The sequence below is a fragment of the Eumetopias jubatus genome, unplaced genomic scaffold (genome assembly GCF_037043125.1).
Source record: "Eumetopias jubatus isolate StellerSeaLion01/CBP00866 unplaced genomic scaffold, mEumJub1_p1.0 scaffold_3, whole genome shotgun sequence".
Classification (NCBI taxonomy): domain Eukaryota; kingdom Metazoa; phylum Chordata; class Mammalia; order Carnivora; family Otariidae; genus Eumetopias; species Eumetopias jubatus.
The window spans coordinates 57813740-58102097 of NW_028274809.1; the positions used below are offsets into that span (position 1 = coordinate 57813740).

Here is a 288358-nt window from a genome sequence, read left to right on the forward strand (position 1 = left end):
TATAGTTAGGGCGTGGGTGGGTTGTTGCCCGAAGATGGTGAGGGAAGGCCTGCCAGGCAGAGGTAAACAGAGTGACCTGTAGAAAAGGGAGGGCTTTGGCTGCAAGCGACCTAGGCCTATTCTGGTACCTTGAAGATAAAAGAAATGTATTAGAAGGCATAGGGTGGTATTTAGAATCGTAAAATCAGCTGAAGAACCCAAGTCACCAGGATCAATAACTAAGGCAGCTTGAGGGAACCCAAGTGGCATGAGATGAACTGACAGTCATCTTTCCTGAAATGAATCCGCACCAGTCTTTCCACCCTCCCCCTTCATGTCTCGTCACTCAAAATTAGTAAGCTACCTCTGCACACCTATTAGAATGGCTAAAATGAAAAATACTGATCATACCAAGTGTTGACGAGCATGTGGAGAAATAGGAGCTCTCCTACGTTGTTGGTGGGAATGTAGAATTGCACAAACTCTTTCCAAAACAGTTTAGTTATTTCTCAAAGAGCTAAACATGCATTTATCATCCAACCCAACCATTCTCCTTCGAGGTATTTACCTAGGAGAAATGGAAGCCTGTGTGTATACTAAGACCTGTACACAAATGTCCATAGCACTTTGTTCATTATAGCCCCCCAGGGGGAAACAACCCAGATGCCCATCAAAAGGGGAACAGATAGACAAACTGCTATATCCATACCTTGGAATACTACTCAGCAATAAAAAAGAACGAGTAATTGATGCACACAATGACATGGATGAATCTAAAATAATTATGCCGAATGAAAGAAGCCAGTCAAAACAGGCTACACATATCTGATTCGATTTAAATAAAATTCTAAAAAAAGGCAAACATTTATAGTGACAGAAAGGAGATCAGTGGTTTTCTGTGGAGAGCGGCTAGAAGAAGAAATTAGAAAGGAGAACAAGCAAACTTTTTGAGGTGACGGATGTGTTTACTATCTTGACTGTGATATGGTCTCATGGGTATATGTCTCATCGTATCTGAGCGTATAAATACATACAGTTTGTCACATGTCAGTTATACCTCAAAAAAGCTATTAAAAATGTTCTCTACAAAGTCTACACTAAAGATTTAAAGAAAGAGATGATAATTTTCCTCTCCCAGTCACCACTATTGGAGAAATTATTAAACGTATGCTAATTTCTTAACGTGTCATTGGTAGGTTAGTCTTTGGAGTGTTGGCTTTACTGAGTGTGTAATGCCTTGGGCGAAGACCGCATTTCTCTAATGGTTTCATACAGCCCCACACACTTCTACACAGAAAACTAGTAAATTAGTAAATCAGGATTTTTATGTTTGTAGAAACGTTAGAAATCATCTAGTTCAATTGTGACATTTAACAAGTGAAAAAATTGAGAATCAAAGAAGTAATTTGCTGACACTTATTTGGCCAGTAAAAAAAAAAAATCATGGTATAATTACTTAATTAAAAAATGATCTTACTGAGCAAATGACAAAATAATTACTAACAACAATCTTGACAGATTTTTGTTTGTTTGGTCAGTTTCTGCCTCTTCAGTAATCTCTGTGACTTATCTAGTCTAGAGGTGCTCCTTCCCCCGGGGGAATAGGGCTGGAAAAGATGTGGAAGTCACTTGACTGATAATGCCTTTCTGAATTCAGCTGTTTCTCCACCAAGGTCTGGACAAAGCTTCCTCAAACATGGTGGCCTGATGGTGGCTCCCATCTTCCTTGTGTCAATGAACCATAAGGTAGAGTAATCACGTTTCCTGATTCCATTGTTTTTAAAAAAATGTTTCTTTATCTGAGTATAGTGGACTCACATTGTTACATTAGTTTCAGATGTACAACATAGTGATTCAACTTCTCTATACGTTATGCTATGCTCTCCACAGGTGTAGCCACCATCTATCACCATATGACAGTAGCACAATGTCACCGACTATAATCCCCAGGCTGTGCCTTTTATTCCCCTGACTTATTTATTCCATTCCTGGAAGCCTGTATCTCCCACTGGCCTTTACTCCTTATGGCCACCCCCCCATTCCCTTCCCTCTGGCAACCATGAATTTGTCCTCTGTATTTTTAGGTCTGAATCTGCTGTTTGTTTATTTGTTTGTTTTTTGTTTTTTTAAATTCCACATTTAAGTGGAATCGTATGGTATTTGTCTTTCTCAGTCTGGCTTACTTCGCTTAGCATAATACCCATCAGGTCCATCCATGTTGTCACGAATGGTAAGGTCTCATCCTTTCTTATGGCTAATATTCTATTGTGTGTATAAATATATATATATATATATCTCACATCTTCTTTATCCATTCATCTATTCATGGACACTAGTTTGCTTCCATATCTTTGTCCTTGTAAATAATGGGCTGCAGTAAACACAGGGATGCATATATATTTCCAAAATAGTGTTTTCATTTTCTTTGGGTGAATTTCTAGTAGTAGAATCACTGGATCATAGGGTAACTCTATTTTTCATTTTCTGAGGAACCTCCATACTGTTTTCCTCAGTAGCTGCACCAGCTTGCATTCCCACCAACAGTGCACGAGGGTTCCTTTTTCTCCACATCCTCGCCAACACTTATTTCTTGTCTTTTTTATTTTAGCTCCATTCTGACAGGTGTAAGGTGATATCTCGTTGTTATTTTGAATTGTATTTCCCTGACGATCAGTGATATTGAACATCTTTTCATGTGTCTGTTTGCCATCTGTATGTCTTCTTTAGAAAATGTCTATTCAGTTCCTCTGCCCATTTTTAAATCAGATTGTTTTGTGTGTGTGTGTGTTCCTTTGGCATGTTTTTTAATTAGTAAAGAACAACAATAATGACAAAACATATAACCGAGAGGAGTTTCCCACAGTTAGATCAACATTATTTAAATAGTGGTACTCATCAAATACTTTAAACAATCTGAGATATAAGACATCTGGTTCATTTCAATAGCAATTTTGGCACAAGTTCAACCTTTTTTCTTTCATATTTTGGGGACAAGTAACTAACCTTTTGCAATATAAAATAAGACAAAATGATACTTCTAAAGCATACCTTACACAAAAATTGCTTTCAAAAGTATGGAAAATTTAAAGCCATAGAAGTATTAGAATAAAATATTGATGAATGTGGATTATACTTCTTTTATGGTATATGCTCAGCGCATGTTCCCTATTCCCAATGAGAACTGCCCGTTCTCCACATGCCCCTCTCAAGATGAGCCCCTTAGAGTTTGTGACTCCAACACTCCCTGGACACAATTTATGTTTTTGGATTGGAGGGAGGTCGCAGAATAGGCCAATCTACTGGGTGGACTGTGTAATTCGCTTCTCTTTCCCATGTGTTAAAATTGAGGTGAAGAGATGCTTAGTCTGCTCATCAGTCGTGCCAGAACGGAGGTAGCCACAATATGGATGAACAGAGTATCACAGAAGAAGAGGGAAGAGTGACATGGACGCTCAGAGAGAAGCAGAGAGGAGAAGTGAAGAGAGTGAAGCAGGTAAACTCAGACAAATGGGAAAGATGCTTTGGTTCCAGGTAAGGTTTTTAGTTCCGAGTTCCAGAATCTTATGTGGCCTGGTTGAATCTCTTATCTCCAGGTTCCAGTTTAGATCCCAAGTATTAAGACATATTTCCCTTTAGTTAAGCCAGCTTCTATGGCTTGCAAATAAAAAAGCCTAAACTGAAGCAATGGTCTTGGCAAAATTCTAAGTATGCTATCACAAGCAGTATCTGTAACAGAAAATTTCTTTGAAAAAAATCTGTCCTCATAAAAATTAAAAATCTCTCTACCTAAAAAAAAATAACACACAGGATTAAATTAGAAGAGCAGTTGGGAACAGAGAACTACATATATGACTAAGAGCTACATTCTTACTATCACTGAAAATCCACAGCGAAAGGTAAATATGCTAATGGCAACATCAACAAAGACCTCAAAATAGGCCATTTCCCATAGGAGAAATACAAACAACCGATTTATATATAAAAAATTCAAGTGCAACAAACAAACAAACAATGATGAAATACTATTTTTGGTGTATCGGAGTAGGTAAGCAGTCTCCTAACGGGCCTCCCACTTCCAATTTTGCGTTCACTGTGGTTTTTTAAAACACGGCAGCCCAAGGGCACCTCTTGAATCATAAGCGAGAACAAGTCACACCTTTATTCCAATCCCGCGTCTGGTTCCCGTCTTGTCTGGAGAAATCCATCACCCCAGGACCACATGGCAGCCCCCATTACCTCACTAACCACATCTCCCACTCTCGCCCTCGCCCCCTCCACTCCAGCTTCCTGCCTTCCTTCCTGTTGCTGTTTGAACACATGAGGTGTGATTCAGCCTCTAGAACCTGCTGTTCCCTCTGACCAAAATGCTCTTCCCCTGGATATCCTCATGCCCCGTTCCTTTCTCTCTCTTTCAAGTCTTTGCTGAAAAGTCACCATCTCAGTGAGGGGTTCCCTGTCCCCTGTACTTACAATGGACACCCCTCCCCCCGTGCACTCCCGCCTCCGTCCCCTGTTTGATATGTCTCTGTAGCACTTACCACCTTCTGGTACACCACATAACTTACTCACCTATTTCATTAATTGCCTATCTCCTCATACCTAGAATGCAAGCTCCGCGAGGGCAGGGATTTACCCCAACCCTTAGCACACAGCCAAGCACATAGCAGGCACTCAAAAAACATTTGCAGAATGAACGAATGAATTTTAAAAGCATAGTATCAGTGTTCTGCCAAGTCTGGGAAGTGGTTACTTTCACACACTGTGGATAAGAATGTGAATTGGTGGGATGTCTCTGAAGGATGATGTGGCAAGAGGGATCAAAAGTCTTAAAGATGTGTATCTCTTGTAGAACATTAATTTTACTTCTAGAAATTTATCATAAGGAAATAATATATTAGAACCTCTCTGGGGGGCGCCTGGATGGCTCAGTCATTAAGTGTCTGCCTTCAGCTCAGGTCATGATCCCGGGGTCCTGGGATCAAGCCCCACATCGGCCTCCCTTCTCAGCTGGGAGTCTGCTTCTCCGTCTGCCCCTCACCCTGCTTGTGCTCTCTCTCTTTCTCTCTTTGTGTCTCTCAGCTGATTTATTTATTTATAAATAAAATCTTAAAAAGAACCTTTTTGGTTACAAAAAACAAGAAGCCACTTGGGCTAGTTTAAGTAATAATTGTGAAGTGATTTATTTCACAGGATTTATTACATTATAAGCCATGTTACAAAGAAAGAAAGGGAGAATGCAAAATGTGGGAACTTTAGTCATCTCTGCCACACCCACAGGCTTAGGTGAGGCTCCCCAGGAAACATTCAGAGATGGAGATTTGCACGCAGAAAGTTTAGTGGGCAGTGTTCTTTGAATCAATACTTGTAAGCGAGTGGGGAAAGGAGGACTGGCAGAGGGCAAAGCCCAACTGTGATTCCGTCATGATCAATGCCACAGTCAGTGGCACGGGGAGCTCTGGAGTTGTCCCATATTGAGGCAAGGAGCCAGGCTTTTATACCCACATATCAAACAATCTTTGGATGTAGGTTGCCCCTACAGAGGATGTGTGACCTTGGTCCAAGCAACTCTTTCAGCCCAAGGGCAAGTCCTGGGAAGAGACTCAGCTGTGAGCCATCAGCAAATAGACATTCCTGGTATCTGGGAGAACGGATACCTCCATCCTGGTGGGAGGATCTGGACAGTACACCACAGCATGTACTCTACCTACAGAACTTATAGAAAGTTTACATTCTTCCAAGCCTTAGAATAATTGGAACCAGACACTTGGATGCCAACAGGGCTCTCTCTCATCTTTGTTTTTGATGCATCTCTTTCACTCTGGACTGTTTTCTCTTTCTTATTGCACATAGTCAAAGATTGCTTCCAGCAGCCCCCAATTTCAACATTACAGCTTCATCCTCAGAGGGTGAGTAATCCAGAATGGGCCAGCTTGGGTCGGTGTCCATTCACTGACCTACCAATGACTACAGTAGAGGGGAAAGGCACACGGTACAAACATGTTGTAACCATTTGGACTTGAGGAGGCAGAAAAATGGACAAATCCATGCCTGCATGTGCCATATCTATAGAGTCAGAAAAAAACTCTCAAAGGATATAAACTAAAATATAAACAGTGGTTATTTTTTAACTGTGGTAGTGGAATTAACAATGGTTTCTCTTTCCGCTTTTTCTTTCTGGGTGGATGTCTTTGTAACTGTTATATGTAGAGAAATAATATTCTTGTAATTGAAAATAGTTTTGGGGGCTTCCTGGGCGCATTCACTCAGTTAAGTATCTGACTCTGTTTTCAGCTCAGGTCGTGATCTCAGTGTCCTGGGATGGAGCCCCACATCAGGCTCCACACTCAGTGTAGAGTCTGCTTGTCCCTCCCCCTCTGCTCCTCCCTGCAGGGTTCTCTCTTTCAAATAACCAAATAAAAAAACATTTAAAAAGAAGAAAAGTAGTTTTTAAAAGGAAGAAGTCAGCACCTGTCTCTGGCCCTTTGCATAAAAAGGGCCACTAGTCATAGGGTATAGAAAGACTATTCATATAAAGTAAGATTTTCTGGGAACTGGTGTGAAAAAAAAATCTGGCTTGACTTTGCAAAGCTTATTCCGCTGAACTGCAAACAAACTAAGCATGGAAAAGCCAAATACTTAGCCGTTATAATTAACCTTCTTAACATCTCAGTGCTCCTTAATCCTCTATCATGTGACCACACTGTAAGCACCAGTTTTAAAACCTTCCATTTGCTTTTGCCAGAATGTAAACCATTGATGAGAATGTTATCAATATCCTAGCATGCTGCCCCCTAGGAGGTCCAGCACATAGACAGCCTATTTGGAATCACTGTATTAGCTTTTATATTTACATTAATGTATTCAGCTGATGTTTGCTGAGTATCTGTGTGCTGCAAAATATAAAGAAAAGCACAGGGCACCTGAGCTGAGTGGCTCAGTTGGTTAAGCGCCTGACTCTTGGTTTCAGCTCAGGTCATGATCTTGGGGTAATGAGACTGAGCCCCACATTGAGCTCCGTGCTCGGTGTAGTCTGCTTGTCTCTCTCTCTCTCTCTCTCTCAAATAAATAAATAAATAAAATCTTTAAAAAAAAGAAAAACCCAATAGAACCCTACTCTTAATCAGCTAAGGATCCAATAGGTAGAAAGGTAGAAAGCATGTGCATGTATGTGTTATTCATAAGTATATATTCACAAATATATATGTTATATATGGGTGTATATATATACTCAGATAATTATAATAAAATGTAAAATGTAAAAATGTATTGAGATCCGTACCTGGACTTGAAGGACAGAGTTCTCTGGGAATTAAAAGGATTGGTTACTTCCGGGTGGGGGGCTTGGAGAATTTCAGTTTAAATGATTGTTTGGGGATCTCAGCTGAACAATATCATTATACATTGTTTGTTTGGATGGTTTTCTTTGTTTTAAACAAACATCTATATTAGCATATCCCTCTACTGCCATGGTCTCTGCACAGGCTTGCAAACTAAAAGGAGGCCATACGCCCAGGCGGAACGATACGGCAGCGCCTTGGAGCCTCGGTTGGCCTCGGAGCCTCGGTTGGCCTCGGATGGCCTCGGATGGCCTCGGATGGCCTCGGTTGGCCTCGGAGCCTCGGTTGGCCTCGGATGGCCTCGGATAGCCGGTCCCCCGCCGTCCCCGCCGGCGGGCCGCTGCGCGCGCCCCGCGTGGCGTGGCGTGCCCCGCCGTGCGTCGGGACCGGGGTCCGGTGCGGAGAGCCCCTCGTCCCGGGAAACGGGGCGCGGCCGGAAAGGGGGCCGCCCCCTCGCCCGTCACGCAACGCACGTTCGTGGGGAACCTGGTGCTAAACCATTCGTAGACGACCTGCTTCTGGGTCAGGGTTTCGCACGTAGCAGAGCAGCTCCCTCGCTGTGATCTATTGAAAGTCAGCCCTCGACACAAGGGTTTGTAAAAAAAATAATAATAATAAAAAATAATAAAAATAAAAATAAAAGGAGGCCATAAAGAAGAACTGGCATTAAATATTTCCAGTTAAATGAAACTCTAACTCCAGTTTTAGGAGAGGGAAAAGAAGGTGGCGTTTTAAGGCCCCAGGTGTGTGTGTGGGGAGGGTGGGGGGTCTGAGAGTGTGGAAAGGACTGTGAAATGTGGATGCTGTCAAGCCTGACTTTCTCACTCTGAGAGATGCCTGGAGCTGACCCTGACTACTGTAAGAGAGGCAAACACCAGTTCTTCCCTGAAGGAGATTGTACTGTTTAAAAAAAAAAAAAAAAAGGGCTGGAGAAATGAATTAACTGTTTTATTCCATTAAGTAATGGGATAAAAATGCATGTTGAATGGTAGAAAGCCTAATGTTTCCCATCATAGTTGGGGAGGGGGGAAAAAGGCTTTTAGGGTTAAAAGGAGACTTTGCTTCAGTTTGCAGGGACAAACTAAATGCACTAATGCGCTGGGGATGGAAGAGGTGGGGGGCAACGGGCATGGCCACGCTGAGTGAGGACCGGATAGGAGAGCAGTTTCACATTCTGGATGTTTTCTCCTTTTTGTTAGGACTCGAGCTCTACTTCACCCCGTCTGTCTCTAGAGGTTATCTTTCTCCACTTCGCATTGTTCTTCAGAAGAAACACAGGAAACACAGGAAGACATACCCTAAGACAGCTGGTTTCCCTTCACAGCTCCAGAGCTACTAGGTGTTTATAGCGTTTTTAAAGCTTAGGAATCAGACTGAGTAACCCAGAAAATAAGGAGCATTAATGAAGTCACTCATGGATACAATAAACACTGAACAGGGAGTTATTTACTCTACCTCAGATTAAAAATTTGAAATCATACTTGTCAGGAAAATAAATTTCATCCTGACACTCATCTGCTCCAGAACCTTTCCTCTTTTGACTGCTTGTAATTCCGGGGTGAGCAATGTCTGGGCTTTGTGGTGGCCATTTTCCTTCTTCCTCTTCTTTCTACCGCTTAGCCAGCTGCCTCCCACCGGTCACCATCATCCAGAGAGATTTCTGGGCAGGCTAGCCCTCTCCCAGCATTTTAAAAATTTAACTCCCCTCCGATTATATGATGTTTCTTTCATTTGGTCTGCCCAAAACATATATGAAAAATTTCTCTCAGAGCACTTTGCAAAATATTGAGTTCATAAGAGGTGCTTTGGATATACACGTGTTTTGCCTTATTAATTGGACTCTGTCTCTTTGGATATCTGACCTCCTGGCACATTATCATCATCAATAAATGAAGACAGGTGTAATTCCTAAACTGGATTAAAATTGGAACATCAACTCTAAACTCAATTTTTTAAATAGCAAAATATTTGTTTATGGTATTAGACTAACTTTTATAATATAGGGTCCTCAACGAGCAAACTAATACTAAAGTAAATGAATATGTTAATGGTAAAAATTTATCTGTGGCTAGACCTTTTTATAGAGAATGGTGGTGTGCTCTAGTTAACCAAGCTTTGGAGCTCGGAGGTGGAAATCCTGGACTCTGAGATCCCCCTGACCCCTCAAGGTTGCTGTGAGGTTCAAAGGAGAAAATGTGGGCACCTGGGTGGCTCAGTTAGTTAAGCGACTGCCTTCAGCTCAGGTCATGATCCTGGAGTCCCGGGATCGAGTCCCGCATCAGGACTCCCTGCTCGGCAGGGAGTCTGCTTCTCCCTCTGACCCTCTTCCCTCTCGTGCTCTCTCTCTCTCATTCTCTCTCTCAAATAAATAGATAAAACCTTTAAAAAAAAAAACAATGAGAAAATGTATGCAAAGCATTTCACACAGTTGCCCACACTCATTTTAGGCTGGGGACAAAAGAGTTTTGTCTTGGTGGTCTTTCTTACCATCTCACTTTCTAATGGAAAGGCCAGATTTCTCAGCTTTTTTTTTTTTTTTTTTTGGTTCAGAATCAAGGTTAGTGGACAGAGAAAGACTAGAACTGAGAGGCAGGAGGACAGGGAGCAAGATTCTTGCTTGCTGGGCTAGTTCCTGCATCTTCCAAAGAGTGAGGAATTTAGGTACCAGGTGGAGGTTCAGGAGAGTAAACAGAAACCCAGAGACCAGTGTGCACAAAGGGAATAGTGAAGAGGGAGAGGGCAGGGAGGCCATAGACTGAGAGGGCTGGGAGAGAATTTCGGAGGCTCAAGAGTGCTCTGCTCCAAAACAGGTACAGGGTATGATGATAAAAGAGGAAAGGGGGTTTCAAGAAGTGTTCCTGAGAGGTTTGCAGTGGATACCCTATAATCTTCTTCGTGAAATGCAAATAAAGACTATAGCTCCTTTTTAGTTACTTTTGCCATACAGAGTCTTGCTCAGAATGCAGCTGAGGCCATTTGGGGTCCAGGAGTAGATTCATCTTATGATTAGCTCTATAGTTTTTAGCCAATTATTAACAGAAATGAATACTTACCCATCCCTAAATATTGTTTATATAAATATAAAGCCTGCTGGTTCATCACATACGACCAGACTTGGAATCCCAGCTGAGGGTCAGCTGGAAATCCTAAAACATACAGAAAATAGTTTTCCTGATGTTGAACAATTGTGTATTTTGAAAGAGATTGAAATTATTTTAAAACTGGAAAATTAGTGACAAAACAAGTGACCAATTTTATGAAAAAGAAATCCAACTATTTAGTTGGCAGTACCTAATAGATAAGCACATTTTGCAAAATAATCGAATACAATTTTTGTTTCCTACAGGTTGTGTTGGTGATGCCACCACGACTATAAATAGTCTGGGAAGCAGATATATATGAGGTTCAAGAATTGGGCATTGCTTTTATATGTGGGAAAAGATGGCTTAGTGAGGAGAGGATTGGTTTGCCCAAGACTTGGGTGCTTACTTTCAGAGAAAATCGGGCTTTTACTAAACATTGAGGAAGATAATCCTCGTAGAGAGAGGAAAAGGGGTGCCTGGGTGGCTCAGTCGTTAAGCGTCTGCCTTCGGCTCAGGTGATGATCTCAGGGTCCTGGGATTGAGCCCCACATCGGGCTCCCTGCTCAGCGGGAAGCCTGCTTCTCCCTCTCCCACTCCCCCCGATTGTGTTCCCTCTCTCGCTGTGTCTCTCTCTGTCAAATAAATAAATAAAATCTTTAAAAAAAAGAGAGAGAGAGGAAGAAAAACCATATTTATTACATGTCCACTCTGTGCTTTATTTAATCCCCAGAATGACCCTAAAAGGCAGACATGTGTGAGTCGCCTGCCCAGCCCCTTCTCTTTCCTCCAAGCTCTGTACTGGGTTTTCTTTAAGGAATTCACTTCAGCCATGAGGTTTGGAAGGGTTAATGCACTTGGTTTGGGGTAACCTGTGATTGGCCTGCACTCACCCCTTCTCCCTGGCCACAGCAGTGACTCATGGATGGGCACATATTCCAACTCAAGCCAACAAGAGTGAGATATTCCAGGACTTTCTCTTCCCTTGGATGGAGAGGTAGGACTCTGTAATGTCTAGAACCTCTGAAGCCATTTTGCTACCACAAGGGGAGATTCTGGGAGATGCCATGAGCAGGGGGGACTCTGTGTTATATAAAGACTAGGAATAGAGAGACTAAGTCCTTGGGGATATTTTTTGCGCTACTGAATCAGCCTTCCCTGCAACTCACCCTGACTCTGGGTTGGTTCATGTCAGGGCCAGTAAATTTCCTTTGTTTATTTAAGCCAATTTGAATTAAGTTTTCTGTCAATTGCAATCAAAAGGTTGCAAACCAGGTGATACAGTGAGTACCTCTATTTTGCAGAGGAGGAAATTGAAGTCCTGAAAGATTTCAATCTGCCTCCAGTCACATAGTGAGAGGAGAAGCCAACATTTGAAGCCAGATCTTCCTTTTTTTTTTTAAGATTTTTAAAATTTATTTATTTGAGAGAGAGAGAGAGAGAGGGAACGCAAGCAGGAGGAGGGGCACAGGGAGAGAGAGAGTGAGGATCCCAAGCAGACTCTGTGCTCAGCACAGAGCCTGATGCGGGCTTGATCTCATGACCCTGAGATCATGACCTGAGCCGAGATCAAGAGTCAGATGTTTAGGGGCGCCTGGGTGGCTCAGTTGGTTAAGTGACTGCCTTCGGCTCAGGTCATGATCCTGGAGTCCCGGGATCGAGTCCTGCATCGGGCTCCCTGCTTAGCAGGGAGTCAGCTTCTCCCTCTGACCCTCTTCCCTCTCGTGCTTTCTATCTCTCATTCTCTCTCTCTCAAATAAATAAATAAAATCTTTAAAAAAAAAATCTTAAAAAAAAAAAAAGAGTCAGATGTTTAACCACCTGAGCCACCCAGGCGCCCAGGAAGCCAGATCTTTCTGACCAGTGTTTTTCAAGATGTACTGTGGCATTGGAGAAGTCTAGGGAGGTAGCAGATAACAACTCCCCACTCTCACCCCTAGATTCCATCAAATCCAGTGTTTTATAAGTTATGTGTTTTATAGGTTGTTTCCACTCAGTATTAAGAAGAAACAAAATGTTCAGAAAACTTCTTTCATCATGCCTGGTTTCTGAGTTGTAGAAAGGTCCACTCTAGTGCTCAGCCTTTCTTCTCTTTATGGCTAGTATTCTTTATTCCTAACTCTCTAAAAGTTAGCCTCATTTTCCCAGGATATCAGAGGTGTTGGGTGACATTTCCTGTAACTGTTTAAAGGCTAGGCTCTCTGAAAGTTCAGACAGAATTCTTAGTACTTGGGAACAATTGCAATAATAGGTGGGTAGGGCTTGAAGTAAGAGCCACGGTCATTGTTTTTCTTCCTTTACAGAGATAATCAGATTCACCTTTCGGAAGGTCAGCTCTGACCATACCACTTTACAAATACTTGCCCTGGTTTCCTGTCCATACCAGCAACCTCCAAAGCAGAGTGTACACACCGCCAAGACTTTCATTGTTTTATGGAAAGAAAAAGTAAGACTTCTATGTATAGTTATTACTTTTATAAGTGAGAAGAAAATTAAGCTTTATTAGTATTTCATGTACAGATTGACAGATTCGCTTCCTCACTTTGTATGTTGGAAAATCCCGCATCCCATACAACGTGTGCAAGTTATCCTGGGGCAAGAAAGGGAGTTTTCCTCTAGGGTGGGGTTGACAGTACCGTTGACTCATCTTTTCCCATTTGGCTCATTGCAACTTAGTGAAATTTACATAGCCAAGTTAGTTGGATTTATGGGTTATAGTATATGCTTTTTAACTAAACTGAATCCTCCCAAATGAACAGATGCCTTTAAAAGATCCTTTCAAAGAAATCCGGCATTGAAAATCATCCTAATAATACAAGCACAAGTAACTGTAGAAGAAATGGCAGAACTGACATGAGTCCTACATTTGGTGCCACAGCGCTCTGTCAGTCAAGTTGTGAAGTAAAGAGATGATGATATAAGATCTGACTAGAAGCTGACTAAAAATCCAGAAATTATCAGGGAGCCTTTAAAATGTGGGTTTATGTTATTAATGATAAACTTCACCTTCAGGGTGTATTGTGCCTCGAGTTATTAGCTTATAACACTAGCACGTGTGTGTTTGTGTGCGTGTGTATGTATATTCATATATTTTCATATATTGGTGGGTAGTAGAAAATTTGTTACTGGAAAATAGGGCTTAAAAATTTTGAGACCAGACCTTTGCAAAACGAATCCAAATTCCCAGTTGCCTCAAGTACTTGTAGAAAGCCAGCAGGGTTCCGATAACATAATAAGTTTTGAGGCAACAGGTTGGCCTTCTATATATGTCCCTGACCTACATGTCTAGCCTCTCCTCCCATAAGTCCTTGCTACAGCCAAATTGTCCTGCCTGTGATTCTTCTGTCATGATTTCCCACCTCTTTCCCCAAGAGTTTTGTCATGCTCTTTTCTCTTACCTAAGCCCTACTTTTCCCTGTCTCTATTCTGTTTGCCTAATTTCTGTCCATACCTCAAAGCCTAGCTTCATCCTCAAGGAAGACTTCATCCATTTTATCAGCTGGGAATAATTTTTCTCTGCTCTGAACTTCCACAGTATTTAATCTGTATCCGTCTTATGGCCTTGTCATTGTCCCATTTATAAGGATTATCCCCAAGGACTGCAAATTTTTAAAGATCTGAATACATGTTTGGTTCATCTTTGACTCCTTTGCTAGATTCTAGCACAATGCCTGGTATATATCATAGGTCCTTAGTAAATATTTGTTGAGTGAATGAAGGATGGATGGATGGTTTCCAATGGTGCATTGTCCTAAATGTCTGACGTAAGTTCTCTTTTACGACAGTATACAAAGGAGTTTTATGAAAAATCCATCACAGGAGTAGACAAGATTTGAGCCCAGATTGTGGTTTTAATCATGGAAATACACTTCTCTTTTTTTTTTTTAGCTCTGTTATTTAATTAGAGATTGTGTAATTCTCACCCAGAGTTCACAGCTATTTAGCTGATTTATAACTCACAATGTAATCAACTTGAATAAGTCATCTTATTGTGGACACCCACATTAACCAGAAGAGCCATGGCCATATTAGGGATATTTGATTTGCAGCCAAATCTCCTTATACCCTCTTGAAAACAAAATCTGGCAGAAATCCAACTGCTCAAGTCAAATAGACATTTAGCTTACACTGTGCATTAGATATGCCTGGTGACCTCAGAAAAACACACACAAATGGAAATGCTGGCTTAAAGTACTATAATATGATTAGAGTTCAGACAAGAACTTTTACTTGAGGGCAGCCATAATTGCTGCACTTTTAGCTAATGTGCACTTGAAAATGTATTTGCTTTTAAGCCTATAAAAAATTCCAAAAGATCTCCTATACTATTTACCAGGAAATAAGTATTCTCTTAAACGTGTCTTGAAAACAGCCCGCTTTTACCCTTTCTTTTTCCCTGGCCACTCCAAACCTGTGGTCATTTTGACATTTCAAAAAAAATCCCATCACAAAGTTAAAAAAAAAAAAAAGGACCTGTGGCATTTAGAAGGTTCAAACCTAGGACTCATAGTAATACCTATGGTCCCATCACCTATTGGACTAAAATTTCCTCTTCAAGCTGAGTAGTTAACAAGAAATCAATTATCTTGGGTCAGGGATAGAAGACCTCTATGGCCTGATTTTGAATTTCAATTTCCCTTCCCTTCATACCTACACACACACACACACACACACACACACACACACACACACACACAGCCTTTCTACAAATACTTTCACTTTGGAAGTGATATAATAAGGGCTGAACAAACACTGCTCAGTAATATACAATTCCAAATCTGTGCCTAATGAGCCAAAAGCCACCTCCTGTTTTAGCGTAATTTTGGTGGGATTATTTTCTGCTACTTCATAAGGAACACTGCAGGGGAATGGAGAAAGTTTTCAATTCTTAAGGATTCTTATGTATTTTTCAAATGTTACTTCATTTCTAAGATCCACAATTGCTCCTATGGATATAATTTAGGCACCCTCTGGTGGTCACTAGAACACAACTAACTCTCCTAAACATTACTTTGAATTGCTTAAGCTGAAAGGCCAAATTTATCGTTTATGACCTAAATTTTTTTTCTTGAGTAGTTTTGTCAACTAAATCTTCACATTCAAAGCAAATATTGCTTCCATTACTTGTATGTAGATGCCTTGCCCTATGAAAGTGCTATTTATCAGTCATGAAATGCCATACAAATATTAGGTAAGATATTAATTCAGAAAGATAAAGATTACTTTATCTTCAGAAAGATAAAAGCAGGGGACTCATCCGGATTAGGGGAAATACTACTAAAACATTATTAGAAACATTAAGGAAAACCATATTAGGAAAACATTATTAAAAACAGACCAAATCCACTCTAAGCACATTCACACTATGGCAATAAATACTCCGGTAACATAAATATAGGTCAGAGAGAATGTTATAATTGTGATTATTTTAAATAAATAATTTAAACCTTAATCAGTCTGAAGATTGTTTCTATCACATTAGCAGAAATATGCTCTGTGAGTTTTTCACCACCAGCAAACTTCGGCACTATTTTGGGAACAGTGCTAATAGCACTGGTATTCCTAGTGTTTAAAGCTGTGTTGACATGATAAAGTGCTATAATTTCAACTTGTTATCGTGAAGCAGAAACCGCCTCATTAATTTCTGCTTCATTCAAAACTGAGGAACAAATCAATGTTTACCAGTGGGAACAAAGCTAAATGAGTAACAAAAAGAAAACCCAAAACACTTGCAATATGTCATTAGTTTAAAATGTAGAAAAGAATTTTAAAGGGCTGCCTAAATTCTGTTTAGTCCACAAAACTTACATAAAAATAAGAAACTGTTTTCGTAAATTTGACATAGATCGTTCAGTACATACTTTAAATTTTAATCCTGTTAAACCTGAGAAGAGAATATAATAATTATAACATCAGTGTAACATACTGCAGATTAAATCACAGTATTGATATCTTAATAAAATATGACTTCTTTACGGTACTAGGTCTTTATGAAAATGTAACCTATGACTCAGACTTACCAGATATACCAGCACCTTAAATATACTGAATACATAAATGATATATTGAATATTCAAATAAAAATATCTTCTGTTTTATCCATAATCCAGTTAATTTAAATATTTTAAAATATCGCAGAATGACAGCTAAACCTAAAAAGGACATTAGAGATAACTTAGTCCCATCCCTTCATTTTACCAATGAGGAAGAACCAGAAAGAGTAAAACATTCGTCTAAAAATCTAACAAATAAGTAACAGAGCAAACAAATCCAGTCATTCTAGGTGTTTCTTGTTAAGCACAAAATTAAATCTTTGAATGAAAACATAAATGTTTTAAAAGTCAACTCATTCTTCACCCTTTTAAATAAACAGTCTAAGGTACCACCCATAATAATCATCCCTAATTGGTTAACGCCCTTCCTTACATTGAGTCTGTGGCTGAAAAGGCTTTTGCTTTATTTCCAGCTAGGTGAGAAAAGCAACACTCTCTATTTCTCATTAGATAATACAATAATATAAAAATCAATATTATTTTCAAGACATAGCACTTTGCTCAAGTAAGTATAGAAAGCATTTTGTTATTAGGAAGTCAGTTGAATCACTTGTGGAGAAAGCTAGATGTTTAAAAAGGGAAACATAGTAACATTGAGCTGTATTGTTTCAAATAGTATCCTAAAAAACTCTCTTGGGAGAGGTGTGTGTCTGTGTGTTTTGGGGTAGGAGGGCCCAGACTTGTATAGAAAAGAGAAACGGAGGGAAGAATGTCCCCACCTGAGCCTAAGTTGGATCTATCACTAAGATTCAGCTGTGTGAAGCCACAACTAGTGGGTGCAAACCTGGTCTGATAACCAAAGCTTGGCTGTATAATGGGAGTGTGAGTCTGACCACAGGATTGTTAATTTCCCTCTGCTGCGCAGGATAAGCCCCCAGGGGGCAGCGAGAATTACCAGCATACTGAGCTGTACCAGCAAAACATTGATGCTCTGGTACCTCTCTAAAGAGAGTTTCACAAAGAGAAGAGAAAAGCACTTTTTCTCTCAACCTGATTGGACACATAGTTCTAAGTTGAAGAGCATGTGAATAAAGACCCTTTGAGACAAAATTCAGCTTCCCAAAATGCAAGAAGACCCAAACATGCAAAATGACTGAGGACAAAATGCTCCCCTTGCCACTCTGCTTCTAATACTAAACAGATTTTTCTTTTTAAATTCAAACCATGTATTCTCTAAATTGGTGGGGGATGGAGAGTGGGGGAGGTGGTCAGGGAGAACACCAGATGCCTCAGATTTTTCTATTAGTTCTGCCACCAAAAGGTGTACACATTTGGGAAAATCTTTTGACCACTGGGCCCTCAATTTCCTTATCTTTAAATTAGGGGAGTTTGGTACCTTCCTGTTCCAAAATTCCATGCTTCCATGTGAAAAGTAAAAAATTTTAATTATAAATGTAAAACTTTCTGAAATTACAAAGGGCATCTGGGTCCCTGAATAGGCCATAAACCCCCTGACATTTGGTGAGTGTATATATTTATGTAAGCATTTTCCAGGAAGAGGGACAGAGTATCTTTATCAGAGCCTTAAAGGGAAATTAAGTTGCAAAAAAGGTTGAAGATCACTGGTTGAGGCAGCAAATGCTGTCTTTAGTTTTGGACTTATCTGATTGCATAGCAGATCAGCAGCAATCTTTACACGGTTGTAAAATCTGTCCCACAAAGCCTTCTCAAGGATCTCATTTATCTTCATGAGCTGTGTGTTTCTAATTTTTCACCAGCAGAAAGGCCATTCAAAATCAAGAGTCCTTTTCATTAAAGATTTAAAATTGTGGGGATTTCAAGATTTATTTTGATATTAGTAGCTAAAGGAGAACCATTTTAGTACATCGGAAAATTTCAAGCATTCAGCATCTTACACATTTGCCTGTTCATATTGAATTATTTTACTATTTCTTTTTTCTTGAGTTAACTGGCATGAAACAAAAGGCTTGGCTCCTCCTTCCAACGGGCTTTTCTTTTTCTTCTTGATGTTAGAGTCTGTTGTGAAATGATGATGAATTAACTGTTGGTTCTATTGGTAGTGGTAATTTTCATTTTTGTAACGATTTGATCCTCAAGATACATTAAATAGAAGATATTTATATAATAATCTAAAAAGAATTAGTTGAAAATTAGAGAGAAGCAGAAAATGACATTAGGGAGTCTGAGGAACTGTAAGAGGAAAGATGCACGCGGGAAGACATGAGAACCAAAGAGAAAATCTACATGATTAGATGCTGCAACAGTATCCAATCCCTAAGCGAAAGAAGAAAGAGGGGGAATTTTTTTTTTCCAAGGGAACAAACATAGCAACTAGAGAAAACTGAATTTTTGAATACACTAAATGAAAACGACACAAAAACATCATAACCGAGCTTTTCAAGAACATCTTTCGGCTGATAATCTCAAGGAGTTATACGGCTTTTCGTTAATTAAGGCAAAGACAGAGGCGAGCAAAGAACATCACAAAAAGAAGGATGTTGCCAGTGATTATCAGATAAATGCAGAAAGCTCAGGGGAACAATCTTTTGTGGTATAGAAGTGCCAATCAGTGCGAAACGTTAATTTTTCCTGAGACGGTATCAAGGAGGTGTAAAGTAAAAGGAAGAAAATTAGGTTTAAGCATTGGCCTGGTATCAAATTATTTTTAGGTAATCCCTGATGCTTTTTAAACGACTCCTGGATTCCTCAGATGTGACAATCTGATCAGTACTCCCAGGGGCTCCCAAGTCCGAGTGTAAGGGAAGGCAACAGTCAGGGTCTCTGTTCGACTCCAGGCTCCCTTTCCGAGTCCCGGAGCTTCAGGTCACCGGCTCCAGACTCTCCGTTAACCCCGAGGGCGCCGGGCGGGAGATTTATCCTCAAACGAACCCGATCCCCGGATGACCCTGCTTGGGAGACTTGGATTCATGGAGCATCCTCCTGTGACTCTTCCTCTTTCGAGTAACAGCTCCGTTTTTCTCCTCTCCGCGCCTCCTCAAATCCCATTCAAGAAAAATCCCAGGGATTTCAGCTAAAACGCACACCAACCCCGCCCCCCGCCGGGCTCCCGGAGGCCGCCTCCCCAGCGGCTGGGGCGGCTCCTCCCGGCCCGCGGCAGGAGGGGCGCGCGCCCCCGGCCCCCGCGCGCGCCCGTTGCTATGGGAACGCACTGAGTTCGGCCGCCCGAGGGGGAGGCACGAGGAGGCGCAGGGGCAGATCCAGTGGGAGACGCTATCGCAAGATGGCGTCTGCGAGGCCGCGGGATGCGGAGTGAGCGCGCCCCGCCGAGGGCCCTGCGAAGCTGCTCCTCTCCCCGCCGCCGCCGCCGCCGCCACTGCGGCGCCGCCTCTCCGCCTGCCATTGCACCGCGGCCAAGCCTCCCGCCTCGCAGGTACTGCCGCCCGCGCGCGCGCTCCGCGTCGTGCACAGATGGCAGCGACAAGTGCCGGCTTGCCTAGGGCTAGCGGGTCTCCCCCGGTGCGGGTGCGCCTGACAATAACGCATAAATAACTTTTTCTTGCAGCGGCACCCTGCGCCCTGGCCTGCACCCTCCCCGGGCTCCCGCGCCCCACCACGCCCCTCCGACTCCCCGCTCCCTCCGAGGTGTGAGCGCTTCGGGCCGATGCGGTGATCTCTGGCCCGCCCGGGAGGAGCGCGTGGACCTGCGGGCGGCGGCGAGCAGTTGGCGAGCGCCTTTACAATGGCCCTGACCCTGTTTGGTGAGTACAGCCCTTTGCCCGCGCCCCTGCAGGTGGGCCGCGCCCCGGGGGCGGGGGCCCGGAACGCCCGGGGAGGGGATGCGGCGCGCGGTGTCGGGCGCGGGCCCGAGCCGGGGAGCTGGGGCGCCCCGGGCGCCGGGCTTGCTCCCTCGCGCCTCTCCCATTGTTTCCTCTCCAAGCAGGGCCGATGGGCGTGTGCTCCCTGGCCAATTCTGGGCTGGGAGTCTGTGAGGTACTGGGTGTTTTGTAAACGCAGGATTCTTTAAGATGCCAACTTGGGAGCGAAGTTAGCTGGTTGTTTCCAAACCTACGTTTCTCAAGTCAGTAAATAAAGATCCTGGAAAGTTTATTTATTTTGAACAAGATGTCTGTGCATCCCAGTCTCCCCGGAATTGCCAAATGTATGTGTTGAGTCTTGTCGGATTTTGGGGCGGATTTTTTGGAGACGGTGTATTTCGTTGGAAACAAGAATAAGTGGTGAACTGAATATTTGTTAAGATGGAAAATGTTTGCTCTAACAAACACGAGAGCAGACAGAAGAAAGTTCGTTCCTGGAAGATAAGTGATCTTGGGAGAATAACTTTGAGTATTTTAGGAAAGAAATGTTATTTCTGTGATGTAATTACTGCAACACTATTGTTTCAGTGGTTAAGACTTCAAGGTGTTTTTTGGTTTTTTCCCCCTGGAAGCTATAATGACAATGGGTTGGGAAGAAGGGCTGAAAAGATAAATTGTGTCCTATTACCCAAATAGACTATGGTACACATGTACCTCCCTTTAAGAAAACTCAGTATGTGAAAATGTGGATGTTCAAAGTAGTATGGTATGTACTAATGTGAAACTGATAGCTACACCGACGGTCTTAGTAAGTTACTCACAGTATCAAGTTTCCAGTTATGTTTTAATTATGTCATTTGATCAAGCAAGTTATAGGCATCACATACCACAAATGCTTTTTCATATAAATTAGAGTGAATTAATCTTCTGGAATCAAAGAGTTACATTTATTTAATCATCTTATTTTATAAATTAAATTCAGATGCAGGGAGACTATTTTCCAAGGTCACATGGCCCTTTTGTGGCAAAACTGAGCCTAGAACACAATTTGCCAGTCTGCAGTGAGGGGTATGTTTACTTTGCCAGAATACCCACAGTCCTAGAAATGACATTTCTTATTTGGTGTTGGTTCTTCATAGGTGCTTTAAAAAAATGTTTCTTCTTTCTCTGAAAGAAATAAAAATCTCACTGTTGTTTTTCAATAATTTGTGTCTAATCTGCATCATCTAGTAGAGCATTTTTTCTTAAGTGTGGATTTTTCTTTTGTACCAAAGTTAAAAATGGTGGAAGACTTGGTTGGTATTTTCTCTACAGGCAAATTTCCCCTTAAACTAGTTTTATTTATTTATTTATTTATTTATTTTGCTAAATTCATTTTCCTTTCTAAAGAGAGTATGTATTTCTAGGTTTGTTTTCAAAGGTAAGGTTTACGAAACAGCCACTTTTCGAATGCTGACATTCTCAGTGATTAAACAGATAAATTGGAGAGAGACGGAGTGAGGGATAAGATACTTTCAAAAGGATTCCTAAATTATTAAATCTTTAACTACTGAAGTAGAGATGAGGAAAGGGAGGGCACGGATTTGACCTCTACTAGATAAGCCAGTCCCACCTCTCAGAATGAATAAAGTGTCTTTAGCATTTTAAAGTCAACATGTGGGAAAATAGAATTTAATTTACAAAATCAAATTTGGTTACAATTTTTAAAAATATTTCCCTGTTATAAAGGAAAGTACAGCTGTGTGCAGAGGCTATTTTTCAGTAATGATAGAGCAGTAGCTGTCATTGAACACCACTCATCAGGCCTCTCTGTTCAAAATGTAGATTCCTATGCCCCTAGACCCACAGAATCTGCACTTCTAGGAGAAGGGGATTATAAAGGGACTCCCCTGTGATTCTGTCATCCTCACATTTGAGAACCATTGTATTAAAGATAAAAATATGAGATTGCTCAAATTTGCCCAATTCAAAATGACCTTTGTATCTATTAGGAGCAGTCCCCGATGGTTAGAAGAAATGGATTTCATTTTAGATATAACAGTTGACCCATCAACAACATGAGGATTAAGGGTGCTGATCCGCCATGCAGTCCAACATCTGAGTTTTAACTATTCACTCCCCAAAAACCTAACTAATAGCCTGCTGTTGATCAGAAGCCTTACTATAAACAGTTGATTACTACGTATTTTTTATGTTATATGTATTATATACTGTATTCTTATGATAAGGTAAGCTAGTGAAAAGAAAATGGTATTAAGAAAGTCATAAGAGAAAATACATTTATAAGTACTGTACTGGTTTTATCGAGAAAAATCCACATATAAGTAGACCCATGCAGTTCCAATCTGTTTTTCGAGAGTCAGCTACCTTTTTTTTTTAAGATTTATTTATTATTTGAGAAAGAACTCACGGGGGTGCGGGGGAGGGTGGCAGGAGAGGGGCAAAGGGAGAGAGAGAATCTTGAGCAGAGTCTCTCCTGAGCTTGGAGCCCCATACGGGGCTCCATCTCATGATCCTGGGCCGAAATCAAGAGTCAGATGCTTAACTAACTGAGCCACTCAGGAGCCCCAACTGTACTACTTTTTAACTGGGTTAGTCAGAATTATCTCATATCCCTTTATATTTCCTCTTAATAGCCAACTTAGAGCAGAGGAGCACTGAGATAATAAGGTTTTGTGTGGTGGTAGTTAAGAGCGGGTAGGACAAACCTAACCAAATAGCCGTCAGAGTCAGAGCTCAGGAGAGTTTCTACCAAAGCCTTCCCAGCGCAACCACTGCCAGGACCCTACTTTGTGTATCATGGGTGTGTTAGTCGGTGAGGCTAGTGTCTTAAGTCTGCTTGGACTCCTGTAGTGAAATACCATAAACTGGGTGGCCTACACAACAAACATCTATTTTCCTGAAGTTTTGGAGGCTGGGAATTCTAAGACTAGCGAGCCAGCAGATTCACTTCCTGATGAGGGCCCTCTTTCTGGATTGTGGACATCCATCTTTTTGCTGTGTGGAGAGATGGGAAAGGAAGGTCTTTGGTCTCTTCTATGGGCACTAATCTCATCATGAGGACCCTGCCTTCAAGACATCATTTAAACTCATTTCCCCTCCAAGGCCTCATCTCCACAGATACCATCACATTGGGGATTAGGGCTTCAACATAAGAGTTCATTGGAGGACACAGTTCAGTACATAGCAGCCAGCAGTAGTCTAGGGCTTTTGTTTATTTTAAATTTATTTTATTTAGAAAGAGAGACGCAAGTGTGGGTAGGGGGAGATGGGGCAGAGAGAGAGAATCCTAAGCAAGCTCCATGTACAGCACGGAGCCCGACTCGGGGCTTGATCTCACAACCCCTGAGATCATGACCAGAGCCGCAATCAAGAGGGGGGTGCTCAACGGATGGAGCCACCCAGACACCCCTACGTTTTTTTTTTTTATGTTTTATGCTTCCATCCAGGTTTTGTTTTTATCATTGTAAAGAATGTTCTTTTTATAGGATGTTAGTGAAAGTTAGCTTCGTTTTAAAAAAATGAGGGGCGCCTGGGTGGCTCAGTCGTTAAGCGTCTGCCTTTGGCGCAGGTCATGATCCCGGGATGCCGGGATCGAGCCCTGCGTCGGGCTCCCTGCTCAGTGGGAAGCCTGCTTCTCCCTCTCCCACTCCCCCTGCTTGTGTCCCCTCTCTTGCTCTCTCTCTCTCTCTCTCTGTCAAATAAATAAATAAAATATTAAAAAAATAAAGTGAGAGCCACTAAAATTACCCAGTACAATTTTACATTGATAGACTTTTAACTTTTTTTCACCTAAGTATGGTGTAGCAACTCAAAATATTTGTCAAATTAAGCTGAAGAGTGAAAACTGTCTTATGTCTTATCTTTACTATTAATCACCTTTGCTGCTTCAAAAGATATTTTTAAGGCAAATTTCTCTTTTATCTGTGATAGGAGAACTAGACTCCAATTTTTCCTGATTTTACAGTCCCACTTGGGAGTTGAAAATATGCATTTTTGAAGGTTCAGGACTTTGCCAGCATTTTTTTCCAGCTTGCAGATGAATACACCTCTCAATCATCTGCATCAATACAAATAATTTTTAAATCCTCAAATCCTAAAAATTATCCAAATGTAATTCATACTCTGCTCACTCAGCTTGCTCATCTGTTCAACATACATCTATAGCAGTGTGCAAGAGACATGGCCCTGTCTTCTTAGAGCTTACCTTCCAAAACTATAGTGTATGTCCCTAACTACTTATTTCCAATAGGGTTTGTTACAACTTCCCTGACAGAGAAACACATGTTCTCTAATAATTGCTGGGCTAGACAGAAAGTCTCAGGTCATGATTTAGGACGTTTTAGCCTGTGTACCTAGCAGAACGCCCTGACTGGCCACACCGATAAAGCCCTATTTGACAGAGCTGGGTGAAAAAGCATCCTGCCAGGTTATCCTTTGGCAAGAATGTCTGTCATTTATAGCTAAATGGGCCTGTGATTTACAGCTCAGATACTGAGATTGGGAACTCCATTACAGCTAGGCTCGCTGAATCCTGAGTAACTCTCTATCTGGGTAGAACCAGCTCTGGCAGGGCCCCCTCTCCCATTTTTTTTCCTTTTTCCTTTCATTTACCAGTCACTATCTTCACTACCACTGATCTATGATCCAATACCTAGGATTTCGCTGTAATTTCTTTCTTTCTTTTTTTGGTGAAAAAAATTTAGCCAGCTGGACTCAGGTTAGATGATTCCAATTTTGTTGGCAACATCCAAAGCATCATAGTCAGGAGCCAGTCGAACATACGCCTTCTTCTCTCCATCAGGCCTGAACAAGGTGTTGACCTTGGCCATGTCAATGTCATAGAGCTTCTTCACAGCCTGTTTAATCTGGTGCTTACTGGCCTTGACATCCACAGTGAACACAAGTGTGTTGTTGTCTTCTATTTTCTTCATGGCTGACTCAGTAGTCAGGGGGAACTTGATGATGGCATAGTGATCAAGCTTGTTTCTCCTGGGGGCGCTCTTTCGAGGATATTTGGGCTGCCTCTGCAGATGCAGTGTCTTGGGTCGTCGGAATGTAGGTGACGTGCGGATTTTCTTTTTTTTTTTTTGTGACCGTGGATGCCTTTCAGCACCGCTTTCTTGGCCTTCAAAGCCTTTGCTTTGGCTTCGGCTTTGGGAGGGGCAGGGGCTTCCTTCTTAGCCTTCAGCGCCATCTTCGTAAAAGGGATTTCCAAGGCCTCGCTGTAATTTCTGACCTTTCCGTAGACTCTGGTACTGCCCTGGAAACCTTTTCATTATGCTGCCCAACGCACCTACCTTTGGGCATCTTTATAGAGATCCTTTGGAGCAGTTAAATGGTAATGGTGCATTCTTTGTGATGTAGTTAGGAAACTTTCTGATTTCCTACGACTGTCTTAGCATTAAAATTTGTTTTTCTTTTTTAAAGTAATCTCTGCACCCAACATGGGGCACGAACTCACAACCCCGAGATCACGAGTTGCATGCTCCACTGACTGAGCCAGCCAGGTGCCCCTAAAATTTGTTTTTAAAAAGACAACTGCATTTTCAGTATGATTTATTTGACCAAAAGCCAATTTTATAGGAAACTACTTGACTAGTCTCTGCTCACATTTTTTTTTTCAGATGTTGCTCATCAAAGAATATGAGAAGGACTTACCTAAGCAGCAGGGTGGTCCAGTAGTGAGAGCCCAGTTACTTTTCTGAGAATGTTTCATCTTTTCAGCTGTCATTAAAGTCACCATCCCTATTTAAATACTTGTGCATATTCTCTTACTGGTATCAAAAACTTAGTATCTCAGCTTTAAAATTTTTCTTTTAATGTGTGGAGATTTGGTACTATGTAAGAGAGAGAAAAGAGTTCTAGTTGCTGTAACTGATGGTTACCATCTGTGTACAGTGTAAAAGGAATATTGGTGATGCAGTCTTTTGAGTGACATCTGTCCCTGCAAGTAACAATCCTATTAGCATCCTAATCTTTGAGGATAGAGTGACATGTATAATTATAAAAATTTGACACATCTGTCATAAGAGCTTCAATTTCTTTATATCTGTAATTGTCTACCTTTTTAAAAATCACCCTTCATGAGACTTTTAGGCATTTTTTCTTATTTTTTTAAAGATTTTTAAAATTTATTCATTTGAGAGAGAGACACACCACACACACACACACACACACACACACGACGAGTCGGGGTGGGACAGAGGGAGAGGGAGAGAGACAGCAGACTCCCTGATGAGCGGCGAGGACCCCCAGGTCAAGACCTGAGCCAAAGTCAGAAACTTAGCTTAACCCAACTGAGCCACACAGGCGCCCCTAGGCATTTTTTCTTAGTTGTTTTCTCCATGAAACTTTAATAACAGAGATATACTGTCTCTCTGTTTACACACTGTGTGTATATCTGCTTTATGCACAAAAGTAAGTGTTTTGATCCCCATAAACTAGTTTTTGCTCCCTTGAAGGCACTATTACCTTCATTGAGAATAATGTGTTTTAGACTAAAACAATCATAAGAAAAATAGGCAGAAAAATACTGTTTGGTCATGCTTTGTATGTCGGATAATAATAGTTTTGAAGGAATGACATTAGTAGAAGTTGTACATTTTTTATCAGATTGGATTAACCTAAGAATTAGCAGTTTGCTATCATCTTGAACGGCCATAATGGCGATTTCCTTGCCAGGTTAGGGTTTGTGTAGCTTTTCTCAAAGTCCCTCTAGTAATAATAATATACTTTGATATGGGTAATTGATGTTTTCTCAGTCTTATATAAAGTATTGGTAACAGCACCTTTAAAAAAATTTATTGTTTATCTGCAATATATAAACTAAATGAAGTCACTGAACTTTTCTGTGCAAACCCAACTCAAGACAAGTCATTGAGCCTGATCTTACCAGTCATAAGTCATTCTTACATAGAAAATGATTCCCATAAGCTTTGTTTTTTATTTATTATTTTTTTAAGATTTTACTTATTTATTTGACAGAGAGATACACACAGAGAGAGAACACAAGCAGGGGACCTGGGATCATGACCTGAGCCGAAGGCAGATGCTTAATGACTGAGCCACCCAGGCGCCCCCAGAAATTACTATTTTTTTTTTTTTAAAGATTTTATTTATTTATTTGAGAGAGAGAGAGAATGAGAGACAGAGAGCACGAGAGGGAAGAGGGCCAGAGGGAGAAGCAGACTCCCTGCCGAGCAGGGAGTCCGATGCGGGACTCGATCCCGGGACTCCAGGATCATGACCTGAGCCGAAGGCAGTCGCTTAACCAACTGAGCCACCCAGGCGTCCCGAAATTACTATTTTTTAAAATAATGGTTTTATATCCAGGAACCTTTTGGAGCTTTCACATTTTTAGAAAGTTTTTTTTTTCCTTTTATTCTCCAAGAAACAAAAAACAAAATAAAAAATTGATAGCTTAAAAATGCCCAAGCCTGTTTTGAATAGTTGTTTTAAATTTAGAAAAGTAAGCACTTCTTGGAAAGAATTAATGCAGACTAGTTGGGTTAGTGGGAGAAGGGAAGATGAGTCAGCCCCCCCCGCCCCCCCCCCCGCCCCGCCCCGTGTGGCTGGCTGCTTAGTAGCCTGGCAGGGGGCCACCTCATTGTGTTTCTTCTAGCTGCACTGAAGGTTGTCCTTTCCCTTTCCACTCTGACTTTTTAACCTTTGGATTTCATTGGACCCTATCTATTTCATGGTGTAAAACAAGTAGAAGAAAAGATGTAGTCCAAGAAACATATCTCTGCATGAATAGATTTTCATGACCACAGACCTGACATTTCAAAAACAGCTGTTTCTTTTCTTTAAGCTGCTAATCTCTTTTTTTTTAAAAGGTCTGTTTATTTATTAGAGAGAGAGAGTACGTGCCTGAGCATGTGCACGCTGGTGGCGGGGGGGGGGGGGGGGGCGAGGAGGGACAGAGGGAGAGAAACCCAAGCTGACTCTGCACTGAGCACAGAGCCTGCTATGGGGCTCGAACTCACGTCCCCGAGAGGAGGGCCTGAGCCCAGTAGGTAAGTGGTGTAGGTATCCGTTTGAGCAATATGTAAATAACTGCCTGACTGAAGTATTTCGCCTGCAGACCTTCCATAGTGAATGAATTTAATACCATTGTACTACAATTGAAGCATGGATTCTTAGCATGTTACCTATGAGGAATGACATGCTAGATACAGATACTTATCTTCATATAGCAAGAGAGAATGATTTTAATTTGTGGACCGAAGATCTTAAAGTAGAGCAAGCATTTTGACTGAGAGAGCTGCACTGTAAGAGAAAAGAAAGTGGCGGGTTTTATGTAGAGTGTGAGACACTACTAAGAAGGACCTGAAGGGGGCTGGTGTATTAAGAATAAGAACAGTGTAAAAGCCCAGGGCATTTGGGATTAGGGGCAGGAATGGATAGTACCATAGAGTGAGAGAAGGAAGCAGGAACAAGAGGTGTACTATTTCCTAATTCTTTTCTAAGGATAGCTCTGAGGCTTAGGATGGGTCATCTTTTGTGATTTGTTTACTCATCTGTTCAATGAATTGAGGACCTAAAATGTGCCACATATGTCTTAGTTTCTGCCCTCAAAGAATTTATGTTTGCAGTTGAGGGAGACAGGACAATAAAAAATGTATTGTGTGGGGTGCCTGGATGGTACAGTTGGTTAAGTGTCCCATTCTTGGTTTCGGCTCAGGTCATGATCTCAGGGTCATGAAATGGAGCCCCGAATTGGCTCCATGCTCAGCGTGGGGTCTGTTTGAGATTCTCTATTTCCCTCTCCCTCTGCCCCTCCCCTCTGCACGCTCACGCATGTGCATTCTCTCTCTTTTCCTCTCTCTCTAAAATAAATAAATCTTGAAAAAAATGTATAGTGTGCCAGGTGGCTAGTGCTATGAAGAAGTATAAAACAGGGTGAGGAGATGGGGCTAGCTACATGGCAGCATGGTCAGGGAAGACCTCACAGTCGAGGTGGATTTTGAGCAGAGACTTGAAGGACGTGAGGGAGTGAGTCATGTGAAGTGGGGGCATTGCCTAGGTTATTTTTTAGAGGGAGAGGGAGAGTGAGAATCTCAAGCCGACTCCCTGCTAAATGCAGGGCCTGATGTGGGGCTTGATCCTACGACCCTGAGATCATGACCTGAGCCGAAATCAAGAGTTGGACACTTAACCAACTGGGCCACTGAGGTGCCCCACCTTGAATCCGTTTAAACATTTGCTTTCATTTATCTTTTTTCTTCCTTTATTATTTTGAATTATTCTTAATATGTTAGAGTCCATAATTGGAAATTTAAACCTGCCTCTTAGAATTTGGTTAGTCTAACAGTTTACTTTTCCACTCCTCCAGTGGGTCCCCATCACCATTAAGATTAAGTCCAAATTCCCTAGTTTGCATATAAGGCTTTTAGGATAGGACCCCTGCTTACCTGTCTCTTACTGTCTCCTCCTCAGGGGCTGCTCTTCAGCTATACTGAACTACTTGAAGTTTCCAGAAGGGATTGCACTCAGTGTGCCTTTGGCACAGTCATTTCCCAAGTCCTTCTTTGCACTCACTCACCTCTACACATCTTGCAAAACTCAACTTGAATAGTCTTCTCTTCTAAGTAGTCTTCCTTTATGAGTTAGTAACACCTTTTCTGCATCCATTGTGCCCCGCACACATCTCTGTCCTACCACTTATCATGTGGTGATATAGTGGTTAGATGTATTCTCTTGTCTTCCCTGTTAGATGAAGTTCCCTAATGCGAAAGCTATGGATTTCTTGTTTGTGTCCTTAACAACCACCACAGTGTCTAATGCATTCCAACTACTCAATAAATACTTGAATGAATTTTGGATTTTACATTAGGCTGCTATGTTTCTTAAATTTGGGAGTTAATATTAAGGTCTAAATCTATATGATACACACCCTCTACTGTTCATTTCTTTGTTCATTTGTTAATTTTTTTTTAATGCAGTAAATGTGCCATTATGTCATCCTTTGGTTCCATACTCTAATATGGATTTCCCAAGTGGAAGCTCGCAAGGGCTTGAATAAAATGGAAATCTCTGTGGGAGCAGATTCTTTGAGGTTTAACTATAGTATTACTAACCATCGGCAGATGTTTCTAAATTATTTGGCATAATTAGATAACAAATTCCACTTCATTAAACTATTGTTCCTTTTCATTTCAGTAGTACAAAGGAATTGCACATAAATTAGCTTGGTTTGTTCACGTTTTACCCTCACGGTAGGGAACATAATCAAATTGAATAGGAATTCAGTATGAAAATGGCTAACTTAACCTTTTAGAGGTCTGAAAATGAAAACATACAGTCTTTCTCCCATAATAATAATAAATCTGGGTGCTACATAAGCATTCCTATTAGTTGTCATAAGTTTATTAGAAGAGCAGATACAAACAACAGTTCAAACATTCATGTTTTTAATGGATAAAAGAAAATTTTTATTTGTTAGTCATTAACACCTCTCATTACTCCAGAAAGAAATGGGGTGATTTACAAAAAAAGTATAATGCAAGAGGACTGAAAACAATAAGCGTAGGAATTCGTTTTTCTCTGTCTTGTCTCATTTCCTTGTCTTATTTCCTGCTCTCCCCTGGATCGTCTCCCTTACATCACAGCCATGCTTTCCTACTCAGTGTGAGAAAGCCTTTCCTCAGCTTTGGGACCCACTTACGTACCAGCATGAGAATTGTGCTCCACCTCTTAGCGGAGGGTTATGGAAGGAGCATTCTCTATGCCCCACTGCCTCTTCCTGCATGGCCTGTCTACACCATCGCTTCTCAGCCACTGTTTGATTGTAATAGTTTGGTGTTTGGGAATTTCATTCAGCACGGAGAAAAGAAAGGTGGGCAGCTCTGAAGGAAAAAAAAATTTCTGACACTTGTTTAAAGAACAAGGAAGACTTTACTCAGGACTGTCGTGACAGGTGTCAAGAGATGGGGCTTAACTCTGAATCTGAGAACAGGGGAAGATTTATAGCCAAGATGTTAGGGGATGGAAAATTATTAAGAGGAGACAAGGTAGGGGGAATTCTTGCCAAACTGACCCAACAGGATTCTTGGTGAGGGCAGACGAGGCTGATGAGATATCAAGGGTCGGGGGTGAGGAATTTGATCAGATATCAAAGGTCGGAGGATTCTCTCTAAAGCCACTTAGCGGATTTCTTGCTCAAATGGCTTTGCAGGCCTGGTGAGGCCTCGGGGTCAAGGCCGAGGCTAGTCAAGAAGAGGGCTTGGAGGAGCCTGACTCGGGTTTGGTCAAGGAGAGCCTCCTGCCACAGCTACCACCTCATGTTCGGCTTCTGTTTGGCCGGAAGTACTTTCTCAGTGAGTAGCCCCTGATCAGTGGCTTCCCCTCAGTCCCCATATTTGATCTTGCTGCAGTCTCTGCTATCTTTGACTGCCTCTTTCTTCTTGAAACTTTTTTCTCTTGTCTTTCAAGACACTGTGTCCCCTGATACTCCTTTTCTTCCCTTTGTTCCTCGGTTTCTTCTCTTTGCCGCCTGAAATGTCTGCTTTTCAAGAACCGGCCTCCCTTTCTCGCTAGGGAGTCTTCAGGCTTCAGCAGTGCGCACCGGGCGGGTGATTCCTGAGTCTCCATCTCCAGCCCTGCCCTGGCACCCCGCTCCAAATCTCCGGCAGGATTTCTTGCGCACTCCAGACGGCACGTTCCCAGTGCCAGATCCTTAGCTCTCCTTCTTCCGTCCTCCCTCCCTTGTCTCTGTACCCAGTGAGCTGTCAGCTCGTGCCCATTCTGCTTTGCTCCGGCTTCCATGTCTGTGCCCTTGTCTGCATTTCTGGCGCTCGCTCTGCCCTTCCTTCAGTGCTGCAGTCGGTACCCCCCGCCCCCGCCCCCCATTCCAAAGGAAGCCCCGGCCTTCCGCATTCTTTATCATTTTATCTACAAATCTCTTGTGACATTTGCTGGTGGGTTCCTTTCACAGTAGTTATGTATCCTTATATCTTTCTAGGCGGATGATGTCTGTAAGGTAAGACTCATTCTTTCTCACTTTGTACTCACAGTGCTTAGCACAGTGCTTCACACATGGTAGGTGCTCAAAAAATATTTAAGTGAATAAAGTAGTTCTTAAACCATGGTACTCATGTAGTTTATTTTTTATCTTTTTAGAAGATTTTATTTTTAAGTAATCTCTACACCCAATGTGGGGCTTGAAGTTACAACCCGGACGGAGATCAAGAGTCGCCGTGTTCTACCCAGTGAGCCAGCCAGGTGCCCCGGTACCTCTGTAGTTTAACAATTTCCAGGGTAGAAACATAGAGCACTTGTTAATTTTTCCTATGACTTTACAATGTGTTAATCAAGTTAGCAGTAGTAAACATCTCAAAATCTCTCTTATATTGTTTTTGTTGTCTAATTATCTTCAGTCTTTAAAGGAAGAAATATGTGTATAAATATGTATTCCTGCAATATTGCACGTTGAGGACAGGACACATCATTTACTTAGGGATTGGTTGCTTTTGTCAGCTTGACTTTTTTGAAAAGTTTTTGGTGAAATTCTGGTTGAATTTATACTGCTTTATATCCTGTAAAAAAAAAAGTTTCTTCATCCTTTTTCCAACTTTCGAAGCGGAGGAGAAGAAACACTAAACAGGATCTGCAAACACAGGACTTGTTAATCCAGGTTCATTGGTTGGTCCTTTTAATGTTGTTGGGGGTCCAGTATTCAACTGGAAACCAAAACCTCCTTCTGGACAGACCAGACTAAATGTAAGGGGAATGTTGGGTACTTCTGGTTTGATCGCTCTTCTCTGTTCTTTTAGATCTTTTCAGGCTATGAGCAAGGAGGTGGTGAAGGGATGCCCTTCTTTGTTCCAGCCTCCCTTTTAGACCTTGATGGCTTAGCCAGATTCACAGGACGTTTGGATATTAGTCCTCTATTTATTTAAAGATTCTATTTATTTATTTGACAGAGCGAGTTCACAAGCAGGGGGAGTGGGAGAGGGAGAAGCAGCCTCCCCACTGAGCAGGGAGCCCCACATGGGGCTCGATCCTAAGACCCTGGGGTCACGACCCGAGCCCAAGGCAGATGCCCAACGAACTGAGCCACCCAGGTGCTCCAGTCCTCTGTTTGAAAAATGGCTCATTAAGTGTCTTTAAAGTTGCTGAATAGAAGGCACAAAACAATGGAGTAAAAAGCTAACGCTAGTGATAGTTTTTCAGAATGAGCTGAAACCCAAAAAGAGGAAGTCAGTGGTTTATGGAACATTTCACATATTGCTGATAATATTTAATTGTGGAAAAAAAAGTTGGTGAAATTGACTTTGCCACTCCTATAAGTTTTTTTTGGTGATACAGCCTGTTTAAGTCTTTGAATGGCATTTGTTAATATTCTTAGGTTTGGATGTTGTAAGGATGCTCATTATTTATGTGTGCAAAATACGTAGTTAAACATAAGAGCCAAAAAAAAAAAACAATTCCTTTTTTTTCACCCCATCACAATATTTAGAAATTGACCAGACACTTTCAGTTATTTTCCTTGAATGAGAAATGATTCTCAACTTGTCTGTTCCCTCTTTTAGTCGAAATTAATAAGTTATTTCAAAAGAACAAGAAAAAGAAACAAGAGGGATTAATAATACAGTAATAGAAAGAAGGAAACAGACATCGCTATACAGGAGAGACTTGTAGAATACTTAGAGGCCTGTCGTCCTGAATTTCTCAGACAGATGGCTCTGCAGCTCTCTGGAGGGACCCAAGCCTCTTTCTTGCACCACCCCTCCCCTGCTGTTCTCGGTCTCTCCGGATGGAGGAGCTCTTGCTCTCTCTCTGTTACTGTCCCCCAGTTCCCCCCCCCGCCCCCTCCTTTCTCTCTCTCTCTCTCTCTCTCTCTCTCTCTCTCTCTCTCTCTCGACGGGGCAAACAGGTCTCAGGACTTATTCCTTTGGGGCAAGACCTCATTCGGCTCCAGGTGCCTTTGGATTTCACTCTTCTAATCAAAACTTTTCTCCTTTCATCTTGTTTTTCAAGTATAATAATTGATGTTAAGAAAACGGAGGCACTTGAAAATTGAAAAACAATTTTTAGAAATAATTTTGACTTAATTAAAAATTAATGAAAGTCTCAGTAGAAAACATCCAATATTTTCAGCTTAAAATAAGCTATTTTCTGTTGCCAAGGGAAGAAGGAAAATTAAGGTATGTTAAGTGTATTAATATTAGTTTGCAAAAGAACATTCCAAGGTAGTTTTTTCACTGATAAAATTACATTTAAAATAAGTATGGAGTTTTAATATGTTGCCTACCATGTATTTTCAGCTGCTATAATTAGATGGCAAGGTATAATTTTTAAAAGTTGACATATTTATTTGTTTTAAAATTTAAACAGAAGGCTTATGGAAATATAATTAAACTGCATTTAAGTAACAATTCCTAGATTAAGAGACTAAGAATTTATAGTAGGTGAATTTCATCTAAATTTTTTTAATTGAGAAAAGGCAGCAGCTTTTAATAATAAATATCATCAAGTAGCGCTTTTTAAAAACTTTGATTTTAAGGCAGACTTAGAAATGGTAATATAAACTGAAATGAATGAAGTCTGCCACTTTAAACTCTTGTGTTCTGTATTTCAAATCTATTTCCTTAGGTTACATCTATCACAGACTTTTCCTAATTACAAAATAATCTCAAATTTTTCCTAATTACTAAAAATACAAAAAAACCCCCACGAACCTTGTATGAACTGGTATATTTAACAGTGTATTTGTTATCACTTTACATACTTTCTCTTTTCTAAAGAACTCAAACCAGAGAGTAAGTTTAATAAGCTTCACATTTTTTTTCTAGTGCCTTATTATAAAAAGATTCACAGCCCCTGAGAAAGCCTCTATAGAAATATTATCTATCATATTGTCACAAGGCAACTAAAAGTATTATGGTGGTTATGTTGTAAATAATCACTTATAAAACTCAAATAAGAAAAAAATCATTAGCAACACTAGCAAAATGGTATGCCCTGAGCTAATTTTATTAAAAGAGATGTGTGAGGCTACAGAAATTAAAAATGCTATGAAATAAATCAGCCTAGACTTTACCAAAGTAATATTCTCCCCTATCTCCCCCAAGTATTTAGTCTTTTCCCTCCTCCCATAAAGAAAATGTCGAACCATAACGCATATCTCCCTAGTTCTTCCCACCGTTAGTAGGCTTGGGTTTCCCTTTGCAAAGCAGAAAGCTCTCACAAAGCTTTGCATCTCAGAATGTCGTTAAAAAAAGATGAGTATTCTATAGACCTCCAGGCATTGCTGCATCATCAGCCAATAGCGGAACTGGAATTAAGCATCTTTCACCTAGGAAACTGGGGGAGAATCCTCAAGCAGATAGCATTGCTCCATAGCATGAGCTTGGATATCATTATGCCCCCCCCACCCCCCCGCCAAAAAAGAGTACCAGGAAAAAGAACCCTGAAGGAAAAATTAAGGAAGTCAGAAAGAAAAAATGTAAACCAAGGCCCACAACTCAGATGCCTGCAGTGGGCATAGGTAGCAGACAATAGGAGATATTGAGGAATTTCCTGATTTTAAATGTTGGTATTTAACTTGGGCCTTTAAAAAAAAAAAACACCGTGAGGCAAAGAAGACACATCTTTGGACGGGTGGTGAGGCAACTCCAGACTACTTGAAAATGTAGAGTATTAATATTTCTTCTTTAATAATATATAAAATAATAAAATCATACTGTTTCTAAAGTCTAAAGAGAATCATGTAAACATGACTTTGGGGGCATTTCCTTTCCTATTTGTCTTTCATTTTTTTTGTTTGTTTTTGTTTTTTTTAACATACTCCTAACTCAATTTGTAAACTTTTACTTTTAAGGCACATGTACATGCATGCACACACACACACACACACACACACACACAGTAAATTCCACTGAATTTTCGAATTGCTAACTTTTTTGATTTAGCTTTTATCAACAACAAAAGGCCTCAAAACTCATTCCAACTTCTCCTTTGCCTACATGCTTTTTTAATTCCTTTGGTATATAGATTCTCAAGCTTCATTATTGTGTAATATATCTCTGCAGCCTTAACTCCTGAGGATGTTGTAAAGATAAAATGTGACGATTTGGCTATAAATATATCAAGTGCTTTAGAAGAAAGCTCTTACCCCAAATCCGCAAATACAATTTATATTAGTATTTGGACCCTGGAAAATTAACCGTTAGTGAATACTTTGATTTAAATTAAAGTAACATTTTGAACATAGAGAATATGGTATTGAATAAGTATAAAAATTTGCTTCTCGAACTGTACTGATGTATATAGTAAAAATATTTCCTAGGAAGCCCACGAGATGGCGCTTGCCAACCTGTCCTCTGTTTTTCTTTAACCTAAGGAAATTCGGCAATAATGTAAGAAGAAACATCTAACTATTTATTTTAAATGTTAGAGTTTAGGTTTACAGAAAGCTTGACTCCTTAAAATTGATGAGCTTCAATTTAACATTTTGAAAGGTGTTCATTTCTATTACAGGAGTTAAGAGTCTTTGTTGAAGATTTTAAGGCTATTTTGAAAACGCTGGGATCTGTGTAATACAAAGGACTGCCTTCTAAACACTTATTTTTAAAGAATATATATGATTGGGGCGCCTGGGTGGCTCAGTTGGTTACACATCTACCTTCAGCTCGGGTCATGATCCCAGAGACCTGGGATCAAGCCCCACATCAAGCATCCCACAGGAGCCTGCTTCTCCCTCTCCCCCTCCTCTCCTCTGGTGCGCTCTCTCTCTCTCTCTCTCTCCCTCAAATAAATAAAATCTTTAAAAAAAGAATATATATGATTTAGGAGATGTAGTTTATATGTGTAGCCCCTAAACATTTAAAATATTGACATTTATAAGGACCTGGCCATTTAGTAATTGTTCTAAAATAATTGTTCTGTTGTTTGTTTAAAATCAGGAGGGTATACTTGGAATATAGTTTAGAATTTCTAATCAAGAATGAGATTTAATAAGGAACAGTAATGAAGGGCAACAGGAATCCATGCAGTCATATGTGGATTACATTAGGCTTCCTTTCTACCCCTGTATATTTAGCATTTAATTAACACTATTTTCATGGTTCTGTTTACTTTAACATCGTTGTTAGGGAAGGGAATTATATTGAAATTATGTTGAGGTTGCTAAGGGAAGTTTTATTTATTTATTTTTGCTAAGGGAAGTTTTATATTTTTTTATTGTTTTCTGAAATCCTAATCATAATTTCAATGAACAGAGCTATGTTCATAAAAGAATAAGACAGGAAAATATATCCAGTAAAATTTAGAGCTAATTAGGTTTAGGTCTGTAGCATTCTATAGGCCTGATTTTTCTCAGGCTCATCATAAAAATGGTCAAGCAATAGAGTCCAAGGCATATTATGGAATACGAACAGTAAAAGGAACTTTCTGTTGAAAATGAAGTCAGACTTTTTGAAAAATTAAATTGAAGCTTATAACCAAATATTTTAGATGGTTGTGAAAGTAGTCATTTCTTTCACCATTCTTATGAAGGTTTTGGGAAGAAGGAATCTATTATATACGAAGAAAGAATCACTAAAGTTTTCTTTTTTTAAGCAATTATTGTATGTGCTGGCTGCTAAGCTTGCATAATAAATATGTTCTGTGGGGAGGCTGCACATTGAACCCGTTCCTTTGTGAGCTTGCCCTTTTCTGTATCAAGGGTGTAGTGTTCAGTTTCATATTGTCATCATTTCCATCATGCTGTTTGGCACAGGATCTGCTTTAAATGGGCTTATAAAACACCATCTCTTTAAAGTCAATAATTTTCATTGAATTTATGTGAACATTGAATTGAAGCTAATTTAGTTTCTGAGCTAAGGAACTTAAAGAGAAACATCGGTCAGAGAAGTGTAATAGAGGAGCTGATAAAGCGGATGCACACACAGTGCATAGTGCTGATTCATCCACTGGCATCTTTGAATACTGAGATCTTAAGATTTTATTTTTAAAGTGCTTTGATTTTCCATTGATAAAATGAAGATTGCACTTTCAAATGTGCCCCTTTCCAGTCTTAAGAAAACAAAATTCAGCTGAGTAAATATGAAGATCTACTTGGTTTTATTCAAAGAGTCATGAATCAGTATCCCATCTAGGAGCTCCAAAGGACTGCAGGAGAGGAAAGATTTTTAAAGACAGAAAGGGATAGGACCAGGAAGTCATAAATGGGGGTGGGGGGGGAAGGATTATTTTGGGCAAGGTTACCTCTTGTAAAGAGGAAAGAAGAAGAAATAACTAAAATGTATCTAAGGGGCTATCAGGTGGATTACCTCACTAGTGCTGACCAGGGAAATTCCAGACTGATAACCCATCAAGATTTCATTCCTGGGGAAGGTTGAAACTGCAGTTAGGTTAGGCATTAAGCCTCGGGTTGGTGATGTGGACTCAGCACAAGCCACTCCATTTTGGGCCTGTTGGGTTTTTTTTTTTTTTTTAAACACCTGGTTTTGGGGCGCCTGGGTGGCTCAGTCATTAAGCGTCTGCCTTCGGCTCAGGTCATGATCTCAGGGTCCTGAGATCGAGCCCCGCATCGGGATCCCTGCTCAGCGGGAAGCCTGCTTCTCCCTCTCCCACTCCCCCTGCTTGTGTTCCCTCTCTCGCTGTCTCTCTCTGTCAAATAAATAAATAAAGTCTTTAAAAGAAAATAAACACCAGGTTTTTTCCTAGAATTAAATTCTAAAAAATTCTGAAAATGAAAAAAAAAAAAGAAACCACAATAGAATTCTTTTCTTCTGTCTTTACATTCATACTATATGTTTGAGAACAAAGGAAATTTAAAGAGCTTAAACTGAAAGGTGTTCTTTGTGGGTCTTTTCCATCATTTTTAGAAATTGTAGACATGTATGTAAATGTCAAGGAAAGGATTCCCCTTTTCGGTTGGTCAACTGATTGACTTGTTTCTTCTGAATCCATGAGTTCTAAAGCTTGATTCTAGACTTAGATACATTTTAGTTATTTCTTCTTCTTTCCTCAAACTATGGAATGCTAACTTTACATTTGAAACCTCCCTGAGATTTTTGGCCTATAACAAGCACTATTTGAGATAATTATTGCACCCTCCTCAGACGTGGTCAGTAGAACTACTGATGTTATAGTAAGAACAATGGAATTTTAAGGAGCTGTATTTATTTATTCCTCAAGGAATTTTTTTTTCATTTTTAAAGTGTAACATACGGAGAGAAAAATACAAGATACACAGGCATATTTAAGTAAAATACACAAATAAGTAAACAAATAAGTGAAACACAGGAGTCCTAAGCTTGATAATTTGCCACAAAATGAACACACCTATGTAACTAGTACACTAGGTCAAGCATCCTAGATAGGACCCCTCCCCCCCCTTGGAGCTCCTCCCAGACTGACTTGTCCTGCCTCCCCAGAGTTGATCACTTTCCTGACATCTAACAGTAGAGACTAGCTTTGCCCATTTTTTGAAAACAGGTTTTGTTTTGTTTTTTACCCTCTTTCTGGTGGTGATGATGAAATGCTTTTTTATACTGAAGTCTTTAGTTGAATCCAATTAACCAAGTAAAACACTTCTGAATCTCATGGGAGGGGATTTGTATATGTAAGAGAACCTTGTATTTTTAAAATATGTGTTTAATGATAACTTAAGACAATTTCCTCGTATAAAACTATTTTAAACTCCTGAGAGATCACAGTAACAGGTGAAGGTATGTGCTGTTGCCTATAGGAAAAGTGACTTACAGCAGGGAACATAACCTTATGCTTGCTTATTTTCCCACCTGCCACCAGGGACAGAGGAAAATAAATGCATGGGGCTAGAGATTGCTGGGGGACATTTCTGTGTCATAAGCTGATATAACTATAAATATGATATTTCTTTGAACTCAATGTTATCTTAAAAATTAGGGAATTTTTATATTCTCCATAATTTGTCCATTTTTATTGTTCTTCCATATTAGAAAAGAAGTATTAATTGCTTTCCTTAATTAATGGACAAAATGCTGATGAATTGACCCTTTTGGAAAACTGCATTGAATTAAAGAGTGTTCAGATTCATATACATGTGTTCAAATGGGATGAATTTTTTTTTTAAGATTTTTATTTTTATTTATTTATTTATTTTTAAAGATTTTATTTTTATTTACTTGACAGAGAGACACAGCGAGAGAGGGAACACAGGCAGGGGGAGTGGGAGAGGGAGAAGCAGGCTCTCCACCGAGCAGAGAGCCCGAGGCGGGGCTCGATCCCAGGACTCCGGGATCATGACCCGAGCCGAAGGCAGACGCCCAACGACTGAGCCACCCAGGTGCCCCAGGGATGAATTTTTTTATTGCTTTGTGAGATGTGTTCAGGCAGTCGTTAGGAGGGATGCTGAATAGCTTGGGCATTGTTTTTGTGCTTCAGTTAGTGGGAGTTTCAATAGGTGTGTCATCTGAGAAGCTAAACTGCTTTGTTGTATGGGAAACTGAAAGTCACTTATTCATGAGTTAACATCTTTTGTTCTCTCAAAAATAGTCGTTAAAGGAATACTTTGTGACGAAAGATAATGGCTCTGTGAAAGATACAGTGGCTTCTGGGGTGCTTGGTGGCCTTGCTGCTGACAACCGTCCACAGTGTTGCCTGTCTTCCTTTTAGCTCAATTTCTGGATATATGCCCATGAATTTTTCAGTTCATCTCAAAACTCTTGCTCTATCATCAAGCATTTTGCAAAATGACATGGCTACATAGATGTTATTATTAAAAGTAAATGAACAAAGACCAAATTATTAAAATTCTTTTCTAACGTGAAGTTAAAGAGCCAGACTAGCTTCCTCAATCAACTGCTTAAGTAGATAGTTGAGCACATTAAAGGATATAATTTGATGAGGGCGCCTTTCTCTAATTTGGTCTCCTCCTTTTGCCACATATGGATTCAACTATATACCCAAAACAAAATTTGGCCAAATTCTTCATTCAAGGTGATTCTTAAACTGACCTTTATGAAAGCTTTAAGTAGTTTTAAAATTGGCAAATTAGCTTGAGGTCGAGCTTCTTACTTTATTGTTCCTTGCTAAAATGTATTTACTGTTTAGTTGCAAAATATCTTTGCGGTTTTTCCTTCCAAATTTACATGATTGCAAACCACCGCATGAGTGATAATTGCATTGCAGGTATTTCTTATCCAGATCTTCCTTGACTTAAGATGAGATTATGTTCCCAGTAAACCCATCACAAGTTGAAAATATATTTAATACACCTAACCTACTTAACCTTAAATGTGTTCAGAACACTTAGACTCGCTTATAGCTGGGTAGAATCCTCTAACACAAAGCCTGTTCTATAATAAAGTATTGAGCATCTCATGTACTTTATTGAATACTGTACTGAAAGTGAGAGACAGAATGGCTGTGAGCATATCGATTCTTTGCCCTTCATGATCGCTGGCTGCCCGGAGCTGTGGCTGCCATTGCCCAGCATCACGGGACAGGGTCCTACCACACAGGGCTGGCCCAGGAAAAGATCCAAATTCAAAACTGAAGAGTATGGTTCTACTCAATGCATATTGAGTAGAACGATGCCCATTGTCATAAAGCTGGCAAATTGTAAGTTGAACCATCTTAAGTCAAGGAGTGTCTGTATATAAAAAATATAAAGGTTCGGGTTAATTTGTTCACAACAATTTGTCTATTTTAAAAATTATTTTTTAGTGCATCTTATGCCTTTTGGATGATGACTGCAGACTATGGCTGATTCATTAGATGCGGTTGAGGAAAAACATAGCATCCTAATCAGCATAATAAAACTAGGTGTATACCTCATCTGAATTTCTTTTTTTCTAATCATTTGTACTTCAAAATGTACTGTAAGCTTAATTATGCATCTTTTTTTTTTTAAAAATCATGCTCCCATTTGAAAACAGTCTTAAAATCATAATAAATACTGTAAAATTTCACCTGCAGAAACAGAATTTCAGGTATTTTTATGTTCTGGGAACTCGAAATGCCAGAGAAGTGGGACTAAATGCAGTGTTTATAAACCTGACCGTGTGCAGTTGCAGCAGGAAATTGAACTGATGTGTGGGAGTTCCTGAGGGTTTTCGTTTGTTTGTTTCAAGTAAATAAGCAAGCAAAACAAACATGGATTCCTAGGGTGAAAGCTTTTTTTTTCCCCCTAAATCTTGCTGTTGGGTCCTCCTGCTCTCTTGGTGGACTGAAGATAGCAGAGATGATGTTGCTCAGTGTTACTAGCCTTTTTCTGAGAGCACTAGCTTTTGTTGTTCACTTAGACTTGACAGCAAGAATAATACTCTAATAACATAAAAGTGCCAATGGTCCCAGTTACATTTTTGTACAGAAGCATTTCTATTCTTAGGGCTTTTGTAACCTCCCTTTTCCCCAGGGAAGAACAAGAATCCTCTGGGAATAGAAAAATTCCAAAATTATAAATCTTGGCGTAAAATTGCTTTAAAAAAAGGTGCTATGTCAATCCTGTGTACAGCCTAAATATTGCTTTGTACCCGGTGGGGTACAGGTGACCAGAGCCTGCCAGTTTCCTGGGCTGGCTGTAGAGAAAGAAGAATGGAGAGGACTGTGATTTTAGGTCGAGTGACATTAAGTTGGTCTTCTTTTAAAATAAATATTTATTTATTTATTTTTAAAGATTTTATTTATTTGAGAGAGAGAGAATGAGAGAGAGCATGAGAGGGAAGAAGGTCAGAGGGAGAAGCAGACTCCCTGCTGAGCAGGGAGCCCGAGGTGGGACTCGATCCCGGGACTCCAGGATCATGACCTGAGCCGAAGGCAGTCGCTCAACCAACTGAGCCACCCAGGCGCCCTAAAATAAATATTTAGCATATTATCCAGAACACCTCCCATTGCTCATGAGTGTTTCATCAAATGAGGTAATTACTCTGTGTATCAAGAACAAGTTATTGGGGCACCTGGGTGCCTCAGTCTGTTAAGCGTCTGCCTTCGGCTCATGATCTCAGGGTGCTGGCATCGGGTCCTGCGTTGGTCTCTGCTGTGTGGGGAGTCCACTTCTCCCTCTGCCTCTCCCTTCACTCATTCTCTCTCTCTCTCTATCAAATGAATAAAGTCTTAAAAAAAAAAAAAAGAACACGTTATTTTGGTTGATAATGATAATACCTCTCACAATTTTGTTTCTCTTCCTCTTTCATTGTAGACCCACTGAATCCTATGTAAAATATACCGAGTGTTCGTAAAATTTAGTAAATGGCAAAGTGGGCTTGAAATTGGCTCTCTTGGTTTCCATTAGCAACTCTATGGTAACATTTCTCACACTGCATTGTGATTATTTAATGTCTTTTTTCAGGCCTTAACTATGGAATTCTCAAGTAACGGACTGTGTTCTATTCACATTCATTTCTAATTTAGCCCTAGGTCTCATCCGTAGTGTACTTGGTACATGTTTGATGGGTGGATGAATGAGATTTTATCTGATTGCAAGTAATGGAGATTTTCTTCTTTTGAGTCATTGAAAGTTTGGCTATCATTTTGATTTCCTGGATATTTTGAAACCATTTTGTTATATTTTATGAATTTATTATTATTCTAGTCAGTATGGAGAGTAAGGGATAGTATACTGAGAACAATTTAAAATTATTGTGTATCATTAACTACATTTCACACTAGCTAGAATTTATCAGATGTATTTGAAATCTAGAATCTTTATTGCATTTTAACAAATGCCAGTGTAAGAAAAAGAACCAGAAGTAATGATAAACTAGAACTGATTAGAGATGTATTTGAAGCCTGGAAATAATATTTACAAAATGGCTGTATCTCCTAATGTGATGCAGTGGGGAGTATAAATCATCATCTCTGCAGTAGTAGGCTTGCAGAAATGCTTACCCTGAATCCAGGCTGCCTTCGTGGGTATGTTGCACCTGTGCAGTCGCACGTGGCTCCGCACTCACAAGAACCTTGCTTTTAGTTTAATGCTCTGCTGTTGCCATCATGAAATTCTTAATAATTTTTGAACAAGGCACTTGGAAATTAGGTAATAGGGCCTGCTGTGACTCATGGGGAAATAATCACAGAAATACAGACTGTGGACATTCTCCAAGACAAGGGGTACAAGTTTTTTACAAATGTCATTGTCATGAAATATTCTTTAAAAAGATAGCAAGAAATGCTCTTGCCTAAAGAGCGCTAAGAAGACATGGCAACCAAATGTGATGGGTGAACCCTGATTGGATCTTGTATCAAAAAAACAAAAAACAAAAAAGACATTTTTCATGTACTTGGGTATATTTGATATGTTTAAATCTTGATATACCACCAGGGTCCTTTTTATTCAGTATTAATTTTTGAGTTTCTTTTTTCAGAAGATCTAACTATTTGCTAGGGGTTTTCTAAAGAACAAAGGAAATTTTACCTTAGAAGAAAAATAGAACAGTATCTTGCAATTACCATGTGGGGTTTCTCTATAAGTCTCAGATACATTAAGGGGTTTTTATGATCTTATTTGTCCTGCATCTGGAAACATTTTGCCACTTTATCATTCTAGGAATTATTTCATCATTACTTACCAGTTATTCTCAATTATGCTGGAAATACCCCCTAAAATAATAAGAAAACAGAAGAGCACTGTGGTTGTGGAATACATGCTCACTATTTTGTCCTTGTCCAGTTTTCTTATGTTGCTGCCCAAAGTATTGCATCATCTTTTAAGAAGATACAAAAGAAGCTTGGAGACACTATCTTTGTAGTTGTGTTTTGTTAAAATTTCATTGAACACACTTCACTGAACACAATTAGAAATTTAGAACTTTTTATTTCCTGCCCATAATGGCAAAGGAAAATATTTTGACAGAGGAAGACATTTCACAATAGATAAATCAGAAGGAAGATGAAGAGAATAACAGCACTCTAGACTGTAATGATAATGGTAAAATTTATCATACAGAAGAAATCTCAGAATATCAAGTATCAAGTGATGATATCCAAGGTCCACGATCAGTAAGCCAGCTTACCACCTGTTTTCATAAGTACATTTTTATTGGGAAAGCCTTGCCCATTTGCCTACATATTGTCTAGGGCTACTTTCCTACTCTACAGGCAGAGTTACATAGCTGAGACAGAGGTGGTTTGGCTTGCAAAGCTGAAAACATTTGGCTCCTTACTTGGCTCCTTATAGCCTTATGGAAGAAAACTGCCAGCGAATATGTTAGGTGATTTTTCTCAAACTCAGGAATTGATGATGAACAATATATGTGTCTAAGGAAAAAGGAAATAAGGTATTCATAACCAGTTAGTCATTCAACAGGAAGAATTTCATTGCATATTTTGTAGCAAGAATCCGGCCTGTCCCATTTTGCTAATAGGACAGTGGACATTATTTTTTCATCTTTCCTGAGGCTTGTTTACCAAAATATACCTGATACAATTCTTAAGTGGACAAATGCCCAAGACAGGTGTGTGTGCAGAAGTGACAGGAAGGAAATAGATGATGTAGAAATGACAGACTTATTTGGATTGGTCATTTTAATTAGTTTTTATAAATCTTTTTTTTTTAAAGATTTTATTTGAGAGAGAGAGAATGAGAGATAGCATGAGAGGGAAGAGGGTCAGAGGGAGAAGCAGACTCCCTGCCGAGCAGGGAGCCCGACGCGGGACTCGATCCTGGGACTCCAGGATCATGACCTGAGCCGAAGGCAGTCGCTTAACCAACTGAGCCACCCAGGAGCCCTAGTTTTTATAAATCTAACAAGTTTTGCAGTTATGGAGCAAAGTAGATGACTCTCCTCTCTTCGACAAAATTCTGAGCCATCTGAGTTTTCAAAAAGTGTTATGTTTTGAAGATGTACGTGCAAGAGGAAAAACCAGAAATAGTTATAAGCTAGAACATTAAGATGTTCTTAGAATATGAAATATTGCATTTTGACAATGCAAGTGCAGGAAAAAGAACCAGCGCAAAATAAGCCAAATTCTATTAAAGATGTACTTGAGACCCGGACTCTGTATTTATAACATGGATATGTAAGTTCATGAATGACTGTTGGTGAGCAGTTAGTTGCATTCAACAGTGATGTCTGTTTGAGGTGTGTTCAAAACAGAAAATACAGAATAAAATTTGGGTTTGTGGGTTTCAATTTTCATTAAATTTCTAATATGTTGTTTTTCACTATCCTTTTAATCTTGAATCAGTAAATTATTCATAAATGACTTACATATACAAAAATAAAAAAGTTTCATGGACCAGATAGTAAATAGTGATGATTATTTTTCCTGGCTTACAGAGGGTTAATTTCTTGTGTGTGATAACAGTATTGTGTGTGTGTGTGTGTGTGTGTAGGAGAATATTTTTATTTTCAGGATATACATGCTGAACTATTTATGAGTGAAGTTTTACTCTAAAATTATTTTGGGGATATATAGAGAGAAGAGGGAGGAAGTAACAAATGGGCAAATGGGTTAGCAATTAGTGAATTTAGATGAAAGATGCACCAAAGAAGGTACTATTCTTTCAGTTTTTTGTAGGTTTGGATATTTTCAAAATAAAAAAAAATTGAGAAAAAAATACACAGAAATTAAAATTGGGTTCTCAGATAGATGAAAAAAGAACCATTTCCCTTGCCTCCCCACCCTTTTCTTTTAGGGGAAAGACTTGTATTTATACTATAAACATATATATATATTTTTAATAGTTTAGCTTGCTTCTGATTGTATCAACATTTTAACTGCTGAGGAGTAGAGGAATAAAATGGTGAGGTTAATAATATGCTTTTGTTTGCCACTAGGAGTTTTCTTAGAATTTCTTGTGCTTTCAGAAAATATTACATTTACCAGTAAAATGCAGAAATTATCTTCCTTATCTATGATGCAAGTTTGTTAGAACAGTTAATGCCCAGTGGGCAGGTCAGCTTGTGTCAATATGTTACCTGTCACTTTTATCATTTTTTATGGCCTGTTTACATAGAAAATCAAGAGAATTTTCCTTAAAATTACAGGCACATGTTTTATACTGAGAACTCAAATTTTCTGAAATGGTTTGTTTCATATATATATACGTATGTATATATATAATATGCATGAAAGAATCTAGTCTCACGTATGTGTATGTATTAATGATATGAATGAAATTATATTACTTTACCTTTATTTTTGAGCATTTTGTGCTTGCTTCGGCAGCACATATACTGAAATATTTTCGAGCATTTCATTGTTGTTGGGAAAACATTTACTACCAGTGTTTTTGCATTGACTTTCAAAGGTACACCAAACATTTTAAAATTATGAGAAAACAATTTGATCTAAGTGTCATTTGTGAACTGTAAAAATTCGTTTATTTTTGTTATGATATATTACAAGAATTTTAAGTCTTATTAAAGATAAATAATTCTCCCTTACAGACTGAAAAAGGCACATGAAAAGGTTTTTCCGTGGCTGTCATTTCTCTGTGCTTGATGTTGGCTTGAATCAGATAAGTCTTTTTTCATTTTCCAGTGACAGTGACCTTTTGTTTTCCAATCCATAGTATTCAGCATCCTTGAGGGCATTCTAACAATGTTAGTGCAGTAAAGCATGCAGACCGTATTTCAAACAAAATGCTTGTTCACAGCTGCAGGACATAAATCATTCAGTCTGCTTTTTGAGTAACAAATACTATTGCTTATTAGAAAGCTGCCTCAGGTCTGGGGTTAAACAAAGGAAGACTATTTAGATATTTTAAAATAAACTGATTATCTGGCTTTTCATTTTGGTATAACTATCGGGCTGTAACATTTCATGTGTGAAGTGTGTTGGGCATTGGCACGGTATTCTTTCTGAGTCCTGAGGGAGAAGTGAGGAGAAAAACCAAATGATTTTTTTTTTTTTACATAAGGACGGTTAAAGTATGGTACCTTGAGAGATTTCCAGGTATTCTGTGGACGCGGTCACAGCCCTCACCTATCAGAGCTGGTAGGAATTCACTGAGTTCTAGCTGTGTTTATGTAAAGCCCTCGACTGCTTTAACTCAGACGTTTGTCCGTACAGCTTTAACCAGGCCCTGGTGTTCCCCTGTGCCCCATGCTTGATTTTATATACTTGCCTATTATCATCCTTATGAACAGGTATATCGGCATATATGTCATATATCGTGATATATGTAATTGTCATGTGCATGGGGGTTGACATCTTATCAGATAAATGTTGGCTGGAATTGAATTAGACAACTTTGACTCCAAATCAGATAGTCACTTTTTGTTAAACTCTTTGCCACTCATGCTACGGAAGGTGCTCAGTAGCTTCGGAAATGCTCATGGCAGAGTGACAGAAAGGAGTATTGTTGTGTAGTGGCTTACGTTATGGCATCTCACATGTTCTGAAGACCGTCTGTGAAAGTCTTACTAGTGACATCCACATTTCTTTCCCTAGAAATGTCTTTAATATCAGTTACCTTGGGAATCAGGTTGAAAGTTTATTGCTAATAATAACAGCTAGTATTCATCTGCCCAGGGTGAGACCCACAATTAGTGAGCGCTAGTAGAAGAGGTGGGTTTCTAAGCGCCCAGAGCCCACACCTGTAACCAGTACTGCCAAAGCTAGTAGCACAGGTGAGGCTGGTCCTCACCGTCCCTTCTGAAACCTGACACCTGCCTGGCCGACCACGCATCAGTTCCTCTTCTTCCTGATTCCCCAAGGGTGAAGAGCCCAGCCATCCTGGTTCTTTTGAGTGTTTGAGATATTTTAGAGGAATATCCTGCAACTTTGTTTCAGTCATCAATTTTCCAGACACTGGTGGCTATATTGTCAACTTCTCCTGGTTTCTGCCCTTCCTAAGAAAATTAGTTTCTTTGGGACCGGGCTTTGAGCGGCCTAAGTTGGCCCATTGCTGTCATGCAGCAAGACCGCAGTGCTCTGTGGAATCTAAAATACTAATAACTGTGTTTCATATACATGTTTTCTGTTTTATGATCCAGCAAAATGTTGAATCACTACAGTTCTGTACACCATCTGTTGAAGCATAGGCTGTGGTAGAAGGAGGCATGATCATTGGACAGCATCCCACTCAACTCTGGAAAATACCAGTGAGCATAATCACTGTTTTCCAGTATTCTCTTTCTGACCTTAGACTTTTAGTCTGATGGTCCCACGTACAAGAATTTGTGATTGAGGAACTGAAGGGTTCTAGTGTTAGGATAATCCTAGATCACTAGTGAAGCTGTAGAAGCCCTCTTAATGTTCTTATAGTCACTGAAATAAAATGAAGATAGAAGACTAGAGAAAGAGAATATCAGTGATTATTATATCCTTATATCCTAGGAACATTTTAGGATCTCCCCAAATTTTGAGAATTTGCTCGCAAGTTCATTTTTTCCCATTGTTGTACATATTGTGCATACTAAGAGGTTCTGTGTTTCTATGTCAGGTCTTCCATATGCATAGCCGAGTCAAAATTTTTCAAACCTTCTCTCTGTTAGGGCTCTGTACCTTAATTCCTCACGGTCTCAACACTGAACACATTAACACATAGACGAACACTCTAACCTGACTTTGTGACCTTCCTCCCAATAGAGTGAGGAGAAGAGTTTCAAGATTTCCCTCTATTTTCTTTGACCTAACTCCCACTATTGATCTGAATGTTGCACTGCTAAACCATGCCTACTGCTCTACCACCACCCACTTCATCTTCTGTTTTCCAGCCCAATCCTAGGTCGCTCATCTTTTAATCATCCCGAGCAAAAGTGATTCATGGTTTAAATATTACAGGAAGTAGAAATTTCAAAATTGTAGAAAGTATATATGCATATTCTAGCAGGAATTTTTAGCTTAGGAAAATTCGAAGCTGGGGAAGGATTACTGTTCTTGACCTTATAGGACTCCTTCATAAAATACAGACATTAGATGCCCTTTTTGTCACTAATCCAATCAAGATAACAGAACTTTAGGATATCACCCTACTGTAGGCCTGAGAGGAGGTACTTCTTGGAGTTGACAGATTTAACTCTTCTTTTTTTCTTTTTTTTAAGATTTTATTTTTAAGTAATCTCTACACCCAACAAGGGGCTTGAACCTACAACCCTGAGATCAAGAGTCCCATGCTGTACCTACTGAGCTAGCCAGGTGCCCTGATTTAACTCTGATAGGTGGAAACCAAAGTTGATAGATGGAAACTCTTCTTTGGATGTGGCAACCAAAGAACATCTTTAACATTTCAGTGAAGATTATACTCAAGCTTGAGCTACAGGGAAGCCAACAGCGGGAAGAGGACTTGAATAGCGTCAGGAATGAAGCTGACCATAAGGGATTTATTATCCTTGGAAGCTGCTCTTAAAGCAAAGTAGACATCTCAGCATTTTTATTGTTGATTCCTCAGCTTGTGATAGCTGTCGTACCCTTGTAGGCTACACTTGAAATATTTCCTGAAACATTTGCATTCTGCCTCTGAGAAATTGTCCTGGCTTTTCTTCTGCCCACATGAATCTCCTGAGATTGTCTCCCTTCAATCCCCAATGCACTTCACTTTTTTTTGGCTCCTTCTTAGTGCCTTGATATTTTTAAGCACAGTGACCCGGGTTTGCGCTGTTGGTCTCCTTTCTAACATAGCATGCCTTTATTATAGTATCAGCAGTGGCTAGAAGCATACAGTGCGGAGTCATAAAATCCCAGCACAAGTGCTGGTTCCACCGCTTGCAACTTTAAGCAGATGCCCTCATCTCTCTCAGGTACTGGTTTTCTTACCTATAAAATGGTGATAGTAACAATATTTTATAAAGTTGTTGTTGAGGCATAAGCAAAACAAGTGTCAAAGCATTTTACAAGAGCCGAGCACATTGTAAGTGGTCAGCGCAACAAAATTTATGCTATCTAGTAGTTATTGTCTTAGGCCAGCGGTTCTCAAACTTTTTTAAGCTCAAGAACCATTTGCCCTACTAACCATTATTGAGGAACCTAAAAAAGCATTTGTTTATGTGGGTTATATGTGTTGCTTTTTACTGTATTTGAAAACAAAACTGAGAAACTAAAAAAAATTATCAATTGATTTAAAACTGATAATAAGCCTATTACGTGTTAGCATAAGTAACATATTTTATGAAAATAATTATTTTTAAAGTAGAAGAGTGGCATTCTTTTACATTTTTACAAACTCTTTGATGTCTAGCTTAAAAGACGAAAACTCGGGGCACTTGGGTGGCTCAGTTGTTGGGTGTCTGCCTTTGGGTCGGGTCATGTTACCAGGGTCCTGGGATTGAGCCCCGCATCGGGCTCCCTGCTCGGTGGGGAGCCTACTTCTCCCTCTCCCACTCCCCTGCTTGTGTTCCTGCTCTCACTGTGTCTCTCTCTGTCAAATAAATAAATAAAATCTTAAAAAATGAGGAAGAAAACCGAGGAAAGCTCCTATCTGGAATCATTTGCTGTAATGTATTGTTTTGATTGGAGTCTATGAAGAAAATCTGGCCTTATACAAGTATGTAGTTGGAAAAGAGGGAAGAATTTTAGTGATCTTTTAAGATAGTTGTGATTATTCTTTGATACTACACTAAAACTTGACAAGTGGTATTTCAAGGTCAGTTGCAATGTAGTCTCTGAAACCGTATCAGTGAACATTTCATGCTGTTACGTTAAAATCCATTGGTTTACCTTGTACTCTGACTGGATCTTTGACCCATGCACGATTTTATACTATAATGCCTTTGTCATTTCAAAAAATATTAGCTCATTGAGTTACGCAGATCTTACAGACGTGAGCACATTTCACTATACAGTGTATTAATAAATTACATTCTTTAATATCACTATCAATCTTATCAGGAAAGTCTTTGAATATTAACAAACTGTCAAGCTCATGATAGTGGATACAGTTTTCTCCAAATTCTAATGTTCACTTGAAAGCTTGAATTTATGGCTGGCAATAAATATTGTCAGTTATTGTCCTTGAAGTGACAAGGTAACTTTGTTCATTTTCAGGAAAATATCTACCAGATACCCAACTCTGAATAGACAGTTTGTCAGTCATTCTTTCCAGTGAAACTGTGTTTATGAAAATTGCAGCTAGTCCAGCTCACAACTTGAATAATCGCACATATTTTTTTCCCCAAGATAACATCATACTGTAGATATGTGTTATGCACACTTACCATTTTATCACATAGAATATTAAAAAGCACATACTGGGGCACCTGGGTGGCTCAGTCAGTTGATCGTCTGCCTTCGGCTCGGGTCATGATCCCAGGGTCCTGGGACTGAGCCCCGCAACGGGCTCCCTGCTCCTCGGGGAGTCTGTTTCTCCCTCTCCCTCTGCCCTCTGCTCATGCGTGCGCGCTCTCTATCTCAAATAAATAAAATCTTTAAAAAAAAAAGTCATACTCAAGGGTCAAGATTTAATAAAATTAATGGTTTTTAAAATGCTTCATCAAGGACATTTTTAAATGAAACTGAATTTGTTTTTAAGCCATGAGCGTGTGTGGCAATGAAGAATACAGTGACAACTGAAACAGTTTGGTGCCCCTGTATGGTTTTGTGCTGAAGCCCAGCAGTTTTACCCACCACACCTTTTGCACGGATGGTGAGAAAAATAAATAACTTCTTAATATAATTATGAAAATAGTTTTGATCTTGTGCATCCCCTGCAGGGGTCCACAGACCACACTGAGAATTGCTGTTCCAGGCAGTGTGAAAAACAGACAAGAATCTTTGCCCTCATGAGGCTTCCATCTCACGGGAAGAGACGAACAAAGACCAACAAAATTTAGTAAAATGTTCGTATTTTAGATGGTGATAGGTACTAAAGAAAAAAACGATGACAACTAATGAAAACAGAAGAATATGAATTGCCAGGGGATTTTAAACATTTTAGATAGGGTGACAGAGGAGACCTCATTTAGAAGATGATTTTTTTTTTTTTTTTAAAGATTTTATTTATTTATTCATGAAAGACAGAGAGAGAGAGAGAGGCAGAGGGAGAAGCAGGCTCCCAAGGAGCAGGGAGCCCGATGCGGGACTCGATCCCAGGACCCTGGGATCATGACCTGAGCCGAAGGCAGACGCTTAACCATCTGAGCCACCCAGGCGCCCTAGAAGATGATTTTTGAGTAAAGAACCGGAACAGGTGAAGGAGCAAGTCAGGAGAGATACCTGCGGGGAGAGCGTGCCAGTCTGAGGAAGCAGCTAGCTGGAGGTGTTTCTTGTGTGTTTGATAAATGGCAAGGACACCAGAGACTGGAGAGGAGTGGGGGAGGGGAGAGAAGTAGGAGGTGAACCCCTCAAGGTAAGGACAAGTCCTCTAGGATCTTGGGGGGTCATTGCTTCCGAATCAAGGGCATGCACAACAGCCAGGGGGCTTGTGACAATGCAGTTTCTGATTCATAGGGAATCGGGTCCTGCGGTTCTGCATTTCTAAGAAATTACCAGCTGATGTCAATGTTGTGGTTCTCTTTGTAGCAGTCTTGTAGGCAGTTGTAAAGAGTTCGGCTTTAGTCTGAGTGACCCAAGAAGCCATTGGAGAGAATCTAGCAGAACAGTGTCATGTTCCGACTTGTGCTTTCCCATGGTCAGCTATAAATATTACAGTAGTGGATTTGGAATGCCTTATCCAAAACCTCTGGTTATAGATGTGCGTTAGAATGTAGAATTTTGCAGATTTTAGAAAGGTAATACATTTTCTATATATGTAATCTATTTTATAACACCCCAGCATTGTCTGAAATTGCAATCTGTAATCATACATTGATAGTTCTGCAATGAAACAAATGAACAGTCACACTCAATGGAATAAGTAAGGACTGTAAATGTTCTTATAGCCATTCAGGTGAGGCTTTTTTTTTTTTTTTGGCCATCAAATGAGTTATAAGGAATTATGAAAATACTTTTAGGTTCAGGTCAGACCAGTGTGTGTTGCCAAATGAGTAATAAAAATACTTTTACTTTTCAAAGCATTTGGACTTTAGGATTGAGAAAAGGTGGGCCTTTGTTGCTATTATACTTTCAGGTAGTTGCTTTTCCTATCCCCACACTGCAGGAACTTTTAAGACAAATAAGTCCATTACATTTTCATTTTAGGCCTCGTTAGATGCAGCTGTCCACAAGAGAGAGCTTTCATACCCTGGGTCCTGCTCTCAAAAGAAGAAAAATAGGTACCTATCAATTTGGAACACAAGTTCTCATTTCCAAACAGTTTTTTTACATCCTGGCAGCCTTTACTGTCATGTGTGCAGTCAAAGCACATTTAATTAAAACGTGCTGAGCATTTTATTATACCTTGGGACAGTTAACATGTGCTTAGAATGATCCAGCTCTGCTCATTTTTGCTTAACACAATATTACTTCCATATCTCACTCTGCTTTCTTTCCCACAGCTTTAAGCTGCCTTATTCCATATTTGGCTCCACATCTTGTAATCTAAAGCAAACTTCTCTGTGTTCTTCACAATCCACTTTTTTTTTAAGTGACTGTTTTTTCCAGAGAAGTCCAGTTTAAAAGAAGTGCATTAGGAAATTATCAGTGATAAGATGAGACATGTTGTGATCCTTTCCCATCTCAGTTATCTGTGATGTTAAAGTATTAATAATGGAAGCATTCTCTCTCTTTTCCCCATAGATGTCATTTAAGGTTTAATATATCCATTATTCTGAGTACCTGTCCTCTTGATGAAGCTTGGAAACACTGATGTAAAGCGAGACTTTGAAAAGTTGCTGTTTTAGTGCTTGCTGGCAAAATGAGATGTTGACTCTCATCATTGGAGAATCCTAACTATTATAGGAATCTGTGTTAAAAAAAATAATGCACATTTTAATAAACACATTCTAGTGCAACTCCTAAGCCTGAGAATATGGCGATAGATTCCGTTTGCTACAAAACAATGTTGGTTTATGGGAAAGGTGTGGGTTAGGAATAATTGTCTCAAAGGATGAATAACAACAAAGGGAAAAATACTGTCTACAAGTTTTCCTGTGAGACAAGAGCAAGGAGGATATACAGTGGACTCTCAGACATTGCGGGGGCAGGGGTGCCCACCTCCCCACATGGGTGATAATCCGAGTGTAACTTTTGACTCCCCCAAAATTTAACTACAAAGCCTTACTAATAACATAGTCGACTGACAAATATTTTGCATGTTAAATGCATTATATATTGTATTCTTACAAGAAAGTCAGCTAGAGAAAATGAAATGTTATTGAGAAAATCATAAGGAAGAGAAAATACATTTACAGTACTCTACTGTGTGTATCCAAAGAAAATCCACAAATACGTGGACCTGCGCTGCTCACGGGTCAGCTGTATACTGTTTCTACTGAAGGAAGTGAGGGCATTTGAGACGAGAGTTATTGGTTCTTAGATGACTATCTAGGAAGCTCCCCACTAAAAGCAGAGTTTTAGTTGATGGTTTTCCAGAACTTATATTTATAAAAAGCAAAAATCCTGCCAAGAGTTTTCATGTGGTTACATTTTTAACATCTGTAACTTTAAGTGCTCTGGATGGTTAAAAGTCTAAGTTGTTGGATTTGGACGAGTGTTAATCAGGTATGTTCTTCTTGTGTGTGTGGTGAAATGTCTATACCACATGGTAGGATGAATTACAAGGACTTCATAAAGAATTAACTCACTGCAGTCTGATTTTAGAAATGTGAGCTATAGAAAAATCAAGTAGAAGGATATACTTTTTTTGCTATTGTTGAGTATTGTGTGTTCTGTTTTTTGGGGGGAGAGGGTTTTAGGAAATGTGTCATGTTATTAGAAGTGAATTTTTTTACTTACCTAATAAAATCCAAATGAAAGCCATCTGAGAATGTTTAGATGTTATTGGATGGCTTGGCAGGAGTTAAATCTCCTCTTGAAGTTCTCTGTCAGAAACCTTGTGGTTAAGTGGGCCTATCTGAGGACTTTCTGTTAATGTGCCAACATGCTAGGATAAACAGTATCAGAAATGATCAGATTTTTAAAGAGAACCTCAGAGAGATAGGACTTGCTGTCTAGAAGAAAAAATAGTAGGTTGGAAAATGACAACCCTTACCTTTGAATTGAGTTGAATGACCCAGTTCCTGTGTATAGCTTTTTGTTTCCTAGTGTATAGTTTCAGTCAGCAGAAAGACTTTGTGTAGTCTGTTTGCTAGGTCTGCCAAGTTGGTTAGAGGAAACATTGCTTAGGTCTTTAATAAAAAGCCAAATTTGAATTGTAAAAAGGAGAGGTTTCCACGTTTGGTTCACATTTCATTCAGGAGGCTTTGTTGGCCCAAGCTACGGGTCCATGGTGAAGAGATGAACACTGCATTGACAAAATGTTTGTGTTTGGAGATCTTTGGTGAAGCTGCATGTGAGCACTGTGGTTGTAGTCAGAAATTTTCTCCCATGTATTAGTGGTTCTGGGTCATTATTCTCTGAAGAATTGAAAACAATTATCTTTGGTTTTAAAAATAGTTTATTTCTGGGGCGCCTGAGTGGCTCAGTCCTTACGCGTCTGCCTTCGGCTCAGGTCATGGTCCCAGGGTCCTGGGATTGAGCCCTGCCCGGCGGGAAGCCTGCTTCTCCCTCTCCCATTCCCCCTCCTTGTGTTCCCTCTCTTGCTGTGTCTCTCTCTGTCAAATAAATAAATAAAAATCTTTAAAAAAAAATAGTTTATTTCTGTCAGAATTGTATCATGACACATCAGTTTTCAACTTGGAACAGTTTTGAATGACTTTCTTCTAAGGGTGAATTTAACTGACCTGATTTGACCATGACTTTGCAGAGTGAATTTTAATTATCTTAGTTGAAATGCTTACTTCCCACGTTTTGAAGCATTTTCTAGGAAAGAAGTTTAGTCAGGATATGAGATACCTAGAAACATAGTGAAGCACTTTTTTGTTTCCTCATTTGTTTAAAATTGTATATGTTATTATGAGCCTTTTAATTTTTACTCTGAATTTTTGTATTCCAAGAAATATATTTCTTTTATTTATTTTTATTCCCCCCCAGAATATATTTCTTTTAGAGTAAGAAGTTTCACTGTTTTCTTTTGTGACTCTCTCAAATATTAACAATAAGAATTATTTGTTATTTATTGTGAATTTTATGCCTTGTTCTTTTAAAAAGATCACTTTATAGTAAAATAGAGTTTTGTGATCACAAGCATCTCATTATTTTAGTATGCCAAAATTTGCTACAGAAACAGAATAGCAACATGTCATTAATGCCTTTCATTTTCTGATTAAAGCAGGACAGGGAATTTCTTGCCAGTTGGTTGAAAGGTGAGTCTTCATTTGAAGGGAAGAAGAGCTCTTTTTCTTGTCAATAAATGTCATTCTTTTTACAGAAATCAAAATTGTTAATTTTCAAACCAAAGGCAATCTGAAACAAATTGCTTTAAAACATTAATCACAGTTTTTGAGGGTTCATGCCTCATTAGTCTAAACCTCATTTAAAATGCAACATAGTCCTTTTTGAGAAAAATCCATCATATTGTTAAAAAGTTGCAAAAGCCTTTTTGGTTTGAGCCTAAAACAATAAACAGTTTAAATTTAACATTCTAGTCTGTTCTACAATGAACTCTTTATTTTTTTAAATAAGCCAAGCAGATTTAAACTTAACCACAAGAATGTTGTTCTAAACCAAAGAATTCATATAACTATATAATAATACACAACCTATGTGATAAAAAGAATGAAATAATTTTTTTTTGTTCTCTAAAGTCAATCATTGTCAACAACATCCATAGATATATTGGATGTAAATAGGATCCAACCGGAGAGAGCATAAAGATTTACTCAATCACACAATGTTTTAGGTTTAGTATAAAAACAGAATACTAGGGTATTTATAAATAAATTTAATCTTGTCAATAAATGCACACTTTGAGTACCTCCCAAATAGCCCTAATATTATAAGTTATAATATATCCTATCAAAGATATTATCCTAAGTATATTTTACTAAGATTTTGAAATCATTGCTTAAAGATACAGATGAGCATTTTGAAATTTTTAATATTAAAGGAAAAAATGAATATCCTGAAAATATTAATATTTAGAGAAAAAGGCAGCACAGAAGAAAATTATAGGCAAAAGCAATTTTAACACTAGAACTTGTTTAAATCTGAATCTTTGAGTTTTGAAAGTGAGAAAAAATTGGAATAATTTTTCATAGACATGATAAAATATGTAAAAGTAAGATCTCTTTGACTCACAATTCTAGCAATTAACCAAAAGTAAAAGAAAATTCCATTATGAAACTGTTCTCTTTTCCTTAATGAATGCCTGCCGTTCAGAAGATTCAGTTAGAACAGGGAGAAGAGGTAAATGAAGACCTGCATAGAGATTCTGAGGGGAATTCAAAGACTCTGTAGGAGGATGGGACCTTATGATGTCTAAAGTTGCCACAAAACTTGTATCTGATTTCCAGGCCTCTCAGACTGGGAATAAGATTTCTCAGGTAGTATATTCATTTCAAGAGCCCACTCAAAAAATTAGCCAGTGGGGTTTGTTAAATGGGACTTTTCTCTATCTGAATCAGTTTCCCCGTTTTCTGTCCTACAGATAGTTAACTTATACTTTTTGTTTTAATAGTTTTTTCCTTCCTTACAAATGTAATATATTCAGAGCGCCTGGGTGGCTCAGTCGGTTAAGCGTCTGCCTTCGTTCGGCTCAGGTCATGATCCCAGGGTCCTGGGATTGAGCCCCGCATCGGGCTCCTTGCTCAGCAGAGAGCCTGCTTCTCCCTCTCCCACTCCCCCTGCTTGTGTTCCCTCTCTCGCTGTGTCTCTTTCTGTCAAATAAATAAAATCTTTAAAAAAACACCAAAAACAAATGTAATATATTCATTGTATAATTTTTTTTAAGACCACATAGACGTATAAGGCACGTAAAGTCACCATCTAGAGAAGGCTTACTCCTCCTGGTTCTGGGGAAAAAAAAATTGCCCAAAGGCCTAGGGGATCCATTGTATGTATTAAGTTAACTTCTCTCCTGTGCTTCTAGAGAGACACCTGTCCAGGGGAGAACTGAGAAAAGAGTCACTCACAACATTTTCTGTGCTCTGTGGGTCGGATGAGGAACCTGGGTGAGAAAGGCTGATCTAGAGAGCACGACTGTTATTTAAATGAGTGTATGCTGTTCTGTATCTTTCATATTCTCTCTCATTGGCCCTCTGCCCCCATATATACACAGACATACATCTTTTCTTTCATTTCTTAAAAGTGCGATCAGGGGCGCCTGGGTGGCTCAGTCGTTAAGCGTCTGCCTTGGGCTCAGGTCATGATCCCAGGGTCCTGAGATGGAGCCCCGCATCGGGCTCCCTGCTCAGCGGGGAGCCTGCTTCTCCCTCTGCCACTCCCCCTGCTTGTGTTCCCTCTCTCGCTGTGTCTCTCTCTGGCAAATAAATAAAATCTTTAAAAAAAATAATAAAAGTGCGATCGGACTGTACATACTAATCAACTTGGCCTTCATTTTCCATACAGTTCACTGGTCTCTTTTTTTCCTTTGTTTTCCTGCATGTATTTGTTTAGAATTTGCTTTCAGTCATAGAGGAGAAGGTCTCCAACAGAACCTGTCTTTTTACTTTCCCACTTGCTTAGACACAGTGCAGTCTGTCTCAGACCTCACCCACCACCTGTGACTTCTGAGCTCATTACTCCACACCTCCTCTGAGTCTTTGCCCCATCTGTTTTACTGGCTCTTTCTTCTACCTTTGGCCTTCCTGCTGCTTGGCTCCTTTTCTCTAACTCATGAGAATTGGTCTGGGCCTGACTACAGTACTCCTCTCTCTGTAGACATCAGAGTATTTAGTGGGAAGTAAGTAGCAAGCAGAAGAAAACACATTTCATTACTTCTAGATGCTTCCTGGACAACTCAGCCTAGGACCCCTCCAGTGCCTGAGTCTCAAGCTTTCCTCCACATGTCTTTTATTTCAACCAGTCTGCATTATTTGCAGTTCCTCAAACACTTCCTGAACTTTCTTGTTTCTGTGCCTTTATTCACTGTGTTCCTCTGTTCAGAATGCTGTTCTCCCTCTTACTTCCAGTCTTACTCCCTTAGCCCCTTGACTTTAAAAATCATCTGTCTTTCAAAGCCGTCATCAGAGGATACCACCTCTGTTTTTCCTTTTTTGGAACTCTGGATAAAAGTGATTCCTTCTTGGGGCGCCTAGGTGGCTCAGTTAAATGTCTGCCTTCGGCTCAGGTCATGTTCCCAGGGTCCTGGGATCGAGCCCCGCATCAGGCTCCCTGCTTCGCAGGAAGCCTGCTTCTCCCTCTCCCACTCCCCCTGCTTGTGTTCCCTCTCTCGCTGTCTCTCTCTTTCTCTGTCAAATAAATAAATAAAATCTTTTAAAAAAGTAAAAAATAAAAAAATAACAAGTTATTCTCAAAGTGTGGTTGGGGAAACCGCTGGGGTCCCCAAGTTTTTTCTGAGTTTCTAAAAGTCAAAACAGACGAATAAGAAGACAACATTATGTGCCTTTTTCACTCTTGTTCTCTCACAAGTGTCTAGTTGAATCTTCCAGAACGTACATGGCAAGTGATATCACAATAGATTAAATACAGAGGCAGGTATGAGAATCTGTCTTCAATTAGAGCAAACATTAAAGAGACTTGCAAAATGTAAAACTAATTTTCTGTTTTGAAAAATAAAGTTATCTTTTATAAAAGTGTTAAAATATAATTTTATATTTAACAAATTAACAAAAATTTAACAAAAATTTAAAACAAATGAAAACAAATTATGTCACTTTTAATTTCTAATATGGTTAATATCAGTAGATATTAAAAGCTCCTTAGAATGCAGATTTTTGAAACCAAAAGTTTGAGAACCACTGGTTTAAAAGATGTAAAATATTTAAAAGAACAGGCTTTTAACAGAGTACAAGATGAAGTCCTTTTGATGTAGTCAAGGTATCTTCATACTGGAATATGTAATAATTGATCATATTGGTTTCCAGTTGTTGGGTGTTTAGGTTGAATACAGTTTTTTGTCTTTTTTGTTTTTTTAAGATTTATTCATTTATTTTGAGAGAGAGAGAGAGAGTGAGCATGAGCAGGAGGGACAAAGGGAGAGGAAGAGAGAATCTCAAGCAGACTCTGTGCCAAGCAGCCCAATGCAGAGCTGGATCTCATGACCCTGAGATCACGACCTGAGCCGAAACCAAGAGTTGGATGCTTAACAGACTGTGCCCCCCCAGATGCCCCCCAGGTTTTTAGTCTTAAAAGTAATATTACAGGGACACCTGGGTGGTGCAGTCCATTAAGTGGCAACTCTTGATTTTGGCTCAGGTCATGATGTCAGGGTCATGAGATCGAACCCCATCTCAGGCTCTGCCCTCAGCGTGGAGTCTGCTTGGGATTCTCTCTCTGCCTCTCCCTCTGCTTGCACTCTCTCTCAAAGAATAAATAAAATCTTAAAAGTAATATTGCAGTGATATTCTTCTATATTGCTATTTTCCAAACATACTTAATTGTTTTACAATAAATTCCTAGAAAGAGAACAGAACTGCTGGGTCAAAAGGTATCCAGAAGGAATTGGCCTGACTTGTTATATAAATTCAGGGGCCAGATTTGCTCCCCTGTTTGTTGTTGTTAATCAGTGCCCAGTTAGCAGGAAGTTAAGTGTCTTCCTCTTTAGGCAGCCTCCTCCTCTTGCACGTTTGAGCTCCAGGAGTCTTACTCAGCCCCACAGTGGCCCCACCCTCTTCCAAATGCCGGAAAGAGAGCTGCACGGTAATAGTACGCCGTCTGTCTTCCTTATCTTTATCACACTCTGTCAGTGTTAAAGACCAGCCCCATATTGTTTGTTCACAGTTGCTTGTCTAACTGCTGCTAGGATGCTGTTTCTGGTCAGACTTGGCCCAGGTCACGGTAGTGACCCCACTTGGGAGGTCCAGATTGCAACTAGTTCATTTTCTTATACTCAACGATTCAATGCCAGGGAGGTTGAGGACACTTCTCTCATCAGCCCCATACTGGGTCAGAATCTGTCTTCCCTAATAAACCCATAAGACCTTTGGGTGGCCCTACATCACCAGTTTCAGTTAACCCATTTTCAAGGTCATTTTATTTCAGGAGTGTCCTTGTCTTTTCTTGCCAGCGTACTTGGTTTGGGCTATGAGTCTTCTGTAACAGAACTCTTTGAGTCTGAGCAATCAAAGATTAGGGTATTGTTTCTTCCCTTCCAGAAGAACTTAGGGTCCTGGCAAATCAGTCTCCCCAACTCTAGCAACTAATTCTGCTCACCAAGAGGCTGGGGCATGTTTTTCTAAACCATCTAACCATGCTCCCTCCATGGGCTCCTTTCCCCTGAGTTCTGAGGACAGTGGTGCGCTTACCCATTGCCTAACTTGGTCAACAAAAAGACCAAGGTGACCTAAGGTCACTACCCTTAAACATAAGAAAGACTGTCATAATTTTTAAGTTTTCCTTTAAAGAGAATCTTATTTGAACTCTGCCGCAACAGATGCCCATTAAACACTTTTAAAGGCTTAGGATTTGTATAGCTAATTGCACTCCAGAGAAGTTGTGCCAGTCTACACTCCCATCAGCAAAAAATAGATTGCTAGGAAAAGACATTTATTTATTTATTTTAAAGATTTTATTTATTTATTTGACAGAGAGATAGAGCACAAGTAGGCAGAGCAGCAGGCAGAGGGAGAGGGAGAAGCAGGCTCTCCACTGAGGAGGGAGCCTGACGTGGGGCTCTATCCCAGGACCCTGGGATCATGACCTGAGCTAAAGGCAGACGCTTAATGACTGAGCCACCCAGGCACCCTGGAAAAGACTTTTAAAACCCAAATTTCACTCTTAAAAGTCCCTAATCATTAGAATTGTTTTAATATTAAGGGAAACTTAAACTTTTCTCCCACTATTTCTTGGTTACTTGCTAAATGTTTATTTTATTTGGTCACAAAATTATGATCTGTAGCATCTTGAATAATGCTTTCTATAATACAGTAGGTATACAGGGAAGAACAAATTATAAGAAGAGAATGCACAGCTGAAATCATTGACAATGGCCTGAGGCTAATATGGTAACATCACTGTGTTTTTAAATTCACTTTTGGTGAGGGCAGGCCATTTACTAAAGGCCTCCTAATTGCAGGGTGCTTTACGTATGACACCTAGTTTGATCCTCACAAGAAACCTGTGTTGTTACTATTCCCATTTTAGATGAAGTTACTCTATAGATAAAGAATAAGATTCAGAGAGGTAGTAAATTTCCTGAAGTCACACACCTTTAAGTAAAAGTTGATGCTCCCTAAGAAAGCCCTATCTAGGACTAGATACACAATTCCCCAGAGGCAGGATTTTGAGAATTAGCCTCTTTCTCACCTTCTCCAACGTCAAAGCAATCTACATAAGGCTCTCACTGCTTCCATCCAGGCTCTACACAGGGTTTGTGAGGAATTAGGGCCAATTACCAAGTTAGAGGGCGCAGTCCCAAAGGCTTCCCTTAATTCTGACACCACCTGCAAGTTGGAGGGGGGTTCCCTCACACTCCCCTCAGGCTCGATAATTCACTGGGAGGACTCATAGAACCCTCTAATCGCTGTTAATACAATCATGATTTATTACAGGGAAAGGTGCAAATTGAAATTTGCCAAGGGAAGAAGCCCATAAGTTAGGGTCCACGAGAAGTATAAAATGTGGAGCTTCCCTTGTCCTCTCTGTTTAAAACGGGCCCCCCACATAGTACTGAAGTGATGTCTGGGTTTGCTAAGCTCAAGAAGGCTGTGATGTATCTTATGGAGAAAGATATATGTGTTAGATGAGCTTCCCTGAGACATGAGTTATAAGTGCTGTTGACTGTGAGTTCGGTGTTAATGAATCACACTGTTTATTATAACTAAGATGTCTTTAAACAGAAACACAAATAAAACAAGGTTATGTATTGATCGGCTGATGAGAATGTTGTGACCAGAGGCATCCAGGAACCTAATCTTGTGTTTTTCCTTAGGAGCAATGGTTCAGTGTTCACTTAGTGTTCAAGGTGCCTCTGTAGAATATAACTACGACAAATAATGAGAGTCAACTGTATTTGTTGCATTACTTCATTACTCATTTATTCATGTAATCTTTTATTCATTAAAAAACATATTTGAGCCCTCCTACTGAGGGCCAAGCAATTTCTACATGACTTAGAATTTCCTTTTTTTATTCTTATGCCTATTATTAGTAGTCTTGCGGCTCCAAATATTTGTGTGGTTTATAAGTGAACTGTTAGTGTTTTAAAGGTTGAGGGGAATGATGAGTCTATTATCATTTTTACTTAATCTACATATGCTAAATTCAGCCTTCTCAATAAACTTTCCAGAAATTTTCTTGCCTCCTTGGAGACAAGGATTTTTTTGGACCAGATTCCTTAATGGGTTTATGTGGGGTACCAGCAGAACGAGGTGATGCAGCTGGCCACATATTCCCACACCAAGTTGCTGTGTCTGCCAATTTAGCTACGTGGTCTTGTAGGCAGCGCTTTTGAGCAGCAGAATTATTACTGAGCTGCACTTTACTGATGAGATGCCAGACCACACCGGTGCCTCTCCTTTTTCTATTCTCCCCATCTCCCTCATGTGTTTGTATTTCCAGCTCTTTCCACCTCCTCTTTACACTGTCTCCTATGTCCTCTTTCAAGCAGTGAGGGCAAATGGACTGAAGAGCAGAAGTTCACCTCATGTCCTTTATGGCTCCCTGGATGCACTGTCTTCCAATGGAATGTTTCTCATTTCTTGGTTTTGATTGTCCATGACGTATGAAGAAGTACCTTGCTTCTCTTCTCTCCTGATGTTAATAAAACCATTTACACTGGAATCCCCCAAATGTGATGGGGGAGGTACATTTCTGAGGATTAAAAGTGTTATCTGGTCAATATTACTGAAAAAGAAAAATTCCAATGATTTCAGGGGTCTTTCAGTGAAATAGTTATAGAGTTATGCCCAAAGATATAAAGACTTATTGACTGTTAGTGACTGTGAGAAATGAGTGCCTGTTGTAAAAATTAACCTTGGTATTTTTATGTGATAACCAGTTGAATAAATATAGTAACTTTCTTTGAACATCTTTGTGAAACTGTACTCCACAAAGTAAGGACCAAGAGCAAAAAACCTCCGAATGCCCTTTAGAGTCTAACACAATGCCTAGGACACATAGACCTCAACAAATATATATTAAGATATGATTAAATATATATTAATTTAACTTAATTATATTAAATATGTGTGATTAAAATATAAATATCAATAATGTTAATTTGGTATTTATTCTTCCAGATACAGATGAATATAGACCTCCTGTTTGGAAATCTTACTGTAAGTATACAAATAATTTTAAATTGTGTGGGTTATAGTGCTTTATAAGTGATAGAGAAATAATAAGATCATTAGATAGGAAGATTCATTTCATTTTATACACATTATTGAAAAGTTAATTTACAGCAGGATTTGGGAATAGCATAGATTTGGGAAAACAGGCGTGTTTCCGTAAGGTCTATGGTTTGCATGTCTGGAATGCATCTCATCCCTCTGAGTTTACGTGGAATTCCATATTGAACTTGAGAACACTTGTTGACATTGGCTGATAAAAACTAATGGGAGGAGAAGCTAACTAAGAATTCAGGCAATGCAATTATTCTCACATCCTAATTCTTTGTATGCAAAAGGATTATGTAAGTGGTAAGTCAGGAGGCTATCTTGATAGAATGTGTGGGTGAAAAGAGTGGGTTTTTGTGTGTGTTTGGTTTTTTAGGAATTGCTTTCCCGAATACAAAAGAGAGACATTTGAATTCTATATTTCTCTTTATTTTTTTTAAAAAAATTTTATTGTTATGTTAATCACCATACATTACATCATTAGTTTTTGATGTAGTGTTTCATGATTGTTTGTGCATAACACCCAGTGCTCCATGCAGAACGTGCCCTCTTTAATACCCATCACCAGGCTAACCCATTTTCTGTATTGCTCTTTAAACTTTGCGTTAGAATAAAAATCTTTTCCAAAGAGTCTAGGTTCTTAGCCCTTTATTTCCCCTTCCTTGCTTCCTAGAGAATATTATTTTTTCAAGTAAAAGATATTTCAGATTTTTAAAAAGTGGAAATAGGATTAGTATAATGAGAGTAGCTTTGAGAGGCAATCCATGAATGCACTACTGCAGACACCCGTACTGGAAGTTTTTGTTTATCTCTGGACTTGGATAAGCAACCTAAGAAACCTGTACTTTAAATATACATTTTTAACATCTTTGTAAATGTTGAGTTATCCTAAATTTGGTATTTGTAAGTTGCTGCAATTTGCTGACTGAAGGAGCAGCAATTCAGATTCTTGGCTTTATGTTCCCAGAACAACAGATAGTTTTATTTTAATAGGTTGCTACTTTGGGCTAATTATAGTAAGCAAAATATGAACAGTCTCTAAAAATATTGCCATAGAGGCTTTTTCCCCCATCCCTGCTGGTGCCTTTTTATTTCTGGGGAGTATAGTTCAAAGAATGTATAAAAATGACTAATGTTCTTTACTTCTTAAAGATTTTATCTCATAATCTCATTGGCTAGAAGCCTATTTAAAATTCTTGTCTGCATTTTTTGGTTTTCAGTTTACCTTTGTTCCCTTTGCTCTGACTTGTACCTTGCACATTTTTGTGTAAGAGCATCACATTGTTATTAAACCGTGGTGGTAATTTTTTTCCCCTTGAAGAATATTGAGCACTAAATGTATAGGTGATTTGTATTTTCTGCATCTCTACATGTCTTACAGTAGCTATCATGTTCTTAAAAATGACATTTTTTTTGGGTGACAATTCTACTGAATTTTATAGTTTCTTTTAGTAACCTCAATGCCTGAGCTCCACCCCACATAATTCTAAAAACTTAAAAATATGAACCAATAGGAAAATAGAACTAGCAAGATGTCTAAGTTGAGGACTCTTTTTACATAAATATAGTTTTATTGTCATTTTTTAAAAGATTTTATTTATTTAGAGAGCATGAGCGGGGGGGGGGGAGGGGCAGAGGGAGAGGGAATCCTCCAGCAGACTCCCCGCTGAGCGCAGAGCCCTATGCGGGGCTGGATCTCACAGCCATGAGATGGTGACTTGAGTAGAAATCAAGAGTCGGACACTTAACTGATTGAGCCACCCAGGCGCCCCTAGTTTTGTGGCTTTTTGATACGAATTGCTTGACTTTAACCAGGCCCCCAACCTGTAATAAATGAGGCAAGTGAGCCAAGTGCCAACGGAGGGCGAGTAGAGCATGGATGCCCCTGTTTGCAGGGAGTGGCTCATAATTAGCTCCCCTTTATTGAGCACTTGCTCTGATGTTGTCTTATTTTTCAGAAGTGGAATTCTCTTTTACCTTTGTTGTTACTGTTAAATCTCTTTTTTTAAATGTTAAAAACAAATTTAAATTTAGAAAACAGCAAACCAAACATGTGGGCCAATTTTGACCTCAAAATACCTATTTGTGATCTCTGAACTTCATTAACAATGTTTTGTTACTGTCTCCAGGTACTGAGAAATTCATTAATAACTATATAAGCGTTGATACTGCTAAGGCGATTGAAAAATGTTAAGTACTTTAATCATATATCTTCTCATCTTGAATTTAGCAGTTAATTTTTGGTGAATCATTTAATGATTGTGCAATTTAAATTTCCGCTGAGTTCCAGTTTAAATTACCAAGAATTCTAAATTGAGAAGAGCCTGAATTAATTAGTCTTTATTACGGTGATCTTTTTAATGATCTTTTTGATAGGTATTCCTTGAATTCATATAGTTACATTCAGTTCTACAATATCTGAAGGCCCCCCTTTCTCTGTTATTTGTTAAAAATGTGTCTTAAAGGTAGACTAACCATTGGTAGCAAATGAGGAAGCATTTGTGTAAAAATTACTCCTCTCCATGAAGCCCAGCTATACCCTTTGAAATGCTGATTAAAACAAAGGCTAAACCCCCCCCCACCAAAAAAAAACAAAGGCTAAAATTCTCATGTGAGGATATTGTCAACTCCTTTTTTCAAATTGGCTTATCTTAATGTTTGCTTAGTGAATAGGTAAATCCATTACTGGTGATAACCATATACTTCAGTATTTGTGCTTTGAATCAAAATCAGTGTTTTATATTCTCTAATAACTTTTAATGTCCTCTTGGCTACCATTCAGTTCTCATAATGGAGTTTCCATAGGTGACAGTACTTTCCCAAGCATTTTCTTGACAAAGGAACACAACTGATCTTTTGAGGATTACTGATCAACGTGGAAATGTGAACTGGATTTTCACATGGAATAGTTACCAATATGGAGGAGTGGACCTGAAGAATCCTCCCTTTTTTCAAATCATGTGTTGGCTCCTCTTAGGGGGATGGAGATTTATCTGAGCGTATGTGGTGCTGCGTGTGTTTTGTCACTCTCAGGGCTGGATGGACTTGGTCTCTGTGCTCTTTCTTCCCCTTCTCCGAGGTCTCAGGACCACTCCCTCCATATCATCTCTTTATCCTTAACAGTGTATTCACAGGGATATTTTTGAAAAACTGACTTTCACGGTAAAATATGGATGTCTGAAACTATTTTTAATATATGACATCTCGGGCATTTTTGCAACCAGGAGGGAAAGACAAAGGAATTCATTTCTATCAGTAGAATTTCAAACATTACTAAATGAGAGAGTGGGCTTTGTTTGTTTTTTGATTTTTAAGTAGGAAAGCTGTGTCTTTTTGGTACCTTTTAAATTCTAACATTCTCCTGGTTTTGGTGATGTATTCAAGATGCATCCTAGCAACCAAATATTAACGTAAAAAATTGTATGTATTATCAGTCACCTATGTATAATAATACCTAGGTGTTTTCTAGGTGGTAGCAACTATTTTACGCCTCTTACGTATAATAACTTACTTAATTCTTTCAGTAATCTGTGAAGTAGAAACTATTATTATCTCCATTTTACAAATGAGGGAAACTGAGGCACAGGATGCAGGGTTAGTGGCAGAGCCCCCGTGTTCAAGCCCCAGGTGATCTGTTTCAAGAGTTCAGATTCTTAACTGCCGTGGTACATATCCCTTTCCCAAAGCACTACGGCACAGCGAGGCGTGTCTGTATGTGCTCGGTGTGTATTTTGTGTATATATGTATAGTGTAACTAATTGTGTTTCCATATGTCCCTATGATAAATATGAAAGAATATGATCAGAAGTGGAGTCTATATAATGATGTCCAGTTGAAATTTAAGTCGTTCATTATCTGACAATCGCGGAAGTCTGGTTAGTTTGATGTTATGTTGACAGAATGCCTAAGTATTTAAGTACATTATTAACTTACATTCAGTTATATGTGATTATATATGTAGAAATAGAAGAAAAACTCCCTCCAAGAGATAAAGTTAGATATACATAAACATACTCTCTCTGATGACTACCTACCACTTTCTGTTCTTTATTCTTCATTACAAATCAGAAAGCCTGAAGTGAGGCTAGAATGTCATTGTATTGGTGTCATTTTCATGGATTCATTTTCAGATACCCTAAAAATTACCCTCTCCTTGGCAAGTTACTTCAGTACCTGAATTCTTTCTTGTGCTGCATGTGGCTCTAGTTGAAGAAGTGGCGGTAACTTTGGCTCAGAAATTTTGTTTTTAGGGGAGATTATCTTTCAAGATAGATGTTTGCGGTATAAATAGGGGAGAAAAGCAGCACATCTGTTACTTCTAACATAAGTCCCAATTTTAGTTTCAAGTTTGACATGTAATAATGTGCTTTAAGAATATATAACCATTATTGGCTTATATGAGAGACATGCTTTATGCAATACATCCACCAAGAATTGGGGAAAATAAAAGACCAGATTATGGAGAACACAGCCAAATACCCAGTACTGATTTGTTACAAGGTAAAAAGACATTTGTATGGATTATGATTTTTCTATTTATGCTTGCTTTTGGGCTTTCACTAAGTTTAGTTTGTTTTACTTTCTTTGCATTGCTCTTAACAAATTTTAATTTAATAGCAAATAGGACTGTACCCGTTTTCTTGGGAATGTGAAAAAGCAGCCAGTTTGTGATTCCTAATATATTCAAACTTCTACGAAAGGGAAATTTAGGATTATTTGTAATAGCAGAATATTAGAAAAAACCTGAATGTTTGTCCATAGGAGACCAATTGAATAAACTATAACGCTTAAAAGAGTAAGGACAATTTCTGTGAGCCCATATGGAATGGTTTACTTTCTGTCTTTACAGTGTATCAGTTGCAACAGGAAGCCCCTCATCCTCGAAGAATTACCTGTACTAATGAGGTGGGTATGATGAAACTGTTACAACAAAATGTCTCTCAGTCATCTGTTTCCTGAACTTTGACCTTACTCAGTAGCATGTTATTTGTGGGGTTAGCCAGTTATATTAGCATCAAGAAATTGTACTTGAATGCATTTTTCTTAATATTCTTCTCAATTAAAATAACTGCCACTTTTTTCCTATTTTTTTTATTATTATGTTATGTTAATCACCATACATTACATCATTAGTTTTTGATGTAGTGTTCCATGATTCATTGTTTGCGTATAACACCCAGTGCTCCACGCAGAACGTGCCCTCTTTAATACCCATCACCAGGCTGAACCATCCCCCCACCCTCCTCCCTCTAGAACCCTCAGTTTGTTTTTCAGAGTCCATCGTCTCTCATGGTTCTTCTCCCCCTTCGATTTTACCCCCTTCATTCTTCCCCTCCTGCTATCTTCTTCTTCTTTTTTTTTTTTTTAACATATATTGTATTACTTGTGTCAGAGGTACTGTGCTGAGTGAAATAAGTCAATCAGAGAAAGACATGTATCCTATGACCTCACTGATATGAGGAATTCTTAATCTCAGGAAACAAACTGAGGGTTGCTGGAGTGGTGGAGGGTGGGAGGGATGGGGTGGCTGGGTGATAGACATTGGGGAGGGTATGTGCTATGGTGAGTGCTGTGAATTGTGCAAGACTGTTGAATCACAGATCTGTACCTCTGTAACTGCCCCTTTTTAATGAACGGTTCAGAACACAGTATAGAATGGTGACAGTATAGTTTAATATTCTCAGTTAAGTCATATATTCTTCCAATTTTTATTTTTTATTCTTTTTTTTTAAAGATTTTATTTATTTGAGAGAGAGAATGAGAGAGAGAGAGAGCATGAGAGGGGAGAGGGTCAGAGAGAGAAGCAGACTCCCTGCCGAGCAGGGAGCCCGATGCGGGACTCGATCCCGGGACTCCAGGATCATGACCTGAGCCGAAGGCAGTCGCTTAACCAACTGAGCCACCCAGGCACCCTATTTTTTATTCTTTTTGAAACAAAGTTTGAAGGCATTGAAGTAACTTTTCCAGTAAGAAAAGATTTAAATTGTGGTTTTAAAAATGAGCAGAAGACATGAACAGTTCACCAAAAAAGATATGACTTATCAAAATATATGAAATGAGGTTCTACTTCATGAACAATAAGAGAAATGCAAATTAAAATACACGGAGAGAGACCATTGTCACCTTTTCAAATTGGCGAAAGTTCAGAAGATTAGAATATGCTTAGCTGGTAAGTCTGTGAAGAAACAAACACATTCTGACATGGCTGATAGGAATGTGAAGTGCTACAATCTTATGGGAGTTTTGTAATACCTGACAAAACTCTGCCCGCGTTTACCTCCCAGTCCAAGTTCTAGTGATTTACCCTGATCAATTACCTGTACAAATAGGGAATTACATATGCCCAAAGTTGTTTATTATAGGATTATTTGTAACAGCACAATATTAAAAAAAGCCTAAATGTCTGTCCATAGGAGCCTGATTGAATAAACTGGGATATTAAAAAGAATAAGGAAGATTTCTATGAGTTGATCTGGAATGATTTCCAAATAGAAAATATATATATAAACATTGGAAATACAATAATTTCGGTTAGACCCACTGCAATAAAGAGAGTCAAATGAGTTTCTTTGTTTTCTAGTGCATATGAAAGTGATGTTCACACTATAGTCTATTAAGCATGCAATAGCATTATGTCTGAAAACACAATGTACACACCTTAATTTAAAAATACTTTATTGCTACAAATGCCGTCATGGGAGCTTTCAGTGAATTGTGATCTCTTTGCTGCTGGAGGTCCATGCCTCAGTGCTGATGGCTGCGATTAATCAGGGCTGTGATTGCTGAAGGTGCGGGTAGCTGTAGCAATGTTTTAAAATAAGACAACAATGAAATTTGCCGCATTGTTGGACTCTTTCCTTTCATGAACAGTTTCTTGGTAGCATGTGATGCTCTTTGATAGCATTTTCCCTACAGCAGAACTTCTTTCAAAATTGGAGTCAGCGAAACCCTGCTGCCTCTTTGTCAACTAAGTTTATGGAATACTCTAAATCCTTGGTTGTCATTTCCAGAGTCTTCCCAGTATCTTGATCAGGAGTAGATTCCATCTCAAGAAATCACTTTCTTTGCTCATGCAAAGAGCAGCTCCTCATTTGTTCAAGTTTTATCATGAGATTGGAGCAATTCAGTCACATCTTTAGGTTCCACTTCTAGTTCTCTTGCTGTTTCCACCACATCTGTAATTGCTTTCTCCACTGAAGTCTTGAGCCCCTCAAAGCCATCCATGAGGGTTGGAATCAACTTCTTCCCAACTCCTATATTTAATGTTGCTATTTTGACCTCTTATGAATCATGAATGTTTTTAATGGCATCTAGAATGGTGAATCCTTTCCTCAAGGTTTTCAGTTGTCCATCAGAGGAATCACTATCTATGGCCGCAGTAGCCTTATGAGATGTATTTCTTAAACAATAAGACTTGAAAGTCAAAATTATTCCTTGATTCATGGGCTGTAGAATGCATGTTGAGTTAGCAGGCATGAAAACATCATCAATCTTGTTGTACATCTCCATCAGAGCTCTTGGGTGACCCAAAGTGTGTTGTCAGTGAGCCGTAATATTTTGAAAGGAATCTTTTTTTCAGGGCAGTAGGTCTCAACAGTGGGCTTAAAATATTCCATAATTTGAGTTGTAAACAGATGTGCTGTCATCCAGACTTTATGGTTCCATTTATAGAGCATAGGCAGAGTAGATTGAGTGTAGTTCTTAAGGGCCCTAAGATTTTCAGAATGTTCAAGGAGCCTTGCTTCAACTTAAAGTTACCAGCTGCATTAGTCCTTAACAAGAGTCAGCTTGTTTTTTGAAGCTTTGAAACCAGGCATTGACTTCTCTCTAGCTATGAAAGTCCTAGATGGCATCGTCTTTTAATACAAGGCTATTTCATCTACAATGGACATCTGTTGTTTAGGGTAGCCACTTTCATGAATGATCCTAGCTGGATCATCTGGAGAACTTGCTGCAGCTTCTACGTCAGCACTTGCCGCTTCCCCTTGCTGTGAAGATGGCTTCTTTCCTTAAACCTCATGAACCAGCTCTGCCAGCTTCCAACTTGTCTTCTGCAGCTTCCTCACCTCTCTCAGCCTTCTTAGAGTTAAGGAGAATTAGGGCCTTAGTCTAGTTTAGGTTTTAGCTTCAGGGAATGCTGTAGCTGGTTTGATCTTCCATCCAGACCACTAAAACTTTCTCCATTATCAGCAATAAGGTGGTTTTGCTTTCTTATCATTCATGTGTTCACTGGAGTAGCACATTTTTTTCTTACATGATTCTAATTCTTTTTATTGTGGCAAAACACATGGCATAAACTTTACTATTATAACCATTTTTTAGTTTAAATTCAACAAGTCAAGGTATAGTACATTATTAGTTTTTGATATAATGTTCAGTGGTTGATTAGTTGAGTATATCACCCAGTGCCCATCCCCCCACCCACCTCCCTTCCCACAACCCTCAGTTTGTTTCCTGGAGTCCAGAGTCTCATATGGTTTGTCATATGGGATTTCTTCCCGTTCAGTTTTCCTTCCCCCCTACCCCTATGGTCCTTTTAATTTTTTTTCAAGAATTTTTCCTTTGCATTCACAGCTTGGCTAACTGGTACAAGAGGCCTAGCTTTTGGCCTGTCTCCGCTTTCGACGTGCCTTCCTCACTAAGCTTCATCATTTCGTGCTTTTGATTTAAAGTGAGAGATGTGTGACTCCTTGTTTCCCTTGAACACTTAGAGGCTCCTGTAGGGTTATTAATTGGCCTAATTTCAATATCGTTGTGTCTCAGGGAATAGATCTGAGGAGTAGGAGGGAGATGGGAGCATGTCCGGTTGGTGGAGAAGTCAGAATACAGAACATGTAGCAATCAAGTTTGCGGTCTTATACGGGTGCAGTTTGTGGCGCTCCAAAACAATTGCAATAGTGACAGTGAAGATCCCTGATGACAGGTCACCATAACAAATATGATAATAATGACAAAGTTTGAAATACTCTGAGAACTACCAAGTTGTGACACAGAGACACAAAGTGAGCAAATGCTGTTGGAAAAATGGCAGGAAAAGCCTTGTTTGATGCAGGGTTGCCAGAAACCTTCAACTTGTAAAAAAACACAGTATCTGTGACACACAGTAAAGTGAAGCACAATAAAATGAGGTATGCCTGTATGGTAATTATGGTCCATTTTTAGTAATGAAGAAGGGAAAAATTAAAAAAAAAAAAAGCTTATCTTTGCAAAAGAGAAACATAGGAAGGATTAACCCAGAGACCAATGAAATAATTATCTGTAAGGAGTGTCGGTGGGGGGAGGGCAGTGTGGGGAAGATGAGGGTGGAAGTTAGACTTCCTGAGGATATGTTTTTCTATAGTTGTGACTTTTGAACTGTGCAAGTATTTCACATATTCAAACAACAAAATTAAGCAAAAAATGATAAAAAGAGCAAATCTTAAATTTGAATACAAATAGAAACAAATGAACCTAACAAATTCATAACATACCCCAAAATTAATTTAAGTAGCTTATAAATACTTTGACTGTAAAGACTTGGGGGGAAATATTCTAAGAATCATAACCTACAAAGAGATCTTTATACTTAGCAATTTGTTGTTGTTAGTGGTACTTGTCTAGTAATTCTGAAATGATTTTGTGTGTAATACAGGACAGAGCAAATGAGTCACTATATTGGATTTTGGGGAACCAGTGTTCTGAGGAGATACAAATATGGAGTAGGGGGAAATTGAGAAGTACAGATTGGTATGGAATTTGAACTGGAGGTATAAATATGAACTCACAGATTTTTAAAAATGTATTTTCTATGTCAGTCCATGGAAAGGCCTTAGAAGCAATGATGCCCTAGTAAGAATGAACACACTCAGTGCCCAAAGGCTGGTTTCCAAACACTATTTCCTAAAAGGAGCCAACGCTCCTTAGAGAAATTCCTGATTCCAGAACATGGGGCAATGAGATCCTAGAACATTTTATATCAGAAAGCAAGGAGAGCTCAGAAATGGATGGGGACATGTCAAAAGACCTAGCAGCCCACCTGAAAGAAGGGTTCTCACAGGCCAAATTTGGGACAATTTGATAATCAAAAAGAAAAATGATAGTAATGAATTATAACACACTGAATGAAAAGATAATATGTTAGTTAGTCCATAGTGGTACTTACCAAAAAAACCCTACCCCAATACAAAGAAAAAACAGGGGAGAGGGGCAGAATGTAAAGTTGTCCTTTACAGCAGAAGGGTGGCTAAATGTGTAGAGTGATAATGATTTGTGCTGATAATTGAGTCAGGCAAGGATCATCATTGACCATTAAAATTGAGTGAAAGATTGTAGGTGAAGAGGATATATACATGGTCTCAAGGTGTCAGCCTACCAATTATTTATGAATTGCAAAGAGAAAGATATGTTTTCATAGTGGAGATCTGGCAGTCACACCTTTATCCATGTGATCAAATTTAGCATTACCTGTAATGGGTCAAACTGACATGTCTCCAGAAGTGATGTAATGAGGCACACACAACACCATCTATATGGTATTTCTGCCAAAATGCTTAACTTCTGTCTTTTTATGAAGTATAAATCAGACAAATCCAAAATGTGTACATTCTATAAGACATCTGTCCTGCAAATGTCATTTTCGTAAAAGAAATAACAGTGGTGGGACCATTCTACAATGAAGGAGACTAAATGCCACCCAACTGCGGTACAGGTACCTTGATAGGGTCCTAGAAATAGAGATCCCTCTCTCTCTCTAAAGCTACATATTTGGGGTATAATTAGAGAAATTTGAATAAGAACTATATTAGGTAATATGGAATCATAATAACTTTCTTAGATGATACACTATTTAAAGGAATTGCTTCTCCATTGTTCAAAAAATGTTGAAATGAATCTTGTTATTATGAAAACTGGTTAAAAAACGCTGAATAGCTCTGAAAGTATAGAGTCATAAAGAGTATTAATTTATCAAATTAGTTAGGGATTTCATGAGATTATCTTTTAAATGTCATGTTGCAGTTTAAATATTTGTAGATGTCCAGTCTGCACATATGTATGTACGGAATAAGTATGTAGTGTTTAATGGTGGCATTTTATTGCTAGTGTGCCATGATCAAGGATGATGAAATAATTTTATGTGTAGTGAGAATTTTTTTTAAAATGCTGTTTAAAAAAAAAGTTTCATTTTGTTTTATACTCTGACCAGACACAACCTTTTAAACTTTTAACAGAAAGTGAGATTTTGGCGGTAGTTCTGTGAAAAGTCTGAAAGTACTAGTAACACAATTATCTTTCTTTTTTCTTTTTTTTTATAGATAAGAACTTATATTTATTTATTTTCTTTTTTTATTCTATGTTAATCACCATACATTACATCATTAGTTTTTGATGTAGTGTTCCATGGCTCATATACACAATTATCTTTCTTGAGAAATATCTATACTTTGCCTTTCTCAAAAGAATTTGAGGCCACACAAATGAAGACATAATAAAAGGAAGAAGAAGAGAAAAGTTGAAGAAGATAAAAAAGAAACAGCAGATGTGTAAATTGATTGCATTGCTGATTGAGGATCAATAACGTTGTGTGAAAAGGGAATTACAGTAGTAACAGTACGTAACCCTTGAGGACCAGAAAGGCTAATAAGATCCAGTTTTTACCTGAACTAAATTCTTTTCAAAAAATCATGTGGCTTATTATATAAAGTGCATTTATTGATGTTATGTTGACCAACTGTAGTTTCACAGCCCGTGCAGAAGTAGACTTTCGATCCTTTCTCATAGCAGCAGGCATAACATTAAGGAACAACAGTCACTGAAGCTAATTTTGAAAGTTCCAAGTATATAGGCTTCTGGTGCTCCACTTTGATACAAACATGGAATGCTAGGAGACTGGCTGGCTCTTAGAGTCTCTGAAAATAATTTCTCTTGATTTAGTTTTGTGATGCAGTTGACTGAATACTGTCATCCACTGAAAAACAAGAGTGTCCTATTCTGCACTGTTGGTTAAAGGAAGGCATAGAAGCACCGGGAAACAAAGGGTACAATTGAGATTTTCTTATTTAAATTGTTTTCACTCTGCTTAGTTTTCTTTCACAAGAAATTAGTAATCATGTTCTAAGGGCAAATTGGTGGGCACAGAATTCTGCTCTGTGGGCAAAGTGTTTACCGTGGACTGGCTCTCCTATCATATTGTAACCACCTTCTCATGTTGTTCAAAACTAATAATCTATTAGCTACTCAACTTTGACAGCTTAATAAAGATTAATTATGCATGAATAAAGTATTTACATTTAATTAGCAAATTAGTGATAACAACTTGTTTCTATATTTGACCAATCTCTATAACACTCAACAATGTCTTTCTGTTTTTACCTGGTGATAACTAAAGGGCAATTAATAAAGAGCAGGAAAGGTCTCATTTTAAAGAAATGACATCCCCATTCAATATTGCTCTAATGGTTGAATTTATAAATATAGATATTGAGAGTATGTCGCTAGTGCTGCTCATCTACTTATTTTGAGCAATATTCAGTCTCATTAAATGCCTATAAAAACAATCAAATAACTTAGATATCTATTTAAAATGAAAGTAAAGCATTAATCATCAGTGAGATGGAGCTAACATAAAATACTTATTGAATAAAGAAAGTTTCAGTTTTAGTCTTGATTAAATGATAAATAGCTGGTTTGGGAGAATTAAAGGTTCTTGGGAGTGATGAGCACTAAAAATAAAACTGTACTGAGCAACCACTTGCTGTTCAACCTCAAATATTTAACTGAGGAATTGGATTTGGGACATTAAACACTAAGTGGTCACTGTGTTTAAGGGGGAAAAGGCAACAGGATTTAATTACCACTGAAATGTGTAGAAGAAAAGAGAAAAGTTAATGCAGTAGATAAACTGATGGTTCTTTTAAACAAAGGTTATTAAGTTCTGTGGGTACCTGAATTATTCAACTGTTAAATCATAAATTATTGATGACGGAACTCTAAAACACAATATATCTAATAGTAAGAAGTAGAATAATTTGACAGAAAATAAAATTGTAACTAATATACTTTTTCTCATTTCAGAAGATCTTACCAATTGTCATTGTGAGTTTAACATTGCCATGTTAAAATACAGAACATTTTTTTATTAAAAGCTATTGTTAGGAGAAAATTTTGAAATTTAAAATAAATAAATCTTTTTAAAGGGAAAGATATCCAGGTCCATGACTAAGTACTTTAGGCATGCTTTAGAGACTAAGCAAATACGTAAAAGCTTGAAAATGATTCTTAATAATATTGTTACAGCGCAGTTTTATCTTATGGGGGAGTTAATTCTGAATTTAGCATATGAAGTGGAAGTCTTACATAATCAGAATTACCCTGGAAATCCCTTATCACCTATAAAGTAATGGTACATATGTTTGTGTATACAACTCTGGGTCAATATAGAACTGTATAAGTATATAATTCAATGAAATATAGTTTATAATATAAAATGTATACTTAGATGATTTTCAATTATGTAAAAAGTGATTTTGTTAGTTTATGTCAAGTACCTGGTTGAATTGAAACAAATGTATATACATATGGGGTGTGTGTGCGTGCGTGCGTGCGTGCGTGTGCATATGTGTGCATATAGAGACGCAGACACAAGTATACACTACGGGAGTATACAATATGCATATTTACGCAGAGATATCAAAGAACTTCCATATTTTTAGTTGATTCATACTAATATGGTATAAATCAAACTAGTTTGGTATTTGAGCATCCTTAAACATGGAGCCTTAAAATGGATACACTTATTTTTTCTGGCAGCCAAATAGTGGGAATATAGTTACGATTTTTTAAATGCATAAAACCAAATCTCTCCTCTCTGTGACATATTTTTGAAGCTAACGTTTCAGGGAACTAGAAAGCATTTTTGAGGAAGCTTTTTATTACAACAACAGTTGTGTTTTTCTAGGGTAAATGGGTAAAGCAGACTGAGGCTGGACAGAATGCACCAAACTCAAGTTCAGTGCTGTTAGTGTAATGGGAAATATAGAGAAAGTTACACATTTCATGTTGTATTCTAATTCTAGTCACAGTACCAGTTAGATGTATATTTGATGTACATTTTGCTAGCACATGTTTTAAAAAGTCTCTCTTCAAGTCTGGTCATATAAGTAGGAAATTGACTGTAAACGTTTCTTTACTTACTGTCTCACTCCAGTAGATTATATTCAGCACCTGGCTATGAAGACTTGTATGTAATAAAGATTCTTATATGTTTACTGGATGAATGAATGAATGAATGAATATTGTTGTGCAACTTATTTTACAACATAATGCTCTTATTATATGGTTTACAAAAACATGTGTATTAATGTCTGTAGCTCTTAGGCTCCGGTCCTTTCTGTGGCATGTGTGTATTCATTGAATCAGTATTCTCTGAGGGTTTTCTCTCTGCTAAATCTTTAGAATTTGAGGCAAATAAAACAAGTCCCTCCTCCTCAAGGATCTTCCTGTCTAGGTGGAGGATGGAGCAGTGAATCCGGCATTATAGCAGGTTCGGTGGTAATTCCCTCGTTACGTGTGTGCAGTTCCTAAGGGCAACTGCAGAGTACTTGTGGGAGCATGGCAGATGCAACCCCAGAGCTAAGCAGGCATCACTAATAAAAACTTCTGTGTATAAGCGTAGACATTTGGAGTTTATCCTGATAGCTATGGGAAATGAAAGTGTTAATGTGATCAGATTTAGGCATAGAAAGCACATTCTGCAGTGTGGAAGATGGACTAGAAAGGAAGATGGACATTTTAGAGACAAAAAAAATGGTTTAGGAGGGATTACGGTAATCCTAGTGAAAAGTGATAAAGGCATATAAACTGTTTCTGAGAATAACCAAGAGGGGCAGGAAATGGCAATACATAAAGCGGGAGAATTCACAGGACTTTGGTGAGTATATAGTCATGGGGTCGAATGAGAGAGAGAAGTCTAGTAGATGTTGATGAACCAGTCTGCTTCCCTCTCATGATCTTCTCTAATGTCATACTTGCTTGGCAAAACCACAACCCTGTTTAAATCCACTCCTGCCTACTTTGCATGTACTCCCAAGAAATTGAATATGGCTGGAGAAAAATAAAGTGCTGAACAGGCTTCACATTAAATTTATGAACCTCGAGTTGATACTTACTCCTCCCTGGTAGGCATACTGTGCTTTCCCCTCAAACCTTTACTACCTTATTCCTCCTCTCCTTCTCAGCTATAATTTATATCCTACTTTATTCCTGATTGAAGCAACTAGAAGAGAACTTCCACAAACTTTCAATGCCACATCGACTCAACCTTTAGCATTTGGGTCCACGCTTTCTGCATCCTTGGCCTGTTATCATAGATCATGGCCAGCTCTCCCAATACGCTAGACCCTATTTCCTCTCATCTACTTAGGGACCTAATCCTAGCAGTGCCCCCTCTCCTTCATCATCAACGGTTTTTCTCTTTTTACATCAGCCCATGAATATCCTGTTATTTCTCCCATCTTAAAAAATTATCTTGACCCTACTTTATCCATTTGCCCTGCCCAATTTGTAGAAAACACTTGAAAGTACTGTCAATACTTGCTCTTTCCAATCCTGCTCCTCCTATTTTCTCTTAAACCCACTTAAGCCAGGCTGTTACCCACTACCGCTCCATCAGAACTGCGTAGGCAAGGTCGCCAGTGACTTCCACCTTGCTCAGTCTCATGGTCAGTTCTTTTGCTTAGCCTGTCAGCAGCACGGGGTGCAGAGGATGACTCTCGCCTTGATACGCTTTTCTCACTTCATTTCTAGGACGTTACAGTCTTTTGGTTTTTCTCCTGCGTTCACAGTCACCTTTGCTGGTTCCTCTTCTCCCTGACCTCGATGTTCAGATACTCCAGGGCTCAGTCCTTGATCTTCATTTCTTCTCTGCTTGTATTTATTCCCTGACAGTGTTGCCAGTTTCAGATTTTAATACAACTTATGTTTCCAGTCCAGTCCTCTTTCCCCAAGTTCCAGACCAGGTAATCGATTGCCCCTTACTCGACATCCTCCCTTGATGCCATCTCAAATGTAACACATTCAAAGCAGAACTGACATTTATCTTCCTCCCAAAACCTGCTCTTACCAAAAAAGGTGTCCACATGTCAGTTAATGGCAGTTCCTTCCAGTTGCTTAGATCAGAAACCAGGTATCGTCCTTGATTTTTTTTTTTTTTTTCTCTCACCGTCCCATGATTAATTCATCAGGAAATCATTCGGGGTCTGTTTTCAGAATACGTGCACAATATGTTAACAATCCTATCACTTCTTACTATTTCCTTGGCTACCATTTGGGTATGAACTGTGGGAACTGCTAGATGCCCACCAAAATCCATTCTTCCTTTCTTGAGAAACCTGATTGGACTAAATTTCTCCATCTTCATTTATATAGTTATGTCCATATGACAGTTTTCTCTTGTGGAGTAGAAGTGAACTTGAATGCTGGACCCATTAAAACTTCCCATCTAAGTTCCTCCATATTATGTTCCTTCCTGCTTGGATTCGGATAAAAACAGGGGACCTCGAAAAGATGGTGGCAGAGCTAAAAGGTGGAAGCTGTCTGGATGTAGGACAGTTGTCTTCCTGATGTTATACAAGCAAGCGATAAACTTCTGTTATGTCTAGTTAGCATGTATTTCAATCGATTGGTCATAGTAAATTATTCTACCCCAACATACAGTAATCTCTCAGTTGTGTAACTGAAGTAGTTCTTAACTGATCTTTCCCCTTGTAGTCTGTTCTCATCACAGAATGTTCCTTTTAAAATTTCAGTCAGATCTTGTCACTCTTCTACTCAGAACTGTGCATTGGCTCCCCATTTCACCCAGAGTAAAAGCCAAGTCCTGACAAGGACTTCCAAGGCCCTACATAATCTCCCCAGCACTTTATTTTTCTGTGCTTATCTCCTCTCCTCTCCTTCTCCCCCCTGCTTCGAGCATTCCAGCCTTCTTGTTCTTCCACATCTTCTAGCTGTGTTTCTCTCCAAGCCCTTGCATCATCTCCTCTCCCTGGAATGTTCTCTCTAATATCCAGATGGCTACTTCTTCATATCCTTCCGGTCTTCTCAAGTCCTCCCTTCTCGATGAGGCCCGTCCTGACCATTGTATTTAAAATTATATTTTACCACCCCCCCAGCATTTACAAGTCTTACTTACTCTATTTTGTTTTTATAAGACTTCTCATTTTGTGACATTCTATAATATATAGTTTACTTATTTATTATGTTTATTGTTTATTGTGATCTTCTCTTCCTTGAATATAAACTCCATGAGGGTAGGGTCTTGATCTGTTTTGTTCATCAGTATGTCCCAGGCGCCTTGAACAGTGCTTGACACATTACGGTGCTTAAATAGAGACTTGTTAAGTGGATGAATGGGAGGTTTGAAGCATTCGTTTTATGTTTACTCTGTTTTAGAGGACATATTTTGCTAGGTGGGAGTATAAGAGTTTGTTTCAGAAGTGAGAGGAAAGCAGCAATTAAGGTGAAATCATAGCTTCACTGCTGATTACCGCTATATATTGACAGCCTATAGCTCAATTTTGATTCTATAAAAATAAAGATTATCATGTTCATAGAGCTCTTCGATGTTGTGATGATCGGTTACTTAACACCTACAGAATACTTTGCAGCTGGAGAGCATTTTTTTATGAATTCTGAGAAGTAATATTGAATTATTAAAACCACCTATTTATTTTAAAATCAGCCTATCATTCAAAGGCCTGTTTTCACCTTATTTTACTTTTGAAATGCGCCGCCCTCCCCCCCTTTTGGGTCATCTATTGCTGTTGTTTAAAATTCAGTGTTCAGTAAGCAATGGGGTAGTAAGGTATGTTTTGATGTCAAAATCTATACCTTAATGTAGAAGTGTATTTATAAAATTGGAGACCACAGCTACAATTCCAAAAAGAACCCCTTTACCAGTTAACTGTTAAAAAACAGATTGGTGGTTTCCACCTCTTTACTACTATAACCCAGAAGTTACTTGAATCTAAAGTGGGAGAATAGTGAATTCGAAGAATAGTGAATACAAAGAAAAAATTAACTGATATCAGGAAACTGAATTGGTTTTCAGCAAGTCACTAAGTAGTAATTACAGAGCTTAAAAGAAACCTCCATAAATATATGTTCTTTTTTTTTTTTAAGATTTTTTATTTATTTGAGAGAAAGAGCAGAGTGAGCGTGAACACACAGGGTGGGGGGAGAGGCAGACGGAGAAGCAGACTCCCCGCTGAGCAGAGAGCCCGATGCGGGGCTCAATCCCAGGACCTTGGGATCATGACCTGAGCCAAAGGCAGACACCCAACTGACTGAGCCACCCAGGCGTCCCTGTAAATACGTATTCTTTTTTGAATTTGTGAAATGTGACGGTAAATAGAGAGCTAACCTATTTGGCATGCTGAAGGTTAAGTCTAAAATACGGTAGAAAACAAGCTGCGTTCTTAGCCCTTATAACTTTGGTCTAAATATCATCAAGAATGCTGCAGAATTGCGGAGGAAAGCAGGTACCTAGAAGTTTATCTTACTATTAATGGAGGTTAAAAAGTTAAACAATCTTTGTAAGTTCCATAACATTTCTGATCTCTTTTTTGTCACCACTTCCCTAAAATTCATTTCCAGCTCTCTGATGAGTACTTACTCTTCCACGATGCTGGCTCTGCTCTGTTTTTGTTTTGTTTTGTTTTGAAGTTTCTGTAAGTTTAAATTTTTTTGACTTGTTGAAGCTTAACTGTTATCCATTTTGATATTTTCTATGGTGTACAATGCAGTGAGGGAAAAAACCCAGTAATTTAGAAAATGTAGTGTAAAAATTTGTGCTTCCATGGAAAGCTGCATTGTCTACACGTAGCACATCCTTCCCGGTTATCCAATTCCAGTCTTCCATTGTCTGAGCAGTTGTAAAACTCGTCTTCTTCTTCCTCTCTCTCCTCCCCTCCCTCCCCTCTCCCCCCCCTCCCTGTTCTCCTTCCTGACTTTAATACAGGAAACTAAAATAGAACCAAAGCTAGAGTTAAGTACTGAGTTACTTACTGTAAGTCTTTAAAAGCTAGAGTTGAGTACTGAGTGACTTACTCTCAGTCTTTAATTCAGAATCTACCACTGTAGGAAGGAAATGTGCATTTTTCTCCCTTTTCTTCCTGCATACTGAGCCACTTTAAAAAACAATGTAAAACAAAATCTTGGCACTTGAAAATATTTGTACTTTTGTGTGTAGCCTTTATGTACATATTCTAGACTGCTGCCTGAAAAAATAATAATACTTGACTAGGGTTCTGTTATTTCTTACAATTTCATGTATATATACCCTAATTTTTATAAGCCTCATATAGACTTCCAGACTAGGTTTAAAGTACCTGCCTCCAAGTACTGTTTTTACAATGGGAACAAGAAGGAGATAAGGATTTCATGTGACTTCTGACCAGGTCAATACCACTGTTAGAAAAGAGCAGCATGAAACATTTTGGAAATTTTCTGAGTGTTCTGCTTCATTGTTTTAGTAGCATTGCCTCTAGAAATATATATTCTTTAAATTTGAATTTGAATTAGAAAAATTTGGTGGGGGGCGCGGCAACTGTTCTGAACTAAAGCCATGGGACAGAGTAAAAAAAATAATAACCTGAGAGCTGAATCTACAACATTGTGCGTGAGGAGAGAAGGGAATTAACATTTATAATACTTTTATTGTTTTTTCCTGTTTTCAGATTTCCTTTGCAGAGCAAGAAACATATATTAAACAAGCTCTTCTTGTTTTTGTAGAAAATAAGATAAGAAATAAGACTTCTTTAATTGGAAAGAATGTGGTTGGTGAATTTGATTAAAATATTTTATATATGAAAAAAATAATTTATAACACTATGTTAAAAAATAACAATAAAAGAAAAAATAGTTCATTAGTTACCAAAACTACAGTAAATGTTAATTTAACAAATTCCATTGATATTTAAAATATTGTAAAATGGTATCTACTACTTACTGAGTTCTTATATTTACTGTGCACTTTATGTCATATTGTCATATTCAGTAATGGTAGATTAACTTACAGTTTTCTTTCTCTGATAGCATGACCTACATTGTAGCAAACAAACTACAGCACCTTTTATTTCTAGTTGGAATGTGTTTTGTTCCCCTCATTTCCCATTTTTCCTACCCATGATATGGTATCATGAAAAAAATGTTAACTATTAAATGTAGAAAATTAGAGAAAGCTAAAGCATGTAATTCAACATAAGTACTAATTTAAAATCCTTTCTCACGTAGTCACATTGACTTCAGCCAGTTTTAGTCTGTTTTATTATGAACTTTATTTTTTTTTGAAATTTAGAAACAAGCATAAAATGTTTGTATAAGCACAAATACATTTTTATTTTTTTATTTTTTATTTTTTATTTTTTTTTAAAGATTTTATTTATTTATTCATGAGAGACAGAGGGAGAGAGAGAGAGGGAGAGAGAAAGAGAGGCAGAGGGAGAAGCAGGCTGCCAAGGAGCAGGGAGCCCGATGCGGGACTCAATCCCAGGACCCTGGGATCATGACCTGAGCCGAAGGCAGTCGTTTAACCATCTGAGCCACCCAGGCGCCCACAAATATATTTTTATTATTCCATATAACATTTAAATTCCCAGGTGGATGTATTTGCAGATAAATTACTTGGGATCATTAATAATCATTGTTCATATTATTAACCCTTTTTAATTGATGATATCAGAGTAATGCTGTCCTGTCTGTGAGTTTGAAAAGACTATTCCAGATCACTACTTAAGTAATGATATCTGACACATCAGCAAAAATCTAAATGCTGTTGTAGGGAAGGAAAAACTTCTTCTTTATCCTCTTAGGTTCTGTGTCTGGGGCCTGCAAGTCAAACTGAAAAAAGAGAGATCAACAGTAGAAAAGGTCTATTTCATATGCACAAAGGGGAGGAGGGGCTCACAGCAGATACATGAAAACCCCAAAGAGGCAGTTTCATCCAGCGCTTATATACCACTTTCACAAGGGGTGATAAAGGGTGCTGAAGAGACCAGACAGAGCAAAAGGGGTTTGGGCCTTGGAAGGGTTAGGGTGAGTTGTGGAAAGGTGATTAGGAACTGTTTAGTAAATAAGGGGTTTTTGGTAAGGTTTATTATGCAGACTCCAGCTAGCTCAGTTGATAAGAATTGTCCCTGAAGTCATTGTGTTCTTCTCTCCCTGTTATGGGAGGGGAAACCTTTACGTAGGGAAATTTATGCCCTGCTTTGAGGTGAAAGGGGGAGGGCTCATTGTTCCTTCCCTGTTTGGGGTTTCTTAATCGCATTCAACTCAAAATAATCCTTATGCTGAAGTGGTATATTCTGTTCCCCTTGACTATATAGATAAAAGAGAAAAAAAAGTTAGTTTAAACTTGTTTTATTTGATATTTCCATTATAGAAAAGCAGAAAAAGAGGCAATTGGTTTGTCAATTTATTTTGGACTTATTGCCTGTTACAACAGTTCTGTATTAAGCATCCAATGTTTACCTAATTTCCTTTAATTCAGAGTTCTTTTGGGCAAAGCAAAATAGTTATTCATCAGTGTAAGACCTAATCAGTTGTGTTATGAAGATGACTACTTAGGCAATCAATGGAAGCACATTGTGCACTTAATGCAGGACTATCAACTAATCAGTATTGTCTTGGGTTGTAACACCGTTGGACTGCTGCACCATTTAAGGCCACCAGTACATCAGCCACACCAGTTCTTTGTACTGGTCCAGAATTTTCATCATTGAGTAGGGTGTATTCAAGAACTTTCTTTTTACCTCATTCCCATAGGCCTGATAAAGTGCTTTTCCTTTCAGCCACCTGCAAAGATCTTACGATTTGAGGGACCCCATTGGGGGGACTATATCCTAATGTGCCTCAGACTCTAATATTAAGTTACACAAAAGTTAATCTCGATTTCTATTTTTTAAAGGTGATATCAGCTGTATCAGCAATGCATAAATGCATTCTTTATTTAACAAATTATATTACAGTCAATACTGAAGTCTCTCTTTTGCTTTCCCAGTGGGCCCATCAGTTCAGTTCTCCCCAACCTTCCTGGAAGGAAACCATTTGAATTTGGTATATATTTTTCCAGATATCTCTCTAGTCTATAAATATAAAAGTCTTAGTGTACATGGGCTTTTCCTAATTGGTGTCATACTGTATAATTATTCCATAACTTACGTTTGTATTCAGTGGTTTGTTTTGGTGACTTCTTCACCTTAGTCCCTCTTGATCTGCATCATTCCTCCAGACTTCATCTACTATAAATCAGCTTACTTATTCCCCTACTGGTGTACATTGGTGTAAATGTATTTATTTTCATTTTAAATTTTAATAATTTAAAATATTTCTTAATCTGTAATTTTATTTTTTAATTTTTAAATTATGAAAGTATAACTGATATACATTGTTATATTAGTTCAGGTATACAACATATTGATTCAACAAGTCTATAGGTTACTCAGTGCTCACCACAGTAGGTGCAGTCACCATCTGTCACTGTGCAGTGTTATTACGGTATTATTGACTATATTCTCTGTGCTGTACTTTTTTTTCTCCACGACTTATTTCATAACTGGAATTTTGTATCTCTTAATCCCCTTTATATATTTCACCCATCCCCTCCCTCGTGCTCCCCTCTGGCAACCCGGAATTTGTTCTCTGTATTTTAATAATCTGTTCGTTTTGTTTTTTAGATTCCACTCATGAGTGAAATCATATGGTATTTGTCTTTCTCTATCCAACTTATTTCACTTTGCATAATATCTCCATGTTATTGCAAATGTCAAGATCTCATTCTTTTTCGTGGCTGAGTAGTAGTCCTTTGTGTGTGTGGGGGGGGTGTGTGTGTGTATACCTCATCTTCTTTTTCCATTCATCCGTCAGTGGACACTTGGACTACTTCCATAACATGGCTATTGTAAATAACACTGCAATAAACATAGGGGTGCATTTATCTTTCTGAATTGGTGTTTTTCATTTTCTTTGGGTAAATACCTGGTAGTGAATTGCTGGATTTTATGGTATTTCTATTTTTAATTTTTTTTAAAAAGTAAGCTCTATGCCCAACATGGGGCTTGAACTCATGACCCCAAGGTCAAGAGTCACATGCTCTACTGACTGGGCCAACCAGGTGCCCCTCTATTTTTAATTTTTGGAGGACCGTCCACACTGTTTTCCACGGTGGCTGCACCAGTTTGCATTCCCACCAGCTGTGCACAAGGTTTCCTTTTTCTCCACATCCTCACCAAAACTTGTTTCTTGTGTTTCTTAGTCTAGCCATTCTGGCAGGTGTAAGGTGATAAATCTTATTGTGGTTCTCATTTGCATTTCCCTGACAATTAGTGATGTCAAGCATCTTTTTATGTGTTTGTTTGCCATCTGTATGTCTTCTTGGAAAAATATCTATTCGGGTCATTCAGAGCCCCGTTGAAATGTCACCTTCTCAGGGAGGCCTCTCCTGACCACCCGACTTAAATACCTCACTAGCCCTCCCCTTTACATTACCCATTCTTATTTGTATTATAGCACTTATTACTACTTTCTATTTTCCCTTTTTTTTCTTGCAACTTCTTGCCTGTCTCTAAGTTTCAAAAGAGTAATGACAGTTTTTGTCTTATTGCAGCAGTATGTCCCCTTCTAGGTAGGACGGTGCCTGTCACACATTTGACATTCAGTAAATGTTTCTTGAATGAATGGGCCACATACTCTCGTTCAGTCTACCCCAGTACAAATTCCTTAGAATCTTTTCTGCAGGGTCTTTCTTTAGCCACAGCCAGTACACCTGCCGTGGAATGCCGTGGGGAGGACAGGGATAAACTCTGGTGAGGAAAGAGCTGATAGGAGGAAAAACGGACAAGATTATATTGAGGTGTGAACAGAATGGAAAATATGGAGTAACGGGAAGGGAGAGGAAGCCACAATCTGTTCTGACACAATTGTGGCATTAAGTTTTTGATGTTTTATTTTACTTTTTGGATAAAGTGATGTAAATATTTTTTCACCTTCATAAAATCCTCAAAATGAAAGATTAAATTTAATCCAACTATTTTTACATACACAGCCCTTTGTAGATAAGAAATAGGTCTGAGGGATGAAGTGACGAGTCCAAATGGCACAAATAACCTGCTGATAGACATGGGACTCCAGACTCTGATGTTCTGAATCTTATTCTAATTCTTTTTCTTTAGTATATGCTTTAATTTGCCACATATACAAAATGTTGGGTTAAGTTCTGAACATTTGCATTTTCACAAATATCTTTTTTTTTCTTCCCAAATAGGTAGAGAACAGACCAAAGTATTATGGAAGAGAGTAAGTATGGATTATGAGAAAACATTTTATAGATTGGAATATGTGAGAGAGACAGGTAAATGGATGCTTCTGCTCAAAATAAAAGCAAGATAAAGGAGGTATTCAAGTTTGAGTTAAATTATTTTTTTTGATTACAAATATAATTATTCTAATTGGTGAAAATAATGGAAAATAAAGACAAGTATAGAGAAGAAAATAGCATGGAAAAATGTATGTATGGAATGATGTTAAAAGAAAGATGCAATATAAATAAATAATCCTAGATGTGTATGAGGAAAATGTATGTATTTGTGTGTATATGTATATACTAAGCATATCAGTGTATATTCATGTAGGTACATACAGCAGGGTGGGGGTGGTTCAGTGTATTTTTATACTTTTCTTTATTTTCCAGATTTTTTATAAGTAAATTTATGCTATGCAGAAATAGCTAGTGTTAATAGTCTGAAGTATTACCTTCTGAGGATCTATTTTCCTAATGGTTTTACAAAATTGAGATTTTATACATATAATTTTATAGCCTGATTTTCCACTTAATATTAATAATGAACATTTTTCTATTCTGTGAAAAATGTAATAATTTTTTAAATGCTTAATTTTTCTGATTATTAAAAAAATGAAATATAGCCCTTGGGAAAGAAGAAAAAAAATCACCTATAATCCCATCATTCCTCGAATAAAGTCCTTTGTTTCTCAAGACTTAAGATCGTATCAGATACACAATGATGCATATAGCAAGTTTTTTAAATTTTTAAAAAATTCTGTTTAAGTTTCCAACACTTTTGTGAATAGAACATAGGCCCTTAGGAGTTGGCGGGGAGCCACTGGTGTTTTTTATGGTTGTACCATAATTTAATCACTTTGCTGCATTTTGGCATTTAGTTTGCTTCTAAACTATATTATTAAAAATAATACCATCAGAAACATCGTAGCGCATAAAGCTTTTTCTGGGGTAGAAATTTTGGTTCAAATGGTATGAACAGTTTTACAGTTCTTTAAATATCCTTGTCAAGTTCTGTTCCAAAGTTTGTGTCCTTGATTGTGATTTTCTTTTAAATTAATTGAGTTTTTAAAAACAAGCAAATATTAAATTTTACTAACTTTATTAACTGATGTCATGTAAACTTAAAACAATATGCCAATACGCTAATCTAATGATATGTGTTACCGCCAGCGGTAGGTTACTGTCTTCTTGCCTCCGGCAGAGTCCGAGGGATCTGGTTCTAAACGATTGAGAAATATATGGAGATAAGAAATTCCCAGAGTCCACTTTTGAACCTAGCTGCTCTGATTGTCATGATTTGAACATACGTACCATGAACTGTCTTGGGACTTAAATTGAGAAAGACTGAACCATCCTCATGAGAAAAACCTTTCAAAAGCTTGCCACTTGCCCTCTAGTAAAGTCCCTAAATTATTAAGGTGCCACTTCAGGGCCTTTTAAATATATCATTCCAAAATCAAGTGACTGCTGTTTTTTCGTACCAGTAAAAACCACAAAGTTTCACTTGAGCAATCCCTCAATTCAGTTATCCTTGAATTACTGAAAGGACATTATGTCTAAGTTCTTTGTAAATTGTAATTGTAAATCACCATATAAATATAAGATGGTTTTTTTCTTTTTAATAGTAATCATCTGTCACCACTGACATTTTTTTTCTTTTTCAGTGTTTCATGTCAGAATGCTATAGATGAATCTGCTGTCTTGGTGTAAAGAATGTGTTATTTATATTTTTTCTTCTTCATGCCTTTTCCCCTGTTAATCAAAAATAGGGTTTTATCAGGGAGTGAAAGCAGGTATTACTGTTGTTTGCTTTTGGCTTGAGTATCCAGTGATGCAGATTATGCACATTATTGGGCAATGATGCCAATTAAGGGCAACCCAGGGTCCTGGAAAATTGCCAACTTAAGACTGTGAGCCAGAATTCTGGAGCAGTGCCACTAGCGTGAAGGAAGGAAATGGGCACATTGCTGTATATTTTTTAGTATGTCCATATGGTCAGACAGCTACATAAGAAGGGAATTGTCCTCTTGAGAGAGTCGGTTGATCTTCCCTTAGATGGATGTGAATTTTGATTTCACAATTGTTAAATGGATTGGAGAGCTACTTTGGTGCGGTTCTTGTTACCACAGAGAAGCTGGCCAGGGGCCAGGCCCAGAGAAACACAAGCAGAGTTAAGCCCAACTGCTCCCCTTCGATTATATGGCAGTACTTTGTCTAGAAAACAACAAGAGAGGGTGGAGGGTTTTGTTTTATCTTGCTTTACTGACAAAAGGTGGAAAGCATTCAGTTTCTGAATTGACTTTTCTCGTAGGTTTCACGGCATGATCTCCCGAGAAGCAGCAGACCAGCTCTTGAGTGTGGCTGAGGGGAGTTACCTTATTCGTGAGAGCCAGCGTCAGCCGGGAACCTACACTTTGGCTTTAAGGTTGGTCATGGACCTGTAATTATAACTGTGCTTCATTTAAAACTCTCTTAATAGAGGGCTTTAAATTTTAAAAGCATCCAGCATGTAATTGAATTGGTTCTTGTTTTCTTGGGACCTAATTACCATTTTAATAGCTTTGAGACCCTTAAAAAATTCCTCATGAATGGTAGCACTCAGTAATTAAGAATTGAAAAACTTTTAAAGCATTTTTATTGTAGTTGCTTTCTTCTGTTTCATCTTACCCATTTTCTCCCATCTGTCCTGCTGTGTCAGCTCCCATATACTTCTTGAATAAGGAGAGAAACTAAGAGAAAAGATCTTTGTAACTCATGAAATTAAAGCCAATATCATTTCTCTTAGGTTGGCTTTTGATTGAAGCAGCTTTTCTTGGGAGCTCTTGGCTCTTTCCTGTCAGCTGAACTTTGCCTAGTATTTGGCCGTTCTTATCTTAAAGAACAGTGCCCAGAAACAAATATTTCCATTAGCCCTGCAATAACAACAGAACAGTAATACAATAGCATGCGTATCCATTGGGCTTACTTCATGTCAAGCCTCCAACCTTATTTAATCTTCTCAGCAACTCTAGGATGTATGTACTGCTAACGGTCTCCACTTTACAGAGAAGGAAACCGAGGACCTAGAGGTTGAGTAAAACTCGGCCAGGGTCATACATTGAATAATTTGTGTAGCTGATATTTGAACGCAGATAATCTGGCTTCAGAGTCTGTGTTCTTAGTCACTCTCCACTGCGCCCTCTCCAAAGGCTTGGAATAATTATCCATTGTCTTTGTGCATTCATTCATCTTTGAAAAAGACTTAAAAATAGAAACTTCCTAAGAAGGAGGTCATAGACATGGCAGTTTCTTTTGGTAGCCACAAGGAGAGAACGGAAAGATGATGTTGTTGCTCTAGTATGACCATGTGGAACTCCTCCAATCCCTTATGCCTGTCTGAGCAGGGATTGCTCTTAATCCCATTCACAAACCTTAATCTTCTTGATGAAAAGGATGATATAATCCAGTACTGTTGTCTACCGAATTCGGCATCAGTTGTATACTTGGAGAATAAAGCTTGTTGCAGGCATGGAAATTTGCTTTTTATGGCAAATTATAAAGTATAAATTCCTCTTCACTTATTATGTTGTTTCTCAGGTTTAAATTATGGTATAGAGGGGGAAAAAATCTGGGCTGGAAATTCAGATACTCATTTTACCACCAAATGAACTAAAGACAGATTCGGTGTAAATCACAGAATTTCCTGAAGTCAGTTTTTTCCTCTTTCTATGCCAAACATTTTGTAATTCTAGGATTCTGCAACACCCCATTTCCAAATAGTCTGGTTGTCTGTGTGTCTGGGGTAAATGAGTATACATGTAAAGACTTAGGGACCAGAATAGTGAAGAAGGAAGTGGGGTGAGGGAGAGAGAGATATCTGCCCAACACTCTTTTCCTTTCCCCTTTTTTGCCATCTGCCCTAAATCCCTCCGAGATCACATAGTAAGTTACAGAACTGAATTTGAGTTCGGTGTTGCCTCACTGCAAGGTTCAGGTACTTTCCATTATACCATAATGCCACTTATCTTCTAGCGTGGCTGTCACTCACTTTTCACTGAATGACATCAGTGAACACCCTAGGGTCAAGGGTTAAGTGTGGAGAAAAGTAGCACACAAAGCTCCCAAGCTCTTCCTCCTTCCTACCTGTAGGAACTGTAGGAATACAGTCACTGTATTTTTATAATTACTTCCCATCCACTTCAGTCCAGGAAATCTGAGAATAGAATTTGGAGCATAGATGAGCATGAGATTGATGGGAATGTTTTTAATTCATATGTCTGGAGGAAACATACAGCCTTTCTTTTGTTATTGAAAATGACCATAAAACTGTAAACGGAAAAAAAAAATAGTAATGAGTAAAAGGGGCTATAGTGGGAGTAGGGAATTTGTGAATACACATTGTGAGTAATTTATATGCTGAAATATGATCTTCCTTGTTTTGAACTAGATGTGTAGCAGGGAAGTGTTAAGGAGAATATGAAAAGAAGTCATATCGATATATCTGATACTCCCCATTTCAGCTGATGATTCTCCCAATTCACATCAGTTTGTTTTGTTTTCAACATAATGTATGATCTGTTTGGGGGAGCCAGATTCATAATTTATAGCCGTCAATGTTCATTATGCATTTACCGTGTTAACCATAGGCCCTAATGTTAGGAACAACAAGCCCTTGAAGTCAGGTTGCTCCTTTGGCAGCTCAACCTCATGATGTCCAAAACTGAACTCATCAGTTTTCCTCCCAAATATGCTGTAACATCTATATTCCCTTTATTAGCTGATGACACTATTATTTAGTTAGCCCACAAGACCGAAACTAAGACCTCACTCTTCTTTTTTCTTAGTTTTATTTTAAGATGTTTGTAGGCCCTGGCACTACTGCATCTAGAGGCCTTCACCTCACATCATATCAGACACTATATCCCATATCAAATATGTTTTTGGTGTTAAGATTGTTTAAGTTTTTTAAACAATATAAGTTGCTTTTGAACATGGGAGGTCTTCTGTAATTAACATCTTACTTTCCTCTTGAGCACCATCTTCTCCCATACCCGATCTCAGCCTGAATTTCAGGCCAGGTTTTTCTGGCTTTTCTGCTTTGCTCATATTGACCCCTTGGTTCAAGAAAAATGATTGTTGCTCACTGAAAATTTTTTATTCAATAGAAGCATACAGACAGGCATCCACATGGTTAGAATGTGTAGTTGAAGATAAAATGCTAGCCCAAGCACTAGATTATACCTCATGTAGCATGAACTAGTTCAGTGACTTTGGGATTTTCTGTGTATTGATTTTGACAACATTTGGATTAGTTGTAGTTTAAGTATACATTGTAACTATGAGTTATAAAAAAGCTAAGATAATCTAAGGAGTTTGGTTTTGAAAATGTTTTTTATGGTTTTCATAGTTTAGGACTAATTCTTTAAAAATATTTTTTGTCATTACATAATTTTTCTCACTAGAAGAAAAAAATAATTAGGTTCAGTGTTATAAAGAGTGACAAATGAAAAAGGATAGGACTAGTGCATGTTTTGTATTGTCCTTTTTATTAAATATTAAGAATATACAAAGGAATACTTACAAGAAATATAAAAATTATTAAATAACATGTTACTATAACTCTTATGTGCCCAACCTGTGTTTTAAGAAACACCTATTGCCTTTGGAGTCTTATTTATACTGTATATGCCTCCCCTAATCCTTCCTTCTTCCTCCTGTCCCTCACACTGGCTAACCTGTCCTGATTATCTTTCTCTTATTTTTCTTTATAGGTTTATAACATATGTTTGTATCCCTACATAATACATTGTTTTGATTTGTTCATTTTTGAACTTCAAATAAATAGGACATGTAGAATGTATTCCTCAGTTTTTTTCACTCCACATTATATTCCTGAGATTTTTCCTTATTGTAGAACATGGCTATAATTCATTTATTTTCACTGCTATATATCCACTAAATAAATATAGCATAATTTATTTATCCATCCTATTATTGATGGACATGTGGGTGGTTTCTAGTTTGGTGCTGTTAAAAACAGTCTTGCCATGTATAATAATCTTGTAAATATCTCCAGGTATACCTTACAATTTTCTCTAGAATATTTACTTAGATGTAAAGTTGCTGCTTTTGCTTTCTTAGATAATGAATAATTTTTTCCAAAGTAGTTGCACTGTTTATTCCACAACACTGTGTAAGAATTCATGTTGTTTTCCTTTTTGTTTTCATTTAATACTGTCAGACATTATGTCAGTCTGAGGGTGTCTGCTGATTAACTTGAATGTGTCTGATTCCAAATGAGGTTAAGCATCTTTTCATGTTTATTTACTATTCATATTTTTTTCATCTGTGAAATTTGCATTCAGATCCCTTACCCTGGCATTTTCTTGTTGATTCATGAAAGTCATTTATTCTGGATACTAATCATTTGGTTATATATGAATTGAATTGTCTCCTTCAAGTTCGTGACTTGTCCTGTATTTCTATTTATGGTGTTTTTAAGTTTTTAATTTTAGCTAAAGTATATAATGCATTTACATTTAATGTAATTACTGATACATTTTGGTTTAAATACTGTCTTATTGTCTATATAACTCTCCTGTTTTATGTTTCTTTTTCTTTGTTGACTTATTTTACAAGTCAATTTTTATTCCATTTTTTCCTTACACCTAATTTGAGTTATACATTCTTTTACTGTTCTTTTAATGGTTAAACTAAAGGTTAAAACATGTGGCCTTGACTCATTTATATTTAGTATAAATGATTGTTTCTATCATTTTTCCCGATAATGCTAGAATCTTAGAACACTCTAAATTTCATTTCCCTCCCTCCTACCTTTTCTCTTGTTATTTTCAGATATTTTATTTCCATATATTGTAAACTCCATAATACCTTATTGTTACTGTTTAAACAGAAAAGTCAGTATTTGTCTATATTTACTCAGATATTTACCCCCTCATTGTTCTTCATTCTTTCCTGTAATTTTGCATTTTCTTGGAATTATCTTCCCTTAACTTGAAAAACTCCATTAGTATTTCTCTAACTGCAGGTTTATTCGGGATAAATTATTTTCTGACTTTTCTAAAATTTTTTCCCTCTGGACTAACTTTCCGACTTTCATCTCTGAACTTTAGTTTGGACATTTTCTATTGACCTATCTTTCAGTTCACTCATCCTATGTTCTACTATTTTTTATCTGCTGTTAAACCCATCCACTGAGTTTCTAGTTTCATATTTTGTGTTACTTAGGTACAGAATTTTCTTTCTTTCTTTCCTTTTTTTTTTAGATTCTAATTCTCTGATGAAATTCTCCATCTTTCCCTGTGTTTTCTTGAACAATGACCTATCAAAACATTTGTTCACTGTAAATAACTGATGGAGTTACATAAGCACTGCACCATGAATTCTTGGAAATAGTGAAATAAGGTGAAAAGACCAGTGAAGAGTTAATATAAGTGATCATATGAAATGATCTTTTAAATATTTGCTATTTTCTTATTGCCACTGCTATACCTGATAAGAGTCTAAACAATTTCTGCATGTAGGTCTAATCACAACACATTCAAAACTAGTTTTTTCGCTATATTTCTCTGAAAATTTCATATTTTTATGGAATTGATATGAATGCAAAAAGTGCTTTCCTATTTGAACAAATGTATAAATAACATTGTGATCTTCAATAGCTGTTTACTTTTTCTGCCTTAAGTGTGCTAATAGGTGGAATCATAGCTCAGCTCTGGGATTTCACTATTATTTTCCTAAGCCATTCATTTAATGTGGGGCATACTTGCTTGGATTCCATCCAAGAGTTTTCTTGGAAATATTAAAACACCTCTTTATATTGATGTTGCACATTTAATATGTCAGGACTAAAGTTATGCATTACTTTGATTTATTGTGATCTTTGAAAACATTGGTTCCCTTTGATATAAAAATATCCCTTTTTCTCAGTGGCCTGATCTGCTAAATTTGTTCAGTTTTACTGACGAGAAAAATGTAAATGTAATTGTAAGTATGTATTTTACTAAAACTAGGAAAGAAAGTTGGAAGAAGAAACATTTTTTTAAAAGATTTATTTATTTATTTAAGATTTATTTATTTTAGAGAGAGAGAGTGCATCAGCAAGCAGGGGGAGGGGCAGAGGGAGAATCCCAAGTAGACTCCTGGCTGAGTATGGAGCCCCACGTGGAGCTCGATCTCAGAACCCTGAGATCAGGACCCGGACTGAAACGAAGAATTGGACGCTTAACCGACTGCACCACCCAAGTGTCCCTGGAACAAGAAACATTTAATCACCTAAACAGGAAACCTTTCAGTTAGCAAAGAGGTTGAAAGAGAAGAAGGTCAGAGAGAATCAGGAATTGAGATTTTAAAACATCTGTCACAAAATATAATTGCAATTATCTACTCTCACTGTGGAACTTTGGAAATAGCTGTAGCAGCTTAGAGCCTGACAAACATGAGTTCTAGTTGCCTGACCTTATTATATATATTTAACCTCTTTGAGCTTTAGTTTCCTATGTGTGAAGTGGGGATTATAATCCCATTAGTTTGCAAAAGAGACCTTTTAAAAGTCTGTAATTAGCATCCTTTTTTTAAGAATCAAATTCTCTATCAGTTGAGATTTGTTCAGCTGCAGATATTATCTGATATTCAAAATAGGCAAACTCTATTGGCTCAGACAATAAACTACTTAAGGAAATACCTCACATAATGAGAAATTTGGAAATGCAATAACATGGATGATCAGTACCCTAGTGATGTTATCAAGGACTTGTTATTTTGTGTCTATTCATGGCCACTCACAGCATCAGCTCCTGTCTAAGGCTGGCTTTTCTTACATTCAAAAAGTGGTTGCCATGGGCAATCAGAGTCATACGCTCGCCTCTCTTATTCCTCCTTCCCTTCAAGTTGACCAGGCCTCCGCCGCTCTCCCTTTCCCACCCCTGAGCCAATAACAATCTGCAGGGAAATGCATTTACTGATTGCTTGTCTAACCAGCACGTGGTTCTAGAGCTGAGAGATGGGGTCAAGTTTCTTCTGGAAGATAAGGCTTGAGAGGGAGTCTGGATGAACAAACAAAATCTGGTTTTCTTTTCCTGTTTTAAAGAAGGAAGGAGGTTGAGTGAGGAGAGAAAATGGATACCAGGCACATAGTATAACATAGTGGATATTCATTAAAGTAGTTTCCTTGTTTGACAGTGAGGATCCATCTATGGTATAATTCTTCAAATCTTTTAGTCCTATTCAACCTCTGATTAAAGTAGTATATCCAATTTTAGCTTTGATAAATAGTGAGAAAATCTGGTATTAGTTTTTAAGAAAGTTGTATATGAGGCCATAGTTTTATAAATTCTGTTTTGATGTTCTTTTACCTATAATTTTTTTCAAAACTTGATTTAAAATATTTTCCAATCTGACTTTAAAATAATTCAGTATTTTAAAGATGATTGGAAAACCTAATTATGTTAATAATTTTAGCACAGCAAAATCCACTGTACTTTGACTAATACATACCTTAAATATTTATCCCTGGTGTGTCATAAATGTGTCAAGGCCTTTTGTCGAAGTCAGAAGCTTGGTCTTCACTGTTAAATTGGGTAATTAAAATAATCTCTCAGATAACTGCCTCATCAAAAATAGTAGCGTTTATTGAGCTTTTGTGTTCTGCAGTACTGTCTACAAGGGTCAAGAAAGAAGATATTTAACTTGGCTCTTAAAGGTAGAGTAGAGGTTTGCCAGGTAGAAGAATAAGATGTGATGAAAAATAAGCATTTGGGGAATAAACAGCCAAGGAAGGAATATATAGAACAGAGTGAAATATTTGGTGTATGGCAGGCTGGTAGGGCTTGGGGGCGCAGTAAGTTTTAGCAGTAAGTGTACCAGAAAAGCCTGGTATTTCATCCTTAAGAATTTGGAGTGTGGGGGCGCCTGGGTGGCTCAGTTGTTAAGCGGCTGCCTTTGGCTCAGGTCGTGATCCAAGGGTCCTGGGATCAAGCCCCACATAGGGCTCCCTGCTCAGCGGGAAGCCTGCTCCTCCCTCTCCCACTCCCCCTGCTTGTGTTCCCTCTTTGCTGTGTCTCTGTCAAATAAATAAAATCTTAAAAAAAAAGAATTTGGAGTTTATCTGTAGGAAATGGGAGTCACTGAAAACTTTCAGTAGAAGAGAGTGATGATTACAGTTGTAATTTGGAAAGATCATTGTGAAAGCAATAAGAATAATGAGTGGAAAGGGTAGTGGAACCTATGTTTTACCAGAATTATTTAGGTAATTAATTTAGTAAGTGGTTTTCCTTTGGCTACTGAAAAATAACCTTTAAAAGGGTTTCTAGATATCTTAGTAGATTTTGAAGGGCTCATGATGAGGAGAAATGTTAACTACAGATTTGGCAATTCCAAAGACATTTCTTTTGAGTCTGACTCATTTTAGCTTCTCTAAATTTGGGAGAAGAGCAAGATGACGTATGTGCAAGAGTCTTGATAATCCCTAAATTCTGTATGTGGATATTCCAGAGAATGCTTTACACCCACAGTGCTTAGAACTTTCCTGTTAGTTTAGTGCTGACCACTAAGATAAGAATTATTTAGGAAGGGTGCCTGGGTGGCTCAGATGGTTAAGCGTCTGCCTTCGGCTCAGGTCATGATCTCAGGGTCCTGGGATTGAGTCCCACGTTGGGCTTCTTGCTCAGCGGGGAGCCTGCTTCTCCCTCTGCCTGCCACTCCCCCTGCTTGTACTCTCCCTCTCTCTCTCTCTGGCAAATAAATAAATAAAACTTTTTTTATTTTGTTATTTAGGAAATTCCTAAAATTATTTAGGAAAATTTTAGATAATGGAGAACAAATGAGAATTTATTTTTGTTTTATTTTTATTTTTATTATTTTTTAAAGATTTTATTTATTTGACAGAGAGATAGAACAAGTAGGCAGAGCAGCAGGCAGAGGGAGAGGGAGAAGCAGGCTCTCTGCTGAGCAGGAACCTGATGCAGGAGCTCGGTTCCAGGACCCTGGGATCATGACCTGAGCCGAAGGCAGACGCTTAATCGACTGAGCCACCCAGGCACCCCAACAAATGAGAATTTAAAGACTGAGAAAGCATATTATAAATATGTTTGGATATATTTATTATATATATATATTTTTAAATATATCTTATATGGGCACCTGGCTCACTCAGTTCAAAGAGCATGGAACTCTTGATCTTGGGGTCATGAGTTCAAGCCCCATGTTGGGGGTAGAGATTACTTAAATAAAATTTTTTTAAAAAATTAAAAAAAATATCTTATTTCTTATTCAATAAATTTTGAAATATGTACTGGTCTGTGTTAATCTGAAAATTAAATTCGTTATATAGGACAGTATGTATGGTATTATATTACTTAGATAAAATTATATATCTATTGGGTATCGATGTAAGCAGAGAGATGTCTAAAAGAATCTGAGTTGCCTGATTTTTTTTTTTTTTTTACAGTGCATGTGTATCATTTTTACAATCCCACGCAAAAAATTCAATAGTGTGATTTTCATTTTGGGAAGAATCAAAGACATTAGTTGCAACCTAGGGTCAAAATGGAAGGTAATAACTCCCAAATCTCTGAAGGTTTAACTCTAAATGGAATGTATCAACTTATTTAAATAATTGGTTAGGAGAAGAATTGGTCAGTGTTGGGGGCAATAGAAAGGGAAGTCACAGAGGACAGTGTTCTAGAGTTCAGGGTCTGTGGAACAGGGGAGTCTTGGCCAACATTGGCAGCACTGTGTCTAGTAGAGAGGTGAATTTGAGGAACCCCGTGAATGTCCTGCCATTAAATATAATCAGATTTCTTTCCTACAGTACTTCTCAGAGCCTATGAATACTGTTTAAAAACTATACTGCATTTCCCAAACTCATTTGATTATGAGACCTTCCTCATGAAATCTCTCTGTGCAACACTCTTTGAGAGATATTCCATTAAACATTTGATTTACTCACTTGCTGTTTTTCCAGACTCCATGCTCACCAAGCATTCTGATTAATGGCTTTTCAAGTGAACTGTCTACAGGGAGAGAAAACTTTAAATATATAGGTTGAGTGTTAAGAGTCTTTGATATATTTCTCATTTTCAGTCAACAAATTAGAATTAAATGCTGGGAGCAGAGAAGGGAAAAGAAGGGGAAAAATCTACCAGGTTTCTTCTGTTTGCTGAGTTCAGATAGATCCCTCCCCACTTTTTTTTCTCTTTTCCACCCCCTGCCCTTTTTTAAAGATTTTATTTGCGTATTTGTCAGAGAGAGAGAGTGCACAAGCAGCGGGAGGGGCAGGCAGAGGGAGAAGCAGGCTCCCCGCTGATCAAGGAGCGGGATGTAGGACTCAATCCCAGGACCCTGGGATCATGACCTGAGCTGAAGACAGATGCCTAACCAACTGAGCCACATAGATGTCCCTTTCACACCCCTTTTTGATAAATGAGCCTAAAAGACTTCTTGTTAAGGTATTAGATAGAGAAAAGAAGTTAAGGGCTAATTGACTAACTGATTTTTTTTTCTTCCTGTTTTTAAATTTTTTCTTGGACCGAAAAAGATATACCTCTTGTCCAAAGAGTATTCTGAAACTTCTACCTATAGCAACCACTTAGTTTCTATATGTTACAAAATTGCAACTTTTCCTCCCTAATTTTATTCACAAGCTTGGCTTTTGCATGTTATTTTTATCTTACTCTTTTTAAAAAATTTTTTAAAATTATAATTAACATACGAATTCACCATTTAAACTGTACAATTCAGTGGGTTTTGATGCATTCACAGAGTTATGCAACATCATCAATTTTAGAACATTTAATTACCCTAAAAAGAAACTCCATACCCATTTGCAGTCACTTCTGTCTTATTCCCAACCCTTCCAGCCTTGGGGAACCATTGGCCTTTTTTTTTTTTGTCTCTATAAATTTATATATCATGGACATTTCATAAAAATGGAACATGTATTATATGTGGGTTTTTTTTGTGACTGACTGCTTTCCCTTAGCATGTTTTCAAGGTTCATCCGTGTTGTCACATGTATCACTGTTTTCTTCCTTTTTATTAATCTATATTTGAATAATACTCTGATGTACAGATATATACTGCGTTTTGTTTCTCCACTCATCAGTTGATGAACATTTGAGTTGTTTCCACTTTGGGACTATTATGAATAACATTGCTATAAATATGCTAGTATGAATAATGCTGTGTACAAGTTTTCATTTCTCTTGGGTACATACCTAGGAGTGAAATTGCTGGATCATATTGTGGCTCTATGTTTAACATTTTGAAGAACTGCCAAATTTTTTTCCAAAGTAGTTTTACCATTTTACAATCCCACCAGTGATGTATGAGGGTTCCAATTTCTCCACTCCTTGCCAACACTTGTTATTATGTCTTTGATTTAAACAGTAGGCGTGACATCCTAATGGGTGTAAAGTGGCACCACATTGTGGTTTTGATGTGCACCTTACTCTTGAATGGTACTTCATTTGTCATGTTTTTATGTTCAATATGGCTTTTATTCACTTGTATACTGTCTGTTTAAACTTAAGTTCCGTCTCAAAACTATGCATACATTGCAATGGATTTAAAACAGAAGGTAGAGAAATCAAAAAAAGCTGATTTCAAGATATTTTTGGTTTTTGTATTCTTAAGGCACAACATAAGGCAAATTCCACTGAGCATTTCATTGAGGATGGAGTTGAATTTCAAGTACGTTTTAGGGCTTATTGACAGGAACTTTGATATGAGAGAGGTAACTCTGACTCTGATTATCTGCTTTGTAAAGGGAAACTGGAATATGACTTATGTATCTACTCTAAGGTGCAGTAGAAAACCTACCAGGTTCTCTTAATTTAAGACCTGTTGCCCCAGATACTGCCCCAGAATGTGTTGATAACGTGGTTCCTTTCCTGTGAATGATTTGGCATACATAAGTATCTTATTAATGGACTTAATAGTTTTATAAATATAATAAGAGTTAACATTTACTGAGTATTTCCTGAGTCAGGCAGACACTATGGTAAATACTTTATGTGCATTATCTTTCAGTATTTTCCAATACTTTTTCATACTGTGGCACCCATTGAGAATTACGATGTTCTATGATACACTAAGGTAAATATAGCACATTACACTAAGGTAAATGTGCCATATTTACCTTAGTGTGGCCCAGCATGACCAGTCCAAGGACTTCAGCTGCACCATGCCTTCCCAGCCTTTAAAAAGGCTGGACATTTTTGGTATCTTTTAACCTGCAACCTCTATTCGGGGCATGCAGGTTGGAAAACTGAGTTTTATCTACGAAATAAGCCCATGTGGTATATATTGTATTTTCTGCATTTTACAGATGAGGAAACCAAGGCTTAACTTGCTAAAGAACAAGAAGCTAAGAAATAGAGGCTATAACTTGTTAAAAACAACATCCAAAATAACAATAAACCATGCAGCACTTTCTATAAGTTGACAGGGAGTGTGGCACAAAAGTAAACTCTTAGCTTTTGAATTTTTTAATAAAGATTTTTAAGTTAACACATTATGATTTTTATAAAGCCTACCAACCCTGTTTAAAGCCTTTTAGGATAAGACTTACTCTAACTAATCCTTAACTTTTGACCCCCCTCCCAAAAAAAGCTAAATCAAGTATATATAAAGTTTAATTATTTAAGCTAAAAGTTCATTATAAAATCATTTGATCATTTGTACTTACAAAAATAATTTTGTAAGTGAGCTTGGATAAAGAAAAACAGCAGTAGTCATCAATAAAAATAATAGCATATTTGCATTTATATAATTTGTTACATCTATTATGATTATGAAACCAACACGTGGATGTGGTTAAATTTTTTTTTCAAATAAGAGAAGTTTATATAATGCCAAATTACCTTTCTTTTCCACCACATACTTCTAGTTCCACTCCTTAGAAAAGACATCATTCACAATTAGGTGTCTATCATTTCAGAAACTCGTTGTGCATAAAATATACATATTTTTATGGCATGTATACATTTTATTTTGTGACATGTTACATAGTCATATATTTTTATGTAAAAGAAAATATTTTAAGTGATCACTATTAGAGAGTGGCTAACCATAGCAGTAAAGATAATCTCTAGTCTTTACAGAGGCTTGCCCTATTGCCTGTCTGGCTAAATAGTTACGTAGTAAGCAGTTAATGCCTGACAAAAGCCATCAATACCTTGTTTATTTAGTTTTAACTGATGGTTGGTAGTTTAAGAACATGTTGAGCTAGATTCTGTGGATTTAGCTTCAGTTCCTGTGATGGGGGTTGATGATTGGTGATAGAATGTGCAAGAGGACAAAATGGGGCTCTTCTGTGTTATGTGCAGTAGTTATGATTTAATTTATTGTGGCTTTGAGTTTGGAATGCTGATAAGATTCTAATAAGGAAGAAATTCCTGTGAGAATGTGTTTTTATCTTTACAGTCCTGAAAATTTAGTATGAAGAGACTATTGCTCCTGCATTTAAAAAAATGATAAAATTCATTGAAGTAAAAAATTCAATTTGCTAATGATTGGGGGAAAAACCCCCAGTAATTCTTAATTGAATCTCAGAGCCTTAGGTTGACTCTTAAAGGTAAACTCAGAGTTCCTGGTTAAAGTCAGAGAATTACAGTAGATACTGGTAAAGGGGCTTTCACATTTTTTTAAAAGATAAAAACTGGTTGAAAGCTTTTTTCATGTAAAGGAAGAAGGATCAAAAAGAACTGGGGAAAGATTATGCTGCTGGTAGGCGTTGACGTGTAATGTACTATGTGTTCTTTTGATCTGATAGCTCATGATAGGTTTAGTTGGTTACCATGGTTTTGTTTCATTTCCTGCAAACCTTGTGCTATTTGGAATAAGTGGAAAATAATGTTCTGCAGAATAATTTTTCAAAAATGTTATTCTGCTTCTCTTAGTTAAGATTATGATCACTTTGGGGAAGTTTTCTGGATGTAAGGGTAGGTGAAAACTCACATGACAACAATAGAATCTAGAAGGCTTGCAATATCAGAAAATTGATATTGATTAAAAGGCTAGCATAATTTACTTAAACATGTAATACCATGTTATCAGTGCCATGAGCTTTTAAAAAATATTGGTGTAATAATCCAGTTTATATGAAGTAACTTCGGGTCAAGTATGCTTTAATAAAACACACTATAGAAAATAATTGATATGATAGAGTGAGGAGTAGGTAATTTAATGTAAGGCATTTCTTACTTGAAAAAAGTAGATGTATTCCTAAAAATGGGCTGCAAAGTGAACCAAAATGTAAATGCAGAAGAGAAGTAGCTTTGTAGAGAGATTAGTTTTTTCCTAACATGTATTCAAACAAAAAACATTAAAAATGTAGAAAAGCAAAAAATAACCTTTTAGTTTCACTACCCAGAGATAATCACAGTTAAAGGTTGTAGTGTATGAAATTCTGGTACTTGCCAAGGTTTCATAAATCATAAAATAATCATATAATGGTTGTGTGGCTTTCATATGTAAATACACACTGTTTTATGGGATATTTTTTCAGTTAGCTGTACATCGGGAACATTTACCTTGTCAATAAATACATGCTAAGTTTTCTGTTTGAATTAATTCTGCATAAGATCAGGTTTTACCCCCCTCAATTTTTTTAAAAGCCTGATTTTCACTTATTATATTTACTTATTTAAATGTGGGTCCATCATAAACTTTTTTTTATTAACATGCACTATAGAAAATATGTAAAATGCAGAAAAGTAGGAAAAGAAAAATGTTACCTATGGTCTCATTGTCCCCAAAACAAGTAGTATTTTTATCCTTTTTCAGAAGTATTTTTGTTGTTGCTTTGTTTTTTAAAAATTCTTATGATACTCTTCTGGGCGCTGGAGGTACAAAGATGAACAAGACAGTCAAGATCCTTGGCCTTGTGGAGTTTATCAAGTAGTCAGAGGGTTCAACCTTAATGCAGTTGTCCCACACTTGTACCATTAAAACCAGAGGTGAGCGCTGTGAAGGGAAAAGGCAGGGTGCCAAGACTATTGAAAGGAGAATCGGATCTAAGTCCACGAAATTGCAGTCAAAGAAGGCTCTTCAGTGAGAACTGAAGGCTATGTGCCAGTGAACTAAGATAAAAGAGTGGGAGGATGGGGAGAGAATGACCTGGCAGAAGGAGTGTCCTATACCGTGGCTCTGTGGCTCGGGGAGGGGGGGGTTGTGAAGAGGAAGCTGGAGAGTGAAGGCATAAGGCTGCCCCATCTGCTTCCTGTCCGCCCTGTTAAGGAGTTTGCTCTTTATCCTAAGGGCCATGGGCAACTGGGCCAAGTTTTAAGCCAGGCTGTCATATGACCCAAGTTTGAATTTGTTTTAAGATTTCAGTAGGAAAAACAGCTAAAGGGGGTCACTAGTGCAGGCCCACAAGCAAGTTACTTGTTATATTTTCCCTTAGCAACTTGTTCATGTCCACTGTCCTATAAATTCTTTAATGTATTATATATGCAACCGTTTATCGTGTTTATTGTGTATGCTTTTTCTGTTTTTGTTGGTTTTGACATAAAAATAATTTTTCATGGTCACATTTTCAGTGAATCTTTTTCTTAATGACTTAACTCCATTTTTCTTTAGCCAAGAGAGTACTAACTCCACAAGAGATTTGATAGTTAAATTGGTTCTCTTCTGGATTTTATGATGTATCTTATACATTTAACTTTTTAATCTCCAGCTAATTTATTTTGGTATCATATGAGGTAAATATTTCCCAAACTCTATTGTATCTATACTTTCTTCAAGATAATAGATACCAGAGAAGTAAAGTAAAATAAATTTAGGAACTGGTGTACACTATAGCCCTATCTAGGAGATTTTTTTAAGGCTCTGAGAAGTCTTACAGTAAAGCAGAATGAACACACATATACACATACAAACCGTATTTGTTCAACATTCTGTATTTTCCTAATTTTTGACCACAAATAGCACTTATTAACATCTCACAGAATATCATAAGATATAATTCTAAGTAAATTTATTTGCTAATTGCTAACCAGTGGTTCAAATTCTAAATAGACCTTTCTTTTCCAACTGTGGGAACTTTTTTTTTAAGATTTATTTATTTATTTACCTGAGAGAGAGAGAGAGTGAGAGAAAGAGCGCAGGTGAGTCAGGGAAGAGGGGGAGGGTGAGAGAGAGTGTCTAGCAGATTCCCCACTGAGCGCAGAGCCCAACAGAGGGCTCCATCCCACAACCCATGATATCATGATCTGAGCTGAAATCTTGAGTTGGTTGCTGAACCGACTAAGCCACCCAGGCGCCCCTGTGGCGATTATTCTTAACATCATATTGACTATAGTATTGTGGGGCTTCACAAGCTTCTCGAATTTGAATTTATTTGTTCTGTCCTTAAGTATTAGTCAGAAAGACATGATTAGTCATGTAGATCAAGTACTGGCAAATTTTTTCTGTGAAGGATCCAATAGTAAATATTAAAGTCTTTGCAGGCCAATCGAGAGTATTTTGTTATGTAGGTACTTATATAGCCATTTAAAATGTAACCATTTAAAAATATAAAGTCCAATTTTAGCTTGTTAGCCATACAAAAACAGGTAGTGGCCTGGATTTAGCCAGTGAACGAAATTGCTGGACGCTGTGTAGACTACTCTCTGTGTAACTGCTACTTCGCAAATTTTTGACCTCCTTATGCGTCCTAGAGTTGACACATGTACTGGGTCACGGCCACAAGGAGAAGTTATTCATAGAATGTTAATGTTTTTACTTTTGCTTTGCTTTTGTTGAAATATAATTTCTATTATTTTTATCAGTTATTTGAAAACCAATTATTAGTGATTTGAAAACTCATCCATACCATGACTCTAATTTGTTTTTCTAATTTGTGTGTACCATGTCTTTTCTCTCCTGTGGGCCTACCTTTTCAGTTACCAAAATTTTTCTGCTGCTAGGCCTCCTGTAACACTTTTTCATTCAGAAAGATCCAGGGTGCCTGTGTGGCTCAGTTGGTTCAGCATCTGACTCTTGATCTCAGCTCAGGTCTTGATCTCAGGGTCATGAGTTCAAGCCCCCCCCCGCCAAAAAGATCCTACTGGCTTAAAATGAACATTTAGAAAGAAATGAGAAAGGTGGCAACCACACGCAGTGTGGGAGCGTAGGAGGGAAAGGAGCCTGTCCCACAGGCAAGCCAAGAAGCTTAAAGCTCTGACTCCCCTGGAATTCTCTAGGAATTGAACAAGCAAGTTCAGTCCCCAGCAAAATAAGTTATTATGCTGTTGATTTTTACTATATTATTATAAAAGACAAGGGAAAGCATATTTTGGGGTGGTAACATTCAGGTAGCAGAAAATATTTTAGGGACTTCCTATTTACATGTTATTTTAGCTCTTATTTTGTTACTGTTGTAGAATTCTTAGACAAGGCTCGCTAGTGGCAGCTGTTAGAAGAAAGTTGTTGATAGTATTACTTTTTAAAAATTTTATATTATGCCCAGAAAAACATGACCTCAAATGAGAGGATTCCCAAATAACAGAAACAAAAGTAGATTATTCTGTGCAGTGGAGAATGAGAACTGGGATCAGGTTTGAGTGTAAGTAACTGAATAAGAAGCGACGGTTCCTTCTACAAAATAGGTGGCTCTTTTTCTCCCACATTCAAGAAATCTGGAGGTATTTTGAGGCTGGTGTGGCCCCCCCCTTTTTTTAAGATTTTATTTATTGATTTGAGAAAGAGAGAATGAGAGACAGAGCACGAGAGCGAAGAGGGTCAGAGGGAGAAGCAGACTCCCCGCCGAGCAGGGAGCCCGATGCAGGACTCGATCCCGGGACTCCAGGATCATGACCTGAGCCGAAGGCAGTCGCTCATCCAACTGAGCCACCCAGGCGCCCTGGTGTGGCCCTTTTTAACAAGGTGAGAGATCCAGACTAGTTCCATCCTGTTGCTTTCCTGTGTGTGGCTTCCCAGTTTATCTTATGGTGGCACCGGACTTCACATCCACATTCCAGCTGATAAGGCAGAAGGGGTGAAGATTCGTGCCACTTTCACTTAATTCTCATTGGCTGCTCCTAAAAGCAAGGCAGAGGCAGCTGAGAAACGGGGTCAGCAGTTTAGGGAGCCAGGTTCACAGCTGAAGGGTGAAGGGTCTATTATGGAGGAAGATATTAAACAGCTTAACAATCAGATAATTGGAAGACTATCAGTCTCTGATGCAGAAGCATAAGATGAGTTTTTGTCAGATTTTGTCTTAGTTAGAGGCAGGTTGTTCCTTTTGAGAAATAGTAAAAGCTGGGTTTTCTTTCCTTCCACCCCACCACCTGCCTGCTTCACTACACATCTCCTTTTATTGATCCCGGAAGAATTAATCCCAGAAGAGAATATTTTGTGATCGGTTCAGAGGAGCCTGTTCTCTGTAGATTGCCAGAGCTATTTCATCTAGTAAGCTTTCAGTTCCACTGCAGTTATTTCTGTGTTTTTTTTTTTTTATCAAGTTATGTGGGGTTTTTTCTTTCCAAAATAGAAGTACATATATATGTATGTCACACACACACACACACACACACACACACACACACACACACTCACACACACTTACCCGCTCCCCACACAGATTTCTTTCTCTAAAGATAATTTTGTCATGATCCTAAGACAAATATTGATCTTCCGTCATTTATCCTGCCAGTTGTTCAACAATACGCTTCTGCCCTGCCAAAATACAGAAGAATAAATGCGTATTCTCTCAGATTATAATGTACAAAATAATAGAAATTCAATAAGTATACAAAGTGTTTATTATTTCAAGAAAAACTATCTTTCCATTCTCCAAATTTCAGCGGATTTCAGAAATTGGATCCATTTTGAATAAGAAAGATTCTTTGAATAAGCACAAAGTTCCAAGAAATTATCCAACTTTTTGTAGTCAGATTTTGCCAGAACACAGATTTCAGAATTTCATAACACACCAATTTTAGAATTTGCCAGAATATATTGAAAGAAAATGGGAAAAGAAAATATCTTTCTTTGCTTCCCTTTTCCCTCTCCTATTTTTTCATATTTATAAACCATTTTATTAAAGTATATGTGTGATTTGAATGTTGATACGACATTTGTAGTGTGGATAAAGTATGATTTATACCATTATGTGATATTATATATATAGTTGGTGATATACATTAGAATTTAACTAGTTGAGCCCGACAGCTGACCAACAAATGAGTTTTGAAGATTTATTGGTAAGCAGAATTAAGTACAGTGATGTTAAAAGCAGATATATATTAAATTCCTGCACGTAATTAAACTGCACTCCCTGCCCCAGGCAAATATCACCTTCCAACAAAGTTTAGAAAGAGATGATAAGTAGGTGACGATATATCTTGAAAACAGAAGGAAATCAAGTATGTACTTTTGACTGGGAAGAAGAAAGAGAACACAGACGAAGATGTGAAGAAAAGAGGTTTGTGGGTTTTTCTTTTACAAACTTAATCTTTGTTATATTCAATATAGAGGGAAGTTAATGAATTCTGTAGCAGTATCCAGTTCTATCTCAGGAATATAAACCAGGTTCTTTATATGCTATTGGGGCAGGCAGGCAGGCAAGTAGAAGTAAATAAATAAATAAATAAATAAATAAATAAATAAATAAAATCATATATAAAAGAATATGGTTGGTTTGTTTCATTTTAGATTTGACTTTAGTGACTTCTTATTTTTTAACTTAATTTTTAATTTTCCAACTTATATGAGTAAAAAATAGTGAAGCCAAAAATAGTTGAGGACTTTATAAATGTCATGTAAGCATTCATGGATGTGGTTTTAGAGTCCAGTATGGGTGTTGTTTTTAATTAATTGGTGAAGGCTTTCATTTTCCCCTTGTACCAGAAATGTTTCAATGTCTAGATTTCGGTCATATTCATTTCTATCCTCTGTTGACTGAAAATATAATACACCTTCAACTTTCCACTGTCAATAAAAATAAACAATTTCCATGAGTTGCTCAGAGGGGAAAATGGAAACTTTATGTATACGTAATAATTATAGTAGTATCTTTTAAGATTTCAGAAACCTCCTCTGCCGTGGATAGGGATGACTGTTTTCAAATAGCCACATGTACGGTATATAGATTAAGAATCATAACTTCTGCTGTTTTGTATGAAGAACTATATTTGGATTTACTCAGGAAAGAGCAGTTACTAATCTGTCTCACTGGATTGTCTTTTTGATAGTCCTAAACCACACCCTCATTTTCCTGAACTATATTTATGTACACATACATGTATTTTTTAACCCTCTTCATTTTCAAGTGTAGATTAAATTATTGCTTACTTTGTGCACACTGTTGTACATCAGGTCTCTAAACTCTTTCATATTGCATGACAAAACTCTGTACCTGTTGAACAGTGAGTGACTCTCCCTCCCTATCCCCTAGCTGCTGGCAATCACCAATCTCCTTTCTGTTTCTATGAGCTTGATTACTTTAGATACCTCCTGTAAGTAGAATTGTGCAGTATTTGCCTTTTGTATTTGGCTCAGATTTTTTTTCTATCCTTTTATCCTTTGATGGACATTGAGGTTGCTTTCACATATTGCCTATTGTGAATAATGCTGTAGTGTTCATGGATATGCAAATATCTCTTGGAAGTCTGTTTTCAGTTCTTTTGACTATATACCCAAAAGTGGGGTTGCTGGGTCATGTGGTAGTTCTATTTTTAATTTCTTAAGGAAACTCCATACTGTTTTCCATAGTGGTTGCACCATTTACAGTCCCACCAACATTGCACAAGGGTTCCAGTTTCTCCACATCCTCACCAACCCTTGTCATTTTGTTTTATTGATAGCGGTCATCCTAACAGGTATAAGGCGATATACCTCATTGTGGTTTTGATTTGTATCTCTCTGATTAGTGAAGTTGAGCATCTTTTTATATGCTTGTTGGCCATTTGTGTATCTTCTTCGGAGAACTGTTTATTCAAGTCCTTTGTTTAATCAGGTTATTATTTTTTAAATTACGCTGTATGGATTCTTTTTATATTCTGGATATTAACCCCTTATTTGATATGCAGCTTGCAAATATTTTCTCCCCTTCCATAGGTTGCCTTTTCACTCTGTTGATTGCTTCCTTTGCTGTGTAGAAGTTTTTAAGTTTGATGTAGTCCCCTTTGTCAATTTTTATTTTTGTTACTTGTGCTTTCGGTGTTAAAGCCAAGAAATCATTGCCTGTTCCACTGTATGAAGCTTTCCCCTATGCTTTCTTAAGGAGTTTTATATTTTCAGGTCTTACATTTAGGTCTTTAATCCATTTTGTGTATATGGTGTAAGATAAAGGTCTATCTTCATTCTTTTGCATGTGGATATCCAGTTTTCCCAGCACCATTTGTTGAAAAGACCATCCTTGCCCCATCGTGACGCCCTTGTCAAAGATCATTTGACATACATGGGGGTTTATTTCTGGGCTCTTCATTCTGTTCCATTTGCCTATATGTCTGTCTGTAGTGTGGTTAAGTGCTTATCTATTTTGTTGATATTTTCAAAAAATCAACTCTTAGTTTCATTGATTGTTTTTCAGTTGTTTTTAAATTATTTTATCTTTTAGTCTTTATTTCCTTCCTTTTGTTAACTTTGATTTCTTTCTTTTTTCTTTTTTGCTAGCTCCTTGAGGTGTAAAGTCAGGTTGTTGATTTGAGATCTTCATTTTTAATGTAGGTGTTTGTTACTGTAAACTTCCCTCTTAGTACTTTGTGTTTTTGTTTTTATTTATCTCAAACTATTTTCTAATTTCCCTTGTGATTTCTTTTCAAGAGTAGGTTATTTCATTTCCACATATTTGTGAATTTTCCCATCTTCCTACTGCTGTTGACTTCTAGTTTCATTCCACTGTGTTTAGAAAAAAATACTTGGTATGATTCCATCTTCTTAAATTTGTCAAGATTTCTTTTGTGCACTAACATGTAATATATCCTGGAGAATATTCTCTTTGTGTTTGAGAAGAACATACATGCTGCTTCTGTTGAGTGGGTGTTCTGTATATGTCTGTTAGGTCCTGTCAGTCTGTAGTTTTGTTCAGGTCCTCCCTTTCCTTATTGCTGTCTGGTTGTTCTGTCCATTATTGAGATCTTTTACTAACATGGCGTTACTGTCTATTTCTCTCTTCATTTCTGTGAATGTTTGCTTCATACATTTGGGTGCTCTGGTGTTAGGAACATATATACTTAGAATTGTTATGTCTTACTGGTGAATTGATCCTTTTATCATCATATAATGACTTTGTCTCTTGTGGCCATTTTTGACTTAAAGTCTGTCTGATATAATAAGTACAGTCAACCTTGCTCTTTTGGTTACTGTTTGCATAGAAAATCTTCTTCCATCCTTTCATTTTCAGCTTATGTGTGTCTTTTACATCTACTGTGAGTGTCTAGTAGACTACATATGCTTTTTTTAAATTTTATTTTATTATGTTGTTGATCACCATACATTACATCATTAGTTTTTGCTGTAGTGTTCCATGATTCATTGTTTGCATATAACACCCGGTGCTCCATTCAATACGTGCCCTCTTTAATACCCATCACCAGGCTAACCCATCCCCCCACCTCCTCCCCTCTAGAACCCTCAGTTTGTTTCTCAGAGTCCATAGTCTCTCATGGTTCGTCTCCCCCTCTGACTTCCCCCCCTTCGTTTTCCCCTTCCTATTATCTTTTTTTTTTTAAAACATATAATGTATTATTTGTTTCAGAGGTACAGGTCTGTGATTCATCAGTCTTACACAATTCGCAGCGCTCACCATAGCATATACCCTCCCCAATGTCTATCACCCAGCCACCCTTCCCTCCCTTCCCCCACCGCTCCAGCAACCCTCAGTTCGTTTCCTGAGATTAAGAATTCCTCATATCAGTGAGATCATATGATACATGTCTTTCTCTGATTGACTTATTTCACTTAGCACAATACTCTCTGATTCCATCCACGTCATTGCAAATGGCAAGATTTTGGGTTTTTGATGGCTGCATAATATTCCATTGTGTGTGTATGTGTGTGTGTGTGTGTGTGTGTGTGTGTGTGTATGTATATATATTACATCTTCTTTATCCATTCATCTGTTGATGGACATCTTGGCTCTTTCCATAGTTTGGCTATTGTGGACATTGCTGCTATAAATATTGGGGTGCACGTACCCCTTCGGATCCCTACGTTTGTATCATTGGGGTAAATAACCAGTAGTGCAATTGCTGGGTTGTATGGTAGCTCTATTTTCAACTTTTTGAGGAACCCCCAAACTGTTTTCCAGAGTGGCTGCACCAGCTTGTATTCCCACCAACAGTGTAGGAGGGTTCCCCTTTCTCTGCATCCTCGCCAACATCTGTCGTTTCCTGACTTGTTAATTTTAGCCATTCTGACTGGTGTGAGGTGGTATCTCATTGAGGTTTTGATTTGGATTTCCCTGACGCCGAGCGTTGTTGAGCACTTTTTCATGTGTCTGTTGGCCATTTGGATGTCTTTGGGAAAATGTCTGTTCATGTCTTCTGCCCATTTCTTGATTGGATTATTTGTTCTTCGGGTGTTGAGTTTGATAAGTTCTTTATAGATTTTGGATACTAGCCCTTTATCTGATAATGTCATTTGCAAATATCTTCTCCCATTCTGTCAGTTGTCTTTTGGTTTTGTTAACTCTTTCCTTTGCTGTACAAAAGCTTTTTATCTTGCTGAAATCCCAATAGTTCATTTTTGCCCTTGCTCCCCTTGCCTTTGGCCATGTTTCTAGGAAGAAATTGCTACATATGCTTTTTATATGCACTCATTGTGTTTTGATTGGGGAGTTTAATCCATTTACATTTCAAGCAGTTACTGATAGGGAAGGACTTACTATTGCCACGTTGTTAATTGTTTTCTCTGTCTTAGAACTATTTTGTCTCCCTTTTACTCTCTTGCTGCCTTCCCTGTGTTTCATTGATGTTTTTGTGTAGACATGCTTTGATTCCTTTTTCATTTGATTTTTTGTGTTTTGGTATTTATGGTGACCATGAGGCTTCCATGAAACATCTTATGGTTATAACCTAAAGCTGATAAAACGTAACTTCAGTTTTATACAAAAGCTCTTTTATACCTCCTCACCTCCACTTATGTTACTGATTTCACAAATTACATCTTTATATATTGTGTATCCATTAACATAGTGTCATAATTATTTTTAAGCTTTTGTCTTTTAAATTCTATATCAAAATTAATAGTGCTTTGTGCTTCACTGTTACAGGATCACAGCATTCTGTGTTTGTATAGTTACATTTACCAGCAGGCCTTATAGTTTTATATATTTTCATGCTGCTGTCTAGTGTCCTTTTGTTTCAACTTGCAAGTCTTTAGCATTTATTATAAAGCAGGTCTAGTGATGGTGAACTCGCTCAGCTTTTGTTTATCTGGGAAAGGTAAAGCTTTTGTTTGTCTCCTTCGTTTTTGAGGGACATTTTTAGCATATCTAATATTCTTAGTGGCAGTATTTTTTTTTTCTCTCAGCGATTTGAATATACCATCCCGCTCCCACTCACCTGTAAGGTTTCTGCTGAGGAAGCCACTGGGAGTATCACGGAAGCTCTCATGTACATGATGAGCTATTTTTCTTGTGCTGCTTTTAATATTCTGTCTTTGACTTTTGACATTTTGATTATAATGAATCTTGGTATGAACCTCTTTTAGGTTCATCCTGGTTGGAGTTCTTTGAATTTCTTGAATTTGAGTATCCATTTCCTTTCTCTGATTTTTGACATTTTTAGTCATTGTTTTTTCAAATAAGTTCTTTGTCCCTTTCTCTTTCTCTTCTTCTGACTCCTGTAATGCATGTATTGGTCCATTTGATGATCTACCGTAAGTCTTTTAGGAGCTTCATTTTTCTTCATTCTTTTTGTTTCTCTGTTCCTCTGTCTCAATAATTTCAAATGACTTGCCTTCAGTTTTGCTGGCTCTTCTGCTTGATCAAGTCTGATGCTGAACCTTTTTTGAAATTGAGTAAATTTGACATGTAACATTGTATAAATTTAAGGTGTATAGTTATTACTTTGGTGCACTTGTATATTGTGATATAATTGCCACGGCAGTGATATTTATCACATTACATCAGTACAGTACACTGCAGTAGAGCTCTATGGCTTATTTACTACTCATTACAAATTTGTACCCTTAATCACTGTCAGTCTTATCCCCCACTCTTTATCCCCTGGTAACCACTATTTTACTGTTTTTTATGGGTTTAAATTTTTTAGATTCCACATATAAGTGATATCATGTAGCATTTGTCTTTCTCTGATTTATCTCACTTAGTGCAATGTGCTCAAGGTTTATCCCTGTCGTCACAAATGGCAGGATATCCTCCTTTCTCGTGGCTGAATAATATTCCATTGTGTATATGTACCACATCTTTTTTATCCATGTATCCATTGATGGACATTTGGGTTGTTTCCATGTTTTGGCTATTGTGAATAATGCTGTGATCAACATGAAAGTGCATATGTCCCATTAAGACCCTGTTTTCTTTTCCTTTGGGTATATATCCAGAAGTAGAATTGCTGGATTGTACAGTAGGTCAATTTTTACTTTTTGAGGAAACTCCATATTGTTTTCTGTAGTGGTTGGACCATTTACATTCTCACCACCAGTGTATAAGAGTTTCCTTTTCACCACATTTTCACCAGCACTTGTCTCTTGTCTTCTTGATGGCAGCTGTTCTATAAGGTGTGAAGTGATACTTCATTGTGGTTTTTTTATTTGCATTTCTCTGATGGTTAGTGATATTGAACATCTTTTCATCTGTCTGTTGGCCCTTTTGATGTCCCCTTTGGAAATATGTCTTTTTGGTTCGCCTGCCCATTTTTAAGTTGGATTGTTTGGGGTTTTTTGTTGTTAAGTTTTATGAGTTCTTTATATATTTTGGATATTAACCCCTTATTTGATAAGTGGTTTGCAAAAGTTTTCTCCTGTTCTGTAGGGTGTCTTTTTATTTCGTTGATTGTTTCTTTTGCTGCACAGAAGCTTTTGAATTTGATGTAGTCCCATTTGTCATTTCTGCTTTTGGGATTTATGCATTTGGTGTCATGTCTAAAAAGTCATTGCCAAGACCAGTGTCAATGAGCTGCTTCCCTATGTTTTTTTTCCTAGGAGTTTATGTTATTGGTTCTTATGTTTAAATCTCTGATCCATTTTGAGTTCATTTTTGTTCGTTGTGTGAGATAGGGATCCAATTTCATTGTTCTGCATGTGTTTTCTCCAGTTTTCCCAGCATCATTTGTTAAAGAGACTGTGCTTTCCTCCGTTGGGTATTCTTAGATCCCTTGTTGAATATTAGTTGACCAAATTTTTCTAATTATTCTTTAGTTCCAAAATTTCTGTTTGGTTGTTTTTAAGGGTTTCTGTCTCTCTTGATATTCTCATTTTGTTCATGCATCTTTTTCCTGATTTTATTTCACTTAATTGTCTAACTGTGCTCTCTTTTAGATCATTGAGCTTCTTTAAGAAAATTATTTGTAATTCTTTGTCATATAATTAACAGATCTCTGTTTCTTTGGGGTTGGTTTCTGGGAATTTATTTTGTTCCATTGATTGGAACATGTTTCCCTGGTTCTTTATGTGGTTTGTATTTGTTTTTTTTCTGAGTTTTTTTCCATTTGTAAATATACCCACTTTTTCCAGGCTTTATGGACTGGTTTCATACAGAAGAAGCCTTCACCAATCAGCACATGTATAGATTTTGGAGGTCTCTGACACCTTTTGGGTGGTGGTGGGGGGGTGACTTCTCCCCATAGGGGAGAAGCTCATATGATTTCTCAATTAAAGAGGTTTGTCAGTTTCGTTTTCAGGACCTTGTACTCTTGTACCATCTGGTATCTGTCTAAGGTACTGCGGGTTCTTGGGTGCTACAGGAGCAAGCTGCCCTATTCTCCTTGTTCTCACTAGCCTCCAGGCATCTGAAGCATCCTAGCTCCCTGGAAGCTTCCCAAATCAGGCAAGACAGACACCATTCCCTTGGGAAGCTCTCTGAAAAGCCAGAACATTGGATATATGCCCCTTCTCCCTTCTGAGGGAGAAACAACAAGTTGGGCACCTTCTCCGGATTGCACCAAGCCCTGCCAGCCCATCTGTGACACTGCAGGCTCTCTGATGCTGCAGCAAGCTGCTCCCATTATCCCTTGGTTTCAGAAGCCCCCAGGCATCCAAACCATGCCAGTTACCTTAGCACGCTGAATCGTGTGAGATACTAACCCGTCCCTTGGGCAGCCCTCCACAACGCCAGAATGCCCCACTCTATTTCCTCCACACCCACCGTTAGGGGAGAAGCCACAAGCCAAGCTGAACTGTGTTGTCTTGGGGAAGGAACAGTCGTAGATAACATGAAATAGCCCTTCTTAGCTGTTCCAGTGAGGCTTGTCTTGGCTTTGCACTTGCCTGGCAGTACTGCATGCAGTTTCTTTCTTTCTTTTTTTTTTTTTTAAAGATTTTATTTATTTATTTGAGAGAGAGAGAGAATGAGAGAGAGAGAGCACGAGAGGGAAGAGGGTCAGAGGGAGAAGCAGACTCCCCGCTGAGTAGGGAGCCCGATGTGGGACTCGATCCCAGGACTCCAGGATCATGACCTGAGCCGAAGGCAGTCGCTTAACCAACTGAGCCACCCAGGCGCCCCTGCATGCAGTTTCTTAAATGGGTTCTGGAGTTTTCATAAAAGAATTCTAGTCCATATGTTTTTAATTCAATGGTTCTATGGAGGAAGGAGGGCTGGGACTTCCTGTTCATCCATCTTGCTCTTCTATATCTTTTATATACATTACCCTTATCTTATTAAGTGTACTGAATATTTCTTCTGGTTTCTCTTTCCATCCCTACCCCCTCAAATTGTCCTATCTTCCCTGAGGCTAGTAGAACAGATATCCTATGAATATCTCATGATGTTCTTAGGCTAAAATAGCTGCCCTATGGCTCTTGTCATTGTTCTGAGTGAGTGCTTCTCTGTCCTTCTGCTCCTCATCTGCTCATTTCAGACAATTGTGTTAGCTTTTGGCCCTGCTTCTGTTCTCAGTTGTGGTCATTTTCCAAGCTGCAGATTGACTCATCCTGCTAGGTCTTTCAAAATTTTTCTTAAGGTTTCCGTTAGATGTTTGCTGCCAGGTTTTTAGGATCACTTAGAAATCTGTTCATGACTCAGGTGTTTTTATTTTTAGGGATGGTACCTAATGTGCAAGATGATATTTGAGTTTCTACTGAATACATTTATGCCTTGTACTGTTGATCACATGGTTATTCATTTATTTTGGGAAAAGCTCTTCACATGTTCCCAGAGTATACCTAAGAACAAGTTACCACCTACAGTTATCATCTATTTACATGTCTGTCTTTACAGTAAATTGACGTCCTCCAACGCAGGAACTAGTCTTCTTGGTTTCCTTGAACCTCCTGCACTGCTTGGTGTATACTGGCTTATTTTTTTAATTTTTATTATTTTTTATTTTTTTAAAGCTTTTATTTGCGAGAGAGAGAGAGAGAGAGAGCACAAGCAGGGGGGAGGGGCAGAGGGAGAGGGAGAAGCAGCCTCCCTGCTGAGCAGAGTGCCCAGTGTGGGGTTTGATCCCAGGACCCCGGGACCACGGCCCGAGCTGAAGGCAGATGCTCAATTGACTGAGCCACCCAGGTGCCCCAATATACTGGCTTATTTAATAAAATTGCATTGGATAATTATCAGACTTAGAATGCCTCCCTGTGATACAGTTGAAGTAGGAACTAAAGAACCATTTTTCATTTTCTTTATTGCTCTTATCTAAAGATCTCCCTTTTTTTTTAAAAGATTTTATTTATTTATTTGACAGAGAGAGACACAGCGAGAGAGGGAACACAAGCAGGGGGAGTGGGAGAGGGAGAAGCAGGCTTCCCACTGAGCAGGGAGCCCGATGCAGGGCTCGATCCCAGGACCCCGGGATCATGACCGGAGCCGAAGGCAGCCGCTTAACGACTGAGCCACCCAGGCGCCCCTATCTAAGGATCTCTTAAGTGGATAGGTATTCATGAGTCTTTTGCCATGCTGCTCTAAAACGTACATAACCCAATTATTGAGCTTCTGATGAACTTTTTGATGCTGTGGTTTTAAATCAGTATATATGGTCAGTGGTTCAGAACGTGGCTTTGCAGTCAGACAGTTCTAGATATATTCATACTCTGGTTCCAGCATTTTCTGTAAAACTTTGGGCAAATTACTTACCTCCCTTAAGTCTCAGTTTCCTTATCAATAAAATGAGAATGTAATAATACCTCATACTATTGGAAGGATTCTTTGGGAGAAGGCATGCATAGTGCCTAGCACAGAACACTCGAAAATATTAAATAGTATTATAAAAATGAACATACATAGGGGCGCTTGGGTGGTGCAGTCGGTTTCTGTTCAGGTTGTGATCTCAAGATAATGAGATCGAGTCCCACGTAGGGCTCTGCGCGGAGGCTGCTTAAGACTCTTTCCCTCTGCCCCCGCCCCCCCACTTGTGCTCTCTCTCTCTCTCTCTTTCAAATAAACAAATCTTTTAAAAGAATGTACACACATAGATATATCATGCATTACATTTTAAGCCTTTTGCTTATTAGCCATTTAAAAGTCAGTGATTTGCAACCATGGCTGTGTTGATAATTCTTTGTTTCCAACTAACAGGTTGATTATATTTGGTACTTACATCTTAATCAGATATAATTGGCTATTTAAGAACAACCCTAGAAGCAAAAAAGCAATTACAAATTTCATTTATTGCTTCTCCGCAGCCTGAAATCCTGGTCTAGTTGCAATTAAAATCCAATGAGAACAGTATCCATCAGTTTAAAAGTGATGGTTTATAAAAGCTGAGACATCCAAACACAAAAAGAATATGTGCTGTATGATTCCATTTACAGAAAATGGTAGAAAATTATAGTTCAAGAAAGGTAAGTGGTTGAATAGGATAAGGAAAAAAAGGGTAGGCCACAAAAGGATGTAGGGATGCTTTGGGGATGTTGGAAATATTCTGAATCTGTGATAGGATCTGTCAAAACTCACTGAATTGTGCACTTCAAATGGATGCAGTTTCTTATAGAATATACATTAATAAATTGCTTTTTAGAGTGAGGCATTTTTATGATCCATTTTATTTAGTAATATCTGATTGTTAATGACCACTAGATAACAAACTTAAAGGTATATATTTAGTCAAATTTAGGCTTACCTCCGCTACAGTAACATCCTACTTGTCTGGAAGTCAAATTGTTGGCAACCTCGGATCTCTAAAATACAGCCAGGAGGCTGGAAATCAGGGGAAATGTCTTTGAGTGGCTACCTAGCTACCATGGAGCCTGTGTGTTGATTGCAAAGGAATGGTCAGTAATCCCCATTAGAGTCTTATTTAATATAGTTTTATATAAAATATTAATAAATCCTCGTATCTTTTCCCCAAGCTTACAGCCAATAAAAAGTAGCAAGTTAGAAGGTGAACACAGGTGGTAACCTACAAAGAGGATTTAAAAATATAAAACTAGATTCAAGAACTAAAAATTCAGTGATTGGGGGCAATGTAGATCCAAGGAAAGGCTGACTCAATACATTACAAATAGCCTGTGGGATATTCAGACACTAGAATTTTAGTTATATTCATGATAATGAACCTTAATATTTAAGAAAATATTAAACTATTGTTAATTATTAGTAACTTTAATATTTTAAATATTAAATTATAGTCCATGTGTGATATTTAGAATTGTATAGTTTACACAGGAAGGATTAAATAAAACATTTTGTTGTTTAAGAGAATTAAATAGTAGGAATCTGAAAAACCTATATATGAACAATGTGGGGGTGTGTGTGTTTATGCCCTTATGTATATGTATAGAATTCTATAAGCACTCACACACATATATAACTCCATGCTCTTATAAACTCCTATCATAGAGTGACTTTTTATCCTGAAGTAGTATACTCACAAAAACAAGACTTTAATAAGCTGTTAGTGGGACTAATTACCAGCTCTTGAAGAAGCCAAATATGTTGTTAATTATACAAATACACTCTTTGTTTCTGGACCTATTCTTGTTTTAAAAAGATTAAAATGTGTGTATAATACTTTTCCATAAGTAAGCACATCCATTTATTTATTGGCTAGACATACTGTTGTTTCTCCGATTTGATGGTAAAATGAAAACAAGGTAGGAGAAATTATTATAATTGGTTCACTGCATGAGAAAAGTTATTTCTTCATTTATTTACTCCCAGTTAACAATATGGAAAACATTACAGCTCTATACATGACAAATACTATATCACGGTAATTATCACAAAATTAGTAATCTGCTTCTATTTGGGCAATTCTCTGTTATACATGTATTTTTTAGAATAGTTGTTTTTTGGGTTTGCGGTTTTTTTTGTGTTTTTTTTTTTTTTTTTGTTACATTCAGCTGGCCAACTTAGGGGAAAGTATTAATGGACCCTTTACTAATTCTTTTCTGCTGCCACTTAGGGTCTAATATGTGCCACATACTGCCAGTCTCCATTGCTTTCAAAGTAAAACTAATAACTGATTCTCAAGGGCTCAGGACTTGCTACAGTGTTTGGACTTTTTCTTATAGGCAGTAATGAACCATTAACAGTTTTCAAAAGGGAAAGTAGTGTGATAAGATCTTTCCTGGAACAAAGGCTCATGGCTGTAGGCAGAATGGGCAGAGTTTGCATAGACTCAGAAAGATCAGTCAATAAATAAAAGTTTAAATGTAGAGGGAGATTGAAGAATCTCAGATAATTACGAACGTTTAGGCGGGGTTGACGGTGGGTGGTGGTTCCATTAAGGGATGTTGGAGAAGGAATGGTTTTCTCAAGAGATGACAGGATGGATTAGTTTGGTTGGGGACCTGCTGCTCTGGCAGTGCTTAGAAGTACTGGGGAGCACAGTGCACTTGGACTCATGTTGGACTGGGAGGCTTTCCAGAAAGAGACTAAAAAGCAGCTGGTACTAATTTAGAAAAAGAACCATTTTATTTTAAACAGTGGGTTGAATTTTTTTTTTTTTAATTTTGTATTGTTTTGAGCTTCGGGGTTATTTCTATTAGCCTCTCTATTTTACCGTTTAGGAATTTGAATGTCTTCATTGCTGCATTGATAATGTGAGGGGGTCGAATTAGGCTAGTGTTTCCCAGACTTCAAGCCATATAGGAATTACCTCAAGATCTTGTTACCAACGCAGATTCTGAATCTGATGGTCTGGGGTAGAGCCTAGGGGCCTGGATCTACAACAAGCAATAGCAAAGAATTAGATAATCACAGAGTCTCATCTTTCAGACTTAAGATTTTTGTAAAATAAGAGAAGACAGAATTCTTGTACTTCACTCATTCAACATACAGTTTTATCTCATGATTGGTAGATGAGCCAGTAGCTGTAGGTAAAGTTCACCAAAGCACATTATTAATTAATAGCTCTGCCAGGCATTATAGTTCCAGAAAACTAAGCCATCCTCTCTTCTTCCATAAAGGTTTGATTGGGCCATATGCATTTTATTATCTTAACATAGTCATTCTCATTTTTAAAATCTTTTTATTATAATTTAGTTAGCTATCAAATTGAACAGTACACTGAAATAGGTGTGTTTTTGTGATGACCCAAAACATCTTTTTTGGAATGACATTGACATATACTTGCTCAAATAAATGATCTTTTCTAACCTTACTGAATCACTGGTCAAATAAAATAATATCTGTGACGGAGGGGCGCCTGGGTGGCTCAGTTTGTTAAGCGACTGCCTTTGGCTAAGGTCATGATCCCGGAGTCCCAGGATCGAGTCCCACATTGGGCTCCCTGCTCAGCGGGGAGTCTGCTTCTCCCTCTGACCCTCTTCCCTCTCGCGCTTTCTGTCTCTCATTCTCTCATTCTCAAATAAATAAATAAAATCTTAAAAAAAAATATCTGTGACTGGGTGGCTGGGTGATAGACATTGGGTAGGGTATGTGCTATGGTGAGCGCTGTGAATTGTGCAAGACTGTTGAATCACAGACCTGTACTTCTGAAACAAATAATGCAACATATGTTAAGAAAAAAGAAAAGGAAGAAGATAGCAGGAGGGGAAGAATGAAGGGGAGTAAGTCAGAGGGGGAGACGAACCATGAGAGATGATGGACTCTGGTAAACAAACTGAGGGTTCTAGAGGGGAGGAGGTAGGGGGATGGGTTAGCCTGGTGATGGGTATTAAAGAGGGCACATTCTACATGGAGCACTGGGTGTTATGCACAAACAATGAATCATGGAACACTACATCAAAAACTAATGATGTAATATATGGTGATTAACATAACAATAAAAAAATTTAAAAAATCTGACTGTGTTACAAGTACAGTATAGCAGTGAGTTTTTATTCATGTTTTTGACTGTGACATCCGTTAACTTATCCTTGACATTCTACATAACAATTGTTGTTTAAGAGATTATGATAGAAATGAGGAAGGCTGTGAGTTGGGTGTTGGCAAGAATGAGTAGGTAATGGGAAGAAAACATGAGTAGGAGAGATTTTATGAATTCCAAGATGCAAGGCACTCTCATTAAAATTGTTAACAAGAGATTTTACCAGTGAATAAGCTCTTCCCTGAATTTAAGACACCTTTAAGGCTTGAGCCTTTCGGGCTCTATGAAGACCATTTAGTGTAATGGAACAGGTCTCACCAGGCTTTCACTTGAATTGGGTTTCATTACAACAGTTCTGTTGTATCCTAAAGACATAGCAAGCTCATTCACCAGTGCATGATCAAGAGAGTCACTGCATTTCATGGAAGTGAAATTCTAATAACTCTAGTTCTATTGTAAAGAATGGTCATTTATTAGCTTAAGTAAGATTCTAGGCATTTCTTAAAGGCATCAGTATTCTAAAATGTTGAATTGCTCCTCCTAAGTGCAGTATTGCTTAAAAAAAGGGGGGGGGCACCAAAAAAACTGACATCTTCATTCATTGGCTTCTAAAGACTTAGGGAAGCTATAACTTTATAACAAGATTGTCTTCTATTGTCTTTAATTTAAACAACAGCTTGTTTGGATAGAATATCTTCAGTGTATTTTTTTCTTACCCTCAATACTTGATGGTAATCCACTGTTTCTTGACATTTATTGTGAGTTTAGAGAAGTCTGAGAACAATCTTGCTTTCCACCCCCTTTTATAAGGGAAAGTGACAGTTTCCTGCCTGGTTATCTGAGAAATTCCTTGTTTATTCTTCAAATTTAGTAATTTAAACCAGGATTTGTCTTAATGTTGATAGTATTTTTATAAGCTCATCCATGAAACAGTGTGTTCTTGGTCTTGAGATTCAGTTCCTTTTTCCCCTTGCTGGAGTATTTCCCAAATTCTGTTTCTGAATAATTTTTCTGTTCCATGTGTTGGCATCTGAACTTGAGGCACAGTTTTTATGTTGGATTGTCTTAGTCGTCTATGTTTATCAGGTACTTGCAGTTGATTTACTCTTTGATTTTTCTTTAGCCATGCAGTTGATGATTTAAGCCCTTATCTCTACACCCTCGATTGGCCTTTCAGTCCTGTTGATTGTATTTCTGGTCATTTCTAGTGATTTATTAGATTTGTAGTAACTGTGTAGGTACTCATTTTTTTTCTTAGCTCTATAATCTTACCTCATTCTTTTAAAAACTCATCATTGAATTCTATTATTAAATTTATATTCTTAAGGGGCGCCTGGGTGGTTCAGTCGGTTGAGTGTCTGACTCTTGGTTTTGGCTCAGGTCTTGATCGCAGGGTCGTGAGATCAAGGCCCAGGTCGGGCTCCGCACTCAGCGCAGTCAGCTTGAGAGTTTCTCCCTCTGCCCCTCCCCCCACTCACACGTACTTTCTCTCCCTAAAATAAAATAAATAAAATCTTTAAATTTATATTCTTAAGTTCTGTAGTGTAAAGGGCTTACAGGGAGGGAATCTGTTTCTGATGGCTTTTTCTTCCAGGTTAAGGTTCTTTGTCATTTGGATGGTATATTTTTAAAAACAAATTTATTATAAAGTAAAACATATAGGAAAGCATGTAAAATTTAAATACAATTTAAAAATTGGTTACACATAAATATATGTAAATCTATATAATCCCTGTCACATCAAGATATATTAATGGTAATCTAGAAATTCCCCGTATCTCCCTTGCTTGTCATTGTCCCCCACTTCCACACAATGGTTAACGACTGTGGTCACTTTATAGTTAATCTTTTTCATGCTTTTCTTTGTAGTCTTACTATCCAGACATACGATTTTGTGTACTACATATACTGCATATAGCATTTGGGTTTTGCCTGCCTTTGGACTTTATACAATCAGACCATATTGTGTGTATTCTTTTGTAACTTGTTCTTTTTTCCCAACATTATATTTATAAAATTCATCCATGTTTTTGCATGTATTTGTTTTCCTTGCTATATTAGTATTTCATTATTAATCAAGGTTCTACAAAGAAACAGAATGAATAGGATGTGTGTGGATATACACATACAGAGAAGGAGATTTATCATAAGCGGTTGACTTACGTGGTTATGGGGACTGGCGAGTCTAAATCTGCAGTGTGGGCTGGTAGACTTGAGACTTAGGAGGATCGGTGTTGCAGTTAAATCCAAAGGCAGTGTGCTGGAGAATCCCTTCTTGCTCAGTGAGGCCAATCTGTTTGTTCTGTTCGGGCCTTGAACTTACTGGATGAGGCCCACCCAATTGCCAATTATGGAGATCAGTCTGTTTATGCAAAGTGCACTTATAAATGTTAATATCATCAGAAAACACCCTTCAAGCTGACATATAAAATTAACCATCACAGTATGTGTACTACATTTTTTTCTGTTTTACTGGGGATATGTGGTTTTTAGGTTTAGGCATTTAAGAACATTACTGTTAGGGTGTGAGTGTGCATGTGTATGTGTCTCCTAGTCCATATAATCATATTGTCTAGGGCATTGTCTAGGAGTAGGATTGCTATGTCATAGGGAATGCATCTATTCAACTTTACCAGATAATATAAAACCCTTTTGTTAAACAGTATGCCAGGGGCCAGTTATAGTAGGTACTCTATATCTTTGCTGGTGCATGGTATTTCAGACTTGTTAGGTTTTACCAATCTGAAGATGTGATTTGCATTTACTGGACTACTCACTGAAGACCTTTGCATATTTCCCTTCTTGGTGTGAGCCTATTTTAATTGTCCATTGTATAAACTTGTATCCTTCAACTTTAATGAATTTTCTTTAATTATCTTTTTGGATTTCTTCCCTTTCGATTTTCTCTGCTCCCTGTTTTTAGAGCTCTTTTTATTTAGATGTTGGACTTCTTGGATTGATTATCTTATTTTTTTCTCTATTTCCATCTTATTGCTGTTCTTGAAAATTTTCTCAACTTTCTTTCATTTCTTCCTTTAAAGTTCTCATTTATGCTATCTTCATTTTTTCTATGCATTTTATATTTATTTCTCTTTTATAGCATCCTAGTGTTTCTCCTTCAGTTTTCTCCCATTCTGTTTATCTGTCTTTGTCCTTCGTGAGAGAGTCTTTCCTCAGATGTCAGGTGGTCTTTGGCTAACTGTTCATATTTAAGTTTACTTGGCACTAAAAAGCTGACTGGTAGTTGTAAGAGCTTGAAAGAAACCAGCCAAGTAGAGGGTGATCTTAAGTCTTTTCAGTTGGGTGGATCAGATTTCCCAGAGCAGAATCTCCCAGTCTCCTATCGTGAAAAGTGCAAGCCTTTTGAGAATTTGGCAACAAAGAAAGATGGGGGATTCAATCTTCAATATTTAAAACTTTCACTTAATTTTCAGGATAGCACCTTTCTCTTCAACTCTGTCTGGTGTCCCTCAGCTCACAGTGTCCTTGTTTTACCCTATCCATCAGCGTGGGGGAAGGGGTGGCATTGGAGATAGGATTGGAAAAGGTGTGTGTTGGCGGAGCGATCTTACTGCTGCTTAAGCAGACCTTCAGTTCGTTCTTCTCTATCAGTTCCACCTTCCAGAGCTTGCCTGGTGCCACCTTTTGAGGTTTAGTTAGGCACATTGGCTTGCTTTGTTCGCTGAAGATGATTTACTGTGCCAAGGGAATATCATCATGAGTTCACATATTTTAATGCTTTTGCCTCATTCCACCATCCAAACTTCTAGGACCGGATAGACAAACACAATACCCTAACAAAGGTTCTGATGGAGAAAATATTTTTAAACTGCATATAGCTACACTCTCTCTTCCTCAGCCTTTCATTTTTTAGTATTTAACTCAATGCCTCATCATATTATTTTTTTTAAAGATTTTATTTATTTATTTGAGAGAGAGAATGAGATAGAGAGCATGAGAGGGGAGAGGGTCAGAGGGAGAAGCAGACTCCCTGCTAAGCAGGGAGCCCGACGTGGGACTCGATCCCAGGACTCCAGGATCATGACCCGAGTCGAAGGCAGTCGCTTAACCAACTGAGCCACCCAGGCGCCCCACCTCATCATATTCTTGTGTCTGTTTTAACCTTTCTTTCAAGGGTGTGTATACTATTAAATTTATGAGATTCTTGTATTTCATCATTTGGTTAGCTTCTCTAACTTTGGTAAACAGTACACAAATATGTATTTATGACAAATAAAATTGTTCTTGCATTTTGGTTTCTGGAAATAGTTCTAACATTTTATTGTTAACTTAGACAAGTGCGTTGTATATGTTTCTTTGTTAAGAGAAAACATCTGTTAGCTTGGAGCTTTCCTTTGAAGAGATACTTTCAAATCCTTTAACCTCAAATCAGAACTGATTCTTGGTTTTAGAAGAAGTAAAGTAAAATCCCAAAGGCTATTCCTTGTACATATTTTCATCACTTTGTACCTCTAGACTGAATTTTTTGAGTACAGTTTACTTCTAAAAAATAGAAAGGATGGTATTAAGGGTTTTGTTCGCTGTTTAAAGCTAGATGTTGGAATTATATATTTTGAAATTCATCTGAATGCAACTGGGCACAGCATTAAACAGCTTTTTAAAACATGAAAACCCAAACCTGAAATCACTGGAGAAAAAGACATTTCTAGAAAGTGGCAATTATGTACTACAACAGTAGCAGTTCAAAGCACATTATCCCAGTCTCTCTTTTCTATTTGTTAACCACAGTACCACTTAGGAGACAGTGAATTTTGTTGAACTCTAACTAGGTGAGAGTTCGTCTCAAATATGTTCACCAAAGAGGGAACAGCTATAAAAAAGCAAGGGCAGATGCGGGTAATAAATATAAGAAAAGAGGAAAAGAAAGATTTTCCTATAAAAATGGAGGAAAATGGTTTAGCTTTAACAGTTTTTACAAGTCAGTTCTCCATACTGTGGAGTTCAGCTGGTGTCACCAGATCCATTTCACATGTCCTGCCTTCGGTCTGACTACGGTCTTTGAATTCAGAGACCTGACTCACAGGCCGTAGTGCAAAGACTCATTGCTTCTCCCTTCCTCCCCTCTCTGCATTCTGCTGTGATTCCACTCTGTTCAATCAGGTGCTATAAACTTATTCAGGGACACGAAAGAAATTCACAGAGTGCTTGTCCTTGCCTTGGGTTGACTGTAGAAGCAGCCGGTGCAGAGATGGGCCTGTACAAGTTATTTGTATTAGCAGTCATTCATCCAGCCCCCTTCAGTGCATAGTTATTCTCTTTTCTCTTTTACTTCATTGTTTGATACATGTTCTGTCATCCTCTGCAGAAGCCTACCTAACAGAGAAGGAGAAAGGGAACTACCATTCCGTGAACCTATTATGTACTTAGCTTTGACTTAAATATGCTTATGAAATCCTCACAACCTTCTGGAGAGAAGTAACGTTATTCCTGTTCTCTAGATGCAGAATCTGAAGAATGATTTTCTCAAATCACTCAGCTAAAAAGTGGCAGTCCCAGGATTTAAACTTATTTTGTCTGATCCCAAAGCCTAAGGTTTTCTATTAAAAACACAGGACCCCACGGTTGCCTTTCCCTGGTTAAACTCTAATTCAAGATGCAATGGTGCTTTTGCACTTGGACATAAGCAGTATAGCTCTGAGACCTTATTAAGCAGTGAGTTCCTTCGTTTTCATAGTGTTGAGAGAGACGTTGGATTCGCTTGCTTTCATGAATCACTGCACAGAAATGTAACTTTTCCATATAAGACCAAGGCTATACACATTTTTATAATCATTTTTTAGGAATCAAACTAAAGATGAACTCTTTAAAATTCAGCATTTTGGGGCACCTGGCTGGCTCAGTTGGTAGAACATGTAACTTTGAACTTGGGGTCATGAGTTTAAGCCCCATGTTGGGGGTAGAGTTTACTTTAAAAAAATACTAAAACAGACTTTTTTAAAAAAGATTTTGTTTAAATAAACAAATAACAAATAAATAAATATTTGACAGAGACACAGCAGGGGGGAGGGGGAGAGGGAGAAGCAGCCTTCCTGCTAAGCAGGGAGCCCGATGCGGGGCTCAATCCAGGACCCTGGGATCATGACCTGAGCTGAAAGCAGACGCTTAACGACTGAGCCACCCAGGCACCCCAAAACAGACTTTTAAAAATAAATAAAATTCAGCATTTCATCTTGTGTTTGTATTGACTTGTTTTTATGTATATCCTTTTCCTATTGAGGTAATCAAGGGAACAGGAACTTTATTATGAAGCACCAATATTTAACAGAGTTCCTGGGTGTGTTGTTAAATGTTGCACAAATGACAATCTGTAAGAGGTAAACTTTTACAAGGAAGGATTCTTTCTTTGCCCTTAGATTTGGCATCTCTCCTTTTATGGCTCTTTTTTTGTAGAAGAGACACATCCATTCCTCATCCTCAAAGATTTTTCTATCATGCCTTTCAAATCACAGAAGAGAAGAAGACTCTGTCGGTCTGTGCTGTGATGTTGTTCTTTATGTAACTTCCAAAGTAAAGAGAGGGCGGCACAGGGTAGGCAAAGAAAGCGTACAGTTCCTGTAAGTAAAAATAATGCAGCTTTCTTAAAAAATCAATCATAATTCCGAAATGGAAATTCATTTTCTTGTCCTTTGAGGTTAAGTTTTAAATCAACCCATATTATGAGTTATTTTCGTTATCTGATCACCTTCCCTAAGACTTGAGCTTTGATTGGACTGGAAGTCCAAAGCTGAAGTGCAGACTCAGGAGAAATTGGGAATTGTTTGTAGGATCTCTTAAAGTTGCTATGATAAGAGGAAAGGACAAATTTACTTAGTCTCTTTTGCCCAGTACCTAGAGGTAGCCAGGAAATACTTCCCTTGGCTGGATTAGGAATAGGCCCGTTGTGAAGCACCCTAGATTTCTCTGTTCTTTCAGTCTAACTGCGGCCAAGCCAGCCATCTTCCCTTCTGCCCGACATTCCCATACTGCTCAGATTTTAGAAGAAATTCGAGTGACAAATTCCTGCCACCACTGCTTGGATAGTCTTTATTTTATTTTATTTTTTTTTAAGATTTTTTTTTAATTTATTTGACAGAGAGAGTTCCAGTGAGAGAGGGAACACAAGCAGGGGGAGTGGGAGAGGGAGAAGCAATCTTCCCGCTGAGCAGGGAGCCCCATGCTGGGCTCGATCCCAGGACCCTGGGATCATGACCTGAGCCGAAGGCAGATGCTTAACGACTGAGCCACCCAGGCGCCCCAGATAGTCTTTGGTTTAAGTGTCATATGCATTGTAAAATCATAAACCCCTGAAGGAGTAAAATTGTCTAATCTTTCATTGAAATGCCTCTGAATACAATTGAAATATAAAAGGACTTCCTGTTAAACAGTGTTATGACTGATTATTGTTGTTAAGAATCTTATAAAAATTATAAAGTGGCTTTCCATGGTTTATTTCCCAAAACCCGATAATATGTAGCAAAAAGGAAATTATAAAAGTAGTATTTTAAACTGAAAAAAACTTTTATATTTAATTTTGGTGTAGAAATTTTACCTTCCAATTTTTCAGACTTAAAATTTACTCAGGAGAAATATGTCTGTAACATTACAGGAAAATAGAGAATGGGAAATTGCAATTATATGGATCATTTACTTGAGTATAAATCAAAATGTAATTGCTTTTAAAGAACCAAAAGGTGGATAAATTTTATTTTAGTAGAAGGACCATAGAATGTCAGGTTCTAGATTAAATAATTATTAAAGTTCAGTTTGAACTGCAGAAACAGAGATACCCTCAAACCATTATAAAATTTTTTTCTTTTTTTAAGGATACGTTAAAAGTAGAATCTTAAGTTGCTAAGTCCTGTCCTTCTGGAATATAACCTATACCAGAATAATATTGTTGCATACATTTGCGGTCCTAATTAAACACTTTATTTTAGTATTAAACAGGGTATTATTTTAGTATTTTAGTTCACCTCTGTTCTGTTTTTGTTGTTCTGTGTATTTTAAACAATGAAATTAAATATACTCTTTTTGATTTGTTTAGTTTTTAATTAGGCTCACTTGGGACGGCCTTTAGGAGACCATGATACTGGTTCTTGGTGCCTTGTGACATCAGCTTTCATAAAGTCAGGAAGCAAAATACTGAAATTATCATAAAACTAAACCATTATTCTCCAATTTTTAAAGTATGTTTCCAAAACATGACCCAAAAGTGAGAACAGAATTTCTAGAGTCCAATAGTTTATGACTTCTATGCCCTATATACACACACACACACACACACACACACACACACACACACATATTGCAGATATTTCTTGCTTAGACTCAACAAGGAGACACAGAAAAATGACTGTGTAATAGGGAAGAGCAAGTCATTGACCCGTGGCTAGAAATCACAAAACTATGTTTCTGTTGCCTCCTGTCCTGCTTGTATGGCTCAGGTTCTGGAATCAGCTCTACTTTAAATGATTACTGGCATCATACTTAGGTGAGCCCTAAATGGAGCTTTCCCATTAAAAGACATGAATGCTGGAGTCTGTAGTATGTTGAATATTTTTATTGATCAACTTGAAGAGAACATGTTAATATAGAAATTTCATCTATGATGGAATTGACCAATTGAATATAGAATGTGTTCTAATAGGATATGAGCTTTATTTTTCCTTGTTTCTCCTACAGGATAATGAAGTGGTTTAAAAAGATAAACAAGAACATTTTTTTCCTTCTAGAGGAGACACGCATCTGGCTAGTTATCCCTAGTTGTTGCAAGTTCATTCTTTGTGTTCAAAAGTTTTATTTTCTATATTCCAGGCGATTCATAGAGATTAGCCACAGTTTATTTAACAAAGAAGACACACACAAACAAAGCAAAAGGGTTTTTTTGTTCTTTTTTTTCAGAAAGAATTCACTTGCTTGCTTTTCTTAAAAACATCTTTCCCATTTCATTGAGGCAGATTTGGAAGTCAAACCAGAAACTTCAGGCTGTACTACGATGGAAAGCACTTCGTTGGGGAGAAGCGCTTTGAGTCCATCCACGATCTGGTGACTGATGGATTGATTACTCTCTATATTGAAACCAAGGCAGCAGAATACATTGCCAAGATGACGATAAACCCAATTTATGAGCACATAGGATACACAACCTTAAACAGAGAGCCAGCATACCAAAAACATATGCCAGTCCTGAAAGAGACACATGATGAGAGAGATTCTACAGGCCAGGATGGGGTGTCAGAGAAAAGGGTAAGCTACCATGAAACCACACTTGATCTTCTTCCGTTCGGGGTCCGTATGAAAAAGCCATGACTTCCAGAAGAGGGTGGCTCCACAGAGCTTTGAAAAAGATGTGCATTTTCCCTGATGTCTGGTTTCGGTGGTGCTGAGCTTTGCATATATCTAATTCTTGTTCAGTTATGTCAGGTATATGTTTGTGTTCCATATTATTTCCTATTTCATCAGTTTCATGGCTTCAAAACTATGTTGAAAAAAAAATGTCCCCTAATTTAAAAAAAAAAGTTCAGGACTTCGGGTCAGAAACATAACTGTGGTCAAGAAAAGATAACTGTATTACATGAGAAGTTGAGGAGGTCACATAATCCATCAAGACTACTTTTTCGTTCTTTGTAAGTAGTTCTGTTCTTTAGCAAAATGATATATATCCATACTTTAAAATACATAGTATTAAATTCAGTCTATCAATAACAGTTACACTCTTTAGAGAATCAGTCAGTCCTGAGTAACAGGAGCGTTTATCTCCTTATGGACTCTTAAGAAGTAATTGAATCAGAAAGATTTATTTTAATTATAAAAGGCAATTTAAGTTTTTCATTTGGCATATCTTGTAATATATTTAAAGTTAACACTAGAAGTTTCAATTCCTTGGCATTAATATTATTTCATTTTGAAAATTGTCCATAGCTGCCTCCTTATCCCCAAGAAAAAGAGTGAATTTCCTGATGTTTTATATTGTGTGGGTTGTAGGTGGGAGAATTTTATGTATTCTAATTGGAATTGTGATCCATTCTTATATTTTTGAGACTCTCCAGTTGCCATGTTAAAGGAATGCAGTATTACATAGTGATTTGAGCTTGGAGTGTGTCATCAAACAGATTCGTGTGCAAATTCTGCCATTTTACCTGTTGTGTGAACTTACTTCATGTCACTTAATTTCTCTGTGCTTTGATGTTCTTATTTGCAAAATTATAGTAATAATCAAATTGTTGTGAGAATTGATTGAAGGAGATAGTATGTGTAAAATAATCAAACAGTGGTTGGCACATAGTAAGCACTTGAGTTTGGTGATAATGTTATTTTAACAGCTGTAGTATTACCTCAAGATGGCATCCTAAAATACTTCCAATCGTCTTAAAGTATTTAGGTACAGAATGGAAATCTATAATCACTGTTTAGCCTAAATTTTAGTTTTTGGCAAATCTAACTCAAAGTGATACTTTGTGGCTACAGAGAAACCAAGATTTGAAATTTTATATTGTAGAAAATGGTTTTCATATATTCGTATTTGTTAGGAACCCAGATCTTTTTTGGAAGCAACCAGAATTTAGAATCCTAAAAGCATGCTATATTTAATATTGTTCTTTTCACTCTCTAATTCCCATTCTCTCACTTTTGGTTATTTTCCATTCATGGCATTTTTCAGTAATGCTTGTATTTAAATATCTCTAATACTGAAAATATATTTTACGCAGCTATGATAGAATATTCTAAGTCAACATTTGTGAAATATTTTTACAGTGTGTGCAGTGGGCTTTTTAGAGTTGATCAGCCTAATGATAACCTTTGCTAATGTGTTCTGGATATACTTTTCAACATCAAGAAACTTCAGCTAAAGACACTTAGCTATTTCCCACTGGGCTAGTCATTTAACCTCATAGGGTCTTGGTTGTCCCTCCTACAAAGAGAAAATAGTATTCACAAAGGAAAGACACTGAGGTAGATAATGCCTAGAGGACCCTTTTAGCTCTAGGATCCATGATTGCCCGTGTATTCTGGTAACATTACATGTTACATCGCCTGGATTGTCTTGTGCTGATGACCAGTGATAGCCACATAGAGCGAAATAGCTGGCATTGGAAACTAGTTCTGTCCAGCAGTACATGATTAAGAATCACTTTAAAAATTACTCTTTGCTTTAAACTGCATGCTAAATCTAGTTGGCTTAAAATCTACTCACTCAAAAATAGATTTATTTTATTTATAGGTGTCATCCAACAGGACAGGGATGATGACCTGTTCAAGAGCTTGAAACATTGATTCCCTGTCACAGTTGATGACATTTGTAAGTAAAGACAATCATGTTTAATTGATTTAAAATATCTCTTGCCACAAGTATGGTTTAATAAATATTTTACTGGGTCCTGAATAGCTAAAGCCCCTCTTGTCCATGAGGGGTTTGCCTTTTCTGCAGAGGCAAAAAGTGTTGATGTTGCAGGAGCTAGTATGCTGCTGTGGAAAGGTGTCTGGTATTGGAATTAAAGAGCTTCCATTTCTACTACAGGAATTGATTTCATGGGTCACTTTGGGCAAATTGCTTCACTTCTCTGAGACTGATACTCCCCCACCTTTAACAAGAGGGCTTTGGAGAGATGATCTCCAAGATGTGGTTCTTGTTATAGTCTGTGATCCTTCAAGGAGTGTAGGTATTGTGCGAGAGAGAAAACACGGCACTAGAAACAGCACCGAAGTTGGGTCTTGAAAGGGAGATCTGTTTTTAGCTTATTCACCAACTAATTGTATCATTTTGGGACAATCCCCTAGCCTGTCTGGACTTCAGGTTCTTCACAGAGAAGGGGCTTTCTATTAGATAGTAATTTTACAAGATTTTCATTACAAATACTTGCTGCAGAAAGGGCCCCGTGCTCAAATAAGTTTGATAAAAAATAGGTCTTTTTTTAACTTACCTATTTCTTTTCTTTGGGCTTCTGAGTTTCACTAATAACCTAACACGTATTGACTCTCCAAGAGTGTTCCCAAACTCATCTGGATCACCACACCACTATTCAGAAAGTTATTTAGGAAAAAAATGTTTCATGAAATCCACTTGGGGAAATTTTGAACCAGATGATCTCTTAGGGTCTTCACTTGTTCTAAGATTGAAGGATAAGAATTCCATGTGTATTTTTTTTTTTTCAGTCCTTAAAGTGTAAGCCGAGCATCTGACCTTTGTGGAAGGTTGTCAGGATGGTTTTATGGCCATAAAGTTTTTTTGCCACAAGAAGTGAATCCTGAAGTTTCTTAGCTGTCCCTCGGAAATTTCGTGGCCTATTGTGAGGGGGGAAATTTTTTTTCTGAGTGACATCTCTGTCATTTTTTTTAATTGTTTAAGTTGTTTCTCTAACTTGTAATATCAGTCTGAAACTTAAAATTTTTTTCAAAAAACATTGAGAAAAATTTAATCATGAAGTTGTAGCATGTTGAAAAGCCAGACTTCCTTCTCTTCTAAAAATGGCTTAACTTTAGCATCCAGACTGGCCATGAGCTCAGCTTTTATTAGTGGCTTTTTAAAAATTTATCTTGGAACTATATTTGAATAGTTTCTTTTTTTAAGTAGTAAATATAGTATGTTCAACAGATACTGGACCAATGGCTGAATGCAACAATTTTTATGATGATTTTATACTTATTATTAATGTAATTTTAAATTCTTTGAGGGCATGCTTTAAAAAATGCCTCATAACTGTTAATAATATAAACTGTCAAATATATAATTTGCATTTCAGAAACGTGTGCTCTAAGTCAGAACTCTGAATCTAGCCAGAACCTCTTTACTTTTGGATTTAGTCTTCTAAGCCCTGAAACTTTCTCACATGTTAGAATGACCTGCGATGGCAAGGGTGTGCAGAATCCATTTATTGGTTTTATGGAACTGCACCCAAGCCAAATAACCTGTGTGTGTGTGTGTGTGTGTGTGTGTATGTGTATGTGTGTGTATAGTTTTTTCTTCCCCTGGAAGTTTGGGATGGTTGCGATGCTTGGCATACTGTCATATTAATTTATTCTTAAGGAATTTCTTTTACATTTAAATTCCACTTTTTAAAGACTTCTTTGGGGATCACCAGACTGAGAATGTATTGAAAAGCCTTGTGAAATTTGAAGTTGAATTGTAATCAGGGCCCTGTCACAAAGGGTACCTCCATAAAGTGATGGGACTCCATGTCCCTGGGAATGCTGAATGGGGCACAGTTGGTCCGGTCTGCTAATTGTCTTATGTCCCACAAAGCAACTCTTCTAAATGTTTTTACTTTGCTTAAAATATACATATATGTGTGTGTGTGTGTGTATATACATATACACACACACATATATTTATATGTATATGAAGCAATCTATAGAAAACTGATTTCTTGATTTTGTGCTTTCCCACTCTTTAAGACCTGTCTTTTTTTCCCCTTCCATATTCCTCCCCAACCTGTGCTCCTCTTGTTCATCTCCTTCCTAACGCTGCCTTTATCCACATCCATCCCTCTCTTCCCTAGTTGAATTTCCATGCTCACATTTCCCCTGTGGCTTGTTCAGGGTTAGGATTGTTCATTCCTGGAGTGCATAGACCCTTGGAGAGATGCCAGATGTGCCCAGGATCACCTATTTGTATTAAGAAGTCAGTTTAGCAATTTATGAGGAAGACTGCAATTGCCCTGCAGAACTTCTAATAGTGGGTTTGTCCTCTGTCAATATCCTTCTTAAAAATCAAGTAAGAGTTATGGCACGCCTGGGTGGCACGGTCAGTTGAGCACCCAACTCTTGGTTTTGGCTCAGGCTGTGAATGCGGGGTCATGGGATCGAGCTCAGCGCAGAATCTGCCTGGGTTTCTCTCTCCCTCTCCCTCTGCCCCAACCCTCTGCACTCTGTCTCTCTCTCAAATAAATAAATAAATCTTTAAAAAAAAAATCAAGTAGAGTTTAAAAAAAATCCTACATAGTCAGTATCTGAGTATATATTTGTGTGGTCTTGAACAAGCCCTAAATCTCTCTGGGTCTCAATTCACCTCAGTCTCTAAAATGAGGACTGTGGATTCCATTACACTGGTGGTTATGAGTATTCATGAAATTTTGTGAAGTGGTCTTCCTTGTATGTGATACATTATTGCCCTTTGTGATCAGAGCGATCACCACCCAGATGCCCATTCGTGGATCTGAGTACTGTTCCCCCAGCCCATGCTGGAAACACCATGTTCAGGTTTCTCTTGAAGATGCATGTTTTCATTGCTTAAAGTGCCCTCCAGGTTCACAAGATAATATCAGACGGCTCCTAATTCCTTCATCCAATAGTGGAGATTCTCTTTTAGTAATGCTGTGACACATCTAATTGTGTCTAATCAAGAGGCATGTGTTTTTGCCCAATAATGTGCTTAGGATTTTAAGGCTAAAATGTTATTTTTCTGTGGTTATTTGCATTTTAGTATTGACCGGTATTTTAACTTTTCCCTGAATGTAAGACAAGTAAAGTCTCCTGGCTTCTTTGCCTGCCAGTGAACGTTTATTAAATGTGCATCCCATTAGCATCTCTCAGATTACTCCTGACTTCTAACAATTCCCTTAACTCCAGCTAGGCAAACCCTCTCCTTCCTTTGCCTTAACATCTTCCACACTTCATTTTATAGATAGTCTTCCATGAGCTGTCTATATAAATAAATTCTTTTTGTTACTCAAGAGTTATCTTGGAACATAAATAAGTTAAGAGCATTGCAGGGGTGCCTGGGTGGCTAAGTCGGTTAAGCGTCTGCCTTTGACTCAGGTCAGGACCCTGGGATCGAGTCCCACATCGGGCTCCCTGCTCAGCGGGGAGTTTACTTCCCCCTCACCCTCTGCCCTGCTTGTGCTCTCTCTCAATAAATAAAATATTTTTTTAAAAAGAGCATTGCAGAAATATCATCCCCATTTCTTCTTTCGTCTCCATGAACTAACTCATCTCCTGTCAAAATTAATTGCATTTAATTCAACATTTATTGCATGACTCCTGTTTGTAAGGAAACAGGCTAGGCTCTGGAAGGGATAAAAGATGTACGTGATATAGCCCTGCCTCAAAGAACTTACATGTTAATATTTTTATTGTTTCTGCCTTGTTTAATTAGCACTTAGGCATAGTGATAGCAAGAGGCAACCTGCCTATATAATCTGTATAGTATTACAGTTCAGAAAGTATTAAGTTGGATTTACTCTGATTTGAGTTTGCTTCTCTAATAGCCCAGCAGATCACAAAAAACACTTTTGTAGACAAGCACACTAATTTTTCAGAATTGTGCATCAGAAATCAATACGACATTCTGTCATTCCACTCCAGTTTCAATGTCACTCCACTCCACTCCAGCTTAAGTCCCCTATTGTTTCGCCTCTGATTCAGCACCTTGGATTTTATATACAAGTTGTTGACTAACCAAATGAACAAATGAGTATATTTTTTTAATTTAGCCAAATCCAAGGCCCTAATATAATCAGTCCTGAGACTGAGAAAGGAAAGTAGAGTAATTCAAGTTGATTTCCTACTCTATATTTTTTCCTTTAAGAACTCAGAATCCTGGGGCGCCTGGGTGGCTCAGTCGTTAAGTGTCTGCCTTCGGCTCAGGTCACGATCCCAGGGTCCTGAGTTCGAGCCCCACATCGGGCTCCCCGCTCTGCGGGAAGCCTGCTTCTCCCTCTCCCACTTCCCTTGCTTGTGTTCCCTCTCTCACTATGTCTCTGTCAAATAAATAAATAAAATCTTAAAAAAAAAAAAAGAACTCAGAATCCTTAGAATGTTCCTAATTCCACAGAACATCTGAGGTACAGAAAAATTGTCTTTGTGACATGAAATAGTTTGTGAAAGGTGGTGGCTAGATGCACCTCTTCAGGGATACATGCAAAGAAGCCAACGGTAGAGTGGCATCTCCCCAAACTTAGTGTTGGAGACAACCTAGACCCCACCAGAGAATCTCAAAATAATTAAAACTCAAATGGGGGGCCCAGGACATTTTTTGCATGAATCTCATCTGTTCTTCCATCTTATCACCCACAAAAAGAATTAGTAATTGAAAGCTATTAGGGAAAACCAGATGGAAAGATGAAAATGGAAGATAAACATCAATTCCTCAGCTCCAAAAACCAGGCCAACAGAAGACCAAATTGTAATTTACCGAGCCAGCTGCAGTTTTGGAAGATTTGGGTACATGAGCCAATTAAACAAATAAAATCTTAAATTACTGGCTTGAGGGTTGGAAAAGGAAGCTATTAGAAATTCTTTCACAATAGCTTTTTAAGTAGTCTTTAGCATTTTGGTGGGGAAATAATCATTGGTGGCCCATCCATTTAACTTTGTGAAACAGAAATCAGCTCTGGTGGCTTTAGGAGTAACAGAATTCTGGGGTCCAAAACAAGGTGAGATTATGAAGCAATAATCTGGCTTTCCCATGTTGTCCACACACCAATTCTGTGGGCAATTCTAAAATAAAACTTGCCAGTTTCAATAAATCCTTGTATTAGACCTCATGCTAAATGATTTGGATCTGTAATGTTCATCTTATGTTTTTTGCTCCATCCTATTTCCCTTTATATTTGGAGTCCTTTCTCTTTCTCTGATATTTAGACCTCTCAGAGACTTGAAATCATAGCCATGCCCTGAGCCTTTCCTTACTCAAGTTATGAGAACTTAATTGTTTTCATTTGGCCTTATAAGTTAGTCCTTAACTCTTCTTGGGTCTTCTCTGAGTTACTATGTGTGGTCAGAAACGCTCAAACCTGGGCATTATATTGCAAAAATTGATTCTTTCAATAAGAAATTCTAGACATCTATAATGGCAGTTTGTCATACCCTTGATTATGTCTCCTTTTAGGTGTGCTGCTACGTTAGTTCATTGTTTTGTTCAGTAACTCAAATGAATCAGCTCTGTTATCCTCTATTTCCCTAGCTTCTAAAACCATTCAGTGAAAATTCACTATATGCTCTAGGTTTGCTGATGACCTAAATTTTACAACTTAAGCATCATCTTTGATCATTTCTTTTTTTGTTTTAGGAAGCTTTTTCTTTTTAAAAAAATGTTAATTCCAGTATAGTTAACATACAGTGTTATATTAGTTTCAGGTGTACAATGTAGTGATTCAACAATTCTGTACATTACTTAGTGCTCATCAAGATAAGTCTACCCTTGGGGCACCTGGATGACTCAGTCAGTTAAGCATCTTACTCTTGATTTTGGCTCAGGTCATGATCCAGGGTCATGAGATCAAACCCTGAGTTGGAGTCTGTGCTGAGCATGGAGCCTGCTTAAGAGTCTCTCTCTCCCTCTTCCTCTGACCCTCCCCACTCTCATGCACGCTCTCTCTCTCTGTCACTCAAAAAAAAAAAAAAAAGATAAGTGTACCCTTAATCCCCTTTACCTCTTTCACTACCCCCCACCTCCCCTCTGGTAAACATCTGTTTGTTCTCTATAGTTAAGAGATAGTTTCTGTATCGTTTTTTGGGTTGTGTTTTTTTCTTTATTCATTTGTTTCTTAAATTCCACGTGAGTGAAATCATATGGTATTTATCTTTCTCTGACTTATTTCACTTAGCATTTTGCCCTCTAGATCTATCCATGTTGTTGCAAATGGCAAGATTCATTCTTTTTTGTGGCTGAGTAATATTCCATTACACACACACACACACACACACACACACACACACACACACGTATACATATATATACGTATATGTATATATACATATATACACATATATATGTATAACATTTTCTTTATTCATTCATTAGTGGACATTTGAGCTGCTTCCATAATTTCCACGTAGAACCAAGTATCACAATGAGAAAAACTACCATTTCGCTTCCCTCCTTTCCGTCTACTCAGAAGGGAAAAGGCATTGTGTGTGGCAGTGGCAGGATTGCAGAATTCCCTGTGGAATACCCCTGAAGCTTTATTTATTTATTTTTTTTGCAGCTTTATTGAGACCACTAAAGCATTTAGATATCTCTCCCTATGATCCTTAAAAGCTTGCAGGTACAACCCACTCAAGAATCCTGTAGACTAGAGTTCTCTGCCCAGTCTCAAGTGAAGATTGATACTCTCTTGTATAACAGGCTCCCATGTGTGGACTGTGGGTTGTATAAATTCCTGGAGAAATAGTTTTAAGTTTTTTCCTGTCTCCCCAAACTATTGGTATATGAGTGAATGAGGGGAATGCTAATAGATACAGAACCTTGACTTCACTCTAATTTCCTAAAAATAGTTTTAATCATTTGCATATTAATCTTAGTAATCAATTTCAATGCAGTTTGACTAAAGTAGGCTTTCCAGTGATCTGGAACTGTTCTCTAAGCCACACGGATCTCAGGAGCTCAAAGACTTGTTTCTTGTGACCTTCTTTTGGAATTCCACATGGTTTTTTGGCCACCTTGCGGGGGTCTAGTGTTTCTTAAGACTGGGAGGACTGGGTGTAATGGTGGAGAGAGGAGAGTACTAGAGTGTGAAAGCAGTAGAGAATTGTAGAAATGTTTTATTTACACGGACTAGTTCACCATGTTATGCCTATATATATTATTTATACCTATATGTGTGTGTCTGTGTGTGTGTGTGAACAAGTCCAATCATGTTACCTAAAACTATTCTTTTTTTAAAAAAATATTTTATTTATTATTTGAGAAATAGAGTGAGCGGGAGAGGGCACGAAGTGGGAGGGCGGCACAGAGCAAGAGGGAGAAGCAGACTCCCAGCAGAGCAGGGAGCCTGATGCGGAGCTCGATCCCAGGACCCTGGGATCGTGACCTGAGCCGAAGGCAGACGCTTAGCCGACTGAGCCACCAAGCGCCCCCTAAGACTATTCTGAAATTTAAAAAAGGAATCATGTGTTGATATATCAAATTAATCAATTTATGAGCGTTTTTCCCCCGTCTTAAAGAAATACATGTTCTTTATAAAAAATTTGAAAAATAGGAACTAAAAAAAAAAAAGAGATGATTACCCGTAGCCCCACTATCCACAACTATGTTCACTATTATTTAAGCCAGAACTATTTTGGTATCTTGTGTACATAACATTTCTAATTATCACTTATTTCAATTTGAATAGGGAATTCCCTTTGTCCCTTATAGGTAGAGACCCTAAAATGCCTTTGCCTAATTAGTGAATGTGACAGATGCTTTTATTTGGAAGCAGCGTCTATTGTTACTGAGGAGGGGGTCATTTTTTTCATATATATTTTTTTAGTTCACAGTGATAATAGGTTCTAAACAAGTGTTTTTAATTTTTTACTTTTGGTTTCATACAAAAATATTCTAAACTTTTAAGGTAAAAAAAATTTTTTTAAAGAACTTAAATAGTAATGAATCTTTAACATTTGATCTAGTGTTAAGACTCATGAAAGATTTTCTGTAGCCATGTATGCTAGTGTTTGCTCATAGCTTTGGAGCAGTCCACAGCATCTGGTTCAAATGTTCTCTTTATGCTATTTCTTTCTTTAATTCCTTATTTTTTGAGATTTGTTTTCCAGAAAGATCTACCTTTGCTCCTCAAAAACAAGTATTTCAAAGGGAGCTTTGATTATCGTGTTATCTCTTATTTATCCAGCCGTTCCAGCACACACCTAAAACAATTTTTTTATTGGGCATCCACTTGGAACAGGATAAAGCACATCATAACCTCTTCAGGCCTGAGACGAAGAACTCAGCTTCATAGCTGACATTCAGGTTCCTTCCCGCTGTCATGGTTCACAACCCATAAGTTCTCTTTGTTAACCCTCAAGAGATTTTTCAGACTTAAGATTCTGTACTTCTGAGAACTTATTCTAAGAGGAAGACAGGCTGAAAACATGCAGATTTAAGTACAGGCTTGGCTCTGAAACTAACTAGGATTGTTAAGTTTTTGAGCCAGTGACATAATTTCCTGTGGCCTCAGGAAATTGAAGGTCTCTTCTAGCTCCCTAATAAACATGTCTAAGGATTGTAAAACTAAAAATAATAATAGAAATAACTAACATTTATTGAGCCTCTATACATCAGAAAGTGTGCTGAGTACTTCACCAGATAATCTGCTTTAATCTTTATAGCAATCCTTTTGAGGGTAGGTATTATAATAACATGGGTATCTTTGGGGATGATAGGTTTATGGAGAGTTATCAGGGGATTCTGGGGGTGTGTTTTAATAGTGCATACTTCATTTTTAAGAATGAAATCACAAAGGACAACCAGACCCTTCCACCACATGTCCCTTGGTGTCATCATAGAGATGAAACACTGGACTGTGTCAGTATTTAAACTAAGTAGATCACTATATTTTGAATAATTGAATTACTCAAAAAAGAAATTAAAACACCTTGGAGCCTGCCCAAAGGCAGTTGAAGCACGGTTTAGATGGGTCCTTCACCCACTGAGGCTTATCACACTAGAACTGCAATGCTTAGGTTCACCTTTTTTATTTTTAATAAACTTATCAAATGTCAAAAGAATAAAAAGCTTCCCATTTACAGAATAAGAAAACCTAGAACTAGCCTCCTTTCTTTATCTTTACCACAAAAAGGTACAAATCCAAAGTCTTGTTCCTTTCATAGGAACAACAACAAAAATAAGTAAGAAAGGATTTTAAACTTATGTGATAGTGTAATTATACATAAATGTGCAAAACCATCAATAATTCAACGTGTGAATTTTAAACACAGTATACTTAATAGAATGGAATCTGTATAAATTTCTTTAAAGTTTTTATAATCGGACCATATTAAGTGATTAACATAGCTTATTTGTGTATTAATGAAATATACTTGCAACTAAGATTTAGGATAAGCATGTTGCACTTACTTAAGAAAAGTCAGCACACTTTTACATTTTCGACAGTTGACTTATTTACATTGACATCTTCAGGTTTTCATCATTTCAGTCTTCAAAGTGCTCATTAACATTTCTTTGTCAAAGTTGAAGCTTACTTAGCTCTTTGAAACTGACAAAAGACCTGAGTTGACAGTCACCTCCTAAATAAATAAGATTGTGAAGGCAGCTGAAGTGTTTTTCAAATCAATACTCTAGAGACTATATGTAAAACTATAGAGAGTTTATTATAATTTAGAAGCAAACATAAAAAGAAAAATGAAACAAACAAAAACCCTCTTGTCTTTTTAACACAGTTTGACAGTGGTATCATTTTCTGTGGTATCTCTTAGGGAAACCAGTAACAAATTATAAGGATTAGCATTCATAAATATGAAAGAAAAAAATTAAAGATACTATTACTAATGATAATATTTTTGAGAAATAAAGTAATGAAAGTGAAAAAATAATATAAAATAAACTTGGGAAGTTCTAAAATATGCAGTCATAAATAGTTTTTGATCAGAGTCAAATCAGATCAAAGTTCTCACAAATGAAACTTTATATACAATAAAGATGGCTGCAGAAATTTTGATTGAGTAGATTCAATATGGGGTCCGGACACCCATTAATATATGTGTCTTTCTTTTTTTTTTTTTAAGATTTTATTTATTTATTTGAGAGAGAGAGTGTGTGTGAGCGGGAAGTGGGGGTGGGGGTGGGGGAAAGACAGAGCTGGAGGGAGAGGGACAAGAAGACTCCCCATTGAGCATGGAGCCCAATTCAGGGCTCTATCCCACAACCATGAGATCATGAGCTGAGTTGAAACAACAGTCGGATTCTTAACCAACTGAGCCACCCAGGTGCCCCAATATATGTGTCTTTCTATATGAGAGAGAGAGAGAACAAGAGAGAGACAGACTGAGACTGTGTGTGTGAGATCCTGTTGCACAGTAAAGATTATAAGTAATGGATTAGATTAGTGGTTCTCAAACATTTTGGACTGAGGAGCTGTTTACACTTTGAAAATTGTTGAAGACCTCAACAATTTTGGGTCGTACCTATTGACATTTACTATATTGGAAATTAAAACATTTTTTTTAAATGTCTGGTAATTCATTTAAAAAGCAATAAGCCCATTGCATGTTAACGTAATAGCATTATTATTAAGATAATCGTATTTTACTAAAATTTAGTTAGAAGAGTGGTATTTTTTACATTTCTGTTAATCTCTTTAATGTCTTAGTACTGAGGAAACTACTGGATTCTCAAATGCTTCTGTATTCAATCTGTGGTGATATGTTACTTTTTAAAAAAAGATTTAGTTATTTGAGAGAGAGAGCAAGAGAGATGGGGGGCAGTGGCAGATGGAGAGGAAGAAAGAAACTTAAGCAGTTTCTGTGCCGAGTGCAGAGCCCAACGCGGGGCTCAATCCCAGGGCCCTGAGATCACTCCCTAAGCCAAAAGCAAGAGTCAGGCGCTTAACAGACTGTACCACCCAGGCGCGCCGTGTGGTGATATGTTATTTTAGTTCAAGCATATGAAGAGAATCTGACCTCATACAAATAATGTGCATTTGGGAAAGTAAGGAGTATTTAAATAGCCTTTTCAGATGTTTGTGGATATTTGTGTTTGATATCTCACCAAACTACGTAAATGGTAATGTGTTTTTCTATTGAAGTATATAGTTAACATGCAATAATATTCATTTCGAGTGCACAATATAGTAATTCAACATTTATTTACATTACAAAATGACCACCATGAAAAGTCTAGTCACCATCTTTCATTCTACAAAGTTATTGCAAAATTATTGACTATATTCTCAGTGTTGTACTTTGACTTACATATTTTGTAAATGGAAGTTTGTACCTCTTAATTCTTCTCACCTATTTTGTCCATCTCTCCACCCTGCTCCCCTCTGACAACCACCAGTTTGTTCTCTGTATTTATGAATCTGTTTCTATTTTGTTTGTTCACTTATTTTGTTTTTTTTTTTAGATTCCAGATATAAGTGAAATCATACGGTATTTGTCTTTCTCTGACTTATTTTACTTAGCATAATGCCTTCCAGGTCCATCCGTATTGTTGCAAATAGCAGGATTTCATTCTTTTTTATGGCTAATATTCCATTGTGTGTGTGTATATTTATGTGCCTCTGTGTGTGTGTGTGTGCATGTGCACACACACATGCACGCCTGAATAAGTGGTGTATATATATATATATATATATATATATGCAATACACACACGTGTGTGTGTCTGTGTGTATATATACCTGGATAAGTGACAGTTTCTTAAAAGTTAACTCACAGTGGTGTTAGCTGAAACCTTCACAATAAGGATTTCTTATTCTATTACACTAAAATCCATTGATCTATTTTGAACTCTGGATCTTCCAACTATGCATGATTTTGTAGTATCATGCATTGGTCATTTGGAAAATATTGGTTCACTGAGTTCTGTATATCTTCTAAACATGGACACATTTCTTTATACGATATCAAAAAATCACATTTGTTAATATCATCATTGATCTCATCATAAAAGTCATTTAAGTGGTGGGAAACGGGTGATATGTTCAGGATGACAGAGAATTTCCAAAATTCTTTTTTTTCACTTTAAAGTTTGAATTTTATCATTGACAGTTGTTTTCCTTGAGGTGGCTGGCTCACTTTGTTCATTTTTGAGAAAATGCCAAGTCTAAATAATATTTATGTTAATTATTCTTCCAAGTTAAAAATGGTATTGCATGGAAAAGCAGCTACCTCAGCTTGCAACTCAAACAATACTTTCCCTCAAGAAAACCATCCCTAAAAGGAATCCACATACATTTTACATCATTTTGAATGACACTAACTCTCTTTTGGAGAGTTTTTTAAATGTGGAGATGTAAAACTCTAAACTTAATGTAATCTACAGCAAAAACAACAGAGGAGACAGTTAGGAGGAAAAAAGTCTAAATATGTGACCCACAATAACTAATTTAACATGCTGTTGTTCATTAAAAGCAGTACCATTGGTATAAAATAATGCATTAAATGCTGTACTTAATATTTCAAAGACTGGGTACTTTTAAAAATGGAAACAACAAGGAAACATTATTCAACTGATGACATGGTTTGATATTTCTAACAGTGAAAAAATGTAACAAAAATCATCCAAAGGAAAAAAATCTACAGCTGATCCTGCAGGAGGAGATATTTTAGGCAAGTTATTTTTTTAAATATCATACTTCTTATTTTAATGTCTTCCTTATTAAGACATGCGTTTGAAAATAGTTTCATCTTGCAGTTTTATAACAAGTTGTGGGTTTGAGTTCTTGGGAAGAAAATAATCGAACTTTAAGCTTACTAATGGTAGATACTGTGCAAATTCCCTTTTCTTTCTAACATCATTACAGAGGGGGTTTATTCATCCATAAGTTTTCATTGCACTTTGCACTCTTCCTCCAATAATAATTGTTTTGGTCTTCCATATTCATTTAAACACAATGCTTCAACCATCTTCAGAATCAAAAACTGCAGGTCATGAATCCTGAGCGTCCTTTGTGTTTCAGGTGGCCCCTGTTCTCTTAACACAACAAATGTTTTTAATTCAGTCTCATTCTCTAGTCAGCTATGTTGCTAAGATACCTATGTTGTCACAAATTTCCTAACATGTTTTCAGTTCATATTTGCATACATTTTGGCTGTCAAATGGGGAAACAGTATTTAAATTGCCCCTCTTCTTTGCACCCCTGGCCAACCATTACTTTTTTAAAAACCCATGATATCAGATATTTTAAGGAATGATCATTATAAGAAAGTAGCCATTTTCTTTGTATCAAATATCTGAAGGGCAGGAGGCTAGAGTCATCCTGACAGGCATTCATTTATGAGTCTGAAGAATTCACTGAGTCTTACAACTGTGCCATGAACTTTGCCCTTCCTTCCTTCCTTCCTTCCTTCCTCTCTCTCTCTCTCTCTCTCTCTTTCTTTCTTTCCCTTCTTTCAACATTTAGCACCTACATCGGTCCAAGCACAGTGTTAGGTGATAAGACTGATGCTGCTGAAGATAGCAGTATCAGTATGGTTGCCAACACCTAGTCTTGGAGAGCTCTCTGCATGTTAGGTACTGAAAATGCATGCTTTACATATATTTCATACATTCTACATACATTATTTCATTTCATCCTCCCAATAACGCTGTGAGGTAGGTACTGTTATCATTTCAGTTTTACACATGAAGAAACTTGAAACTTCCCCCCAAGGTCCCATAACTATAGTAAGTGGAGCGGAGATCTTTTACAGATAGTCTTTACTCAGGAGCCAAGCTTTTACCTATTTAACTGTAGATAACACTGAACTTCAGTTAAAAAAACTTTTTAGGGGCACCTTTGTGGTGCCTAAAGTAATATATTTTATCAGTGTCTTAGACAAGCCCCTGCTTGTCCCTCTCCCTCCCCATTTGCCCCTCTACCCCTCCATTTGCTATCTCTCTCTATATATATCTAAAGTGAATAAATAACATCATAAAAAATTTTTTTAATTAACTATGGATGGAATTATTAGGCAGATTGAGGAGGAACGTTTATTTTTTTTAAGATTTTATTTATTTATTTGAAAGAGAGAAGCACGAGGAGGGGGAGAGGCAGAGGGAGAAGCAGGCTCCCTGCTGAGCAGGGAACCCCATGCGGCCGATTCCGGGACCCTGGGATCGTGACCTGAGCCAAAGGCAGACGCTTAACAGATTGAGCTACCCAGGTGCCCTGAGGAGGAATGTTTATAAACAGCAGCTCCCTGCTTGCATTATTTCTGATCAAAGGACTGTATGAGGTGGTCAGCAAACTGCCCTGTGGTTTCAGCGTTAGAGGCTGCCCAAGGCACTCCCAGATTGGGAAAAGAAAGAGATCTGGGATGGAGCGATGTGTAGAAGTCACCTGAGAGAGTCTCAGAAGGAATGGGGGAGGAGGAAGCAGCTTGGAAGGAGGACATGGGTGTAGATTTCATAAATAAATTCAACTTTTGTTAAAGAATGTGGTCATCAGGATTAAAACACGATGGAATAAATCCACTACTCATCCAATACTTATTCCAATTATAATTGATTCATTAAGTATGTATTTATTTGTTTAATATCAGGTCCTTGTGAAAATAGCTAGAGGTCTATTCTCTGGTACTCACCAGTTTCACTAATGCCTAAAACATAGTTAGATATTCAATAAAATATTTTTTGAATGAAAGCTATTTAGGAGAACTTTGTATTGTACATATATACTTTGGCCATTTCTGTATTTTCCTTTAATGAATTAGTGGGCTCTGTGAAGTATTTATACTTTCTCAGGCCACATGTCCAGAACCCCAGATTCTTAATTTTTTATACTGTATTCTTTTAAAGATAAAATGCATCTAATCATGCAATCACTACATTGGCCAGTTTGGAATCTCTCTTAATCAATATAAGACTTAGTTAATTGTTTACCCATAAGATTGAAATGGCTTTCCACCTTGTAAATCATGTATGTCTTTTTGGTGAATTTTAATGGAAAGCTTAATTACCTCTTTCTAAAGACAGCTTAATTAGTTGCTCCGGAGCCTAGTCTCTCAATCCATTGGTTTGGAGGGTGGTTTTGTTGATTTGTTTTTATTTAAGGAACACGAAAAGCCAGTGAACGCAAAAACAAATATAAAAACAACGACAAAAAAAGCGGGCTGCCCCATAATGCTCCTTGAAGCCCTGATAGACATTTGTCAAAGGGTCTGCATGTATCTAGTTAAAAGCAACATATAACTTTACTCACCACCATCTAAATAATGAAGAAGGCTTTTAATTGCCAGAAATTAATCACCAAGGCTGACCATACTTATCTGTAAACCATTTGTCAAGCTTAGAACTGAATTGGGGGTGGTCATTTTCAGCTGTAAATATTTCTGCTTGCTCTTGGTTCTGGGTCTTTGTAAGCCTGGGCCTTCCTAAGGTGAGAGTCAGTCACATGCCATGTTAAGTGATCATATCCCTGGTGTCAGAGAAGCAGAGCAGAGTAGAGAATAGAGTGTGAAGTCAGGAGGCCTGGGTTTCCATCATGGCTCCTTTGCTTACTGATTATCTGCAAATACCTTAGCATCGCAGAATTTTCCTTCTGAAGAACAGGATTGTGAGGATGCAATGCAGTAGTCTATGTGACAAAGCACTTTGTAGAATCTAAAGCTCTGTGTAAGTGTTACTGAGCTGGGTACAGCCTAAGAGCCAGACTTGGAAATTTTTTTTTTTTAACCAAAATACACAGAAGAATACAGTAATGAAAGTTCTTGTAAAGTAAGACTAGAACAGGATCATGAAGCCAGTTACCTCACAGATTGTGCAATGTGAAATGACCCTCGAACAAGGCCTGCTGCTGAAAAGGATCTTCCTGGGCCTCCCTCAGTCACCCAGGCCTGCTCTCCTGAAACCAGCTGTGAGCTTCTTGCTGCAAGGCAGGGATATGCTAAGTCTAGAGAGAAATATGACTCATTTTCCTAGACCATCACTTTTACCCAGTAGTAACTGATTGAAAACATTTTTTATATGGGTACGCTATGGGGGAGCTTAGAGAGCCACCCCTGGGTCCCTGCACATCCCTGTTCACTGTTGGTTGCTCTTGGGGACATTTTGGTGGGAAAGGTAGTACAGCTCTAGCCCAAGCTAGCTAGAGAGCCTTAAATAATATTTGACCTTCTCAACCAAAGGTCTTCGCCTGCTCCTTAAATTATTCTCCACTAACCTATCCTTTGTGGAGGAGGAAAGGAGCAGGGTAGATCCCTCTCAGTACAAGAAAATGTTGCCGAAAGATGGAGGTTAAATTCTCCTTTCATCTTTTCTTCTTCCTCCTCGCAGGAAGTTAATTGCAGACTTTCTCCTATTGACTAATGTACTGATCACTTCTGGGCCTGGTCCACGTGCCTGAGATTACTTTTCAGATGTCCAACTCCATATGGGACACCATATATATACACACGTACCTATATATATGTATGAATATACATAGATAAGGATACATAAAGCATGGAGCGCTTGGGTGGCTCAGTCAGTTAAGCGTCTGCCTTTGGCTCAGGTTGTGATCCCAGGGTCCTGGGATCGAGTTCCACGTTGGGCTCTCTGCTCTGCGGGGAGTCTGCCTCTCCCTCTGTCCCTCGCCCCCGCTCGTGTGCATTCTCTCTCTTTCTTTCTCTCAAGTAAATAAAGTCTTAAAAACAAAGAATATGTAAGATACATATATATGTAAAAGAATCTACCTTTTTTAAGTTAGAGAGTGTCAAAGTTTTCTCTTAATTTCATTAGGATCCTTTGAACTAACAAGAATTTCAGAAAATGAAATACTGTGGACGTGATATAAAAAGGTTGATTTTTAAAAGTGCCCAGAAACAGGCTATTTTTACTTTTTTAACATCATTATCTTGATGTAAAACACGCCACATGGCAGGGTCATTACAAAAAAACACACATTAATGTCTAGCACTGAGGTGAACAATGAACACATCTATGAACTATGCTCATGCTTACACTTCTTCTCAGGGTAATTGTTATGAAAGTTAAATTTTTTACCTTCAGGCCACTCTTGTCATCTTCAAATAATAAAAACAGGGTTTCAAAATAGATATCTTTGAATGTCACAAATATACTTCATACCATGTGTCAGAATTTCTTTATTGAGGCTTAAAAAATATTAAAATAAATTATAATTAGAATATTTTAATCGGACTACACATAAAGGAAATAAGCTTTTATACCTTAAGTTTAAGTAAGTTGGTAACAGGTCCTTTTTAAAATAACCAAAACACAAGGACTTCATCCCAGCCTAGTCCATATAAGTCACTGGAGGAATGAGAAAACTAAACTTATATTGTGATACGCTGTTGACTGCAAAATGTTTACTGGACTGCAATAGCTTGAAATAACCTCACGTGGCAGTTTAAAATCTGAAAATACTCCTAATAATATCGATCTGAGTTGGCATTTTAGTTGTAATTTCCAAATATATAACTAAAAGCTTTCTGTAAAAGTGAAACGTCTGTGATTCAAGAGTTTTGCACTGGATTTCAAGTCCCTTAATTGTTCATAAAGTGTTTGTGCTCCTCTAATTTCATCTGTGTTGTTACTGAATAATAATAGTGTTTCTTTAAGTCTTGCAGATAAAAGATCCAAAAATATGGGTAAAACAAAAGTCAAAATATCGATACGTTTCCTACGTAGCCCCTCAGGTTCATTGAGGCGGAAGAACTGAGAATTTCCCATGGAGGTCAATTTCAGCTTTTCATTAGGAAGAACCAGAAAAGAATGTTGTTATGATCATCACCATCCAACCAGTCGTTGCCAGTGGCTGAATCTTGAAGAGTGTTAGACTAGAATGTTTAATGGGTAATTTTATGTATATTACATGTATATATTACTTTGTAATTACATACCTCAGAAAACGTCTTCCATTTATTTTATCTTCCCAAAGTACCTATTATATAAATTGTTATCAGTACATCAGGGCTACAGTCTAGTATCCTTTAAGAACTTGTAAGTGAAAACCTAGGACTGTGTCTTAGGAACTAACTTTAAAATAGCCATTTATGATATTTGAGCAGAAATATGCAAAACCATCATAAAGAGACACCTGGAAAAAGACTCAAAGAAGTGGAAGTTGCTTAAGTCCATCTAAGCCCTGATTTAAAGTGAGGGAGCCCCACCAACTGGACAATTAAATGTTCTTGACTATTAGCAGGGCCATCCTAATTGTATAGGATTGAACAAATGGCTTAACTCTGCATTCAGTACCAGTTCATCTAACCCACTCCACTTGTTCTGATTCCTTTCTCATCAGCACCCTAATTATTTTTTGTTTCCAGTATAGGTTTGTTACCAGAAAAGAGAACGTTGGTCACCCACCTTATGATAATTCTATCTCATCCCTTACTATGAACTAGACTACTGTCATTCTGCTTTTACCTTATCAGTTTTATGAGCTTGGTATTATACTGTCACTCTCTCTTGAGAAATAGATATGATCACCTTGAGTTTCTGAGCCTACAAGACTGGGTACCAGACAAAATCCCATAGTAAATTAGCCAGAGCTGCCTTGTGGGGAACTGGAGATGGCCAAGCTGGTCTTTCCCAGTAGACACACCCAAGTCTTTATACCCCTGTGTGCTGAATGAGTATGAACCTTCCTTTTTCCTTTGACTTTCTATTACAAATATAGAGAACACCACAGAGTTCATTTAGTCGAGGACTCAGAAAAGTTCGGTGAGTTGGCTGGTATCAGTCAGAGCCAGGCTTGGAAACCAGGCTGTGCGCCATTCCACTCCCTCTCAGGGCCTGGTGTTCTTCGTGCAGAGTGCAAAACACTCCCTCAAAACTGTTGCTTGGAAAATTTGATCATTTCTTTTGTTTCTTGAAAGAATAAGGAATGCAGGGCTGTACTTTTTTGTTTGCATTATGTTTTCAAAAGTACTGTGTTTAAAATGATTACATATGAGTCTGTTAGGGAACATGTTAGAGTATACAGAGTTTGGTGGTGTCAGTGTTAGTATAATTTAAATTTATTATACACTGAAATGAATGCACTGATGTGCTTTATTATCTGTTTAGATGGATATTATGTTAATGCACCGATGTGCTTTATTATCTGTTTAGATGGATATTATGTTAATGCTAGAGGAGCTTTGTAATGAAGACCAAGTTAGGAATGTGACTGATGCCAGTAGCATAAAAATTTAGAGCCCTAGCAAAATGTAAGGGTTTCTTCTACAACATTAAAAGTTATTTATCCCAACATAACTAAAGGAATTTATAAAGTTCTGTATGGATGTTTTTACTGTTTGACTTAAAATGCATTGGAAAATTTTGATTAAGTGATGAATATGGAAGATACTATAAATTCAAATATAAGCAGTACTAAAATAGCTAGTGATCTGAACGGTACCAGAATTTAAGTGATCTAGAAATTTATTCAAATGATAGCCTTTCAGAATTGCATGTTAACAATAGATAATACAGGAAGCAGGACAGTTCTAGAGGAAAGACACAGAATTTGAAGTCCCATAGGCCTGGGTTCAAATCCTATTCCTTCCACATATTGAATGACCTTGGGCAAGGTACTTAACCTTTCTAAGCTTCTGTCACATCTACAAAGTGAGAATTATAATGTCTACCTTATTGATTGTTTTAACAACTAAACTACATCATCCATTTGAAGCATTTCCTAGTACAGTAACATGCAGTTATCAGTTAATGTAATGTGACATATTGTCGCTAAGTACCTTGGAATATATTCCATTCTTGGCTCTAATGGAGAGAAATTAGGTTATAGATTATAATTCAGGGGAAAAGGTATGAATAATCTGTGTATCTAGGGTGAGCTTTGCTTGGATCCACAAATCTTCATGATATAACTTGATACTGGGGGTCGGGAAAGCTGTTTTGTTTTTAATTGAATTATGGTTACTCACAATGTTACGTTAGTTTTAGGTATACAGCATAGTGATTCTACAACTCTACACGTTATGCTGTACTCATCACAAGTTTAACCACCATCTGTAACTGTACTACTGTATTACAATACCATTAACTATATTCCCTATGCTGTACATTTCATCTCTGTGATTTAGTCATTCCATAACTGGATGCCTGTGTCTCCCACTGCCCCTCACCCATTTTGCCCATCCCCTCCCTTTTGGGCACCCATCAGTTTGTTCTCTATTTATGGTCTATTTATGCTTTTGTTTTGTTTTGTTTTTTAGATTCCACATATAGGTGAAATCATATGGTATTTGTCTTTCTCTGTCTGACTCATTTTACCTAGCATAATACCTTTTAGGTCCATCCATGTTGTTGCAGATGGCAAGATCTCATTCTTTTTTTTATGGCTAAGTAATACTCCAGTGTGTGTGTGTGTGTGTGTGTGTGTGTGTGTGTGTGTGTGTGTGTGTGTGTGTGTGTGTGTGTGTGATCTTTCTCCATTCATCTGTGGACAGATGCTTCCACATTTTGGCTATTGTAAACAGTGGTACAGTAAACATAAGGGTACATGTATCTTTTCAAATTAGTGTTTTCACTTTTGGGGGGCAAATACCCAGTAATTTCTGAATCATATGGTATTTTCAATTTTTTGAGTAATCTCCATACTATTTTTCATAGTGGTTGCACCAAAAATTTACATTCCCACCAACAGAGCATGAGGGTTCCTTTTTCTCAACATCCTTACCAACATTTGTTGTTTCTTGTCTTTTTTACTCTAGTTACTGTGACAGGTGTAAGGTGATATCTCATTGTGGTTTTGATTTGCATTTCCCTGATGAGTAATGTTGAACATCTTTTTCATGTCTTTTAGCCATCTATCTGTCTTCTTTGGAAAAATGTCTGTTTAGATCCTCTGCCCATTTTAAATCAGATTATTTGGCTTTTTCATGTTGAGTTGTATCAGTTCTTTATATATTTTGGATACTAACCCTTTATTGGATATGTCTGTTGCAAATTTCTTCTCCCATTTAGTAGGTTGCCTTTTCATTTTGTTTATGGTTTCCTTTGCTACACAAAAGCTTTTTATTTTGGTGTAATCCCAATAGTTTATTTTTGTTTTGGTTTCCCTTGCCTGAGGAGACACATCTACAAAAATGTTGCTAAGGCCAATGTCAAAGAGATATTGCCTATGTTTTCTTTTAGTTGTGTGGTTTCAGATCTCACATTTAGAGTTTACTCCATTTTGAGTTTATCTTTGTATATGGTGTGAGAAAGGGGTCCAGTTTCATTCTTTTACATGTAGCTGTCCAGTTTTCCCAGCACCATTTATTGACGATACTGTCTTTTCCCTGTTATATTCTTATCATATCCTTTGTCATAGATTAATGGGAGATCTAAGCATGGGTTTATTTCTGGGCTGTTCTGTTCCATTGATTTATATCTGTTTTTGTGCCAGTCCCATACTCTTGATTACTACAGATTTTTAGTATATCTTGAAATCTGGGGCTTTGATACCTCCAGCATTGTTCTTTCTCAAGATTGCTTTGGCTTTTCGGGGTCTTTTGTGGTTCCATACAAATTTTTGGATTATTTGTTCTAGTTCTATGAAAAATGCTGTTAGTTTTTTCATAAGGATTGCATTGAATCTATAGATTGCTTTGGGAAGTATGGATATTTTAACAATATTCTTCTAATTCATGAGCATGGGATATTGTTCCATTTGTGTCATCCTCAATTTCTTTCATCAGTGTTTTATAGTTTTTAGAGTATAGGTTTTTCACCTCCTTGGTTAAATTTATTCCTAGTTATTTTATTCTTTTTGGTACAATTGTAAATGGAATTGTTTTCTTAATATCTCTTTCTACTACTTCATTATTAGTGTATGGAAACACAACCTATTTCTGTATATTAATTTTGTATCCTGTGACTTCACTGAATTCATTTGTTACTTCTAATAGCTTTTTGGTGGAATCTTTAGGGTTTTCTATGTATAGTATCGTGTTATCTGCAAATAGTGACAGTTTAACGTCTTCCTTGTCAATTTGGATGCCTTTTGTTTCTTTTCCTTGTCTGATTGCTGTGGCTAGGACTTCCACTACAATGAATCAAAAGGATGAGAGTGGATATCCTTGGCTTGTTCCTAATCTTAGGGGAACTCAGTTTTTCACCACTAAGTATAGTGTTAGCTGTGGGTTTTTTATATCCTTTATTATGTTGAGGTATGTTCCCTCTAAACCTGTTTTGTTGAGGGTTTTTAATCATGAATGGATGTTACACTTTGTCAGATGCTTTTTCTGCATCTTTTGAGATGATCATGATTTTTTTTAAGATTTTATTTATTTGAGAGAGAGAGAGCACAAACAGTGGGAACAGCAGAGGAAGAAGGGAAAAGCAGGCTCCCCGCTGAAGCAGGGAGCCCAGTGCAAGGCTGGATCTCAGGACCCTGAGATCATGACCTGAGCCAAAGACAGATGCTTAACTGACTGAACCACCCAGGTGGCCCAAAATGATCATGATTTTTATCTTTCGTTTTATTGATGTGGCGCATCATCTGATTGATTTGCAAATATTGAACCATCCTTGCATCCCCAAAATAAATTCCAGTTGATTGTGGTGACTGATCCTTTTAGTGTATTGTATAATATGGTTTACTAATATTTTGTTGAGGATTTTTGCCTTTATGTTCAAGGATATTTTATATCAGGGATATTGGCTTTTAGTTTTCTTTTTTTATGATGTTTTTGTCTGGTTTTTATATACCCAAGTAATGCTGGACTCATCGAATGTATTTGGAAACTGTCTCCTCTATTTTTTGGAATGGCTTATGGAGAATAGGTACTAATTCTTGTTTAAATGTTTGGTAGAATTTACTTGTGAATCCATCTGGTCCTGGGCTTTTGTTTGTTGGGAATTTTCCTATTTGATTACTGATTCTCTTCCATTACTAGTAATTAGTCTGTTCAGATTTTCTGTTTCTTCATGATTCTGTTTTGTTTGTATGTTTCTAGAAATGTATCCATTTTTTCTAGGTTGCCCAATTTGTTGGCATATAATTTTTCATAGTATTCTCTTAGAATTCTTTTTATTTCTGTGATGTTGGTTGTTACTTCTCTTTCATTTCTGATTTTACTTATTTGGGTCTTCTCCCTTTTATTCTTGATGAGTCTGCTTGAAGGTTTATCAATTTTGTTTATCTTTTCCAAGGTCCACCTCTGGATTTCATTGACCTTTTCTGTTGTGTTTTAGGTTCTATTTCATTTATTTCTGCTCTGATCTTCATTATTTCCTTTCTTCTGCTAACTGTGGTCTTTGTTCTTTCTTTTTCTACTTCCTTTAGGTGTAAGTTTAGATTGTTTATTGGATGTTTTTCTTTTTCTTGAGGTAGGCCTATATCACTATAAATTTCCCTCTTAGTACTGCTTTCATTGTGTCCCGAAGATTTTGGACCATTGTGTTTTTATTTTCATTTTTCTCCATGTATTTTTTTTTTTTTAATTTCTTCATTGACCCATTGGTCTTTTAGTAACATGTTCTTTAGCCTCTACATGTTTGTGGTTTTTCTCTAGTTTTTTTTACTTGTAATTGATTTCTAGTTTCATAGCTTTATAGTCAGAAAAGATGCATGATATGATTTCAGTATTTTTAAATTTATTGAGACTTGTTTTTTAGCCTTACATATGATCTATCTTGGAGAATGTTCCATGTGCACTTGTAAAGAATGTGTATTCTATTGTTTTTGGATGCAATGTTCTGTGTATATCTGTTAAGTCCATTTGGTCTAATGTGATATTCAAAGACACTGTTTCCTTATTGATTTTATGCCTGGATGATCTATCCATTGATGTAATTGGGGTATTAAACTCCCCTACTATTACTGTATTACTGTCAATTTCTCCCTTTATGTCTTTTAATATTTGCTTCATGTATTTAGGTGCTCCAATGTTGAGTGCACAAATGTTTACAATTGTTATATCTTGTTGGATTGATCCTTTTATCATTATATAATGCCCTTGTCTTTTGTTACAGTCTTTAAAGTCTCTTTGTCTAAGTTTTTTTACCTCAGCTTTTTTTTTTTTTTACACTTTCATTTGCATGAAATATCTTTTTCCTTCCATTCACTTTCAGTCTGTTGTGTGTTTGGGTCTGAAGTGAGTCTCTTCTTAGCAGCCTATAGATGGGTCTTGTTTTTTTATCCACTTCACCACCCTATGTCTTTTGATTGGAGCATTTAGACAGTTTACATTTAAAGTAATTATTAATAGCTAAATACTTATTGCCATTTTATTCATTGCTTTCTGGTTGTTTTTTTACTTCTTTGTTCTTCTCTTGCTCCCTTTCCTTTTGATTGACACTTGACTGTTCTTACCTTTCATTCTCTTTATTTTTTGTGTAGATATTGTAGGTTTTGGGTTTGGGATTACCATAAGGTTCATATATAGCATCCTCAGGATGTATTAGTCTTATTAAGTTGATGGTCACTTAAGTTTAAAGTAAACATTCTTTAAAAACTACTTTATTTCCTCTGCCACATTCTATGTATATGTTGTCCTATTTTACATCTTTTCATTTATAATTTTTTTTTCTAATTATCACCTTTTGTTTTCCACTTAAGTTCCTTTAACATTTCTTGTAAGGCCAGTTTAGTGGTGATGAACTCCTTTAACTTTTGTTTTTGTGGGTAAACTCTCTCTCCTTCCATTTGGAATGATAACCTTGCTAGGTAGGGTATTCTTGGTTGTAGGTTTTTTTTCTTTAAGTTCTTTGACTATATCATGCCACTCTCTTCTAGCCTTTAAAGTTTCTGCTGAAAAATCAGCTGATAGCTTTATGGGGTTCCCTTGTATGTAACTATTTACTTCTCTCTTGCTGCTTTTAAAATTCTCTTTACCTTTAATGTTAAACATTTAAATGATTATTTGTCATGGTGTGGACATCCTTGGATTTATCTTTGGAATTCTCTTTGCTTCCTGAACCTGGATGTCTATTTCCTTCCCCAGGTTAGAGAAGTTTTCAGTCATCATTTGTTCAGATAAGTTTTCTGCCCCTGCATCTCTCTCTCCTTCTTTTGGGGCCTCTATAGTGCAAATGCTTGTTCACTTGATGTTGTCTAAGAGATCTCTTAACCTATCCTCCTTTTTACAAATTCTTTTTCTCTTCTTCACTGTTCAGCTTGGGTGCTTTGCCCTAGCCTGTATTTCAGATTGCTGATCTCTTCTTCTCCATCTCCTAATCTACTGCTGATTATCTCTAGTGTAGTTTTCATTTTGGTTATTGTATTCTTCAACTCTGATTCTTTTTAATATTTTCAGTCTCTTTTTGAAGTTCTCACTGAGTGTTTCCACTCTTCTCTCCAGTTCACGGGCATCTTTATGATCATTACTTAAACTTTTTATCAGGCATATTGCTTATTTCTGTTTCATTTAATTCTTTTTCTGATATTTTGTCTTGTTCTTTCATTTGGAGCATATTTCTGTGTCTTCTCATTTTGCTTCACTTTCTGTGTTTGTTTCTATGAATTAGAACAGCTACTTCTAAGCTTGCAAGAATAGTCTTGTGTATGGTCATCCCCTGTGTAGACTGTGTGTGCCTAGTGGCTGGCATGTGCTGGGGGTCCTGGGGTACTCCGTGCTGGGGGTCCTGGGGTACTCCATGCTGGGGGTGCCCTCATGGGCTGGCTGGAACTGAAGAGGGCATGGGGTGGGGCAGTCCCAGAGCTGTCAGTGCAGAGGGCTCCCTGATAGGACAACTGAAGCTGAAATGGGTGTAAGCCAGGGGGTCTGGGGCTCTCTGTGCAAAGGGCAACCTGGCAGTAGAGCTGAAGCCAAAGTGCATGCAAGTGGTGGGGGGAGGGGAGGGCCCTGGGGCTCTACGTACAGAGGGCACTCTGGCAGGACAGCTGAAGCTGAAGTGGGTATAGTCTGGGGTGTCCTGGGGTGCTCAGCAAAGGAGGTGCCCTGGCGGGCAGCTGGAGCTAAAGGAGGTGGGAGCGAGGAGGTCCCAGAGCACTCTGCACTGGGGTTGCTCCAGTAGGTCATCTGGGAGCTGAAGTAGTGTGGGCCTGGTGTGCCTCCAGGGTACTTTATGCTTGTGTCATCTTAGTAAGACAGCTGGAGCTAGAGTGAACAGTGACCGGGGATGGCCCAGTATACACTGTGCTGGAGCCACCTTGGTGGCACAGCTTGGGTTGGTGTGGGAGGCTCAAGGCTCACTGAGATGGCAAGCCAGCTGTGCTCCTGTCTGGGCTATAAGGTGGAGGGGAACGTAAGCCATGGCACTCACCAGCCCCTTCAACTCGGAGAGTTCCAGCAGCTACCCTGCCAGAGAGTTCTAGGGCTGGATCTTTCATATTGTAGTTGTTTTTTAATTTTTTAATTTTTAATTTTCATTTTTTTATTAGTTTCAGAGGTAGAATTTAGTGATTCATACAGTTGCATTTAACATCCAGTGCTCATGACATCAGGTGCCCTCCTTAATGCCCATCACCCAGTTACCCCATCCCCCCATCCACCTCCCCTCTTGTTGTTTTGTTAAACTGTGGCCAGCTCATAGCCCCTCAGTACTGTCCCTTCCCACTGCAGTTTGCAGTTTCAAGGGGGGTGGTTTTCTTCATTAGTCTGTCTGGCTGTTCTCTGTGAAGTCTGTCTTTGGTTGTGCAGGAGCTGTTCACTCAACCCTCAGTTCTTCAGGAGCGGTTCCTCTATAAATAGGTGTAGATGTGCTATGTCCATGGAGGACGTGCGTTCAGGGTCTTCCTGTGTTACCATCCTGGACCCCAAAAATCAAAGCTGTGTTCTTAATATCTGAATATTAATATTTTATAGAAATTGCAGAATTTTGCTAAACCTGAACCAGGTTTACCCAATAGTTAATCTAGTTACTCCTCATCTCTCCAAGCCTTGGGCCATGCCAGCTAGAACATTCCTTTATGGTGCTTTTCTGATGGAATGTTGACTTGACTTAGTTAACTGGAACATTGTGTTCATGAGTCTGTGGTATCATGATGACAGTCAAAGGAGGTGGCTGGCTGTGTGAGGTCCTTTCAGTTTCCTACAGAATACTCTTACTGTTACCGAGTTCTGACATACAATAATTAGATTTATTCCTTTGGCAGAAGTCTTGGTCCTATATTAAAAACCAGATATTTGTGGAAAAGGAAGTATAATCAGTCATTTGTACCTTAGCATGAATAAGTTGATAAGATCCTTTCCTGTAAGCACGTTTTGAGGTGGGAAGGTGGACAGAACAAGGATTACTCAGGGTTTGAGCCTAGGGGTTCAGACTGCCGGGGTAGGATAAGCTAAGGGTTGCACAACAGTGATGCTTATGACGTGTCCTTAAAGCACCTGGTTACAGCTTGACTCGAAGCTTATACTGCTTAGGCCGGTGGCCTTGGGCCGTTTACATGTTTCACAGTCCCACTATCTTAACCCTGATCTCGGAAATAGAAGTCCTTAGATACAAGGAAAGGAGGGAAACTTCTATTTATTGATTACTGTCGGTGCCAGGAATAATACAAAATGCTTCCCCTATATTATCTCATCTAATTCTATAATGTAAGTACTTTTATACACATAAGGAAACAAAGACTGGAAGAAATTAGTAACTTGACCAGGACATGCCACAGCTGGTAGATGACAGGGTTAGATCAGCACTTTTGTCTGGCTCCACGACCCCTGACCCTATCGTACTACACTTGGTGAAAATGAGAGACTAGTTTCACATAAATTCAGTATTATTACTAGACAAACAACCGGGTAGAGGGGTCAGTGGTGGAAATTTCTTTATTTGAAAAACAGCAAATGTGTTCCCTTTGAAGGTCACCTATTTCCCCCTGCTGTTTCTTATTCCTCACACAGCTGCCTCCTGCTACACACACACACCATTTTTGTAGTCCACTTCTCTATATTGTAGATGGTGTGGACAGACGTAGACACCGAGACGGTTGTAGAATCTGCCTGTTCTCCATTTTTTTTCCCAGGCTCGTCACCCTCATTTACGTGAATGTACAAAAGTGCTATCAGTATCGAGGATGGCCAGAGTTAGGTCTAGGGCGGGCCAAAAAGTTACAGTCAAAATGAAAAACTAAATACTGTAGGCCTCTTTTCTTTCAACTATGAAGTGAGGATAAAATACACCTCATAGGCATCTTTCTGTGGATTTAATGGGATTCTGTATGTAAAGTGCTTAGCTAGGTGCCTGGAACATGGATATTGAATAATAAATGATAGCCATCATTAATAGATTCTGTAGCTATCTAAATATGGCCAGATAAATATAAGGATGAGTGGTATATATTTGTCTAGAACATCAGAACATTGATATTAGTTCTGAACTTCAGAATTAGCAGTTCTTATGACTTGAGAGCTGCTGCACCAAAACTAATGCAGAAGCACAGTATTGCAGGTTATTGAAGGCATCCTGTGACCAAAAAAACCCTAGCCCTTTGAGAGTAGCTAAGAACTTCATCCTGTGCCATTGTTTTCTATCTCCTGTTGCCCTAGGTAGCTGACCAAATTGCAGTTAATCCAGTATGTCTCGATTAGGTGCCAAAATTATTTGGGAAGAAGAGTGACCGTGCAGCGTCTCTGGTAGATTTGCCTCTCAAAGACAAAATGTGCACTTTGGCCCAGCCATGAATTTTCTCTACCCTCAGTCTTTCTATGCATTGGTTGAATTTAAGTTACTACAGCTGAAGAACTGGGGATGGTTTATAATAAAGGACCTTGATCAGAAATACTCAGGGGAGGAAAAAAGCTGCTTTATTGAGTTACATGGGTGATTGTTTTCTTCAAGTTATAGTAATGTAAACATTAAGCATTAAACATTGTAGAGAGAAAAAATTACTGTTCAGTTTGCCTTTGGAATCTTTTCTAGTGTCTACTGAGAATTGGATAAACTTCACCTTCAGTTGTGCATGACTAAAGAGTTGGTTGGCGTTTATATTTTTAGTCATCACATGACAAACTAGGTCTAAACTGAAAAGTAATTTAGGTTAGGCAAGGAAAGTTCTTTCCATTGTATTTTCTCTTAGAACAGGAGCATTTTTTTTTTTTTTTTTGGTCTTGCTCACATAAGGGTATAAATTTGTGGGAATGAAATATCTATAGATGTAAATATTAACTTCTGCCTTTTATTAGAAATTTTTTTTCATAAGTTTATTTTTAAGTAATCTCTACACCCAGCATGGGGCTCAGACTCACAACCCTGAGAACAAGAGTCGCATGCTCTTCCGATTAAACCAACCAGATGCCCTTAGAAATTTTTTTAAAAGAGTAAGATATTTTAAAAGAAGAGACTATATACTCAAGTAAATAAAAAAAATTGGGGGATGTTTAGAAAATCAGTCATCAATATTTCTAATATCTAGCATGGTTTAAGAACAACTTCATGTCCTAATTAAACTAGAATCTGCATTGGGCACATACCCCCTATAGATTATGAAATCTGAGATAAATTGTGCTCAGAAAATGGGCTGAATTCATTTAAATATAGTTTTTGATTCTTTAAATATAGTAGTGTAACAACTGGAATCATAATGGGTTAAACTTAATTACAATAACATGAGGAAACAAATGGGAGATGTTTAGGGAACCAATATGGGAAAACTTCAGCTTCTTATAGCAGTTGAGCAAAAAGTACAGGTATTGCTCTTAAACGGAGCTGGATTTGTCTCTTACCCAGCACCCTTCCCACCTTTTTATATCAGCAAACAAATATTAGCACAGTTACACTACATCTCTGACCTGTGTGCATGAGAAATTATTCCTAGCTGGCTCCCACTATGATCTGGCCTCAAGCTCTTTGAATTAAGAATGTTGAGACTAATAATTAAAATAAAGACCAGATCCATTTACTTATAACAAAATCCTCCTTATAGGGAGACAAAACTGACCACTGCAGGGTGTTAGCAGTGTTATATGCACATTCCTTGTTCTGCATGAAAATAGGGTGCTATCTAGTTGAACGCCTTTTCTTTTTACCAGCTTTTGCTCATCTTAAAAAAAAATTGGGTTTTTGTTTGCTAACCTCAGTCCATAATGCACAAAGGAGGATATAGATTAGCCTTTCATAATTTACCAGGCAGTAATGGTAAATTCCTTTGACACCTGATGCTGTATGTTAATCTTCCTTTGCTTTTAATAGGTAAAAGAAATATTCCATTTTGTAATAATGCATGACTCATTCATGGCTCATTGTCTTCCCACTGTTTTGTTTTTTGTTTTTTGTTTTTTTCCTTTTCCTTGAGCCAGCAAGAAAATCTTAGAGGAGGGAGGAAAAGAGAGTTGAGGAATACAATACTTGAATACTGTTGCTCGATTCCCATTGGTTATCTCCTTTCTTACGGTGACCAGTCTAATCCAGCCTTCCTTGTCAAATCCCTTTCCTCCCCACCCTCCCTGCTAGGGGCTCCACAGGGTGTCTGCTGCTAGAAGCTGACTTGCAGGCAGTATGTAGGCATCTTTCACCCAGAATGGACAGTAAGACTGACTAGAGAAGGAAGCTTTTAGAAATGTATCATTTGTCCAAATTGCATGGCTTTTAAAAAGGGATAGAGAGATGCTGAATGTTTTGTATGTTAGCATCGACTCTCTATTTCTGTTCAGACTCTTAAGTTTTCAGAAGCTGAAATAGAGAGCCCTTTAAAAAAAAAAAAAAGAAGAAGAAAGAAGAATTTTCCTGGTTAGTCGACCTCTTTTTAAGAAGTGCCTCATCCTCCTGCACCTCTCCGCGGTGTTCCTCTGCAGCTCTCTGTAGATCGGGGCTCTGCGCTGGCCGGCAGAATGCTCACTGTTAGCTGAAGAGAGTTCACCGACAGACATAGATCAGGACAGGTCTTCTTTCTTTCCTGAATTCCAAAATGCCATCCAAAGAGTCTTGGTCGGGTAGGAAAGCTAATAGAGCTGCAGTTCACAAATCAAAACCAGAGGGCCGTCAGCAAGATTTATTGATAGCAGCCTTGGGAATGAAACTGGGTTCTCAAAAGTCGTCTGTGACAATCTGGCAACCTCTGAAACTCTTTGCTTATTCGCAGTTGACATCACTTGTTAGAAGAGCAACTCTGAAAGAAAACGAGCAAATTCCAAAATATGAAAAGGTTCACAATTTCAAGGTAAGAATGTTTGTTTTTAACCTTTTCTTAGAAGAGAGAAAATGTACATTGCTTGCAATATACAGTGTTAAAGGGATCTCTTTTGAGGTCTTTGTAAAACTACGATGACTGGACTAAAATGTTCTTGCTATTTAAAATCATGCTTAAAACATCTTCATTCCTTATTTAAGGAATGGATAAAGCTAATAGAATCCAACTCCATTTTATCTAATGCTGATTTAGTGCTCTGCTTAATCAATATACACTCAATGGTAAAAGTCTGGACTGACATTTAAAAGGTCTCCTTTAATAATGATTTTGGCATTATTTTTGTGATGCAAATATATCTGATTACCTTTGTCGGATATTTCATGAGAGGATTAGATCTTATCTCCCTTCCTTTCTGGTAAAAAGCTTTGGCTATAAGAGGCGTGTGTTATTGCATCTGGATTGAGCAGATGGCCTGCATTTCCCCCAGTTTCTGTCTTTTCTCCTCTGTTAATGAGTTGACCACGATGAAGGGAGGGTGGCTACTCCAGGACCGGTACTGCTGATATAAGCAGCCCCTCTTCACTTTCTGACTATTGCTTTCCGGGGGTGTGTGAGAGAGGGTTTAATTACTGTGTTAATGTGTTTTACCAACTATACTTTAATCATCTTTCATCAAGATGATATGTGTGTTGATTCAAGGTGCCTGCATGCATAGCATGATGTGAGGCCTCAGAGTTGGGTCCTTTGCAGCCTAACTGGGGAAGCACGCAGTGTGAGGCTGTACATACATACACCAGGTACACTTAGTGGGTGGATGCGCCGGCGTTTCTACAGTCCCTTCACAGGAGTTACCCAACTTTATGATCAAGTTTTCTGTCTTTAGATAAGATGTCATCAGTTTTAATGTTAGAGGGCATATGGTTTCAAAATATGATAGGCTGGAAACCCTGATCTTCCATTTATTCAGCATTTCTTCAGCAGATATATTCATTCAGAATGTACCAGGCTCTGTAGTAGAAAATCTCACTTCACATTTGCAACTCATCCTGATTAACACTAGCATTTATTTTACTCAAATGCTAAATACCAAGCCCCCCAAATGCTCTACTTTTTTAGCGAGGAATAGATTCTTACTATCTTCAGATCATTTGGGGATAAAGGATAAATTCTAAACTGGACTATATAAAGATTGCTAATATTTCAAGGTAAACCAAACAGCATTTTCTTCTCCCTCTTTAAACATATTATTAAGGATCTTACCTTTCAACTAGTATCTTTGATTTTAAATGAAACTGAGACCAATTCAGTATGTGCATCCATTCTCAACCACCTCTTCCATTTTTGAACCTAAACAATACCTGCAAGTTACTAGGCCTCAGTTTCATCTTGTATGACAAATCAGTCTTAACGGGGTTTTTCTCCTGTAAGAGAATGACCCCAAAGTATAAAGTTATATGCATGCTCGGTCGAAAAAATAGCCATTGAGGTTTCTAAGCAAGAAACTATGCATACTGTTTAGAAATGGCTGAGATTTAAAAATACATCTCTAAAGATGTCCCCTCTGGTGTGTTCAGCAGGAACAGACTGACCTATTAAGGATGCCATTTTAGTGCTAAACCAAGTTCATTGATCAAAAGCAAATAGTAAGTCCGTTCAGGGATTTACACAAACAAGCACATTCTCTCGTTGTTGTATCCTCCAGTAATTTTTCAATTTTAATTTAACACATGGTTTTAATGAGCAAGTTTTGAACAGCCAGAAAGTGCTGACTCTGGGACCAATTGTGACCCTTCACTTGGTACCCAAACTGTTATAAAGATACTTGTGGTTTTTAAAAAAGCGGGGGGCGGGGGCACATATAAAAAGAAGTCTGCTTCCTTCACTGGAGTTAAACAATTAAAATCAAGTGGGCTGTATTTTTTAAAAAGTACTTACGCTCAGGAAAGAACTCATATTAGAAAGTGAAATTCTATTACATATTTTTTTTATAGTTACTAATAAGGTCAGAAGTCTCAGAATTTGACTCCTTCCATTGAAATTACCCTTTGTTATTTAAAAAATGTTTCTATGGGGTGGCATTATAAAAATGAGAAAAGAAAGGTGGGAGGGGTAGTCACACTTGACTTCCGAGAACATCCCCACCCCCAAAGAATTCAGACTTTGTGGCAGGAGCGCTTCTCTCCCACACAAATGTTCATTTAGAAGGTCACTGCTTATGGTATGTGAGTATGTACAGCTCAGATTTATGGTGGGAAGAACTCAGCATTTATGTGATGATAATCATTCACACGGCCTTGCCCTTGACTGTTTTCTGTGTTGGTAAAGGTGGATTCTGCTATCCACAAGCCCACTCTCCAAAGCCTCATTTCAGTGTGGCTTTCTTTTTCGTTTCTTGAACTGCCTTGCTCTGTAACATTGCTCAGTGGCGTTGAAAAGTTGCCAGATCACATTTCAGAAGGAGAAGCTAAGAATACCTTATGCCTTCAGTGAAAGCACTCACCAAGCTGAGACCCCCCCCCCCACCAAAAAAAAAAAAAAATCAACTAGGCCTAACTCCAGACAGGTGTTTTGTTTTTGCCTTTTTTTTTTTTTAAATAGAAAAAATGAAATGAAGCAGGAAGGCTTCCCATTTACTGTTATGTAACATGGCCTTTTAAATTTTTTCTATTATTTATAAGGATTTGATAAAGAATCTATCACAAGAAACAGCTCTCTTAGGGAGATCATCATTTAAAATATAAATGTACCACATCCTTTAAAACTGATTATAATTTGTCAACATAACTTAGAGCAAAAATAATTTTAACTCTTTCTGGGATCAACCTCTCACTTTAAGGACTGCCCCTGTGCTAACACAACAGAGAGCGAGCGAGAGCACAAGTGTTAACCAAAACACCTCTGACACTAAGACGGAGGGACTCCAGCAGCAGTGATTATATCCTTACACCCTACATCTGAGGTTCTCTGGACGGACTAACGGAGACCCAGCCCTGGCCCTCAGGAGCTTGCTCATCATTTATAGGACCTTGGGCAGACTGCTTGATCTTTAAACCACTGGTTCTACATCAGAAGAACTGAGTTCCTGGTAGGTGTTAGGTACTTGGTAACTACTATTTTCCTTATTACAAATTACCCCTAGGTGGTATTTTTTCTGAATCCATGCCAAGGCTTTTTCTTGCCCAGGTACAGAGGTCGTGATGCAATTGAGAACCCCGCCATGACTGTGGGGCTAAAGAAAGCCCTAGCTTCTTTCTTAGCTCCCAGGCACAGTTAGAGGTTATGTAAGAGCAGTTGCATTTCCATGCACCACAGAGTACAGTGAAATCCTCTGTGTGGCTCTTACTCCTTCCAGATTTAACTATTTGGTGTTTCGTTTGGTATAATTTAGATAACTATAAAATCAAGATTCCATATAATGAAAACCACAGAAACCTGGCTACTTAGGCAAATTAAGTAATTTAAAGAACATTAAGAATTACAGTGAGAGAATACTTTAAAATATGACTTTAGTCGTTTTTTAAGGTAGTCTTGAAGCGGCGACTGGTTCATGTTAGAGTCTCAGATACGTGCACTCTGCCTAGAAGTGAAAGATGTGACATATATTAATAGATTTAATGTTGCCAAGATAATATGCAAGCAATGAATCCCGAAATGTGAACTGGTATTGTAATTAAATAAGACTATCACATGAGCCTTGTAATATTTACTAAAATTACTGATTCAAGACCTACTGGGTTTAAACCGATGAGAGTGAACCCGTCGATCCTGGCAGAGCAGACCTGCTGCTGTTAGATAAACGGGACGATCGAAATGGCCAGCTCTCCTGCTGAAAGTGGTCTTTCCTTTCCTCCGAAGGACACAGATCCAAGACCTGTGGTCCTCGTTTGATTCCCATCTGAGAATAAACACAAAATGAACCAGCAAATAGAGTTAGTATGAAGTGTGGAGCTAAACTCCATGATCTAGAACTTATTTTGCAGCTCTGAAGTTCTCTTGGGGCGGCTGGCTAGCTCAGGTGGTGGAACGTGTGACTCTTGATCTCGGGGTTGTGAGTTCGAGCCCTCCAATGGGTGTAGAGACTGCTTCAGAATTAAAGTTCTCTTTTTTAAAAGATTTTATTTGACAGCGAGAGAGGGAACACAAGCAGGGGGAGTGGGAGAGGGAGAAGCAGGCTTCCGAGATCATGACCTGAGCCGAAGGCAGTTGCTTAACCAACTGAGGCACCGAGGCGTCCCAGAATTAAAGTTCTCTTGATTACATTATATTGAGAAGCATTAGATTTGTTAAGATAATTACGGTTTTCCACTGTTAAAACTTTATTAAGGCCCATGAGGAAAAGATACTAATGTTTCTTTTTAAAAAGAATTAAAATAACCTATATATGAAGGAATATTTTTTTAAAACTGGTTATATTAACAGTGAACTATCATATTCGCCAACGGGGCTACCTGTGCATTCGCCCCACCAACCATCACACCACCACCCCCCACTTCTTTACCCAACTCCACTCTTCCTTCCCCTGTCCCTATATTTAGTAAGATACAAATGTTCCAGAAACATCTGCTGAATGACTAAATGAGCATACAATATGACAGGAGGGACTTTCTTTGTGGTGGTGGTGATTGTTATTTTGAAATCACTTCTCCTACAGCAGAATATTTTAACATAAAAATAGGTTCTTCTAATGATTTTAAGACACACACTGTTACAATTTTTTAATCAAATTCATGTGAGTTTTTTAAATGCAGTAAAACAATATCATCATGTTGTCTTATATTTGACTGGAGAATCTGTTCACATTTTAAGTGTCAGAAATTTGAATATTGTTTTGAATTAATAGCATTATAAAAGAAGTTAAATGCAGTATGACTAATGGAAAAGGCAACCTAGAATGTCTCATTATTAAACATTATTGCTCTTCCTATGGGTATGAGCATGGAGTGTGTGACAGACATTTTAAAGGAATAAATGTTTTCCTTCAAATAGAAGATTCAATTGAATTATATATATATTCTATTATTTTATAGAAAGAAATATATACGTATATATTTCTAAGTTATACAAATATATTTATATGTGTCTGTGTATATACACACAAAATTCTCAATTCTTAATGTGGGTCACTTGTAAGAGAAGATAAAAATAACAGAGCTCAGTGCAGAGCAGGGGTTTTTCTCTCCTTAGGGCAGTCATGGAGGCAAAGTGGGAGACTGGATAAGATCGTCTGTAAGATCCCTGTAGGCATTGTTTCTGTTGCTGTTTGGTATAGTACTTACCAGATGCTACGGAAGCCAAAAATAATGAACACACGCTACTCTGCTTTTTATCTCTGTCCCTAAAGGTGGTGAAGAGGACCACAAAAACTCATCATGCATTTCCATCCAGGCCTCTACATTGCCCCTCAGCATCATGACCCTCTCAGCCCTGTCTGTCCTTTTTATGGTTTGTAATGTTGGCTGAGGAACTGGTTATGATGCCTCAAGTACAAAGAAGGTTACTGCCTGCCATTAATAATCCAAAAAGAAACATTTCACAAGCTTTGCCCGTAGTTGCTTATACTTCTTTGTAGCCATTTTATGAGGTTAGAGAATTTAAAATGTTATACTTGTGGCGCCAGGGTGGCTCAGATGGTTAAGCGTCTGCCTTCGGCTCAGGTCATGATCCCAGGGTCCTGGGATCGAGCCCCGCATCGGGGTCAGCAAGGAGCTGGCTTCTCCCTCTCCCTCTGCCTCTCTCCCTGCTCCTGCTTTCTCTTCTCTCTGTATCTCTGTCTCAAATGAATATCTAAAATCCTTTAAAAAAAAACAAGATAAAATAAAATGTTATACTTAACCCAAGAGAAGCCCGTGTTTTATGGATCGGAAGAATATTGCTAAAATGTACATACTACCCAAAATGATCTTCAGAGCCAGTGCAATTCCTATCATAATCCCAATGGCATTCTTAACAGCAACAGAAAAAGCACTCCTAAGATTCACATGGAACCACAAAACACCAAAGCAGTCTTGAGCAAGAAGAACAAAGCTGGAGGCAATTGTACTTTCTGATTTCAAAATATATTACAAAGCTACAGTAATCAAAACAGGATAGCACTGGCATAAAAACAGACATATAGACTAATGAAACAAAGTCCAGAAATAAATCCATGTGTCTTCAGTCAACTGATCTTCAATGAGGGTGCCAAGTACACTGAATAAGGACAAGATAGTTTCTTCAATAAATGATGTTGGGAAAACTGGATATCTATATGCCAAAAAAAAGGGAGGAGAAGAAATTGGTCCCTTATTTCACACCATATACAACAATCAACTCAAAATGGATTAAAGACTTAAATATAAGACCTGAAACCATAAAACTACTAGTAGAAAACAGGAAAAAAACATTGGTGTGGGCAGTGATTTTTTTCGGATAGGACACTAAAAGCACAGGGAACCAAAACAAAAATAGACAAGTGGGATTGCATCAAACTGAAAAGCTTCTCACAGCAAAGGAAAATAATTGATGGAATGAAAATGCAACCTATGGAATGGGAGAAGATATTTGCAAACCATATACCTGATAAGGGGTTAGTATCCAAAATATATAAGGAACTCATACAACTCACTAGGAAAAAGCAACCTGATTTAAAAACAGGCAGAGGACCTGAGAATAGTCAGTTCTCAAAAGATACACAAATGGCCAATAGGTCGGTGGAAAGGTGCTCGACATCACGAATCATTGAGGAAATGCAAATCAAAACCACGACGTCACCTCACACCTGTTAGAATGGCTAGTATAAACGAGGCAAAAGATGGCCCGTGTTGGTGAGGATGTGGAGAAAGAGGAACCCCTGTACATTGTTGCTGTGAACGTAAATTGATATAGCCCTTATGAAAAACAGTATGGAGGTTCCTCAAAACATTAAAAACTACCAAATAATCCAGCAATAGGCTGCCTTTCCACTCTGCTGATTGTCTCCTTTGCTATGCAGAAGATTTATCATTAAATGTAGTCCCAATTGTCTATTTTTGCTTATGCGGTTTTAAAATTTGGAGAGATTTGGAAGTTTGTCTTTCTCACTAGGAGACTGTCGATAGTGCACTATTTGTTTTATTTAATTAAAAAGCAAATAAAAGAGAACCTCAGGCCAGCCTTGAAATTAAAATATAGGGTTGTCACTTTTTTTCTTTTGAGAGCGAGAGTGTGCATGTACACGAGTGAGGGGAGGGGAGGGGAGGGAGAGAGAGAGAAATCCAAACAGGCTCCGTGCTCAGCACAGAGCCCAACATGGGACTCCCATCCATCTCATGAGCCTGAGATCATGACCTGAGCTGAAATCAAGAGTCAGACACCCAACTGACGGAGCCACTCAGGCGCCCCTAGGGTTGTCACTTTTAAACATCTGGGCTTTCTTACCAGAACCAATTCTGCTGCTTGTTCCCAACCAATATCCTAATGTGAGACCGTCTGACAGACAACTACATCTAACATTGTATTGATTATTTCTCACATTTATAACCATCCTACTGATATGTTTTAGAACATTTGGTATCACCTCACACCTGGCTAGAATCAATAAGAAAAAACAAGTGTTGGCGAGGATGTGGAGAAAAAGGAACCCTCGTGCACTGTTTGTGGGAATGTAAATTGGTGTAACCACATTAGAAAACACTATGGAGTTTCCTCAAAAGATTAAAAACAGAACTACCGTACAATTCAGTATTTCCACTTCTAGGTACTTATCCAAAGAAAATGAAAACACTAATTCAGAAAGACCTATTCAACCCGTGATCCGTGCAGCAATCTTTACAATAGCGAAGATACGGAAGCAACCTAAAATATCTATCAAAAAATAGATGGCTAAAGAAGATGTGGGGTGGGGTGGGGTGGGGTAGGGTGTGTGTGTGTGTGTGTGTGTGTGTGTGTGTGTGTGTGTGTGTGTGTGTGTGTGTGTGTGTGTGTGTGTATGTGTAATAGAATATTAGCCATAAAAAAATGAAATCTTGCCATTGGCAATAACATGGGTGAACCTAGAGGGTGTTATGCTAAGTCAGTCAGAGAAACATATACTATATGATTTCATTATATATGGAATTTAAAATCAAAACAGCTCTTTTCCATGGCACCTCGGAGGCAGTAGGCTGTTTTAGGATGAAGCTGAACTTTTCTTTCTCAGTTACTCGCTGCCAGAAACTCACTGAAGTGGATGATGAACGCAAACTCCATACCTTTTATGAGAAGCGTATGGCCACAGAAATTGCTGCTGATGCTCTGGGTGAACAGGAAAAGGGTTACAGTGCCCGAATCAGTGGTGGCAATCACAAACCACGCTTCCCCGTGAAGCAGGGTGTCTTGGTCCATGGCCATGCCCACCTGCTGCTGAGCAAGGACTGTTCCTGCTACAAACCGAGGAGGACTGGAGAAAGAGAGTGCAGATCTGTTTGGGATTGCATTGTGGACGCCAATCTCAGTGTTCTCAACTTGGTCATTGTTAAAAAAAGAGAGAGAGAGAAAAGGATATTCCTGGACTCACTGATACTACTGTGCCTCGTCACCTGGGGTCCAAAAGGGCCAGCAGAATCCACAAACTTTTCAGTCTTCTCAGAAGAAGATGATGTCCACCAGTATGTTGTGAGAAAGCCCCTAAACAAAGAAGGTAAGAAACCTAGAACCGAAGCACCCACAATTGTGTGTCTTGTTACTGCATGTGTTCTACCACAGAAATGTCGGCATACTACTCTGAAGAAACGGCGTACTAGGTAAAATAAGGAAGAGGCTACAGAACATGCTAAACTTCTGGCCAAGAGAATGAAGGAGGCCAAAGAAAAACTCCGGGAACAGATTGCCAAGAAACAGAGGCTGTCCTCTCGGAGGTAGAAAGCTCTAGTTCTGAGGCCAGTCAACAATGAGATTTTCTAAAAGTAACAAATAAAATCAGACATCAAAAAATAAATAAAAATAAGATTAAAGCAAATGAACAAATGGAACTGAAGCAAACTCATTGATACAGAGAACAAACAAACTGAGGATTGCTACAGGGTAGAGCAGTGGTGAGGATGAACAAAACAGGTAAAGGCAGTTAAGAGGTACAGTCTTCCAGGTATAAACTAAATGAGACATGGGGACATCTGCAACATAGGAAATCTAGCCAATAGTCTTGTCACAATTTTGTATAGTGGCAGATGGCAACTAGGCTTAGTGTGGCAACCATGTTTTAATATATACAAATACCGAATCACTATGTTGTATACGTAAGACTAATACAACATCGTATGTCGGTTATTCTTCAATTTAAAAAATAATGGCATCTCCAAAATTTATCTCAAAGTAGAGAATCGGCCTGGCATGTGACTCCCGTTGCAATAACAAGATAAGGATATAAACCCATAGGAAGAACACACAATAATAAGTCACCTCTGCCACAGTTCTTTTAATACTTTATGTGTCCACATAATAATCGTACCTTCAAGGATGAGTTTTTCGCACGTGTGGGACACATTGGTATGTTAAAGGCAATTTTTTGTAGTCACTTGTATCATATCCCTACTCACCTTCCAGATTTAACTGAGGATTTAGTCTTAATTGTAATTAATTGCTTATTTTGTAATCTAATAGCATACCTATGTAATATTTTAGATCTCTAATTTTTAAACCTTGCTTAATTCACAAATTACACTGTCCTACTTCATCTTCTTTGTGACCTACCATGTCAGCCTTCCTCAGAGGAAAGTCTTTCTTAGGAGTGAAGTTTACCATGGCTGCAATAAGATAGTGAAAGTATATGACTGAAGAATATGTACATAACATCTTACCCAGTTACTGTCTGTATTGCCAAGTTCCCTATATCTCAGTGCACTGACAGTCATCATTAGGCAGCATTCATTATTCTTATGTAATAGTAAATTACCTTCATCAAAGAACCCAAGGGACAGAGAGTAGAGAGACATGCATAAGTGGAATATAGGTCTAGGAAAAAAAAATGTTTAAGTGAAGAGAATACACAAAAATATTGATTTTTCTTTCTTAAATATTTTATCAAGTACTGCTAGCATCTGAGAGACCACTACAAATTCTTCTTCTAATAAACCTCCCACCAGTAGTGTTTTTGTTTTTTCAGGTTTTTTAGCCCCTCTTCTCAAATTATCTTAACATTCTTCGGGTTGCAAAGTAGGGATAGCTAGAAAGGAAAGGGGACATAGCCCAGTGATGTTACACTTCTAAGGAACATCATCAACTACTCATTTAAAAAATATTTTTATATTCCTTAGGGAGCAAAAATAGAGCTGGGTGCATTTTTTAAGTATTATGCAGACATAAAAATTAAAACAAAAAAATATATTCATTTTTAGGTCATGGATGTCTGACGACTCTTGTTGTATTAGGTGATATCCTTCAGTCTGTTGTATGAGAAATGACATGTTTTGGCTAGTTATGTGAATGGATTTGCCCAAATCAGGCCCAACATGTTCACTCTTTCTCATTTATAGAACTCCCTTTGTCTGGAGCTCTAGCCTTATACGTGCCACACCCAGATCACTGCTCGTGGCTCTGCCTAATGAGCGTGCACAGTACCCTTGTTCATAAAGAAAAGGTCCATCTCTAGGAAGCATGCGATTTTGTTTTGATGGTCGCTAGTATAGTTCATTACTCCCCATTTGAATCACATTGCCTCAGTGTGTCTTTTTAAAAATCTATTTGGAACCCATGATTGATATTTACCATTTGATGGAACAGTTGAAGACTTTCCGTTGCAAGTGTCAGAAAGCCTAACTCATGCTTGCTAAGGTAAAAAGGGAATTTATTGGCTCACATAGGAAAAGTCTGCCGGTGGTTGGTATCCTTTGCCCAAGCGGCTTAAAATGACACCAGAACCCTGTCTTCCAGCTCTGTCTTCATTTGCAGCCTTCCTCTGGGTGACAAGATGGCCTGCAGAGGCTCCACCTCTAAATAGTCTCTGATTCTAGTCAGCTCAAAATGAGACTGAACAAAAAAGTCTGGGCCTGGCAGACATTTGCCCAATTATCTTAAATGCCCATCTCTGAAGCAGTAACTCAGCTCCTAGGCAGGAGAATGGAATGTGCTGTTTGGCTTAGAGCAAGGTCATATACTCTGTCCTGGAACTGGGGATGGGGTCAGTTCCAGAAAATTCATATGAATTGAAAATTGGTACCCAAAGAGAAGACATTTATTCTGTGTAGCTAAAAAAAAATAAATGCCCACAACATTAAATGACAAAATGATGTGACTAATTCAAGATCCTAGTATACAACCTACTGAATACAACAGTGTAACACTTTTCTAGGAGAGACATGTTCATAGAGCATGATGACATAAGAATCCTCAAGAGGTTCAAAGGGATACTGAGAATTACTGATTAATTCTGCACATGTAGAAACTAAAGCCCAGAAGTCCCAGGTTCAAGCTCACCTGAAAGATCAGTTTTAGAAATAATATAATCTGAACTTCCACTTCTAGCCATGATGGAAGAACTAGATTTATCTTCCCATCTTAATTAACCAGAAAAAAATATATATAAAATCACACTCATATTGAACAGGTAGTACAGTACTGTGATACCTGGAAAAAAGGAATACAATAAGAGGAGTCTTAAGATTGTTTTCATTTGGGCGCCTGGGTGGCTCAGTTGGTTGGGCGACTGCCTTCGGCTCAGGTCATGATCCAGGAATCCCTGGATCGAGTCCCGCATCGGGCTTCCCGCTCAGCGAGAAGCCTGCTTCTCCCTCTAACCCTCCCCCCTCTCATGTACTCTCTCTCTCTCTCATTCTCGTTCTCTCAAATAAATCTTAAAAAAAAAAAAAAAAGACTGTTTTCATTTACTGCTTGGAGGCAGTTTCTTGGCCACAACACATGGAGAGAGAATCCATTGGTCTAGCTGAGTTGAAGACATAGAGATTGGAGTTTGATGAGGCAAAGCAGCTAAAATTTGTAGGGCAGTGTCCCTGCGGGGACAGAGCTGTACACAGAGCTCTGGGGATGTGCACAGTGGTCTTCTTGACTCTTAGAGCAAGTACTTATCTATATATGCATGAATGGAGCCTATTAAAAAAAAAAAAGCACACACACCAGAAAGCAATAGGCTGAACAATTACTGAAATTCACTCAGGGTTGAGAATAGTTTTTGCCCTCCAGTAGGAGTAAGAAAATGTGATAATATATTGAGGCATTGTTTAAAAGTCCTCAAAAGGATATCATCTTGGTAGCATGACTAAATTAGCAATAGACTAAAGGCTGCAGTGAGGAAAGAAATTGAAGCTATTTGAAAGAATCTAAGTGGAATCTCTATAGAGATTGAAAGTATATCTGAAATGGGGGCACCTGGCTGGGCCAGTCAGTGGAGCATGCAACTCTTCATCTCAGGGTTGTGAGCCCCATGTTGGGTATAGAGATTATTTAAAAATAAAATCTTTAAAATCTTAAGAAGTAATGAAGAATACGTTGCATAATATTAACGGCATATTAGGCATCAAAAAGGAAAGATTTGTGAACCAGAAGACACAACTATAGAAAACATCCAAAATGTAGGATAGAAAGTTTAAAAAAAAAATTAACATAGCATCAGTGACCAGTGGGGGACAGTATCAAGCAATCTAGCTTGGAAGTGTAATTAGAGTCAGAAGGAGCAATGGTGAGGGGCCAGGGAACAGTACAGTTATTTGAAGATCTAATGATCAAAAAGTTTGTAATTTTGATGAAAACCCACAGATCCAAGAAGTACAATAAGCTACAAATAAAAAAAAAAAAAATGAAGAAAACAACACCATGGCATATCATAATCAAATGGCTAAAAACCAGTACTAAAGAGAAAAATCATAGGAGTAGCCAGAGAGGAGAAAACCAGGTTATGGGAAAGGAAAATTTTATTCCTAAAGTGGTACTTTACCTCAGCCTGGGGAAGTTGTTCTTCCCTCACATATGACATCAGAATGTGTAGACAACATATTTAGGATCCAGAAATTAAACATCTATCAGTTTCTTTTGAATTTTGTTTTCATATTCCAGCTTCGGAATGTGTTTATAATTTTATGGCTTTATAGGATCTTAAATGTGCACACTCATACACAGAAACACAATGTACATTTTTTTTTAAAGAATTGATTTTTACACTGTTTTCTTTATTAACATCTATAAAGTTTATTTCAGTGTAAGGAAAATAAGTCAAAGGAAGAAACAAATTATTTTTCTTTGTCACTGGTACACTTACACATTGTAGAAAGTTTTTTAAAAAGGCAGGGGGAGAAGGGGAAGGAATACATTTTACATAGAGATGAAAAATACAACAGTTCTCATCAGAAACTATGCAAGACAACAGAGTGACATCTTCAAAGTACTCAACAACAACTAAAAAAAAAACCTTTCAAAAATGAGGACAAAAAATATTTTTTGAAACAAAAAAAAGCTGACTGAATTCGTCACCACGAGACCTATACTACAAGAATGTTAAAGGAAGTTCTTCAGACAAAAGGAAAATACCAGATGGAAATTTAGATCTATACAAAAGAATAAAGAATGCCAGAAATGGTAAACATGTGGATAAGTCTAAAAGATGTTTCTTTCGTTTTAGTGAATATTTAAGATAACTGACTAAAGCAAAAAAATAGTAATATTACATAGTTTATACAAGTATATGACAACACTAGCATAATGTACAGGGTGAAGAAAGCATACTGTCATACGATTCTTACACTACACATGAAGTGGTATAAAATAGTTATAAGCTAATAGGAGACAAAAGGGATTCATAAAAATATGCAATTTATTCAAAAGTATGGAAGAGACAAAAACAAAAGAGCAAACAAAGTATATAGAAAACAAAACCAAGATGGCAGATTTTAAACCCAATCGTATTGATGGTTACCTTAAAGGGAAACTACCCAAACACTCCACTAAAAGGCAAAGTTGTCAGATTGGATAAAAAAGCAAGATCCAACTATATGCTATCCACAGAAACCCACTTTAAATATAAAGACCCAGAGAAGTCCAAAGAAAAAGATATGCCATGGAGACAATAATTCAAAGAAAAATAGAGTGGCCATATATATATTAAATATAGTGGTTTTCAGAACAAGGAATATTAATGGGAGTAGCGAAGGTAAAATTCATCAAGAGAACATAATTTAGAATTTTTATTCACCTAATAACAGGTTCAAAATACATAAAGCAACAACTAAAAAGTGAAATAGATCTGCAATTGTTGATGGAGAGTTCCACACTTGTTTCTCAATGACAGAACGGACAAATAGAACATTAATAATGAGATGGAAGACTTGAACAATAGTGTCAACCAGTTTGGCCTAATTGATATTTATAGAAGTATTCTACTCAGCAACAGAACGCATGTACTATTCAAATGAACATGGAACATTAACCAAGATAGACAGTATTCTGGCCCAGAAAACAAGTGTCAGTAAATGTAAATGGACTGAAATCATACAAAGCATATCCTTGTACCACAACAGAATTAAATTCAAAATAACACATACCTGAAAAATTTCCCACACATTTAGAAATTAAACAACTTACTGCTAAATAACTCATGGATTAAAGAAGACATTAGAAAATACTTTGAACTGAATAAAAAGAAAACTACAACATATCAAAGTTTGTGGAATACAGCTAAAATAGTGCTTATGTGAAATCTTTACCACTAAATGCTTATTTTAGGAAAGAAAATCTTAAATCAGTGAGTTAAGCTTCCACCTAAAACTAGAAAAATACATAATTAAACCAATGGAAGGAAATATTAAAGATGAGAGCAGCAATTAATGAAATAGGAGAAAGAGAAAATCTGAATCTCTTTCACTAGAGCTTTAAAAAGGGTTTTAACTACATAGTTTAATAATTTCTTGTGCATTTTATTCTAACCTTTTTCCTAGTATATTATAGAAACACTTCCATGCATAATGTATGTTAACAGTAAACTTCAGGTGACATTCTTAACAACTAAGCCAAAGAGAAATTGAAACCTGGTTATGTGGAACTATACATTAGTACAATATTGGCTTCAAGGAATTGTGGATCATAAGATAATGTGGATTGGTCTGAGGGTTCTTTGTCTCTTGGTATTCAGTTTACCTGGCTATCATGTGTGTATAGAGATTATCTGTCAGTCAGCTATGGATTAGTACAGTGGTTTTTATTGCACATCCAAGTATGATTCATTCATTTTCCTGTCATACCTTCATAGCACAACTTTAGGAGATTGGTATTTTGAAGTATCATTGATTCACTGTGTTGACTTTTTATGACTGGTACTTGAATGCAAACCTATTAATCCAAGTAATAAAACTAAACTTTCAATATGAAGTGTTTTAGGTTATGGCATTTGACAGTGTTAAACTTTAACTATGATTCAGTTTAAAGGTAAGGTTCTCATTAAAGCTCCTGTGGCTGTGGGGGGGAAGAAATTTGCTTCTGAAACTTAAAGAAGTCTAAACATTAAAATCATGGGTTTTCTAATACTTTAAACACTCATATTTTGAAACAAAGTATTTTTAAATTACTGGTCTTATTTTTTCATATCTATTTTTATATTATTTACTATACAGTCTGTACCTATAACTTAATAAAAGTAAATAAATAAATAAATGGAATCCCTGGAAAACTTTGCTGTTTCAAAGTAACTTTGAAACTACTGCCTGAATCCTAGGTTTCAGATTGATGGCTCTGTGTCAGGAGCTACTCTGGCAGCTGAGAACATAACACAGACCCAAGAAACTGTGTGTGTGTCCTAGCATGAATATGGTTGTGTGTGATTCTAAGTTCACTTGGTCTACACCACAGTTAACTCAGCTGTAGTTTTAGAGATACTTCTCCCTCACTGAGGTCGTGTTCATTTGGGAGGTGGGGTAGAGAAAGGTGGATCACGAAGCAAGCCATAAAGAAATGTACTCTCTGAATAAGGCCTGCATAGAATTAGGGGAAATAGACTGTATGAGTGTGGAATTGGTAAGAATCCCTTATTTGTCTGTACATGTTTACTTAAGGTGTCATTTTATATACCAACCACTAAAAACCATTTTTATAATATTTTGGATGGGGAAGAACTACCTTAGTATATTGCCCTAATAGTTGCCCTACTAATTAAGACTAATATTAAAGTCTGACAGTTATTATACCAGCGTTTTCCTACTGTTATTCTTCATATTCAAGGAGACATCATTTATTAATGGTCTGGCCAATGTGTGTCTCACAGACTTTTATGGTATCTCACCGTTTTTTCATTCTTAAAACCTTGGGTCACTGATTTTCTGTTATTTGTCATCCTCTCCGAAATGGTACTTCTGACTGTTAACTATTGTGAGGTTAAGTGTAGCCTCACAGAGCCCCTGCGAGCTTTCCCCTGTACCGTCCTCCTCTATAAGCAGCGAGGTGGAGAAGCTGTTCGCACCTGGGCCCCTTCCCCCGAGGTCCCAGGCCTCCATGCAGTACCCCATTCAGCCTGCTGGGGGCACCGCATGGGGCGACGGGTGTGCCCCTCCGGTTCCAGGCACTATTTCCGCAAGTGTTTGGTGCACTCCTTCCACCTTCCCTGCTGTGGGCACTACAGTACACATCCCTTCCATCAGGACAAGAAGCATAGGCACGGCTAGTGTGATGTCAGTGCTGGGGGCTTAACCATAGCCAAACCTCACTGTTTGTTAGAGATCTTTCGTCAAGAATTTTGAAGCCACTAGGGGCACCTGGGTGGCTCAGATGGTTGGGCGTCTGCCTTCGGCTCAGGTCATGATCCCAGGGTCCTGGGATCGAGTCCCGCACTGGGCTCCCTGCTAGGCAGGGAGCCTGCTTCTCCCTCTGCCTCTGCCTCTCTCTCTCTCTCTCTCTCTCTCTCATGAATAAATAAATAAAAAAATTTAAAAAAAAATTTTGAAGCCACTAGTCGAGTCATTTTGACTAGATTTAACTAATAAAAGGACAAGACGGTATTGTCTTGATACTAAAGATACTCCTATTTTGAGTACCTACTCCCTACTGCTTTTTGCAGGGAATCCCTACACAATTTTATATATTTGTTGCTAATGATCACAGCCAACATTATGCATTCTTTGCTCATGACTTAATAGTATAAATCAAAATACATTAACTGAGGTGGCAAAATCAGGCCTAAAATTCTAAATTTCAAATATTTTGGATCGAAATTAAGCCATCTTGGTGAGACTAAATTGGTTACATAAAAGAGTACATTCTGGTTGCTCGAAAGATAAAAACGGGGGGGGGGGGAGGAGCAAAAACCTTTCCTGCCCAGCTGCCTCTCTACCTACATTGCTTTTCGTTTTGATTTGGATCATCGCCCAGTACCAGGCTGCAGAGCTGACTCACCAGAGCCTCCCAAATGTCAGTCCTCTTCCCCCAAAGTTTCATTTCCCCAAATGTGTGTATGTCTGTGTGTGTGTGTGTGTGTGTGTGTGTGTGTGTGTGTGTGTGTGTTTTAAATAGGCTCCATGCTGGGCGTGGAGCCCAACACGAGGCTTGAACTCACAACCCTGAGGTCAAGACCTGAGCTGAGATCAAAAGGCAAATGCTTAACTGAGCCCCCCAGGCGCCCCTCCCCAAATGTTTTTATCGCCTCCAATATAGTTTACGTTTGCAGCAGGCTTTGCAGGCATGCTCCTTGGCTGTTTGCATTCATGCTTATTTCTAGAGGGAGTGTTATGGCTTGGAAGGGACAATGAAGATAGGCTGAAATTTTCTTTGCCCAACGCATAGATTTATTTTCCTCTCCTTTTATTATTGACATTCAAACTGAAGATGGGAATGTCAGAAGCATGATGAGATGTTCTGGCTTTCTTACAGAAGCCAGGGTTTGGGACAGTATCACAGTAGGCCCAGTGGTGAAGAGCTTCAGTGTCTACCCAGGTCAGTGCCGGGGAGACACCTGGCCCTCAGCCTGTGCCACGGGGGCCTCTCAGTAGCCCATTCACTTCCCTCCCTGTGTGTCCTCAGCCTGGTTCTGACCAGCTCCTTCTCTGGGATAGGCTTTTGGGATCCGTTAATTAACTCGGTCTTTCATCTCTGTTCCTCAGTGATGTCCGTGATGTTAACATGAAGGGAGTTGTTCACAGGTGGAAAGCAATCTCAGATGTCATGGTAATAAAGTTGTCTTCTTTCCAGTTATAGAAAAGGACCTTCAAACTAGTTGCAGTGCTCTTTGTTCATGAAGGTATAATTCATGCTGTGTACTCTGCCGCTTTCATTTGTCAAGATGTACCAGAGGTTTGGAGGTGGCCTAGAAAAAAACCTGTGGCCAATTTACAAGGTTGCTTTTCTCAGGACCATCCTTGACCTCCCTGATAATGTTACACACTGAAGCTGCTTGCTCTCTTGGATTATCTTACCAAAACACCCTCCCCAAAGGGATCCCCTTTCGGGGGGGCGTAAATTGATCAAGTGATTTGTTCAAATAACTCTAAGGAAGAAATAATGGTCAGTTTCCCACCTTATAAAGCCAGCATATGTCATTAAGGTCACACAGTAAACAGCAGAAACAGACTGTAAGAAACATTAAGATTAGTGGATGTCATAGAATTAAATAAGACACTACTAACACCTCGTTTAATCTTAAGACCACTGTCCCCACTGTCCATCAGCCTCACCTATAAAAAGCACAGACAAGAAGCCAGAAGTTTGTGTTTTTCTTTTAAAAGGCCTTCAAAAGGAATATAGATTACATATGTTCTTGATTTACATCCAGTGCTAGCAAGTTCTGAGATGACCTCATCTGGATCTAAGAATCAGTGAATGGGAAAAGGGACAAGGGGGTAAGGAAGAAGGACAAAGAGCTGACATGACAGCCTTGGAGAATAAGAAACAGGAAAAGTAAAACACAAACTTTTGAAAACATAAAAAATCTGGACCCATTTAGAATCAAAATCCTATGGAAAATGTCCCTAATGATTGTCTGCCAGTTGTTTTTGTTGTGAAGACATCAGTAATTCTGAACCCTAAATGCTGACCAGCGGCTGCTCCCTAAGAAGGTATCTACTATGTTATAGGGCATTCCAGGCAAAAGTTGCCATCTGTTATAATGTGGGGCCTCAGGCCAAGCCCTGGACCCCTTGAGAACTGCTCCAAGCCTACTGTCTCCCAAATTCCACCCCAGAATCCTCCTAAGCAGAAAAATTCCTTAAGGTGCAACTTTTGACCTTTTAGTTATTATATTTTGAATGCGCATTACATTCCGATTTAGTCATTTTTATGACAGGTACTCAGAATATACCCATATCAAACAATGATCTGTGGGTACCCGTGCCCGAGAACTTTGTGTGCAGGAACAGCACCCCATTTCCATCGTGCTGGGAGGAACAGCTCTCCAGTTGTCCTGCTTGAAGTTGCATGATTTCTGTGATTAATTTTTAAAGATACCTTTTTCTGAATTGGTAAATATATGATATAAACATCACGGATTATGTAAAACTGCACATAAAATAAAACATTCAGATAAAGCACTTTTAAAAAGTATTTGTTGGGGCGCCTGGGTGGCTCAGTTGGTTGAGCGACTGCCTTCGGCTGAGGTCATGATCCTGGAGTCCCGGGATCGAGTCCCATATCGGGCTCCCTGCTCGGTGGGGAGTCTGCTTCTCCCTCTGACCCTCTTCCCTCTCGTGCTATCTCTCATTCTCTCTCTCTCAAATAAATAAATAAAATCTTTAAAAAAAAAAAGTATTTGTTGGGGCACCTGGATGGCTCAGTTGGTTAGGCAACTGCCTTCGGCTCAGGTCATGATCTCAGAGTCCTGGGATCGAGTCCCGCATCAGGCTCCTGGCTCAGCAGGGAGTCTGCTTCTCCCTCTCCCTCTCCCTTGTCATGCTGTTTCTCTCTCTCTCTCAAATAAAATCTTAAATAAATAAGTAAAAATAAAAAAGTATTTGTTACTTTTTCTTTAATGCACTTGACATTTATTGTATGACTTTCGAGTCATCCAAGAAAGAAACTTGCTTTCACGTCCAGCAGCCCTTCTCTGAATCTCTGGCCAGTTCCAGTTCCTATCCCCCCTTTTCCGCAAACTCCTCATCTGCTTAGTACCCGAACTCCCATCGTAATGCAGAGACTCTGGCTAGTGAACTCCCTTAGCCTTCTGGCCTCCAGGCCCCATGACTCCTGATAGCCATCCGCTCCCCTCCTTCCCTTTTCCCAACTCAGGGAATGGGGAAAATAATTCTCTTCTTCAAAGCTAATCCCTCTGCCCTGGATCCTGTCTCCGTTTGCCACCTTCAGGAACTTTCCTCCATTAGTTACCCCCTCTTTCCCAGAAGTCTGCAATCTGCCATCCCCCTCCCTCCTCACTTCGAAGCCTGTTCCGCTTTTGTTCCTGCTGCTGATGCGCTCTTCTCCTCTGCTGTGCCTCTGATCCAGCTGGTCACCAAGGCCTGTTGATTCTGCCGCCTACATAACTCCTTTACCACTTCCTCTGTCACCGCTGCCTGAGTTCCAGCCCACACCGTCTGTTACCTGGACTCCTGCCACACATGGCCTCCTACCCGATTTGTCTTCCGCCAGCCTTGCCTGCCTGTGTCACTCACCTTAAAAATCTTCAGTGGCCCTGCATTGTTCACTGGGCAAAGTATGAATCTGTAGGCATGGAAAAGAAAGGCCCTGTCTCTCTTGACTCTTGCCATGTGGTCATCCCCACCTGTGCCCATGCTGAACTTCCTTATGACTCTCTAAACATACCACTGTTTGGCTCAAGCCAGGTACTTTTGATTTCCTTGGAACAATCAAGGAATTTTCCTAATGCACCCCATCCAACACACACACCCCAGTCCTGCCCCACAGGTCACCCGGCTGACCCATCTCTTGGGGTGTATCTTAAGCCTGCACAGTGCCTCTCCCCCAGCTTCCCATGCACTTTGCAGGCACTTTCTCCGGAGCGTTTTCACACTGTATGTAATGGGAGAAACCTACAGTGAATCCCTCGAGCCAGCATCCTTTTTATCTTTGTGTTTGTCATTACCTAAAAAATGTTCATGCATGACTAGGAATGACCACTGAATGAAGTCCCTGTTTTGATGACCTCTAGGGGAATAAAAAAGACAAAAAAGGCTACCGTATTCCATTTTTACAAATAGAGTCCATTGTCGAGCCATAGAGGTCACAAAACAAAATTTAAGAATTTTGAATTATAAAGATTCAAAAGGGAATCCAGTCAAACCCTGTTACACAAGTAGATGTTTCGTAAGCTTCCGGTGCTTCAGTCCCCTTTCTAGAACCGTTTCCTGAGAGCTGTATAAGCTACCTTCCAAGTGGTTTAAACAGAGAGAAAACCACGCAGCAGTCCCACATGGCTCAGGACACCCTTATAAAGCACCGTCCAAGGGGGAAAGGTATAAATAACCATTTCCTAGAGATTGCATTCTGATCTCACACGTGATCCTTCAGTCAGAGCGCCAGCCTGCTCAGACCGTTCAAATCCTTCCTTCGGTATTTGTCAGATGAAGAAACGTCCCAAGATTTCCCAGATGCCACACCCACCCTTCCAAACAGGTGGGGAAGGGACTTGGTTCCGTCATAACCTTTCAATATGCAGTGCTGTCTGCCACAAGCCCGGTTTTAAGTTACCTCACCTCATCCACTCTGTTTTTGCTCTCCCACATGGAACTTTACGATCCCTCATCATGAGATACCTGGCAGGTACAAGACTGGGACTTACTTCCTCTCTGCTTCTAGTCCATTTCTATTAACCTCACCAAGTCAAGTGATACTGGAGTATCCGAGATCTGGCACCATCTAAGCCAGCGGGTATCCCAAAAACATTCCCTAAAACTAACGTCATGCTTCTATAACTATTTTGTGATTATGTAATTTTTTTTTCAAGATTTTATTTATTTGACAGAGAGAGACACAGCGAGAGAGGGAACACAAGCAGGGGGAGTGGGAGAGGGAGAAGCAGGCTTCCCACTGAGCACGGAGCCTGATGCGGGGCTCGATCCCAGGACCCTGGGATCGTGACCCGAGCTGAAGGCAGACGCTTAACGACTGAGCCACCCAGGCGCCCCTACGTAACTTTTTTTTTTATACAAGTCAGTGCTGTTTCACTCATTCCCCTCAAAGCAAAGCAAGACTGCATACTTTATCCAGTTTTATTCACTCGGAGGAACACAAACACAAAGACATCACAGACTATCTGAATGTTGATCTGGGCTCTGCTTTAGAAACTCTAGGAAATGCTTTCAATTTACAGGCACTGAGCATCAGTAACAATCCGGAAGCAACTGTCTGCATTCCTGATGCTTTTCCATAAAAGACATAGAAGAGATTATGGCCTTCTTTTCAAAATCAACACATTTTGTACTCAAGCTCCCTTGGCAGTGACCAGAGTCACAAGCACATACCTCCTTGGAAGGAACGAACACCAGGTTATCCATGATAGCCTTATTTAGCCAGTATTAGTATTCTGAATTCTGACATACCTTTTCTCATTGATCTTAATAATATGGATTTTTTTTTCATTTTAACATCTTTGGAATTGGGATTTCTCTTATAATCAGTGGTTTGTCATAATTTACTTGGCTTGGTTTTTCTAAATGGAATATATGCATCTTACATTCATTATAAGTCTTGTGTTCAATAGCATCTTAAGTTTGAAAAAATAAGTTATATATTATCTTAAAAATCATTTACCTACTTGATACATAAAAAGAACAGTAGCAAAAATGACCATCTTAATGGCGAATTTCATTATTTGCAGTAGCTGTTTTGGCAGATATTTATGTTGGAGCCAAATCGCCACACTTTGTGATTTTCACTCTGTTTTCTGCAGGAGGAAATCATACATATAAGAAATTTTCTCAGGTAAATGTACCTTGACACACAGATCAGTGACTTCCTGGTTCCCTCTCCCTTTTTATTTCTTGAGTGTGTTTTCAGCCAATATTTGCTCAGAAATTTTTTTTTCCTTAGAAGTCTCAAAGTATTGTGATAATATTCCAGATTTTTTTCTTTTTTTCTTTAATATTGGGGTTTGGATTCCTTGCTTCTCTTTTCTACCAATACTTTTTCATCTGAGTTAAGCTAGAATGGCTTCTCTTTCCTATACAGAAAAGTCTAGAGGTATCTTAGCGTTTGAATCCTCTCTTTGGGGATTCCTTTCTTAGGGATAAAGGAATCAAATGCAGTAAAACATTTCTGAGGCTGGAATGATTCGTGCATAATTGCTACACTCAAATAGGGTTTCTGATTAACTGTAGCTTCTGCAGTTTCTAAAATATATTCATTCCCTTAACTAACACAGTAAGTATCAAATGGTTTTGAACAGAAATTGGCCCTTTTTGATGATCCAGTTGTGACCAGTCACCAAGTATCACGTTCACCATCTGTGGTCACAGAAGGTAGGTCATCCAACAAAATCCTGATGGGACCCAGACATACCCTTCGCCACTGCTCCTCCTCCTCCATGCCATAGCACTCAGAAAATGCCAGTATTTGTGTAACTCAGAGATAAGGCTTACAGCTGGAGGGGACAAGTTGGAAAACCACTGTAGAAATTGTTTTGCAAAGTAAATCACAGAATACTGGTTTTAATGTATCACCATTTATGAAACAAAGAAGAAATCGAGCTCTGGCAGAATTTTGACTGCTTGTCAGTTCCAGTCAACCAAGGTTTTTCTAAATGTAGCCACACCGCGCCTCTTCGGTACTAACTATGGTTTGTATTTCAGTGCTTTGACAGAAAACAATCTCCTCATCCGTGTGTTTTCCCCTCTGGCCACTCTGTCACTCACTACTCTTTTTCAGGTCCATACATTCAGAGGGCCACACTGGTGTGAATACTGTGCCAACTTCATGTGGGGTCTCATTGCTCAGGGAGTGAAATGTGCAGGTAAGAGCTCTTCCATTTTGGCTTTATTGAGTTACAAAGTTAGAAGGAGTAAGTTATAAGATTTGCTGTTATGCATATACAATGGGCTTCTGGATCCTGGTTTGCTCTTAACACACATGCAGTAGGCTAGATTCACAGACAGCCACTTTGGAAATTGGCAGTTTATCTGCCCTTAACCTTCTTGTACTTAGTGGGCAGCAGACTAGGGATCTGGTATTAGTCCATTAAAAAGAAAGAAGTCGGCCTGTTCAAAAAGTCTGATAAAAGGAGATAAAAGTAAGGCAGTTATATTTAACTCTTGCCTTTGATGTTACAGTAACTAAATTTATAAAAATGATTTTTTTAAAGCAGTGTACAGGGACCTATGATTGTTGCCTTGGAAACTGAATTTTAAAGATAACTTGTTAAGCTGGATTGTCCTTACTACATTTTTTGCAAAATCAAATTGAAGCTTTAAAAATCTGTGAATTTATCTTCAAAGATGGTTACCAAATTCTGAAAAACCACTTAGTCAGTAATATTTTGTTTGTGACATTCTGAAATCTTGAATATGCCAAATCCTTTTTATAAGATATGACCATAGTTTTAGATTATAAATTTAGAAACTTTGAAGATTTACACATAAAGAAATAACCAACTCTGGGATTTATTGAAATGCTTTATGAAAATAAGTTATTCACAAAATCATGTGAAATTCATTTGTATAAAACAACTATACCAAAATTGGCCATTTATTCAAACTACTCTAAATTCTGACATAGGCTTAAAAATAAACATTTAAATTACAGTGTTTGGTCAAAGACATTTCTTTCTGCTATTTAAATTGTAAAACTAAAAAATACATTCTTACATGTCTTTTAGCATGAAGCTTAACACTTAAAAATGTATACTAAAAGTAAAGTATTTCAAAACGGTAACTGTAGTAATTCTGTCAAGTTTATCGGTAAAAACCCCCATTTCTTTTGTGGCATGATTTTTAAAACATTTTTAATTCTAGTATAATTAGCATACCCGTATCCTATAGTTTCAGGTGTACGGTATATAGTGATTCAGCAATTCTACACATTCTGAAGTGCTCATTGTGCTAAGTGTACTGTAAGGACCCTCCTGCTCTGCCATCTTCCCCGGAAGTCCCCTGCGGCGTGATTTTTCTAAGATTTTTTTGATTTATTTATTTGGGGAGGGGTGGAGGGAGACAGAATCTCAAGCAGACTCTATGCCCGCCAAGTGCAGAGTCTGACACAGGGCTCGATCTTATGACCCTGAGATCATGACCTGAGCTGAAATCAAGAGTCAGACACTCAACGGACTGAGCCACCCAGGCGCCCCCACCCCCAACTCCATGGCATGATTTTTAGCGGAATATTTTTGTTGCCCATTATGTGCAGAAATTTCTAGGGTCTGATTTTTCTTACTTCTAAACTGCATTTTTTAAAAAAGGTACAATATGCATTGCACATTAATGTTCCAAGTCCTTCTTTCAGTTATTATCCCCTTAGCATCACTAAGGCATGATAAGATTCCAGGCATACATCATTAGCCCAATCCATTCAAGGATCTCCCTGTCACACACACGGATAAGAATTCCCCATGTGTTGACTTTGAACCGTGTAGAGGTACCTATCAAAGAGTGTCTCAGCTCAGATTGTCAGTCTGACTCCTCCATCATCCTAGAGGGATGACAACCCCATTTGCAAGTCTGTCCGGAGAATAAATGAGGATAATCTTGTCAGCCTCCAACTGGTGGTTACCGAGTCAGGATGAGATTAAGGAGGCTGTGGGCGTAAGCCTTTGAACTGGAGAACACATTGGAACCTCAAGTATTGGTAAAGTAATGTTAAGACCATCTACACTGTGGGTTTTCAGAGGTAAATGGAGTGCTCTTTCCAGAGCACGTATCACCTGCTTAAGGAATGTTGGTCTCAATCAGCATGTTTTGCCTTTATGACACAGCCAGACCAGCCAAGACCTTGCAACAGTTTCTTAAAGACTTTGTGTCACTAACTTAAAAGCTTTTCTTTTACTGGAATAATGATGTGTATCACTTAAGTTTTGAAATATGAAGCCCATCTACATAAGAGTTCTGAGTTTGCTATGTTAGCAGAGAATTGGTACGTGTATGGATAATCTTTGACAATATGCTACAATCCCAAATCATGTTTGAAAGAATGCTTTGGAACCTTTATGATAGTAATAATATGAAGGAAAAGGAAAGAGAAAGTGATCTGTCCCCTCCCACAGCCATCCGCCTTAATTGCCTCTACAGCTTGTTGCACAACTGTGCAGGAATTGAAAGAAAAGCCTTGAGGAAATTTTTCATTTTTATGCCTTGTCCGTAAAAACATTATATTCTGTGATTTGAACCATATTAATGTAGAAGAACAAGTCAACTCACTTTTTTAAATGTGAAGGTTGGCATTTGAATTAGTTGTTTTCTCTGACAACGAATCCTTAGATCTGAAATGGCTCATCCTGACCTTTGAGCCTTCCACTTTAAAACACAATGCAAAGAATTAAGACTATAAAGAGAGAGAACTCTGGTAGGTTGAACAAATGGCTCCCTAAAGAAGTCCATTTGCTAATCCCTGGAACCTGTGAATATGTTACCTTTAATGGCAAAAGGAACCGTGTGATTAAAGTTAAAGGTTTGAGATGAGGAGATTACCTTCGATTATTGGGGTGGACCCAGTATAATCACAGTCACGGGGGTCCCTACAAGAAAGAGGCAGAGTCTGAAAAAAAGGACAGAAGCAGGGGTCAGAAAAGGGAGGAGATGCTGTACCACTGGCTTTGGAGAGGGAGGAAGGGGCCAGGAGCCGAGGAAGGTGGGCAGCCTCTAGAAGCTGGAAAAGGGGGAGAGGAACACATCCTCCCCTGCAGCCTCCAGAAGGGGCACGGGCCTGCTAGCACCTTGATAGCCACCTAAGGAAAACTGACTTTGGACTTCTGCGCCCCAGAACTAGGGCATAAACTCCTAATGTTGTAAGCCACTGGTTTGTGGTCATTTGTCACCGCACCGCTAGGGAACTAGCACACTAGCCACTAAACATTCAGCATACCACTTCCAAAGGCAGAGGGCAGGCTAGCTGCCTACCAGAGAGGAGATGTATTTATCTGCTTTTGATCCTAAGACAGCTTGCTTTGTTCTGCTGTCTTGTTTCAAAATCCACCAAGGCAGAAGAGAGCTCGTCAGGCATTTTTCAGGGAGTGTTTCCCACAAGCCTCAGTTTTGTATCTCCCCACCCCCTCTACTTTTTGTTGTTAAACATCATGTGAAGTGTTGGGTGGTGTTCCAGTCACCAGGCTGGCAGAGTTACTGTCGGAAGCAGACGGAATCCAGCTAGTAAGAGGCAAGCTGTCCCTTCCGCCCCACAAGCTCTAGGCCGGCTGCTAAGCTCGCTGCTGCCAAAGGGGGCCACGGAGGGCCAGTCAGTGCAGACAGGGCCTTTGCGACACCAGCCACCAGATTCCGGAGCAGGCATGAAACATCCTCTTCATCTACCAACGTCTTCCTCCCTCAAAACTGCTTGAGGGCGCCTGGGCGGCTCAGTTGGTTAAGCTACTGCCTTCGGCTCAGGTCATGATCCTGGAGTCCTGGGATCGAGTCCCGCATCGGGCTCCCTGCTCAGCGGGGAGTCTGCTTCTCCCTCTGACCCTCCCCCCTCTCATGCTCTATCTCATTCTCTCTCAAACAAATAAATAAATAAATCTTTAAAAAAAAAAAACTGCTTGAAAGAGTACAAGGAGGGTGCAGGGGGCTATGGAACTGCAGCTTGGGAGTGGGGCTCCGACCAAAATATTTATGAGCACAACCGGTAGTTTTTAACAGCAAAGTTCAAAGGAGCCTCATTCAGACAAAATAGTTTCCCCAAACCATTTGTCCTTTCTCTACGAAATGTAAGCTTCTAAGTTAAAATAATCTGTTGTTTTATAATCATTGAGACTGCCAAACACCCCTCCCATCAAAAAGACCATTATTCCACCAGCATTCCTGAGTTGTTTTCAAGTTAGCCTTGCCAGAATAGTCTAAGAATTAAGCCAGATAATAATTGTAAATCACACGTCAACTTGGTATTGGTTATTCAAGTGACTCTATTTTTCCAGTGTGTCAATAGCATGCTGTTACACATACACACACACACACACACACGGAATGGGAGTTTTTTCCTAATAAAAGCATATTCATTGCTTAAAGTATACAAGGACTTAGCTTTTAGGTTGAAGAGAAGGAGTGGAAGTAATATTTTAATTACTGCTTTGATTGTACCTAAAAAGTTATGTTTGTCCTTTTTTTTGTTAAAGATCATATTTATTCATTTATTTGAGAGAGAGCGAGCGAGCAAGCATGGGGGGCGGTGCAGAGGGGGAAGGAGAGGGAGAGAGAATCTTGAGCAGACTCAGTGCTGAGCACAGAGCCCCACACAGGGCTTAGTCTCACTACCCTGAGATCATGACCTGAGCAGAAACCAAGAGCCACATGCTTAACCAACCGAGCCATCCAGGTGCCCCTGCTGTCCTTGTAAATTACCAGTGAGAAATTGATTAGACTTGCTTAGAAGTTTCATATAGCAGTATTTCACAAATATCCCAGAGAACAAGTTATTCTTTTTAATTTTGCTTATGAAAGTAATGACTTCTGATACATATTAGAATTGGGCTATTCCCACTTTTCCTGGATGGGGATTCAGGGAGGGGGGACATCTAAGGGATACGTTTTAGAATAAAACTTTCATTCACAATTATTTAAAATATGAACACTCATGGAGCACCTGGCTGGCTTGGTTGGTAGAGCATGCGACTCTTGATCTCGGGGTTGTGAGTCCAAGCCCCACGTTGGGTATAGAGAGTACTTAAAAAAAATCTTTTAAAAAAATAAATAAAATATGAACACTCAAAGAATGAGCAATTATCTTTCCTTTCAAAACACACATTATCATTACCCCTTAAGTCTATCAATATAATGTAAATAATATCACCTTTTTTCAAAAGATAGATTTTTGTGCTTTCTAGATATGAAACATGTTTTTTAGGGAAATCAAGCCCCAGGAAATCTGAAATCTGAGAGTAGCTTAAAGTCAGTAGTTTAATAGAAACATTAATAAAGGACAGAATAAAATGCAGTTTGAGCTTTTTCATTTTTCCTTTCATATGGTTTAGTCCATGCTTATTAACTTGAATGATTAGGAGGGGGAAATGTGGTTTAATTGTCGCATAAAAATAACCTACTAAACCAAGAGATGCAACAAAGGAAATGATCTTCTATGGACTTTTGTTGTTGTTTATAGTCTAGAGCTTCCTTGGGAGAAATGGAACGACAGAGGTGTTATATGACGTTAATAAATAAGTATGAAAACCAAATAAAGTCTTAATGGCAAACTGAAATATTGATGTATGGCTAGTCCCTGCAGGAGCGATTTTCAGAGCGAGCTCAGAGCTGGTATATTGCACCGTGAACTTAAGGGTATTAAAGATGCTTTATTTTCATGACTTTGCCCTATCCTGTGTTTGTCTGAAGGACTTCGTATCCAATGCCGCCAAAAATTTGGCCTTTGAAATTTATTTCTAAAATTGAGAATGTTGTCCCATAGTTCAATCTTATTCAAATAGAAGAAAGAATGTCAGTTTAGAAAACATTTCCCTCTTCCTTAATTCCTAAATCTGAGCTCAGTCATCACTTTACCCACTTTTCACTGAGTCACAAATAATCCTAGGAGCCTAATGTTTAAAGTGGTAGGTAACTCCAATTATTGAAAGTAAAAAGGTTAGTATTAATATCCGACCACTAGTGCCATTCACAGGTTTTGATATTGTGTCAAAATTTTACTGGTTTGCTTTGTAATGGTTTTCCATATGGAATTTATACATAGGGAAAGAATATGACAATAACAAGAATATAATGGGTAGCTTCTACCACTGCTTTTTAAAGGTCCTTGCCAGTGATTTCACTCATACGTGGAATTTAGGAAATAAACTAGCAAAGGGGAAGAAAAGAGAGAGACAAACCAAGAAACAGATTGTTACCAATAGAGAACAAACTGCTGGGCACCAGAGGGCAGGTGGGTGGGGGATGGGTGAAACAGGTGATGGGGATGAAGGAGCGCACTTGTGATGGGCACAGGGTCGTGTATGGAAGTGTTGAATCACTCTATTGTACACTGTGTGTTAACTGGAATTAAAATAAAAACTTAAAATAGTACATGGATATAAAAAAGTCCTTGCCAAATCATATATATATAAAACAGTAAAATATAGCAATGTCTTTTAAACTCAAGTATATACAACAAATAATGGGTACAACAAACATTACTGAATAAGAGGTTGAAACTAGCAAATTCATCTTCAGGGCTGAAAACCGTAACGCAGAGTGTATGACACACTGCCAGTGAGGAGTGGCATGCATCACTTGGTGGGAAGAGCACAAGCAGGGCATCCGGAGGCCAAGGCTACATCACAGTTCTAGCACTTTCTGGCTGAGTAACCTGAACAAGTCATTTAGCCTCTTGGAGCTTTATTGCCTCTATCTGTAAGGTAAAGGCACTGGGATAGGCTGCTACCAACAGCCCTTTCCAAATGGATCTGTTGCTTCTTTGTACACGAAGTATAAGACACACTAATATGAAATTATGAAGCTTTGCTTTTATACATTTAAAATCCCGTGTAGGAGTTCTTCTGGTTCTGGATGAGATGAATAAATAGGTTTCATTTTATTCTTCACAATATTAGTAACAAAAGACCCTGTACAAAATCTATACATCAACTATGAGAAGACTCTGAAAATGGAGAAAAGCAGGCAGGCTAACCCAAGGAACTCAGCAGCAAGTTGCCTGGTGGTTGGGGGTTGGCTTTTTTTCCTCCCTCCCGTGTACCCCCAGCCTGGGCACGGGAGCAGCCCACAGCCCATCAGTGCCAACAAGCACAGACAAAAACATAACCCACAGAAAAGCCTGCTCTTCCTAGCCAAAGCCCTGGGAAAATGTAGCCCAGCCAGCCAAACCATTCCATCCTTCCTGCTGTCCTCCAGGTGAGCATCACGAACAAGGCACAGTGCTGCTGCCACCGCACCCTCCCCCCCGCCCCACCACTGCCGCAGTCTATGGGCAGAACCTGGTTTCGCCCCGCCCTGTAGTCCCCAGGGTGCGCCTCTCCCCCGGGAGTGAGTGGAGCCCTGTCATTCCTCACTGCCTCACAGGAAGAAAGTGGTACCCCTCCTGGCTGAGCCTGTGGGTGGCACCTGGACTTCTGTCCCTACCACGTAGTAGAAAAAGCACCCTCTCAGCCCAAGTCTGGGTGGAGCCCTGTCTTGATGCTGACCTGCAGTAATGGGGCAGCCGAGACCAGGAGCATTAACTTGTCTTCCACATGTACCCTATAGTTCCACGCAGCTCGGCATTCCTTCTCAGGCAGGTTTCTGGGCAAACCCTGGCTTCCATCCTCACCCTGCAGTAACTAGGAGGTGGCCCTCTCCTTCCCCAGGATGTGGGGTACAGGGCGCCTGGTGGCTTAGTCGTTAAGCATCTGCCTTCGGCTCAGGTCATGGTCCCAGGGTCCTGGGATCGAGCCCTGCATCGGGCTCCCTGCTCCACGGGAAGCCTGCTTCTCCCTCTCGCACTCCCCCTGCTTGTGTTTCCTCTCTCGCTGTCTCTCCCTCTCTCTGTTGGAAAATAAAATCTTAAAAAAAAAAAAAAGAATGTGGGGTACAGTGCTGCCATTGGGGTAACATACAAGTGGGGGGGGCAAAAAAGTGCAACAGTAGCACTACAAAGGCTCTGTAAACTAGGTTGATGTTTGAACCCTGGCCTACAGAAGTGCACGAGGACATGCATTCTAAATCCCAACGGGCTGTCTGCTGAAAGGGAGATTTTCAATAGGAACCGGAGTCTTCTTGTAACACTCAAAAATATGCACGATTCAATTCAAAATTGAATTCATATTGAGAAGCAGGAAAATCTCAACTCAGACGAGAAAAGACAATCAACAGGTGCCGATACTGAAATGACCTAGATGCTAGAATTCTCAGACAAGGAAAGCAGCTATCATAATACTGCTCCAGCAAGCAATTATAAACACTCTTGAGACAAATGAAAAATAGGAATTAGAAAATGAAGATAAAAGGTGCCTGGGTGGCTCAGTTGGTTAGGCGACGGCCTTCGGCTCAGGTCATGATCCCGGAGTCCCAGAATCGAGTCCCACATCGGGCTCCCTGCTCAGCAGGGAGTCTGCTTCTCCCTCTGCCCCTCCCCCCCTTGTGCTCTCTCACTCTCTCTAAAATAAAATCTTTAAAAATAAAAAAGAAAATGATAAAAATAAGCAGAAATTTTAGAACTGAAAATTTTAACAATAAACTCACCAGACAGATGGGCTCAATAGCAGAATGGAGGTGACAGAGGAAGGACTTGGTGAACCTGGAGATAGATCAATAGACATTATCCAACCCGAACAAGAGAAAGTAGATTTTGAAAAGTGACCTGAGCCTCAGAGACCTGTAGCAGAATAGCCAAAGATTTAACATTTGTGTTGCTGGAGTCCCAGAAGAGGATAGAGGCCAAAAAAATATTTGAAAAATGAGTGGCTGAAAACTCCCTAGATTTGGTAAAAGCCAAGAAAAATGAAGTACTTATTTGGAGACACTTTTATGTAAATGAAATGTATGAGAATAGTAAAGATGAGGAAGCAGCTATAACCCCAGTCATCCAGGTCCTGTCACATTCACATGTGACAAACAGAACTGGCTCAGAGTTCCACCTAGCTTCTGACCGTAAGTTGATTAGGACAATACCATGTTAACGGACCCTGGGGTGCTGCATAGAAAAGGCCTCTCAAAAGTTTCTTCTTGATAATGACAACGGCATAGTCCTGGTAAACACTTCTAACCTCCTACACATAAGAAATTGCATATATTAGTATTAAAGCCTCACATGAACATAATAATGGATAGATAATAATAAATATTATTCCTATTTTACATAACTGAGGTACAGGAAAAGTAACTCACTCAAAATCGTACAGTTAATAGATGATAGAGCTAATTCTAGGTTATAGAAGTTATAGAAAACATTAAATGTTCAGGGGAAACAAGGTCTTCTAAGTGGAACTTTTGCCATTGATATGCCTTATGATTGAATCAGAAATTTTATCTGTAGCTAATAGAGATATAAAGAGGAACTGGGGGTCTGGGTAATGTAGTCATTTGGACATTGTCTAAGTATACAGAATGTTGTTGGGTCATTTCCTCTGATAGTATAGATCAAGCTCTGTGCTCTGGAAGCCCCTTTCTGTATTCAAAGAAGCAGCTGCTATTCTTTAGTGATGATAATGTTGGGCATTGTTGGCACTGGCCATGCCATCTCCAGTGCTGTTCTCTTACACACGTGTGCAAAGACTCAGTGTCCCTCGATACCTAGCTTGTCTGCACATGGGAGGTGCTCGCTACATAGGAATTCCTCCCTTTGAGTCACACGGGCCTTACGTACTCATTGCAAGTTGGCAGTGTCTACATAGTTAATGAAAGAATGATTCCATTTATAAATTTTGGCAAATGTTCCTTATCTCTGTTTATTGTTACTGCTGTATAGAACCAGACCGCAGCTCTACCAAGTCATTATTACAATGATAATCACCAACATTTGCTGAAAGAGCAAGCAAAACTAAAGCTTGCCCAGTGACCACAAGCAGTGGTCATGGACTTGTAGGATTTTCAAATTGTTTCGTTAAGACCTGGATATAATTGAATCATATTTACAAGGGGTCAACATCAAGTTCTTAAGAAAAACACCAAATGGGTTATGTTTTTAAAAACAAAGATGACATTTATTTTAAATTATTCAGCGATGGTTTTAACACTCTTCACTCTAATTTAGCAAAATATTTGAATTCCTCTCTGTCCCTTCTAAAATTCCGTTGCTCTCTTGTTGAAAATCAAATATCTCCTAACATTAACTAGAAGATGTTTGGGTTCTAGCATCTTAGAAGTTGTAAAATTACAAAGCAAAGGCCCACACTTCAGGAGAGGCAAGATGGTATATGTATTAAAATCGTGGACCATAGAAACATCTATAATGCTTGAATTTCAGCTCCACTACACACTCATTGCATGACCTTGGGTAAATTACCTAACACTTATGTGCTTGGTTTCATCAGATTTATAAAATGAGAAGAAAAATAGTACCTATTTCATAGAGTTTTTTCAGCTTGATGGAAATAATGTAAAGCACTTGGACTAGTGCTTGGCATCAGTAAGCTGGTGCTAATAGTAAATAACAACTGTGGCTATTTTTAGCCACTAAATTATTTTATATATATCTCGAGGCTTATGAATACATATGAATATGAGCAGCATGATTTTAAGAGGGCCCTGGGATACTCTTACTTTTGGAGATCTGATTCCTCTTCATATCCAACATATTAAAATATAATTATATATCCCACATCAAATATAATTTTTATGTCACTTTAAGGAAATGGATAATTTTAAGTTGCCTATTTGGCATAATATTACATTTTGTAGACATTTAAACACTTATTAATTTTGTTTTATTTGGGTTGAATGTCTCCTGAGATCACACAGCAAGTAAGCGATGAAGCATGAGCTAGAATTCTCATCTGCTGACTTAAAACCAAAATTTTCCAAGAGAAAAGATGGGAAGAATGTTTTTACACTCTGCAGAAACTACTGGAAGCTAGTCCCCTTTTAAGCCTAACTCAAGCTGGATGGAGTGTCTTTTGCTAAAATAAACAGTCCAGGATGCTCAAAACTCTGAAAACATTGATGAATTTTTCCTTTCTCTATTTTTTTTTTTTTAGATTGTGGTTTGAATGTTCATAAGCAGTGTTCCAAGATGGTCCCAAATGACTGTAAGCCAGACTTGAAACATGTCAAGAAGGTATACAGTTGTGACCTTACAACACTCGTGAAAGCCCATATCACTAAGCGACCAATGGTGGTGGACATGTGCATCAGGGAAATTGAATCTAGAGGTGAGGCGTTTCCAGTGTGGTTCAGCAGTTGTAATGCACCATGAATGCAAGTTCTAATGCCCTTCTGGGTGCTTCATTGACATAATCCAGTTGTCTTCTGTAAGTTTAGGGGGGGATGATTTCAGATGTCAAAAGATCTGAAAGTCTGAAATGAGTTAATTTAGCAAATAACGAACCAGCTTGATCTTAAGGTACATTTAACTAGTTATAGGAAATATACTTAAATATTTTTACGGATGATGGATCTTCTAGTCTATAAAAGTTGACATGTAGATAGCAATTTGTTTTTCACTTTTTACATTTTTTTCTAGGTCCAAGAAGCAAAGGTGTAAATGCTCTGTTAAAACTATCCTAAGCCAAAACACAGAGCTGCATCCTCATTATTATTTCCCATTTGGGAAACTCTGGTATGGGCCTATTAATATGGTTATCTTAGTCTTCGGTTATGTAAAAGAATTTATGGTATAATTGGGGCGATGAATTATTTCCCTTAAGACTCAACATAAGTGATCTAATTAGACTAAGTGATGAGCCAAATTACAAATAGTCAGGTAACAATAGGTCAGAGTTTAAAAACTGAGTGCAATGGTTTTATTTTCTAAACAAGTATATTTAATCATTCTTTCAGGCACATTACTTCCCCAGCCTGAAGTATGGGAAGAAGTTAAACTCTGGAGAAAAGGCGTAATTCCAAAGAAACTAATTAGCTCCCTTGCTTTATTTTTACAGGTCTTAATTCTGAAGGACTGTATCGAGTATCAGGATTTAGTGACTTAATTGAAGATGTCAAGATGGCTTTTGACAGGGGTATGTTCTTCAGCATGTTCATTAACTTAGGACAACAATGCTGTCTGCCAGAATCTAATGACTTAGATTCCCCCACCATAGAATCATCACTGATTTTATTTTAATCAGTGCCATAAAGGAAAATTGTAACTGTGGAACATAACCTAGTTTGTTGGGGTTGGGGGGATGCTGGAGATCAAAAGAGGCTTTTCCAGAGAATAGAGGTTGACCAGATAATGGTTGAGTAGCAAAGAAACAGGATATGTAAAGACTTCGGCAAGAAAAGAGTGTGCAAAAACCCTGAGGCTGTCCTTGTCAAGGCCCTGAAAAGTGCTGTGGCGTAGAACGTAAGAAGTGAAAGGAAAGTGGACTAAGAGACAATGAATATAATATCTTACTATAGAAAGAACTAGCTGAATGGTAGAAGGGTTCTCAGATCACCCTCCAAATTCGGTTTAACCTGTCATATGACTGAACTATAAGGTTGGCGACTTTATTTTCCAAACCAAAAATTGGGTGTGTACCCTATAATGAGACAGGATATTTGAAATTTGGATTCTCATAGAAAAATAATAGATAATGGAAACAGGAACCGTGTGGCAGGAGAGAATACCAGTATTCTTTCTTTTTTCCTGAATAAAAATTTTGATAGAGGTGATACTTGCCTTCTTAATTCTTCTACCTTCCTTTTGTGCTCTCCCATCCTCTTCTCCAGGTCTTTGGGCCCCCAGGACCTACACACTTGCCTAAGGTCCCCCATTGAAGCATTCTTCATTGCCTTTTCTTCCCAGAAAGTGGTCTATCCCAATTTGTACTGCCACTGCCCGTGATTTCAACCCAAGTATGAAAGACAGATACCGGTGATCTAATTCACACTTGAATGCGAGTGTCTGATAGGCCATGGTATTTTGCATTTAAAAGAGACTTCTTTAAAGAAAAACAGACTTCATTAGAGTAGTTTTAGGGTTACAGTGTTAGGTTAACAGTAGTCTTAGCTTACAAAATTTCACAGACAGTACAGAGATTTCCCATATAAGCTCTCCTCTCATGCCCCCCTAGCCCAGTTTCCTGTTATTAATATCTTGCATTAGTTTAGTTATGTTTGTTAGAACTGATGAACCAACATTGATACGTTATTAATAACTAAAGTCGGTAGGTTACACTGAAGTTCACTCTTTATGTTGTACAGTTCTGTGGGTTTGGCAAATGCATAATGTCATATATCCACATTACAGTGGCACACAGAATTTTCACTACCATGAAAATCATTTGTGCTTTACCTGTTCTTCCTTCCCTTTCTCCCCCTGAGCCCCTGGCAACCACTGTTCTTTCTACTGACTCCATAGTTTTGCCTTTCCCAGAACGTCATATAGTTGGAATCATAGAGTATGTAGCCTTTTTCGGCTGATTTCCTTTACTTAGCAATATGCATTTAAAGTTCTCCCATGCCTTTTCATAGCTTGATAGCTCTTCTCTTGCTGCTGCTCAGTAACATTCCTTTGTCTAGATACATCACAGTTTATTCGCCTATTGAAGGGCATCTCAATTGCTTCCAAATTTTTTGGCAGTTATGAATGAAAGTGGTGTTACATATTTGTGACCACATTTTTGTGAAGACATAAGTAGTTTTCAGCTCTTCTGGGTAAATACCCAGGAGTGTGATTGCTGGATTATATGGTAAGAGTATGTTTAGCTTTGTAAGAAACCATCCACCCCACAAAGTGACTGTACCATTTTGCGTTCCCAGCACTTTACAGTACTGTGGCTCCACATCCTCTCCCAACATTTGTCATCAGGGTTCTGGATTTTCGCCATTCTAATATCTGTGTAGGGAAGAGGCTGCTTTTTAATTGCTAGAAATCATTCATAAGCCAAACGGAATAAAAGAAATCTAGTATAAGATCAGCTCAGAGTAGGCGCTAATTAAATCTTTTGTAGATGAAAATTCAGGTATTTTAACCAGTGACTAAATGCAGGGTAGTAAAGGAAGGCCAGCTTAACTCGAGTCTGAAGGCGCAGCACCTCTAAAATACTCTTCTCTTTTATAACTTCTCTTGTTACTTCAGCACTCTGAAGTTTTGTTTCACTTCATTCTCGTACTTCTCACTGTCTGCCTACCCCCAGGGCTTAGACAACATCCCTAGTCATGGTCATGTGTCAGAGCCTAGGGTGAGTCAGAGGTGGCCTTTTTTAAGTTAGGAGTGCCTTTCTTGTTATTTTTCAAACCTCTAGGTTTATTTAAAAAAGAAAGAAAAAGCAATCCCACATAATTCCCCTAGGAATTCTCAAGTACTGCTGGAATTTACAAATATTGCTGTTGACCTCTGTCCTCTTGTACCCACCCCTCAGTTAAACCTGGAAAAATAACTTCAGAATAGAAAATTAAAAAAGGTTTTGCTTTCCACAGAAAATTGATCATTTATATACATCAGCACACTGAATTTGATAGTAAAAACTGACGCATTGCCAATCTCTAAAGACTGTATACAAAGAGATGTTATGAAAACAGTGCTCTGCATCCAGGTACTTAACTCTTACTGTTTTTAACATCCTTCCAAGATGGTGAGAAGGCAGATATTTCTGTGAACATGTATGAAGACATCAACATCATCACCGGCGCGCTGAAACTATACTTCAGGGATCTCCCAATCCCACTCATCACGTATGATGCCTACCCGAAGTTTATCGAGTCCGCCAGTAAGTATGAAGGCGTGAATTCCGAATAACCTCACAGAATGCCTCCTCCTGGTACTCACTTCTCCAGTTTTTCTGCGTGTCTTGAACGCGTACTAAATATCTCCCCTCACCTCTCTGCACGGCTAATATACTCAAGAGTTTTGAACTCCTCTCTAATGTCGGTTATTTGTGACATCTGCCATCAGAAGCCTCTTTGTAATGTGCTAACCCTCATTTTCCAAAATAAGGCTTTTCCCAGTGCTCCTTAGATAAGGACCAACACTTCTACAAAATAAAAATGAATAACTAGAAAAATAAAATTGAAAAACAGGACCAAACTATTTTGTTACTAGATTCAGCTAGTCATAAAAGTTGCTCTATCAGATCCCATAAAAGTTTCTAAATTCTTACTTTCAATTTCTGTCCTTACCCTGTGACAGACCATTAGCAGGCAATTTGTGAACTGGCACTGGTCCGTAGATCATACTTTAAGGAGCACTGTTTTAGATCAAGAAGTGGTTTTTTAAGTTCTAGTTGAGATGCAAATGAGAAAAAAAGCAAAGGCTCATATGCCAAATTTTATTTATGGTGCAAAACTCATACCTGTAATTCACACTTCATTTTTTTTAAAGAAGGGAATTTTTAACAGATTTTAAGTGTTAGCATTGCCCTTTTTTAGAAAAGATAGGCTATTTCTATCATTCGCTTTTCTCTCTTAAAAACCATATGTTGTCTTGATCTTTAAATAATAACATCACTTTCTTAGTAACACTGATTTGCTTTTTGACTTGGAAATTTCGTGAAGTACAGACTTGCTTTGTTCTAATTTTTAGTTTCCCCTTCAGTGCTTTTGTTGAGAATTTCTGTGGTTAGTTCCCTGGAGCCCTGATTTCTTGCGGGTCAGCCCAGCTCTCATGTAGAGAACAGCCAGGAGAATTACACTGATTTGTACAAATGTCCATGTTAGGAGCCTGAAAGACTCTAGATCTCTTCCATCGGAATTTAAGTCCTCTTATTTTGGGATGGATTCAGTGCTGATCATGAAAATTGTCTGCGGGAGCTTATGGTTGTTTTGTGGGCCAGACGTTTCTGCCCCAGAGAGAGAAGTCTGATGGCTGTGAACATGGACAGCACTTGACACACACTTACATCACAAAAGGGGTGCTCAGTCCACAGTTTGCCCCGATCCCCAGGACAACACTGAGGGCCAAGTGGACAGTGTTCCTGTGCCCGGTGTCACTTTGGAGTAAAACTGAAACTTGGCTTCTGTGCCAAAGCCAAGGGCACCCCATTTGCAGAGAACAAAGCAGTCCTTCAAACCCAGGTTCTGAACTCTACACAACCGCCTCATCTATGTAGAAGAAAAACCCAAGCCTTCCTTATTGGGGTTCAAGGCCTCTTGCCCCCCACACCCGCACATTGTTTCACCTTCATTCCCCACACCCACCTCAGCTGCCTCGGTTAACCTTCCAAACCATTTGTCAGGGTTCTGGGGTTTGTATCTGAAACAGGCGTCCTGTCTCACATCAGCAAAGCCCCTGTCCTACCTCCAAGAGCTCTTCAAAGCACATCATAGGATAGAAACTTCCCTAAATCAAGGTAGATTCTTTCTTATAATTTCAACTGTTTTGATGTGTGATTGCCATGACACCAAAACCATGGCCTAATACTTATATACAATATCAATGTTTATTGTACGTGTTTGCTTTTGATCTAATTGTTTATGGAACATTGTGTCCTTGTCTGCGTCTCTTGTAGCAGTAGAGTCTGTTTCATTCTTTAGACACATAGATACAGCCTTTCTCTTACCTTTATGGGCACATAAGGGAGACGAGAGAAGCTAAGATTTACAGAGCATATACTAGGTCCCGGGAGTCATGTTAGGCACTTTACAGTCACGGTGTCGTTTTAGGGTTTGTTTTTTTTTTTTTCATTCTAGTTTAGTTTTAGTTTAGTTTCGTAATCTCTACACCCAACGTGGGGCTCAAACCATGACCCTGAGATCAAGAGTTGCCTGCTCTTCCAGCTGAGCCAGCCAGGCACTCTGCCAGAATATCATTTTAGGAAGATGTTACACGGTTTAAGTAAATTGCCCAAGGTCCTATCGCTGGAGGAGGTGGCCCTGGCATTCCAACTCACTTTTGTCTAATTAGTCCCAGCCCCCACTCTCTCCGCTCGGCCCAGTGCCTGGCTTCCCTGATGGAACAGAAGACTTACCCACAGGAGGAAGGCAGGAGGGCAGGAAGTCTTCCCAAAGGATGGTCAGGGCTAGTTGACCCTTCCTGATGCAGGTGTTCTTGAACCTTTTTATCACTCAGTCCCTAGGAAACAGGGGCCCTGTTCTCTAGGGCTCGGGTTTCTCTGGCATTTATTAGCATTTCTTGCCAACAGAAACTCGGAGTTCACATTAAAGCTTTCTCCTGCAAAAGCTATCTGAGCTCTGCTGTTGCAGCCTCCCTCGGACATGCTGCAGCTTGGAAGCTGGAGGGGAGTGACTACGGGAAATGAAAAAGGGACACATGGGTGGTGGAGGCCAGGGCATCTCATCTAAGGGCCCAAAGGTCCTCATAATCCCCTGGAAACTGCCCTTGAACCACCTGGAAGTGTCAGACTACCGAGCCCTTTTTCCTCGCTTCCTCTCCCCCCCCCCAGTGAAGACATTGCTGCCCCCACCCCACCCCACCCCCCGGTGCAAAGGCTAGAAGGTGCCTCTCACAGGCCTGCTCAGTAAGCCAGCACTCGGCTTTTTCCTGACCACGGCGAAAACGGCGCTGCCAGGAACGTGTGCGGGAATCTTTCTCTGGCCGAGGACTCTACAAGCTCTGTTCCCAGAAGATCTTAGAAAATATGACTCAGAGTGTAACCCTGAGTGAGTCAGATAAACTCAGAAATAAAACCCAGGGTTCTTTGTCCCAAGCAACTTAAAATGTCCTGAAGGGAAGCCTGGGATGAGAATTTGCAGTTTTTCCCTCACCTCTGCCACTGAGTCACCCCTTATGCTTGGCTAAGTCTTTTTCCTTCTTCTGTTTGAATTTCTCTCTAAAAGAATTGACAGCACATACTTTAAAAAGAACTTTTAACTAGATACTGATACAGGTTCAGGTGCGTATTTCCTGCCCGCACCATGTCCACATTGCCACATCCTTCCAGACCTTCCTCCGATGCCCTCTCTTCCTCCCCTCTGTTCCACTCAGCCCCCAGGCCATCTTTCTCCTCCATCTCCCCATCACACTTCCCCAGGACCTCTTCTACAGCCTCCTTCCTTCATGCTGGAAGGTTGCACTTATGTCTCGTCCTCCTTATTAGACTAACCCCTTTACGACGGGGAGTTCTCGCCCTCGTGTTTATTTTCTCACAGCACCTGCGAGAGTCCCGCACTTACAAAATAGGTGCTCAGTAAATACTTGTTGAATGAGTAAACATAATTTTATATCGAGAACCATAGAATCTTAAGAGTTTCTAGATCTTCTAAAGGGTCATGTTAACAAGACTTCCTCCTACAGCACATTTTTTTAAATACACAGTAACTGTAGGATCACCGCTTCTCTCGGCAGGCAGCTGCTGGTGGACAGATGCAACAGTCACCCTACTTGTGCGCAACAGTCACCCTACTTGTGCGCAACAGAGATCTGCCTGCTTTCAACTCCCTCCCGTTGGCAATGGTCCTAATATCACCCTCTTCCGCATGCAAGCCTTTCACATACTTAAAACAACCGATGGTGGTTGTTCATCTCTAAAAATATTCCATTTTGTCTTTCTCTCTCTTAAATTATGCTGTGGTCTTCTTAGGGCAAAAGATTTGTGTTCTCTGAAAACATTATGGGTAATAGTCCTTTAAGTAGGAAAAAAATAGAGAAAAATTAATTCCAGGGAAGAATCTCTGTCAATTTGATGTCAGAATATTCAAATGCAGTTTATTATAGGTCCTCCAATTTATATCTCCGGTCTGGACCTCTCCCTGAGCACCAGATTAATCCACCATCAGCACGATCATTTGGACGTCTCAGTGACATCTCGAATAGAACCCTGGATCTTTCCCATGAAATCTCTTCCACCCATAATCTTAATGGAGGCTCCATCCTCCCAGTTGCCTAACCCCAAAACTTAGCTCATTCTTGATTCTTCTTCTCCTACATCCCTCATCAGGAAGTCCCATGGACTCCACCTTTAAACTATCTCCAGAATCCAGCAACTTCTTATCACCTTCACTGCCACCACCTGGTCTAAGCTAAAGTCAGTCATTCCTCACCTGGGTTGGGTTTTTGTTTTTGTTTTTGTTTTTAAGATTTATTTGAGAGAGAGCAAGAAAGCATGTACGAGCATGGAGGGAGGGGCAGAGGGAGAGAATCTTCAGCAGACTCCCCACTGAGCACAGGAGCCCTTTGGGAGGCTCAGTCCCACGACCCTGAGATCATGACCCGAGCTGAAACCAAGAGTCAGATGCTTAACCAACTGAGCCAGCCTGGCTCCCCGCTCACCTGGATTTTTGTAAATAGTTACTAGAATGGTTTTTACTCTGGCCCTTCCACAGTCTGTTTCCCACATGGCAGACAGAGGAGAGATACTGTGAGCGATGTCTGTCAGATCATGCCCTTGTTCAGCACCTTCCCATTTCTCTCAGTAAACGCTAAGTCTCCGCAACAGCCTGACGGCCCGGGACACGACAGGGCCCTCTTGCTGTTCTGACGTCACTCCCCTCCATTTCCCTCCCGCTCCCTCTAGCGCAGCCACATTTGGTTCCCTCTCGCTCCCTCTAGCGCAGCCGCATTTGGTTCCCTCTCGCTCCCTCTAGCGCAGCTGCATTTGGCTCCTCACGTGTCCTCAAACATCACAGGCATACTGGCCCCTCAGGACCCTCTCACGGCTACTCCTCAGCCTGCAACCCCCTCCCCTAGATCTCCGTGTGGTGCGTTCCCCCACACCCTCAGAGTCTTTACTCAAGACCTACTTTCTCATTGAGGTCTATGCTGATCCCCATTTATTTTTTAAAGATTTTATTTATTTATTTGACAGAGAGACACAGCGCGAGAGGGAACACAAGCAGGGGGAGTGGGAGAGGGAGAAGCAGGTCTCCTGCTGAGCAGGAGCCCGATGTGGGGCTCGAGCCCAGGACCCTGGGACCATGACCCGAGCCGAAGGCAGACGCTTAACGACTGAGCCACCCAGGTGCCCCTGATCCCCATTTTAAATTGCACCCCATCACACTTGCAGTGTTTCTTACCCTGCTGTTTTTTTCCATAGCACTGGCCTCATTCTAATATAGTACAAACCGGAAGGTATGTGTTCATTATTGTCAGTCACCCTCCAAGAGAGAAAATAAGCTCTCTTTGAGCAGAGAATTTTATTTGCTAGCACACCAACACTATCCCTAATTTCACCCCATCTCAAGATTCTCCCTGCAAAGATTAAATGTGAAAATTAAAAGGAAACTATGTTACTTTTTTCAATTTCCAAAACAACAGTTTCAAATTAATTAGTCCTATGGTAAAAAATATAAGTAAATACTAAGTAATGGTTTCTATAGTAAATGGAATTTTCTTAATTCTAGAAATTAAGTGATTGAATTTCAGTATCCGAGATGGTATTGCTGTTATGAACTGACATTCTTTAAAGACCCGAAGTTTCAAAGACCATGCATCAATTATCATGGCAAATAATACATCCTTTATTACTGAGAAACGAACCAGGAACCCTGGGTAAGCTTTGGGCTGAAATTCTAAAATGGCCAAAGTTTCTTTGAATTAAAAAGCTTCACTCTTCCCATTCTGACATTTATCACATCTGCACTGCCAATGCTAGGAACTCTCACATTCATTTTTCTATCAGTTTTAACCGGACTCTGATGCATTGCCATTGAATCGTTTTGTCTTAGACATTAGAAAACTAGGATTCTCAGTCTTGTGTCTTCAGTGATATATTGTGGTCTGCTGTGGCCTTCCAGCATTTCAAGGCTGCTCCCCTGACTGAGACTCAGCACTCTGGGGTCCCCTTGCAATTGCCCTGCAACCCGACATTGAAAGGCCCCCTATCTTCCTGCCATCGGAGGAGAAGCAGGAATATGCTAGGGTGCTCTTTTTGAGAGCCCAGAATTTCAAAGACGTCTGCTGTTTCTGATTATGGGAATAACTGATGAACTGAATGCAATCTGTGACCTCAAAGGAACGTGCTGGGGTTTTGGCCAATACAGCAGAACTAAAATGTCCAAATGAGGATGGTTCCCTTTGAAGTTTACACTTCGGAAGAGCCACATTTACCTGCGGTCACTCCCAACATTTAGAATTGCCTCCACAGGGTTATTGCTTTCTCCTGAATGTCCTAAGTAGTAGAATATTTTTGTGCTCTGAGGGTAGGTTTGACTTTTTTTATATAACAAAAAGTAAATTAAAACCAAGGAAGTAAATACTGGGTGATGCCTTTCTTGGTTTAAAAAGAAAAGAGCATGAATACCCATTAAGACTTTGGCAGGGCTTGTATACCGTCGCTGAACTGGGATGTTCAAAATATCTTGAACGAATTAACATCCCTTAAGTAGATCTGTAATGTAAGATGACCTCATTTGAATGTCTAAGTTTTTAGCCCGTGGATACATGTGTCTGAACGCTTTGTGGTTACATCCTACCTATCCAGTGTCCAAGGTCCACGGTGACCAGACTCTAAGGCACTCAAGTGAATCAAGTGGGTGCCACCCCCAAAAGTCCAAGTGGTATTGCCGCACTGAAACTAAACCTTCTGGCAATCTGAAACTTGAACCTTAAAAATATCTTCCAAAGCTGTGGGCAAGGATCTGTGAGAAAGCATTTCTTACCGGTCCTAGATGATCACCACAAGAATAGAATTCAGTGAAGCATTTATACAAGTTGTCTGTTAAAGCTCTTCTCCTTGGTATTCACCTTGCTGTCTCAGAAATTATGGATCCCGACGAGCAATTAGAAACCCTCCACGAGGCACTGAAGCTGCTGCCCCCCGCGCACTGCGAAACCCTGCGGTACCTCATGGCGCATCTCAAGAGGCAAGTTAACAGACTCGGAAGCTTCTCCTTGTACTGCAACCGAATTTTAAGAATCAGATGAAACCAAAGGTGAAAGAAAGGACAGATTATTGAAGGAATGCTAAAAATATTCTGCGCTACGGTGCCGAATACAGACTGGATTCTGACGTAAACGTATTTGCAGTTCCAGTCTGTTTGCAAATATGTGAGATACTGATGTTCTGCCAAGGACATAAACTGAATTTTTGTGGAAAGAGAAAAGGTTGTAGCTGTAAGGACATGAGCATTAGCATAATAAAGAGCAAAGCAACTCGCCAGAAGGCTCACTTTTCTTACTTCTTGCTCCAAAATAGGCACTTGACACTTGGTGACAGGATTTTAGATTATTGCATTAATGTCTCCCACACTGAAAACTGCTATAAAAAAATGGAGTAAAATAAGAGGTAGAGGGAGGAATAGAAAATAAAATATTTCAGTTACTTCTGGTTTGATGTCTTAAGTAGACTGATGGTGGTATAACTTCATTTCCCTGCTCGGTCACTCTCACTCTCTACCAGTTGAAGGAAACTGTTTTAAATTATGTGATCAAGTTTTAGTGGTTTTAGAGTTTCAAAATATAAAGCCAATTAGAAACAAAAAAGACAGAACTTGACATCTATTTTGTATGCCTCTCGGCAAGAGCCACCCAGAAATGAATATTTAACTGATGGCGCATTTAACATTTACATGATTTTCTCCCTTAAAAGCAGCATGAGCTAAAACTTGTGTTCAATATGCTTACAACTTCACTTGCAAATTCAAGTTTGCTTCATATACGGATGCAATTAAATCCTTCACACTAAAGCAAAGGAACGGCTCTCAAATCCTAGTCTGGGCCTTTGCTGTATAGCAGGAGAGCAAACACGAACACTCAGCTCCCCGACCAGGTCGCTTGCCCTCAGCCATCTCTCCGTGCCACCGCCACCACCCTCCCCAGATACTCAGTAAAAATCCAGGGAACAGGACAGCCAATGTGGAAGGAGGGCTGATGGAATACTCGAGACGACCCAGCCCCTGGTCTGCTACGGGCAGGCACCCCCCACAGTCCAGCAGTGAGCTCGGGCAGGGGCTTCAGTGACCACCAGAAGTTTAATTTATCGATAGGATTTACTTTGAAGTGAAGAGGGGGACAGAGAAAGAACGTAGCCGAAGAGTTAAGTGGGCAGGAACCTTGACTGTGAACCTGGTTTTTGTTCTAGTGCTTGAGCACCGTGCAGAGTGCCAGCACTCACATGAAGGTGCGCTCCTTTGCTTTTATTTTCCAGAGTGACCCTCCACGAGAAGGAGAACCTTATGAACGCCGAGAACCTTGGCATTGTGTTCGGCCCGACCCTGATGAGGTCTCCAGAACTAGACGCCATGGCCGCCTTGAACGATATACGATACCAGAGACTGGTGGTGGAGCTGCTTATCAAAAATGAAGACATTTTATTTTAAATTTTAGTTTGCAGGGGAAAAAATGTTTTACAGATGAAGGAATGTTTTATAGTAATTTAATTGGCTCTTATAGCTGAATTATTTCTTGGTTAGAAGTTTGGGCAGATAGCCAGATTAAAATGAAGGAACTTCCCACTGCTTCCGTAGCACCGCTCAGCTGTCCTTGTAAAACAGTGAACACACGCGCTCCAGTTCGAGTAACCCTGGGTGTTTATCATGTTAAGAGAAACTCAAGCTACTGCATGATTAGCCCCCTCTTTGGCAAGGGAACCCCACACAAAGGAGACAACAAGCCTGCACCGCCTCTTTGTCCCGGGTAGTCTGTGGTCGTAATTCAGCATGTTTCGCAGAGTAAATCTGTCGTGACTTCGCTTTTGGGTTCTAGGTCCTTGGTTTCTGACGCTTCTATGAACGTGCACACCAATGGAGGACATGGCACCTCTGGCTGTGCCGCCTTCCCATAGACTAGAACGTAGGCCGGCTCCTCGCAAATGCTTCACTCCTGCTTTCTCTTAGTTCTTCTCTAACAGAGTCCTTTCTTTCCAGCAAAAGCAAAGTGTGTTTTCAGATTTGTTACTTTAGTCAATTATCCACCAATAAAAAAGTACAATGCGGAACATTTTCTGTTATTACTGGTTTTTTAGTTGCAGTTGTGTTTTTATCTGGCATGCATTTACTAATTTATTAAATTTGGCTTTCAGAAATCAAAAAATATTGATAGCTTACTTTTTTCCCCATGATTGAGCATGTCTGGGAAAATGTGTTTGGCCATTTATTTAATACCGAGTAAGGTTTTGTGCTCAGTTCCTCAAATAATTTAAAACTGCTTAGGATTAAAATCCCCATTCATTGGATTTTTCTTCTTGCTAGACTATCTTCTCAACTTTCGGTGGGGGGTGGGGGGAAGGAGTTCCTTCTCAAGCCACCAGAAGAAGAAAGACTAAAAAAAAGAGTGACTTCTTCCATGTTTGGTTTGTCAGAAATGCTGGCATTCAGCCGCAGTGGGGCTGACGAGGCTGCCGGGGAGGAGTCGGCCCACGTACATCTAGATGCCAGGGTGCGTGCGGTGGGCCTGCTACTGTTACTAGCCACCCATGTGCCTTTGCACTAAGGACCCTCCAGGTCCGTTTCCTTGTCTGTCGAATGAGCATCCTTCCAGAACTCAAGTTCTATCCTGCTTTTAAGAGTAAAAAAATAATAATAATGCAAGGCACATTTTTGTGTTTTTGCCACTTCAATCCTTGATACTACGAAGACTATCTCAAAGATAATAGTAACCGACAGAAATGAGTCTTTCCTAGTTTTGCCCCTGGACTCTAATAGGAAGTGGATAGTTTAACTAGCAATGTATGTGTTCAGAAAAGTGCGGTTGTTCAAAGGTTAGTCCCTCACTGCTGCCTTCTCAACCCCAGTCTCCCACGGAAAATGTCATCACACTGAACATTGGATGCATAGATTCAGAGGCTACAGAGATTTGTATAACATAAAAACTTTCTTTAAAATGGAGGCCACTAAAAGGCACTATACACTTAAGTCAATGCTCTTGACTCATGAAATACATTTGCCAGAGAAATCTGATCACATAAATCTGTCCCAGGTCAGGTAAGGCTACTGAACTATGTGTTCACGGCTAATGTTCATTTTGTACAAAGTCCTTTTAAAGGAGAAATCCAGTTGTAAAGAACTATGCTTTATTAGAATGTAATCACCCTGTCCTTTTCCTAAAAGGAACAGATATGGGTGACTTTCGAGTGGGCACTTTTTCTTTTCTAGGGGAAAATTCGTTTATTGTCCTGATTTACTGAAACTTAAAATATTCCATAAAATTACCCAGGAAAATCCAGGTAGCAGAAATATTTAACACTGTGCCTTCCTTCAAGAGGTCTCAGATACATTTTTAAAAAGGCCATAGAATGATACGCGCGCGCGCACACACACACACAATGCCACTTAAATCACTTCTGTCTTCCACAGGTATAGACGTAAGTTCTGGGGTGCTGAGGTAACACTGTAGACTTCCCCCAGCAGGACTGAGTAGATGTTCAGGGTTAAGTGTGAATATTACCGGGAGGTTCCGAGTCACCTGATGAATCAGTCCCATTTCAATGTCAGACCAAAGGCAGTGAGACACACACCTGAAGGAAACAGCTTCCGTGTGTGTGCAGGGGACAGGTAGGTGCCAGGGGAATCAAGGAGGCCCTTACCAGAATGAGAGATATACCTGGAGCAGAAGCAATGCCTGATCATAGTAAATGCTCAGCAGATGTTTAGGTAAACTTCCAAGTCTTCAGACAGGGTCCTTGTTTACCAGGTCTGTGAACAAGCACAGTTGGTATGTTTTTAAAGACCCGGATGTGTAGTTCATCCCCTCAGGACATGCAGATTCAAATTACAGCTACATCATCTGTGAGCATTCTTGGACCGTGGGGTGGCACTCCTTAAAATGAAGAAACAATTCCCTGTTGGCTCAGGAGGCTCTTAATAATTACCAGAAGATTTTACACATAGCTATCTGTGACTAATGGGAGAGTTCTTAAATCATGACCTTTTAGGATGAGGCAAAAGTTTCTATTGATTTCCACGGCAGGAGTGAAGGAGGGCACATAAACCTCCCCGTGATCATCCACCAACCTGGCAGCACTCTATCTACTCTGCCCTGAATGTCAGGTCCATTTCTTCCGAATTTGCTATATATAGTTTTAAAGAAATTATTGAGAAATCAATCTCTCTTCTTTACATTTTGTTAGTTTTTAATGCCAGTTATACCGGCCGGCCAAAGGAAGTCGTTCTTCACTGAATTGATATTTAAAATGTTTGCTAAGTGGAAGAATGGATGTTTATCAAAATGTTTCTGGTTACTTGATGAGCTCAAATGGAGTGCCTCTGAATAAATTAGGTTCAGGGTTCCAACACTATTCATTTAACAAAATATTTTAGAGTTTATAGCCCCAGAGCTGATTAGGTATTATTGGTAATTCCATTTAAAGAGAAAAAGTTTTGTTTTTGTTTTTTTAATGCACATTGGAAAAGCAGGATACCCAAAATTCTCCCAACTGCACATCTTACTCATTGGGAGGGCAACTTCTATATAGAACTCTTTCAGGACCTTTATAACCTGATTTGCCTGTAACAACTATGTGGTACTCACAGTTGTCTATTAGTGTTAAGTGAATGGCATGTCCTTGTAGGAGCTGAAGTAATAGTGATCTTCACATACATCATCATCCCACCTCACGCTCCCGCTGAGCATCTGGGCCGTTTTGACCCTTGATTGGCTCACACTGTGGTGGAATGTACAAGACACCTAAGAAGACAGCATTGCCAGGCATCTGTCAGCTTCTCTAAGTTTTAGAGATCTAGTTTTTACTTGCACGCTCTGTCCAAATGCAGCCCAGTCCTGCGTCCCCTGGTGTATCTACGCTCCTCATTCCACTCCCATTTCCTGCCTGCTCCCGGTGGGCCAGGCACTGTGCTAGGCCTGGGAACAAGGTCAGTTCCAGTTCTCAGGGAACTTAACAGGTCAACGTGGCCTCGTCAGACTTGGATTTTGTCCTTTTTCTCACCGAGTATCTTATTTCTTACGGGCCTCAGCATTAGACGTCAACAGAAAGCTGAAACAAGACAGCATGGCTGGGGCGCCTGGGTGGCTCAGTCGTTAAGCGTCTGCCTTCGGCTCAGGTCATGGTCCTAGGGTCCTGGGATCGAGCCCTGCATCGGGCTCCCTGCTCCGCGGGAGGCCTGCTTCTCCCTCTCCCACTCCCCCAGCTTGTGTTCCCTCTCTCGCTGTGTCTCTCTCTGTGTCAAATAAATAAAGAAAATCTTTAAAAAAAAAAAAAAAGACAGCATGGATTTATTTGCCTTTCTTGGGGGAAAGCGTGGGTTCACAAGCCACACTCTTACAGTACCACTGATACTTTCAAGTTGACTGTAAACATTCATCTGACCAATAAGCAAAGAAAATATGAAAATGACTTCACACATACTCAGTATGAGCTTACTTGGAAGCATCAAGAGCCTAAGGTCTTAGCTGCCGGTCCCTGTGGGCGAGTGTGTTTTCTGGAATGGGACGGCGGAGCACGAAGGAGCGCCATCCCATCCTCTGCCGTAGGTCCACTCGCCCCTGACGTCCCCGCATCGCTCGAGTCTAGGCAGCGCTGCTAGTGGTCCTTTGCATTGATTTTGGCCAATTCTGTGCCTAGTTGGTGGTCCTTCGGGAATAAGAGATGGTCTCAACCTGACAGCTCAGAGTCACCATTCATCTAAAACAGACTGACAATCTTTCATATTTACTGAATAGTAGTGAAAGGAAAAAACCAAAGTTGTTCTTTTCTCTTGGTTCTGTCCAGTCAAGGAGTTAGGTCATAACACATATACCAAGTCCCACTTAAGACCAACTAGCAATTTTATTAATAAAGGTTATATTAATATTTTATCAGAGTTCCAAACATTTGTTTCAACACAAGTCATCAGGACCTCTCAGCAAATACTTAAAATTTTTTTAAAGTAAAATTATTTCACTAGTCCTGCATCTCACACAAGGATCTCACATCAATTGATATTTCACATACTGGAACCAAAAATCAAGGAAAAGTTAAGCTAAAAATTAGGATTCATTCATCACCAAATTGGAAGGAAAACCCGGATTTATGAGTCATGTTTCTCCGCTGAAGATATATTTTAATAATCTTTCAGTCGTAACATATTTCACAATGGCAAGATTTTCCTTTTTTGTTTATTGCACCCAATAGCACAAAACAGCACAAGCAGTACAAACGCCATGCTGCTGACCTAGTTTTTGGTGCTCTCGTGAACACTTGCAAGTGTTGGGGTTTTACTGTTGTTCACACACAGTCACAGTTATTAACATCAGCAGGTGAGGCTACAAATCCTAGGAGTGGTTTTTCTAGTTCTGAAACAACTACTTAGCTGCCTGTGTCACTATGGTAACACAAAAAGCAGAGGGGATGTTTTAAAGATTAAAATGATTCACTGAAGGAAATCAGCAAAAAGGATCTTTTAGAGGTAAAATGTTGTAAACTTGGAATGTTCTAAAACCATAAAATCTTTTGGTTTGCACTGGGTCAATCTTAGACCAGTGAGTTTCCTTTTTGATATTGCCTATAAGTACAAGTTGAGCACAAGCCAAGTCTTGTCCGTGCCAAAAAAAAAAAAAAGTATCAAGGCCTGGGCTGATCATTGGATGCCTCTTCCTATGAGTGGACTTTTTCCTAAGACAGTTTTTATTTTTGCCAACGAAAATTCATAATATTGAGCAATACCTTATTGTTTCTTTTTAAAAAATTGTATCCAAACTATGTGAGAAAGGAGATGATTCAGGCATACAAAGGTTAAGTTCAAGTACATCAGCTCTCCATCCCCAGAGTCTAGGAACACTGTGACATCAAAATGTGGAGGAAGGGGGAGTAAAAATGTAGAGCTTTGGAATGCATTCAAGTGGTTACCATCTTAAAACAGGCTATTATAAATATAAGTTGTTTTATGTAAGCCCCAGGGTAACCACAAAGCAAAAACCTATAGTAGATACAAAAAGATAAAGATGAAGGAGTCTAAGCAGACTACAAAGAAAGTCATCAAATCATAAAGAGAGCAAAAGAAAGGAACAGAGAGGAATACAAAACAGTCAGAAGCCAATTAACAAAATGGCACTAAGTACACACCTATCAACAATTACTTTAAATGTAAATAGACTACATGCGCCAATCAAAAGACACAGAGTGGCTGAATGGGTAAAAAAACAAGAGCCATCTCTATGCTGCCTACAAGAGGCTCCCCTAAGATGTCAGGACACACAGGCTGGAAATGAAGGGATGGAAAAAGATACTCTGTGCAGATGGAAGCACAGAGAAAGCTGGAGCTGCTATATTTACATCAAACAAAATAGACTTTCAAGCAGACTGTGATAAGAGACAAAGAAGGGCATTACATAATGATAAAGGGGTTAATCCAACAAGAGGATATAACATCTGTAAATATTTTTGCACCCAGCATAGGAACACCTAAATGTATAAAGCAAATATTAACAAAGCTAAAGGGAGAAAGAGCAACACAATAGTCCTGGGGGACTTTAATACCCCACTTTCACCAGTGGATACATCATCCAGACCCAAAATCAATAAGGAAACATTAGCCTTACACGATATATAACCAGAGGGACTGAACAGATACATAAAACACCCGACCCAAAAGCAATAGCATCATACACCTTCTTCTCGAGCACAGATGGAACCTTCTCCAGGATGGACTATATGTCAGGCCACAAAACAACTCTTAATAAACTTAAGAAGACTGAAATCATATCAAGCATTTTTTCGGACCACGATGGTATAAAACTAGAAATCAACCTTGAGAAAATTAGAAAATTCACAAATATGTAGAGATTAAATAGCATGCTACTGCACAACCAGCGGGTCAATGAAGAAATAAAAAAGAAAAAAAAGAAGAAAATCAAAAAATACCTCAGGACAAGTGAAAACGGAGATATGACTTACCAAAATCTGTGGGATGCAGCAAGATTCTAGGAACGGATGCTACTGAGCCGGCATGGAAGGTGTAAGCCCTAACCGTAGAGCCCCGGCCCCTCCGTCCGCGGCGGGCCCGCTTCTCTCGCTACCCTGCCTTACCCAGGGCAGCAGTTTTCAAACCTGAGCCTCTTTCACGGATCACCTGGAGAACTTGATAAAGGCCCCGCCCGCACTTTCTGAATTAGCAGGTCTGGGGTGGGACCCCAACATTTGCATTTCTAACAAGCTCCCAGGTGATGTTGTTGCTGCCACCTGGGGTCACGCTTGGGGAACCACTGGCTCAGTCTTAGCCCTGGCTGCCCATGAGGCTCACCGGGGGCCACACGGCAAGCCAGTTAAACCAAATGCTCTGCGGGCAAGGCCTGGGAAGGCGGCTCCCCAGGTGATTCTCACGTGGCCCTGCTGTGCTAAAGGAACTCAGCTCCATTTTCTGTTAGCGTGTTAAAATGCACGCGGGGTTTGTTTTAATCAGGTATGGTGCGACTCGCAGACATGGACAGGATTGTCAGGAAGTAGAAAGGTTATACTCACAGATCTCCAGAAACAGGAGACAGGGCCACATAGGGATGGGCCAGTCAGGCAGACGGGGGAGGGCAGAGCAAAGCCCAGAAACTCTCCTGGGGTTCTCTTGGGAAGGAACGGGGAGATAGGGTAGGTTCCCTGAGTCGGTTTAGTATTGGATAGTTTGAAGAATTTCAGCAGGCTCTGGACTCTAGGGGTGATCCCTAGTTGTCTGGAACCTGGCCCTGGGGTGACAGAAGCAGGGGGATTCTGGTTTGGTGTGTGAGTTTGATAAAGGAGATTGTCGGGGATGTGGGCTCTTCGGGTGGTTGGTTAGTATATCACAGGTGCACTTGCACGGGAGTCCTTTGCCTCTAGGAATTAGCTACCCCTGAGAGGGGCAGTCTTCCCAGGTTCAACACCCCAAATACCAGAGCATCAAGAATACAAAAAATAAGAAAATATGGTCAGTAGTTGGCTACCTCTGCTTCCCTTCAGGATCTCCCCCTCCTAGTTTATGACCTAAGCCTGTGTCCTCAATACTTCCTTTTACTAAAGTTTATTCTAGACTACACAGCTTAACCTAAATTAAAGCTCAAGTCAGAAAAAGGAGATGGGCTCTAACATGAATCATATCAAGGATTTCGATTTCTTGGCCTGCAGTTGATGAGACTAGCCTTGCACAAAATGTAAGAAATGGAAATTGTTCTGAGGACTTGGACACAACCCGCCTCAGCCTAACCCAGCCAGAAGGTCTGAGAGTTGGGACCTCTTGTGTGAACACGGCTCAGCTGTTTGTTCCAGGAGACCTTTGCCCAAGGAAGCGGAGACTGCTTGCTTCAGAAGTTCCTGCAGATCTATCTACCTGAGACAAAGGGCTGCTCACCTGGGCAAACAGATGGCTAATCGAAGAGCAGTTTACCCATTAAGACCCCCTACAAGACCCCTGCTGTGTTCGCCAGCCTTATACTACCATATCCCCCCCACCTTGAAAGACACATCGTAACCATTGAACCCAGAACCCCCAAACCCCATAAAAACTGACCTGCTCCACTAGCACCCTGGCTTCCAACAAGCTTGGTTTTGCTTTAGTTGCAGGCAGTCAGATAATTTATCAGGAAGCTCAACAGTGATTTCAAGAGCCAAGGGCTCTATTGTAGTCAAGTTTGGGAAATCCTATATACCAGTTCTACCTTCATGACGATTGCAATCATGTGAGAATGATAATGTTTCTGAAAATTCTGGATTAAAAAATAAAACTTTAGGATATTAAGCAAATGAGCAGCTTGTGCATAGGAAGCCTTGGTTTTTCTGCAAACTTACTCCTCTAAGAACATTTCCCCCACCCCCTCAACATCGGCCTGTAAAACATTGATTTGGGCATGAATGGTTTAAGAGAAATTAAGAAGTACTAAGTATATAAAGTATAACCCAGAAGCTAATGGTGAGTGAGAGGCACCCTGGCTTCCCCCTCCTGCAAGTGTCCTTACCCGCCCATCAGAGCTTCCGTACTGAACCGGCTGCCCTGGCGAGGGGAGTTTCCACGTCATGAATGGTTTCTACATGATCGATGAAGAAGGCTTATTGGAATCCACCGGTCTGTGTGGAGGGCGTCCACTGAACCCGCCTGCCTTGGATTCCCGAAGCCACTGAAGCCGGTGCACTCGGCCGGGCTTGAGCCTTGGTGCCTGCTTGCCCGAGAACAGTTCCTGCTCCTGGTGGGGCCACTAGAAGATCCCAGGAAATCCCCGGCTGCCCCCTTCTCAGCCCTCTCAGAGCAGGGAGGAGACATCAGTCGGGAAGCCTAACTTCCCTGCTATTTCCTCTCTGGAAAAACCCTGCTTTTGCCCCAGATCGAGGAGAAGAAACTAAGAAACGATCAGAGAATTCCAGGATCCAGTGCATTGTCTGTGAAACAGGTGGCCAAGAAAAGAGGGCCACTGGCCTCACAAAATCAAGGTTATTCAGATTACCAGTGGACATTGTGCCAGTGTGCTCCTTGATATGTCCTCATTAAAAATTAATCACCATTAATATTAATTATAGTGATTAAGAGGAAACATCTGAAGACAGACTTGAATCCTTATAGCTCTAAGCTGGGTGAAGCAAGATAACACAGAGCTGCCAAAGGGAAGAAGTGGCTCAGTCCTTACGGGTCTGCCTTCGGCTCAGGTCATGATCCCAGGGTCCTGGGATCGAGTCCCACATCGGGCTCCCTGCTCCTTGGGAGCCTGCTTCTCCCTCTCCCCCTCCCCCTGCTTGTGTTCCCTCTCTCGCTGTCTCTCTCTGTCAAATAAATAAATAAAATCTTTAAAAAAAAGAAAGAAAGAGGGCGCCTGGGTGGCTCAGTTGGTTAAGCGACTGCGCTCGGCTCAGGTCATGATCCTGGAGTCCCGGGATCGAGTCCCGCATCAGGCTTCCTGCTCAGCGAGGAACCTGCTTCTCCCTCTGGCCCTCCCCCCTCTCATATGCTCTCTCTCTCTCTCTCTCTCATTCTCTCATTCTCACTCTCTCAAAATAAATAAATAAATCTTTAAAAAAAAAGTAAAATAAATAAAAAAAGAAAGAAAGGGAAAGACAAGCCAGACCTTACCTAACAAGGCTTGGGCTAGGGTCTGGGCTCCTGGGACACTGCTCCCCCCCAACCCCCATGTGATCCCCTGTACCACAGCGCACTTCTCGGATCACGTAGCTGTCTCTCTGCAGAGGGAAGTCAGAGGTTTTCATCCCACAATGTCCATCCCACTCCAAGTCTACTGAGCTGAATTTGGATTATGCCAAAGTTTTTTTTTTTTTTTCCTTGCCTACACCCCCGTGAACCACTGTTCTTTCTTCGTTTTCCAACTTTATGATGGGGGGAGACAAAGGGTTCAGTGGAAAATCATTCTGAGGGGGAGCTGGGGATTTCTCACAAGGAATAAGTGCCCAAGGGCCCTGCATTGCTGGACAGTGGGGCTTTGAGAAGCCTGGGGGACGGTCCAGCAGAGAACTGGCCCAGGCCAACTTTAGCCCAAGATGCAGGAAGCTTCCTCAGGCAGGAAGCATGTCCTCCCACGCCCACTCTGTAAAGCAGCTCAAAGGCAAGGAAAAGTGGTGAAAGGCAGAAAACCCATATGGTCCACTAACAACACGGCTAGTTGCTTTCTTTCGCGTGTGTTTTCCTTGTACCAAAAGCCTGGCCCCCAATCAAATATAATCCAAAGGACAAACATACTAAATCGGCTCTTGGAGTGCCCACATTTTTCTACAATGCTGTGGGGGAAGAAAGACTTCAGGTCTGGAATTTACAAACAAAACCTGCTGATTATAAAAACTGTATTACAGGAGAGAAGAGAATGTGGTCAGCCAGGGGCTGGGGGCCCTGAAACATCAAAATTGCAGGCTTTCTTTTCTACCACAACTCCTGACCCCCCACCCCCACAAGGCTTTCCTTGTGTCAGCAGGGGGAGGGCGACTACAGGGGAGAGAGACCTCAGCCGGTCCCTAAGGGAGTGGACGGTGGCGTTATTGCGGGCCAGCCATTCCAAAACCACTCTCTGAAAATGGTACTGAGAAAAATACACCGAAGGAAGTTCTGGTTCTGAAAGATCAAAGGGAAGATGATGGAAACTCTGTGTTCAAGGGAATAAAGCGTTAAGGATCTAGTTGTCACCTGAGTTTTTACTGAATGCAGGACCTGCAGTTCTTGTGATTACCCAGGGGCAGATCTTCTGGTCAGCAGCACAGAACTGTTTTGAATTCCATCCACTCACCCCAGTGCTCTGAACCCTGGAGTAGGCCACAGGCTCACATTGCCCCAGAGCCCCCTGCTGCCCCAGGTTAGATGGGTCTCTGGGAAGGCCCCTACCCTCAGCCCGAAGTCCCGGGGCCACAGGATGACCACAGGGCGTGGGACCATCTGGGGCCCATGTGTTTCCCAGAGGAGCTGAGGAGCTGAGGCTTACGAATGGGTGGGTGACCTGGCAGAGATGCGTGCTCACGGTGGAATCCGGTTGCCATGGGGATAGGAGGTTTTCTGCTCAAGCCGTGTGAGAGCAAATTTTCCATTGTGTATATGTAAACATACTGTAGCATCTTTAGTTTTTAAACTCGTTTTCTTTTTCAAATTGCATCCAGGGTGGGCTCACACATCCCAAGAATTACGGAAGGTACTTTTCCAGGGGACAGCTCCTTGGAGGGTATTCGGGGTTCAGCTTTTGTTTAGGCCTGAAGGCGGAAAGGAGAGCATGGGGCTCCTTTTCAGGAAGCAGCAAGATCTGCCTGGATTCCTGGGGGTTCCTGGGGGCATCTCCAAGGTTGCATGGCCGAGAGTGGGAGGAGCTCTAGAGGTAGGCCAAGGACAGCACTTTTCCTCTCCTGTGATCTTCAATGAGGAAGCTTCACAGTATTTTCCACCTTCCCTGCTGTTTGGTAAATGACTCCACAGCCCTCGCTCTCTCCTTTAGGTCAACGTGCAGGAACAATTTTTTGAGCCAGTCTTAGCCAGTTTGGACCCCTAAAACAAAGTGCTATAGACGGGGCGGCTTACACAACATGAATTTCTCACCCTCCTGGAGGCTGGGAGTCCAGGATCGAGGTGCCAGCAGATCCGGTGGTATCTGGTCAGCACCTGCTTCCTGGTTTACAGATGACGGTCTTCTTGGATCCTCACATGGAAGAAAGAAGAAGCCAGTTCTCTTGTCTTATCTGATTAGAGCACTAATCCCATTCAGAAAGGCTCCATTCTCATGACCTCATTTTCTTCCACAGGTCTTACCTCATAATACCATTACAGTAGGGGTTGGGATTTCAACATATGAATTTGGGGACACATTCCGTCCATAATAACCCCTGTGAACTTTTTTCCCAGTGGGTGGTAAAGTACACATAAAATGCATCATTTTCACTATCTTAAATGTACAATTTCATGGTATTAAGTACATTCACAAGGTTGCGCAACCATCACCACTATTTCCACAACTTTTTCATCATGCCAAACAAAAACCCACCCGTTAAACAATGACTCCCCATTACCCCTCTTCCCCCAGTCCCAGGCAACCACTCTTCCACTTCCTGTCTCTAGGAATTTGCCAATTCGAGGTACTTCAGATAAGTGGACTCATGCAGTAGTTGTCACTTCATGACTGGCTGATCTCATTTACTAGAATGTCCTCAAGGGTCATGCATGCCGTAGCCTGTATCAACTCTTGTTCCTCTTTAAGGCTGGATAATATTGCTTTTATGTACGTATCATGTTTTATTTATCCGTTCATCTGCCAATGGACACTTGGCTTTTTCCCACCTTTGACTACTGTGAATAATGCTGCTGTGAACACGGGTGTACAGATATCTGCTTGGGTCCCTAGTTTCAGTTTTGTGGGTATATACCCAGAAGTAGGACTTGCGGGAGCATACGACAATCCTGTGTCTAACTCTTTGGAGGAGTGTCATGCTATTTTCCACAGTGAGCCTTTGTGGACTTAGGATCAGTAGCTTTCCTGGGGCAGCTGAGGACTGTTTTCCAAGGGAGTTTGGCCATGAGCATCACGGTCTTTGTTAATTCTCTTACACTCACTCATCTATGTTTCTCCAAGGCTTTCTGCAGGTCTTCCTTAGTTCAATTCTCTTTTATTGTCTGTTTAGACTTTAATGTGTCTGGGGGCAGCAGACTGATGATCTATTCACTGACAGACTAGCAACAGGGTGGGGTGGGGCGAAGCCTCAACTTCCTGGTCTTCCAAACCCTCCTGAGCCACCCTGTCAATCCCACAATACTTGGTTTCCAGTATTCACCCATGGGGACCTGGGCATCTGGGCCAGCAGGCAGGCCTCTTTGGCCTCCTTGACACTCCATAATTTCTTGGAGTCCTACGTAGATACAGGCTACGGCATGCATGACCCTTGAGGACATCCTTTCCTTCATCCTGACACCCTCCCCGGCTTCCCACGCCCACTGCTACCTCCACCCCCACCCTCACAGAGCTCCTTCTCCTGTGGACTTCCCCGGCGCTGCAAGTCTATAGCCTGCTCTAGTGTTTTCCACCGTTATTTCCAATGATTTGTCCTCTCAGGAGCAGCACACATCCCACCCTGACCCTCGCCAGGATCTGGTACAAGACTAAGCTCATAGTAGAACTTGGTAAATAAGGGCCTATTGATTTATGACCCTGGTCAGAGACTTGGACAAAGACGCTGCCTCGGGTCCCTGAAATAAAGGAAGCCTACGGGTAACAGAAGAGGCCGTTTCTCGACGTGGAGCCTGGAAGATCCCTCTACTACATTTTGCTTTTTGTCTTCTTAACACTGTTATTGTGAACTATAACATGCTCAGAGAAGCACATGAAATGTAAGCAGTTTAATCAATAATTATAAAGCAAACATCCTCGTCACCACCACCTAAGAGGGAGAACGCTGAAAGACACCCCAGGAGCCCCTTGTACTCTGGAACCCAGGCCAGTTCTGACTCCTCTCCTTCCCCCCGGGGCAACCCTATCCTGAATTTTATAATCGTGTTTTTCTTGATTTTTTTTTTCATATGTTTCCCGCTTTTATATACATCCCTAAGAAACATGATTCAGTTTTTCTTGTCTTTGAACTTTGCATGAGTGGAATAATGCTGTACACATTCTTTTAGGATTTGCTTCACTTGACTGTGTGTGTGAGTTGCAGCCACGTCCTTGTACCAAGCCGGGGTTGGTTCATCTTTACAGACTAGAGCATGCCATCGTACAGCTCAGCTCGGTTCATTTAGAGCACGTGCGCTATAAGTGGCGAGGGACGGTGTGTGGTTTCCAGTTTGGGGCCTATTAGGATGAGGGTAGCTATGCTCATTCTTCTACGTCTCCAAAGGCAGAGCATGTGCGTGGGGAGCAGGACTGCTAGGTCACAGCGTCTGTAGATCTTCACCTCTACCAGCGGACGAATGACCTATTTTCCCAAGTGGTCGTGTCGTTCTCACTTTCACCCCAAGTGAACAAGTGGTCCCTGCATCCCAGCTCTCCAACACTCCACAAACGCTCTGCCAGTTCATAGGCAAGGAGGGCCTGCCTGTCCTCTTCTACTAGAGCTAAGACTGTTCAACAGGCACCCTGGAACGTAGCAACCTCCAAACCAGGGGGCCCTTGGAGATGCTTCCACAGGAGCCCCTACCCCAGTTTTGGGGTGTTAGGGGTAGGAAAGACACGGCACAAGAGTAAGAATCTCAGGGGCGGGGGGGCCCCAGGGGCTTGTTGCTGTTCCCCTGGAGCTGTGAACCACAGAGCCCTAGCCAGCTACAGACCCAGTCAGCCAGTCATAAAACATACATCAAAGGCTCAGGATGCCACTGCCTGTGGGTTTAAACAGAGCCCAGGTGTCACCTGCAAGCTCCCTCTTTGCTCCCCGCTGAGCTGTGCACCTGCCCTGACCAGGGCTGCCACTGGCGGGCTCCATGGGACCAGGGGAGCCAGGGCGGAAGGTCAGGATCTCGCTTGGCCTTACCAGCTGGGAGCGCTCACTTGAGCTCCGTGACTGGGGCTTACCCCGGGAATGAAGCAGAGATGCTGCACTACTCTTTTTAAAAAGCACCTCATTGTTACTGGTTTCGTTTCTTTCTTTCTTTCTTTTTTTTTAAGATTGTATTTATTTATTTGACAGAGAGAGACACAGTGAGAGAGGAAACACAAGCAGGGGGAGTGGGAGAGGGAGAAGAAGGCTCCTTGCTGCGCAGGGAGCCCGATGCGGGGCTTGATCCCAGGACCCTGGGATCATGACCTGAGCCGAAGGCAGACGCTTAACGACTGAGCCACCCAGGCGCCCCCTGGTATGGTTCCTAAAAAGCACAGGACAAAACCCAAGTCGAGACAGAGCATCTTGTCTCCATAGCTACAAGGCCTTGAACCAAATGTTACAACAAACCATTGGTAATGGAGACGATCAATGTGGTTCTGCTTAACTGTCCCTGGAGCCAGCCTACAAAGTAAGTTGGCCTCCGTCTCCCACCTGCTTCATCTCCATGGCCAACACACAGCCCAGGAGGCGTCTGGGCCTGTTGTCCAGAGCCAGGCTCTTGTGAGAGATTTTAATAGGGCTTTGGAAAGCTGGATCCAAAGCTTTCCAGCTTCTTCCCCGTGTTACAGAGAGGTGGGATCAGGCGGCCTGCTGTTGATTCTCCCAGTGGCCAGTCCCTCACTCCCCACTCATTCTAATTTTCTGGTGCCCCTTGTCGCCCAGGAGCCTCGTGTGACCCCCCCATGTGCGCAGCACCCACCCCTGCATGCCCTCTGCACACCCCCTCACTAGCATCAGTCTCTCCGGCTCCCACCCTTAGAACTGCCCGACAGCCCAGCCCTCAGTAATCTGATGACCAGCCCTATGGAGGGGATCGAACTGTTTATACGTTACTGTTCTCAGGCAACATGCCTGCATTTCACCTGGGCCCTTCTGAAAGCAAAACCATCCTCCAGAAACGCGGTCCCCACGAGGGGCTGCATGCCCTGAGCTGGGTTCATGGGGCTCTGCTCGGGGCGTCCTGGCTGCGGGGACCCTTGGATCATACTGTGTAGGGGGCTACCTATTCCCCCCATGCCTGAGACCATCCCATTTTCAAGGCGTTGGGGACAAGGATGAAAGAGAGAGGGCCCCTCTCTGTGGGGGCGCAGAGTAAGCTCACTCTGTCCAGCCCAGCCGCAGCACCAGCTGGTGAGCTTGCCAGATCTTTCTCTATCCCCCATACCACCTCCTCCTCTCACCTAAAACGGGAGGAGAGAGGAGGAGGAAATGCTGTCTTTTCCTCTCTGCGCTGCATTTATCCTAACTGCAGACCGGCTGCAGAGCTGGGGAGAAGATAAACAGACAAATCTGGTTCCAATCTTTCAACATCTCCCAGCGTCCCCCAGCCCGCTCCGTTTCCCTCCTACCTTGTTGGAAGGGGAACTCGGCCTGGCTTCCACAGCCCCACCCTGCATCTGAGACCATCTCCTTGGCTGGGGAGGTTCTCCTGCTCCTCGTGGGAGCCTCAGACCCCAGCTGAAGCTGTTTCACCTGCTGGGCCTGGGAGTTTTGACAGGTGCTTAGCGTTTTCTAACCAATTCTCACCTTGGCCTTGGCCACTTAGTTAACTGCTAGTTCTACCCCGTCCCCCCCTTTCTCCAGAGGAATGGCACATTTGGTGTTGCCTCACACCTCCCTGCACTCCTCCCTGAGGAGAAATACAGAAATGGCAACAGTCTGGATATCCACCAAGTAGAATGGCAAGTCTGGACCAAAGCCAACGGGGTATAGGACAGGAGGGGAAAACCTCTGAGGCCGGGACATTGTCTCCTTTCATCTTCGTTATAGCCCATGGACGATAAAAAAAAAAAAAGCAGTCAGTGGTTTCCCTTTTGAAAACCGGAAGAATCTGCATCGAACTCAGGCATGTGGCTGTGTATTACCCACGGGCTTGAGTGAGGAGGCAGAGCTGTGAGGGGCAGGACCATGGGCGCGAGGAAGGGGCGCTGTGGGAGGGGAGTCCCGGGCCTGCACGGGCTCAAAGGCAACTGTTCCAGGCCCCGTGGCCAGCCCCAGCCCCAGTGGTCCCTGCAGGGTCTGTGATGTCCAGCAGTCCCCAGTGCGGTTGCCCAGTCCCCGGAGGACGGGGCTTCTGGGGCCGCCTGGGGGCCTGGCTGGGCAGAACCTCATGCCTCTGCTTTCCTCGGTTCTCCCTGAAAGTCTGAGCCCTCCCATCGCCATTCAACACACCCGCTTCTGCTTAACTCAGCCAGAGTTGGCTTCTGCTGCTTACAGGTGAGAGCTCGGGCTGATTCCCCCGGCCTCTGGAGCTCTGAGTCCAGAGACTTCCATCGAACTCCTCTCCAAATGCTTTCTGCCTGCCCCAGGCCAGAGCAGACCCCTTCTGCTAGACCGACCAAGCACAGCACATGGCAAAGGGGGAGGAGAAAACCTTCAAATCAAGCACGAGTCCTGCCATCCAACACTGAGCTGGGCTGCCTCTACCCACGGGCTTTCCAAAGCCTGGCACCTGACTGGCAATGCTACGTATTTAAACCGAGGCAGGGGTGGGCCAGAGCGTCCCTTTGTGCCTTGAAATGACTAGTTTGCTTTTACTCAGTAGAGTCGGAACGTATGATCCCTTAGCCCTTGGGAGAAGTTTCAAATAACGAGAAACAAAAGGTTTTTTAAATCCATCCAGAGATGTGGAGGGGGTCGTGGGCTGTACTTGAATTAAGACCTGGGTGGCTTCTTGTGAGTATCTCTGGCCTCAGAATAAAAGCGGGATGCTCCCACACCCAGGGACCTTGCGCAGACAGAAGCCAGGCTCTGACTGTCCGTCCCCGAAGGCTGCGGACTCCATCGAGCACGGGAGGCCGGGCCGTCCGTGAACATGTGCGCTCTGCGAGAGTCCAGTCCCCCTGGGGTCCCCAGGATCCCGTCTTCCCAGCAACCTCCCGAGGTGTCATCATTCCAGGGTCTGATTAGCTGTAGAACGTGCGGTTTCCTTGTTCCCAGGATTCATCTGAGTTCACTGCTGCTAATTGGGTTTGTATCTGGCACTGGTGACATCGAAGAAAGGTTTTGGAGTCAATTATGTTCTCCTGGAACACACAGGCAGGGGTTGTCTTGTCAACGCTCAGGTGGTCTCTACCTTAATGAGCTGCCCCAGACAAAGGCACCAAAGGACATTATTGTCCCTGAGTACCTGTCTTTAGGGGCTTCTGTTGAACAAGAGAGTGGGCTTTACTGCACTTTCCAGTTGCCTGTTTTCCGTGGAACACATCTGAATGTGATCAGGTGCGTTCTAGCCACTTTAAAAAAATCATACCCGAGGAAATAAAATGCGCACACGCTCTGCCTGCAGCCGAATGATGGAGGGTTTGGTTTAACTGCACCAAAGCCAGGAAACGGACACTTACGGTCCCCACCACCCCCGGAACACAGCCACGTGGTACACACCTGGAGGAAGAGAAATGGAATTCTTCCTGCAGGTTCTTTTTCTGGTCGAGAACAAATCATTCTTCCAATGCTCTAACATCCTGAGTGTGGGTGGAAGCGATGCTTACTTATGTCTTGTGGGAAAGATGGTGTGTTTATAGAAGACTCATCTGGCCGACCGTGGTGATTGCAGGAAGGGCCAGTGGTCACTCAGAGAACACAGCAAGGCCTTGCCTTTTTTTTTTTTTCCTTTTGCTTTGAGTCTTAGTGGATCTATTTCTGCCACTTTTTTTTTTTTTTTTTAATACTGGGGGTTTCCAGTCCTCTTTCTGGAAGACCTGTTCACAGGGAGATGGGAAAGCTCTACTTAATGGCTCAGAAACAGGCCACCAGGGCCTGGGAGTGGCCCGGGAGGAAGTGGGCTCTCTCTGGGGCAGGGCCCTCTGGGCAGTAGGGGTCCCTGGGGGAGGGACCTTCTGAGGAGATGGCTTCAGTCGCAGGCTGTGGGGAGAGTGGGCAAGGCGGTGGTCAGTCGGTGGTGAAGGGGGGATCCAGGCAGGGCGAGCAGCACCCCGTGCGTGCAACGCCAGACTGGCCCCTGGCCTGAGGTCGGCCTCCAAGAGCCTGTGACGGGACCGTAAATGCCATACAGTGTGGCCAAACCACTCCTGCTGTCGGAACTGGAACTGCATATTTCCTGCCTTTCATCTTGCCTGTCGGGGAGGAATCTGTCAGACGAAGCAAACCGCAACCCCATCTCCGGGGCAAGGGGCAAGGCTGTGGCTCCAGGGCCACGGGGAGGGCTGGGGGTGGGCTGCGCTGAGCAGCCTGCCCGCGACAATAGAGAAGAGCCTGGGTGGCATGTCGGACCAGGCACCATCTGCCCACACCAGGCCAAGTGAGTCCTTCTGCCGGCCGGGGACGGAGCTGTTGCTCAGACAAGGTGCACGGCCTGTGTGGGGACATATGCTGCAGTTGTCAGAGCCAGATTGCCAATTCTGGGTTCTTTCTGGGTGATGCTGGGAAAGCTGCACTTCGGAATTTTGTCATTAGCTGGGGAGCATTGGGCCCTCCCTTGATCTCCTGCCAGAGTGGATTTTTGGAGAAGAGCCTGGCTTTGGAAAGGCAGAGAGCACAAAGCACAAATTCAGAGAGCACAAAGGCATGCACCATGAACACACCACACGTAATTTGGGGGTGAGGAAACAGAGTTTTAAAACTCAAACATGAGAATTTATGCCTGCAAACAAGTTGTCCTCGCCTCCTCTCCCTAGGGGTGGCCAGGAGAGCGAAAGGGCATGCATGCGCCCTGCTCTCCTCCAGGTGGAGGAGTTACTTGATTGAAATGGGAGAAAATGCAGGACATGATAACCACGGGACGGTCACAGGTCCTTGTAGAGTCAGCACAGCCTGGCTTGCTCAGTTTTCTCCTTAACCCCAGTCTGCTTGGTCCCTCCAGCTCCCTACCTTCACCCCACATCACCGCCCCCCTCCCCCCAAGGCATACAGCTTTTTCCTTCAGCCTCTCCTCCTGGAAGGCATGGGTTATCTTCCCTGATACCAAGTCCCATACAGTGATTCAGGCCATACCAGGAAGCTCCCTGGTGTGTCCCTTAGAATTAACCCAACTGGATTCCCTTGTTCTCACTTTCTTAGCTTAGTTCCTCTGAATCTTTCTTTGCCCTTCCTAAACCATCTGGGAAGTGGCAGATGATCTCTCTTCATCTCAGGGATGAATTTCCATCTGCAAGGTGTCAGGGCTCATGCATACAGTGTGAGAGACGGCTCTGGTTTAGGGCAAAAGGGACACGTATGCCCTGTGCAACTGAGCCGGGGCGGGGGGGAGGGAGGTGGCAGGGGTATTTACCTCAGAGCCAGGACCCTGCAAACATGCTCCTAAGGTGACAGTTCTAATCAATACACAAGAGCCTCCTAACCAACACGCTACTTAGCTGCCAGAGTAGAAACAGATACAGAAGTACAATCCTCCAAATGTGCCAGTCATTCTTCTCCGGGAAACACACGCCAAGATGGGTCTCTGGGAAATTTTATGTTTGAGGGGCTGTCTAGGAAGGGTCAGATCCTTCGAACTTAATCCAGAATTCACTGAATTAGACCTACAACCGGCCTGGCTGGAACCAGACTATTGCAATCAGATCTCAAATTAGGGACCCCTTGTGGTGCATTTCTTCTCACTCAAGATGTACCCTGAGCCCTCAGGGCAGGAGAAGAGAGGAAAAGGCCAGGTAATGGGACAGCTGTTGTTTGTCTAGGACAAGGCAGCCCCCTCCCTGTCCTCCTTGGACACTTCCAGAGTGACGGCCCCATGCTCAGAAAGGCTCTCCTGTGTCTGCACAGGCAAGGAGGGGGATGGAGCTGAGGGCGTGGGGGCTGTGGTACAAGCATCTTGTCGAAGCGAGAGGTCCCTGGACCCTACCTCGTGTCCTCTGAGCTCAGGTTCCCCAGCATCAGCCAGAGTTGCCTCTATCTTTCTGGAAATGAAAAACAGGCAACATAAAGTTGAATTCTACAAACAATTTTAAATGCTTCTGAAAACAACTTTACAGAAAAATAGAAAAAAGCAGTCTGTACAAAATTGGCACATTTTATGAGCCCATTAAGAAACAAAACTGGTTTTATTCTCTGACATTTTGCACAGATTAGGAAGGGGGCATAAAGGCATGGCCTCATGCTCAATTAGGAGGCCAGGTATCTGGAACCGTATGGAATTTCCACATGCCCTCTGAAGAGCACTGTCTCCGATTCTGAGGGAGGACTTCACATGTGGGCTCCTTCACCTCATAGTGACGTTTCTCAGAGCGGGGCTTCTCAAACCTGTCTGTTGGAGATACTCTAATGGCAGGGAAGGATGAATGCATCCCCAAGGGGCTGAGGAACTGTTTAAAGGCACCGTGAATAGCACCCATCATATCTGAGGTCTTGTATCTCAGACACCCACGTGAATTTTGCACTTATATTTATTTTCACAGAAAAATCTGGCTTTAAGGGCACCTGGGTGGCCCAGTCGGTTAAGCGGCTGCCTCCGGCTCAGGTCATGATCCCAGGGTCCTGGGATCGAGCCCCACATCCGGCTCCCTGCTCAGCGGAGAGCCTGCTTCTTCCTCTCCCTCTGCCTGCCACTCTGCCTACTTGTGCTCACTCTCTCTCTGTCAAATAAATAAATAAAAATCTTTATAAAAAAAATCTGGCTTTAAATTCTTCATTGGTTGGACCCAGTCTGCAGTCCTGGGAGCGGGCCACATGAAGACAGGAACTGGAAGCCTGGACCAGGGTCAAGGGCAGGAGTTCGCTCACAGGCTGGACCTGAGCAAGGCTGCATTGTCCACAGTAGGCAGGCTGGGGAGAAGCAGTAGGTCCACTGATGGGGTGCTCAAGGGTGGTCTTCATTAAAGGTAGAGACTCAGGCACTGGGAGTTGGGAGGTGCCATGGCCAGGTCAGGGAGAGTCATGGGGACAGTTCTCGGAGGATGTCTTTGTATCTCAGAGAGCTCCTGCCCAGTGCAGTCTTTGCTGAGATAGGAGGAAACTTCCTTAATGGCGCCACCCACATTCAGCTGGTCCAGGCTTTTCAGGATCTCACCTAACAGAATCAGTCCTATTCCCTGTTCCTTCTTCCAATAGTCCTTAGAGTTCCTGTCCAACCACAGAGGACATAGGAGATGGGAGCAGTAAGCTTTGTTCTGCCTCACCTGGTGGCCCGGTGGGCTCGGGTCCCATCACCCTCCCAGGACCAATGTCATCCTATTTTTTCCTCAGCATCACGAGCTGGCTTCTGGCTGGAATTTTGACAGCTAAACAAACACACTTCTTGGTTTACAAGTTGTTATTCTATCACTGTAAGTATTAGTCAGCATTTGGGTTTTAGTCATAACATAGCTAATGCATAATTTTGTTTGCTTCAAAGCAAATTAAAGAATTGGCAGCACATTAAATAAATGGTTAAACTGATTAATTTTTTTCCCTCCAAGTTTTCAAGTAAAACTGGAGTTCCAGACAGATGCACATATCTATCCAGGAATTCCAGATACCCCTGAGGCCCGCCAATGTGTCCAGAATGTGACAAATTAGGTGGTACCACTAACACATTAGGTCAGCACACAGAAAGAACACAGAGATGCTGGAAATTTAAATAGTACCAATCATGGCCATAGAACAGGCTAATGTCCTTAAAATAGTGCTTGAATAAAATTCAGTCTTGGCTAGCCGATCTTTAAAAGTCTAGCTAGGTAATGTCCACAATAGCCAAACTGCGGAAAGAGCCAAGATGTCCATCGACAGATGAATGGATAAAGAAGATGTGGTATATATACACAATGGAATATTATGCAGCCATCAAAAGGAATGAGATCTTGCCATTTGCAACGACGTGGATGGAACTGGAGGGTGTTATGCTGAGTGAAATAAGTCAATCAGAGAAAGACATGTATCATATGACCTCACTGATATGAGGAATTCTTAATCTCAGGAAACAAACTGAGGGTTGCTGGAGTGGTGGGGGGTGGGAGGGATGGGGTGGCTGGGTGATAGACATTGGGGAGGGTATGTGCTATGGTGAGCGCTGTGAATTGTGCAAGACTGTTGAATCACAGATCTGTACCTCTGAAACAAATAATGCAATATATGTTAAGAAAAAAAAAGAAGAAGAAGATAGCAGGAGGGGAAGAATGAAGGGGAGTAAACCAGAGGGGGAGACGAACCATGAGAGACGATGAACTCTGAAAAACAAACTGAGGGTTCTAGAGGGGAGGGGGGTGGGGGGATGGGTTAGCCTGGTGATGGGTATTAAAGAGGGCACGTTCTGCATGGAGCACTGGGTGTTATGCACAAACAATGAATCAAGGAACACTACATCAAAAACTAATGATGTAATGTATGGTGATTAACATAACAATAAAAATAAAAAATAACTAAAAGTCTAGCTAGGTAACAATGAAGCTGACCAATGTTTTAATTTGTCGTAAGGCCTCTATAACAAAAAGAGAAGGTAAAACTCCCTAAATATTCAAGCACATCCAGACTCCCTGTCACTGAACTACAGAATACTAAATAATTCTGTCAGTTGTGCAGTAACACACAAGGCCCATCCTGCTCATCTGTAATTAGCTAAGTGGTCCCGAAACCAAATTAAGAAGTATTTAAGATGATGAAAATGAGTCTGGAAACAAGATCACCGTTGGTCACTACACTTGGAGATTCAGCTTACATATCACAGGTCTGCTTTCACTAAAGAAACCTGCTCATACATTTATATCTTTACCGGTTTTTGAACTAAACTAGAGCATGCTTGGATTAGTGTCATGTGCAGGATCCTCATGGCGTATTTCCTTGATGTATCAGAAATTCTCTTTGACTTTTGCCGGATTTTTACCCTGTAGGATTCAGAAGGTTTTACTCATTTTGGAAAAGACAAAGGGCTGACCCCAAGATTACTAGCTCTTTGATAGTGGGTCACTTTTTAGACAAAGGGATGTTTTAGTCTTTGATGGAATCATGACCTAAGGATTAGGGGACAACTGAGGGAAGAGGGGGCATTTGATTGAAAAACTCCAACACTATTTTTGAATTCCTTGTATTGTCTGTCTGCTTTATGATATTCTGAAAGGCATGACAAACTTTTCTTTGGCGATTTTTATTTTATTTTATTTAAAAGATTTATTTATTTGAGAGAGAGAGAGTGCACGAGCAGGGGGATGGGCAGAGGGGGAGAGAGAGAGAATCTCAAGCAGACTCCCTGCTGAGTGTGGAGCCTGACACAGGGCTCAATCTCAAGATCCCTAGATCACAACCCACACCAAAACCAAGATTCGGACACTTAATCGACTGTGCCACTCAGGTGCCCCTTCTTTGACAATTTTTAAGGTGAAAGGATTTACTGCTCCTCATTTTTCGCTGAGTAATAAATATAGTCACTATCCAGCAAAACACAAGGTTTCAAAGGCTACATACAGTTACTAATTTGATTACATTTCTTGCACCAGTGCATTCATTCCACTGAAAAATAAAAGACAAATTCATTGTGAAAAATGCCTGCAGGTGAAAAATAATGTTTAGGTAACCCTTTAACCAATACGATTATGGCTTTGAGGAAAATCATCAAAAAATGAAATTTAAAAATGTAAATTAGCTGTGTGTCTGCTGAGATAGACATTAAAAAATACTGTAATATTAGTGCAAGTTTTTTTTTGAAGTGAGTTCTTTATTAGTTTTATTTTTGATAATTCCTGTCACTGTATCAACAGTAGAACATTCTTGGTCCAAATTAAAACTAATTAAAAGTTATTTAGGGAATACAAGTGAATAACAATGTTTAACAGTTAGCACCTCTCAGAATAGAAACTCCAGCAGCTGACAAAATGGAAGCTGAAAAACACTCATGGTTTTGACTCTTCCAGATCACAGCAAAAACTGGTTTGCTTATATAACCGATGTAAACCCAGGATCCTACATGGGTCTAGTCTTGGCACTGGTTCAGACCTGCAGAAAAATATAATTGAAAACAATTCAAATCTTTCTGTCTCTTGAGAAAATGTCAAAGGTGGGAGTGTGTTTTAAATACCCAGCAAACTCCTTAAAGATACTGTTTGCACCTGTCTCTCGATCTCTGGTTCTGTGATCGGAGACCCAGCCTGAGGCTTCTCTCCCACTCCCTCTTTTCTCTGCCTCTGTTTTTCATCTGTCATTCAGCCTGGTCTCCTGGGCTTTAGTTTTCCATCCGATTGCTATTACCCAGGATCTGTGTGACAAACTTCAAAACACGCCCCTCGTTCCAGGCAGGGGGCAGGGGTACACGTTATATTTTGTATCCTGCCCTTTGTTCTTGTGTCTGCTGCAGAGGAATTTTGCCACCAAAGCATTTCCTGAATGAGTCAAGTGGTTAGACCCTGGAGCTGCAGGGGCCAAGGCCCTGCTTCAGTCCCCATGAGCTTTGCTTTGTCTTACATCCACAGCTCACACTTGACCGTGACTCCACGGTGTCAGAATGTCCCAAGACGACGACGTATGCTGCGAGAGGATTTTCAGATGTTTTTTTCTTCTTATACTTTACATATTTATAAAAATCTTTCACTTAAGCTTTCTTTTTATTTTTTTAGCTTTTATTTATTTTTAAAGATCTTATTTATGCACGTGACAGAGAGACAGCGAGAGAGGGAACACAAGCAGGGGGAGCGGGAGAGAGAGAAGCAGACTCCCCACCGAGCAGGGAGCCCGATGCAGGGCTCGATCCCAGGACCCTGGGATCATGACCTGAGCCGAAGGCAGAAGCTTAACGACTGAGCCACCCAGGCGCCCCTATGCTTTTCTTTCAGGAGACCACACACACACACACACACACACACACACACACACGTATTTTTTTTTTCACGTATTTTTTCTTTTAAGTCAAAGTGCAGTTGCTCTAGATGAAGCAAGGGTGGGAGACAAGAAGCTCAAGAGGCAGGTCACTTGATGTGAACTGGATAAAATCTCAGAGCTCGAAGAAGTCCGGATTTTCAAATGCCGTGCCCTGGCTCCGGAGCCATCCAGTACAGAGTTCCTTGGGAATGTAAACCCTGTAACATGGAAGCGCAGAGTTGGACTCTCTTAGGGGCGGAGAACTGACCCTGCTAAGGGGAGATCACCGCTCCAGGGTCCCCGGGAATGCACCTGAGCAGCCTGCCTCCCGGGAAGGAGCCTGCCAGGCTGGCCTGCAGGGCATTTCCGGGTGACGGGAGACGCGACAGAGCCCGGGGACGGCAGGCAGTTCTCCAGCCCAGACAGGGTCCAGCCAGAGGGCCTTGCGCGCTCCGCGGCCACTTCACCAGCCGACTGTTGCCACCTGCTGGCCACTGGAAGGAGGTGCTCGGCACCGGAAAAGGGAGGATTTGTTTGGCGGTGGGGTGGCCAGGCCCCTGAGAGCTGCGCCAAAATATAGACGCAGACTCAGTGTTTTCTCCAAAGACGTGACCTGGGGAGGATCTATTACCATTCCACTCATTAAGCCACCCAAGAAGGTGGACTTTTACAAAAGTGATAACCTCATTCGTGCCTGATTTAGTCAATGACAAACACGTTTATTGCTATAAACCAGGTACCCTGCAAGGCACTCGGGGTGATTGATACTCACATCTCATTCTACCCCCACATGACATTATCCAGTGGATCTTCTACCCTAATCATTGAATTAGGCTTTATATTTCGTCATTCACTCACGAACCCGTATTGACTGAAGGCCTACTATAATGGCAGGCTCAGGGCCAGAAGCTGAACATACAGTGGTGAGAAAAACATGTACTGACTCCCCACTCACTGGTCTGCCGTCTAGTAGAAGGGACAGACATTAATCAGATCATCACACAAATAAATGTAACAGTATGCAATAGGTATAATATAAAAATACAACTGTGACAAAGGATTAGTCTAAATGACTTTGATCGATTCTAAAATGGAAATTTGGGCTATTTGATATGCATTAAAATTATTTAAAATGTTTCATTCGGGATGCCTGGGTGGCTCAGTCGGTTAAGCGTCTGCCTTCAGCTCAGGTCATGATCTCAGGATCGTGGGATCGAGCCCCACGTCTGGCTGCCTGCCCAGCGGGGAGTCTGCTTCTCCCTCTCCCTCTGCCGGCCGGAGGCTCCCCCTGCTTGTGCTCTCTCTCTCTCTCTGGCAAATAAATAAATAAAATCTTTAAAAAAAATGTAGAGCCACACTATTTGACTAGGAACATATTTATTATATACTTTGTAAGTTATAGAAAGGCATGTATAGTAAACCCCATTTTTGAAAACATTTTTATGGGTATTTTCTTTGAGCTCCCTACTACATAATCAATTTATTTGATTGTTACTGTTGGATCATTATGATTATCATACAAATATGCTGTTATTTTTCCCATCCCCCCCCCAAAAGGGCATACAATGGAAAAACTTGTGTTGGCTCTATTTCCTCACCACCTCATTTCTTTGTTATCCTTTCAGTAAGGCCACTCTAATTGCTCCCCTCTTAAACCTACTCCAGTCAGGTTTTGTATGTGTCAAGGTCCCCAGTGGCCTCCATACTGCTAACTCCAGAGGCATTTCTGTCCTCCTGTCATGGGCTCCCTGAGCAACATTTAACACAGCGGCTGCTGCCTCCTCCTTTTATGAGTTCTTCCTCTGGCTTCCAGGACACCATTCTCTGGGATCTCCTGCCTCATTGCTTCTGCTTTCTCAGGCTTTTCTGCATTCTTCCTCTTCTTCCCAGTTTTTTTTTTTTTTTTTTTTAAGATTTTATTGATTTATTTGAGAGAGAGAGCGAATAACTAGAGGGGAGGGGCAGAGGCAGAAGCACACTCCCGGTTGAGCAGGGAGTCTGACGTGGGGCTCAATCCCAGGACTCTGAGATCATGACTTGAGCCGAAGGCAGACGCTTAACCAAATGAGCCACCCAGGTGCCTCTCTTCCCAGGTTTTTAATGTTAGTTCTCTTCTCTTCCCTCACTCCTTTGACCGTATCCAGTCATGGCTTTCAGCACCATCTGCCCCCACCTAGACCTCTCCCCTAAACTCCTGACTCATAAGTCCAACTGTCTACTCAGGTTTCTCATAGACGTTTCAAACTCAGCGTGTCCCTAACAGAACTTATGAGCCTCCTCCCCATTTAACCTGCTCCAGCCACAGCCTTCCTTAATCCGCTTGTTGGCACCTAAATCTTTCCCAATGCTCAAGCCAGAGCCCTGCAAATCATCTGCAGTCATCATCCTCTCTTTGTTTTGTATCCAGATCCAATCCTTCAGGAAATCCTCTTAGCCTTGTGTCAAAATATAGTTCCCCAATCCAGCTACTTCTCATCACCCTCCCTGCAACCACTGTGGTCCCGTCTGCCCACACCTACCACCTGGATTACTGCAGGAGCACCTCCCTTGTCTTCCCTACAGTCTCTTGCTACCACAGGAGCCAGAGTGATCCTTTATGACGTACGTCAGACCATGCCCCTCCTGGTCAAAACCCTGCAGAGGCTCCCAGTCTTGCACACAGTAAAAGTCTACAAGACACGCTGTGTCCTCTCTTTCTGGCTGCTCTCCGACATCATCTAGCCATCTCCCTGTCGCCCACTCTGCTCTAGCCTGGCCGGCCTCGTTGCGATGTCAGGAGCATACCAGGTCCACTCCCCTTAGGGACGTCTACTGCTGTTCACTCTGCCTGGAGTGTTCAACCCATGGATAGCTGCACCTCCTTCAAGTCTTCGCTCAAATGCCTCACCCCTGCTGAGGGTGTTTTAACACTTGTGCTTCCATGCTGCAATCCCCTCTCTAGCCATCCTGATTCCCCTCACCCTGCTCTACCTTCCTTTTTTCCATAACATTTTCATGATAAGATACTAAACAATTTATGTTTAAATTTATATAGATAGATAGATGGATAGTTTATTTTCTCTAACTAGAATGCATTTTTATTGAGGAACAGAAATCTTCATCTGTTTACTGATGTATCTCAAATGCCTAGAACTATGCTTGGTACATAGCAATGCCCAAGAAAAAAATTTTCACTTTTTTTTAAAAGATTTTATTTATTTATTTGAGAGAGAGAGACAGAGAGAGCACAAGCAGGGGGAGAGGCAGAGGGAGAGGGAGAAGCAGACTCCCTGCTGAGCATGGAGCCCAACATGGGGCTCGATCTCAGGCCCCTGAGATCATGACCTGGGCCGAAAACAGACGCTTAACCAACTGAGCCACCCAGGCACCCCTAAATACAGTGAATTTCACAAAGCATATGGATATCAAAGTCATTACATTGTATACTTAAAATATCTTACAATTTTGTCAATTATACCTCAATAAAGCTGAAAAAAAGATTAATATTCTCCTGAAAGTAGCATTTCCTTAACAGTAGTTAATCCATGAAAGCCTATAAATTAAGTAAACTCTTAATTTAAGTAACATAAAAGATTTGGGATAGTGAAAAATGAGTGAATAAATGAATGCATGGAAAGGGTCGGAACAGATAAAAACTAACCCACTAACCATGAAAATTTCTAGTTAGAAGGATAATAAACACTTTTTCTTGTTGTTCATCTGTTTTTAATTTTTCTACAATAAACTTGAATTACTTAGACATTTTGAAAAAATAAGTTTACTACTGAGGATAACAACAGTTTAATTATTTTTTAGTCTACAGTTTCAAATGTTCATCTATAGAAGAGAATTGGTAAGATGGTAGAAATGTGGGAAAGGCACCCATTTACGTTATTGTGAAGCCGTTATGAAGCTCCTGCCCAGACAGTGGGAGAAATTCTGTCTTGATTTGGATTCCCCCAGAAGCAGACACTGTAAGGGGTCTATCTGGGAGGTACAGCGTGAACAAAGTGGACAGGGAAGTGAAGGAAGCCAATAAAGGGAGGGCTGTCCAGCCATTTCCACCATGGGCAGTGGGGACTCCATCCATGGATGAACTCTGAGTCACAGCATAGAGCGTGCCTCAGTTTCCCCATCTGATGGGTGAGGAAACTGGGGTATTTGTCCACCTACAGCAGTTGAGGGCCGTTTCTGGAGCCATTAATGCTCTTGCATTTCCAGTTTGTCCTGTGTATTCCTGTAGCCAGAAAAAATCCCTTGGGCAGTGTTGGCAGTAGGCAGAGTTTGCAGAGTAGAGGTGAAAGACAAGGGCATATGGGGCAGGGGAGGGAGGGCCCTGAGAGGGTCTGCTATGGTTCCTTGATTAGACCCTGACTTTGCTCTGTGGGAGGAGCTCCGTTGTCTGTTGTTCTCTGTGGCTCCTCGCTCCCCTGCAGGTCTTGCTTGCCCATGCATCTCCATGGCCACATCCGAAGTGGGCAGCAGGGAAAGTGCCCTCCCTGGAGTCTGTACAACTGTTGTAGCATGTTTGGGTGCCCAAGGACTGTTTTAAGGCCTGAACAACCTAAGTTTTTCTAGTCTGGGTTCAAGAACTCTTTGGCAATACAATTCCTTCCAACACTTAGTAAGCTTCTGAAATATTTGTTTTCAGTCATTTCCATGTGCCAGTATGCACACATAGGGTTCTTCACTTAGACCTAACTCTCAAGTCTGATTTGCTTCTTTGCATCCTAACCCCCATTCCTCTCTCCTTCAACTTAATGGCAACCATCTTGAAGCTATCTGGAAAAAAACAGTCTTGAGTGTGAAGAAAGCATCCTTAAACTGCAGTGGTGAAACTATCTGCTTAAAAAGAAGTTTTAATGGGCTTTTGTTGCTCAAAGGCTTTTTTTCTATGTTATCACTTATATTTTGGGTTTCAAAGCAGAAGGCTTCAATTTCTGGACTCATTCTATTCCCTTTCATCTCTCCTCTTAAAGCAGCCGATTCTTGCCTGAGCTTGACCCTTATGCTGACACACTAAGCAAAGCAAATAAGAACCATTGTGCACTATCTTTGGGTTTTCCAACCTCTTTTAAAGCCATGGCTCAGTAGACATTTTGCTCACCAAGTAATTGAGGACAACAGTTTTATTAAATAATTTGCTATTATATAACACGTGTTTTCATCTTGTCAGCCTCCAATACAAATCTTCTTGCTTCCCTCTGCAATGCTATTTTTTAGGGTTTATTCTTAACCTCAGAACCCCAGTGAAAGGGAGTAAATTTTGTAGTAATACTAATAACACTAGCTACTGGATAAATAAACCCAAGAATTTCAATGGCTTAACCCGATGAGAGTTTTGTTCTCACTCATGAAATAGAGCTGGGTGGTGACAAGTCAATGGGTACCCTTCTCCATGAAGTCATTCAAGGATCCGGGATATTGAAAGCAAAGTCACCTCCAACGTGTGGTTTCCAATGGTCTCATGTCCATTCCAGCTAGTCAGAAGACTAAGGAGCATGACGCTTAAAGATGGCAGAGCAGGAGGAGTCTGAGCTCATCTCACCCCATGGATACAACTAGATAACACCCACATCGGTGTAAATAAGCCAGAAAATGACTGGCAAAACAGACTCTCCACAGCTAAATGTAGAGAAGAGGCCACATCGAAGAGGATAGGAAGGGCAAAGAGGTCTTGGGAGCCAAAAGGACCCTTGTAATTGGCCACAGGAGGGAGAGATGCTGCTGGCATGGAGAGAAGAAACAGACCCTCACCCCAGGCACCCCAGGCACCCCAGGCATGGCATGTGGAAGACGAATCCCCATAACATTTGGCTTTGAAAGCCCAAGGAGCCTGGCTTCATGAGTTTTTTATAATCAGTGGGACTTAACACCTGGAACTTGAAAAAAATCAGTGGGCTTGGTTCTGGCAGAGCCAGGAAAGTGATAGGAAACTGAGTCCCCACCCTTAAAGAGGCAGCAAAACAAACAGCCCTGTGGAAACACAGCATAGAAGCAGCAGTTGGAAAATGCCTGGGGTATACAGGGGGAGATTTGTTTACTAATCTCAGAGCATGTGCTGGAAGGGCAGGGAAGTTTGGGAGACTTCGCCAAGAATAAAAGAGCTGATGGGCACCATTTCCCTCCCCACACCCCAGCCTAGATACACAGACACCTTCGGCAAGCAATAGAGTGCCAACACTTTCCACCTAGCTTGCTAATAGCACACCCTGCCCCTGTGCTCTCCTGCAGACTTGTCCCCTCCACCCCAGCCTGGGCAGTTTTCCCAAGCAGATGCAGCTCCCCTCCCACAGGGGATCAGTGTGGACCTTCTGGCACTGCACACCCTGCCCCCGAGTTCTCCTGCAGACCCGCATTCTCCAACATGCCTTTGGTCAAAGCCTATCTGAAGCGGTGCCACAAGGCTGGCAGTGTGCAAGCAGCCACAGCAGGGGTCAGCACCACTCCAAAGTGACTTCTACCCTGGGCAGAGGGGAAGATAACCACACACACCAGTCAGACTTCAGCCCCAGCAATAGGTTGGGAGCCGAGAGTTCGTCTGATTGCAGGCCTGGCCCACCCACAAAAGCCTCTCAGAGGACAACACAGGGAGAGTTTCTTGCATTTTGGGGCTACTGCATCTCTGGCAAACACCTGGTCTGACTTGACTCAAGCCCAAGATGGCCCCAGACTGGCCCACTAACAACATAGGGACCAAACCCCTATGCACAATAGACAGAGAGTCATCGCAGATGACTGGACTGAAGGCAAATACAACTCAGCCACGTGGTAAGGTGCACACAACACACATGGGAGAAATCCCTGAAGTTCCAGGTTCTGGGAAACAGAGGACATTGCGCTGCAGGGCACTACAGGACCTCTTCTTCATAAGACCACTACTTTCAAGAGCAGGAGACACAACTGACTTTCCTAACACAAAAACAGACACAGAGAGTTAGACAAATTGAGGAAACAGAGGAATATGTCCGAAATGAAAGAACAGGAAAAATCACAGCGAGAGAGCTAAATGAAATGGAGACAAGTAATAGTCCTGATAATTTTTTTTAAGATTTTATTTTTAAGTAATCTCTACACCCAATGTGGGGCTCGAACTCACAACCCTAAGATCAAGAGTTGCATGCTTTTCCAACTGATCCAGGCAGGTGCTCCAGATAGATAATTTAAATTATTGGTCATAAAGATACTCACTGGACCTGAGAAAAGACTGGAGGACCTCAGTGAGACCTTCAACAAAGAGACAGAAAACATAAAAAAAGAACCAATCAGAGGTGAATAACTCAATAACTGAAATTAAAAATACATGAGAGGGAACAGCAGACTAGAAGAAGCAGAAGAACAGACCAGGGACCTGGAGGACAGAGTAATGGAAAGCAATTAAGCTGAACAGGAGAGAGAAAAATGAATAATAAAAATAAAAATAGATTAAGAGAACTTGGTGACACCATCAAGCATAATAACATTCACATTACAGGGATCCCAGAAGAAGACAGAGAAAAGGGGGCAGAAAATTTATTTGAAGAAATAATAGTTGAAAACTTCTCAAATCTGGGGAAGGAAAAAGAAATCCAGAGCCAGGAGGCAGAGAGAGCGCCCAACGAAATCAACCCAAGGAGGTCCACACCAAAACAAATAGTAATTAAAATGGCAAGAAGTACTAATAAAGAGAGAATTTTAAAAGCAATAAGAGAAAAGAAAACAGTTACATAAGGGAAAACCCAATAATGTTATCAGCTGATTTTTCAGCAGAAATTTTGCAGGCCAGAAGAGAGTAGCATGATATATTCAAAATGCTAAACAAACAAACAAACCACCAAAAAACCCTGCAGCCAAGAATATTCTATCCAGCAAGGCTATCATTCAGGATAAAGGTAGAGATAAAGAGTTTCCCAGATAAACAAAAGTTAAAGGAATTCATGAGCACTATATCAGCCTTACAAGAAATGTTAAAGAGGACTCTGTAAGAAAGGAAAGACCATAAGCAGGAGTAAGAAAAGTAGGAAGCACAAAAGTATATCTATAAAATTAAGTATATCTGTAAAAATCAGTCAAGGGATTCACAAAATAAAAGAATGGAAAGTATGACACCATATACCTAAAACATGGTGGGGAGAGGAATAAAAACTTAGTGCTTTTAGAATGGGTTCAAACTTAAGCAACCATCAATGTACTATAGACTGCTATAGCCATAAGATGTTACATATAAACCTAATGGTAACCACAAATCAAAAACCAGTAATAGATATGCAAAAAATAGAAAGGAAACCAAGTATATCACTAATGAAAGCCAGGAAACTATGAGAAAAGAGAACAAGAGAAGGAGCAGAGAAGACCTACAAAAACAACCATAAAACAAGTAATACAGTGGCAATAAATACATACCTATCAATCATTACTTTAAATGTAAATGGACTAACTGCCAATCAAAAGACATACAAATGGATAAAAAAGCAAAACCCATCTATATGCTGCCTACAAGAGACTCATTTCAGACCTAAAGATACATACAGATTGAAAGTGAAGAAATGGGCTAAATGGGTGATGGGTATGAAGGAGGGCACTTGTTGTGTTGAGCACTGGGTGTTATACGTAAGTGATGAATCACTAAGTTCTACTCCCAAAAGCAGTATTACAGTATATGTCAACTAACTAGAATTTAAATAAAAATTTGGAACAATAAATAAATAAGTAAATAAATAAGTAAAAAGGAAGGAGAAAAAAGTGAAGGAGTGTAAAAGCATTTATCATGCAAATGGAAGTGAAAAGGAAGCCAGGGTAGGAATACTTACATTGGACAAAATAGACTTTGAAACAAGGACTGTAACAAGAGACAAAGAAGGACACTACTTAATCATAAAAGGAACAACCCAATAAGAAGGTGTAACAATTGTAAATATTTATGCACCTAACATGGGAGCACCCAAATACATAAAGCAGCTAAAAACAAACAAAAAGGAAGTAATTGACAATAACAGAATAATAGTACAGGACTTTAACACCCCACTTACATCAATCAATTATCCAGACAGAAAATCAATTAAAAAAACAGTAGCTTTGGGGCGCCTGGGTGGCTTAGTCATTGAGCATCTGCCTTCAGCTCATGTCATGATCCCAGGTCCTGGGATCAAGTCCCACATCGGGGTCCTTGCTCGGTGGGAAGCCTACTTCTCCCTCTCCCACTCCCCTTGTTTGTGTTCCCTCTCTCACTGTGTCTCTCCCTGTCAAATAAATAAATAAAATCTTTAAAAAATAAAATAAAAATAAAAAAACAGTAGCTTCGGACCAGGTGGATTTAACACATATATTCAGAACATTCCATTATAAAACAGTGGGACACACATTCTTTTCAAGTGTACATGGCATATTCTCCAAAACAGAATCAGATCTTGGGCCACAAAACCAGTATCAATAAGTTCAAAAAGACTGAAGTCATACCATGCATCTTTTCTGACCACCACACTATGAAACTAGAAATCAACCACAAGAAAAACATCTGCAAAGGACACAAATACATGAAGGTTAAATAACATGCTACTAAACAATGAATGGGTCAACCAAGAAATAAGAGAGGAAATCAAAAAATATGTGGAGACAAATAAAAATGAAAACACAACAGTCCAAAATCTTTGGGATGCAATAAAAGCTATTCCAAGAGGGAAGTTTACAGCAATCCAAACCAACCTCAAGAAGCAAGAAAAATCTCAAATAAACAACCAAACCTTACACCTAAAGGAGCTAGAGAAAGAAGAAGAAACAAAGCCCCAAACCAGTAGAAGGAAGGAAATAAGATCAGAACAGAAATAAATGAAATAGAAACTAAAAAAGAAAGAGAGAGAGAGAGAAGATTGATGAAACCAGGAGCTGGTTCCTTTTTTTTTTTTTTTTAAGATTTTATTTATTTGACAGAGAGAGACACAGCGAGAGAGGGAACACAAGCAGGGGGAGTGGGAGAGGGAGAAGCAGGCTTCCTGCCGAGGGGGGAGCCCGATGGGGGGCTGGATCCCAGGTCCCTGGGATCATGACCTGAGCTGAAGGCAGACGCTTAACGACTGAGCCACCCAGGCGCCCCCAGGAGCTGGTTCTTTGAAAAGATCAACAAAGTTGATATACCTGTAAACAGACTCACCAGGAAGGGAGGAAGGAAGGAAGGAAGGAAGGCCACCCAAGTAAACAAAATCAGAAATGAGAGAGGAGAAATAACAACTGATACCACAGAGATAGAAAAGGATTATAAGAAAATACTATGAAAAATTACATATCAACAAATTGGACAACCTAGAAGAAATGAATAAATTCCTAGAAACATATAACCTGCCAAAACTGAATCAGGAATAAATAGAAAATTTGAACAGATTACTAGCCATGAAATTGAATCAGCAATCAAAAAGCTCCCAAGAAACAAAAGTCCAGGACCAGATAGCTTCACTGGTGAATTCTACCAAACATGTATTTATTTATTTATTGTGGAGGAGGGTGGGGGCAGAGAGAGAGAGAGACAGAGACAGAGAATCTTAAGCAGGCTCTACCCCCAGTACAGAGCCTGAGGCAGGGCTTGATCTCACAACCCTGAGATCATGACTTGAGCTGAAATCAAGAGTCGGACGCTTAACCTACTGAGGCACTCAGGAGCCCTTCTACCAAACATTTAAATAATTTTATTCTTTAAAGAAAATGAAAGAATTCTATTCTTCTCACACTATTCGAAAAAACTGAAGAGAAAGGAAAGCTTCCAAAATCATTCCATGAGGACAGTATTACCCTGATACCAAAACCAGATAAAGATACTACAGAAAAAGAGAAATACAGGCCAATATCTCTGATGAACATAGGTGCAAAAATCCTCGCAAAATATTAGCAAATTGAATCCAACAATACATTAAAAAAATCATTCATTACCATCGGGTGGGATTTATTCTCAGTATACAAGGGTGGTTCAATATTTGCAAATCAATCAATGTGATATATCACATCAACAAGAGGAAGAATAGGGGCACCTGGCTGGCTCAGTTGGTAGAGCATGTGACTCTTGATCTCAGGATTGTAAGTTCAAGCCCTGTGTTGGGTGTAGAGATCACTTAAAAATAAAATCTAAAAAAAAAAACAAAAAACACAAAACAAAAAACAAGAGAAAGGATTAAAACAATATGACCATTTCAATAGATGCAGAAAAAGCATTTGACAAGTACGATATCCATTCCTGATAAAAATCCTTAACAAAGTAGGTTTAGAGGGAACATACCTCAACAGAATAAAGGCCATTTATGAAAAACCCACAGCTAACATCATACTTAATGGTGAAAAACTGAGAGCTTTTCCCCTGAGATCAGGAATAAGACAAGGACATCCACTCACCACTTTTTTTTTTTTTAATGGGCTCCATGCCCATCCTGGAGCCCAGCATGGGGCTTGAACTCACAACCCTGGGATCAAGACCTGAGTTGCAATTGAGAGTCAGACGCTTAATTGCCTGAGCCACCCAGGTGCCCCCACTCTACCTCTTCTATTCAACATTGTACCAGAAGTCCTAGCCACAGCAATGAGACAAAAAAAAAAAAAAAAAAAAAGAAGTAAAAGACATCCAAATTGGTAAGGAAGAGGTAAAATTTTCACTATTTGCAGATGACATGATATTATGTATAGAAAACCCTAAAGACTCCACCAAAAAACTACTAGAACTGTAAGATCACAATACAAAATCAATATACAGAAATCCGTTGCATTTCCATACACTAATAATGAAGTAGCAGAAAGAGAAATTAAGAAAAGAATCCCATTTACAATTGCACCAAAATAATAAAATATCTAGGAATAAAGTTAATCAAGGAGGTAAAAGACCTATACTCTGAAAACTATAAAACATTGATGAAAGAAATTGAAGACAACACAAACAAATGAAAAGATATTGCATGCTGATGGATTGGAAGAACAAATATTATTAAAATGTCCATACTACCCAAAGCAATCTACAAATTCAGTGCAATCCTATCAAGATACTAACAGCATTGTTCACAGAACAAACAACACTAAAATTTGTAGGAACCACAAAAGATCCTGAATACCCAAGGCAATCTTGAAAAAGAAGAACAAAACTGGAGGTATCACAATCCCAGGTATCAAGATATACTACAAAGCTATAGTAATCAAAACAGTATGGTACTGGCCCAAAAAGAGACACATAGAGCAACAGAACGGAATAGAGAGCCCAGAAAAAAAACCATGATCATATGGTCAACTAATCTTTGACAAAGGAGGCAAGAATATGCAATGGGAAAAAGACAGTCTCTTCAACAACTGATGTTGGGAAAACTGCTACTTGCAAAGAATGAAACTGGGCCACTTTCTTACACCATACACAAAAACAAACTCAAAATGAATAAAGACCTAAATGTGAGACCTGAAACCATAAAAATCCTAGCAGAGAGCACAGGGTTTTGACATTGGCCTTAGCAACATTTTTCTGGATATGTCTCCCGAGGCAAGGGAAACAAAAGCAAAAATAAACTATTGGGACTACATCAAAATAAAAAGTTTCTGCACAGTAAAGGAAACAATCAACAAAACTAAAAGACAACCCACTGAATGGGGGAAGATATTTGCAGATGACATATCCAATAAAGAGTTAGTATCCAGAATATATAAAGAACTTATACAACTCAACACCAAAAAAACCAAGTAATCCAACCAAAAAATGGGCAGAAGACATGAAGAGACATTTCTCCAAAGAAGACATTTAGACGGCCATCAGATACATGAAAAGATGCTCAACATCACTGGTCATCAGGTAAATGCAAACCAAAACCACGAGGGGGCACCTGGGTGGCTCAGTCAGTTAAGTGTCTGCTTTGGGCTCAGGTCATGATCCCAGGGTCCTGGGATCAAGTCCCACATCAGGCTCCTTGCTCAGCGGGGAGCCTGCTTCTCCCTCTGCCTGCAGCTCCCCCTGCTTGTACGTGCATGCTTTCTCTCTCTCTCTCTCTCTGGCAAATACATAAATAAAATATTAAAATGAAATAAATTAAAAAACAAAAAACAGAACCACAGACAACACAGGAAACAACAGATGTTGGTGAGGATGCGGAGAAAGGGAAAGCCTCTTACACTGTTGGTGGGAATGCAAGCTGGTGCAGCCACTCTGGAAAACAGCATGGAGGTTCCTCAAAAAGTTAAAAATGGAACTACCCTATGATCCAATAATTCCACTACTGGGTATTTACCCAAAGAATACAGAAACACTAATTCAAAAAGATACATGCACCCTTATGATTACTGCAGCATTTTTTACAATAGCCAAATTATGGAAGCAGCCCAAATGTCCACTGACTAGTGAATGGATAGAAAAGATGTGGCATATACACACATGGAATATTAGTCATAAGAAAGAATGACATCTTGCCATTTGCAATAACATGGATGGATCTAGAGGGCATAATGCTATGTGAAATAAGTCAGAGAAAGATAAATAACATACAATTTCACTTCTGTGTGTAATTAAGAAACAAAACAAATGAACAAAGGGGAGGAAAAAGAGACAAATCCAAAAAACAGGCTCTTAACTGTAGAGAACAGGTGGTCACCTGGGGGGACTAAGTGGGGGGTTGGGTGGAAAAGGTGAAGAAAAGAGTACACTTGCGATGAGCACTGAGTAAAGCATAGAGTTGTTGAATCACTATATTGTACACCTGAAACTAATGTAACACTCTATTAATGATACTGGATACTTTATTTTTTTTATAAAGATTTTATTTATTTTTGAGAGAGAGAGAGAGCACAAGCAGGGGGAGCAGGGGCAGAGGGAGAGGGAGAAGCAGACTCTCTGCTGAGCAGGGAGCCTGATGTGGGACTCGATTCCAGGACCCTGAGATCATAACCTGAGCCGAAGACTGATGCTTAACTAACTGAGTTACCCAGATGCCCGATACTGGATACTTTAAAGTTTAAAAAGAAAAGACTAGAAGAGCATGGATGCTCTCTGCTGAGAGGTTTGTGAGTCTCAAAATTTCTCCTCACATTTCATTTTCTAGATTCCAGTCACATGGTTCCATCTAGATGCAAGAACCGGTGGAAGGATATATTTTCTCGTAGGCAGTGAGAGTGCAATACCCTGGAAAGGAGAGAACCAATTTTTTAGTGGACAGTGAGCTGATATCCCACAACTTAAACAGAAAAAAAATAAATAATGTCAATGTGTGGCTCTCTCCTGTACCTTCCAAGCCTTTTCTCTAATGCTGTGTTTGGACTCACCAGAATGGGCAGATTTGTCAGGAAGCTGTCCTTGGACTTGAGAGGAGGGACCTTCCTCACCTGATTCAGTTTGGGGAAAAAGGAAGGAACAGGCAGGGTCTCTTTAAATAACTGCTTCCTTCCCTGTTTTGGTAAAAATACTCTTCAGACTGAGCAATTACTAACTGCTGGCTTTTAGGGTGATGGTTGTTTTTTAACAAAGAAATTGAAAAGCTGAACCACTCTACTCTTTGCTTCCCTGAGTGAGAGTAGGCAGAGAATGGATGGAAGAAGAGTAGGAGCCTGGAACAAATGTTAATGCAGTGGGACACTTTGTTGCTAATTATGCTTCACTTGAATGACAGTACGTGGGAGGTGGGCAGTTAGCTCCAGCTAATGGCGCACCATGGGACAGGTACTGCCTGATACAGAGACAGAGGCTGGAACAGCCACTCCAGGGGCCAATAAAACCAGTTTTATGGAAGAAGCCATCTTTGTTAAAAACCAAACCCAACCAAACATGGAATTCTCCAACAGTAGATTTGGCACCGACCCCGCTCTTCCCAAGTTTATTCAGCACAAAAGCCCCATGCACTCTCAGTCTAGAATGAACCAGAGCAAACGAACTGTCCTATGTGTGGAATGTGGACTTCCGTGATTTAGGATGATCAGCGTCTTACACAAACAGCTGACGATCTACTCAGCCCTAGGGACACTGATCCAAATCAATCCACATAGATGAGGGTCTGGTTTATACAAAAAGGAGGGGGTTGCTCAGCATTCAAAATAATTCATTGTCTACTCTGTTTCTTTATTATTAAACCTAACTCATGGTGCATTTAAAATACAATGCAGTTCACCCTCAACTTATCAAGTGTATAGCAATTATGTAAAGTGAGGCACCCCGTAATACTGTTAGGCCCTCAGCAAGTCCCTGGGCTCCAGGGCTCTGGGCAGCCCAGCTGTCACTGCCACAAACAGGTGGTGTAAGACAATAGCTCCACTGAGCCGACTCACTTTCCAAACCCTCTAGCAGCCAAGCTTCCAGCCAGAGAGGGCTTGCAAGCAGCACAGGCAGGCCACCACTCGCCTCCAGTCCACACCAGCGCCCACGGCCCATGGAGCCACAGCTGCTCCTCCTGCTCCTTGGGTTCTGCTCAGGTGAGTGCCGGGGTCGCGGGGCTCTCCTGTGAGGCTGAAGCATGAGACGTCCCCGGACCAGTGTCTTGCTTCTGGGGACACAGAATGGCAGGGCTTCATCAGCCTGAGGCTCCTTTGTCAGTTTCTCACTCTTGTTGGCTTGATTCAGCTTGTGGATAAAGATTTCTAGTTTGTGTTGTCCAGTGAAAATGGGAGCTGCCTGGTCAGAGGCTACAGAGTAGACATGCAGGCCCCGCCTGCCATCAGTGCCCAGGGTCGCCTCAGCCGTCTGATCAGACTCCGCACCCCTGCTACCATCCAGGAGCGACTTTCATCTTGGAGCAACTATAGGGACTCAGAGTGGCATCTTATAATTGCAGACAGTTTGGGTAACAAGTCCTTTTACTGCTCTGGGAGAATTCTGGTAATGAAGAGGACTGACTGACAGCTGCATGTGCTGGAGAGAGAAACCTATTAATAATTGTAACTAAACTCTTTCCATAAGAGATCAGATATTTGGTAATTTTTTTAACTTCTGCCGTTAAAGAAAAAGCTCGTATGAATGCACTTCTGCCCTACAGTTTTACTATATGTAGGTTTGGGTTAGAATTGAAACTATAAAACCTTGCACAGCCCTTGACCTGCATTCCCCTCTGGAATGTGTCACCACACAGCAGCTGAAACACTACCCTTAATCCCAAACTTCCGGTAGAGGGAAGTAGAAGATGTTTGCTGATTGCTTCATATAAAAGTTTACTGGTGATATCTCACCTGAGAAACAAGACGGCTGACATTCTGTGATTTCTCTTCTCTAATATTGCTCTGACATACACACACAGACCTTCTGGGCAAAAAAAGGTAAAGAGCTTTATTATTAATATTTTTCAAGAGTAGAGTTCAGGGAAATAGCCTAAACTCGGATAAATTACAGCCTGTGGGATTTGGACTTGATCCAACTAAAACTGGCCTTTGTTGGTGTGGTGTGTGTGTGCACGTATGTCTGTGCATGTATGTGTGTGCGCACGCGCCTACAGACATTACAACCGATGAAAATTCTTTTTTTAAAAAGATTTTATTTATTTATTCATGAGAGACAGACAGAGAGAGAGAGAGAGGCAGAGGGAGAAGCAGGCTCCCAAGGAGCTGGGACCCCGATGCAGGACCCGATCCCAGGACTCTGGGATCATGACCTGAGCTGAAGGCAGACGCTTAACCATCTGAGACACCCAGGCGCCCCCGATGAAAATTCTTAAGCGATATGCTTACACATAAAAATCCCTAAGGGATCTCTCTGGACACCAAAGACCACAGGAAAATGCATGTTTACCTATCTAAAAAGGTATGTGATGTATATTTAGATCAAATCTAGAGTCTCCTGGTATCAAATCACATAGGGGCTCATAGAAATTTAGAGCTAGCTGAGGCAGTCCCACAACTTTAATTTGTTATTACAGGGAAACCGAGGCTGAAAGACATGAACTGACCTGCCCGGGGTCACTTAGTTTACAAATGTTGGAATGTGATCCGTTAGAGACTGTTTATGCTGTGCCTGGTCAGAAAACCCAGCCTGAAATTGCCAGAGGTAGCAAGAGATACAGCACCAGGTTGAGATAAGAATTACCCAAAGTAATTAGTAACATTTCAGAACTGGGAACAGAATCACAGAATTCTGACTTCAAGTCCTATGTGTTTTCTCTCACTCTGCCCTGCTTTGGGGAGGAAAAGGAAAACAACCACACCACCACCACCAATGAACCCAATCTGAGACATGGAGACCTCCACAGAAATTCCTTAGAAATGCATCATGGAGGGGCGCCTGGGTGGCTCAGTCGTTAAGCGTCTGCTTTCGGCTCAGGTCATGATCCCGGGGTCCTGGGATCAAGCCCTGCATCAGGCTCCCTGCTCTGCGGGAGGCCTGCTTCTCCCTCTCCCACTCCCCCTGCTTGTGTTCCCTCTCTCACTGTGTCTCTCTGTGAAATAAATAAATAAAATCTTTAAAAAAATGCATTATGGAAGGAACAGAGTCCCTTGTTATTTGTGAGATAGAGAGGAGGAAGCGAATGTCACTGGATATCTGACGAGGCCTGTCTCCCTGGTCTTCCCCTTCTCCCCAGTGGACCATAGAGTTGGCCTGCATAGATTTCCTGCTTCATAATGTGGACCATCTGCTCTATCTGATGCTTTCTAGTATGTTCTTCCTGTCAAAGGGGAATAAACAGTCACTTAAAAATAAGCAGCCCAGGCAGTGCCAAAGCAATAGCTTCAAACTCAGTGGCCAAGGCACTCGGTGGCCCATGCCAGGTCCTGCCCTCCCCTCCGCCCCACCATGGGCCAGGAGGGGTCCAGGGTGGACAGGTGTGGAGGACAGAGGATTGCCATGTCCCAGGGGCTCAGTGGGGTGACAGCAAAAACTGGGTCTTTGGCCAACATGCAAACTTGAAGGGCGCTGAATGCAGGTGGCAGGTGGTTTGGGCAAGATGTTATGTGTAAGCACTGAATGGATTCTTTTGGGCTCAGAAAGTTTGGGAAACTAGAAATGAGGTAGGTGAGGTCAGAGGTTCCATGCCTAGAGTCCAGGAAGGTCATAATGCAGACATTTAGGCTATACTGAAAGCTTCAAAAATCCAAATGGAAATGATACATTTATCTTTAGGGAGGTAGTAAAGAGCACAGACCCTGGGGTCAGACTGCCTGCATTTTTAGTCCTACTTCCAACTGGCTGGGAACCATGAACACATGCCAAAACTGTCCAAATGTCAGTTTTCTCACTTGTAAACCAGGAGTAAAGACTTATCTCCTAGGATTATTATAAGGATTCAATAAAATAATACAAATAAAGGGCCATCAGTGAAGCTCTACCAACAAAATATACATTTTTTGTGAGGATGAAAATGTTTCAACTCATTGCATTAACACTGGTTATTTCAAGATGATCCAAAGTTCTGGATGTGAACTAGTGGTTGAGAGCATGGGCTGTGGGCTTGAAACTTGACTCTACCATTTATGGAATCTGGACAACTCACTCAACCTCTCTAAGGTTCAATTTCCCCCTCTATAAAGCGAGGACAAGAACAGTACCTACCCCCTACCCCACCCAGTTGTGAGGATTGAAAGAGTTAGTACGTATAAAGCACACAGAAGATTGTCTGCCACATAACAGTTGGATATGCTATTATTTTTATTAGTTAATAAAAATAGAAAAAGTAATTACTGTTTACTTATTTTGTTGACAAACTCTTTCAAACTGAAGATTCAAGGAGAAAAATAATAACCTGTCTTAGACACAATAGATTAGCAGTACTGGGGAATAAAGGAAAGCATCTCACTCATTCAGTTTTTAAAGTTGTCTTGGCCAAAGGAGAAGGTATGGTGGCTTCAGCAATAACCTGCGGAAAGGAGGGATCTGGTTACGTGCATTAGGGCAAATGGATCATGTGTCTGCTTCCTCTCCTAACCCTGAACAGGCAATCCTCAATCCACGTAAGGCTTAAGTTACAAAGTTATGAAGATCCTTCATAAGGCACTTGTTGGAATTGGGAATGCTTTCTCTCATTGGAATAATGCTAGGACAGTGGTGCAATTTCCAGGACAGTCCACGACACACTCATGGTATCTCGAGTTAGTACGAGAGCAGAGCGCAAAATGGTAAGGCTCCCTCCAAGTTCTGCCCAAGCCACAGAACCTTGGACAAGTCTTCCAGCCTCTCGGATCTCAGGTGAGAATACTGGTCTGCTTGCCTCACTGGAGGCTGGTGAGCCCCGTGTAACACTAGACACAAAAGGGCTGTGGGGTCCAAGAGTAGTAGATAATATTGCTCAGCATCCTGAAGGAAAATGTAGTAAAGATTCTCAGGAGTCACTCATGCTCCATAGTAGCCCCAAATCCAGATCAGAAAAGCACATGATTTTTACTCTATGTAACAACAGGGATGTGTACTCACCAGCAGTGATTTTTTTTTTTTAATTACAGGAAAATACACATTCATAGAATTTGTCCTGGTAAAATACACAATACCTAAAATTGCCATTTTAAAGTGTATGATTCAGTGGCATTAAGTACATTCACAATGTTATACAACCATCACTGCTATCTCGTTCCAGAACATTTTCAGCACCCCAATAGGAAACCCCGTCCCCATATACCCATTAGCAGTTACTCCCCTTTCTCCCATCTCCTCAGTCCCTGCTAACCACTAATCTGCTCTCTCTGCAGATTTAACTATTTTGAAAATTTCACATAAGTGGAATCCTACACTATGTGCTCCTTTGTGTCTGATTTCTTTCACTTAGCATAATATTTTCAGGGTTCACCCATGTTGTAGCATAAATCAACACTTCCTTTTCATGGGTGAATAATATTCCACTGCATGGATATGCCACATTTTGTTCATCCATCTATCTGTTGATGGGCATTCGAGATGTTTCCATCTTTCAGCTATTATGTATAGTGCTTCCACGAACACTGGTGTACAAGGTTCTATGTGGACAGTCTTTTTGGGGATATGCCTAGGGGTGGAATCACTAGGTCATATGGTCACTCCGCATGTAACCTGTGTGCCAAAGTGTCTCCCCGAGGGGCTGCACCGTTCACATTCTCACCAGCAACATATGAGGGCTCCATAATCTCACCGATATTCACTGCTTTCAATTTTGTGAATTCTCTCCATCCCAGTGGGTAGGAACCGGCATCAATTTTTGGCTGTTCACAGCATTTTGAGATCCGAGGCCGGCCAACTTGAGATTTCACTACCCCATGCCAAGACCCTGAAATATGGAGATGGGTTTTTGTGTGGACTTTTCTTCTTGCGTGTGTGCATCCAGCAAACCTGATTCCAGCCAGCGGCTGTATTAAGGAATGTCATCTGTTTAGAGCACAAGTGTCACAATAATCTGGCACACCCCACTGGGAAGGGACCACACCAGCAGCTGTGACTGGAAAGGAACTTAGGACCATAAAAGCTGCATTGGGAGCCCTTGAACAAGGGGGTCCGTGTGCCTTCCATTTGCTGGTCACGCCTCAGTGACTCCTGTTAGTGTTGGTGGAGGGTAGGGAGCAGAATCTGAGCGTGTGTGTCATTTGCTGTCCCAGCTGGCCTCGTCCTGGGCTCCGAACATGAGACCCGCCTGGTGGCAAAGCTATTTGAAGATTACAACAGTGTGGTGCGGCCAGTGGAAGACCACCGCCAGGCTGTGGAGGTCACCGTGGGCCTGCAGCTGATTCAGCTCATCAACGTGGTGAGACAGTAGCACTCGGGACTCCCGCACTCCTCACCCTGGCCTCCCCTCCTTACCTCTGAAGATGCGGTCTTATCTTTTTTCAGGATGAAGTAAATCAGATTGTGACAACCAACGTGCGACTGAAACAGGTATGCAGCTCGATAAGTGCATTGATGTCCTTTGTATTCACCCTGGAATTGAACCTGGGCCCAGGGGGAATCAATTTGGGTAACAGGGATGCATACCAACATGATACAAGTAAATATTTTGGTGTCGTGGGATGATGGATATTTGTTGGTGTGTGTGTGTGTGTGTGTTTTACTTTGTGCTTTGTTAGGCTACCATAAACAAAGCCACAGACAATGAAATGTATTCTCTTGCAGTTCTTGAGGCCAAAAGTCCAAAATCAAGGTATCCACAGGACTGGCTCCTTCTGAGGGCTGTGAGGGGGACTCTGCTTCCAGGCCTTTCTTCTTTGCAAATAGTTGGCCAACATCATGTCCCCATGGCATTCTTCTCGAATATGTTTCTGTCTTTAAATGTCCCCTTCTGGGGCACCTGGGTGGCTCAGTCGGTTGGGCGGCTGCCTTCAGCTCGGGTCATGGTCCCATGGTTCTGGGATTGAGCCCCACATTGGGCTCCATGCTCAGCAGGAAGCCTGCTTCTCCCCTGCCGGCCATTCCCCCTGCTTGTGCTTGCTCTCTCTGTGTCAAATGAATAAATAAAATCTTAAAAAAAAAAGTCCCCTTCTTTAAGACACAACTCCTCTTGGCTTAGGGCCTACCTCAATGACCTAATTTTAACCTAATTACCTCTATAAAGATCCTGTCTCCAACTAAAGTTATATTCTGAGGTACTGGGGATTAGGACTTCAACATATGAGTTTTGGGGAGACACAGTTCAATTCATAACATTGTGTCATCTGAATAGGCTACACTGGGCATGTATTACTTTTATAATGTAGGAAAAAATATAATACTTTTAAAAGATGATGTCTGCTTGAGGGAAATGTTCACAATAGGGTCATTCTCTTTTCCTGGGGTGGGCAGTGTGGCATGGTAGATGTGCCACCACCCAGTGGCGTGACTTGGGGTATCTTTGTTTCCTCATTTGTAAAATGGGGTCAATAATCAGTCTTCCTTCATAGGATTATTGTGAAGACTAAATCATGGGTTTATGTAAAATGCTCAGCATGGTGCGTGCATGGAGTCGGTACTATAGAAGTGTTTGCTTTTATCGTTTACTAAAGTGAAACATGAATTCTGAATCAAATCTTTTTTACTGGAGCACAATTTCTGTCAATATCCAAACTATCATATACCATCAGAACTCTTGATAACTTTAGATATTTGTAAAGATTTTATTTCTTTATCTTAGATAGAGACAGAGAGCAGGGAGGAGGGGCAGAGCAAGAAGGAGAAAGAGTCTCAAGCAGACTCTGTGCTGACTCAGGGCTCAATCCCATGACCCTGAGATCATGACCTGAACCAAAATCAAGAGTCGGCTGCTTAACCGACTTAGCCGCCCAGATGCTGCTTGATAAACTCAGATTTTTAAATGTTTTTAGCTCTTTTTATTAGTGAAATGTCTTCATTTCTAGCAATGGGTGGATTACAACCTAAAATGGAATCCAGAGGAGTATGGCGGCGTGAAAAAAATCCACATTCCCTCAGAAAAGATCTGGCGCCCAGACCTCGTTCTCTATAACAAGTAAGCAAAACAGACAGGCTGGGGAAGGGGACATTCCTGGGGCAGGTGGAGCCCAAGTGCCCTATCCGAAGGGCTGCCACTCTCAGTATGCTTCTCACTACTGTTCACATTAAATAACCCTTAAAAACCAAGAGCCAAGTTGACATGCTAGGGGTGCCATATGGTGTCTCATGTTATGAATAGAAACAATTATCAGAGCCAAATTGAATCGGGGCTGTGGGGTGGGGGACATTTAATCCCTGAGAGCTCCTGAAGGGTGCATGGCAACTATCCAAGGAACCCAAATTCATATAATTGAGTTCCTTGGAATTAAACACCCGTCCTACCAATAGGTCTGAACCTCCTGGGGTGGTTATCCATCACATCCTCACAGCATCCCGAGACATCGCGTGCTGCCGATGGCCGGGGAGGCCTGCGTCGCCCATCCGCTGGGCTCCGTGACAGACTGCATGTTGTGAAATTATAATGTGATGCAAGACACTCTGGTCTAATGACAGGTTCATTATCATACGCCCTTCATTTGTCAGAGAATGTTCATTTCAAGGAGCATCCTTCCCGGGTGGGAGCATCCGCCATCGGCCAGGAGGATGTGCAGTCTGACAGTCTACACACAGCGCGTGTCTATGCAAGCGGGCTGTGCCTTCTCGCACACTGACCAGGGAGGGCAGCAAGGGCTTGTGAATGGAAAGGACACCCTTTACGGCCGACCCTCCTACTTTGATTTTCTACTACATATTTCCCAGTGATACCTGAGACTCAAACTTGAGCCTGATTAACCAATCGTTCGTGTAAACTTTTCGGACAAATATGCTGATAGAGCAGAGTGTCTGGTGTCAGTAAGTTTCTCTTTCAGTAAGAATCTAAGAGAAGAAATTAAAGTCCTCAGGTCCTCTTGACAAGCGCGCCCGGGGAACACCCTGGTGGGGAGAGAACCCAGTTTTACTAGCTTATAGAGACAGATGTAGATGACCCTGTGGCCCTCTGCTCTTTGGGGCTCTTTTGGGAAGGTCCAGAACCGCACAGTTTTCTGGAGAGTGCCTCAACTCCACCCCAGGGAAAAACCAGTGATTTATGAAGTGAGGCACCAATATATGCCATAGGTCCCTGAAAGTCCCCCAGGGCAGACCCCACCCACCTCTTCAACACCTATTCTAATGCCTTTGGCGGAGGCCCCCAACTCACAGGCTGTTTGGGGTCAAGTGGACTGCCCACTGAATAAGGGCCGCAGAAGTGGCCTGTTATTTTTTATTATCTACCATGGTGGATTATTTATTTGTTATTTTTTAAAAAGATTTTACTCATTTATTTGAGAGAGTGAGAGAGAGAGCACAAGCGGGGCAGGGAGGGGCAGAGGGAGAAGCTGACTCCCCGCCGAGCAGGGAGCCTGACTTGGGGCTTGATCCCAGGACCCTGGGATCCTGACCTGAGCTGAAGGCAGATGCTTAACCGACTGAGCCACCCAGGCGCCCCTCTACCATGGTGGATTTTTAAAATGAGAAATTAGTGCCAACATTTGAAAATTGAACAGTATCACATTAAACTCTGGAGTTCTAGTCTCTGTAGAAAAATCCCTTATTCAAAAGCATGGAAACTTTGGATTAAAAAAATCCAGATTCCCCGGTTCCAAGGAAGAATCCCAGTATCTGGAAGCATCATCCTTCCCCCACAAGAGGGCTGCACAGCAAAGCTGAGTGGCACCTTCCTCAGAGGAGAGAAGGCTCTCCTCTCAGCCCTCACCCCTTCCTCCCCGGCCTGGCCCGGGAGCACTCTGAGTTTTCGACTCTACCCTACTGGGTTCTAGATAGTTCTGAAACGTAACAGAGCCCTTCTTTAAACGTGCTTACCACAGTCATGAGCCACTGGACTTGTTTTTATTTAAAATTCCCGTTTTTTGTTTTTTTTTTTTTCCCCCCAGTTAACTTTCAAAGTATATTACAGAAGGGATAGATGGAGATTAACATCACAAATACTACTGAGGCCTGGGAAGAAAACATCTGGTATATAGTATCACCTACTATTTCTTTAAAGCCATAGATTCCTAGGTTCTTCCCCAGATATTCTGATTTAGTGCTTAGATGGTGCTGAGAAATCTGTATTTTAAACTAGCACCCCAGTGATTATCAGATAAATTTGGGAAACGTTGCCATGAATAAAAAGTGACACTCCCTGAATGAAAGCATCTATAATTGGCACCTGGATAATTAACAGCTGTCTCCTGCTAACATCCCCATGCAGAACTGACGGCTCATCCGTCACTTGGAGTCATGTTCCTTTTTGATCCCAACTGCAGCGCAGATGGCGACTTTGCCATTGTCAAGTTAACCAAAGTGCTCCTGGACTACACCGGCCACATCACATGGACACCCCCGGCCATCTTCAAAAGCTACTGTGAGATCATCGTCACCCACTTTCCCTTTGACGAACAGAACTGCAGCATGAAGTTGGGTACCTGGACCTATGACGGCTCGGTGGTGGCCATCAACCCGGTAGGTGCTGACCTCGCAGGATGGGGCTGGATGCAGGAGGAGCGTCATCCAGGTGTCCAGCTCTGCCCCTCCAGAATCCCAGTCTCTCAGCACCAGTTATACCTTTGGGGATCATCGAATCCAACGGTTTGGTGTGTGCACATGAGAACCACCTGGGAGCTTACATACATTCCTCTGCCCGAACTCAGTCCCAGGAATTTTGGCTGAATCAGTCTGGGGTGGGACTCAGGCACCAATATGTTGTCGAGTTCCCAAGTGACTTGAAGGTGTGTTCAACATGGAGGGTCCCAATGGTCCAAACCCCCCTTATTTTATAGGAAAGACCCCCAAATTGGAAGTGACCCTCCTGGGTCCCATTCCAGTCCCAACAGCACTGGAATCTGTTGCTTTATTACAGCTGAGTTTGAAACCCACCCCTCCTCAAGGGGGACACAGCTGGGGTTTCAAAGTTTCATTTTATCTTCTCAGGAAAGTGACCAACCAGACCTAAGCAACTTCATGGAAAGTGGAGAATGGGTGATCAAGGAGTCCCGGGGCTGGAAGCACTGGGTGTTCTATGCCTGTTGCCCCTCCACCCCCTACCTGGACATCACCTACCACTTTGTCATGCAGCGCCTACCCCTCTACTTCATCGTTAATGTCATCATTCCCTGCCTGCTCTTCTCCTTCTTAACTGGCCTGGTGTTCTACCTGCCCACAGACTCAGGTGGGTGCCGCTGCCATGGCCGCTGCTGCTGACGCGGACATACCTCGTGCTGCTATTTGGGGGGAAAGCAGAAATAATCATGGGCTAATAAACAAATACAGGCAGACACGCCCAAATCATCATCCCTGGGAGGACACATTTTACTGAGTGGCCATGTTCAGTGGTGAGTCACAGTGGCTAGAGCTCACAGCTGGAGCAGACTACAGGGCAGGCAGAGTTGAACATGACCCCGGAGGCACACATACACAGCTCAGTCTAGTTAATGTGAATAATCACCAATACTTGCTTGCTGAATACCTACCTACTGTGTGCCCAGAAATGTGCTGGGTAAGGTTTGGGTCACAGACACTCCTCAAGTCACTTCCCCTATGAAGCCACTGACTATATACTGATTAATCCAAGTCTTGCCTCTTTTGCTCACTGCTTGCCACTTGAAAATAGCTTTTGTGTGTCTGTTTTCCAGATGGCAGTATCTTTATACACAAGACCATATTTCCCAAGTGGCAATTCCTTCTCATATCAGCCTGGGCAACTTCCTTACCTCCTACTGGGTAATCACATCTGTGACATAATTTCACCAAATATCAACAATCTGCAGAAAAGGGGAAAAGGGTACAGGAGTACCTGCTTGAAGTCACTGCTCATAAACAATTTAGGACAAACAAGTAGGGGAAAAAGAAAGGTGGTACAGACAGTCCTCAAACTTATGACAGGTAACAATTATATCAAAATGATAAACACACACACAAGTCTAAGTCCAACTTTCCAACAAGGAAAAAAAAGATTCATATACACTCACTCATTCAACATATTTGTTGAACAGTTGTTATGTGGCAAGGCCACAGTAGAGAATAAGGCAGAATTCGCCCCACAGGGGCGCCTGATTGGCTCACTCAGTAAAGCATATGACTCTTGATCTCGGGGTTGTGAGTTCAAGTCCCACATTGAGTGTAGAGATTACTTAAAAAAAAAAAAATCTTAAAAAAAAAATTTGCCCCACAGAATGCACATTGTATTTATAACTGTATTTATTTTTAAATAAATGATCCCAAACACAATTTTTTTTTCAACTTTCTAATCAAATGAAGCTTCTTAAAGTGAAGAGAGAAAATGCCAGTCAGGGCAATAGGGAAACGAATCAGAGTTTCTGTAAATGTGAAATGGTTTACACTTGAAGAGCATTTATTTTTTTTAAATAATTTTTTATTGTTATGTTAATCACCATACATTACATTACACTTGAAGAGCATTTAGAACAGTGAGAATGCATGATATATGCTAGCTCTTATTCTCATTATTATTAATCGAGAAATTTGATGTAACTTGATCAATATTTCGTATTTATACTTCTGTCCCCTTTTTCACTTTTAAAGACTTTCCTACCCATTAGGTAGACTTCTCCTAACTAGGTAGAATTGCTCATTTCTTGCTTGCATCCACTCTGTATCCTGTAGATACTCATAGCATCTGGAAGCATCCAGTATGGGAGTAGAACAGGGTAACACAAGGGTTTCCTAAGACAAACAGCAGGACCGGCCCAAGGAAAGTCCCTTCCAAAGGCTAACTGCATCTCAGGTGGTTAGTCCCCACAAAAATATTCCCATTCAGCCCCTCCCTCCTCACTTGCCATACCAAGACTCTAACAGGGAATTGTGCACCCTGAAATTATAGGGCCTGGTGAAAAGAGGTTGGGGAAGGGAAATCGCTGATCCCTTAATATGAAAAACAGAAAAAGAAAAAAAAAAATTATCCTCTTAGATGAATGTGAAAAAGTAAGTAGTTCATTGGTTTTGTCCTTTTCTTGGTTTCGGTCCTGCAGCTTCCTCCCATAACGAGAAAACTACACGTGTACTTCTGGTTTGCCCATCCATCTGCTGGGTAACAAGTAGGTCAGGTTCCATTTTGGGAGGTTGATGACATTCTGCTGCAGACAGAAAACTGCCACCCGGAGTCTAGCCCGTCGCACAGCTGGGTGTACTTGGTTCCCTGAATTCTAAGCCTCAGAATTCTGGGACATGAGATCGAGTAGCCACTGGTTGCTTGGCAGCCTCTCATGGAAATGCCTGCCACTTGCCACTGTCAGCAGAGCTAAGGTGCGTAAGGTCTCAAAGGACCAAATTCTGCCCAGGAAATTTCCCCAGCGTCACGCAGGTCACATTGCTCTCACCCTTGGGGTCTGTGGTATATGAGCTGGCTGGGGATGCCATAACAAAGTACCCCAGGCTGGGCAGTTAAACGACAGGAATTTGTTTCCACATGGTTCTGGAGGCCAAGGTGTCAGTAGGTTTGGTTTCCTACGAGGCTTCTCTCCTTGGCTTGCACATGGCTGTCTTCCCTGTGTCTTCACCTGGTCCTTCCTCTCTGTGGGTGTCTCTGTCCTAATCTCCTCCTCCTAGAAGGACACCAGTCATCCTGGATGAGGGCCCTCCCTAATCAACTCATTTTGACTTAAGGCCTCATCTCCAAATATAGTCATGGGGGTGTCGAGGCTTAGGACTTCCACGTATAAAATTGAAGGGTACGACAATTCAGCCCATAACACATGAGTGGCTGTATTTCTTCTTCATTTTGTCCAGGAGAGAAGATGACTCTAAGCATCTCAGTCCTGCTGTCCTTAACCGTGTTCCTCCTGGTCATCGTGGAGCTGATCCCTTCCACCTCCAGTGCCGTGCCCTTGATTGGGAAATATATGCTGTTCACCATGGTGTTTGTCATCGCGTCCATCATCATCACCGTCATTGTCATCAATACACACCACCGCTCCCCCAGCACCCACGTCATGCCCGACTGGGTACGCAAGGTGAGTGAGCAAGGCCCTGCAAACTCTTGCCCGTAAGGACGTCTCTCCTTCCACGTGGCCAGTGTGGAATTCTGGTTAACAACTGTGGGTACTTAGGAACTGAAAGTCCTTTCTGGGGATTTTGAGGGGATTTCTGGAAGGAACTTTCTTTAGCCTCTTTCTAGAAATAACTCATGTAGCCTCCCCAGGCACAGAAGAACAGAATTAACAAAGCCCCCTCCAAAATCAAGCTTAAACAATCCCTTTGATTAGAGAAGGTGAATAAGTCACTTTCTTTTTAGTCAAATGCTGTGAAATTCTTGAGATTTCTGTTTGTATGTCTTCCAATCTCTGAACAGTCTGCTTATTTTTTGCTGGGAGAAATTATCTGCTGAGACTAGAATAAGGACTAGAGATGCAGGGGGTGCTTGACAAGAAATTGTCAAAAAGTGAGTTTCACTGAGGAACTTGGTCTCAAATATTTCCATTATTGAAATTTAAAGTGTGTTAACATTTCCAATATATCAGTTTTTAAATAAAACTTCACAGAGACACTAGCGTCCAGGGTCTTTTCTGCAGCATGCAAAAGATTTGTCATGAATTGACAGAAACCATACTGCTTGCAATGTATTCTTTTGGGAAGACAACCAGTCCCTACATCTATAAAGACTCATATGACTCCTGGCAACACTTATGTTGCATTTCTTCAGGAACAAGAAATGGAAGAAAACAGAGTAGCTGTTTTGGAGACTTATATATTCTTTTAGCCAGAAAGACCTTTTCTTTAACCATATTATCCTGCTAACACATGGCTTTGAAAGAAGCTGGTTACCTATAGCAGGGCTGGAAGCTTAAGCAGCACTGGCTTCTCATTGAGTCCAAGAGCTGCACACAGGCTCCCTCCAGTGGCGAACTCCTCACATTACAGAATCATCTCTACTCACCGTAGTAATTTGACAGGCCACAAGATACGCCTGAAGAAATCTTTAAGAAAATTTAGTAGAGTCCTTTTGTTTTAAGGACAAAGGGGCTAAGGCCCAGAGAAGCCAAATGACTTGCCTAAAGTCACGCTGCTAATTCAAAGTCAGAGTTTGATACTTACCCTGTTGGCAATAATTCTCATGCATGGATTTCTTCTTTATGTTAGGTTTTTATCGACACTATCCCAAATATCATGTTCTTCTCCACAATGAAAAGACCATCCAGAGAAAAACAAGACAAAAAGATTTTTACGGAAGACATTGATATTTCTGACATTTCTGGGAAGCCAGGGCCTCCACCCATGGGTTTCCACTCTCCCCTGATCAAACACCCTGAGGTAAAAAGTGCCATTGAAGGAGTCAAATACATCGCAGAGACCATGAAGTCAGACCAGGAGTCCAATAACGTAAGTTCTGTGCCTTGAAACCCACACCTCCAGGCTTAAATTATCAAATACTTGAGCACAGATGGACATGGATGGGTTTGTCTTGACGGGTAGGCTGGCATTCACGAGGCAGCTGCTGACCTCCGATGTGCCTTGGTGACCACCTCTAAGCCGCCTTCGTGAGCCATCCCATTGTGAATAATCTATTGGAACGATAAAGATCACCATGCCACCCAAGGGATGTCGAGGGCTTTGAGATCTGCAAATTGTGTGGACCATAGACGATGCATAACGTGAACACTGTGAGTCTAATGACCACCTGAAGGAAATTCTAACACTTTTCTCTCTCCCAGGCGGCCGAGGAATGGAAGTATGTTGCAATGGTGATGGACCACATTCTCCTTGGAGTCTTCATGCTCGTCTGTATCATTGGAACCCTGGCCGTGTTTGCAGGTCGGCTCATTGAATTAAATCAGCAAGGATGAGCAGCGCTGAGCACTAGGCAGAGCAGAGAAAGGCGGGGAAGACAGAAATATCTGTCTGCTTTGATACAAGCTCACTTAACAGACATCAAATTTTCTGTATTTATGATTAATGATAATGATTTTTATTTACATAAGGTGATGGCCTCAAGTATTTTCACAGTACTTCTTCAATCCGCTTTATCTGCCTGTAGAGTGAGCCCTTTGTAGTACATGAAATGGGATCACTAACAAGACGTATTTGTTTCCAAAGGCATCTGGAAGAGTTTTGCCCAGAATAACAGGTTTTCTATTGTTTTTTTTTTTTTTAAGCAAAGAATGTGTCCTTTGCTTAAAAGTCAGTTTTGTACATGCAAGTAAGCCCATCTGCCAGTCCCCAAAAGATAAAGCATTTGATTCAGAGAGAAAAGGAAACTGTAGAAAGGCAACCGCTAAGTTCTAAAACAGCCACCAAAATGCAAATTGCATCAAAAACGCATGCTGTAAAGCAGATTTCTAGAGCTGGGATGTGAGGGAGGGGCTTCCCAGTCTAACACAGCACCTGAGTATGCTGCTTAAGGCTTGAGGAACATAGCCAGCTAGCTTCCTGAGCTATACCAAGTGTGAGGGCCAGGCACTGTGGGAACTGTCTCAGGAATGTGGTTTTATTCCATCCTCCTGACTTTCATAATGTCCCTATTTTACAAATGAGAAAGCCGAACTTGAGAAGCTTAAGTTCATTGCCCAAACTAGCAAGGAGAAGAACTGAGAGTTGAACCCAGACCAAATGTGGATTCAAAGCAGCGCAGGGCTAGGTCAGTTCATCTGGTCACTTGCTCCCCCCGCCCCTGCTCACCTGATCTAGGCCATCCTGTAACTCTGCTCAGGGTTTGGAGAGCTTCAGTCTTAGTGTCAACCACCTTTCTGCCCTTCCCAATTAAACCTCCTGCCCTTTCCCCTAGTCCTCATTCAGTCCTGCTTAGGGTTTTTGTTCTATCAATGAAATCAGACATGTATGCACATACCACCACCATTCTTAAAATTCCAGACAAGTGAACAGCAGAGAAAAGGATGTTTCTTCATAGCCACTTACCAGCCACAATGTAATTCACTCCAGAAGTAGAAAGTGGGCAGCCCTGGGCTCTGGGTGGCCTCTCCGATCCCAGGTGGTTTTGAGCTACCTCTCCATGGAATTCTCAAGCACACACCCATGGCAGGACAGAGTGCTTTCATTTTAGAGTAAACTCAAGGGAAAGCAGTTTGGTGGTTCCTCAAAAAACTAAACATAGAATTATCATAGGATCTGGTAATTCTACTCCTAGGTATATACCCAAAAGTGAAAGCAGGGACATGAACAGACACGTGTATGCCAATGTTCACAGAGCGTTAAATCACAATCCCAAAAGGTGAAAACAGCTAAAGTGTCCAGCAGTGGAAAAACAGTATATACATACAATGGAATATTATTCAGCCTTAAAGAGGAATTCTGATGTATGTTACAATACGGATCTACCTTGAAAACATACTTGGTGAAATAAGCTAGACACAAAAGGACAAATCTTGTGATTCCACTTATATGAGGTACCTAGAAGAGGCAAATTCATAGAGAAAGTAGAAATAGAGATTGCCAGGGTTTAGAGGGAGGGGTGAGTTATTGCTCAACGGGTAGAATTTCAGATTGGGAGGATGGGAAAGTTCTGGAATGGACGGTGGTGATGGTTGTACAACATTGTGAATGTACTTAATGCCACTGAATTGTACACTTAAAAATGGTCACGATGGTAAATTTTATGCATATTTTACCACAATTAAAATAAAGAATGAAAACAATGGTAAAACTGTAACTGTCATGTTATATATATTTTACCACAATTAGATGAACAAAAAACAATCTGCTACTTGCCTAATCTGGCCTAGTTTCCCAGGACTGACTGTTGATTCAGAGAAGGAACTGAAAAGTCACTTCCATTCTCAGGAAACAGAGGCTTACAGAAGTAACCTCCCTCAGGTCACAGAGCGATTTGGTGACACACCAGACCTTCTCACTCCGCTCCTGTGCTATGTCACACCAAACAACCCCTCTCCTCGCAAAGCAAGGCCCTTGGGCACATTCCCTCCTGGCCAGCAGAGCCAGCCTGAGTGGATACCACAGTGCCATGGCATGTAGTTCCGTCAGCCCCCAAATATCTGTCCCATCAGTCTGTCACCACATCAAAGGCTTTCATCTTTGGACTCCCCACCCTTAGTTTGGGCTGGTCTCCAGAAGACCACTGACGCAATGGGAGGGGAGGCAGAGGGTGCTGGGATCTGTCTCCCCCCTGGGGAGGCCTTTGCTGAGGTCCCGGCCTGCCTGTGCCCGTGCAGCTCTGTGGATGAGCGTGTCTGCACAGCAGGAGGACTTCCTGGCAAATAAGGGGCATCCTGCAACTGGGACACAGGCAGGTACGTGCATTTACAGACTGAAACCAGAAGCAGAAACTGTTCAGAGCTCAGCTAAGTCTTCTCTTTTTCTACTCTTGGTTGTCAGAACTGGGAGTTTTTTTTTAAATCAGAAATTATATTAACATTTAAACAGATCAGATGGGGTCTTCAGGGAGAGATTTTGAGGCTGGGTGGGAGGTAGCAGTGTTGGCCCCCATCACTAGGGACCACAGTGCTGTTGTATTCCTCCTGGGGGGTAGAGGGTCAGGCAGAGGGGCTCAGGCAGCGGCCTCCTTGCCTGCTGCCCAACTGATTTCACCCCACCCTAAGAACCGGGTCCTGTCTTCAAGCCTGAGTTCCCCGCTCCTGGTTCTCAAACCACCATGTTCAAGGTCATCTCTCCCATAGAGTGCTCTCCCATAGCTGCTTGAGTTCTAGCTCCACACTCGTTCTTGAGCCACCGTAGCCACTTGAGGTCTCTCCCACCACACCCTCCCTCTGCCTCTACCCAAATCCCCCAAGCCCTACCCCACAACGCCGTTGGGTTTTCCAAGTAAGCCTCTTTGCTACTGGTTAAGGGCTTTCCCCAATACCACCCATGTTCCAATCACTGCTGCCCGAGCTTATGCTCCTGCAGCCCGAGTTCTCCAACTCTTCCCCCCCAAATCGCCCCATGCTGCCACCCACTGCTGCCTGGGTTTACTAGTTACCCCAGCCATGGTCTCTTCTGCACCTCTGCCTGAGTCCGACCTCTGCCAGTGCCTTAAATTTATTCCCACCGCCCTTGCCTGGGTCTGTCCTGACTGCAGCCCAAGGGGGGGGTCTCAACACTCTCCCTCACAGCTCTTCTCCCCTTTGCTGCCTGCTGATTTACCCTTACCCCCAAGCTGGGCTGCTCGGTCTTTCCCCTGACTCACGCCCTTGTCCTCATTGTCACTGTCACCACTGCCGCTGCAGGAGCCAGGCTGTCGTCCTCATCCTTGGGCTCAGGGGCTCTGCGTATGCAGAGGAGGTAGGCAGGGATGGGGTGGGGCTGGAGCCTGGGGATGCCTGGTGGGGTGCAGCCACAGAGAGGGGCCAGCAGGGTCCGAGCCTGCCCCCCAGGAGAAACTCTAGCAAGTTAGTTGGGTGGGCCTCCATTGCCAAGTGCAAGCTGCCTGTGGGCTCCAGTCTGTTGAGGTCAGCTTGGGCCTCCTGGAGGAACCAGATCATGTCTGCCTCTTAAGAGGATGGCAGCCACATGGAGTGGGCCGTGGTCCTTGTCATTTTCAGCCTGCAACTACAGCTTCGGGTCCTCCTCACTTTCCTCCAACTTCTCTAAACCGGTTCTTGGGTCGATGTTGGGGATGTGTTTGGGCCCTGAGCTAGGTAGGGGTCAGGGGCTCCTTGGGGCACCCAGTGGGGACTGGAGCCATGCCTGCAGCAGGCCAGGAACAACAACCCAGTGTGCACCACACACTTATGCGGCATGGAACCCTCCACAGGCTGGCTGCTAGCTGCGGGGCTGTCTGGCCCAGCTCGTTCTGTGGGCCCAGGTGCTCAGTGCCAGCCGCAAAGCCTAGCAGCAGATCCAGGAAGGGCTCGTGCTGATGAATCACTTCCAAGTGTAGTGCCGGGGGCCCATCTTCAGGGGTGGTAGCCGAAGATGAGGGGTGCCCACAACAGCCCCGGCCCACCTCTGCCCAGTGCTGGTCCTCCCAGGGTCACTGGGTCTGGACCCCGTGAGCCCAGGTCACTGTCACGCCATTCATGCACACCTACAGCCTCCCCAAGCCGGTGCCCTGGCCGTGACCCCCCCCCCACCGCAGCCCCTAAGTCTTCTTTTGCATTTGCCCCCCGCCCCCGGGAGGAGGAAGCCTAGAGAAGTGGGACACTGTCTCAGTGTCCCAAGGCTGTGTAACCAAGTGCCACAAGCTGGGTGGCTTAAAACAACAGCAATTCCTTCTCTCCCAGCCCTGGAGGCCTGCTGTGGACTGAACTGCATCCCCCCAAAATTTGTACAGTGAAGCCCTACCTCCCCCGGCCCCCCACCTCCATGTGATGGTATTTGAAGATAGTGCTTTGGGAAATTTAGGCTTAGATGAGGTCGTGAGAGTAGGATCCTCGCAACGGGATTAGTGCTTTTGAAGAAGAAAACCCTTTCTCCCGCTTGCTGCCCAGCGAGGGCCCCAGAGCGAAGGCGGCTGTCCGCAAGTCAGGAAGAGGGCCCTCACCAAAGCCCGCCCACGCTGGCATCCTGACTGCATATTTCCAGCCTCCAGGACTGTGGGAAAATACATTTCTGTCGGTTAAGCCACCCACTCTGTGGTATCTGGTTATGGCAGCATGAGCTAAGACAAGGCCAAAGTCCAAAATCACGGTGTTAACAGGCTGATTCCTTCTGGAGGCTCTGAGGGGGAATCAGCCCCATGCCTCACTTGTAGGTTCTGGTGGCTACTGGCAGCCCTTGGTGTCAATTGGTTTGTGGCAGCAGGACTCCACCCTCTACCTCCATTTTCATGTGCCTTCTTCTTGGTGTCTTCTCCTTTTCTGTCCTTTAGAAGAACACTTGTCATTGGATTTAGGGCCTACCCTAAATCCAGGATGATCTCATCATAAGATCCTTAACTTAGTTACAACTGCAAAGACCCTACAGGGCCTGGAGCACCAGGAATCGCCCGGCCAGGGGAGGCCTGGTAGGAAGGCCTCCTTCCAAAGCCCATGACAGCCGAGTCAGCAAGAGGCCCCCTAGTGGCCAGTGGTGAAGAGAGGCCACCGTGGGCTTCAGGAACAATCCTTTACATTGGCCTGAAGCTTTACAGCTCACAAAACGCTCTCCCCTCTTCCACCCCTTCAATCCTCACTGCACCCCGTGAGGTTGCACTCAAGTTCCCTCTGGACACGAGCGACGGCTGAGGATTAGAGAGGAAAGTGGCGGAAGTGTCTTCAGCGAATACAAAGCAGAGCTGCTACCTGCTGTGTGGTATTCTGGATTGGAGTCTGGAACAGGAAAAGGACCTTGGTGGAAATGAGGTGAAACCTGAATAAAGTCTATTATTTAGTTAGTTAGTATTGTACCAATCTTAACTGCTTAATTTTGACAAATGTACCATGGCTATGTGAACACTGAAGGATGCTGGGTGAAGGGCATTTGGGAACTCTCAGTTCTATTGCTATGGCCTGAATGTTTGTGTCCCCCCAAAACTCAAGTTGAAAACTTGTGCTCAATGTGATGGTATAAGGAGGTGGGGCCTTTGGGAGGTGACTGGTCATGAGGGTAGAGCTCTCATGAATGACACGAATGACCTTGTTAAAGAGGCCCCCGGGAGCTAGCTCACCTCTTGCACCACGTGAGAACAGAGCAGGAAGGCTGCAGTCTGCAGCTCTAGAAAAGGTCCTCACCGGAACCTGGTGATGTCATATCAGCACCCTGATCTTGGACTTTCCGCCTCCAGAACTGTGAGAAATAAGTTTCTGTTTATAAGCCACCCAGTCTCCCAGTCTGTGGTATTTTGTTATAGCAGTTTGAACAGACTAAGACAACTATATTTGCAACTTTTCTGTAAATCTAAAGTTGTTCCAAAATAAAAATTTTATTAAAAAGCGAAGCTGGGAAGGGAGTGGAGTAAAAAGAAAAAACCAGAGATGGTACTTGACTTTTTTCAACTCAAGTTTCAGGAACCTTTCCACAACCTTCTATAGTGGCTGTTGACAAGGACATGAAGAAATTGAAACCCTTGTGTGTTATTATTGATAATGTAAAATGGTGTAGCTGTTATGGAAAACAGTTTGGTATTTCCTTAAGAAGCTAAACAGAATTACCATATGACCCAGCAATTACACTTGTAGGTATGAGCCCAAAGGAATTTCAAGCAGGGACTTGAACAGATACTGGTACACCAATGTCCACAGCAGCATTATTCACAATTACCAAAAAGTAGAAACAACCCATGTACCCACCAATGAACGAATGGATAATCAAAATGTGGTACATACACACAGTGGAATATTACTCAGCCTTGAAAAGGAATGAAATTCTGACACACGCTACAACATACATGAACCTTGAAAACATGATGCTAAGTTAAATAAGCCAGATGCAAATGAACAAGTATTGTGGGATTCCATTTATTTTTTTTTAAGATTTTTATTTATTTGAGAGAGAGAGAGAGGAGCAGAGGCAGAGGGACAAGCAGCCCCCATGGAGCTCAATCTCACAACCCTGAGATGGTGACCTGGGTCGAAATCAAATCTCCAGGGCAAAGACTGTGTGTCTTAAAATGTGGTATCTCCTTCCCCAAGCCCAGGAGAGGGTTGAGAACAAATATTTATTGAATTGAATTTTTCTTTATAACATTTTTTATTGAGATATAATTCATTTACCATAAAACTCACTATTTGAAAGTGTATTAATTCAGTGGTTTTTAGTATATTCATGAGGCTGTGCAACCATTAATTCCAGGTATACAATTCTAGAATATTTATCAACCCATCTCTGATACATTGCTTAAAGTTTTATTTGGCTTTTAATGAGTCAAAGTATATTTTGACTATATCTCACTAAATATAATTATTTTACTTTATAATTACTAATAGTATTTACTATGTACCAGGCACTGTTTTGAGGACTTTACAAATAATAAATCCAGCGTGGTAAGTTTTCAGCAGCGGCATCATACTACGTTACTCATGAAGAAGCTGAGACATAGAAAGAACAGGAATCCTGCCCAAGATGACAGAGCTAGACGCAGCCAAGCTGCAATCTGAACCCAAGACGCCTGAGTCCATGTTCCTCACCATGCCTGCTACCTCTTGACTAGAGCATTAAGATTTAACAACCAACCAACCAAAAACAAGGAACAAATACAATTTTTAGGTATTAAGACCCCATTTCTTCCTCCTTTTTAAATTTATCAGTCACCCTTGGCTGTGATTTTTTTCTAAACACAAATGAATTGCCCCCTGACCTTGGACTAGGCTCTGTAGGGGACACAAAAATCAAGACGGCCTGGTCCTGGCGTGCCTGGGTGGTTCAGTCGGTTGAGTGGCTGACTCTTGATCTCGGCTCAGGTCATGATCTCAGGGTCGTGGGATCAAGTTCCATGCCAGGCTCCACACTCAGCGCAAAGTCTGCTTGAGATTCTCTCCCTTTCCTCTGCCCCTCCCCCCCCAATAAATCTTTTTTGTTTTTTTTTTTAAGATTTTATTTACTTATTTGGGAGAGAGTGAACAAGTATGAATGGGGCGGGTTTGGAGCAGAGGGAGAGGGAGAAGCAGACTCCCCACTGAGCAGAGAGCTGGAGGTGGGTCTCCATCCCAGGACCCAGAGATCATGACCTGAGCCAAAATCTAGAGTGAGCAGCTCAATGAAGTGAGCCACCCAGGCACAGCCCTAGGTTCTGATTACTATACATACTGTGTGTTCTTATTCAAGGTACATACCTGGATTTTGGCTATTTCATAGTTTATTGTTTGCAGCTCCTGGCAAAAGAAATTGCACATCCCAAGTTTGGAGGCCTGGACTCAGCCAAAATCTCAGCTAGACTTTGACCCTCATGAAAACTTGAGATTTGGAAATGGCTGTTACCTCAGATTTGTGGCTTCCGTATGAGGCCCTGAGGCATTTTTATAAGCAGAGGGTTCGATACTGGGAAACGTTTGTTGGATTTAAGGCTCTGAAGACCACCCCCCAGCCTGGTGTGAGGTAAATACCTTTTTTGTTTTGTTTTAGATTTTATTTGACAGAGAGAGAGAGCGCACGCACAAGCAGGGGGAGCAGCACAGGGAGAGGGAGAAGCAGGCTCCCTGCTGAGCAGGGAGCCCGATGCACCAGGAGCCTGGGATCGTGACCAGAGCTGAAGACATGCTTAACTGACTGAGCCACCCAGTTGCCCCTAAGGTATCTGTTTATAATACATTTTAAATGTTGCCTTTTTTCCCTGGTGATCATGTAATTTAGGAGAAATACCTTTAGGAAAACAATGCACCACTGATAATAATTCTATCGTACAGTGATAGGATTTTTTTGTTGGTGGGCCATTCTGGGGGAGGATGGTTAAATGGCATGATATACTGCACTGTAATTTGAGAAGAGAGGGGCAAACCTAGAGCAATACCATTTTGGTTAAATAAACTAGGCAGCAGCTCCCTCTTGTGCTGAAAGGTAAGTATCACAGCCACTGAATTAAAAGAGGGAAAAGCATCCCTTAATACACATAAAACTTGCTTAAACGAAGAGCTGCTCCCAAATATTTTAAGTCTAAGAAAAGCATAGTGCTTAGTAACTCAATTTAACCAGAACACCCACTGCCAATAAGATTTAATTAATTCTTCAGACATTTACTGAGCACTTACTGTGTAGCAGTTACTAGGGACGCTAGGCTGATCACACAGTTGCTGCTCCCAAAATGCTCACAAGCGCTTGTCCACTGAGATGCCACCTTTCTCATAACGCTTTTTCTGCTTCCGTGTCAACTATGCCCTCTGTCTCCTCTGAACTTCTCCCTGGCACCCTAAGATTGGGTCTTCTCATGCCTCTCCCCTCTTCTTCGGTTATCAGGCAGCTTCTTGTCTCATCACCCTACTGGACTGGAACAGCTCTGAGGGCAGCAGACACATCTGATCCACTCAGTTTTCCCACAGCCCCCCATTCTGCATTTGTCCAGTTGGTGTCCAAACACATATTTGTTCAACTGAATCTAATTCAACCAAATCAGAAAGCAATAAAGCTCCACAGCTAATGAAAAGCAGGTTCCAATGGAGAACTGTATTTTGGCTGCTCTGTATACATAACTCTCAAAAATGGAGATGTAGTTCATTGTTTGGTTGCTGCCAAAATGCAGGTTGAATTCTTCTAATCATTTTTCTGTGCTATAAGGATGCAAAGGGAAAATAAGACTTATTTTATTCTAGAATCCGTGATGTCAGCAAGGGTGCTCCATACCTTCCCGTCGTCATGACAGGATGGTGGATTGCACAGGTGTTCCTTGTGGGCACCATGTCAGGTCCCTGAATGCCTGCTCTGGCCAAGCCACCTGGGGCGGACAATGTTCTAAACCAGTGGTTCCCAGACTTTGGGATTTCACATAAAACATATTTTTAAAATATTTTTCAGGGGCTGACATGCGGTTGCCAATATCATATTTTACTGTGAAGAGTTTATTTTTTATTAATTTTTAATTTTATTTTTTGAAGATTTTATTTATTTCAGAGAGAGAGAAAAAAAAAAGAGAGAGAGAGAGAGTACAGAGGAGAGGCAGAAACAGACTCCCCACTGAGCAGGAAGCCTGACGCAGGGCTCAATCCCAGGACCCTGGGATTCTGACCTGAGACAAGGCCAATCGATGCTTAACCCACTGAGCCACCCAGGTGCCCCTATGAATAGTTTTTTTTTTTTTTTAAGATTTTATTTATTTATTTGACAGAGACAGACACAGTGAGAGACGGAACACAAGCAGGGGGAGTGGGAGAGGGAGAAGCAGACTCCCCGCTGAGCAGGGAGCCCGACGTGGGACTGGATCCCGGGACTCCAGGATCATGACCTGAGCCGAAGGCAGTCGCTTAACCAACTGAGCCACCCAGGCGCCCGAAAAAAATGAATTTTAATACCAAGAAGTAAAAAAGTCATAATCTCTGAAGAACTTTTTTTAAAGATTTTTAAAGCAATCTCTGTACACAACGTGGGGCTCAAACTCACAACCCCAAGATCAAGCATCACACACTCTACTGACTGAGCCAGCCAGGCCCAGAATTCTTTCTCTACTGACTACATTTAACTCTAGATCTGGACCACACCCTTGGATCAAGGAACTGGAGAAAGTGGAGTGTGCCCAAAGGCACACACCTGACACCCATCCTCTGCCCCCCCTTTTCCTCTACTGGATTCAAGAATTTCTTTTCATTTGCTAATTCTCTCACTGGGGGTTGCCTTGTATGTGAGAATGATCAAGAAATCGCCTCCTGGGGAACAGGAGCTAGAATGGAAAGCAGGTGATGCCAAAACCCCAGGGCAAAGGTGGGCAGAAGATGGGTGTTAGGTGTGCGCCCTTCTGTGCACCCCTACTTTCTCTCCACGTCCAAGTGTGTGGTCTGGTTGGCGGGCAGCAGGGGAGTTCGTGGGAGAGCCTTGTACAGGTGAAGGGGAGGACAGGGAAAGAGAGATAAAGGAGTTGGCTCCACCCTGGGGAGTGGCATTTCTCTCCTGACCACGAGGTAAACAGCACAGAGTAAGAGCTTGCAGCTGCCTCATGCTTTGCTTTCTCAAAAGCCTTTCAGATAGCTTTTCCCAGATCACCACCACACAGCCAAGCCGGCTGATTTCAGGAAGGGGATGAAGTTGGCCTTCTCTCCTTCCCACTCCAGGACTCAGATTAGAGAAGGAAAGGTGCTCAGTGGCTGCTCTCAGAGCCTAAGAAGATGCTTGCACACGCACGTGTGTGTGTGTGTGTGTGTGTGTGTGTGTGTGTGTACAGGACCTGAGCCCACATTGAAGGCCTGGGGGCAGCAGTAGGAAAGAAACCCATTGGGAAGTGCTAAAAAACTTTAAATAGCTTGCATCGCTCCCGGCACTCCTTCAATCACCCTACACACACCACCCTCCCCAAGAGAGATGGTCTCTCTGTGAGAGTATCAGAGGGGCTGACAGCCCCACGCCCCACCGAGACTGAGAGGCCAGCCCTCCCAGGGCCCTGCTCCTGAAAAAAATGACAGCCTAGGTGCTCACATTAGTCATGCCTTGCAGTGTCTGGGGAGAGCCCCGCCACAAAGGGCAGGTGTCCCTCTGACTCAGGACTAAGGCCCCGGAGCAGTTGCCCGTCCTGAGTGGCCCACAGAAGCCCCTCCACAGTGTCCACTCCTTCCCACAACCTGAGGCTTTGCAAACATGTACGACCTAGTGGCTCATCTCCCTCCTTTCTCACCATCTTTCCTCACACAACAGGAGGGAGAAAGCTCTTCAGTCACCATTGGGCTGGAAACAAGAGAAGGTGAAGAAAAAGAACTGCTAGTCTTCTCTGAGCACTCCGGCTGAGTAACTTGTGCCGAGAACGTCAGGTTCCAGATGGACAACAGCCAGACCTTGGTCTCAGGTACCAGCCACCAACCTCCCACCTCCACGGCATTGAAAATGCAACTCATCACCTTGACCCTTAGCTTTCCAATCTCTTCTTCATTCTTCCCCCCAGAGGAATGGTTCTTAATCTCTTAAGCAAACCTCCAGGCCCTGAAATGGAGGGGGGTCCTCATTTGTTCCTCAACAAGACCTCTTAGGCCCCCTTCCCTCCTATTTCCCCAGACCCTTCCATCCCTTCCACCACCTCCCTCCCCCTCATGCTGGTCCTCTTCCCATTCTCCAAAGACCAGCCTCAAAACAGCACCAGGGACTAGTGGGGAGAAAAGCACCCGTGCAACAATTTCCAGGAAATAAACCCTTTGTGGCCTGAGTTGTAACATTTTTCATTTAACTTCCTGTATCCCAGTGCTCTTAAACAAGAGCTGCCAGGTAAATTAGAGAGACCGTATGTGCTGCTTTGTCCGAGACAGCGTGGGCGCACTGGCGGTCCCGGTGGGAGGACTAACAGCACTCAGGTATCCGACCTCACAAACTTATAATGCCTCTTCCACTTTAATTTCAATTCCCATGATAGCCTTATGCAAGGAGATTTTATTACCTTCATTGTGCAGACAAAATTTTCAGAAGAAATAAATAAGTAACCTAATTCCTAATAAGGAAGCGAGGAACCAGCAGCACCAGGATTCACGGGCAGGTCTGGCCAACTGAAAGCCCTTCTCAGCACAGAGCTCCCCTTTAAGAGGGAGGCTGGGGAACTAGTACAAATGGAGGTCCCCAACTTCCATAGGGGCTCACTCCCTTGACTCGTCATGGTCCCTTCAGGACTTGGAATCAAAACTATGCACAAGCTTCTTCTCCAAGCAATGGATTCTGCCCACTCACCACTCAAATTTAGCTGAAAGAGATGAAGGATTTCTGCTAACCTCCCAGGGAGAACCCAGCTGGGGTCTGGGAAGACTGTTCATACCTTAAAAGAACACGCTTCTCTAACTGGGTGATGGGGCTTACGGAGGGCACTTGTTGCGATGCGCACCAGGTGTCGTACGGAAGTGCTGAATCACTAAATTCTACACTTGAAATGGTTACACTGTCTGTTAACTAACTGGAATTTAAATACAAATTTTTTAAAAAGGACATACTTTCTGTGGTGACACAGAGGTACCAAGAACGGTGAGAGAGGGTGTTAGAGGCAACAATGAGACGGGGAGAACAGTTGTCTGTCCTTCAGTCCTAACATGGCAGTTCGGCTGCTCAAAAAAGAGGACAGGGAAGGGTCCGCCTCCAGCCATCATGCTTGTAACTACAGCATTCTTATTCACACGGCACAACTAGAATATGCACTTGCACTTACCATTTTAGCCAATTTCCATTGAGCTTATTCTGTACCAGGATCTGCATTAAGAACTTTCCATTAAATGAAGTAGGATACAATAAGTGTCCCCATCTTACACACGAGGAAACTGAGGCCCAGAAAGTTTTTTTCAATTTTATTTATTTATTTGACAGAGAGAGAGAGAAAGAGCACAAGTAGGCAGAGCAGCAGGCAGAGGGAGAGGGAGAAGCAGGCTCTCCACTGATCAGGGAGCCTGACGTGGGACTCGATCCCAGGACCCTGGGATCATGACCTGAGCCAAAGGCAGCTGCTTAACCAACTGAGCCACCAAGGCACCCCTAGAATATGCACTTGTTATGCGGCAGGCAAAACACTAGACATTCCCTAAACTTGATGGCGAGCTACACAGAGGTGGCTCTACCCTCCCTGGACGTAGGGTCTACTGGGGAATCAGGCGAGTTGCCTGGGGAGGGGGCAGGCCAGTTTACTCACCTGGCCCAGCCTGCCTTTGCTCCCTTCTTTGCCTATAATGGCGTGCGTCCTGGCCTCCTCAGGACTGGAGTTCTAGCCCAGGGAGGCCCTGCACTGCCTGGGTGGGCAGCAAGAGGCAGAGAGCTCCCGTGGGGCAGGGACGCACTTGAGCCTGAAGTGTGGCCTCTAATCAGTACATGCCCACCGATCAAGCTGAAGTGTGCCTGGAGCAGCAGCCTCAGCCTGGCCTCTTGCTGCACACCTCACTCTATGCTTCAGCATCCGCAAGAGCTGGGCACAGTCTTTGTGACAATTTTAACACATGGAAACTGAGCCCTGGGACACTGAAGTGACCGTCTGTGTGGCACAGGCAGACCTTGCCCCAGGTGTGAGAGCTGGGATGTGAACCTGGTGGTCTGGCTCTCGCTGAACCCAGGCCCAGGAGGGAGGCTCTGTGAGGCGCCAAGGCGGCACGCTCCTGGGGCTGGAGAGCAGAGACAGCAAACAGTGAAGGGTATTTATCATGGGCAGGAGCCATCCTAGGTTCCCAGCATATAGAGTCAGTTAAGTACCACCACAACCCCATGTGCTAGGGTTTCACAGATGACAAACACGGGGGAGCTAGAGAACTTGTCCAAGTGACATAATGAGCAAGTGGCAGATAGGTCAGTGCTTCTATGTCAGCACTTCCTGACTTTTAACATGCGTTATGAATCACCTGGGGAGTCTTGTTAAACTGCGGGTTCAGACTCAGTACGTCTGGGGCTGGGCCCCAAACTCTGCTGGGGTCCCATGGGATGTCGACACTGCTGGTCCAAGGGTCATCCTTTAAGTAACAAGGCCTTATGCTATCTCGCCTCCTGGTAGTTCAGCTGGTTTATCCTCAACTAAGCATTTCCAAATGACTCCATGTGTTAGCAGTTACCATTTTAGCCAATTTCCATTGAGCTTATTCTGTACCAGGATCTGCATTAAGAACTTTCCATTAAATGAAGTAGGATACAATAAGTGTCCCCATCTTACACACGAGGAAACTGAGGCCCAGAAAGTTTAAAGAACTTGCTCACAGTCACAGAGCTGGCCCCACTTGTTCTTGCAAGGTGCCTGCAAAGCAGAGAAGTGGAAGCATTGTTAGCTCCTGTTGTCTGTGGACAACACCCAGGTGGAGAGTGTTCAGTGTTGTAAAGCAAGGCCTAGAATCCGTCTGGTTCTCCTAACAAAAAAGTCCACTGCCCCTTCCACCTGCCCCTTCCTTAACTTCAAATGAGTGATTCTGGTAAGAGATGTCTTCCCTCAGACAGAGCTGAAGGAGTCCTTAACCAAGCCAGCATCATCCCTCAGGGACTTGAACTAGCTTGCCTTGCCTTGCCTGTCTCCCTTTTCAAAGTCCATTATGCTGGTTAGAATTCCTGGAGGCCTGTGGCATCAGGGGAGGTAATCAGAGGCTTCCAGAGCTCTGGGAGGCCCCTGGGGAGCCCCTGTCCTTGTAGACCAGAGTACGTCTTCCCAGTTACTCGTATCACTAATTCAATTCAGCAGCAGTGGGGCCAGCTACTCAAGCCCAAGACCTGATGTGAATTTCCAGTGATTCCGTGCTTTTCCTGCCCCGACCCCTTGGTCCCCAGCTTCTCTCCCCTCTCCTCTCCGGTATCAGTATCAAGGTCCTCGGTTCTTTATTAAGCACATCTCCCTTCTTTTCTAACTGGCTTTCCAGAAAGGATCCTTTGAATTCTAAACTGATGCCAGATAATGCTCAATTGCATCAGTTAAGTCAGGTGCGTGGTGGGGGTGGGGGTGGGGGTGGGGGGGATGGAGACAGAGGTCTCAGAGATCCCACAGATTCCTGCACTTGGGACGTTTACAGCTTAGTGGGGATAACAGATATAGGAGGAATTTCAGTAGAGAGAGGGAACTTCTCAGATGTAGGCACATCAAGGGCACTGTGGGGGCCCAGAGGCATCAGAGGAGATACCATCACAGGTGAATTCTGAAGACCGGGTCAAAGGCAGCCAGTGCAAAGGAATTCCAAGCAGAAGCAACAGCATGAGCAAAAGCACAGAAGCACAGACAACTCAGGTATCTTATACTTTGGGGCAAAAAATAGAAAGCAAGGAGTGGCCAAAAACAAGACAGGAGAACAAAAGAGGGGTAATGTCAAGGCGGTCCCTGAATGCCACATCAAGGAGCTCGGACTCGCTTCTCCAGGCAGTCGTGCTCAAATCCTACCCGAGGGTCCATTTTGGAGGGCTGAGCGCGGACAGGCAGGGGGGTCCCACCCTGCGATCCCCACTGCCACCACGGCACCCGCCCTCACTGCTCGGCCCGATACAGTGTGAAGAAAACGTCCTATTGCCCAAAGGCACGTGCAACCACTTCTGTACCTGATGGCATACGGTCTTGGAGGAAATCACCACTTCAGGGATGAGGAAGAGGAGGCCCTTGGGGAGTTTCGTCTAATTGGAGGGCGCCCCGGAAACACCCTCTTTCCGCAGGCCAGGACGTGGCTGTTTCCTTTTCTGGTTCGATTCTGTGATGAGTTAAGCAGGAACTGCTCCCTTCCTTCCTCCCTGGGCCCCACAGTCCCCAGCGGCCCCCTACGCCCATTCTCTCCAGCCCAGCCTGCAGCCTGCAGGGTCTTGGCGCTCCAGTGACCCTGGATACGACACTGGTGATTACAGGAATTGGCAGGCCCCACAGTGCTGCTGACCTTGCTGACAAGATCTATCCATTCTAGGGGCACCTGGGTGGCTCAGTAGTTAAGTGTCTGCCTTCGGCTCAGGTCATGATCCCAGCTTCCTGGGATCGAGCCCCGCATCGGGCTCCCTGCTCAGCGGGGAGTCTGCTTCTCCTTCTCCCACTCCCCCTGCTTGTGTTCCCTCTATTGCTGTCTCTCTCTGTCTGTCAAATAAATAAGATTAAAAAAAAAAAGATCTATCCACTCTAAAGCTTTTCTGGGCCTCCTGGTGTCGGCCATTGCTTACCTCACTGACTGAGAGCAGTTAAGCCAGTCTCATCTTCCCTTGCTGCCAGAGGACCTGGCTCTTCCCGGCTCCAGGCCCGCCCCTGCATCCCCCACCCCTCACCAACGCCCCAGCCCTTGGGCAGGTCATGATTATTCCAGTTCTTTTAAGCTCACCACATAAGTCCCTCAGCCCCTAATCATGGCTGCGGCTCAGCCAGACCCCCCCCCCGCCGGCCTCCAGGCCGCCTGGCTGGTCCTGCCTGGGCCCCCAGGAAGGCAGCCTCAGCAAATCATCCCCCAGCACCCCCAAGGATTGTCTGAGCCAGCTGAAGCTTACCTTCTCCGTGGGAGAGCACCTGTCCAGACAGCAACAAACCTTCTGAATGCGCACAGTATCAATAAAAATGTCAGAGGATGCAACCCCCCAACAGACTGAGATTGATTTACTTATAGATTATAATTATGTATTACTGTAATAATCTTTTATGGACATTATTAAATATATACAAGTATAAATTAAAGCAAATGAGTTAAACAATATTTTTTCATGTTTTATTAATGGTACATTTTTGCTCTCACTAAAAAATGGAGATGTTTTAGGAGGGCTAGAATTAAATATGCCTTGCTTAAAAAAATTAATAGACTTTAGTTTGGGGAGCAGTTTTAGGTTTACAGAAAAATTGAGCAAAAAGTACAAAGAATTCCAATGTACCTGCTCAACACTTTTCCTTCCTCAGTGGCCCCTATTAATAACATCTCATATTAGTGTGTTGCATTTTCTATAAAATTATGAGTCACTGTTGATACGTTATTATTAACTAAAGTCCATAGTTTACATTAGGGTTCACTTAGTGGTGCACATTCCATGGGCTTTCATAATGTATAACATGTATCCACAATTACAGTATCATATAGAATAATTTCATTGCCTTAAAAATCCCCTGTGCTCCACCTATTCATCGCTCGCCCCTCCCCTCAACCCCTGGCAGCCATGATCTTTCATCTGCTCTATTATTTTTTAAAACTTTGGTTAACCCTTTGTGGTAAAAGTGGATTTGAGGATCCAGTTCTAAGTCCATGCCTTGCTTTCGAAGCACCTAACTGGCATTGTAGAAGATGAGGCCTCACAAAGGTTAGTGGCTACCGATGGGGAAGGGGTGCATTTAGGAAATCACAATTAGTTTTGCAGTCCCATTCATCTGTTATGTAAAGATCTTTATGAAATTTGGCTGGTAAATTTCTCTCCTCCTGAAGTCAATAATTTATTCATACAAGCTTATTAGAAGCTCATACATTTTATACTTTTAATAAAGGGCCCAGATGCCCCCTTTCTTCTATAATACTTTGGAAGATTTCAAGCAGATTCAAAATTCCTCTCAAAGTTTTTAAAATATACAGATATAAGAGTTTTTATAGGTAGTAAACTTGTTTTTCTTTTAAGATTTTATTTATTTGAGAGAGAGAATGAGAGCGAGCACATGAGAGGGGGGAGGGTCAGAGGGAGAAGCAAACTCCCTATGGAGCAGGGAGCCCAATGTGGGACTCGATCCTGGGACTCCAGGATCATGACCTGAGCCCAAGGCAGTCGCTTAATCAACTGAGCCACCCAGGCGCCCCGTTTATTTTCTTTAAAACTAAACCACTGGATGATGGAAACATTTCTAAATAGCTGTCAGTTTTAGACAGGCTCAGTCGGTTAAACGTCCAACTCTTGATTTTGGCTCAGGCCATGATCTCAGGGTCCTGGGACTGAACTCCGTGTCAGGCTCCATGCTCAGTGGGGAGTCTGTTGGAGATCGTCTCCCCCTCCCTCTGCCCCTCCCCCTACTCTCTCTCTCTAATAAATATCTTTTTTTAAATAACTTGTTTTTTTTTAAGATTTATTTATTTATTTGACAGAGAGAGACACAGCGAGAGAAGGAACACAAGCAGGGGAGTGGTAGAGGGAGAAGCAGGCTTCCCGAGGAGCAGGGAGCCCGATGCGGGGCTCGATCCCAGGACCCTGGGATCATGACCTGAGCCGAAGGCAGACGCTTAATGACCGAGTCACCCAGGCACCCAGGCACCCCGTCTCTTTAATAAATATCTTAAAAAAAAGATTAAAAAAAAAACACTCTTGGGCTATTTTAGCAAGCACTCCTGTCACAAAGAGTTGTCTTCCACATCATATTTTAAGAGCATCTTCATAAAGCACTTTTTTAAAAAATAAAGCAATTAATCAAATAAATTTAGCCTTTCCTGTCCTCTTCCCGTGCCCCCTGCTTCAGCAGACTGAAAGCATGAGAACAACCATTCACCGTGGCCCAGACTCCCACAGGGGCTCCTTGTGAATGCAGAGACAGGCCCACCCTAAGTCTTTAGGTTCACCCCATTTCCTGGTTATGGCATTAAGGTTCCACTTCTTCAGCTGCACTGCCTTGTCTCCCTGAAGGGAAATTCCTGGATCCTCATTATGGGAGGAGGAGGATGTTTGGAAAACCATTTGCCTTTGGACGCACCTAAGGTCTTCATTGGTAACTGAGCTGGTACCTGACCAATAATGCAAGGTTTAATCATCAGAGTCACCAGTGTGAGCAAAACAAACACCTTCCATGTCATTAAGTTCATTCCCTGAATAAATAAAACCTATAGGCTGCATGAGCTTCCTGAGACACTTACTCTGGGCCCACTCGCCAGCTACGAATTTAA

At 40.5% G+C, this 288358-nt stretch overlaps 2 protein-coding genes and 1 pseudogene across 5 annotated transcripts; 2 read left to right on the forward strand and 1 right to left on the reverse strand.

The window, feature by feature from the left end:
* The first annotated feature begins 11317 nt into the window (after nt 1-11317).
* Nucleotides 11318-214642, forward strand: CHN1 (chimerin 1). The gene is made up of 13 exons (XM_088022098.1): nt 11318-11393; nt 65306-65344; nt 70254-70309; nt 89697-89728; nt 92044-92157; nt 134005-134293; nt 167326-167403; nt 191101-191185; nt 201986-202159; nt 202889-202966; nt 205505-205642; nt 212525-212630; nt 213914-214642. The coding sequence occupies exons 1-13, from the start codon at nt 11318-11320 to the stop codon at nt 214083-214085; spliced, it is 1437 nt and encodes a 478-aa protein (XP_087878224.1). The 3' UTR covers nt 214086-214642.
* Nucleotides 24897-25383, reverse strand: LOC114225363 (large ribosomal subunit protein uL23 pseudogene; annotated as a pseudogene).
* A 40046-nt stretch (nt 214643-254688) lies between the features above and the next one.
* CHRNA1 (cholinergic receptor nicotinic alpha 1 subunit) lies at nt 254689-269595 on the forward strand. Of its 4 annotated transcripts, none has more exons than XM_028124636.2 (9): nt 254689-254731; nt 259799-259944; nt 260031-260075; nt 261527-261636; nt 263927-264122; nt 264591-264828; nt 267405-267628; nt 268755-268994; nt 269327-269595. In XM_028124636.2, the coding sequence occupies exons 1-9, from the start codon at nt 254689-254691 to the stop codon at nt 269456-269458; spliced, it is 1374 nt and encodes a 457-aa protein (XP_027980437.1). In that variant the 3' UTR covers nt 269459-269595. The 4 variants fall into 4 exon arrangements, with proteins under 4 accessions (XP_027980437.1, XP_087878225.1, XP_087878227.1 ...); XM_088022099.1 differs by having other exon boundaries at nt 260031-260060; XM_088022101.1 differs by lacking the exon at nt 268755-268994.
* The last annotated feature ends 18763 nt before the right edge of the window (nt 269596-288358 follow it).

Excerpts from the sequence above, each read along its gene's own strand:
- CHN1 (XM_088022098.1), top strand. The coding sequence starts at position 11,318 with ATGGATGGGCACATATTCCAACTCAAGCCAACAAGAGTGAGATATTCC. Across the intron at positions 191,186-201,985 it reads TCAGGGAGTGAAATGTGCAG|ATTGTGGTTTGAATGTTCAT; the intron begins GTAAGAGCTCTT and ends TTTTTTTTTTAG. Across the intron at positions 212,631-213,913 it reads CTCATGGCGCATCTCAAGAG|AGTGACCCTCCACGAGAAGG; the intron begins GCAAGTTAACAG and ends TTTATTTTCCAG.
- CHRNA1 (XM_028124636.2), top strand. The coding sequence starts at position 254,689 with ATGGAGCCACAGCTGCTCCTCCTGCTCCTTGGGTTCTGCTCAG. Across the intron at positions 254,732-259,798 it reads GCTCCTTGGGTTCTGCTCAG|CTGGCCTCGTCCTGGGCTCC; the intron begins GTGAGTGCCGGG and ends TTGCTGTCCCAG. Across the intron at positions 267,629-268,754 it reads TGCCCGACTGGGTACGCAAG|GTTTTTATCGACACTATCCC; the intron begins GTGAGTGAGCAA and ends TCTTTATGTTAG.